The sequence below is a fragment of the Oryx dammah genome, unplaced genomic scaffold (assembly GCF_014754425.2).
Source record: "Oryx dammah isolate SB20612 unplaced genomic scaffold, SCBI_Odam_1.1 HiC_scaffold_26, whole genome shotgun sequence".
Classification (NCBI taxonomy): Eukaryota; Metazoa; Chordata; class Mammalia; order Artiodactyla; family Bovidae; genus Oryx; species Oryx dammah.
In genome coordinates, this window is record NW_024070210.1 from 25,657,556 (window position 1) to 25,945,913 (window position 288,358).

A 288,358-nucleotide genomic window follows, 5' to 3' on the forward strand; every position below is an offset into this window, starting at 1 on the left:
ATGTTATTGCCAGTTGTGGTTCAGATGGTTCCAGTTCCAAATACAGTCAGCTCCTGGTAAATACTTAATTACCTCCTGTCTGCTACTGTTTCTCAACACACACCCTCTGGTCCAAGCTGGTTAGCTATCTGAAACACTTGCCTTCTGCCTCTTAAATTCACTCTTCATTCTGTGTTCTGGAGTCACTCTCATCTTGTCAAGGATGGTGTCCAGATGCAGCAGAAGTCATGTTCCTTGAACTCCTCCCATTTGCACATTTTAAGATATGTATACTTCCCTAGAGCCCAACACCAGAGCCAAGGAACTGAACCACAAAGCAGACACCCACATGCTTTACAGAGTAACTCACTCATTCCTAGTCTTCTCATAATTACACCCACAAACACATGTTCTTGACTTCATGACATGTCCCATTCTCCCTTAGAGATACATGGGCACATCTATTTTTGAAATAAGGGTGAATTAACATTATTTTCTGAGAGGTTCATAATTAAGATTATCCCCTAAGATCACTGAAGGTAACCTTGGAGCTGCAAAAACTCAGTTTGAAATCACATTGCATGACATACACTTTGAAGTTCTAAATACATTTATGTTTTGTCTCCCTTTTAAAATTCCTTTACAGTGGGTATGTGATGGGAATAGAATCAAAGAAGAAATTATAGAGCAGCATATGTGGGCAATGATGAAAAGGAAAGATGCATGTGATTACTTCAGTGTTCATGTGACCACTTATCTCTATTTTAGAAACAAACAGAAACTGAATGACAAAAAGTCGCCTGTGAGTTTGAGAAACTCTATCAGTTCCTAGAGGACAAGGGGAAACGCCTTCTGTCCCAAATGAGGGAGATCAACAAAGCCATTTTAAGAAACAAACATGAAAACATGAACACTGTCTTAAGAGAAAAGTCACTCCTCAACTACCATAGTCAATAGTCTTAAGGGTGGGATGTATTGGAGGACTGAGAATCAGGATGGTGAAGCAGGTGGGTGGGTAGCCGGTGACACTCATGCTTGGGAAGCTCCAACCATGTGGTTTGGAAAATAAATGAGGAAAGCCATCAAAGTAATACTCCAGGAGGAAAACCACTGGTATCGTTCATGGCTAAAAGCTCCCTAAAAACTCAGGTCTCACTCTAAGGAAGGGGAAGTTGATTATCTGAGTCCCTGATTATCTTTGACATAACACTCTTAGGATAATTACCCCTGCAGCAGTCAGAGCCAGTGGCTGGGCATCAGGTGGCCAGTCTGTCTTCTTGGCCATGCCACAGCCTTGCTAGGTGAGCTTGAATTTGCTTCTCCAAGTTCTGCTTCTGCCACAATCATTATCAGATGCTTACAAGCACATCAAGGCTTTAGAGTCCAGTGGCTGAGAACAAGGGCCCCGAAGCCAGACCACATTCGAATCCTGTCTTTCACCTACAAGCTGGGAGACCTGCTTCACATTCCTTAACATCTATCTCTGTGCTGAGTTTCCTCTTCTTGACAGATGTTACTTAGTGAATGTTAGTCATTACTGGGAAGTTTAAGAAATGTCCTGAACCCCTCTTAGCCCTGCCTCAGGGATGGAGAGGGAGCCAGGTCTAGCCCAGATGGCAGTGAAGATCTAGGGATTTGGGGAATGATAGCTGAGAACCCTCATCTGATGCAATGAGACGCTGACAGTAAGGAGAAGACAATGTGCTCCTTTGAGGGCTGATGATGCTCTTCGTGTGTGGTACTAAGTACACGTAACAGCTCCATGAAGGCTATTATTCTGATTCTTATCAGCTCAATTTTGCAGATGAGTGAACTAAGACTTGGGCTTCCCAGGTGGCGCTAGTGGTAAAGAATCCGCCTGCCAATGCGATGGAAGAGACGCAGGTTCCACCCCTGGGTCGGGAAGATCCCCTGGAGTAGGAAATGGCAACCCACTCCAGTTCCCTTGCCTGGAAAATTCCATAGACAGAGGATCCTGGTGGGCTACAGTCCATGGGGTCACAAAGAGTCAGACACGACAGAGAGACTGAATAAACTAGAGATAGGGCAGGTTGATGCCTAGTAAGGGACAGAGCAAATATTCCAAGTCAGGTTCCTTGGCTCTAAAGTGCATAAACACTGCACAAACTAAGGATCAAAATGCCAGGAGATAGGAAGTTATTGCTCGATGGGTACAGAAATGTTTGGGTGATGGAAATGTTCTGGAAATAGTGGTGATGGTTACACAACATTGTGAAGGTAGTGAAGGCCACTGAATTGCACACTTAAAAATGCTTACAATGATAAATTATCAGTTGTGTAGATTTTGCACACACATGCATGAAAAATGCCAGGAGAGAGGTTTGAAGGGCCTTGCAAACTCCCTGAGGTCAAAGACAGTTATGGAAATCAGGGACCAACCTAGGAGTCAGTGATTGAGAAAAGCAAAAACTAGAACGTACTGTTGTCTCTCCCTTGCAAAGAAGATAGTTTATAAAACTCTGGAGCAATAATAAACTTGAGTTTATTCCTTGAAGAAAGCATTTTGCACCTTTGGAAGCCTACAAACTCAAACACACCACTTTTATGAGCCATTTCTAGGGCTTCACAGAGAAACTGTATCGTAAAAGCCAGAGAACCACCAAGGGGGAGAAACCCCAACTTTTAAATGAATAAAAACTGAATCAATATAATAATGGCCATGTCTGTTGGACAATATTTCTTTCTTATATGATTAAGACTTAGAATACAAAATGTTCTTGCCAAATAATGAATGAATTTAAATAAATGTGTGAAAGAGCCAGGAAAATAGAACAGATGACACCTCTGTAAATCCCACAAGAGAGATTTACAATAAGCAGGTTATTTCCAGTCATGAAACAGCCTATAAAACAAAAGCACAGGATGAATGCTGGTCCGCTTTGTTAAGGAAACTGTGGATTACCTAGGAAGTCAGGAGCCTCATGCAGGGCTGCCTTGGGCTGGCATCTGGGGATTACCTGAGTCCTCTTTGTTTTCTTTACAGAATAGCAGGCATGTCTTAAACAGGCATGTAAAGGCAGGTGGGCCAAAGGGGAAAAACAGTGGTATCATCAGATGTCTTGCTTTTGCTTCTTTATCCAGAGAACAAAATGGTCTGAAGATGAACAATTAGCCTGGCAGGCTCTGCCATAACAACACCACTCCCAGCCCTGCCTATTTCCTTTCTCTACAAGGCATTTGGGTGGATCCCATAGAACCTGAGAATGGCCATTTTTTTCTATTGGGTTCAGTTCAGTTCAGTTCAGTGCAGTTGCTCAGTCATGTCCGACTCTTTGCGACCCCATGAATTGCACCACGCCAGGCCTCCCTGTCCATCACCAACTCCCGGAATTCACTCAGACTCACATCTATCAAGTCAGTGATGCCATCCAGCCATCTCATCCTCTGTCGTCCCCTTCTCCTCCTGCCCCCAATCCCTCCCAGCATCAGAGTCTTTTCCAATGAGTCAACTCTTCGCATGAGGTGGCCAAAGTACTGGAGTTTCAGCTTTAGCATCATTCCTTCCAAAGAAATCCCAGGGCTGATCTCCTTCAGAATGGACTGGTTGGATCTCCTTGCAGTCCAAGGGACTCTCAAGAGTCTTCTCCAACACCACAGTTCAAAAGCATCAATTCTTTGGCACTCAGCCTTCTTCACAGTCCAACTCTCACATCCATACATGACCACAGGAAAAACCATAGCCTTGACTAGCCAGACCTTAGTCGGCAAAGTAATGTCTCTGCTTTTGAATATGCTGTCTAGGTTGGTCATAACTCTTCTTCCAAGGAGTAAGCATCTTTTAATTTCATGGCTGCAATCACCATCTGCAGTGATTTTGGAGCCCCCCCAAAAATAAAGTCTGACACTGTTTCCACTATTTCCCCATCTATTTGCCATGAAGTGATGGGACCAGATGGCATGATCTTCGTTTTCTGAATGTTGATAGGGGCTGGTTATTCCTGGCAGCACTGCCCTTGCACCTGGTCCTGGGAAAAGTCCCCTCTCTGGCCCTCCTCCCTCTGGGCCAAAGTAATATTTTCACAAACACACACCCAAGCCCCAGGCCCCTCTTCTAAACAACAGTCCCAGAATTTCCTGCCCAAATAGCCCTGAGCTTACTTCCAGGGCCTGCATTGTCCTCTTTTCTGGGTAATGCTCCCCAAACCCAATGGTGGCCAAGGGTGACGTCTGCATGCAGCCCAGACATGCAGCCTGGGGTGTTCACACGTGTATGCAAGGCCCCTCATAGTTCAGAGCAGAGCCATGACAGGAAGAGAAGAGGGTGGCAGGGGTGGGGGTAGGAGGGGCGAGGCAGGCACTCCCCGGACTACGTGTCCCTGGGCAGAAGTCCAAGAATTCTCAATTTGAACTTGACCTTTTAGGTTACGAAAGTAAACGTAGCAGCGTAGGAAGATCCACTTGTTAGGCAGTTCCCTGGTTTGAGGGATGACTTCTGAAGCTGTAGATCTATGACGTGTGGGCCTCCATTTTTCCCCTCATCCCAGGCCTTGCAAATGTGAGGGGCAGGCTTGTCCCCAGGTGCATCCCTCTCTTCCAGATGCCCCTTTTGGGAAAGACAGTGTACAGTTTGCCCTTCTCTTGCTTATTCCTGAGAAATAAATCAATTCATCCTTGCAAAAAACAAACCTCTGTTTATTCCTAGGAGTGAAAACATTAAGGTTAAACCATTAGTCTTCAAGTTAACTAACTGGGCTAGAGAAACGATGCTTTCTCCAGGCGGGGTGAGCTCAGTGACCTCCCGCACAAGTTCAAAGGTGATGAGAGGTCCTGCTTCCCCCTGGGCGGTCACTGTTGTTCTAGAAGCGGAGGAGGGAAGAAGGCTTTTCCCTGCAGCTGGAGAGTAGCCCTTCTTTAGTGTAGAGGGAAGCACCTGTTGGCTGGGAGCTCAAAGCCTTTCCCTTTTTCTGTCCCCAAAGAACCTGTCAACTGCCCTGGAGGAGACGGGAATAGCTCATGATAACGAGCCTGGTGAGGCATCTAAACAGCCACCAGCCAGAGTGACCTGTGGAAGGGAGAGGAGATAATATGTCCGCCAAACCCTGGAGACTGAAACAGGTTTGTCAACAGTCAACTTCCCTGAGTGTGCAGAGAGGGCACCAGGCAGGGCCTCTGTTCACATTCCTGGTCATCTTAACACGTTTCAACACACTTAAAGAAAGCATCTAGGTAGGGTTATTGACATTCACGTGAAGAGGGAGGAATCAGGCCTGGGAGAAGGGAACAGTGAGGGGGGAGCTGTGAGCAGTGGGTCTGGGCAAGCTGTTAGGCCAAGCTTGACCAGCGGCCTCAGGATGTCAGTAAAGCTTAAGCCTAAAGAACGCCAGCTCCTGAGCACACAGCCCAGTGCTGGGAGAAGGGCCAATAAGCAGGGAAGGGGGCATTTGCCCAACCTGAAGCTCAAGCGCCTCCTTAAACTCTATGCCTTTGGCACCTCGTTTACCTCACCCTATCCAGGCCCAGCAGGTGTTTTGGGGGCCTGTGCTGACTACATACTCACCAGCAACTGGGTCACATCTGGGTCTTCCAAGTTTTCCCTGTCTTGAGAGAGGAAGAGTAAGGCCTTCCACAGATACGCAGTCTTCTAATGGCTAGTGGGCTTGCCCAAGCCTGGGGCAAGCAGGCTCCCCTTTCTTAGCAGAGATGTAGGGAGGCATTCCCCAAGCCATAGCTTCTCTGGGTTCCAGGCGGCTTCCCCAGAAGCTTTCCTTTTCCCTGCCTTCAGCATCCTGCCCAGCACTCCCTCTGGTCTCCCCTGGCGATGTGACCCTGGACCCGGAAACTGCCAACCATTACCTCCAAGCAGTACATGAGCAGAATAAACACGGGTGAAATTAGCTGTCAGCTAACCCAAAGAGACTCCTTTCTCTGTGTCCTGTCTCTGTGTGTGGGATTTCATCAGGCAGGCACCCCAGGCATGTGCAGGTGGACTTTGTGGCTACCAGGGCCTTGGTATGGTCAAAGAATCTGGGAAAAAGAAAAAGGGGCTTAAACCAAAACCTGAAAAAGACATCTGGGCTGTAAGGATCTACCAAAGTCACTATCAGTCTTTCACCCACCTCTGCAGTGACATCTTAAAAGACCCAGGAAGGTTCTAGTGTCTTTGGACTATGAAGGTGGTCACTTGTCATTCCACAATGTGGAGATTTGACTTCCATTTTGCCTTCTCAGCATGTTTACTGAAAAAATCTTTTTTTCTGGTTGCCCTCAAAAGAGGCCAGTACAACCCTTCATCCCTAATAGGAAGCCCTTTCTGAGCATGTGTCTTTCCAAGAAATTCAGGATGTGGGCACAGTTGGGAGCTGCTCCTCGAGCCGTCTTTGCTGATAGCAGGAGAGCATGGGACTTCAGCTGCTCAGTTTGTGTAGTCAACTACATAGCAGAAATAAAATGAACAGGATAGCCTGAACCATGCACTTTATCCTATTTTAGTGTGGTAGTCAGATTTTCAGAGCTCACACTTTTCTTCTACTTCTGTCTTTATCAAGTGCCTTTAAAACTCCACTTCAGAGTCTCAAATAAAACCCAGCTTACCTGCTCTAAAGCCTCTCCTCCACGCAGTAGTGAGGAGAACAGGTGAAGATAACTGTGTAGCCATAGAAAAGACTTTACAACAAGGGCATTATCAATAATCATATTTAATACATACATGTTATTTCCATAGTAAGAAGTAATGGGAGGACAAAAATTATAGCTCTAAATGTTCTGGATACTGTCTAAAATATATTTCAGATAGACTGTGCAGTGTGAGTGTACACCTCACAATAAAGGTTTTTCTTTCTCAGTTTCAGCATATGTGCAGCTGATGCGTTCAGTGTGGCTTTTTTAAGGACTGGCAAAATTAGAGGCACTGCTTCTCTCTCTGGTCCAGATGGTGCTTCCATTTCCATTTATAGCAATAAGGAAATTATAGAGCCTTAAAGACAAAGACTGGCCAAAATAATCTTACTTTGCCTTCATTCCTTATTAAATGCAGTCCCAAGCAATATCCACATTGTTCCCTATCTTCTGCCTGATGATGGGATTCTTGCATTATCTGCATGATCTTTGACCCCTAAACTGGGCAGTTCACTGGAACTGGGGGTGGAAGACAGGGGGACTGGCCCGTATCCGTCGTGGGGCTTCTGTCAATGAGGGGAGATGGTCTGCCTCTTGTTTATCACATTCCCAGTGCAGAAATGGTCCTCCTACAGCACTATGCTGTCAAAATGCTCACACCCTGTTGGGACCTGAGAGGATGTGAGTCCTATTCTAATATATAAAGCATGTGTGATTTCTAAACAGAGAGTTACTTTAACAAGAAATGTGTGGACTTTGTTCTCTTTATGGCAACTATCAGCCTATTTTCTGGGAAGGGTGTTCAGACCTTGGAGTTCCACTGCTTAATCCCAATAAATAAGCACCACAATGCCAAATGTGAAGAAGACTCTGAAGTCTGACCAGACTAATGGGTTTAAATCCTGCCTCTGCTGCTTCGGAACCATGAGATTTGGGGTACGTTGCTCAGCGTCTAGGTGGCTCAGTGGTAAAGAATCCGCCTGCCAATGCAGGAGATTCAGGAGAAACTGGTTCGATTCCTGGGTTGGAAAGATCCCCCTGGAGTAGGAAATAGCAACCTGCTCCAGTATTCTTGCCTGGAAAATTCCATGGACAGGGGAGCCTGGCAGGTTACAGTCCATGGGATGGCAAAAACTCAGACAAGACCGAGCATGCATACGTGCTCAACCTTTCTGTGCCTCAGCTTTATGGGACTAATGATAGTCTTGCCCCAGAAGGCTGGTAGAAGGCTTACAAGAGTTACTACTCATGGAATACTAAGCACTTAGTAAGTAAAAGAGTCTGTAAAATAAATATGTAGTTATAAGTTGATTCATCTTATATGCCTACCATGATGAACATAAAATCATTTCTTGGTTGTATTAGGAGATCTCAGGACCCACAAGGGTCTTGCATGAAAGAAGCTCAAAGACTGATATTGAGCTGAGGCTCCACCTGAAGTAGACCCTTATCTTACAAAAATTTATACAAAAATCACACTGAAATAAGCCCAGTACAAAATAAATTTCCCCCTTGGGTTAGCCCTATCCCAGGATAGCCCGAACCATGCACTTTTTCCTATTTTAGTGTGGTAGTCAGATTTTCAGAGCTCATACTTCCACTTCTGTCTTTATCAAGTGCCTTTTAAACTCCACTTCAATCTCTCAAATAAAACCTAACTCACCTGCTCTAAAGACTCTCCTCCACGCAGTGGTGAGGAGAACAGGTGAAGCTAACTGTGTAGCCACAGAAAGCTTTTATAATAAGGACATTATCAATAATTATATTTAATACATACATGTTATTTCCATAGTAAGAAGTAACAGGAGGGCAAAAATTATGACTCTAAAGGTTCTTGATACTGTCTAAAGTATTTTCCAGATAGACTGTGCAGTGTGAGTATACCACCTCATAATAAAGGTTTTTCTTTCTCAGTTTGAATGTATGTGCAGTTAATACACTCCATGTGGCCTTTTTAAGGACTGGCACAATGAGAGGCACTACTTCTCCTTCTGGTCCAGAGAGTAATTCTATTACAAACAGAATTACTTTAATCAAAGGAATTTAAACTACTTTCATATATATTTTTAATTTTTTTAGTGGCATATAATTGCTTTAAAATTTTGTGTTGGTTTCTGCTGTTCAACAGTAAGAATCAGCTATAAGTACACATATATCCTCTCCTTCTAGAGCCTCCCTCCCACCCATCCCCATCCCACCCCTCTAGGTCATCACAGAGCACTGCCTTAAGTTCCCTGTGTTATACAGCAACTTCCCACTAGCTATCTATTTTACACTTGGTAGTGTATGTATCTGGAGAAGGAAATGGCAACCCACTCCAGTGTTCTTGCCTGGAGAATCCCAGGGACGGGGGAGCCTGGTGGGCTGCCGTCTATGGGGTCACACAGAGTCGGGCACGACTGAAGCACCTTAGCAGCAGTGTATGTATGTCAATGCTACTCTCCCAACTCGTCCCACCCTCCCCTTCCCTGCCTGCAGGCACAACTCTTAAAAATAATTTCTTGAGGTGGAATTCACTCAATTGTTTCTTTTTAATCTTTAAACCACCTAATTGAGAGGCTAGCCAGAAAGATGACCTCAAGTTTCACCTGCTGAGAAGCTACTCCCAAGTCTCCCCAACACGTGCCCTCCAGGCGAGATTTTACCACCTCACTTGGTAAGTGAGAATGACCTTACCCGTGCTGTAAATGTGCTAATTCATACTGTGCGAATGGTATATTTACTATGTGGTTATTATCGGGTTGTGAAACTATAATAGGCAGATTTTACAAGACCCTTCCTTGGGGCAGGGACTAGAGTGAGTCATCACAGAATGTTTCTAAAGTAGGTAGAGCCAAAGATTTAAGTAGGAAGGGCTTAAAGATGTCCAACAGCATTGCCTGAAAGCTCAGCTGTGAACTAGGTCTGCCCTTGTACTATCTTGTGCTAGGAAACAATAAGAGGCATCCAGAGGTTCCAGCAAGTTGAGTTTTAGGGAGCTGAGATTTGCTCCTACATGGAACAAGATGTATTTTCTGGACCAGCTTCCCTGGAGTAGGAAACAAGATGGCACCCAGAGAACACACAGCTAAGAGGCAGGCACAGGGAACTGGGAGGATCAGAAGCCAGACCAGATGCCTGCAAAGTTATACTAGGACTTTAAGAGTTATTGTGAAATTATCTCAAGAGCAGGGATATGTACAGATCTTTGATCTTTTCATAGAATTCTTCAGAATAAGAAACCAGATGTAGGTGGCTTAACTGTTTTTACATGGTACTGTCAGGCACTGTTTTCTTTTTATATTCCCTAGGTTTTTCATAAAATAAATATTTTTGTTTACCTGTGACTGTGCTGTGTGTTTGCTGCTGCACAGTAGCTTTCTCTGGTTGCAGCCATCACGGGTACTCTCTAGTTATGGTGTGCAGGCTTCTCACTGCTGTGGCTTCTTGTTGCAAGGGCACTTGGGTGCATGGGCTTCAGTATTGCAGCTCACGGGCTCTAGGGCGTGAGCTCAGTAGCTGTGGCAACAGGCTTAGTTGATCCACAGCATGTGGGATCTTCCTGACCAGGGATTGAACCGGTGTCCCCTGCAATGCAAGGTGGATTCTTAACCACTGGACCACCAAGTGAAAGTGAAAATGTTAGTCACTCAGTCATGTCCAGCTCTTTGCAATCCCCGGGACTGTAGCCCTGGGGGGGACAGGGGAGCCTCTGTCCATAGAATTCTCCAGGCAAGAATACTGGAGTGGGAGGGTATACCCTCCCTCTTCCAGAGGATCTTCTTGACCCAGGGATAGAACCTGGGTCTCCCACATTGCAGGCAGATTCTTTACCATCTGAGGCACCAGGGAAGCCCCACCAGACCACAAGGGAAGTCCTATAAGCTAACTTTTGTTCACATTAACTCTTTTAACTCTATTAAGGGTGTTTTGCCAGGTGGAACTAGTGGTAATCAACCCTCCTGCCAATGCAGGAGATATAAGAGATGCAGGTTCAGGCAGATCCCCTGGAAGAGGGCATGGCAATCCACTGCAGGCAATTCTTGCCTGGAAAGTCCCATGGACAGAGGAGTCTGGTGGGCTACAGTCCTTGGGGTTGCAAAGAGTTAGACATGACTGAAGCAACTTAGCACGCACATTCATGTTTTCACTGGAGTGAATGGGGGCTATATTTTACCCCTAGGTCCCTGAACAGTGGGGAAGTGAAGTGAAATCACTCAGACATGTCCGGGAAGTCACCAGGGAATGGTGGGGAAGGAGGAATCAAAAATGAGAGAAATTAAAGGAAATACAAAAACTCAGGAAAGAAAACTGCCTATCATGTCAGCTAAGCATCTCCCTCAGCTCCCCACCTGGCTCAGATCTCTGAACCATGTACCCACTTCCCCACTCTCAGAAAACAGCCTTCCCTCAGCTTCCCATGACCCCCTCTTCTTCAAAATCCATCACACAGCCAAGACCTTTCTAGTTGTGCCCTGTTCCATCTCCCCAAGTCCTCTAATATCAGTCTTTCTTCTTTCTTATGTCCTCATTCTTTTTTATAGTTGCAGCTTGCCTCTAAATTTATATCTCTTCTTGCTATATGTATTCTAGACCATATATGTAATTTTTACATTGTCCTGTTCATTTTGAGTTTCCTTGAAGATGAATGGTTTCTATCTCCTTTTAAAGTCTCTACCATATTATTTATATTAAGCAATTCTTCAAAAATAAAATATCTTTATTGTGTGTTTTTAATGCATCACTCTAAAAAACATTCAAAGAGTAAAGAAGAAAATTCATAATTTCACCCCAAAGAGACGGTATTTTTAACATTTTGGAATATATCTTTCACTGCACTTGGTCTTTGTGTGTATAAAAATTGATGAGAAGGGGATCTTCTATTCTATTTCACAACTTTGTCCTTTTATTTTTGTGTCATAGAGATGCACTTCATTCCTCTGAATAGCAATATAATATTCCAAGGCATGGGCTTCCCTGGTGGCTCAGTGGTAAAGAACACACCTGCCAATTCAGGAGACGTGGGTTTAATCTTTGGGTTGGGAAATTCCCTGGAGAAGAAAATGACAACCCACTGCAGGATTCTTGCCTGGGAAATCCCATGGACAGAGGAACCTGGCAGGCTACAGTCCATGTGGTCACAAAAGAGTCAGACATGACCTAGGAACTAAACAACAACAGTTCCAAGGCATAGCTGTTTCTTATTACTGATCCATAATAGATGTTTAGGTTGTTCCAAATGGACTTTAACATTATAAGAAAGATGTCAAGGATGAGTCTCTTATTACAAGCTTGAATTTTGGGATAGATGATGGTAGCACCAATGAGGATGGAGAATACTAGAGAAGTAGCAGGATAAATAGTTGTTTCCTTTCCCTGATTCATAATAACCATCAAAATCAAGAACCAGCATCAATACATTATTACTATTGAATCTTCATGCTTTATTCAAGTTTCACTAATTATACCAATATCATCCTTTATAGGAAAAGAATTCAATCCAGGATCATGCATAGTATTTAATTGTCATGTGTCTTCAACTTGTTTCAATCTGAAATAGTTCCCCAGTCATTTCTGGTCTTTAAAAGCCTGGAAACTTTTGAAGATTATAGGCCAGTTGTTTGCTAGACATTCCTTTTTGAGGGTTTGTTGTTTCCTCATGAGTTTAGTTTATGCATCTTTGTCAGGAATATCACAGAAGAGCTGCTGTGTGCTTCTCATATTCTATCCAGAGGTGCTTGATATTGATTTGTCCCATTCCTTATGATGTTAACCTTGATCATCTGATTAGACGGCATCTGCCCACTTTCCCACCACAGTCACACTTTTTTTCTTTTGTAATTATCAAATATTTGTTGGGAGGTACTTTGGAATTATGTAAATATTCATTCCTCATTCATCTTTTACCCGCTATTACACATTCTTTTGTGCTTTTTGACTGCATTATTATTATTTTGGTTGCCAATATGATTGTCTAATTCTGTCATCATTTCATATTCATTCATTAGCATCCCACAGTTAAAAAAAAAGCCTTTCTCCTCTCTCCATTTATTATTCATTTATTTCACTATAAGCACATCAACTCTCATTTTATTAAGTGGGGTATAGTCTATAACTTATTATTTACCTTGATGCTCAAATTATCCCAGATTTGGAAAGTGGCAGTTCCTCAAACTGGTTTCTCTGTTCTTTTAATATATTTCTATTATTCTTCTATAATTTCCTAAACTTCTGACACAAAAAAATTCTAGGCTTATCTTGTACTTACCTTGACCCAGCCCTGAAATCAGCCATTGCTTTAAAGCATTCTTGTTTCTTTTAGTGGAGAATGATATTTAGAAGCCAAGATCTGGGGACTGATGTGTTTGATGCTATTAGAATGCTGCTCCTCTCTGAATTTCTGAGTATAGAGTTAAGGAGATCTATATATCTATCTCTTAGCTTTAGCTTTTATTTTCTGATAGGGTGACATCTGTTCTTAATCATTCTTGATACATTTAGTTGATCAAAGCCCCTGTATGTAACCAGGCATCTGTTGCCATCATACCCCTGCTCAGATACCCTCATCACATCACCTGGCCCACCTTCACCCCTACACTGGCATAGAGGCCCTTCTCACTCAGTGTATATCCTGACAACCCTGTTGAGCCATCATCAACCTTCCGTTCATAGATTATGCTTCAGTACACTTGGGTTCCTATGTCTGTGACAGGCCACTGAAACGTCCACTCCCCACACTCCACTGGTGAATACTTTGTTTTGGCCCAAGCTAATAGACCAAAATTATGCAGAAAGAAGGAAGAAGATAGGGGAAATTTTCTCCTGATTATTTTTCAATTAAAAAATTAATGCAAATATCACTAAAGATAGAAACTGAGGAATTTTTTTAAAAAGAATAGAAACGGAGGAGACATGACAGCTAAATGCAGTGTAGAATCCTAGACCAGAAAAAAGGCCATTATTTGGCAAGTGGTAAAATTTGAATGGCTTCCCTGGTGGCTCAGTGGTAAAGAATTTGCCTGCCAATGAAGGAGACGTGGGTTCAGTCCCCGGGTTGGGAAGATTCCCTGGAGGAGGACATGGCAACCCACTCCAGTATTCTTTTCTGGAGAACCCCATGGACAGAGGAGCCTGGTGGGCCATAGTCCATGCGGTTGCAAAAGAGTTGAAATAATGTCATGACTAAACAACACCAAAAAAAATTTTAATAAAATCTATAAATTCATTAGTAACATTTTATCAGTGTTAATTTCCTAGTTTTGGTCATTATACTATAACTATGCAAAATGTTAACACTGGGAATCTAGGTGAAAGGTATATGTATTATTATTGTACTCCTGCTGTTTTTCATAGCTATAAAATTATTTTTAAAATAGAAATTTTAAAGTACAGTTGACCCTTGAACAAACTGGGGTGTTAATCCATGTATAACTTAGAGTTGACCCTCTGTATCCACAGTGCCTCCAATTTGCGTAGTCATACAACCATGGGCTATGTAGTACTGTAGTATTTACAATTGAAAAATATTTGCATGTAATGCAAATGGACTGAGGCAGTTCACACCCACGTTGTTCAATGGTCAAAGGTATTATATTCTTTTTAGAAAAAAATTAAATGATATAGAAGTATTCAAACCAAAAAATAAGAAATAGTACACAAATTTACCCAGAAAATAAGATTTTACACAAATTTTACCAGAAAATTTACACAAATTTACCCAGAAAATAGAAGAGGAGAGAATACGTCTCCCCTCACTATCCTGATACCAAAATCAGACAAAGACACCACAATTAAAAAAAAAAAAAAACTATGGACCAATATCCTTATTTATTCTAAAAGTAACAATTCTTAATAAATATTAGCAAATCAAATCCAAAAATATATAAAAAGCATAATACATCATGACCAAGTAGCGTTATCCCTGGAATGCAAAGTTGGTTTAACTTTTAAAGAAATCAACAATGTAATTCCCCATGTCAGCAGACTAAAAACAAAAACCATGCGATCATCTCAAAAGATGCATACACCAAAAGAAAGGCAAAAAACATTTGCCAAAATCCAACATCTTTTTATGATTAAGAACACTGAGATAACTAGATTAGAACTTTCAAACTGATAAAAACATCATATTTAGTGGTAAAAAACTGAACATTTTCCCTCTGAAATTGGGAACATGGCAAAAGGTCTCTTCTTACTCCTTCTATACAACACTGAACTGGTGCTTATTGCCAGTGCAATAAGGCAAGAAGTAAGAGGCATACATTTTAAAAAAAAATAAAAATACTATCACCTACATAGAAAATCCCAAAGAATTCACAAAACAGCAAAGAGAACAAATAAGTGAGTTTAATAAACTCACAGAATACAAGGTCCATGTGCAAAAATCGTATCTTAAGATACTAACAATAAATAACTAAAATTGAAATTTTAAAAGTAACATTTAAGCATAAAAACCATGAAGTTCTTAGGAGTAAGTCTGATAAAACATGCAAGATCTAACACTGCAAACTAAAATATTACTAAGAAAAATTAAAAAACTAAATTAATAGAAATACATACCATGTTCATGAATCAGAAGACTCGATATTGTTAAAATGTCAGTTCTCCCGAAATTAACCTAAAGGTTCAAAGCAATCTCCATCAAAATTCCAGCAGGCTTATTTTAGAAACTTGACAAGCTGATTCAAAGACTTATGTGGAACTTCAAAGGACACAGGATAGCCAGAAAAAGAAGAAGAAAACTGATGGACTCGTGTTACCATATTTCCATTTTTTTTTTAATTTGTTGTAATCAAGACAGGGAGATTTTGACATCTGGATAGACATATAGTTCAATGGAATAGAAGAGAGAGTTCAGAAATAGACTCACACACGTAAGTCAATTGATTATGGACAAAGCTGATAGAGTAGTCCAGTGGAGAAAAGACAGTCTTTTCAACAAACAGTAATGCTGTAGCAATTGTACATACATGTACCAAAAAAATGAACTTTAACTCTTACCTGTTTTGCCTCTTCATACTGTTCACAGGGTTTTCTCAAGGCAAGAATGCTGAAGTGGTTTTACCATATATAAAAATTAACTCAATAGGCAAATCTGTAGGGACAGAAAATAGATCAGTGGTTGCCTAGAGTTGAGGGGGTGGGAGGGGAAATATGAAGTCACTACCAGAGAGCTTGCGGTTTCTTTTTGGTTTGATGAAAACTTTCAAAATTAGATTGTGGGGATGCTTGCACAATTTTAAATATGCTAAAAACCAGACTTGTACACTTTAAGTGGATTAAATGTGTAGCATGTGAATTATATCTAAAGCTGTTTAAAAATCAGCTCAAAATGAATCATAGACCTAAATGTAAGAGGTAGAAGTATAAAGTTCCAAAAGGAAATGTGGGAAAAATCTTTGTCACCTTGGGTTAGGAACAGGTTTCTTAAATACGACACAAAAAGGAAAAACTATTAGTACATAAAAAAATAAATTATATTTAATCAAAATGAAAATGCTTTGCTGTTCAAAAGACACTTCAGAAAAATGAAAAGATGAGTCACATACTGTGAGAAAATATTTGCAAAAATACATCTCTGATACAGAACTTATATCCAAAATATGTTAAGAAATCTTATAGATCAATATTAGAAAGAAAACCCAGTTTTTTAAATGGATGAAAAGCTTGAAGACGTGTCACCAGAAATAATACAGATGGCCAATAAGTACATGAAAGGATGTTCAATATTATTAGTCATTAGGGAAATACAAATTAAAACCATAATGAGATAATACTATCTGCCTTCTAAAACGACTCAGATCCAAAAATCTGCCAATATCTAAAGCTGTTGAAGAGGTGGAGTGGCTAGGGTACCCGTGGGTGGGAATGCAAAATGGTATGGCCACTTTAGAAAACAGTTTGGCAGTTTCTTATAAAAATTAATCACATATTTAACACATGACCCAACAAACCTCCTAGGTAGTTACCCAAGAGAAAACTTACATCTACACAATGACTTATACAAAAATGTGTACAACAGCTTGACTTATGATTACAAAAAGCAGAAAACAAGCCGCATTGGTAAATGAACAAACTAAGGTACAGAGGAGTACTACTCAGCAAAGAAATGGAACAAGCTACTACAAGCAGCAGTAGGGATGAATCTCAAAAACACTGTGCTACATGAAAGAAACCAGGCATGAAAAGCTCCCTGTTCACTATATGATTCCATTTATTAAGATTCTAGAAAAAGCTAAGTGATAAGGACAGAAATCAGATCAGCAGTCACTTGGGGCTGGGAGTAAGGGCAGGAGATTTGCTACAAAAGGGCAGAAGAGAATCTCTGGGGGCAAAGGAAATAGTCTACATAATTAATTATTGTGATGAAGCTTACATGACTATGTACATTTGTTGAAATTCATCTAGCCATACACTTTTAAAGAGTGATTTTACCATAGTATGTGTATAATTACTATATAATGATATGCTAATTTTACTTCATCAATCTGACTTTTAAAAAACCATATTGTAATAAATACTAAAGAATATTGGGGGTGAGTGGAAGCAATGCATTCTCTTTAGAAAAATTCAAATAATCTCAAAGTATACATGATAAAAAAATGAAAATCCCCTCTCTGCCTTCTTCCATCCCATTTCGTTCGTTTGTGTATATTGTTTTTTTTTTTTTAAGATTTTTTTTTTGACAAGGACCATTTTTAAAGTCTTTACTGAATTTGTTACAATATTGTTTCTGTTTCATGTTTTGCTTTTTTGGCTAAGAGGCATGTGGAATCTTAGCTCCCCAACCAGGGATTAAACTCTGCATTGGAAAGCAAAGTCACAACCACTGAACTGCCAGAGAAGTCCCAACAGTTTGTGTATATTTTTCAGATATTTTTATGCAGACTCATATTTGAAAAAATACGTAAATGTGATACCATGTTATGCATTATTTTGTAATCTGCTTTGCACGTGTCACTTTTCATTGCTGTTTACCAGTACATAAAAATCTCTCATCTCCCACCTCAGCACACCTTGCTGACAAGGATACAGCAGGCTTTCCGTAACTGTTGTTGATCATCTCCATAATCATGAGTCAACTTGCCAGAGAGGGTCGGCCTGACCGACAAGAGGAACAGACTTATTCCAGCAGCTGTCAGTGTCCAGAGGACACTATGTTCCTTGGACCTATTACCAAACCAGCCAGGTCAGTTTCTCCTCCTATTTCAGAGCAAATTTCCTCTCATACTTTTTGAATGGCCACGGCATTTGGCCTGTAACTGTGCTGCAGGGTGGGGGAAGAAGGGACTTTGGCCTAGAAGAAAATTTTCCTATAAACACAGAACATCATCATTCCTCATGATTTATTTTAATCAACGTGCTTAGAGCTTAAACAACTCAACTGATCCTTGAGAGACTTGTTCGAAGTCAAATAAGCCACTGGCAGTGCCGGGAAAAAATAGGGTGAGAAGGCCGTGCTGACTGCAGCCAGCAGACTGGCCATGCCAGCACTACTATCCCTACCAAGCCCAGAGGGAAATGCCAGAGGCTCAGGGTTTGCTGTTGGCGGCTGGAAGAGACGGCTGGATTTTGGGAAAGCATAGGACAGCTTAGGCAATGTTTTCTCCACTCACCCTAAGAAAGAGGACCTGAGTGCCCTGGACACATAACTGTCTACTCACAGCTTGAACCTCTCAGACGACTGCGCTTCATTCCCCGAACACCCTTCACCTCCTTGGTAGTCAAGAGCATGGCAACTTCAGACTGTACTGATCACAGGAGGGTCCCACAGAAGGAGTTTGCAAGCCAGGGTTCCCCAACTCACTGTGCTACCAACTAGAGAGGACAGGGAGCTTATGTATCAATAACTTGGTAGAGGGAGCAGCACCTGTGCTGAGTTTGATTAAAAGGAGTGGTTTGGGGCCACATGACTAGGTAGGTCATTTCCAAAGTTTCCTTCTATTCTAAAGTTCTCTATTATGGTTGCAGCCAAGGCAGCAGTGCTGTGCTTAAGAGCATGCATTTCAGCATCAGAGGGGCTTCCCAGGTGGCCTGTGTGCTTATGTGTGCTTAGTCGCTCAGTTGGTCCGACTCTGCGACCCCATGGACTGTAGCCCACCAGACTCCACTGTCCATGGGGATTCTCCAGGCAAGAATATGGGAGTGGGTTGCCATGCCTTCCTCTAGGGGATCTTCACAACCCAGGGATCAAACCTAGGTCTTCCTCATTGCGGGTGGATTCTTTACCGTCTGAGCCAGGGAAGCCCCAGGTGGCATAGCGGTAAAGACTCCGCCAGTCAATGCAGAAGAGGCAACAGACGCAGGTTCAATCCCTGGGTCAGGAAGATATACTGGAGGAGGAAATGGCAACCACTCCAATATTCTTGCCTGCAAAATCCCATGGACAGTGGAGCCTGACGGGCTACAGTCCATGGGGTCGCAGAGTGAGACCAACTGAGCGAGCACACATACACACAGGGCATCCGAGAGGCTTGGGTTCAGATCCTGGCTCAGCCCTTTATCAGCTAAGTGATGCTGGGCAAGTGACTTGACCTTGCTCAGCCTGTTTCTTCATCTTCACCGGGCTATTGGGAGGCTTCTGTGACACGATGCAGGACTCAGTCCAGCACCTGGCGCAGCAAAAATGCTCAGTACTGTGGCTGCTATGCTATGTTTAGTTGCTCAGTGATGTCCAACTCTTTGCAACCAACCCCATGGACCGTAGCCCGCCAGGCTCCTCTGTCCATGGGGATTCTCCAGGCAAGAATATTGGAGTGGGTCACCATGCCCTGTGGCTACCATCATTATTACTATTTTAAAAAGTCTCTTTCTGGGGAAAACACGAAGTTTTTCTTAAACCAGGATCCTTCCTTTTGAAACTGAGTAGAATAAAAGAGGATGTGGCAATCTGAAGGTTCAGCTGGTTCTTTTTAGTTTTTACTCTAAAAGGTCAGAGGGATAGCCATAAGGAACAATCCTCAGAGGTAATTACTGAAGGAAAGTGAGAGGGGAGGTCAAATGACCGCTCAAGGTCACAAAGCTAATTAATTGGCCAATCTGCTCTTAATCTCAGATTTCTCCTGTGTCCCAATCAAGCATCCTATTTGAGCACCACACTGCCTAACTCTAACTGTGCTCTGAGATACCTTGGCATGAGAAGTATCACTCAGAGTCTCTGGGTTGTATTAGTATTAAGCTACCCTGGTGGCTCAGCGGTAAAGAATCCTCCTGCAATGCAGAAGACACAGGCAGGAGAGGCAGACTCAATGCCTGGGTCAGGAAGATTCCTTGGAGCAGGAAAAGGCAGCCCACTCTAGCACTCTTGCCTGGGAAATCCTGGCAGGCTGACAGTCCATGGGGCCGCAAAGAGTAGGACACGGCTTGGTGACTGGAAAACTAACAGTAACCATTTAGTAAGCACTTGCGATTTGCCTGGCACTGTACTTGAATTCAGTCCTGTTCATTCAGTCCTTAAAACACCCCATGTATAAGCATCACTTCCCTAATTTATGACAGAGAAATTCAGGCACAAAAAGGTTAATCATGTTGCCCGAGGTCCCACAGCCAGTAAGTGGCAGAGTCAGAATTCTGGCAGTGAATTAATTCAGTGGATCCAAGGGAATCAGAATGCAACAGAGTCCTTGTCAGCTCTAAATCACACCATATGGATCTGAGGAGTTAGGATTCTAAGGCACTCTGAGGCACCCAACATTTGAAGCACAAGATAAGCCCCCTAAAACTCTGTCTCTTTGTGCTTCTGTGTGGTGTTGGGAATGACCCACATCAAAGCAAGAGCTGGAGAGAAAGGACCCGACCCGTGCTTGGCAGCACACTCTCAGCATGACCTTCTCAAACTAGAAGAGAAAGGTCATTCCATTGGACTTCCCCACATTCATCAGGAGGCTTTCTTTCTAGAATATTCTCCAAATCTTCTCTAAAGACACAATGTGCAGCTTACAGCATGATTCAGAGGAAGCCAGTAAGTCTGAGAGCTGGGAGCACAGCCTGGCAGGGTAGACTTGTGGGTTTGGACTAAAGGAACAGCAGCGGAGCTCAGGGTTAGCTGGCAGAAAGTTTCATATCTGCCCATGTTCCAGCCTGGTGTCTGTGTGCAAAGAAATGCAGAAGGTACAATCTGAGAAGCATTAATAACTAGTAGTAACTCTCAGCAGCTAAGAGGCTAGCACAGGGGAGCAGTTAAAAGGGTACAGTGTCTAGAATTCAGCACACTTGGATTTTATTGCCTGTGAGGTCTCTTATGAGCTGGGTTGTAATTGGTATGTCATTACCTTCTCTGGGCCTCATGTCCTCACGTGTAAGGTGGGATCATAACAGCAGTCATTGTGAAAATACATGTAAAACAGGAAGCCCAATGCCCAGGACATGGAAAGTGCTCAACAGATGTCTGTCCATATTAACTGGAATTCAAAATAAACACTCTCCTTTGAAGAATTGCTCCAAATGCTCAGTCAACCTTCTCAGCTAATTTCTGCGGCCTCTGTATGCTAGTTTGGCAAATAGATTTAGAGTTGTCTCTGAAAATTCCTCCCAATACTGGGAAAGTTACTTTATACTTGCCTTTAAAAGTGATGTGTAGAATTTTGATTTTTCAAAATATTGTCATACAAACACATATATTGCCGCTGGGGATGCAAAATAGTACAGTCACTTTGAAAAACAGCCTGACAGTATCTTATAAAATTAAACATACACTTACCATATGACCCAGCAATTCCACTCTTAGGTACTTATCCAAGAGAAATGAAAACTTACGTTCACACAAAAACCTGTATGCAAATATTTATAGCGGCTCTATTCCTAATTGTCAAAAACTGGAAACAACCCACATGTCCTTCAGCTGGTGAATGGGTAAACAAACTAGTATCTCCATCAATGGAATACCACCTCACAGTAACAAGAACGACTGGTAACATATGCAATAAGCTGGATGAATCCCAAATGCAAAGCGAAAGAAGCGAGACACAAAAGGCTACATACTGTATGATGCTGTTTCTGTGATATTCTAGAACAGGTAAAATTATAGATATAGAAAATAGATCAGTTGTGGCTTTCAAAGGCTTGAGGTCATGGGGGGTGTTGACTAGAAAGGCATAGAAGAATTTGGGGGGATGGTAGAACAGTTCTATACTTGATTGGATTGTGGTGATAGGTTGCATGATGGTCTGAATTTGTCAAACTGGCAGAAATGTACACTAAAAAGTGAATTTTACTTTATATAAATTATATCTCAATTCTTAAAAAACAAAAGAGAATATCGGCATATGCATAATCTCATTTTATCTGCATAGCTCCATCCCCTCGGGCAGGTTCTCTCCTGTTTGCTCTGGGATAGAGGCTTGTAGAAGCCCTGGAGCTCCAGAAGAATCAGGACCACCCCTTTACTTAGCTGCATCCACTCTGATTGCAGGGGACTCCAGGGTAATAGCCCCTACAGTCACTTCTTTCTCCCATTTTTCCTTTTCCACAAATATCTAATGTTTTGAGCCATCCATTTAAATAACACCAAGAATTAATCCATTTATTTGTTAATTAAATGTTTGGTGGTGGCTGTTTAAATTCCACAAAGCTTCAGAGAGACATATTCCTTCCATGGTCCCCAGTTTTTTCACAGGCAGGAGACAAAGGACATCTCTTTGAAGAAACCACGTGCCCTAGGGCATACATGTTCCTCTAATGTAAAAGGAACTTGGAATTGGTAGGCAAAATGTTCTTGCCACAGTCAGGAAGAAGCTGGATCAAAGTTGCAAAATCTATCATATTTGATACTTAGTCGTGATTTCCAAATTGCCTTGAGGAGTACATTTTGATTTTGAAGAGCCTCACAATGAAGACTCTGATTGAAATATTATTTAAAATAAAAGCTGTTGTCCCATTCAACCTCAAACATCTCCATGAAAGATCTGTAATTTCTGTTTGTTTACTCTTCTTAAATTGGGCTTTGATTATATGGTCAAACATATGAGAAATATTATTCCATTATATTAAAATTTATCCTACCTAATATGAAAAATATTATTCCATTATACTAAAATTTCTCCTACCTAATAAACTATTGTATTCATATACCATACCAGTAAGCCAAAGTGATCAGTGTAACAACTTCCATGAACAAATACCAACGTCTATAAGGAAACTAACTTTATCAAACAAAACATCCTCTGCAGGCCCTTAAGAAAGCTGTGAACAGATGCCTTTGCTTTTCTGACAAAGGAGTCAAATTAGTTCAAGGACTACAAGAAAAGCATAGGCTAAACACAGATTGGCCCTTGACATAATCTCCTCCTCTCCATCCTGACCCCTAAGTCCTCAGAATTATTGAAACACATTTTGAGAAGAATTCAGAGCAGGGCATTATTAGCAGGGACTGCCCTGCCAAGCACAATGTGTGGAGCAAAACCCAAACAAGTAGCCTCTTTGTTTCCTATCAGCCCCAGGGATTCAGGTCAGGTAGGGAAGCTCTACTTAGCTTTCTGGCAAAGAAGAAACCATTTTCATAATTCTTTCTCCAGATACTTCTAAGAATAAATTAACATTTACTGATGGATTCTGTGGTGTTGGAGAAGACTCTTGAGAGTCCCTTGGACTGCAAGGAGATCATACCAGTCCATCCTAAAGGAAATCAGTACTAAACATTCACTGGAAGGACTGATGCTGAAGCTGAAACTCCAGTACTTTGGCCACCTGATGCGAAGAACTGACTCAGGAAAAGACCCTGATGCTGGAAAAGATTGAAGGCAGGAGTAGAAGGGGATGACAGAGGATGAGATGGTTGGATGGCATCACCGACTTGATGGACATGAGTTGGAGTAAGCTCCAGGAGTTGGTGATGGACAGGGAAGCCTGGCGTGCTGCAGTCCATGGGGTCGCAAAGAGTCAGACATGACTGAGCGACTGAACTGACTGATTGGTGGAGTCTATAAAGTATGATGGCCTTGAAATAAACAATTCTTAGGTTCAGGCCTACACTATTTATTGTATACTTGCCACAGGCCAGCTACCATGCTAGATGCCAGGGATATAATTAAGAGCAAAATAGGCATGGTCCCTGACCTAACAGAGTTTATGGTCTAGTGGGGTGATAGTCCATAAACAAGTAAGTAAACATCAAGTAAAAACAGATGGTGATTGTCTTAGTCGATTCATGCTGCTCTAACAAAATACCACAGACTGGGTGGTTTATAAACACCTCTATTGCTCATGGTTCTGGAGGCTGAAAGTTCAAGGTACTGAACAGTCTACTCTGTTCTGCAGAGAGAAAAAAAATATAGTAGGAATACTGTGACTCTGTGCTTCCTCTTTTATTACCCCCTAGAGGAGGAGTGACTCATCAGCTTAGAGAACAAGAGGAGAAACTGATTGCCTGTGGCTCACTCCATTCCCACTAATCCAGCTCTGGAGAATCCAGGAGGACTTCCTGGAGGAGGTGATGGCAAAGTCCCAAAGGATGAGGAGAAAAGGTGAATACATGGGAATGATTTGGGGGAGATACCAGAATGTGGAAATTCCTAGAGGCAAAAGAAAACATGGTTGTTTGGGGGAAAGGCAAAAAGTTCTGCACAGTTGGAGTATAGAGGGTAAGAGATTAGGAGCTAAGAGATAACGCTGGCAAAAAAGCCAGATCATGAGGAGCATTATGTGCCAAACTATGGAGTGTAAACTTTATCCTGAGGGCATTGAGAAGGATCATTGGCCCAGTCTCTCAATCGTGTCCGACTCTCTGTGACCCATGAACTATAGCCTGCCAGGCTCCTCTGTCCATGGGATTTTCCAGGCAATAATACTGGAGTGAGTTGCCCTTTCCTTCTCCAGTGGATCTTCCCAACCCAGGGATCGACCCTGGGTATCTCACATGGCAGACTGACTCTTTACTGTCTGAGCCACCAGAGAGAGATAGAAAGGTTTAATGAAGAGAGTGAAGATATACCATTCCTAGATCAAACTGGCTGGAGGGCAGAAAACAGAACAAGGATTGCAATTCTTCCGCGCTCTCTGAAAAGGTGAGAAAAGGAGGCAAGGGTGCTTTGCTGCGCTGCGTCAGCTTCCTTTTGGCCCGCCACATCAAATTGTCCTGGGCCTCAGCTCTGAGCTCCTATCAGAGGGCCCTCTGCATGCGGCCCTTGTCCCAGCTCCAATAACCACTCCTTCCCTAGCCCCTAAAGGCCGAGCGGTGGGCACAGAGTCCCCACGGTACTGTGTGATTCCTTGCAGTTTCTTTACACCCTGCCCACATATTTGTAAGCAACTTTGTTATTAATAACCCCTCAAGTGATCCTAATTTGAGTATGCCAGCTGGTTCCTGCTGGTATCTCTGTGGCTACACCCTCTGTCTCCCCTGCAAATAAAGAGAAAGCAAGCATAAGCAGCATGGAAAGGAGGAGCCCTCCTCCTCGAGATGATGGCTTGAGAAGTTTGCTGCTTAGGAAAGATAACCGACTTACTGAGATAGTGGTTGTCTTTTAATAGCCCTACTATTTGGGTGAGAATGATGCTGCTCACTTAAAAAGGAAAGAAAAAGAAAAATCTCCGGAAACCACCTCCCAGAGGCAAATGCTACTAACATTTTTGCTCAATATTCTCCTACATATACAGATACATGCAACTTTATATAAATGAATTTTACTCCAAATGCTGAGCCAAACCTACTTTTTCTCATTCATAAGCCTCAGGTTTTGAGTTGCCTGTGGGTGATTCCAAGTATACCTGTTGAGAAACAAACTGAATATAATCGTGTAGAGTTCAAGTCTTGGGGCTGCCATCAGAGAGAAGAAAGACAACCATGAAAACCTCAGGAGGCAGAGGATCCTGTCAGGCAGAGAGTAGGAGGGGAAGAGGTGGGGGCCACCACAGAGCCACTGGACCTCAAACACTGACAGGGCAGGAAGAACCAGAGGGTACAGAGAAGGAGCAGCTAAGGCGGTAAGAGGAAGCCGGAGAGTTCCTGGCCTTTGAGAAATAGGGGCGGTCCACAGTGAAGAAGGCTACTGTCAGCTCAAAGGATTTACCAATAAAAAGGTGGCTGGTAGCCTGGAAAAGAGTGCTTTTAGGTGGGAATTCCCTGGCAGTAAGTACCATAGCTAGGACTCGGTGCTTTCACGGCCGGGGCCCAGGCTCGATCCCCAGTTGGGGAAGTAAGATCCAGCAAGGAGCACAGCGTGGCAAAAAAAAAGAGAGAGAAAGAGTGACTTTAGTCAAGTGGTAAAGTGGAAGCCAAATTGAAAAGAGCTGAGGAGAAAATGGAGGTGATCTACTCCCCAATTTGCTGTGCCCTTCCCCCCTCATCAGAGCTTTTCCAGACCCTATGGAGTTTGAAACTCTGTAAATCCACCTGAGCATACTGTTACAGTTCAGATCTGATTTGGTAGGTCTGGAGTGGGCTCTGTATTTCTAACAACCTCCCTGGTGATGTGGATAGCACTGAACCAAACTTGAAGTAGCAAGGAGTTCGACTGGGCTGCCGAGTCAGTGTCAAGGCTCAGTCTTGATGAGTGCCTTACCAAAGACACTCACATGTACAGAGATAAAAACAAATTCTTAGGGTCTTACATTATCATCCACATCAGAAAAATACTAAAAAGGAAAACAAGAGGAAATCTCTGCACTCCTGTGTCTGGTTCTTTCCTGTATATGTGCCATCCTCATGAAAGTCCCTCCATTTCGGTCACTTAAAACTTACTAGGATTTTTTAGTTATTATTTCTATTTTAATTGCATTAGACTCCAGAACATGCTAAAATCGCAGTCCTTTGAAATTTGTTACTATTTGCTTCATGGCTCAAAACATGATGAATTTTTGTAAATGCTCTGTGAGTGCTTGAAAGGAACATATTCTGTAATTGGGTTCAAGGCTTTATGTCTATTAGGTCAAACTTAATAACTGGGTTTGACAGGTCTTCATAATCTATCAATTACTAAAATGAATAAAATGAAATCTGTTAAAATCACCATTCTCTCTCTACGTGGAAAGTCTTTCCTCCTTACCTCTCCAACTTGCCCAGTCTTCCATCCAACAACTGTGGATTCATGGTGACCAAAATCTGACCAGGTCTCTGCAGAACCAGTCCTTCCCCTCCTGGAGCTGACAGTCTAAGAAGGTTTATCTGGTCAACAATACCTCAGTTGTTGTCGTTCACTCAGTTGTGTTCAACTCTTTGCAACCCCATGGACTGCATGCCAGGCTTCCCTGTCTTCACTGTCTCCTGGACTTTGCTCAAATTCATAATCATTGAGTCAATGATGCCATTCAACCATTTCATCCTCTGTTGTCCCCTTCTCGTCCTGCCTTCAGTCTTTCCCAGCATCAGGGTCTTTTCCAATGAGTCGACTCTTTGCATCAGGTGGCCAAAGTATTGGAGCTTCAGCTTCAGCGTCTGTCCTTCCAATGAATATTCAGGGTTCATTTTCTTTAAAATTGACTGGTTTGATCTCTTTGCTATCCAAAGGACTCTCAAGAGTCTTCTCCAGCACCACAGTTTCAAAGCATCAATTCTTCAGCACTCAGCCTTCTTTAGGGTCCAACTCTCACATCTGTACAAGACTACTGGGAAAACCACAGCTTTGACTATACCGACTTTTGTTGGCAAAATGATGTCTCTGCTTTTTAACACACTGTCTAGGTTTGTCATCTCTTTTCTTCCAAGGAGCAAGCATCTTTCAGTTTCATGGCTGCAGTCACTGTCTGCAGTGATTTTGGAGCCCAAGAAAATAAACTCTGTCACTGTTTCCTTTTTTCCCCCATCTATTTGCCATGAAGTGATAGGACCAGATGCCATGATCTTCGTTTTTGAATGTTGAGTTTTAAGCCAGCTTTTTCACTCTCCTCTTTCACCTTCATCAAGAGGCTCTTTAGTTGTTCTTCACTTTCTGCCATAAGGGTGGAGTCATTATTGATATTTCTCTTAGCAATTTTGATTTGCTTCATCAGGTCTGGCATTTCCCATGATGTATTCTGCATACAAGTTAAATAAGCAGGGTAACAATATACAGTTCTGATGTACTCCTTTCCCAGTTTTGAACCAACCCGATTTTCCATGTCCAGTTCTAATTGTTGCTTCTTGACCTGCATACAGGATTCTCAGGAGGAGGTCAGGTGGTCTGGTATTCCCATCTCTTGAAGAATTTTCCACAGTTTGTGATTCACACAATCAAAGGCTTTGGTGGTATAATCAATAAAGCAGAAGTAGATGTTTTTCTGGAAGTCTCTTGCTTTATCAATGATCCAACGGATGTTGGCAATTTGATCTCTGGTTCCTCTGCCTTTTCTAAATTCAGCTTGAACATCTGGAAGTTCACGGTTCACGTTCTGTTGAAGCCTGGCTTGGAGGATTTTGAGTATTACTTTCCTACTGTGTGCTGCTGCTGCTGCTAAGTTGCTTAGTCATGTCCGACTCTTAGTGACCCCATGGACTGCAGCCTACCAGGCTCCTCCATCCATGGGATTTTCCAGGCAAGAGTACTGGAGTGGGTTGCCATTGTCTTCTCTGGCTAGTGTGTGAGATGAGTGCAATGGTGTGGTAGTTTGAGCATTCTTTGGCATTGCCTTTCTTTGGGATTGGAATGGAAACTGACCTTTTCTGGTCCTGTGGCCACTGCTGAGTTTTCCAAATTTGCTGGCATATTAAGTGCAGCACTTTCACAGCATCATCTTTTAAGATTTGAAATAACTCAACTAGAATTCCATCACCTCCACTAGCTTTGTTCGTAGTGATGCTTCCTAAGGCCCACTTGACTTCACAGGATGTCTGGCTCTAGGTGAGTGATCACACCATCATGGTTATCTGGTTTGTGAAGACATTTTTATATAGTTCTTCTGTATATACTTGCCACTTCTTCTTAATATCTTCTGTTTCTGTTAGGTCCATACTGTTTCTGCATGAAATGTTTCATTGGCATCTCTAAATTCCTTGAAGAGATCTCTTGTCTTTTCCATTCTTTCCTCCCTCCTCTGAGCTCTTACATCACTCACTGCCTATGTAGCTAATGTAACACTCAGATTGTCTTCATTGCAACGATTTGTGTTCATAATTTACTCCAGCTTTTAAATTCCAGGTAAGCCAAGGTTATCCTGTTTTCTATATAACTGCTTTATTGAACTATAATTATTGACAAACCATAAAATTCACTCATAAAGTATAAGATTCATTGGAAGAACATCTTATCTTGGCATCCTCTGTAGCAGTGGTCTTCCATCTTGGTTGCATGTTGGAATTACCTGTAGATTTTATTTTTTTTTAAAGAAACCCATGTTACCTGGTTCTCACCCACAAGAGGTTCTGACTTAATTAGTTTGGAGTGTGGCCCAGGCATCAGAATTTGTAAAACCCCAGAGTGATTTTAACTTGTAGCCTGGGTTGCCTATACTGCTTTGCACATAACTGCCACTCAATAATTGTAATCATGAATTAGTCCTAGGTTCCAGCTAATTAACTCGCCCAAGAACTACCTACCTTCCCTGTTTCCCTCTAGTCCAGCAGCTCTTATAATGATGTTTACGTCTATCTCCTCCACTTGGTGTGAAAGGAAGACTGAGACAAAAGTATTTAGAAAAGATAAGTTTACTTGCAAATATGTGCAGATTTCAAATACAACAGATATTTAAAGGAAAAATGTAAAGATTACCATGCTTACATTTATCTCTTAGGCGTAGATAGTGTGCTTACATGGGGAGATATGTCACAAATGACATATTTCCAAATTTCCGTATTCAAAAGTCAGGAATAAAATGGTTCTCATTATAGATTCAGTAACTGATAGGGAAAACTCAAGATTTCATTCATTTCAGACACCAGACATAAGAGTAGCTTGGTAACTGTCTTAGGCTTGAAAGTGTCTTGTTCTTCTTCATATTTTTTCCTCCCGTGGGACTTAATATACACTTTTTTTTTTACAGTCCTCTAGACACGCTTTTATTTCCAAGGCAGTAATGTAACCATCCTATTTTAATTTCCAGTTGTCTCCATTGATGACATTAGACCATAAAGAATTTTTACTTAATCTTTCTTTCCACACTGCAGTAAAAATAATCCTAACATACAATGAAGACAGCTTTATTACGAAATCTATTTCCAAACTGCTTTCGACAACTTAAACATTCTAAGGTTTTTAAATTAAGGATTTATTGTAAAGGTACACTGTTAAAATTACAGCAGGGCAGTCTCACTTTTGCTTCCACAACTGTGAGCGTCATAAAGACAGGGTCCGTTCCAGTGTTACACATTATGTCAGTTCCATGCTGGCACATGCTGGATGTTCAATAAATATTAGTGAAATAGATACGATCACACCTCATGCCACAATATTTAAATAAGAGTTTAACTAGATAGGGAGCTGCATCACTTTCCCATTTTGGTATTTTTTGCAGTTCTTAATTATAGTACTCTGAACTGGGGCACTCCTTAAACTTCTTACTCTACAACAAATTTAGAAGGCGCTTTTATTTCCATGACCCTCAAGTAAGGAGCAAGATGGTCAGTCCCGGATGAATGGACACTAGATTCTCGTGACTGGGAGAGGTTCCTCAGCGAGGCCGGTGGTCGGTCATTTTGCCAGGCCTGTGACATCATTCAACACCTGCCATTGACACCTCCCCACTGCCAGATCCCCAGGGTCTGCGTGGGCAATCGGAGCCGCGCCCCCTAATTCGCTGCTGTAGCATCCCCCAGCAGGAGGGTCACGCCCCAGGGCGCAACGCAGAGCGATTCAGTCATCCAGAGACAGAGTAAAACCAGTCGCACCAAGGAGAGGCAGCGTTATTTAGGCAGCTGGCTACTCCTCCAGAGCCTCCACCCTGTCCCCTGGGCCCGGCGCCCGGCGCTCAGCCTGTGCCCGGCTCCAGGAGCCCCAGCTCCCTCCACGTGTCCTGTCTTCCCAGCAGCCACCTCTGCCGCCTCGGGAGGAAAATCTCCTGACAACTCGCGGTCTACGGACTACGACTCCCAGCAAGCACCGCGCCGCTTCTCCCTCCGCCCCCTCCACGGGGCACGCAGGCGCTCTGGTCTCCGTCAACAAGCCGGGCTGGCGAAGACTGGATGCAGTTCCTTATGGGATTTGTAGTTTTTGCTTACTTAGTTGGGCCGTAAGTCAAAGGGACAAGAACTACAAGTCTCGGCGGCCCCCGCGTGACGAGCCTGGTCACGTGGCAGGGGGCCGACCGGGCGTGCGTGCCGCCGTTGATCCGGTGCTGCAGTGAGGAGGTGGTTCTCGCCCGTGTTGTGTGTGTGTGTGTGTGAGTGAGAGAGCGAGTGAGTGAGTGAGTGAGTGAGTGTGTGTGGGGGGGGGACTCGGCTTGTTGTTGTCGGTGACTTCCCCCTCCCCTCCACCCCTCCCCCTTCCCCGCCGCCGCTGCAGTGGCCGCTCCCTGGGCCGTAGGAAATGAGCGATAACGATGACATCGAGGTGGAGAGCGACGTGAGTCCTGGGGCTTCTTCCTTCCCTTGCGGGTTGTCAGGCTGGGACAGCGGCCGGGGTTCTCAGCAGGGCGACGGCGGCAGGGGGCCGGGCAGCCGCCGCCTCCTTCCCCTTCCCCCGCTGGGCCGGGACCCGTCGCGCTCCCGGCTCGCTCTCTCCGGGCTCTTGGCCGGAGCGGCCTTCTGGGACTGGAGGTGGGGAGGAGACACGCGGCCTCTGGGACCCCAGCCTCCCTCGGTGGAGGAAGGTGCTGCGGCCTCCCGTTCCCATCCTATCCCGTTCAGGATCCGGGGGACAGGGACGGGGTGCGCCGGGGATCCCATTGTCCGGATCATGGGGAAGGGGGACTGCGCTTAGGACCATGCCCCGTCCGCGCGCGACCCCGTGCTCCCGTGACCCGCGGATCCTGGGGAATGAAGAAGGGCGGAGAGGGATTGGGAGTGCCCACATGCCATGAGCTGGGTGCGAGGAGAGGAGACAGTGCTCTGGATCCCCTTCTGTCCCGGGTCGGATCCCGGAAGGTGGGGCGGCGCTCGAGACCCCCCTGCCCCGCTACCCGATCCCGCTAGGGGGGATGGGGGCGTAGGATGGGGAAGGGGGGGTAGGGCTGACTCCCCACCCGCCGCTTCCTCTGACGCCGGCATTTTCTTTCTTATTATTGAATGTGAAGTGTAAAAATAACTTCTATATTTTCTATTTTTTTTTCTCTCTTATTCCAGGAAGAGCAACCGAGGTTTCAATCTGCGGTACGTCTCCTACTCTCCATTTCATTTTCATTTCCGTTCAATTCTAGTCCTTTTTGGGGTCGGAGAGAAAAAGAGATTGTTCTGTTACTTGTAATGTTGTAGTAAACTCACCTGTTAACTGCTAAGGTGAGGTGGGGCCTTGCTCTGGGGTTCTAGGTGGTGGTGGGGGCGGAGGGTGGTTTGCGAATCTCATAATTCTGGAGTCTCAGATGATAAGTTTCCGTGAATGTAGGTGAGTGAGAGAAGTTGTATGCAAGGAAATGAATCCTTCCGTAGTTTTCAGATGGGGGCTCTAGTTGTCACTATATAAGTGGAAAATGAGAAGTGCATCATGCTGAAGTAAGCTGTAGTATTACTTCAGGGAAAAGTGGTCAGATTTACTTAGTAAGAAGTAGGTTCTAAACCATGGCTGTGTGAAGTTGAAGCCACATGCAGTAATCACCTCTAACCAAAAGTCATGTGACTGCTGTAGACCTATGGAATCTCTCACAATCTGGTGTTATTCTAATGCAGACATTGGGAATGTAGAGGAGCCAAAGGTTGAATCTGAACGTGTCACATTCAGCAGCTTACTGTGATCTGACTATATTTTAGTTGAAGGAGCAGTATAAAGGCAATAAAAGAATTGTTGAAGAAAAGTGGCATTGCAGAGAGAGGTTTGCTAAGAGGTGATGGTTGAGACTATACAGTGTTGTTAGTAATTTCTCAAAGTTTTGTTATAAATCTTCTCAGTAGATGATTCTGTGGATTTAAGATAGACACTAATCTCATGTCCTTGAGACAGTACTATGGGTGTTCCATGAATAGAAGGAAAAAAGAATAGATACAAGATAAATCATAATCAGGGAGGAAGAGAAATAAGTAAATCATGCTGTCTAACATTTGACAAATGGGAGCAGTAGGGAGTGGATAGAATGGAGCCCCAAAATTGAGATGCTTCCAGAGGATCCAGGCAGTGAGATGGTCAGGAATGAAGTGGAGAGCAGAGGTGAGAACTGGGGCACTAAAGAACACATGCGTCTTCTGAAAAGGCAGCCACTGTAGTCCAGTGGGTTGTTACGTGAGAATCAGGCTAAGTGTTGTCTTATCTTCCTATTTTGGAAGAAAGATTAAAAATCCAGACTTTTATGTTATTTTTCTGATTTTTAAAATGATGTTTGAGACAATCAAGTTGTTTAGGGGCTTGTTAGAACTCCAAGGATGCCACTTAGAGACCTCTGGTCTAAGAATTTATCACAGAGTGAAAGCAAGCCCTCTTGTACCTGCTCAATTCTGAGGTTGTCAAAGCAGTTAGGTATTGAGAAAAAGTGTACTTGTTTAGAGCTGATATTTCTGTAAAAATCCAACAATGCAGTTGTTCCAAATAGTAAAAAATAATTTATTTTTCCTTGGAGTATTTGAAGACAATACTTTGAATATTTGCAGTATTGTTAGATACTTAATATCTCTACATACATTTGAAAATTAAATTCCTTTTATTCAGTTACTATTATCCTTAATAATGTAAACATGGGATTTCATGTTTGAAATATGGTCTGTTTTCCTCCAAGTCTCCAGTTATAAAATCTGCCCTAGGGCATGATCAGAATTGGAGAATAGGGGTTGTTTAGGCTTCCTTTGAAGAATTATTATTTAAATTGAAATTATATCAGCTTTCCACTGTGAGAAAATTTTTCTTTATGAAATTTTGGCATATAGTTCCTGAGAGCTTTCTGCTTTTCAAAATATCCATGCATGTGGTTGTTGATGTAAATTGTTTTATTAAATTATTAAAATGTTTCCACTCTCCTAGAGTGCTAATCTCATTGTTTTGTCTAGATATTTTAAGTTTGATGTTAAGGTACTTAGGATTTTCACTTTGATTTTGGAGGGTGGGCAGAGGGAGTGGGTTTGACCCTTTGTTTTTAATTTGACACATCTACTGAGATGTTTAAATGTTATCTGTTGTAAGATAATCACACTGGTATAGAGAGAAGACGCAGTAGGCAAATTTTATAGCATATCAAGCAGTTATTGTGAATAATAGGGTTAAAAGGATTTTATTTTTTTCCGGGTGTGACTATATCTGTCTATCTCCTGACATTTAGTATAGATAAATATATATTTTTTTAATTTGGGGGGAAACTGTTAAGCTTTGCCTTAGTTCAGAAAAGGATATGGACTGTGAACAACCAAATATTTAGGACTACAGAAGAACTTTTAAGAAGTTATTTTGAAAAGGTCCTGTGGGTCCTAATACAGAAAGAGAAATTCATTCATGTTTTATAATGTAACTATAATAGCTACGGCTTTACTGCATAAGAAATGTTGGATATTCAGCAAGAACAGAGGCTTAAAGTAACAGAAAGTGAAACTGACTTGACAAGTATTTTTTATTGTTGCCTCAGTGCAAACGGAAAACAACTTCTCTGGTGACCAATAGGATTTGTTAAAGGAAGTAATCCCAAACAATAATTTTTATTAGTAAATTCACTGTATCTCAGAATGTCACTGATACTGTCTTATTTTTATTATTCTTTGGAGGAAAAAAATTGCATTTCAGAGTTTTCTGGGGCAGGTATATTTCATGCAAGGTAATACTTATTTTATTTCTGTTTGGGATTTTTTTTTTTTTTTTTGAAGGAATGGAAGTATATGAGAAACATAGGGCTAGGGTTAGTGTGTTAGAAACCCACGGTCTTTTTCAGCTTATTCTTCATGACAGCTGCACATGTTTCAGTTACAGCATACCTATCTGGAGGGTGGTTAGAAACAGATTTGTACAATTCTGTTTCTGGACCTTTCTGGTATGAAATATTTTTAACCTCTCAGAGCTCTTTGTTTTTTTAGGAATTGCAGTGTATTCAGAGGGGAATGAGCTTGGTTGGTCACCTTTGAGATCGAAATATAGTCAGGAAATTAGTGTGTTTTACCCTGAATTAGTTGCATGGCAAAAGTGCTACATGATACATGTACTTTGTGTCAGCTTAGAGTGTTCACAGTGATGTGGATGCCAAGTTTGGTTCCTAAAAATACTTATGGAAGGGCGATCTTATATGTAAGTCGTTTTCCAAGATGCCAGTAATAGTAACATTGTTGATCAAGGAAAATGGCTGTAGAATGATGGCATATTTATATGATATGTTTCCCATGTTTTTTAAGGCACCAAGTGATTTTTTGGAGTAGCCTAGAAAACACACATATGTATTGGATATTAAAAACGTATACCAGGCAGTTGGCTTCAAGCTGGAGAGGTGTTGGGAAGTTGCCATTTATATCTCCTAGTAAGGACCTTAGTGAGTTTCTCATCCAAGCTGCCTGTAGTTTCATGTTGCAGTTTTCATGTTGATTAAAGTGAATTAAGTTGCTTAGAAGTTCAGTTTTATTTATCCTATCTACTTCCCATCAGAGATAGTAAATCTTTTCTGATGAGAATTTTGAGCCTATGTATTTCCAGCATTAGTGTTTAATAAGAATACCTTATTAAGTAATCATAAGCAACACTATCTTCCTTCTAAAATATAACTTTTAAATTTCTTAAAGGCAGTAAATGTTTACAGAGCAACTCTTAATCCCATATATGGTGGGAGTTTTCTATATTGATTCGAGAAGATTCCCCTTATAGACAGAATTAGGTGTCAGGTAATCTGCAAGAGATGGCATTGCTCTGGAGAACCTTAGGCATCCTTGCATAATGGAACATTCATTTCCCCATGCGATTTGCCTCCCTAGAACTTGTGGGAAATAATGCTGTTGTCTGATGTAACGCCTCAAAGGAAGATGTAGTCTCTATGCCGTTAGTTGGAAGGAAATAATTTTTTAAAATCCCTCAGTTTTGAACAGCTTTCCTTAGCTTGAATAACCTGCTGCCAGTTTAGCAACTTCTTGGCTAAGGAAATAATGTTTGCCTTCAACATTTAACAACACTTAAGATAACACGTGCTTGTTAGTGTCAGAGATGGACAAATTGTAGGTGAAGACTTGTGTTCTGGCTGCCAGTATGGAAAGTTTGGGGGAAATAATACTGAGAGGCTGAAGAAAAACCTTGGCAGAGATGTTAAAGCTGGAATCGATTTGGTGTTGGAGTTCCTGTTGAGCATCTGTGGGCCACTCTTCAGTATCACACGGCCCTTTAGTGTTGCTGTTAGCCTGGGATGCCCCGAAGGAGGGCTTGTCTGGCAGAAACTGCAAATCCAGCTTGCTTAAAGAGTGACAGCATCCAGCCCGCTCCTGTAGGATGTATAGGGGAGGTATTTGGGGGCTGCTGTACAGCCCAGAATGCCTCTTTTGTCTTCTAGAACTTGTCTGGTAGCACCTGTTTTCATTATCAAACATCTTCCTCAGTATAGGTAAGAGAAAGCTGGCTCATCTGAGTTGAGCTTTATTTGTTCAAGACACACAATTGTTTGGCCCTTTCCCACCCCCCCTCCCCTTTTTTTTTTCTTAATTAGTTTTGCATTTGTTGGAAGGATCTCAGATGCCTCATACGGGGAATCTTCACCCAGTTTTTCATTCTCAGTTCTGAAATCTTGGCCCTTTCAAAAAGGGTTGCCAGCAGGTGAAGATAGTTAATAAAGCAGTGATAAGCCTGGCAATTGGCCCTCCATTTGGGTGAATTGCGGGGGAGGGGAATTCATCCGGCTAGACATTTGGAAATTGTTTCCCAAACAGAATTCTCAGTCTTGTATAAAGGTTTTTCATATGGTCTTTCAAGCCACTAGAGGTATTATTTAATCAGAGTTGCCTGGAATTAGGCATGTTAGTTCTGCATGTTTTTAACTTGCTCTTTCAAATGAGGCTTGAGAAGAAGAAAAAATACATTATTGACATTGTCTCAGAGAGCTTTAAAATGGCCTCTGGTTAAGTGGAGCAGCTTGGGGATGGACATGGCAGCAGGGATTGGTCTAAGATTCCACTCTTCTGCTGGTTAAATGGGGCCTGGAACCGCCGCAGAAATTCCATCCACTGCTTTGAGAACAGCGGTCCCCAGGCCAGGCTTTCTACCAGGCAGTGGACTGCTGCCTTTCCTTGTTGAGCCAACTTCTCAAAGTTGGCTGGCTCCCCAGATGAGAAGCCAAGATTTCTGCTGATGGTCCACAGCCAAGTTCACTTACAGTCCTCTAACCGAAAGACTTGTCCATTTGAGTCCTTTCAGGGCTCAGTGAATGGGAAGAGGGTAATGCATTGTGGGGATGATTTTGGTGTTAGATTATACTTAGCTCCACCCTTCTAGTGCAGGCCTGAGTGAAACCAAGTCCAACTTGATTCTAGCCATTTGAGATTTGCAGGGCTCTCCCAGAAAGAAAACAGACAATTAGAATTTTATGTGTATCAACAAGAAGGATTGTGGGTAACTGGTGTCACTGCTTCTGTGCACAGCTCTTAAGCTGGGAGGAGGGCCAAGAATCAGGGTGATTTAGTAGACAGGAGTATCTTGGGCTGCTGCTGGATACCAAAGCTGGACAATTAATTTGCATGTAAATAAACCATCTTAGGGAGTGTGTAGCAAACACAGGGGAGACAGATAGATGGCAAATGCCATCTCTCAGCCCTCTGAAGTTTTTGGTCTAAGAACCAGCCCAACTTAAGTACCTTATCAATAGATGACTAGAGGGAATGGTAAGTTAGATAAAGGACTAGGTACTTAAATATGTTTAATTCCTTCAAGCTATTCATATAGCTGACAGAAGGTACCTGCAATTTTCTTGCTCTAATGCTATATGATACCTTCTAGCCTCAGGTGATCTGGTCATTCTCTCAGTTTCCCCGTAAATTCCACATTATCGCTGAAGTTCAGCAGACACTCATTTTTACAGAGAATCCAGACGTAAAATTAGGAGAGCTTTAGCTGTGTTCCAGGCATCTGCCCTAAAAACAAGTGCTATGCCATGGAGAACCATGGCTGTGATGGGAACTGTGTGTCCTGTTCAACAGAGCTGTAGGTGAGGTGTTGTGCTTGAGAGACCAGGAAGTGACTAAAATTACCGCAGCTGCTCCCAGCCTCTTCTTCCTCTGTCATGACTCAGACTTTTAGGATTAGATACTAGAATTTCAAGTCCTTTCATTCCCGTAAGTCTTGTCTTTATAGACTTTTATCTGAACATCTTGTCTAGTACAAAGATTCATTTGAGGCTTTCTGTGCTAAGCCAATTTGTTCACTCCTGTTGCTTCATTTTTAAAATTGCGGGTTCTGTGTCTGGGTAGGTTAAAGCTACCTGAACTTCCTATGTCCAGACTTCCTCTTTAGGTTAGCTCAGTGCAGCCTCATGTATTGGGGGTAAATTCTCAGAGTACAGTATTTCCACTAATTCCCGAAGTGCGGATGTGACGTTCCTGCTTTGGGTAAAGCCAGCATTTACGCTCCGTTGGAGGGACTGCCCCTGTAATGGGGGTCTGCCGAAGCTCCCTGCGGTGTTCACCCACACTGTCTTCCATCTGAACCTAGTGTGTTTTGCCATCCCTGATTTGTTGGCTGTCTTTGCCCCTCTCAGCTGATTGTTCTTTGTGATTCTAAGCAGGACAGGATAAGGACTTTGGTCTGTGGGTATTTAGCTACTGCCAAATAAGCATGACATGCCACAGGTGCCTGAAGAAATTTATTCAGAGTATGAGTGTCAGAAGGTTTGCTGTCTAAGAACTACCTTTCTGGCAGCCTGTGAAGGGAAGGCCTTGGCAGAATAGCACTTGGATGCACTTTTAAAAAAAAAAATAGGAGCTCAGAATGCAGTTTGCGTCTATATCAGCTTTGTCATGGTGATCTCAGATTCATGCATCTGGGTTTTCCAGAAGTTTTAGTTTCTCACATATGATTTGGCAAGCAGGTCTTAAAACTAGTACCCTTTAGCAAGGTGGAGACCAGAGCAGACTCACGGTGATGTTTTCGCATGAAAGAAGTGCTGCACCAGTGACCTGACTCCTTTCCTGGGTCCCTGCCAAGGGGAATCTCTTACAGTGAGGGTGATCACCTCTTATGAAGGGGTCTGCTGCAGCTTTCCCCTGGCCACCTCCTGGCCGTGGGACTGGCAGCTGTTGTGTCACATAAGTAAGTTGTGGGAGAAAACTGATGTTCCAGGAGAGTCACACTTTGTCCCCGTGAATAACTTTTATTTTACTTATGCATGAGCTGGATGCATCGAGCTACTTTGGATGTTCCTGTCGCAAGCCTTGCTCACCCCTTTCTCCCCCTTTAGCAGAGCCTAATTCTGGAGACTCCTAACTGCCCACCTCGACAAATCCTTCCCAGTCCAGTCACCTGGGACTGCGCTGACAACACATACTTCCAGGCTGTACCCGCTCAGCTGTGCCCGGCAGGAGGAGTGCCACTGCTAATGTGCTGTTTTTCCCATTCTTCCAGGCTGACAAACGGGCTCATCATAATGCACTGGAACGAAAACGCAGGGACCACATCAAAGACAGCTTTCACAGTTTGCGGGACTCGGTCCCCTCACTCCAAGGAGAGAAGGTGAGTTTAATGAGAAAACTGAGGAGCCACCACTAGCTTAGAATGCGCTGTGGGGCTTAGCAGGGTGCTCACCTTTCCAGAAAGAAATGGAGTCTGGGATATTTGGGTGACATGGTTTCCTTCATCTTTGATTCTTCGGGGAGTCATCACACACCTTACTTATTCTCTAGTTCATCCTTAACAAACGATGTCAGATGTAATGGAGCTGCTTGTTAAGATATCAGTAGGAGCTATCTTTTAAAATTAATATTACATATAATAAATTACTCATTCAAGAAATCATTATAACAAACATACAGTAGTTTGGGATAATGCTAAGGATTTCTGAGGTCAGTGATTCTGTGGCCCTCCATGGAAATTCCTTTCTTATGGTTCAAAGTGGTACTCATTTTAAATGAAACCTCCCAGGAATGTATGTAAACCCATCTGGACACCAGTGATCTCCCAGTCTAAGAGTAGTTATTATTCCAAAGGCATATGTAGAGAGAGCATTTTAAATGTGAACTTGAGTGAAGAGACATGTTCACACAAAATGAAAGAGAAAAATAACCACTATTCTTCCCCCATCCCCCTACCCCATTGGTGGCCTTCCAGAAACTGTTTTCCCTGGAGAGGTAGGCACCAGCTGTTTGAAAAACAAAGTCCAAAGCTTTGACTAAAAAGCCTATAGGTTGGGGTCAGTCCTTCAAATTTGGAGAAGATATGTGTTTGCACAGTTAGTTCCATCCTTGATACACAATATAACTGGCTGCTCTCTGCAGCTGTTCAGTGGTGTAAGTGGAAAATTTGGATTGTTTTGTTGGTTCAATAATGCAGTGTTTCAAAAAGCAACCATGTTAAGAAAAACCATTGCTCTCAGGTGTGCTTTGGGCTGTCCAGATTTAGCTCTGTGGTAAGAGTTTTGGGTTTGTTTGGTTATCCAGAATTAAACTTGGGCCAGTGAAACTGGATGCCATGATGGTTTCATTTTATTTATACTGCCACTCTGGTAAGCCATGTGCTGTATACCTAATCTAAGGTGTGACTGTGTGGTTGAAGCATGAGGTGGGTCTGACCTTTATGAAAAACGTAAAACAGGCCATATAAATACCTAGTATTGCAAAACCAGAATTTGCCATGGGTTAGGCCTACTTAGTGTGGACTTGACTTAATGGCCTTGGTACAAGGTGCTTACCTGGAATAACAGCATTCCTGGGTACAACACTGTCAGAGCACCACAGGAAATCTTTATGATGGGGAGAGAGGCTCACCCTTTTAGTCAGAGTACATGTGCAAAGGATTATCTCTTGTGCTTACCTGAACTGTTGACGTGGGTGCATATTCATGTGCCATGATACCAATTAAAATGGCCTTGGTGAAGTAAACGGACAAGAGCTACCTTTTTCTAAGTCTCACATCTAACAAAGAGTGGTGCTGCTACAGTATATCCCAAGAGATGGCCTGTAGACCATCTCCCTCAGAATCTGTCTTTCTGGAGGTAGTCCTGGAGATCTGTATTTATAACTAGCAGTCAGATGATTCTTAAGTTTGAGAGCACTTTGGGAGAGGTCAGTTCTTAAGAGCTCAACTCTACCTTTTTCTTACCTAGTCTTTTTTACATTATTGTAACATTCTTCCTTAGGTCCTTAAAAATCACATTACCATAATCCTGTTGTCTCATTTCTTCAAGGAAGTTGACAGTTTGAATTTGGTAACCTTACAAACCTTACAGATGGTTGTCATTCATTGTAACCCGTTCATTTACTCACTGACTCCATTCGCAAATACTAGGGATCTGCTGGATGCTAGGCATTGTTTTAGATACTGGGAATACAGCCGTGAACAAAGCAGATGAAAGCAGCTCTTAGTCTGGAGAGGAAAAGATTGAAACGAACTAATAATTAAATATATATATGTATTATGTCAGATAAGTGCTATTGAGAAAATTAAACAAGGAAAGAAGGGTTGCAGGTCTCATTGGGGCAGACCAAAAAAACACACACTGGCAAGACCATAGACTTCAACCATGTATCTGTCTGGTGATGAGCATTCCATGCCAGGAGAGGCAAGTGGAGTAGCCCAGGGGCGGGAGCCTGGGAGCGTCCCTGGGCCTCTCAAGGAGACAGAGGCCGGGGTGGCCAGAATGGAGTGAGTGAAGGGATAGTGGCAGGAGATGAAGTCAGAGAAGTAGCAGGCATAGGGGGAGGAGTGGCCGGGGGCCAGGTTCCTTTGAGCAGGTGAACGGAGCGCCAGTGGCAGTTTACCAGGCCCCTTACCAATTTCAGGGCGCTTCTGTGGGCTCTAGTCCAGATGCTCGTGTCGAGCATGAATAAAGGAAGTGGCTGGTACCTCTGGTTGAACCCCAGCCCTTTCCCACTAAGTTTCACAATCTGTTACTTTCCTTGTCTGCTGACACTGTTCACAGGTGCTGTGCTGAGTCTCACAGAGTACTCTGGTCCCTCAGACTTCCGAGTTTTCACTAAATGTTGCCATTTTTTTTTTAAAGTGGTATTCAAACCAAAGGAAATTGGCTAATTCTTGATTGGGATTACAGCAGTCAAGGTTCTGACATTATGTAAATAATCCTGAAATGATAATTTTGCCCTGTGAGTTGCGGGGGTGCTTAGATCAGCTTTTTGGAAGGGAGGCCCCCCAGCCTCCTTTGGTTTGTGCGTCTCTATGTTCCAGGTGATTTCTCTTTTAGAATTGGGACTATTTGGCCTACGTGTTCTAAGACTTTTGTCTTTTAAAGGGAAACTAATACTGATTGAATTGGATCCTAACCAAGAATGGGGGATACTTTATACTAAAAAACGACCCCCCCCAAAAAAAAACAGCTTTAAATGTGAGACCCAAACCCTATCGTTTGTTTCCTATATTTTACTATAAGATGTTCACCTTTTGCTTAAATAAAATGTTGGTATTAACTAATATTTGTATTGCAATATAAGATGAAGTCTGCACAGTAGTTCTCTGAGATGAGTATTACACACTGTCATAATTGGACAATTACTACTGCTAGCTCTTGCCATTGTTACGTATGAGAGATGAGGGAGCAGGCTCAAGATCATGATTCTAGTCCGTAGCTAGACAGGGGCTAGAACTCAGGACTGCCGATTGCCGAGTTAGTCTTTCTACCACACCCTGGGGATAAACAACTTTAAAACATTTTAAAGAAATTTCCTTAAATTCTTATACCTTGTCTTCATATTGGGGGTTTCCCCTGGATAGAGCCAATATCTTGGCAGTGTGTCATACTAGGGTTACTACAAATGTTCTCCCCTGAATTAGAATATGTAGGCAACACTGAAGTGCAGAGTTAAGCGTCACTGAAGTTTATAAATTTGTCTGGGTCTGTATTGCTGCTCTGAGAAATAGATGATTATAGTTGGCAGTCTAGTTGGGTTTTGCCATAGATCGAATTGTTTGCAAGTGGCCTCTTGAGCTCCTGTTGCTTGAGTCTTGTTTCCCATAGTTTTACAGCTGGACTTGGAGCCCACAGGAAAGATAGAATGGAATTAGAACTATAAGCCAGTCAAGGAAAGTGAGTGAAAGTAAAGTCGCTCAGTCGTGTCTGACTCTTTGCGACCCCATGGACTGTAGCCTACCAGGCTCCTCTGTCCATGGGATTCTCTAGGCCATAGTACTGGAGTGGGTTGCCATTCCCTTCTCCAAGGGATCTTCCTGACCCAGGAATCAGACCCAGGAATCAAACCTAGGTCTCCCGCATTGCGATTGCGGGCAGACGCCTTACTGTCTGAGCTGCCAGGATTAATGAAACAAGGGCGAAAACAACTGTGACCCCATTTTGCAAAGGAAGACACTACTGTTCTTGAACAGAATTATTCTTTGTTTTAAGGGTCCTTAGTTGGGTCCTAGTGAGTGTTCCCAATGGCTTGCTGGCTCTGAGCTCACCCTGTTGTGTGTGTTTGGGGTGGGGTGGGCTGGTGGGGAATGGTATACCTGGTGGTGAGTGTGTCAGTTTGCCTTTCATGGGGCCCTAACTCTGCCCCCACCCCCAATAAGTTAGCTCCAGCCCCTGCACCAGAGAGATTGCTTCCAATCACAGTGTCTGCTTGGCATGGTTGACTTTAGTGATACAAGGTTCTGTTTCAGCATTGCCATGTGTAGCTAAACGGTGGTTTATAGTAATTTCTCATCTTCTAAGTCTCTTCCTAAATGCCTGTTTATCATACTTCATTGCTCTCTTAGGCAGTGGTGCTCTGGATTTCTCCTTTTTGGATAGAGCTATATTAAAAAGAGATTATAACCTAAGATGAAAATAAAGGAAAACAGTGTTTCTTCTACTCAACAATTGAGCGTTCTTCTAGGCAGTGAGTCAGAGTCCCTTCTATTTGGGTGAGACTGTGAAGGCACTGCCTCTGCCAGCTCCTGTCATAGACTCCAGCTCGTGGTAGGTCCCCAGGACGGAGCTGAGGAGTGAGCGCCAGAGGAAACTGAGCTTGCTCAGCCCTTTGACAGCCCAGCCAGCGTGGTTGTGCTCATGTGTTTGAATATGAGCATCGTAGAGGTTTAATACATGGTGTCTGCTCTTGAGCATCTAGCTCTCTTGTTAAGGGAGAGAATTATACGTAACAACAATAACAACATGATGAACATCAAGTAAGAGGTCAAAACACGGAGCTAATTTGTTTCATCTTCATTAAAGCCCAGTGTCCTTAACAGGTAAATGTTGAAATCAAATAGCTCCCTTATACCAGGAAACGTAACAGTTCCTACAGCTGAATATCCCTGTTAAACTCACTTAGCCCTGTGGCCCAGGCACTTATCCCAGGTGTAACTGTACATGTGTTTGTGTAGTTACCTAATGGCTGTCTACCCATCTCCCATATTTCACCATAGTAAGTACTGAAGGCAGGGAGAATATCTTTGGTCATATTTCTTCCCTTAGAGCCTGGCATACGGTAGGAAGCAGAGTGAGTGTTTATTAACTGAAGGAAGCCCCCTCTCCACCTGGCCTTGTTCCATTGGGAGGGGCTCACTCTGGTGGACACCCTTTGAGGCAGGCAGTTCATTTGGCAGCACTGTTTCTACATCATATCTGGGCTGCTGAAAGGATTGTCTTTTAAGTGAAACGTAAACCACAGCCCTACCCATTTCACCTCATTACCCATCAGTTAGTATCTGACCAGACTCCAACTTGGGCATTTCTTCTTAAAATTTCTACATCTTAAGTTGTTGTCCACAGTTGCCCAGATCTCCCTTAAGCTCTGGGCTCAGTAACTGTAAATGCACAGTTTGTATCTGACTTCTTCATACTTCTGCACTGTGAAAGCCTCCAAGGGTTTCTCAGTGCCCATCGAGGTAGGGACTGGTATTCATGGTCTCTAAATAAGGTTTCCAACTTGCCCTCCTGCTTTTTCTGTTGCTTCCCTTGCTGTGGAGCAGTGCACGCCCTCCTCTGTGCAGGAATGTCATCCTCAGGTTTATCTGAATTCTTTCCTTCCACCAAGGTCCCAACTCCAGCCTCACCACCCGGATGACACTGGGGTTTCACAATGAGGAGACCCACTTCAAGGACTCCCCAGCTTCCTGCGTTTCCTGCTCTTGTGCCTTCCTGCATTTCTCCCTGCCAGTCAGTCTCCACCTGCCCGTTGTCACGGCCCACATCAAATGCCTCAGCACCTTGAGAACCCTGGATATCACGGTCCCTGACACCCCAGTGGACCTTCATGGGGCCTCTCCTCTGTCTTCCTTTTTTTTTGTTTAACAATCTTATCACCTAACTGAAGGGTGCACTCCCTGAGGGCAGGAACTTTGTCCATCCTTCTGGAAGTCTGTGCTACACAGTGCTAGAGGGCTCACTACGTACTGTAGAGCCATGAAACTCAGCGACTTGAAAGGATAGGAATTGCTTACTAGGCCTTCCCTCTAGCATGTTTTTTCTTTTTTCCCCTCTAATAAAGTTGCAAGAAACTGTGGGAAAATGGGAAGAAAAGGAACAGCCCTTCCATTCCTATAATAAAACTACAACCTTTGCTTTATTCTAAGATTCTAAGATAAGTGATGTCCAGTGAAAGTTCATTGTGAGCCACAAATACATTTGAAATATAATTTAGTTTAAATACAACTAAATTTTCTAGTTGACATAGTAAAAAACCAAAAATACTAGATAAAATTAATTTTAATAGTATGTTTTATTTATGCTTCCTGGGTGGCTCAAACATTAAAGAATCTGTCTGCAATGCAGGAGACCCAGGTTCAGTCCCTGGGTTGGGAAGATCCCCTGAAGAAGGGAATGGCAACCCACTCCAGTATTCTGGCCTGGAAACCAATACCACCAGTTTCATAGAGGAGCCTGGTGGGCTACAGTCACAAAGAGTCAGATAGGACTGAGCAAGTATTACAACACAAAAATAAGTATGACTTCCATATGTAATCAATATGTTAAGAATTACTAATGGGATTTTATATTATTTTCTTGCACTGTTTTATAATCCAGTATGTTTTATACTTACAGCACTTCTCAGTACAGACTAGTCACATTTCAGTACTCATTAGCCACACATGGCTAGTGGCTATTGTACCGGACAGTGCAGTTCAGAGATACACTCTCCCATCCCATACCCCATTTTAATATGACCGAAATTGGACATCTCCAAGTGGATGTCACACAAAGCTGGCTCCTCTTCCCTATCTCCCTAAAGCTGCTGTTATTAAATCCATGTGTCTGCTGATGGAGTCTCAGAAGCAGGAGTAAAGTGGTCTGCTCCTGGCCTTTTCGTATGCATGCTTCACATGGATAAAGGCCGTAGTTTGTTGCTTTCACATAACATGTCCTTTCCCCAAGTGATCGAATGTTCATATATAGAGATCAGGCATGTTTCTTTGGACCATTTCGGTTTCCTCCAGTTTTTTAACTCAACAAATAATGTAGTGATGCACATCCTGGTGCATGTGGCTACTTCCATAAAATAGATTCCTACAAGTTGGGTTGTTGGGTCTAGTGGTAAAAACACCTGATTTTTTTGCTGTATGTTGCCAAAACGCTTTCCAGGAGGGTAGTTTTCATGTGTTTTTTCTTTTCATTTTCAAGTAAATTCTAAAGATTAGTCTTTGGGTATTGTTTTGAGAGTACCAATTTTGCCATCACTGGGTTTTTTTTTTTTTTTTTTTTTTTTTGAAGGGGGTGACTAATTTAGTAAGCCAAAGATAGTAATTAATTTTGTGGTTTGTCTGTTGCCTGTGAGAGTAAGTCCTTTTCCACATGTTTATTTACTAGTTGCATTTCCTCTTTGGAGGAGCCCTGTGCTCCTGTCCCACATGATCAAAGTTGGATGGGACAGTGTCACACCTTCATTTCAAACTACCAAGGGCCCAAGATAAAAGAATACAGAGTGAAACGTGACTTGTGTTGACCCTTAAACAGATGTCTGGCTCCCAGCTTTAACTAGGTCCTTTATGGAGTGTGATACCTTTGCCTCCTCTAGTAATCAAGAACATGGTCCCTTGGGCTAGGCACAGGAGACCTTGGAGAGGCCACACGGCTGTGCTGGTTCTGACCCCACAGCCTTCTAGCCTCCCTTGTTGGCACTGATGATGGTTCCATTTTGGAATGAACTAGTTTACTGCAGACCCAAATTTATTGTCTGTTTAATTTTTGTTTCCAGAAAATGGCTTAATCAGTTGAAAATATATATCAGCTTTGCCCTAGCCCTCTCTTTCTTTACCATGTGTGAAAGTTTGTGCAGGTTTCAGAAAATAATGGTTTTATTTTCTTTAAAATAACTAGTGCAAAATAAAACATGTCAGTTGATAAGTCAGCCAGTGGTTTTTCATTCCCCAGGATATGGAGTTTTGGTTCTTAGGAGAACAGGGCAACTGTCGCATCAGCCCGGTAGGATCTGATTGTGACAGGAGGAAAAAAATGATAAATTCAACAAGATGACTGTTTCTCAGATCAGCATTAGGACCCTAGGGAACAGCAATGACGTTTCTGTTGTTAACAGTCTAGTACTACTCTTCTCTTCCTCACCTTTCCCCACCTGCTTTCTAAAACAACTTGGACTGATACACAAACACAAAGATGTACAGCTCCAGGAATGTATGGGACTCTTGCCCTGTATGAAAAATTTTGAGAGCCACTGCCTTAACTGGGATTTAATAACCATGGATGTCATTTTAAACATCATTGTTAAGTACTTCAAGAATCATTTGGGACCTTTAAAAGGTACAGATTAGAATCAAACTCTTGGGTTTGGGGCCTCTGGTAAAATACATAGTTGATTCTTGCCACAGCACACAAGGTGAGTGTACTGTGTTCCCAAACAGAGTTCTATTCACGTGGGTGCCTTTGGAGGCTGGGGTGGCCTTTTTCTCCATCTCCTCGCTGCTCGGGGCAGAGATGCAAACAGGCAAGCAGCTGCGGACGAGCAGGAGGAGGTAGGAACCGCTGGGCCCCCGAGCCACACTGGGCTGTCTCCACTATCCATTTTAGGTTTCTCCTCTTAGGTGATAAAGCCAGAGCAGCGTGGGGAGCCCGCATCTCCTCTCAGCCGTGGCCCGAGTTCACTCAGTTCTCTTCAAGCTAGCTTGCATGTTCTGGCTTTCCCTCTATATTTGCTGCCTCTCTGCTAAGAGACGTTTTGGGTTTCACTTGCCTCTCAAAGAAAAAGAAAAACAATTTTCCTTCTATGCTGCTATTATTATACACTACTTTTTTTTTCCATTTCTCACTTTTTCAACCTCATTGTAAAAACCAGTCTTCATCTTTGCTTCAGCTTCAAGTCACTTTTGCACCCATTGACCTATGTGAAGATGATTTGCCTAAACTCACTTCTTTAAGGAAACCACCCTCACCAGGCTCTTCACTGATGTCCTTATAGACAAATTGGGCCATTCTTTTGTAGTCCTTGTTTTCCTGCTGTGACTCTCCAAATTTCATTGATCTTCTTAGTTCCACAGCCTCCTCTCTGGTCCCAAAATAAGGGTGTCCTAGAGGCCTGGGTTTAAATCTTGACTATATTACCTACTGGTTATTTAACATCAGACAAGTTACAACTCTGTGCCTCAGTTTCCTCATGTATAAAATAGGGGAACTAACACATCAGAACTAATGCAACAAAGGTCCATCTAGTCAAGGCTATGGTTTTTCCAGTGGTCATTTATGGATGTGAGGGTTGGACTATGAAGAAAGCTGAGTGCTGAAGAATTGATGCTTTTGAACTGTGGTGTTGGAGAAGACTCTTGAGAGTCTCTTGGACTGCAAGGAGATCCAACCAGTCCATCCTAAAGGAGATCAGTCCTGAATATTCATTGGAAAGACTGATGTTGAAGCTGAAGCTCCAGTACTTTGTCCACCTAATGCGAAGAACTGACTCATTTGAAAAGACCCTAATGCTGGGAAAGATTGAAGGCAGGAAGAAAAGGGGACAACAGAGGATGAGATGGCTGGATGGCATCACCTACTCAATGAACATGAGTTTGAGTCAACTCTGGGAGTTGGTGATGGACAGGGAGGCCTGGCATGCTGCAGTCCATGGCGTCGCAAAAAGTTGGGCACGATTGAGCAACTGAACTGAACACATCAGAAGGTTGTGTGAGGGAACCTGACATTGTGTAAGTCCTCAGATGCTGCCATTATCCTCATCATTGATACTGCTGTGTGCAGCCATGGCTCTGGAACGCCATCTGGCAAGGGTGTCCAGTGTCCTTTCACGTGGCTCCCAGAGGGAAAGAGAAGCCTCAGTTGCTGTGCATTAACTCACACAGCTATCCAGAAGGCCCAGTGCTGCTTCGGTCCCACAGCCACAGACCCTCCTGTGCTGGGATTATCCAGACCGTTGAAGGGTTCTGTTTCTGCTAGGAAAGGCAGAATAAGAATTAGTGCCTTCTAACTGTAAAAACTAGCAGGAAAGATTATTCATTCAGATCCTTCCTGGATACCCAAAGGCAACAGTCGATCTATGGACATGTTGATCCTACCAAGTGTTATCTGCTCAGGGACACTCACATGAAGACTGCCGACTCAGCAACTGGGCACTGTTTAGAAAACAGAAACCGAAAGCCCAGGACCACTCCATAGTCCAGGCCATGAGGCCCAGGATTCTTGAGACTACATGTTTACTCTTCATAGTATAAACTCATAAAGGCAAGGTCCTGCCCACACCTTCCCCCTGTGGCTGGTCACATGATCTTGTATGGTTTGTTAAACTAGGGGGTTGGTTTGTAGAGAGGGGGTTTTCAATGAGCCTGTCCTGTTCTACCTTCAACCTTTTGCTTTTTCTTCCCTGTGGACTTCATGCACTTGTAAATTCGGGGGAATTCTGTCATTTGTACTTCAGATTTTTTCTTGTGGGATTTTACTTCTTGTTGAGAACACTGAAGAAGGCAAAATAAAGTTAACTGAACCATGCTTTTGAACTTGCTAAGGAGGAGGGGGTGTCAGGGACAACCGGAAGTGGCCTGGGTACTTCTGCTTAGCAAGGGGTGGGTATGGAAGAAGGGTGGTGCTTGTTAGCATTCTGGAGGGTGCTGGGTTAATTCCAATCTCTCCTTCAATGGAGGCCTTTTGATCCCAATACATTCTGTTTTCTGAGCAGCTATGAACTGTATTTTCATCCAGAAAATGCCCTGAAGTAGAAAGACTTCCGTCTCTCGTGGCATCTTTCTCTTTGGTTTGTTGTGCTATGCTCAACGGCTCACGTTTCACTTCGTGATTTCATGTATGAACACCTCGTGATTTCATGTATGAACGTGTGAAGAAGAAAGTGGTAGCACTCAGGCCACTACTCAGTGTGGTCATTTGTTAAAAATTATCACTAAGCATTTGCAAATGGTCTCCTGTTCAGAGATTTTGCTTTTTTCTCTTGTGCTAGATACGAATGCAGAGTTAAATGAGGTTAATGTTGCATTCTGGGAGCAACAGTTAGTCGGGGAAACAACAGCAAATTTAAAGAGAGACTGTGATAATAAATATGCATGGCAATTAGATCAGTGATGGAATGCATAAAATTTGGAAGGCTCAGTGGGGTCAGAGAGTTTCTTGTCAGATAAGAAATAGCCCCGCAAGAAAGACTGTGTCTGTGGTCCCAGGGCACCTTAGGGACAGGACTCCGGAGGCACCTGTCTGCTGGATTCCTAAGTTCTTCTCCCCACCCTGCCATCCTGCCACCTATCCGACTGTACATGTTCTTAATCCCCTCTCTAGCATCCAGAGAGGCAGGGTATTTTAATTAGTCCCTTCTAAATATGTGCCCTTTCCCCGGCCCCCGTTTTATCACCCAGTAATTAACCCTAATAAGTCTCCTTTGGCAGAAATGGGAAACAGCCTCTGAAGTGGCCTTGTAACGAGAGTAGCGCGCCCTGCCCCCACCCCCCACTGGTAGGTGCCCTCACTCTCTCTCCATCAGCTGACTTACTCAACTGAAGATGGAGACCTAGTCCTGTCTCCACCGTCATGCCCAGAGCAACCCTTTCCCACAAATTCTGCCTCAGTCTAACCCACCCTGACCCACTGGTTCAGATGGGAGCCTTTGTGTGCAGAGCCAAGGCTAATTCCTGGCACACACAAGGTGACCACCCCGGCCAAAAGCCGTCCTTCCTGTGGCCTTTGTAATCTGTACCACTCAAGTTACGCTTGTTGGTCCTGCCCTGTGATTTGTCTGTATATAGAAATGTTTATCTCTTCAACTAGATAGTAAGTAAGCATCTGGGCAAAGAGGCCATGACTAATACATTTTGTTTCCCCAGTGTCTGCTCTGTGCCCCACACATAATTCACACCAGATAAAAATGGTTGAATGTGAACAGTTTCCTTTTGAGGAAATTGCCTTAAGGATGCATAAGAGGAAAGCCTGGAAACTCTAGTCCTTGTGAGAACTGGTGAATGAACCTAGGTCTTCCAAACCTCTCTGATACCCAGCCGTGCTGGAGTCTATGAATTGCGATTGTCAGGGTTTACTACAAGTGGGTATAGTTTTGCTCACCCAAGTGTGGCTGTTTTCTTTGCCATTTCAGAAGCTTTGCTCCTGCTCAGGAGCCTCAGTGGCATGACTGCCGGACTTCAGCCACTAGACTAGCTTGTCTTGGGCTTCAGTTCTCTGGGCCTTGTACCATTCTGCCAGTTCAGTCAGTTGACTGCTTGGTCATGAGTAACTCAGGCCATGTTTGCAACCCTGCAGGGAATCTCCCAGACAAGTTTGACCTCCAGGATCCAAGTAACCTGACATCCATTTTATTAGCTCATTAACTTGTTCCTCTACAGGGCAGTCCCTAGGCTACCCTCAGCCATGGTAAAGGTGTGGTGGCTTCCTGAAATGGCCCAATCTCATGCCCTTCCTGTGTTGACACCAAGCTCTGACAGCTTTCACAAACGTCTCTTTAGCCAGAGAGGTTGAAATAGTGACTTGGTCACATGGCTTAGCTGGAACTAGTTAACAATGATCTGAGTACTTGTCTGAAGTCTCAGACCTTGATGAAAACCTTTGTACCCATCCCCATCCTGAGTCAGCTCCAGCTGAGATCTTGATCTTGTCTTTCTGGACCAGCTGCCTATAGCTAGGCCCAGCAGAGAGTGAGTGACCTTAGCCCTCAGTTAAGTAATATTTTAATTTTTTCAGAACAGCTTGGCCGAAGACGTGAAAGCAACCTAAAGAACCAAAGGGGCTGGCTGGGAAACAAGTTCAGGATTGAGACAGAGCTGAGTTTGAATCCAGACTCTACACCCTTTAGCTGGTGATTTTGAATAAACCAATAAACTTCTCTGAGACTCGGGTTCCTAGTGGAACCACCTTTCTCAGAGTGCCAGTGAGGTAAGCTGTGGAAAGCAGCTAGTGCCTTGACTGGCATAAAGAAGATTCTCGACAGCACTTAGCACTTTGTGCCCTTCCCCTCCTACTTCTGTCACCTCCTGTGGCCTTTGCTGAAAGGAATGGTTTCCTTGCTGCATGGACTAGGTCTTTATTTTGTCCCCTCTGCTTTTTCTCATATTGCAACAGGCATCCCGGGCCCAAATCCTAGACAAAGCCACAGAGTATATCCAGTATATGCGAAGGAAAAACCACACACACCAGCAAGATATTGATGACCTCAAGCGGCAGAATGCTCTCCTGGAGCAGCAAGGTGAGCAGTGGAGCTCGTGGGGCAGCTGGCCCTGCTGTGCGCCAGCCAGGTCAGGGCCTCGCGCCGGGGCCTGCAGAGTCAGAACCAGTGACGGAGCCATGCTCCTGAGCAGCTGCAGCCCTGCTGCTTGGGCCTGTAGTCGAGTGTAGCCATCCTGAGGAATGACCTGAGCCCTTGGTGAGGGAACAGTGGAGTCTAAGGCTTAGCCATCTGGAGACTTTTTTCTGACTTGCTCGCTCTCCCCTTCTTGGGGCTCAAGTGTTTCACTGGTAGCAGAGATCGCAGCTGGCCTCAGGTGCCTCAAAAGAGCTGTGAGGTCCTTGGATTGGAGTGTGCTGTGTAAGAGCCAGAGACTCCAGGTGTTCAGGGACAGTGAGCGCCCCCCGTGTTAACGGTAGTCCACTCAGGGCAGCCCATGGGCCAGGCCCATGCTGTTCTCCAATGCTCACACCCGCCTTTTCCTACAACCACAGGGGAAAGCGAGAGCTGATCAAGTTCTTTGTTCCTGGGGAATTCACTTCTCTTCCTCCCTCATGGAAGATGCAAGTAAAAGGAAATGCAAGTAACCATCTGGGTTAGAACATCTCAAATAAAATAAACTAAACCAAAATAAATGGGTTGACCTTCCAGGCTCAAGATGAGCTGAACCGAGGGATGGGCAGCGGGAGGCGGCAGCGGGTTGGTTACCGGGCCAAGCAGCCTGCATGTAGGGGTTCCGTGTTGGAAAACCCAGGTACTCTGTGTATTGGTGACTTGCTTCCAAGTGTCCAGCTTGTCTTTCCAAGTGGATCTTGTACATGAGAGCTAAGCCAAAACTTTTCTTTGGCTGGTACATCTTCTGTCATCCTTCCCTGCTAATGTGTGACCCTCACACCCTTGTGGAGCCAGGCATTGCTGGGCCAGCTGCGCTGTTACTGCACTGCTGGGTCCCACAGGGAGCTCGTGTTCCTCTCTCTGTACTGGGCTTCCACGGCAGGATGGTGACCTCACACGCCTTCTCTTTAGGGTTGGGTGGCATTGCAGAGTGGCTGGCCATATCCACTGAGGACTCGTGTCTGGCTGGGAAAGGCAAAGGGAAATGAAATGTGCAGGTGGACCAGCCAGCAGAAGGGAGTTACTTATGAGCCGCCCTGAGCCTCGGGGGCCAGCATGCCCTTCGGAAGAACAGGCTGGACCCCAACCCAAGACTCAGTTCCTCCCCTAGTCTCCAGAAGACTGTAACCCGCTCGCTTGGTTGCCTTTCAGTCCGTGCACTGGAGAAGGCGAGGTCGAGTGCCCAACTGCAGACCAACTACCCCTCCTCAGACAGCAGCCTCTACACCAACGCCAAGGGCAGCACCATCTCTGCCTTCGATGGGGGCTCGGACTCCAGCTCGGAGTCGGAGCCCGAAGAGCCCCAAAGCAGGAAGAAGCTCCGGATGGAGGCCAGCTAAGCTCCGCGGGGCAGGCCAGCAATAAAAACTGTCTGTCTCCTCCGTCGTCTTATCCTCCTTTCAGTTCATCTTTAGAACTCTCAGAACCATTTAAGAGACTCTTTGTTTTTTTTTTTTCCTCTTTCTCATTTTTTTTTTTTAAATTTTATTTTTACGTAGAAGCTCTTGGACAACAGCTCTCGTTCTCCTTCCCCGTTTCCACTTTTTTTTTTTTTTTTTTTTTTTAACGTTTCCCTTCAGGGATTCCCTGTCCCCACCAGGAATTTTTAAACCAAAACACCCCAACTTGGCAGCTTTCTCTGTGGAGGACAGACGGCCGGCCAGACCTCTGAGCACGCGGTGTCCTGACCACCCACCAGCTCCTCCAGCCCCTCCAGGCACGCGCCCGGGGGACTCCTGCCCCACCCAGGCCTCTCCTTCTGGGCCATCCTCACCTCTGTTTGATAGACTTTGTGAATCTGTGGACTGCTCTACTTTCAGAAGATGACCAGTTTGGAGTAATCAGAATTATTCCCCCTTCTTTTTAAGGATTTTTTTTTCCCCCTAAAAGGCTATTTATCGCTCCTATTGAAAGACCAGATCCTTGAGAAGTTTGTGGTATAAAAGGAAGTGGGGACAGATTTTGCAGCACAGAGTCTCGGCCTGTTTCACTCCTGCTTCTCTCAGCTAGCCTTAGGGAGGCCGTGTGACGCTTGTGTGGCGTGAGGGGACGGCAGCAGTGGAACGGGAGCCGCCAGGGGGTGGCAGAGGGTGGGTGGGCCAAGGAGGGAGGGTCGGGTTGGGTAGAGGTTTTGTATTGAGAGCCAGTGATGATGTTTTGATATTTATTTCCTGCTACTGAAATTTGAACCCAAGTGAATTGTCCCTATTTCTGATGATGTCGGTATTGCAAAGCGACAGATTCATAAAGTAATGATCAAATCTTCCTTTCTTTCCGTGTGTATTTCTAAGAAATAGAGCCAACTGATTTTGTATGTAAATACCAAGAGCAGTTCACCTCGTACTAAACCCGCACCCCAGTGCGGACCCCTCCCCACCCTCGCCCACCCCTCCCCTTCCGACTGTCCTGGAACCTGTCCCCATTATGTGATCCAGCCCTGGTTCTGGCTGCGGTCAGCAGATCCCAGTGAAGGGTTTTGTGTGTTTAGGCCTCATTTCTTTGTCTTTTTCCTACTCTGTTCCCGGCATTTGCTGATTTCTAGTGTATACTCTGTAGTCTCAGTCCGTGTTTGATTCCATTCCATGGAAATAAAAAGTATGTTGTACATACTGCTGAAGAATTGTCTTGCAAGTTAAGGCTTTCCCCTTTACTATAAGACTATAAATAAAAACTTATTTTATCCTTCTTGGTGGTGGTGTCTTCTTGCCCTGGCAAAGGCCAAGATGGTGGAGGCCACTGGGCCCATGTGGGGGCCTGAGAGAGGAGCCCACAGGCTGGGAGCCACCATAGCCAGAGTGGTTCCCTTTGTGTTTTAAGGACTCAGCCTGGCCCGAACAGGGCGGGGGGTGGATAAACCAGTGGTGGTGACTTTGCTCATTGCATGGAAGCTTTGAAAGATCCAACAGGGATGGGGTTATCCAGGGCAACATTTCTGGATCCAGCTCCAGCTAAATAGATGACCCTTGGGGAACTGGTAGCGCAGAGCTGTGGGTTTGGGTTTCTTTTGGTAATGAATGTCATGTCCAGTCCAGGGGCGACTGGAATTCTCTAGGACTTCCAGTTTCTAGAGAGTTCCAACATAGTAATAGGAGGCATCAGGGCTGCCATGGGCTGGAAGTCAAAGAGGCTTCAACAGCATCCAGTTAGCTCTCCTCGGGCTAGGGACCAACCCTGGCCTGAACTTGTTTGACCTTGAAAGAAAGGATTTATGGCCAGAATACAGCTCAGCTTTGGTTTTCCTGTCTAGTTGACAGGAAATACTGCTGCTCCTGGACCAAGGGAGGGAGAGAAGTCAAATCAGGCCTTTGATTTGTCACTCTTTAGAGTGGTGGTGCCGGGGCTCCTATCTGTTGGATGTCGAATCTGTAGCATCTCTTGTTGATTAACAGGAGTTGACAGGTGGTGGATTGTGTTTCTTTTTTTTTTTTTTTTTAATTTTTTATTTTACTTTACAATTCTGTATTGGAGATGTTGTGGGAAGAGGGGTGGGAGGGGGGTTCATGTTTGGGAACGCATGCACACCCGTGGTGGATTCATGTCAATGTGTGGATTGTGTTTAAGAGGCATTTTTACAATGTTGTGTTAATTTCTGCTACATGGCAAAGTGACTCAGTTATATATATTCTTATTCATATTTATAAGAGGTGTTTTGTAACGTGACAAGCCAACTCCCAAAACCATGATCTCAATAAGGAAAACAAGGATGCAGGGAGAGAGCAGAATCCTGTTTTATTAATGACATTCCTTTTCAAGACAAAAAGAGACACGAATAAGGGAGAAAAAATAGGGAATGAGCAGTCAGGCGATTTCCTCAGCCTTCAAAGTGAGTGTGCTTTCTTTCCTTCCCCTTTATTGCCCCTTACTACATCCCTTTGTATATCCAGACTTTTAATTATAGATTCCATATTACACACAATGGCCTTGGTCAGGGTGGGCATTAGAACCAAGCTGCAGGTGTGACTGTGTTGGTGAAGCAAACAGTCGAGCCATCTGGAAGAGGTGGCGTCCCCGAGAGCCAGTCCCCGGCTCCAGGATATTGGCTGGAGAAGGAGTTGAGTTTTAGGCGTCTCGAAATTCCCATAAACCAGTTGGAAGAAAAAGGCCACAACATGATAGCGGGTTCACCTGGGAAAATCGAAACCTGGCTGGTGCGCTGACAAGCCGTGGAGAGGAAGAGGTGCTACTGGGAGCAGCTGCCTGAAAAGGAGAACCAGGTAAGAGCCCCTGGGCTGGAGGCTGTGCTCGCTAAAGGGAAACAAGTGAAAGCCATGGCTTAAGTTCCTTCCAGTGTGTGTGTCTAGGAAGCCAGTGTATGTCCCCCAGGTCACCAAAGTGACCACGGTTCACTTGCAGGTTACTCTGTGATTGGTTCTCAAGGCACTGCACTCTGGACAGCCCAGCACAAAACCAGAGAAACTGCTGAGGATTTGGTCCTGTGAAAAGCCACCTCTGTCTCTTGCCATGGTGAGAGCTTGATATTTTCCTCCCTTTACAATTTGCCCCAAGGGCAAGGGTATTAATGGCCCGGTTTTTAAAATTCTTAATATGCTAATCCCATCTGTAGAGTAGCTACCACTTCAGCAAAGAATTGCCTAAAGCTCACAAAGCTATCAACTCAGACAGACTTAAAAAGCAGACTAGAGCAGATGATAGCCCTGAGCTAGGACTGAAGAGAGCTGAATTCGATCTCTAATATTAGAGTTGTAGTGTATTAACTCTTGGGTTCTGAAGTCTGCTTGCCTGAGATTCAAAATTCTGGCTCTTGTTCGTCGCTTTAATTTTGGGCAAGTTACTTCTCTCAGCTCAGTGTCCTCATATATAAAACGAGGATAATAATAGCTTTAACCTCAATGTGATTGTGAGAAGCAGAGGAAATAATGTTTATAATGCACTTACCTCAGGACCAAGGGGGACTCAGGTGCCAGCTGCCCTTATCACACAGAACATGTGACCAGAGCTAAATCTGCAAGATGCAAAAAACCCAGGTCTCCCCTGGACTGCATGAGGGTGGACTTCTCCGTGTCTCACAACTGCTTCCCGCCCCTGAGATGGGTGCTCCCCATACAAGGCAGGCTGAATGAAGAGACGGCACAGGACCCCAGAACTGGTGACACAGCCCAGTGCTCAAAACCAGAGAACACGCCTTAGTTCTGTTGTCACCCCAAGTGAGGCTGTGTCATCCCCTCCTTCTGCTAGTGGTGGCTCTAAACTCGGGACACTTGGTACTCTGGCTGGCAGAATTGCCCAGAAACCCCCGTGGTGGTGGTACTTAAAGTGGACCCTTGGGCCATGCCCCAAGGGTGCTTGTTAACAGGATTCTCAGGCTCCTGCTCCCCTGACCAGCAGCCCACCATGGCCCACCAACCAGTTGGGCTGTTTAACAAGGTGATTCTCGTGCACTCAGGTTTGACTCCCCAAAGCAAAATAACCCAGAGAACAAAAGGAAACTGTTGGGACAAGTGAGTCAGCTGAGTTGAATTAGCCAGGTGGGTCTGAGACAGGCTCTTAAAGGCTTGGGGAAAGGGGGCGGGGAGACACTTGTCATAAGTCCGATGGATAGAACTACCTCGACGGTGTCTGCGGGGCTCAAACGCTCATGAGGGCTGCCTCGCCACTTGCTGAAGCCCCAAGCAAAGGTGATATCATGGGGCAGCACCCATTTTTATGCCACACTGACTGTCCTGTGTCACCAAGCTGGCTTATAAGCCAGCCGGAGCAAGGCTATCTCTCAGGCCCATTTGCCAGGCTCCATTCTGCACAGCATGAAACTAGAGCTTTTCTTTGCTCAAAACAGTTTCTCTGTCCTGAGGAGGAAACCCATGTAGGCAAGAGGAGTTTGCCAGCCTCTAAGTTGGATAGACAGTGGGAAAATCATGTTAGGAACTAGGAGCCTCTGACTCTGCTGGATCATGAGTGGGCAAGACAGAGTGTCCTTCAATTTTGAGGTTCAATAGTTTGGGGTTTACTGAAGGCATGGGCTTAATTAATATGTCCCCATACTTTCCCTGAGAAGGGGATAAACAAAAATATTTTCTAGCTTATTTCTCAGATAGAGAATCAAATTGGCCAACTCATTCCCGGGCCAGCTTGGAGGAGCAGGATGAGGTGGACACAGGACTGACGGCACTGGGCAGGCCCCTGCTTGCCTTCTCTGGAGCCTTTCCCAGCAGCAGCATCACCCAGTGGGCGCGTGTCGTCATTGCTCCGTTAGGTCAAGCTAGCGACAGGAGACTGACAGCTTCAGAACCAGAGCCTGGGTGGTTTAGGTCACAGGCTCTGAGCCCACCTGTCTGGACTGCCTGGCTCTGGATGACTCCGCCATGGTTTCCTGAGGCGTGACACGAGGACAGCAGTAGCACAGAGTGCCGCTGTGAGGCGTGAAGGCGTAAGTTGGAACGTCTGGCACTTGGGGAGGACACACACGTTAGCAATTCTTAGGTCTGTCTGCCAGCATAGGTCCTGGCCGTGCAGCCGTTTTGAGTTTTGTTGAGGTATGGAGTGAATCAGCGCTCTCCTTCAGTATGTTAAAATTCTCACAAAGAAGGGGCAGTAAATACATGTTGAATACCAAAGGGCATGGTAACAGATAGGTTTTGTTTGATTTCTGAAGGGACTCTAGCAAAACATGGTCTGCTATTGTTTGAAAATATCTCAACTTGGGAAATGAAATACACCCTTGCTGACTGGGTCAGAACCATTAGCCATGACCTTTCTGGTTTCTTCACCCCGTTCTCCATCCTGGTTTCAGTTCATATTTCTGCAGTGCCTTCCTGATGACCTGCACTAAGCTAGCCACAGAGACACTGAGAACCATCCTGCGCCTGCCTTATGTTTCCTGCTGGGGCCTCGTTACGATAAGGGTGGAACCTTGGTATTTACAGGGCCCCTTGAGCAGGGGTGAGGTGGGGACAGACTCACCTGCTGGCTCCATGCGGTCTGATGACTGGATCCAGGGCCCACGTGCTCTAGCTCTCCCTGGCTGACGTGTGTACCCTGAGTGCACACACACACACACCCCCAGCAGGACGGGTGTGTCTAGAAAAGAGCCAAACAGGTGGGCCTGGACAATTCACAACCAGCCGAGCCAGTTCCCTCCCATGCCCATGTGGGATGCCAGCCGCACCAGCAGGCCCAGGTCTGACTGCCAGGCCCCATTTAGGGTTGTTTTCCTCTGATGTCCATTGCACGGGTGGGGCCCTTGTACACCTACAGCCTTCTTTGGGCCAAATTATCCAGCACAATCTCTGCTATTAATTTTTTCCAGTAAATTAAAGGCCAGAGGGGGAAAGAAAAGGAAACGAAGAATCAAGGATCCCATGTTAAGAAATCTGTGCCAGAACCTTCCACTCCAGCGCTGAACATGGTGAGGGTTTGAGCCTCCTGCCAAGAAAAGCAGAAAGCTGACAGCTCCACTGCAGGCCCAAAGGGAAAGGTAAGCCCTTCACAAGCCAGGTCCTGCAAGGCCCCCATGAGCCACGCAGAGTCTGGTTCAGAAAATAACCAAACAGGCGTGCGAAGCTGCCGCCCACGCCCCTGGGCGCTCATCAGCAGAGAGGAGTCCAGCTGGCACTGTGGTCCCACGCACAGGCTTGAGAGTCTCATTGTTCCGTATCTCCCGGAGGCATCAACGACTGGGAGGTGGCAGGGACAGATCTGGGGCTAAAGGACAGTGGCCAAAGGCTCTGGGCCAAAAGGCCACAGCAAGGCCAGCCAGCTGAGAGGAGGAATGTCACGTCCACAGCAGATACCTACTGCAGTGGAGACTTCGGGTACAGGAACTCTGGTTTGAATGACTTGACTATTCCCCAACCAGGGAGTGAGTCCAGGGCCCCGTCCTTCTCAGAGAGCTGCCATGAGCCTTTCGGCAGGCCTTCTTTCCACCTGGTCGCTCCCACGAGCCCAGGTCTGGTCCTCATGTTTGCTGCCGCACCCCGAGCACAATGCCTGGCCTGTCACGAGTTCCCCACGCATACACAGGAGTGTGTGGGCCAGCGGACTCCGGCTCTCTGGTGAATGTCCGTCTCTGAGCACTGTTGGGTCCGTCCTGGGGTCGGTTTTGCGTAAGTTCAGTCCATGGCTATTTGAGCAGCCTGTATTCTCAGCCCAGCACTGTGTCAATCACTGGGGAGGTTCGGGGCAGCTGATGAAGCCTGGGCCCTGCCTCTAAGAAGCTTAGAGTAGGTGGAGAGCAGATTCATACACATGGCACAAGTGTGCTTTTCCAGGCTACAGATGCCAGAGGAGTTCAGAGGCTGGGGCCCTCCGTCCAGAGAGGGTTGGCATGTGGGAGGGGCAGGAAATAGGGCCAGGTCATCACTTCTCAAGCTCTTCCTGTGCTCTCCTTCCTGCCTCTCCCCACCACAGTGCCAGCCTCAGGCCCCTGGTGCAGCCGGCAGAGGAGCAGGGTGGAGGCTGTGGGGGGAAGGAAGGTGGGCCAGAGCCTCTACCCTGCACGGGCTCCTGGCCTGTAGGCCCAGGCCATCACAGGTCTGGCGGATGGCAACATGAAGTCCCCCATCCAAGGTAACCAGCACGCAGTACCTTTTATTTTGAAAAGAATTTAGTTGTGACCAAAGATTGAGAAAGGAGTCTACTGAACCCTAAGGTACCCATTTTCCAGTGTCGACAGTTACCAACACGCAGTACTTCTTGAAAGAAAAAGAATAGAAAAATGCATTATTATTAAAAGAAAGAATGGGTATGAAGGAGGGACACAGGAGCCAATTGAAAGAGCTCCTAATCGGCAAATCTGGAAAAATTGGAGCAGTAAAATAAACAACACAGTATTAAAACATTGATATATAACCCAAAGTATAAAATATTAATCATGATATAAATGATTGAATGAATAAATAGAGCATAGGTAAACTTCCCAAACGAATTGCAAATAATTTATATAGCTACTCCGCCCTCAAGGATGTGGGGTATAACTCCCAGCCCCTCAGTTGGGCTGTGCACATGGGCTTCCTTCTAAAGGGAACAGTGTGGAAAGGGGGAGAAAGAGGAATGGGGGACAAACCTCAGCCAGGTGGCCAAGGTTAACAACGTCAGTGAGAGGCCATGTTGATAGCATGTACCCCTGATAGGATGGGATGAAAAGGCACTTGACCTTTGTGGTCTTTCTCCCCAAAACTCAGTCTAATCATGAGAAAAAACTGACACAAATCCCAGTGGGTGGGCGGCCTGCAAAATACTTGATGAGTCCTCTTCAAAACTGTCAAGGTCACCCAAAGCAAGGTGAGTCTGAAAATATCACAGCCAAGAGCAAGCTAAATGTCATGAGGTAATGAGGTGTCTCGAATGGGATCCTGGGACAGAGAAAGGGCATAGGTAAAAATGAAGGAATTCCAAATAAAGTATGTGCTCAATCATGTCCAACCCTTTGCAACCCCCTGAACTGTAGCCTGCCAGACTCCTCTGTCCATGCCATTTTCCAGGCAAGAAACTGGAGTGGGTTGCCATTTCCTTCTCCAGGGGAAATAAAGTATGGGCTTTAGTTAATAGGTCAATATTTGCCCTTAGTTATGATGAATGTACTATATTAATGTGAGATACTAACAAGAGGGGAAACTGGCTAAGGGGCAGAAGGGAACTCTGTGAAAGTTTATTATTTAAAATGTATTATTGTTGTTCTTTCTCACAGCTGTGTGTCTGCAGAGGGCAGAGAAAGTGTCCCATTAACCTGGGCTGTTGATGAGCCCTCCGCCCGCCTGCCTGGTTTTGTTGTTGGATGTGCCTAAGAAGTAGGAACGAGGAACAGTAGCCACTGGGCCCTGTGCTCTGAACCTCCTGCATCAGCTAGTAAAACACAGAGCCAAGGTTACTGCGGGGAAGTGAAAGAGGATGTCCAGGAACCAGTTAGGCGTGCCGGGCTGGAGTGGAGAAGGCTGGCTGTGGTCAGCTCCCGGGAAAACTGACTCACCATGCCTTGCCTGTGAGTCACGCAGCGTCACACTGTGCGCCGGGTGGCCCGCACGTGGTGCGGAGAGCGCTGCTTTATGCTGGGGACTGACAGTTGAGGGGTGGGGGTGGCAGGGGGGCTGGCCAGAAGGGTAAGGTGAGCCTGCCCCCACTCTTCATTATCATCATCCACATCCTGGTGAAAGATGGGAGTAGGCATTCAAGGCCTTGGTCGTCCACCCTATGGGAAACTCAGGCACATTTAGTCTGCTCCCCACCCCCTGAGACCACCCATTTCAGAGACTGGGAGTGGTGGGAGCACATGGCCTTTGGAGGCAGCAGACCTGGGTTCAGGTCCAGACTCCACTATTTGATAGCTGGTGAGTCACTCCAGCTTTCTGACCTGTTTCTCCATCTATAAAATACAGATAACACACCTGCCCCACCCACCTCGAGACTGAATCAAGCATCAAGTGACGAGGGGCAGTGACCAGGAGGCTGTCTCCCCTGGGTTCTTGTTTGGATGGAGGTGGCAAGGACAGTCAGCATTCTTTTTTTTTCTTTGTCTGTCCTGGGTCTTAGTTGCAGCACACAGGATCCTTAGCTGTAGATATGGGATCTAGTTCCCTGACCAGGAATCAAAGCTGGGCCCCATGCATTGGGAGCACAGAATCTTAGTCACTGGACCACCAGGGAATCCCTAACAATCAGCATTCTTCAGGCAGCAGGTGAGAACTTCGTAACTTGGGGGCTAATCTGGGATAGAATTTTGTGTGTGTCAGGATGCCTTTGGTTGCAAGCAATAGTAAATAATCAATCCAACTCAAATTGGCTTACCTAACTGCAAAGTCCAGAGGTAGATCCAGGCTGCAGGGGCAGTGTGACGGAGCTCTGGCTGTTTCTCAGTAAGTCTCTCAGGGAGTCTGTGTGGACTGGCCTCTAAGACAGGCTTCCTTCTAGGTAGGGAAATGGTTGTTGGAGTTCCAGGCCACACATTCCACCATCCCTAACAGGAGAGAGCTGCTTTCCCCAGTCATCAGATGTCTAGGGCTTCCCTCTCTTTGGTCTATTTTAGGCCACATCCTTGGCTCTAAATCAATCACTGAGGCTAGGACAAACCATGCTGATTGGCTTAGGCCTGGGTTATTAAACCTGAACAAGTTGCTGAAGCAGAAGGATAAATTAAAATGATTAGCTTGGGCCAATCAGGACCTGGCCTGGACGGGGGTTGGGGGGGAACACTCACACAAGCCTTTTGGCTGCCACAGTTGGGGAGGGAAGGAATGGATGCCATAATGTCCATGACAGGCTTCTAGAATCCACCATTATGGAGAACATAGTGATTAGATCGCTAGCATCCATCTCTCCCTTTTAAGAATCAGCCTGCAATGCAGGAAACCCTGGTTCAATTCCTGGGTTGGGAAGACGACTGGAGAAAGGATAAGCTACCCACTCCAGTATTCTTGGGCTTCCCTGGTGGCTCAGACGGTAAACAATCCACCTGCAATGCGGGAGACCGGGGTTTGAGCCCTGGGTTGGGAAGATCTCCTGCAGAAAGGAATGGCTACCCACTCCAGTTCTCTGGCCTGGAGAATTCCATGGACAAAGGAGCCTGGCAGGTTATAGTCCATGGGGTCACAAAAAGTCAGACACAACTGAGCCAGTTTCATACACACACTACGAAGTTGTACTGAGGCTTCATTCTTTCCCCATTCTTGGTCTTTGTGCTTCTGATGGAGCCCCATTTCCTGCTCATGGGAGAAGCATGTGATCAATCACTGTATTATAGTCTCCTGGCCATGGGATTGAGCCTCAGAAAAGCACTTGGCTTAATCAAAGCCAGTGAAATGCTATGATACTCGCTGGGAAGGAAGTGCCTGCTGCTCTTGTCTGCTGAACTTGACCCTAAGGGTATGTAAGGTTGGAGTTATTGCTGCTGCCATTTTAGAATCACGTGGAGAGAGCCTGACGCCAGAGCCGTTATAGAAAGGTGGAGAGAAACCCATTGAAGCCACTCACAAAGCTACGCTAATTCCTGAACGTTACAGTTTATGAGTCAACACATTTCCTCTTTGCTTTAAGCCAGTTTGGGTCCGGTTTTCTGTCAGTTGCAACAGTTCTTTACATCATACAATTCTTCCTGTTCAAGGGCAGTGAATGACCTGAGCAATGCACACTGGTGGTTAAAATGTTTGGGCTGAATGTTAGCAAGTACGTTTTGTCATTTAACACTAATATCATGTACATGGAAAGCATCCCAGCCATGAGAGATGTGGGAGAATGTTGAATGGGATGGGATTTAGTCTAGATTTCAGTTCAGTTCAGTTCAGTTGCTCAGTCATGTCCAACTCTTTGCGACCCGTGAATTGCAGCACGCCAGGCCTCCCTGTCCATCGCCAACTCCCGGAGTTCACTCAAACTCAAGTCCATCGAGTCGGTGATGCCATCCAGCCATCTCATCCTCTGTCATCCCCTTCTCCTCCTGCCCCTAATCCCTCCCAGCATCAGAGTCTTTTCCAATGAGTCAACTCTTCGCATGAGGTGGCCAAAGTACTGGAGTTTCAGCTTTAGCATCATTCCTTCCAGAGAAATCCCAGGGCTGATTTCCTTTAGAATGGACTGGTTGGATCTCCTTGCAGTCCAAGGGACCCTCAAGAGTCTTCTCCAACACCACAGTTCAAAAGCATCAATTCTTCAGCGCTCAGCCTTCTTCACAGTCCAACTCTCACCTCCATACATGACCACAGGAAAAACCATAGCCTTGACTAGACAGACCTTAGTCGGCATAGTAGGGGTAGGTAGGCAAATACAGCCCATGAGCCAAATCTGACCCACTACATTTTCATAAAGTTTTATTGGCACATAGCCACACTTTGCAGCTGTCTTGTACTACAATGGTAGAGCAGAATTGAGTAGTTGCTTGCAAAGCCTAAAATATTTTATCAATAGCATTTGGCCACCTGAGGTGAAGAGCTGACTCATTTGAAAAGACCCTGATGTTGGGAAAGATTGAAGGCAGGAGGAGAAGGTTGAGACAACGGATGAGATGGTTAAATGTCATCACCAACTCAATGGAGTTTGGTTAGACTCCAGGAGTTGGTGATGGACAGGGAGGCCTGGCATGCTGTTATTCATGGGGTCGGAACTGAACTGAACTTTGGCCTTTTAGAGAAATTTTGCTGCCCTCTGGCGTAAATGGTGGAAGAATAAAATATTAGCAGACTGCTTCCCCCAGATGAATACCCACATCCTCAGATGGAAGGAACACTGAATAGCCCTGAATCATAGACCCACTAATCCCATCCATATCCAGCCCTATTCAGGAACAGAGATGCAGTAGAGAGTAGGCTTGTGGACACAGCGGGAGGAGAGTGGGGCAAGCAGACACTCAGTGACATATACACGCTACCCTGCTGTGAACAGACAGCTAGCGGGGCACTGCTGTCCAGCACAGGGAGCTCAGCTCAGTGCTCTGGGATGGCCTAGAGGGGTTGGGGTGGGGGGGCAGTGGGCGGGAGGCTCAGGAAGGAGGGGATATGTGTGTACACCTAGCTGGTTCCTGTTGTACAGCAGAAACTGAACATTGTAAAGCAATTATATTTCAATAATAAAAAAAGCAAAGGGGAAAGGTCTCCAGAATAGCATGGAAAGAACATGTGATTCAAGCCCTACCATCAGCTTTAGGAAAGCAGTTTCCCAAATTTATCCCAGAATGGTATGTCCTGAGTCTTTGTAAAGATGTCAGCGCTGTTATCTATACATCTGACTTTTGAAGCCAATGGATTCCATGTCTACCAACAATAAGCACACGTAGGGCACTCAAGAAGCTCCATTTTTAACTCCTGGCTATCAAGCTCCTGCCAGAAGTGCAGTGTAGTTAATACTGATGAAAACAGCCAGGGCCATGTAAGCCACCACCCTGCCAGGGGTTTATAAACTCCATTCCTCTGCCAAATTAAATCACCAGGAGTCAGCATGTCAAGATCCAAGGCTAGACCTCCATGGAAGGCTATCACAGAAATGTTATTTAATAGTTTGTCTTCTGCTTTTGTGTGAGGTTTTCCCAAGAAGGCCTTCATCAAGGACACTCCTGCATTGTTACAGCACAGTGGCCATCATCTAACTTGCAACTTCTCAGAAATTATACCAGAGGGCAGTTTAATAACATTGTTGTCTCATATTGTCACCTCAGTCAAGTTTGTGCTGGCTTATCCACAAGGACCCCTCTCTGCTCATAGTAGTCTGGCAGGCTTCCCAACTTACATAGCATTCAAGGTGGGTCTGGGATAGGTTCCAGGGGGATGTTGGGGCCCATCTGGAGATAGAGCTCTGTAGTCAATTTCTTTATTGATAGAGGAAATATTTGGGACAACCTACTTTGAATGCTGTGGAAGTGCCTCTAACTTAAGGATCCATGATAAATCTGAGGACCCACTTGGAATGCTCTTTTAAGTCAGGAAACCCTCCAGACCCAAATGGGAGCAGAGAGAGGTCTCATGGATACACCAGTATAGACTCTCCTGAGGTAAGAATACCAGTGAACGATCCTCTCTTTTCTACCTTGCCAAATTTCCCTACCCTTCAGGGCCTGGCTCAAATCCTCCCTCCTTGGTATAAAGCCAGTGTAGACTGAAGCAATCCCTTCTCTTAACCACACCAATTACTACTGCAATTAATCTCTTAACACCTTGAGGCTACTGGTGTTAGAGGGCTGGCCTTTCATTGTAGTAATGGGAAGGTGCACTTCAACTTGTTGCTTTGTAGCCTGAACATTTGTTAGCCTGGCAAGAACAGCACGAGGACAAGAATTACAAGCCAGGATATGGACCTGGTCGATCTCCACCTCTGTAGGCACCTTCTTCTTTCCCATCAAGGAGGGACAGGCCACAGAGCACCCGCCTTCTTGGCTTCTCCTAGGGAAAGGGTCTGACCAGGTGAGGAACACCAGGTGACCACATGATGCCGACCTGCCCCAGCAGCAGCTGCCCTGCCTCTTGCCAGGATGTCACCCACTGCCGAGTTCCTGCATGAGGACTCAGGAGCAAGGTCCCTGCTCATAGCCAGGTGAAGGAGACAGACACACAGACTGGAACCTGTGTGTGTGGAATGCTGGACGAACTGAAGGGCTCCAGGGAGGGCGGAGCACACAACTTCTCCCCCTCTTTGTTAGGTCCTCCCTGTCCTCGACTGGAGAAGGTGTGGGCAGGAGGAAGCCAAGTCACACCTCTTTGTAAATACTGACTCACCCGGTCTGGAATCACATACAGGAGGAGACAGGTGACCCACAAGCAACTTGGAGAGCTCCTAACGCTGGACACTCGGGAGTTTTCTTGGTACCAGTCATGAATGAGAGACGTCATAGAAAAGGTTATTTTTTTATTATTTCAAGGAGGTAATACATAGCTCAATACGCCAAAGCATAGGAAATTAGAGGCAGCAGATGGCCAGAGTTTTTGAGATGAGCCTTATGCTGCATCTCTGGGTCCCTATCTGCCCACAGCCCACGGCTGCTTACAGGAAGGCCAGACCAGCGACATGGAGCTTGCTGTGACCATCGGAGTGGGGTGAGCCAACACCACCCCCACTAACCGAGAAAGGGTTGTTCTGTGTGAGCAGCAGGGGCCCTGCCAGGCTGGACACTCTGGGCAGCGCTCAGCCCTGCCCTGGCAGCATCCAGCTTATCTAGCACTAGGTTTTCTTTCTCTGAGCCTGGAGTAGGCAGGATGTGAATAAATCCTGAGTCAGAAATGAAGGTGAAAGACTTAGTAGTGTTAATACTCGGGGCGAGAGAAGACAACACTGTCTTTCAGAGGGTGAGCAGGGAGTCGGGGCAAGAAAGACGGAAACAGCCTGGCTGAGGGCTGAAGGTGCTGCCTTGCAGTCTTCAGAGGAGCTGTTCAGGGCACGTGATGCGGTGGCTCTGGGGCTGCTTCCTCTGGCTCAGAGTTGAACAAGAAGTTCGTTTTCCATTCATAATTGGTTCCCAGGTCTAAGCTACCACACCTGGGGCCGAGGCAAATCCTGCCCATGCGGCAAGCTGGCCTTGGAGATGTGTGGTCAGTGCCCAGTCTGGAGAGGGAGGGACTCACACCTCCCGAGCCCTTCTCCCCAACCCTAACTCCTTCCCCTTGCAAGTAATCAGGCTGGGAGGCGAGGACCTTGGGCACCTCTGAGTGAAGCCCCAGCACGTTATTTTCCTGGAGAATTCATTTTGGTGAGACTCAAAGTCCCTGCCTAGGCATGGAGCAGACTTCTTTCCACCCACAGGAGGCCATCTTCCTGGTGACGCAGTGGTAGCACACGTGAGAATCGCAGCAACAGCTCTGAATGCTGCAATACTCAGACGTCATTCATTTCGATGGACAGCCGCGCTGGCCAGCTGGCGGGGCAGGGCTGCTATTCCAGCATGCACTGCTCCCCAGCCAACCCTGGCCGGGCCAGAGCTGGGTCCAGATGCTACACAGCTGGTAGGTTTTTGGTAGGACAGGAGTGGAAAGAATTTTTAAAAAACCACACCATTGTGTTCTCTGAACCAAGAGCCATCAGTTTTGTTCTGTTTAACAAAAAAGGACAAAGAACCAAGCTTCACAGCGGCCAAGGCTTGTGCAGCACAAAATGCAGTATGTATCGACATGTATAAACCTTGGTCTGACTGGGGAGATGGGTGAACACAGAGCTGCAGGACCCCGTGTCCCCTAGTCAGTGGCAGGCTCCGCTGATGCCTCATCCTCATGTTCCTCAAAGCCTGGAACCGGCTTCTGCAGAAAGTACATGGTAGCCTGGATCACTTTGTCTGGTCCAATATTGTACACAGGGTGAGTGGGCTGCTGCAAAGAGAAGAACAGATGTCAATCAATCACCTCGTCCATGGTCCTTGGACATGTGCACAGCCTTTGCCCATTAAATGCACTTGTAAGAATATAACAAAAATCAGAGCTGCACATGGAGATTTATCTTACAAGGCCCTAAGGTTCAACAACAGGGTACTGGTAAAAACATGTTCTAGCGCATGGGACACAAAGGAATTGTAGAGCCATTAAAAAATATATGCTTTCAAATATTTGATGACATTGGCAAGTACTTACATTAAATGAGGATAACAGTATGTGTGATATCCCAAACTTACTTTTTAAAGTGTTTGTAGATGTGATGTATATAGAATATTCCAAAATAGGAGCAGTGACATGACTATTTAAAATTTTCTAATTTATACTTGTATATATATCTCAATTATTAAAACAATGAACATGCATTTATATTTATAATCAAGAAAAAGGTACACAACCCTAACATTTAAGTAAATGTGTCAGGCCATATGTAAATTATTTTATCCCACTGCACCACAGAGACTCTGGTTTGAGACAGGGTACAGTCCTGGGCCAGTATTCAGGATTCTTCCACTCTGGGACAATGAAGAAGGGGACATAATTGCAAGAGATTTAAAAACTTCAAAGAAAATACCATCCCCAGCTTCATGCCAAAATATAAAAATTTTGATAAACTGAGCAGCTTTATAGAACAATATGGATTTTCAAAATTGCTCCAGAAGAAATTCTTTAAAACCTATATGAATAAGTTAAATAACAACTGTTTATTCTGCTACAACCATTTCCCACACGCCACCAAATACTAGGTCTACCTGTTTTCTCAAGCAAGTGTTAGCTTATGATCTCTAACTTACACAAAATTTTCCAAAGAAAAAGTAGGGAAGGAAGATACCTATCTAATTTTATGAGGCTATATTATCCTGAAACACAAACTGGAAAAGAACAGTACCATAAGATCAATCTTTCTCATGAACACACATGCAAAAAAAAAAAATCCTAAATAAAAACATGAGCCAAAAATACCAGCAGGGCAACTCCAGCAGTGTGATAAACCAGCACACACACACACTCTCTATTATAACCAAGTAGGGTTTATCCTTCTAATGTAAAGTTAACATCACAATTTGTATTAACAAAACATAATACAGATTAAAGGAGAAAAACCCAGATGTGAAAAAGCATTCAATAAAATTTAACACTAGATTATGATTCAAACAAAAAACAACTCAGCAAACTAGGAAAATGGGGGGAATATTCTTAACTTGACATGAAATATTTATCGAAACTTCACAGTCAGCATTTTCCTAAATGGTGGAATTATAGAAGCCTTTCCATTACAATCTGAACACTTTCTATTACCACTTCTGGTCAACACTCCACAGAGCATTTAGCCAATACAGCAAGATAAATAAAATTATCTTACATGGCAAGATAAATAAAATTCTTAAGCATCAGGAAGGAACTGGCAAAACTGTCCTTATTTGAAGATGACAGTATGGTCTAAATAAAAAAATCCAAGAGATTCTGTAGACAAACTATTAACAACTATTAGGAGGATTCAGTGGGAATTCCCTGGTGGTCCAATGGTTAGGACTCCAGGCTTCCACTGCAGGGGGCTGGATTTGACCCCTAGTCAGGTAACTAAGATCCCATAAGTTGCTTGCTGCTGCTGCTGCTAAGTCACTTCAGTCGTGTCCGACTCTGTGCGACCCCAGAGACGGCAGCCCACCAGGCTCCCCCGTCCCTGGGGTTCTCCAGGCAAGAACACTGGAGTGGGTTGCCATTTCCTTCTCCAATGCGTGAAAGTGAAGTCGCTCAGTCGTGTCCGACTCTTAGCAACCCCATGGACTGCAGCCTACCAGGCTCTTCCATCCATGGGATTTTCCAGGCAAGAGTACTGGAGTGGGGTGCCATTGCCTTCTCCAATAAGTTGCTTGGAGCAATCGAAAAAAGAGAATTCAGCAAGGCTGCTGGGTGCAAAGTTAAACAACAATTATCAATAGCATTTCTATACATTAATAACAGCCAATTATAAAATAAAATAGAAAAAAATACTGCAGTCACAATAGACACAAAAACTATAAATTTCTTAAGACATAAATCTAACCAGATATGCTAGTCCTTTGTGGGAAATGATAAAAGACCATTAAAATATAGGTAAAAAACCTGAAAAATATTAAGGGAAGCCTTAATATTAAAGTCAGTTGTCTCCCATTAAGATTACATTTAATGTAATACAAATTCCACTAGCTTTTGTGTTTGTGTGGAACTTAATAAGCTGATCCTAAAATGCACGGGAAATCCTAAAATGCAAAAGTCAAAGGATAATGAAAACAAAAAGAATGGGGTAGGTGAGTGAGACTTGCTTACATGCATTTAAGATTTGATAAGACAGTGAAGATAATAAAACAGACCCATGGAACAGAGTGTCCAGAAACAGAATCAACTCATAAACAGAAACTTGAGTATGTAACAAACATGTGATACACATCAGTAGGAAAGGTTGTAAATTTCAGTAAATGGTGCTGGTCAACTGGTATCCAAAACAGGAAAAAGATAAAATTATATCCAACCCTCACTACAGATGGAAATCCATTCCAAAGGAATTTTAAAAATTAGATGGGAAAAGCAAAATTTACATTGTTTAGAAGAAAATGTGTTTATGACCTCAGGTAGGAAAAGATTTCTTAAGTAACCCCATGCCCACCCCAAACCTTTGAAAACCAAAAAGGCACATAAAATTATTCACTTCAGAGTTGAAATCTTCTATTCAACAAAAAACACTAATAAGAAGGTGAAAAGTCACAAGCTGGAAGAGACTCACCACACACACATACCATTGACAAAGAGCTCGTATCAAGAACACACAAAGAACTACGAAACGTATAAGAAAAGAGCAAACAAAATTGCACATCAGTAAGAAAATGAGCAAAGGAAAAGAGTGGCTGGCAATTTACAGAAGACGCAACACAAATGGCCAAAAAAATGTTTGAAAAGATGCTTAGCCTCACCAGTAACCAGGGAAATGCAAAACAAAACTGAGACAGCACTAGTCAAGTTAGCAGAAAGGAAATATCGAACTACAGCACAACTCAGCTTGGTGGTGCGTGAGTGAAAAATAACCCAGTCACACAGGGGCACAGTTCAGGGCCATCCAGTGAAGATGAAGGTGGGTGTCCCAGAGAAATGGTAACAAGAATGTTCACTGCAACACCTCGTATCACAGCACAAGCCGAAACCATCTCGACGCTGACCAGCAGGAGACTAGAAAACGCAACAAGTACACCTAGACAAGGGGATACCATACAGTAGTCGAGATGAAGAAATTAAAGCAATATACATGAAGTCGGCTAAACCTCAGGGTAATGTCAGTGAGAAAAGTGATGCAGAAGATACCTGTTATAAAGCAACGGAAAGCATACAAAACAACTCTATTATAATTTGTAGATACATACCTCTGTAGTGATAGCACAAAAACATCTGCAGGCATGATCGATGATGGATTTAGGATGGGGTTACAATGAGGAAGCAGGGAGGGAAAGGAGCGGAAGAGGGCTGCGTAGCAGGCAACCACATGAGAAAGCTAAAGGGTTGCTACTTGGATTTTCTCAGTTAATTAGTGAGGCTGAGCATCTTTTCATCCACCTACTGGCCATCAGCGTTTCTTCTGCTGGAATATTTCATGGCAGTCTGCACGGGCACATCATCTGATGGCCAAGGACAGTCTTAGTTGGAGCCATGTCTCAGGCTCCTGACTAGGTTCAGAAGCATCGCCTGTGGCCAGGCTGGCTTGAGGCTGGATGCCGCGGTGAACAACCAGCCCACAGGGGGCTGATGGTTTTTGAGGGAAGCAGACAAAACCCAGTTAAACACACACATGACAAATTGTGCTGGTGCTATGAGGGGCACAAATCATGCTCGGGCCGAGCGTTTCTGGGCATCTCATTTATAGACGGTGGTCTGAGAGGGTTTCTCTGGATGCAGGGCTGCACGTTGAGAGCTCCAAGAGAAGACATCAGCCACACGGGGAGGGGCCGCTGCTGCAGATGCAGAAACCACTGCCTCCGAGCCAGCTTCCTCGGAGATGGGGATTAATGACAAGTGGTCTGGGTCCTAGACTCTGGGACATGGGCACACACCCTCCATCACAGGCTGGATCCCTGCTTAGAACCTCACAAATGGGGAATGGGCTGCAGACAGAGGAGGGGAGGTGTGGGGACGGCGAGCTCACCAGCCCGTCCATGGGGGACACTCGTGCCGTCGGTTCTGGAGGCCCCACAGGGCTGCTCTGCCCTCCTGCCAGCTCCGTCATGGGGGCCCTGCGGAGAAGCGGTGGTAAGCCCCACCCCCGCCACACCCCGCCTTACCAGGGCGTTTTCAGGTACACCCAAGACCATATCGTGCAACATGGCTCCGCTGCCGAAGTGCTGGGCTATGGACAGGCCACTCAGGCAGTAGCAGGTGTGGTAGAAGTCCCGGGACCTGCAAGGATGCGGCAGCTCTGAGCAGGTATCCTCTGCTCCCCACCCACCTTGGCACAGCCTCGGATGGCAAGGCCACAGATGAGGCCCAGGGAGGAGGCGCTCGGGCGACCAAACCCACCCTCCGCCAGCCTAGAAGCCTGGCATCCCCCAGCAGCGTTTTTCAGAGCTCCACCCTGCCTGACCGCAGGAACTGTCTGTCCTCTTGACTTCCTTCTAGGAAGGGCTCTCCAGGGTAGTGTTGCTAAATCCATAGAGTACATTTAAAAAAAAAAAAAAAGCCATCCATAAAAAAACCCTACACCAAAATTTCTAGAAATGGGTCAAATTCTTTCTTCAAATGGGTCAAAATTTACAAATGGGTAAATTGCTGGGGGCCAGCCTTCAGCTTAGCCTTCCCCTGGAGGCATGCAGGGTGTGTGTGTGTGTGTGTGCGCGCGTGTGCGTGTGTGTGTGTGTGCGCGCGTGTGCGTGCAGGGAGGGGTGGGGGGGTGAGGGGAGTGAGCAGCAAAGGAAACAGGACTTGACTGGCTTCCCTTTTTCTTTCAGTATGGCACCTAAAGGTGTTCAATCTACTCTATGAAAGCTGTGATTATAATCTCTGTTTATGACATTCTTGAGAGTCCCTCAGACAGCAAGGAGATCAGTCAATCCTAAAGGAAATCAACCCTGACTATTCATTGGAAGGACTGATGCTGAAGCTGAAGCTCCAATACTTTGGCCATCTGATATGAAGAGCCAGCTTACTGGAAAAGACCCTGAAGCTGAGAAAGATTGAGGGCAGGAGGAGAAGGGGACAACAGAGGGTGAGATGGTTGGATGGCATCATTGACTCGATGGACATAAATGTGAGCAAACCCCAGGAGATGGTAAAGCACAGGGAAACCTGGCGTGTTGCAGTTCTTGGGGTCGCAAAGCATCGGACTCGACTTAGTGACTAAACAACAGCGTGACACCCAGGAGTTTTAAAACCCTCTATCCTGTTCTATTTAGGTCAGTTTGGTTAAATAAGAGGAAAGAAATGTTACCCATGCAGCAGTCTGTTTACCTAACTGGTAAGGGGGTGCAGGTAAGCCGGGAAAAGGAGGGAGCTGGAAGCGCAGGATGGACGCATGGTGGACAGGGCTGCTCCGTGCCCAGCTGCTCCCACGTCCTGTGGGCACTAAGCAGCTGCATGGGAAGGGCTGCCCCGTCCGGGTCTGAGCAGGCCTGCGTGCTCAGCCCCCTCGCCCCGCCCTCCCCAGAGACAAAGCACTCACTTGCCGGGTTTATCCAGAAGCCCCCCGGTGGGGCATTGGCAGCACATCAGGATGTACTCCTGCAGGGCCTGCTGGTGAAACATCCAGCGGCTCATGCTGAGGGCAGGGTCACCTGCAGAAGACAAAGGGTCAGTGCACGCCTGGGCCTGGGAGACGTCCGGCGGCGGATCAGTGCCTACTTTGTATTTTATGATCCAATAGGAAGTCAAGGTTTCCCCCCATTCTGCTTGGACTAATCTTGAAAATCACATTCTTGGGACACGTCCCTTCTCCGGAACCTTAAAATGGGTCAGAGAGCAGCAGGTCAGAGTAGCACTTGGCTTTACCTGAAGCGTCTCCTTCTCCTTACCTTGGATGGCAGTTCTAAACCACGTCCCTTGCAGGCACAGAGGAGCTTTTTAGCTCAGCTTTCCACACTGACCTCTGCTACTGCGCCTGACTGGGTTCACAATTCCTCCCCTTGGGCTTCTTAAGACTTTTTCTCTAGCGCGTCTCTCTTGTCAACCAGACTCTTGATTAGCCGAGAGAACTCCAACAGGGGTAATACTGGCTGTTGCTTCCACTTCTCTTAGCCTGAATTTAATCCATCTCTAAAGGGAATTCTCCAGCTAGTCTCTTGGCTCAAAAAGTTTCTCCAAGAAGAAATCTAATAACCGCCCTCCTGCATCATATGATAGTCTAAGCAGAAATTGGGATTCTGGTGATAATACTAAAGTACTGGCCAGCAACTGAGCTTCTTCACTCTGAAGTTCAACCAGCGGTCAGAGAATCTGTGGACACGGTTATCAGGGGAGGAGGAGGGACAAATTACCACCCAGCAGATGTGCACGGAAACATTTATATGAGAATTGTTTTTAAAAATACACATATAGGATGTGCATTAAGTCTTTGGTCAATTTTATACTTTGATGCCTTGGCTACAAAGGTAGTGAACACCCTGTAAATGGCAACTGAAAGATAATTTTTCTGTCTTTTTTTTGTTTTATGCATTTTTCTATACAGGTATGATATTTTCTATACAGGAATGAAAGACATATGATTATGTCTTTCATTTAACTCTAGAGGCATACACTTTTCTGTTCTGCTACATAATCTTCATAACCATCATTCTGAAAAGCCACAGAGTATTTCATAAGTGGACACATGTAATGGCATCAATATAGGCACTGGACCCAAACTCGCACATATATGCGTAGAGAATCTTCTATGGTAAAAATTCATCAAAGTTTATAGCAAATGTGGTACATAAAAAGAACTTTCCAAAAGAGTTAATTTTGGAATATTCATATACATAGACTACTACAGAAAATAATTATTTTCAGATTTCTTAAATGAGAGATGGGAGGAGAGATGGGGGCAGTTGGAAAATGACCGCTATCTCCCAGGTTGAGCCCTGGATGATGTGCACGGTTGGCTGATGTTTGGGGGCCACATATAAAAGCCACTCATCTTCAACACTCAAGTCCTGCCCGGCCCCTGAGATGCTCACACTGGAAGAGGCACACGGGAACTGAACCTAAGGAAGAGGAGCACAGTCAGGGCCCCTTTCTTGTGCTCAGCCCAGGATACATGCTTCCTGAAGTGCTCACAGTATTATAATTACTTTCCTCTTTGTTCTTTCTCCACTTGTGAGCACAGCGCTGTAGGAGATATACACAGATATGATGGGACTTCTCTCTAGCGTACTTGTTGCCAAGGCTGTTTCCAGTTCCTTGCAATCATACAAAATGCCGCAGTAAACACCTCTGTAAATCTTCTCTATGTTTAGGATTATTTTCTTGAAATAGATTCAAAGGAGTGGAATGATTCAGTTAAAAAAGAATAAACATTTTTAAGGCTTTTCATAGATACTGATAAACTGCTTTAAGACTTTATATAGCTGCCAGTAAAATTTAAGATTTTTCCTGTACTACCTCCAGCATTGGGTACTTTTAAAAAGTTCTCAGTGATGCATGTATAACTGAATCACTTTGCCATACACCTACCTGAAACTAACACAGTTAATCAACTGTGCTTCAGTATAAAATAAAAATAAGATAAAACATCAGATATGGAAATAAGTTTTCAGCATTTAAAATGTTAAAAAGAAAGAGTACCTAATCATTTATCTTGCTTTTAATTACTAATTAGGGTGAAGTTTTTTCATAACTTGCTTACTAGTTGTATTTCCTTTTGAAAGTATCCTTTGTCTTCTGAGATACAAGAGTCGATTTTATTAACCTAACTTTTAACTATATTTACCCTTTATCTGTATCATATGGTATACTTATTTCTCCCTTTTTGCTCTACTTTTTGGCTAAATGGGTTTTTCAAATTACATAAATATAGTTTACCTATATGCCATATGACACTTAATTTTTCCTTTGTGATTTCTTCTTTTAAGAAGCACATTCAATGGGCACAGGGATTGCGGCGGGGTGCGGAAGGGTGGGGGTGGTGCATGAAAATTCTAAAACTGATTGCAGGGGTGGTTGCACAACTCTGAAAACACTAAGAACTACTAAATTGTACACTTCAAATCAGTAGATTGTTCAGCATGTATATTATATCTCAAGAAAGCTGTTATTTTAAAAAGCATATTTATCAAACTTTAGGATTAACTGTATGAAACATTAGTATAAAGTATACCTTTATTTCATATCATATAATAAATAAAAGACTTAAGGTAAATGATAACCTATCGCTAAAACTGGAAACTGAGAAGAAAATGCTATGTTTATTATTAAATAGATTATAGTGTTGCGGTTACCTCCTACATTTCTCAAAGTTCATAAACTCGACAAGAACTTCCTGAGATCCTGAATTCGCACATCAACAGGCACAATCACAGAGGGATAAAAGGAGATATGATTAGAGAGTGATAACTGTGCCTTTTAAATCCTTTATCCCTCTCCCTTAAAATACAGATCCCCATTATAATGTCATTTTGCATTTCAAAGGTTCCTTTTATCTGAGAAATCAAAAGTTTTTCCAACAGTAACTGACAGGTACAGCCACATGGAGCTCAGTCTTGCAGGCGGACAACTATGGAGTATTCCCCAGCCAGCAACTAGTAACCTTCAATCCAAACGGAAACTCACAGGCCTGCTACGGTCTTACTGCTCCACACACACAAAAGTGACTTAGCATTGGACATTTTAAATATATGAATAATAATTCATTCTTCTACTCAAATACTGTCTTCTATGCCTAAGGCAGCCACCTCATGGACTACTGACGGCCTGACGACCACTCGCCGAGTCAGGGATGGCCTGGGTTCTTGTGCCACAGTGTGCTGGTCCCATGGCATCGTTTTAATTATCAGTGTCAGCATCATCACCTTCAAAAAACATATTTGTTCACTTACTAAAATGAAAGTAATGCACACGGTAAAAGAACTGTGGTGTTGGAGAAGACTCCTGAGAGACCCTTGGACTGCAAGGAGATGCAACCAGTTCATCCTGAAGGAAATCAGTCCTGAACATTCATTGGAAGGACTGATGTTGAAGCTGAAACTCCAGTACTTTGGCTACCTGATGCAAATAACTGACTCATTTGAAAAGACCCTGATGCTGGGAAAGATTGAAGGCAGGAGGAGAAGAGGATGACAGAGGACAAGATGGTTGGATGGCATTACCGACTCAATGGACATGAGCTTGAGTAAACTCCGGGAGTTGGTGATGGACAGGAAGGCCTGGTGTGCTGCTGGCCATGGGGTTACAAAGAGTCGGACACAACTAAGCAACTGAATTGAACTGAACAGTGGGATATAAAACTTTAAAAATATGCTTCCTGGGACTTCCCAGGTGAATTGCATACATACTGCTTGGAAACCTAACTTTGACTACAGTATATTATGAATATCTTTCTACATCACATCTCCTTCTGATCCCCAACATCAGTATTTTGTCCACCACTCAAAACTTCCTCCCAGATCCCTGCCTGGTCCAAGTCCACTATTTGCTGAGAAGTGAGCTACAGGCCTAATATGGGCCTCCTCCCAGGGAGTGAAAAAAGCTAGAAGCACGAAAATTCACAGACAACTGACTTTCTTCCACAGGCAAATGTGGAAATATGACCAATCCTCCAAAACTTGTGCTATAAAAAGCAAAATGTAAAGCAGGGACCCTGTGAAGACGTGGGCAGGTAGGGCTCCTGTTACCCTCTCACCAGATTCTCCCGACAGCTACAGAATGACTGCATCTTATCCCTTCCAGGGACAGGCTTGTGAAAGGTGGAGGGTGTTACCAGAGGTTTGACCTCACCAGTTCCAAAAACAGAGACCACTAAAACCCCAAGTTATTTCTTGTTTTGAAACATTGGACTCTCAGGGAATTTCTGATTTCCTACTATAGTGTCCAAAGCAGAGACCATGCAGGCTCCAGAGTCAGCAGGAGGCCTCAGCTCATCACCTTGAAACCTGGGCTCTAGGCAGAGGAATCAGGACAGGCTGCGACAGGGAGGGTGGGGTGACAGAGACATAGGAGAGAGCCTCGGTTTCTTCAAATAAGAAACTAATCAAGGGACTCAGGAAAAAACAGCCAAACAAGAGAAAGTTGTGTGTCGGGCAAGCGGGTGGGCGGGAGGATGGGGGGCAGTAGAAAAGAATCGGATCTCTACATTTGAGCAAAGAATAACCCAACTACTAAGCTTTCTTCTGGGCCAAAGGCTCATACTCCGAGACTGGTCAGCACGCAGCAGGGCCGCCACGACCTCCCCTCTCCCACCGGTTTCCCTCCTGTTCTCACATGAAGTAAATGAAAAAGATGATTCAGGTGGCGGCCTGAGATTTTGAGAGGTAACAAGGGAAGGCTCCCAGAAATTTGCTATTTCCCTGCTTGGATTTGCATTCCCATCTGAGGTCCCACAGAGATGATGAACCTAGGTCTCTCTACTCCAGTGGTGTGGGGGTTGGGGGTAGGGAGGCAGTACTAACCTGCATCCAGGATTCTTCAGTGAATTTAAAATATGACACTTCTAACGGCAGCCGCCACGCAGCCAGCCTGGCATGGTGGGTCTTTGCTCCAGGGGTTCTTTCTGCCTTTTTGGCACTGTTGTGACCACGAGCACAGTGTGGGTTTTCAGTCTGGTATGACTCACACAAAGCTCAGCATCGGAACCTATGGCTTCACACTCAGCTGAGGTGGCAGTCACCACACCGCCAGGCACCCACCTCCCCCACCTGCCACAGCCGGTGTGAAGCAGCAGTGACCTCTGAACCCAAGGATGAAATCCTAGCTGGCACACGCATGCCTAGGGCGGGAGGCTCCACACTGGGTACTCAAAATCCAGGATGGACAGAGCCTGTTTCAACCCCTCTAACCAAGCGCCCTGGCCTCCGACTCGGTCAGCAGCCGAGGGGAGCCGCCAGCCCCGCCAGCACCCCGGGCTCACCTTGGGCGTGCAGCGCGCGGTGAAGCAGGGGCAGGAGACCCGCCTGCCAGAAGGAGTAGCAGCCATCCACCAGCTTGTTGCAGCGGCCCTGAAATCCACCTTCAAACCTCATCTGCCGGCTTGTCACCCATTGCTGAGCGTGAGACAGAGAAGAGAGAGGTGCCAGAGGTTAAATTTTTTAGACACGTGATCCAGCCAGCTCTCCAGAGGCCGGTCTGGGAGGAAGAGTTCCCAGGTTTTGGCTTCTCAGCTCCCGTTCCCTTGCTTTGACCTCAGACATCCTTGCCCTCAACATCACAGAGGGCTCTACACTGCAACAGCTAGTTTAACCCTCTGGAGGCAACCAACATGAATTCCTGCTTGGGGCCTAACAGACAACTAACCGCCTGTCCTGGGTTCCAAGAGGGTTCTGGTGCTGAAAGAACAAAGGGGCCAGCCTGGCCTGGAAGGAGACCTGCAATAACGCCTCTTAATAAACAAGGTGTAACTGGGAAGTCTCAGGCCAGACCACACAGTGGCTCGTTTCTATTCACTTTCCCTGCTCAGGGAAGTTTATTAAAAGCAAATAAATGGAATTTTGTGCCACAGGTCATCAGAGGATTTCACACCATTTTTGGCAAGGAAATTCACCCCAGGTTTCTTAGCACAGCCCTCGGCCCTTGCAGAACCAGGCAGGGGCAGAAGCTACTAGCCCTGGTGAACGAGGATGGCTCCGTGCGCTCTAGCCACTCTGCTGCTCCAGGGCAAACTGGCTGGCCGACAGAAGAGCCTTTACCCTGAACCTGTAAAATGGCTCTTGGTGCCACTCGGTGGTCACACATGATACATTCCTCCCTTATCTCCAAGTTTTCTAAACACACTCTACTTTGAACATCAAGATAGTCAAGGGCTTGGCCTCGAGGAATGAGCAGACCAACTGGCTGAGCAGATAATATTTCCATGTCGCTCCCAGCCCCTCAAGACAGTCGCAGCCACCAGCCAGGATCTCAAGGAGCTGCTTCACCAAACTGAAAGGTACAGAGGAGGGCATTCCCCTGGACCTACGTTTTACTACACTGAGTTCCTGAAACGAGTCACTGAGGACCCTCTTTAGAAGAACCAGTCCAGGCCTCCTTTAATGAACAATTGTAGAGTTTAGATTATATCCCTGTTCAAGGCAACACCACCCATAGAGTCACAATCCTAAAATTCTTAGAAAGACACCAAAAACACTGCACTGCAGGAAGACACACTAATATATCCGCAGTCAGTCTTACATGAACCAGTGCTTTAGGACTGATGCCATCTAATGAAAGCAGGCGAAGCACGACTCAAGAAAACAGGCACTACAGTAGGGAGTCTATTCTTCATTTTTGTCTATTCTTCATTTTTGCTTACCCCACAGATTAAGTGTTTATTAGCCAGACTAAATAATTTTTTCAATGTCTAAGCCCATGGATTTATTCTGTTTCCCTTGGCTATATGAATTCATAAAATCCTTCAGATATGGTTCCTAGTTCTCCCAGAGCAAACAGAAGGGAGGCAGTAGTCTGGGTAAGAAGGATGCACCTACTACATACCAGGCTGTTTTATGTATATTATCTTCTCTGACCTTCAAAGAACTATTACCTCTACCTTATGGAGAAAAAGAGTTGAAGTTAAAACAGATTAGACAATTTTCCCAAGGTCACATGGCTATGAAGTGGCAGAGAAAGGGTTCAAATCCAGAACACTGTTACTAGAACTGAGACACCTACTTATTTCTTATTTCTGCCTGGGAGATGGGGCTTTTATGTTTCACACATTGTTAGTGATCAGGTTTTTAAATGTCTGATAAACTCTAAGTCTATGCATAAAGTTGACCATTTGGGCATAAACCCTTCAGGCTTTAAGAACCTTCAAGAAGAGTATGCTACAGGAGGAGGCTTCCTAAAGGCCAAGACAAAATGCCACTGGTCATATCTGTACAGGGAAAAATATAAACTCTCCTGGGACCCCATGATGGGTCTCACAATGACATCTGAACTTAGGGAGAGGAGATGAATGTCAGTTGCAGCTGATTTGCTTTGAGGTCATGATCAGGGAGTAAAAGTTTCACCAAAGACAGCTCCTTGGTGGCTGTGTGTGTGTGTATACCAGGCCTCCAGTGATAATTTAGCTACAATCTAACAAGCCCCTGAAGCTGACTGCACACTGGATAATGAGTTCACTCTGAATAATGGGCAGGAGCTTGGAGTTGAGACATAAATGCCTGGGCCACCTGCTCCGTGTATTCCCAGCTGTGACCAGCTTGTGTAAAGGTAGCTACTAAACACTCACATGGTGCGGAGGGTAATAAAAGCTCTTCTCATAACTTCTCCCGGGAGAATCTTTCTAAGACACGTGAAAACCTCTAGTTTTAAGAGACTGAAGCTATACTCTCCTAGAAGTAGGAGGCAGGTACTGTGGCCCTCCCCAGACGTCTGAGGGACTGAAGAAGGCTCTGGGGTTGGCCTAACACACGATGTAGAAGGTTCAGAGCAGGAAGAAGGAAAGGCAGGAAGCAGGGAGCCGAGACCGAGAGCAGATGTTCACCCCCTGCACTCTCTCGTAACAGTGCTGGGCTATCCAACAACTGCATCTGAAGCTTTGTTACACGACTGTCAGCCCAGAGCTCAAGGCAGGAACTGCTAGCTCTTCACACAGACAAACGTCCCTGAAACCAGCATGTCCGAGCGGTCACATCCCAGGGGCCTGGGGCCTGAGGGGAAGACAGATCACCAAGTACTTACTAGTAAGCTCTTCAAGTTCAAGGAGCGCTCCTTCTTGAGGATGACCAGCGCAGCCAGGCCACAGAACGTGTAGCCGCCATGGGCTTCCATTCCTGGTACCCCGCCAATCCCACCTTCCCAATTCTGACACCTGGGAGGAGGTCGAGAAAACCCGACTGAGTGTCAACCAGTGAGCACCCTAGATGGCAAAGAGTGAAGTGGTTCCGCTTAAGGCATAGACTGCTGCACCTATATTCAGTGTCTTGTGATAAACTATAATGGAAAAGAATGTGAAAAAGAATATATATATATATATATAATGGAATTAATTTGCTGTACACCTGAAACACCACTTATAAATCAACTCTTCTCGACACAACTGAGCAACTGAACTGAACTGAATTCTATTTTAAAAATTGCAACTATGAATGGAAAGATGCCAGCTAATTAACTTTTAGAAATGCCTTTTCCTCCACCTGCAATGTGGGGAACCTGGGTTTGATCCCTGGGCTGGGAAGATCCCCTGGAGAAGGGAACGGGTACCCACTTCAGTATTCCGGCCTGGAGAATTCCATGGACTATACAGTCCATGGGGTTGCAAAGAGTTGGACACAACTGAGTGACTTTCACGCTTTCCTCAAAAAAAAAAAAAAAAAAGAAAGAAAGAAAGAAACATAGTCTACTAATGAACAAACATAGAACCTCAAATCATTACTTTTTGGAAAGAGTTATAAAATCATATGTATACTGTGATAACCATCAGGTTAAAATAAAATTGAAAAATAATTGCTAATGATGGTTATATTTTAATACAAATCTATTGCTGATACCTTTCCTCTTTATTTTTCTGTGTTTTCAAAAAGCTTCCAGAATGAACATATATACCTTTATAGCTATCCAAAGTAAATTTATTTCTCCAAATTACAAGTTCTTATATTTTCAAATTATTACTATAATAATTGTTGAGATTGTAAGATAATTAGATAATGTAAGATAATATAGAAAATATGACTGTATTTTCTAGTCATAAAAACTTAATACTCTTTGGCCCAGCAATATTAGGGTCATTTCTAGGAATTAAAGGGATTCCCTGATAGCTCAGTTGGTAAAGAACTCACCTGCAATGCAGGAGACCCAGGTTCAATCCTTGGGTTGGGAAGATGCCCTGGAGAGGGGAAAGGCTACCCACTCCAGTATCCTGGCCTAGAGAATTCCATAGACTGTATAGTCCATGGGGTAGCAAAGAGTCAGACACGACTGAGTGACTTTCATTTTCACTTTTCACTTTCTAGGAATTAATTCTACAAAGTAAGTACAAATGTGTCCAAAGATCAGATTATAAGAATGTTTATTGTATCCCCATTTATAATAGTGAAATGTTCGAAACTCAGAAACTCAATAGTAAGGGACTGGTTATATAAATTATGATGTATCCATATAACAGAATACTATATAGTCATTTAAAATGACATTACAGAAGTATACTTTAAAATGTTCCAAATACATTACATGAAAAAGTCATAAAATGATAATGTACTGCATGATTTTTCTGGAATTCTGGAAAGATAAGAAACATGAGTGGTTGGTGACTTTAGATTTTCTTTTTGCATGTCTTAATAAACCTGTTTCATCTGTAGTATGAAGAAATTTTCCTTCCTATATATTTTCATATAACATAGAACTTTACTTCCAGTGATCTACAGATGTGTATAGGGTCACATTCCCTACAGGTATATCTGCCTCACAAATCCTCACAGGTATACAGGTCAATGAGCACTTAATCCAACTTCCAGGTGGAAGAAAAAGGAATCTGTAGTACTTCCTGTCTTCCAGGCACCTCTCATTAAAGGAGAGGCCTTGGGAATTCAGAAGCCTTTTTCAGAGAGGCCTGATAACCTCAGATATGCAGATGACACCACTCTTATGGCAGAAAGCGAAGAACTAAAGAGCTTCCTATGAAAGTGAAAGAGGAGAGTGAAAAAGTTGGCTTAAAACTTAACATTCAGAAAAGTAAGATCATGGCATCTGGTCCCATCACTTCATGGCAAATAGATGGGGAAACAGTGGAAACAGTGACAGACTTTATTTTGGGGGGGCTCCAAAATCACTGCAGATGGTGATTGCAGCCATGAAATTAAAAGATCTTGCTCCTTGGAAGAAAAGTTATGATCAACCTAGACAGCATATTAAAAAGTAGAGACATTACTTTGCCAACCAAGGTCTGTCTAGTCAAAGCTATGGTTTTTCCAGTATATGGATGTGAGAGTTGGACTATAAAGAAAGCTGAATGCCAAAGAATTGATGCTTTTGAACTGTGGTATTGAAGAAGGCTCTTGAGAGTCCTGTGGACAGCAAGAAGATCCAGCCAGTCCATCCTAAAGGAAATCAGTTCTAAATATTCATTGGAAGGACTGATGTTGAAGCTGAAACTCCAATACTTTGGCCATCTGATGCAAATACCTGAATCATTTGAAAAGACCCTGATGCTTGGAAAAATGAAAGGCAGGAGGAGAAGGGGACAACAGAGGATGAGATGGCTGGATGGCATCACCGACTTGATGGACATGAGTTTGAGTGAACTCCAGGAGTTGGTGATGGACAGGGAGGCCTGGCATGCTGCAGTTCATGGGGTCGCAAAGAGTCGGACACGACTGAGCGACTGAACTGAACTAAACTGAGGCCTAGGGAGTTCACAGCAGAGTCAAAAACTGGCTGCTGCCCCCTGAATAGCTTCTTCAGCATCCTCCATCTCTCAACACCATGGCCACCCAAAGACACACAATCCAAATTGTCTCTCCAATGCATCTGGCCTCTTGGAGCATATGAACAGCTCAAGTTGGAAAGGTCTGATGAGTGAAAAATATGCAAGGGACCTCTTAATTTTTTTTTTCTTAACTTTTCTTAACTCAGCTTTAAAAAACACACACACACACAGTATGCATTCATTTACACATTCCACTTTCCATCCCTTTGTTTTCACATGCATGAGAGCAATTTAGCAAAATTCTTTGGGAGTTTCTTCTAGCTAAATATAATGGATTGAAAAGAGCCCAGTAAAATGAAAGTAAAGGAATTTTTAAAAAGGATAAACCCCTAAGGATAAGGAGAATAGAAGAGGATATGAATACAGACAGGAAATAACAAAACTGAAAGCTGGAAAAGGATGAAGATAAGAAGTAACTGACTTAATAGAGAAACGTACACCAGCCCTGAGAGGAAAGGAGGGATGAAGCAACAGAAAGCAAGGTGATGTTCTCCGATGACAAGTTGAGGGATGTAAGCTACCCATAAAGTGGGAAGGTTTTTAACTGAGTTGACTGGTGGTAAATTGCTAAAGAGACTCAGTTAGACCTCCAGGTACCCAGCAGATGGGAGGTTGCAGGGGCTTAATCAAGAAGTGTGAATTCCAGGATTTCCAGCACAGCTGAGAGCAGGCGGAGGTACTGTACTGAGCAGAAGGATTAAGTGGAAGTCTATGACCTGAGCAAAAGCACTCCCAACCCCTTTCCCTGCCGTTGTTGTTGTTTAGTCACTATGTCGTGTCTGACTCTTTGCAACCCCATCAACTGTAGCCTGCCAGGCTCCTCCATCCATGGGATTTTCCAGGAAAGAATACTGGAGTGGGTTGCCATTTCCTTCTCCAGAGGGTCTTCTTGACCCAGGGATCAAACCTGCATCTCCTGCATTCGAAGGTGGATTCTTTACTGCTGAGCCACCAGATAAGCCCCCTTCCCCTATTAGAGTTCACAAAGCTGGCTGCCAGCTTCATACCATAACCAGGAATCTGGAAGGTTCTCCACAGAAAAATCCTATGGACACTGATATATGAAAATTCGTCATGAATGGCTGGATCCCAGGACACTCTGGCAAACATAGCTCCCCATCAGCTTTCTAGCACCTGACTCTTAAATACGAACATCAAACATTTAAGCAAAGGCTCTTAGTAAAAGAGATTTTTAGGTAAACATGACATAGAAATGAAACAAAAATAAATTGGAGGAAATAACATAAGGAGCAGAAGTAAACTTTCTAGACATTGTAAGGACAAAATATCCCTGAAACAAGAACAAGAGAGTACATAAAAAAGAAGTATTCTTTTTCTATATAAGCTTTGAAAAATTTTACATAGAATTACAGAAATAAAAACTCAACAGGATTAGAAGATAAAAAGTAAGGGAACCTCTTAGTAAGTATGGAAGTAAAGTACATGCAATTCTAGACTGAAGATACCTGCTGAGTACCCAGCACCATGAACAACAACAAAATCATCATCATGAATTTTCCAAACAGCAAGAATAAGAGAAATAAGACAGAAACAGACAATGGATTGGGAATACAGTGGACTGGGAGGCAGTAACGCACAGTGGAAACCATAACAAGTTTTACCACTTAAATTTCTTTGTATTTCAGCTTAATATCAGATTCAATATTCCATCATTTGACGCAAATGGAGACTATGACATGGAGAAGTTAAACAATTTGACCAAGGCCACTAAGCTAATAAATGACAAAACTGGGCTTCAAACCCAGGCAGTCAGAATCCTGCAAATATTAATAACTACATGCTCCGGACAAAACACACTAAAACTATTTCCTGAAGCCTCAGCAAACGAAAAAAGGTGGGGATTTGAAAGTTGGAACAGTCAGTCCCTCCTCTCCACCATTCCTCCCTTTTTTCTTGATTTGCCCTGAGGATGGCTACAGTTGTCCAACAGTGGCAAGCAGGTCAGTGGAAGGCAGCTGAAACTGAAAGCCCCATATTTCTGGCAAGAAGAACCAGAATAACAGAAACTGATGAGGAATCCCAGAAAGAGGAGAGTCAGAGAAGGGAAATACCAAATTCCACGTTTAAACTTTGCTCAAATTTCTACCTGACCCTGAATCACACCTGTACTGGACAAACTGAAAGGAGTTTCTAAGAACTGACCCAAGAGCTGAGACCCTGCCCACTGCAATCAACTAACCAAGATGATTGCCTGCTAGAAGAAAAAGATCAACACTCTTTAAAGCTATCTAATGACTCCAGTTTCTACAACATCCAGTGATGCGAGCTAAGTCATTCCAGTCATGTCTAACCCTGCAACGCTATGGACCATAGCCCACCAGGCTCCTCTATCCATGAGATACTCCAAGTCAGAATACTGGAGTGGGTTGCCACACCCTCCTCCAGGCGATCTTCCTGACCCAGGGACTGAACCCATGTGTCTTACATCTCCTGCATTGGGAAGTGGGTTCTTCACCACTAGCACCACCTGGGAAGCTGTAATGTCCAGGGTACAAGCCAAGCACCACGTGACACAGGCACGCAGGAAAAGGGGACGTGTCAACCCCAAGATAGCCAGACGGTGAAATTTCCAGGCAAGGATTTTAAAACAGATATTATAATTGTATATTTATCTTTATGAAGAAAAATACACTTGTAATGAATGAAAAAATGGGAAATCTCAACTGAGAAACAGAAGGTATAAAAAAGAACCAAACCCAGGCAGTCTAGCTCAAAAGGTTATATTCTCAATGTTTAAACTAGAGCTCCCTTACTATTAAGTATTACACACGAAGTCCTCAGTAAAGGTTGGCCATCATTATGATCAGCCTTTTTAACAATGACACTGGGAGCCATAAGATAATGGAGCAAGGCTTAAAAAATCTGAAGGAATACAATTTATAGTTTTCAATTTAGAAGTCTCTAACCAAATAAACTAGCCATCAAGTGTGAGACTAGAACAAAAATAATTGCAAAATCTTAAAAATCTATCTCCCAAGTTCTCTTTTTTGGGATCTGTTGAAATAAGTGATTCATTCAAATGAGTAAGTAAACCAGGAGAAAGGAGGACTGGGGCTTTAACAAAGCAGAAAAGTGAATTTCATGCTGAAAGGAAGCTTCTGGATTGCCTGCTGTGCAGCAAGCTGAGATCAATATGTCCAGACTGAAGCAGGAGGGCAGAGGCCCAGGGGTAGACGACTCAAAGCACACGAGCACACACATGTACACACACACACATACACAAAAGAGACCTGATACATCACCTGAATTGTTTGACCATATTGAGAGTAATTTTATAGCTCTGGCAGAAAATGTGGGAATCAGGAGGTAATGATTAATTCCAGAAGGGAAAAAAGTCATACCAAAAAAGTAAATATGATCATAGTATATCATTTGGTTTAGCTGAAAATTGTATTTTCATAGCAGTAAGTACTACTTTGATAAAAATTAAGATATAAAAAATAAAACAATACAGCTTGGATATAATTCCTCAATAGTATAGATAAACCTACTATACCTTTTTTAAAAAAAAAAAAATTATGAGATAATTGGAAGGATCCTGGAAAGTATAGCAAATAATATATAGAACATATGTGTATCTAACACCAACCTTTGATTTACCCATATGCATTTCAGGTTTCTTTTTTTTAATTTTAAACAAACAAACAGTTACAGATACAACTGAAGTCTCCTGAGTACAAGTGTGCATGTGTGCATGCTAAGTCACTTCAGTCGTGTTCAACTCTGCGACCCTACAAACTGTAGCCCACCAGACTCCTCTGTCTAGGGGCTTTTCCAGGCCAGAACACTGGAGTGGGTTGCTGCGCCCTCCTCTAGGGGATCTTCCCGACCCAGGGATTGAACCCGAGTCTCCTGCACTGGCAGGTGGGTTCCTTACCACTAGCGCCATCTAGGAAGCCCGAGTGGAAGTGCAGGCTTTCTGTAATCTCATTTTGTTTGCCTTCCTCCCAGAAGTAACCACCATCCTAAATTTGGTGCTTATTCTTTCCAGCATGTTTTTATATTACTACATGTGGTTCTGCCATAAAAAATACAGAATTGTTTTGCATGTTTTCAAATTTCCAGTCAATGTGCTAACCTGCATGTTTTCTTTAACATTTTTTTTACACTAGTTTAACACTATCAAACACAATAGTGTTCTGAGATTCACCCATATTGATACATGTAGCTTTAGCTTATTCATTTTAATTGCTATATTATATTCTAATGTGACTACATCACAACTCATTTATCCATCTCGTGCTTATGAATGTTTAATCTGTTTCTAGCTTTATTTACTATTATAAATGAGTCCTATGTTTGTCTCTCTCATGCACGTGTGTGAGTTTCTGAAGGAGTGGAATTTTGGGGTCATCAGCAAAGACATTTTTGAGATATTTCCAAATTTCTCTTCAAACTGGTTTAAATCCATTTAGACTCTGACTAATACTGTTTACCCAGAGTTTTGATCCTTGCCAATCACATTAAAGAAAACTTGCAAAAAGAAAACTTTTAAAGTATTTTTGAAATGTAAAATCTTTCAACCGTAAGATGTCTCTTGTAATTTTACATTCTCTTCTGGTTCTTCTGCACTTCCTTTATTTTTCAGAAGTCTTGACTGCCTGCTGTCTAAGAAATGGGACAAATCCCAGCATCTCTCACCTTGCGATCCATTCAGCAGTGCCCTCAAACAGGTCTGGGGTGATGATGTTGGTCAACGAAGCTACCGAGGCAGCACAGTACGCACTTCTGGAAGGACAGAAATAGAGGGGCAAGGGTCACACTCTCAGGAAGAGCTCAAACAAGGCTCACTGAACTTCTTGGGTGGATTGCTCTCTGCCTCACAAGCTGTAATCACCACCTGTCCTCACTCCTGGTCTCCAACCAGGAGCTCCGACATTCCATTTGGATCAAGTTCCTCACAGCGTGGTCTCAGAGAAAGAACATGACATTCTATTCTCCCTACCTCCACACAGTCAAAGCTACACCACACGAAATAACAGCCATATCAATTTATGTCAACAGTGAATTCAGCTCTTCTTTCAAAGACCTACAATTCCATGAATTCCATGTTGTCATTCAGGTATTTCTGAGATGCTCATTCATCCAGCTGTCAGTACTGTTCTTAGATCCAGGACTTGTCATGTTTATGGCCTGGACACATTAAAGGTTAACCACATTTCTTTCAAACAGACAACCTCCAAAGCAGGCTGCCAGACCACATGGCTGCACAGACCAAGCAAGAGGGACCAGAATAGACAAGCTACTCAGATCCATTCCTTAGACTTCTAAAGTGAGAAAAGAGTTTTGATTTCAAGCACCCCTCCAGTACACACACACACACTTTAAATAGAAAAAAGAACACATCCCACTTGATTTGGAATAATTCTTGCCATTCCATCCTGCCAGCCCTAATTCTTCTCAGGACACATTTTATTTCAGCTTCTCCCTCTATTATAGAACACATCTACAAACTGTCTTTTCTTTTCCACTATGGGCTTCCCAGGTGGCACTAGTGGTAAAGAACCTGCCTGCCAGTGCAGGAGATGCAACAGACGCAGGTTCGATCCCTGGGGAGGGAAGATCTCCTGGAAATGGCAACCCAATCCAGCATTCTTGCCTGGAGAATCCCATGGACAGAGGAGCCTGGCAGGCTACAGTTCATGGGATTGCAAAGAGTCAGACACGACTGAAGCGACTTAGCACATGGTCTTTTCAAACATCCAACATCTCAGCTTCATTTTATGTTGAAGACAAACCTGTTTGTTCTATTTTCTTTCAAGATCCTTTATCTATGGGCTCCTAAGGAATAAAAAGAGAGGAGAGAGAAGAGTCTAGCTTCCATATTGTTCAATATGGACATAATACTAAGTCAAGCACACTGAAGGATTCCAGTGAGCTGCAGGTTATTATTCTCCTCCGAGCATTTTAATCAGCCTGCTCACATTGGCCAAAGGCACAGCAGAGGCTGAGTTAAACCAGCAGGCATCAGAAGCATGCAAGAGTCTTTTCTGCCAAGTGTTATCATCTACTGTAAGCTAACTTCGAAAGTCTGACCTAACTCCTCTCAGGTCTTGAGTCTCACAAAGAGGTTCAAAAGTATTTGCTCTTGAATGTGAATATAACCTCTGAGGTAGGGAGGCAGTCAGCAGTGTGGCCTGTTTCATAAATGGAAGACCTGAGACCTGCTGCCAGATCTCACACTGAGACAATGAGTGAACAAAACACACTTTTCTTGAGCATCAGCTTCCTCTGTCCCTCTGTCCAGTTGTCATCCTCTCAAATTTGTCAGCTGCCCGCTAGCCTCCTGCTGTCACCCAAATCCAAGGCATCTTTAATCTGGGTCAGTTTCCTGTCCAGTCTTCCTCCCTCCAGCCCTGAAACCAGAGGATTTTCACTAAAACACCATAATGCATTCACTTGTTCCTTTCAGTCGCTAAGTCGTGTCTTTGCGACCCCATGAGCTGTAGCCTGCCAGGCTCCTCTGTCCATGGAATTCTCCAGGCAAAAATACTGGAGTGCATTCCCATTTCCTTCTTTGGGGGATCTTCCCGACACAGGGATCGAACCCAGGTCTCCTGCATTGGCAGGAGTTTTCCTCACCACTCAGCCACCTGGGAAGCCCAATGTATTCCCCATAGAACTTCTAACAAAACACAAATCAGATCATGTCACTCCCTACTTAAAACTTGTCAGTGGCTTCTACTACCTTTAAAATAAACTCCCGACTTCTCAAGGAGACTGCAGTGCTCCTCGGGCTATTCCCAGCCTGGCCAGCCAGCTTCATTCTCTGCCTGCACCCCTCTGCACTTCAGCAACACTGACCCCCTCCTTCCCCAAACACACTCTATACTCTGTTGCCAAAACTTTTGCAAACGCTGGGTCCCTATCTCCCCACTACCCTCCCGGAATACGCCAGGTTATATAACCTGGATTAGGAGGTCAGGAATAAATAATTGCTCCTTTCTTAAGAACTGAGGGGAAAGATGGTGCTGGCTACAAATTGGCTTGGATTAGCAGCAGTCCATGGGAGCTGTGAATGCCTGAGTAAGCTCATCTCAGAAACGAGGACTTGTGACAGGCCTGGAATATCAAGAGATCGGTTCTAACCCAGAAGAAGACAGGCTAGCCTCCAGACGTCCCTGTCAACCGCTGCTTCTCTTCAGGTCAAATCCACCTGGCAGCACTCAGGAGTAACTGCTGATGCTCCCAGGCAAAGACAATTAAAGGAAAATCAAGTGAAAAGCGATGGAACTGGGGCACAAGAAACCATGCTGAGCAGGCGAATGGGACGCGGCCTGCTAGGTTACATCCATCGTTCACATCTTTAATCCTCTGTAAATGTAAAGCACGGTTCAAATGGCAGGATGTTACCAGAGGAAGCATATGGTTAAAGAGCTCTACAGAAACAAACCTATTTTATTGGAGGAGATTCCTAGCATTTGTCTGGCAGATATGAATAAGAACACAGAAGGAAACCGGCACCGGAATGAATAAGTTAGAGAATAATCATATCTGAAAAAGAAGAGTGATGAAATGCCAGTATTCTTGCCTTGAGAACCCCATGAACAGTATGAAAAGGCAATATGATAGGATACCAAAAGAGGAACTCCCCAGGTCATTAGGTGCCCAATATGCTACTGGAGATCAGAGGAGAAATAACTACAGAAAGAATGAAGGGATGGAGCCAAAGCAAAAACAATACCCAGTTGTGGATGTGACTGGTGATAGAAGCAAGATCCGATGCTGTAAAGAGCAATATTACATAGGAACCTGGAATGTCAGCTCCATGAATCAAGGCAAATTGGCAGTGGTCAAACAAGAGATGGCAAGGGTGAATGTCGACATTCTAGGAATCAGCGAACTAAGATGGACTGGAATGGGTGAATTTAACTCAGATGACCATTATATCTACTACTGCAGGCAGGAATCCCTCAGAAGAAATGGAGTAGCCATCATGGTCCTCAAAAGAGTCCAAAATGCTGTACTTGGATGCAGTCTCAAAAATGACAGCATGATCTCTGTTTGTCTCCAAGGCAAACCATTAAATATCACAGTTATCCAAGTCTATGCCTCAACCAGTAATACTGAAGAAGCTGAATGGTTTTATGAAGACCTACAAGACCTTTTAGAACTAACACCCAAAGAAGATGTCCTTTTAATTATAGGGGACTGGAATGCAAAAGTAGGAAGTCAAGAAACATCTGGAGTAACAGGCAAATTTGGCCTTAGAATGCGGAATGAAGCAGGGCAAAGACTAATAGAGTTTTGCCAAAAAAATGCACTGGTCATAGCAAACACCCTCTTCCAACAACACAGGAGAAGACTCTACACATGGACATCACCAGATGGTCAACACCAAAATCAGATCGATTATATTCTATACAGCCAAAGATGGAGAAGCTCTATACAGTCAACAAAAACAAGACCAGGAGCTGACTGTGGCTTAGATCATAAACTCCTTATTACCAAATTCAGACTTAAACTGAAGAAAGTAGGGAAAACCGCTAGACTATTCAGGTATGACCTAAATCAAATCCCTTATGATTATACAGTGGAAGTGAGAAATAGATTTAAGGGCCTAGATCTGATAGATAGAGTGCCTGATGAACTATGGACGGAGGTTCGTGACACTGTGCAGGAGACAGGGATCAAGACCATCCCCATGGAAAAGAAATGCAAAAAAGCAAAATGGCTGTCCGGGGAGGCCTTACAAATAGCTGTGAAGAGAAGAGAGGCGAAAAGCAAAGGAGAAAAGGAAAGATATAGGCATCTAAATGCAGAGTTCCAAAGAATAGCAAGAAGAGATAAGAAAGCCTTCTTCAGCGATCAATGCAAAGAAATAGAGGAAAACAACAGAATGCGAAAGACTAGAGATTTCAAGAAAATTAGAGATACCAAGGGAACATTTCATGCAAAGATGGGCTCGATAAAGGACAGAAATGGTATGGACCTAACAGAAGCAGAAGATATTAAGAAGAGGTGGCAAGAATACGTGGAAGAACTGTACAAAAAAGATTTTCACGACCCAGATAGTTGTGATGATGTGATCACTAATCTAGAGCCAGACATCTTGGAATGTGAAGTCAAGTGGGCCTTAGAAAGCACCACTACGAACAAAGCTAGTGGAGGTGATGGAATTCCAGTGGAGCTGTTTCAAATCCTGAAAGAGGATGCTGTGAAAGTGCTGCACTCAATATGCCAGCAAGTTTGGAAAACTCAGCAGTGGCCACAGGACTGGAAAAGGTCAGTTTTCATTCCAATCCCAAAGAAGGGCAATGCCAAAGAATGCTCAAACTACCACACAATTGCACTCATCTCACATGCTAGTAAAGTAATACTCAAAATTCTCCAAGCCAGGCTTCAGCAATACGTGAACCGTGAACTCCCTGACATTCAAGCTGGTTTTAGAAAAGGCAGAGGAACCAGAGATCAAATTGCCAACATCTGCTGGATCATGGAAAAAGCAAGAGAGTTCCAGAAAAACATCTATTTCTGCTTTATTGACTATGCCAAAGCCTTTGACTGTGTAGATCACAATAAACTGTGGAAAATTCTTCAAGAGATGGGAATACCAGACCACCTGACCTGCCTCTTGAGAAATCTGTATGCAGGTCAGGAAGCAACAGTTAGAACTGGACATGGAACAACAGACTGGTTCCAAATAGGAAAAGGAGTACGTCAAGGCTGTATATTGTCACCCTGCTGATTTAACTTCTATGCAGAGTACATCATGAGAAACGCTGGACTGGAAGAAACACAAGCTGGAATCAAGATTGCCGGGAGAAATATCAATCACCTCAGATATGCAGATGACACCACCCTTATGGCAGAAAGTGAAGAGGAGCTAAAAAGCCTCTTGATGAAAGTGAAAGAGGAGAGCAAAAAAGTTGGCCTAAAGCTCAACATTCAGAAAACGAAGATCATGGCATCCGGTCCCATCACTTCATGGGAAATAGATGGGGAAACAGTGGAAACGGTATCAGACTTTATTTTTTTGGGCTCCAAAATCACTGCAGATGGTGATTGCAGCCATGAAATTAAAAGATGCTTACTCCTTGGAAGAAAAATTATGACCAACCTAGACAGCATATTCAAAAGCATAGACATTACTTTGCCGACTAAGGTCCATCTAGTCAAGGCTATGGTTTTTCCTGTGGTCATGTATGGATGTGAGAGTTGGACTGTGAAGAAGGCTGAGCTCCGAAGAATTGATGCTTTTGAACTGTGGTGTTGGAGAAGACCCTTGAGAGTCCCTAGGACTGCAAGGAGATCCAACCAGTCCATTCTGAAGGAGATCAGCCCTGGGATTCCTTTGGAAGGAATGATGCTAAAGCTGAAACTCCAGTACTTTGGCCACCTCATGCGAAGAGTTGACTCATTGGAAAAAACTCTGATGCTGGGAGGGATTGGGGGCAGGAGGAGAAGAGGACGACAGAGGATGAGATGGCTGGATGGCATCACGGACTCGATGGACGTGAGGCTGAGTGAACTCCGGGAGATGGTGATGAACAGGGAGGCCTGGCGTGCTGCGATTTATGGGGTCGCAAAGAGTCGGACACGACTGAGCGACTGAACTGAACTGAACTGAAATGCCAAAGCGATCTTGCCAGTGTTTGCCTGCTTTCACCTATAATCTCAGGAAACCTTAAAAAGCTACATTTGGAGTATCTGCAGAACAGGATGAAAATGTAGTGACCAAGAGGGGAAAAGTATCCTTTAAATATTTTTCTAAAGATGTCAACACAATGCTGCTTCTCCTCAATAGTTATATTGGCTTCACCGGCATTGTGATCAGTTGCTAAGTTGTGTCTGATTCTTTGAGACTCCACAGACTATAGTTCACCAGGCTCCTCTGTCCATGGAATTTTCCAGGCAAGAATACTGGAGTGAGTTTCCATTTCCTCCTCCAGAGGATCTTCCTGACCCAGGGATCGAACCCACGTCTCCCGCATCTGCTGCACTGGCAGGTGGATTCTTTACCACTGAGCCACCCCAGGAGCCCTCACTGGCATATACAGTGCTAAAAAGCAAACAAGAGGCCCCCAAAGGAGTCCCTTATGCTAAACTCCACATCACCAAACCAAGACTTCATTATGGTTTCCGCTTTCCCAGAAATGCGATCTTCAACCAGTCAGTCAGGAACCACCTGATCAGCACTAGTGAGATGCTCTGCTGGTCAACCCCTGCCGTCCCCTCAAGGAAAGTGGCCTTGCAACAGCCAAGCCACTCTTTAAGCACCTGATGTCACTTCCTTGTCCCTGCTCCCTTCTGCCCACAGAAGTCTCTCACTCTGCACAGCTCTCCTCGGACTTCCTTCCTATCTGAGAGATGGGATGCTGCCCTATTCGAATCAATTTTTGCTCAAATAAGTTCATAAAATTTTTAACATGCCCCTGTTTATCTTTTAACAACAGATACTGGGGTATTGTAAAAAAAAACATTATTTGGTCTTTTCGGCACAGAGATCATAAAACTAGTGGAATTTTTCTTGAGTAATGGGGTGAGAGTCTTGTAATTCATAACAAGCCCCATTCAACCATATCTGAGTTTATGCTACTGAGGTGACTCCTGGAGGATGGGGGCTGGCTGCCAGAGGAACCAACCATGGGATCAGAGGGTTGGAACTTTCTGCCCCACTCCCCAGAAGACCGAGTTAGTCACCAACGGCCAGTTAATCAACCATGCCTACATAATGGAACTTCCATTAAAACACTCTGGATGAAGAAGTTCAGGGAGCTTTTGGGTTGGTGGCTGCACCCAAGTGCCTGTCAGGAGGGTGTCATACCCCAGCATCATGGGAACAGAAGTTCTTAGACTCTGGACCTTTCCAGACCTCATCCTATATGTATGCCCCTTCATGTGGCTGTTCATTTGTATCCATCTTTATGATATCCTTTATAATAAATGGTATTAGAAAAATGTTTTCTGAGTTCTCTGAGCTGTCCTGGAAAATTACTGAACTGAGAAGGGGGTCATGGGGACCCCCGATTTACAAATCAGGCAGAACTGGTTAACCTGGGAACCCACTACTTGTGACTGCTGTCTGAAGTGCAGACAGTCTTGCTGGACTGAGCCAGTAACCTGTAGGGTCTGTGCCAACTCTGGGTACTTAGTGTCATTAATGTGAGGGTAAACGCCCCCACATTTCAGGTCAGAGGCATTGTGGGCAGAGAAACAGTTTTCCAGGTACCCAGGTTTCCAGATACCTAGTCTTATTTTATGGTTTGAACAGACAGGTTACAAATAGACAGAAACCCTTCATGAAGGTCTCTGCAGATAAAGGTTACCTCCTTTTATCTGCAATGTGTTTTGTGATCCACAACCTTCATGTGTTTTCTTGCCCTATATTTTCAAACCAATAGTTAAGCCAGAGTACTTATCAGCTCGTGTAGAGGACAACACATCTACAAATAGGCAATAAGATGGCTTTGCTATAGAAACCTCATAACGATTTATTTATCAGACTAAACAATAATAATTTGGTATGTATCTCAATGATCCACTGCTTATGAGAAATGACTAATTCAGTGAATTCCCTAGATGTTTTACAGGGAACCTCCTGCCAGGGGAGTAAACGACTTGCTAGGTACATCAGACAATTCTTGAAAAAAAAGTATTATTTTGAGCCAACTGGTTCCAATCAGTTAATGCCACTGTTTTTCATAGACTCCACTGGCCCCTAATGGTTTCTGCATTGCCCAAAGCAGTTCTCACACAGGTGTTAAACATTCTCACGCTTTCATCAAATACATTCAGAAAATATTTACTAAGTCCCCACTGGGCCTTCTCCTCCCTTCCCATACCAAAAAGATGAAAGATCATATTACACTATACAGTTACATCTATGGTATATCATCTCGTGCCAAACAAATGTATTTTTCATTTTTAAAACAAAAGCATTTGATTTTGTTTCTGTGTTACTTGTATTTGGCATCTGCATAGAAGAAGTCAAGTGACAATGAGCCCTGAGGACATCTGTCCCCTTTTTGCAGGGATTATGAACCATGTCACTGACACGTCTCTCTGTGTGACATTCGGTGAGACAAGGTGGCAATGTCCTGTGTCCTTCCCTGGGTTTGGCATCTCTGATGGCAGATAAGCCTGAGAATCTGCTGATACAGCAGCCTGAGAAAAACCCCACTCACCTCACATCCACCTCACCTCCATCGTGCATGAGAAAAGAGCCATCGGGTTGCTTCAGCGAGTACAAATACTGGAGAAGCTTCTCTCTGAGAAGGGAGGGAGGTGATGGTCAGCGCAGCATCAGCAGATGGGAGCCCGGCTGGGTGTCCAGCCCTGCTGGCTTTGGCTGTACCTGTTAATGACGTCATAGGCCTCCTCGGTGCCAATGATGCACAGCGCGTTGACCGCTGCATACGTGGGTGCAAGGTGTGGGTACTGGCCAGGGCCCCCTCCAAAGCCGCCTTCTGGGCTCTGACACAACTCCAGGAATTGACACACGCTAGGCACACGGCCAGAGGGAAAAACAAAGACAGCATTAACTCCAAAACACCGAACTCTACCAGAGTCCAGGCCTTTCCAAGGCTCCGCCCTGCCCAAAGAGAAGAAACACCCTCCCACCTAGTGAATATATATTGAATACATCTGTAAAGGATGTATTCTCTACACCCAAGCGATGAATTCTCTACCCTGCCTCGATCAGCTTTGTAGTTAAGCATTTGCCCAGTTGTGAAGCCAGGAACACAAGGCCAGGCAGAAACTTACAGCCCTTCACAGAACTGGAGTGAGTCTCATGCTTCTTGACCCAGTCCTTCCCATAGTTTTCTCTCACTTTGCCACCCCAGAGCTATGGAACCAGTCCCTTCTCCCTGCGTTTGGGGTAGCTCCGAGGTTTGGATTTCCCCTAAATTGTGGTGATGCTCAATTGCTTTTTCCCCCACTAACTATGCTGGTCTAGAGGCCTATCAGAAATATTTAAAGATGTGCCTTCTCACTCTCGTTGAAGCCTAAGCCCCGGTGGGCTACTGATATGTATTCATATCACTGACAAGAAACAAGCTTCCAATGGAGTCTGTCTCCATGGTTAGGAGAATGAGAGGTGAGCTTCTGCACACTGAGCTCATGGTGGCAGACTTAAGCACTGCCAGCTCCTATCACAAGATGCGTGCCAGGGACTTCCCTGGTGGTCCAGTGGCTAAGACTCTATGCTTCCAGTGCAGGGGGCCCAGGTTCAAACCCTGGTCAGGGAACTAGATCCCGCATGCCACAACTAAAGATCAAAGAGTGTGTGCCACAGCAAAGACCTGATGCAGCCAAATAAACAAGCAAATACTTTTCAGGAAAACAAAAGAAAACAAGAATGTATCCCCAGCTGTGGGCTTTTGAAGAATTTTTCAGAAACTCCAGTGCCTTCACTGAGGGAAACTGCTATATTGAGGGCTGGCCTCTAAGCCCTTCCTTCCAAGCATGGCGTCAGTTTGCCCAGAAGTTATCTTCTTGCTCTAGATGAAACCAAGAGAGCCCCTCTTTGGCAGAAGGTCCTCTGAAGTTCATCGGAAAGGAGACCCCAGGAGAGTTCTCAAGTTGGTTCCCCAACAAAGCAGGATCCCAGCTTCCTAATGGGACAAGGCCTCAATTAAAAGCATGCGTGCGTGCAAGCTCAGCTGCATCCCACTCTTTGTGACCCCGTGGATTGTATGTAGCCCTCTAGGCTCCCTTGTCCATGGGATTTTCCAGATAAGAATACTGAGTGAGTTGCCATCTCCTTCTCCAGGGAATCGTCCAGATCTGGGGATCGAACCCACATCTCCTGCATTGGCAGGTGGATTCTTTACCACTGTGCCACCTGGGAAGCCCCTCGTTTAAGAGAACCAGGGGTAAATCTGAGTCCTTCTAGTGCTCAGACAGCCTTCTTTTCCTGGGCTTTTCCATCTCATTCCTTCTTATCCATGCTGCCAAAGAGATCACACAGTCTTCTTGATCTCAACTAAGACATGAGTAAATGGCTGCTCTCTCAGGTCATATTTGATTACTTTTGATTTCAGACCTGCTACATCACCTGGGCAGGGACAGCCATAGAAAATGCTGCTGATTTCTCAGTAGAGTCCTGAAACTGTCACAGGTTAAAGGCAATACACACTCACTTCATGTTCCACCCACAATTTTACTGTAGGAAGCACACAGATTGAAACTAAAGTTGATGATCAGAGAAGGAAGACAATTCTGTGGCATGTTTTTAATAGCAGTTAATTTTTGCAAAGAAAATGAGCTTGTCACTAACGTTTCCCAAACCTTAATCAATTCTTACCCTATTTCCCGGAAACAAATGGCAAAGGAACTCCCGGTCTAACAGAAGTTGTCTGCACAAAAAGTTCTCTGTATCACAAAAACAAAATTTTTTGACTGACAGGAAACAGCACATGTTAAAAAAAGAAAAGGAAAAGGAAAAGTCATCTAGTTACCCATTCCCTTCCCTAGCTCCCATGACAAAATTACACCAAAGGCAATACTCCTGACCCTGAGGCCTAAAGTCTGGAGTAGGCTGGGATCTGAATGTACCAGAGACGTCATTAAATCACCCCTCCACGCCAACTGTCCCAAGTTGACAGGCTACATCTGAGTGACTCCGGGGCTGTGTTGGGGAACTGGGCTCGGCTCTTCTCAACTCGGAGGCACTTCCGAACTACAGAACATTTTGATCCATGGGCTTTCCAACTTGTACCTTAAGGAACTGGCAGACTGACCACGAAGCTACCAGCTGTCGTGGGCACAACTCCGAGCAATTCTGAAAAGCAAAATGTGAATGACACTCTAACTATCCAAAGGGGGAAAAAAATTAGCTTAGAGACCAGAAATTCACCAACTTAATTTAAAAAATCGCAAGCAGGAAACACTGAGCCAACACCCAGAGGGGCACGCTTTGTGAAAAACAAGTATCATAGATCACTCGCTCGCTCACAGGAGTAAACAATCCAGTAGATCAGTTTTCTTTCAAGTCAGCAAGGCGTTTCGTTCTCGCTTACATGACAATTTCCAACAAAGTGGGAAACTATCTCCTAGATCGGGTTCTAAATAAACCCCAGATGCATACATTGGAATCACTGGAGGGCTAATGAAGAATACAGAGACCCAGGCTTGCTGAAGCAGGAAAGAGCTGGGCCTCTGTATTTTTACCAAATTCCCAGGTGATGTGGATATACACAAAGTTTGAATACCACAAGTCTTTGCTGTGTAATTAGAATCACTTTGGGAATGTTAAAAAAAAAAAAAAAATTCCAACGCCCAGGCCATACCTAGTACCAATTAAATCAGAATTGCTGACAGTGGGCCCAAGTGGCAATAGTTCTAAAAATTCCCCATGTGACTCCAGTGTACAGCCAGGTTTCAGTGCTTCTCTAACTTGAGTGTGTACAGAAGCCACCCAAGGATCTCATCAAACTACAGATCTATTTCAGCAGAACTAGAAGGACCCGAGATTCAGCACGTCTAGCAAGTTCCCAAGTGACGGAGATACTGCTGGTCTGGGGACCACATTTTGGGTAGCAATGTGATACATCTGCTCTGTCCAACAGGTAGCCACTAGTCACATGAGGCTATTTACATTTTAATTATATTAATTAAAATTGAGCTCCTCAGTCACACAAGCCGCACTGCAACTGCTCCATAGCTACATGGGACTGGTGGCTGCCCCAAAACATAAAACATTTCCATTGCTTTAGGAAGTTCTATTGGACACTACTGCTCTATCATCCAGCTATTAAAAAGTACATAAAACCTATAAGAGGATCAAGTTCAAAGCAAGAGTATCAACGATTTACTCAGACTTTTAGGGGATGATTAAAGACAGATCTAAAGCTGGTTGATTCTGGACATCACTGTCACCAGTGTGGATGAAGGGCTTAAAAGCATGCATAGTATGTAAGCAAATAATCAAAACAAGCAGGGAAATCTGTAAGGAGAGGAAGCCCAGAATAATATTAAACAAATCAGAAGTCAATAAGAATAAACAAATGAGGGAGTTCCCTGGTGGTCCAGTGGTTGGGAATCCTCCTGCCAATGCAAGGGACACGGGTTTGATCTCTGGTCCAGGAGGATCCCGCATGCCATGCAGCAACTGAGCCTGTGACCCGCACCTGTAGAGACCCACGTGCCCCAGAGCCCATGCTCCTCAAAAAGAAGCCACCACAATGAGAAGCCCGTGCACCTCAATGAAGAGTAGCCCCTGCTCTCTGCAACTAGAGAAAGCCCGCGTGCAGCAGTGAAGACCGGTGCAGCCAAAAATAATAGAGAATAAAGCAAACGAAACAGATATAAGTGGCAAATAATGTACTTAGGGATGGCAGGAGTGGGGGACGAACAAAGTATATACATACAAGGTGGGAAATAACAAGGAACGCAGCAGAAAAAGGACCAGAGGTTAGGGTTCGTGAGTTGTGAACAAGAATGAAAATGCTTCTTAAAAGCATCATAAACACAGTATTGGTCAGAACTATAACTGGTTCAAGACTCCTTTTTCCAACTCAAAGGAAGTTGAGAACAGAGTTGTTAAAATGTCTCAATACAGAAGTGACTCCAAGGCTTACTATTACAGAATTCCAAAGTGAGGGAGCAAAGTATCTCAAGTATACAAAGTATACAAAGTATCTCAAGTATACAAAGGATAGGGCTTCCCCGGTGGCTCAGATGGTAAAGAACCCACCCCCGCCCCCAGCAATGTGGGATACCTGAGTTTAATCCCTGGGTCAGGAAGATCCCCTGGAGAAGGGAACAGCTACCCACTCCAGTATTCTGGACTGGAGAATTTCATGGACAGAGGAGCCTGGCAGACTACACAATCCGCGGGGTCACAAAGAGTCAGACACGACGTCGGACACGACTGAACAACTTAAAAATAAAAAATACAAAGGATAATTACACAAAATTTCGGTAAAGAAATGAGAATTAAAGCTACTCTGTAGCAAGAAGAATTATATCTAAACTAAGATATAAGAAAAATTTTAGTTTAGATTTAAGAAAAACTGAAGTTGGTTATTTTTTTAGAGCAGAGTTTCACCACTGTGGCACTACTGATATTTTGGGCTGGACAATTCTTTGTTGTAGGGACTGTCCTGTGGAGAACATTTAGCAGCATCCCTGACCTCTCCCTACTAATGCCAGCAGCACCTGGCCAAAAATGCCCAGAAGACAAAAGAAGACATAAGCTATCTTCATTGAAAGATAAGGAAACACACGGATCAAATTTAAAATTAAAAGGCGAGAGAGTTTAGGAGCTATTCCAGGGACAAGCTACTGATAGACTTTCTAAAGTGAAACAACAAAACACTGGCACAGGAATATTTAAATTTAATATTTGGGAAAACTTTACAAGTGGAAAGGTCCTAAAACAATGTTTAAGTTAAAGATAATTTTCAGATCTTATAGAAGCTAAAAGACCTAACTTAACATTGCCATGGTTTCCCTGGGGTTTTCATTGTACTCCATGTGCTTCATTAAGTAGCTTTCAATAACGAAGCAAGGGACTCTCATTTTTTAAAAAATGCTTCCTTCAGTGCCAAAGTCATTAACAAAGCAACTGTACTTAAGTGTGGTTCCAAAATATTAATTTATTTGAGGTAAACACACATATAAATGTATGGATACACTCTCTGAAGAAGGGCACACTTAATTCCTATAAATACATTACTATTGAATATGTTATTCTTGAACTGAATATATCATTCCTGAAAGGTCTGGCACCAGCAGTAAAAGCCTGGCCTTGCTGGCTCCGGTCAGCAGTCACAGGAGCTGACAAAAGTGGTTTGTCCACTAGAGGGACCTCAGCTTGTCATATTGTTCCCAGGACAAATGGAAGCACAAATGTGAACGAAATAGGAAAGAGAAAGAAACCCATGTGCGTGAATGTGTGTGCGTTGCACACTAGGTCGGGGAGCGGAGAGAGAGGACAGTAGAAGAATAAACTCCAGAGCTAAACACACCCTCTATGTCATCTTAACATTTCTATAAAGGAAAAAAAAAAACCTGACGACATTTTCCAAGCATTTCTTCTCCCTGTGCAAAATAAATAAAAAAGCAATCTCCAAAATTAGGTAGTCTTTAAAAAAAAATCCCCATATTTTAATAGAAGTCATTAAGATTTCTCTATTTCTTACTAAAAAGAGTTTATACTATTATAAGTCAAGGTACTAGGCTCTGTTCGTAACAAATATTATCAGCACCTAGAATTAACTGCCTGCTAGGCATAAGACAAAGTTCATTATTGGAAAGTCTAGGTAATTCTTTAAAAGTTTGTTAAATCAATGTTCAGAAGAACCACAGGTAAAGCTTTGAAGGTATCTGTGAAACAGAAAATTTCAGTCATTAACTATCAAGTGGCTCTTGCAATCAGGACAAATCAGCTTCTAAATTTTAAAACATTCTTTTGATTACAAAACAATGGATTCACTGTAGAAATTTTAGAAAACGCAAATAAGATTAGAAAAGAAAAAAATTACCTTTAACCCCATCATCCACACAAATAACTCCTATCGTGTTATCCTATACATCCTTCTGTTTATTTCCATGTGTAGAACCACCTTTAATTTTAATCTATAAAAAATGAATCTTTAACTACCTTTTTTCATTTAAATCATGAGTATCTCTATTAAACACACACATTTTTATATATAAATATAGTATGGTATAGTGAAAGTTGCTCAGTTATGTCCAACTCTCTGCGACCCCATAGACGGTACAGTCCACAGAATTCTCCAGGCCAGAATACTGGAGTGGGTAGCCGTTCCCTTCCCCAGGGGATCTTCTCAACTCAGGGATCGAACCCAGGTCTCCCGCATTGCAGGCGGACTCTTTACCAGGGAAGCCCATCTATAAATACACACAATTATGTATACATACAAATTTTTAATTGAGGTACAACTGACACGTAACAGGTTCAGGTGTACAATGTTATGATTTGATATTTGTATATACTGTGAAATGATCACCATAGGCCTACCAAACACCTGCTAACTTTTTAATTTTTAAGTGGATGCATAATATTTCATTGTATGTATCACAACACAGAGACTTCACCTAAACTTTACACTTACGACATCCCCAACTGTTGATATTTAGGTTATCTTCAATTGTTCAGTGTGAAAAGCCCTTCAGCGGGGTTCTCTCTTCCTAGCTGATGTTGCCACAAAAGCTGCTCCAACATTTATTTCCTCAGAAAAGCTTTACCAGTACAACACCATAAAGCACTGAAGAATTGATGCTTTGAAACTGTGGTGTTGGAGAAGACTCTTGAGAGTCCCTTGGACTGCAAGGAGATCCAGCCAGTCAATCCTAAAGGAAATCAGTCCTGAATATTCACTGGAAGGACTGATGCTGAAGCTGAAGCTCCAGTACTTTGGCCACCTGATGCGAAGAGCTGACTCATTGGAAAAGACCCTGCTGCTGGGAAAGACTGAAGGCAGGAGGAGAGGGGACGACAGAGGACGAGATGGTTGGATGGCATCACTGACTCAACGGACATGAGTTTGAGCAAGCTCCAGGAGACGGTGAAGGACACAGAAGCCTGGCGTGCTGCAGGCCATGGGGTCACAAAGAGTCGGACACGACTGAGAGACTGAACAACATACAACTCCAAGTATAGAACCTAGGAAAACCCAGAACTGATGCTGATCCAAGTTCTTCCACTTCAGGAAGCCCTTTATCATTTTCCCACTTCCGATCGGCTTACACCCACAGGGGGCCTCCTTCCTGCTCCAAACCGCTGTTCCTCTAGGGGGCGTCTGTACTTCACCCTCACCGACTCCTCCAGAGTCTTCTGTCTTCTCTCACATCCGATTTTCCGAATCCATCTATCTTGACTGTGTATGTGACGGGTGGGGGGAACTTCCCAAACAACCCCCAACCCCCAACTGGTATTTCAAAAACACACAGGCCTTTATTTTGACAATTAAATTCCTGTTACTGCAGAAACTGTGTCCAACTCTACATCCAGAGCTAGAAGCAACTAGGCTTGCAGCAGCTCTGTGATGTGGAAGACAATGCGTATTTTTCCTCTCCCTCTGAAAGCACTGTACACATCACAAGGGTTAATGGCCTAATTCTTTATTATCTTTTCTATCCACATTCATCACAAGACACCCTGCCCAGGAAGGCAAGAATGAGAGGTTATTGTTAAGACGGAATGAATGAGACAATGTGTGGTTCTGTTCTTCTGACCTGACAGCGTGACCCAGGCAGAGGGACTGTGGCCAGGGAGGAGCACAGGCTGGCCTCCACGCATCCCGGCACAGCCGCCCCTGTGCACCGCGGGCAGACAAACCTGGCTCCAGGCCTCCCTCCGACCCTCTACTTTCGGAGCAGCACGGGATGCTGTTGAGAGAAGGTGCTCTCTCTCAGTGAGAACTAGGGCATCAGAGCCAATTCCTGGCAGCCCCTTCCTACCTTGGGTACCCCTCAGACTAGAGTGATGATCAGTTTTTTTCCTTAAAATATAAACTGTGGGGCTTCCCCGGTAGTCCACTGGTTCAGAATCCGCCTTACAATGCAGGGGACAATGCTTCGGTCCCCAGTCCGGAAAGATCCCGCATGCCATGGAGTAACTAAGCCCATGGGCCACAACTCCTGAGTCTGTGCTCTAGAGCCCACAAGCCGCAATTACTGAGCCCACATGTGCAACTACTGGAGCCTAAAGCCCGTTTACAGCAACGAAGACACCCAGTGCAGCCAAAAATAAATAATATCTTTTTGTAAAAAAATAAAGTGTGATGAATTTCTAAGGATGAGAAGCCACAATGAGGACACCCTCTGCAGAAGCGCTTTGGGAAGAATCTTATTCAATTAGTTGCTTAGATCTCTAATCATTAACGAGAAGTTTAGGAAAACGATGTCCTGACATCTGTACACCAAGCCAGTAACACATCCACTGCCATCAAGAGCCAGACTGTCCCCCAGGCATTGGCGAGGAGGGACTTCTGGGCAGGTATTTATGGAAAGCAAAGGCATTTTTGTCCACGGGGTTGCCACGCGCTTCCCCACAGAAGCTATTCAAACATATACTGTACTTTCTGGAAAAATCAGGTTTTTCCGGCGTTGATGAAGACTTTTCTCAAAGACCAGAGCAAGAGCCCAGAGAAAAAGCCACAGAAGAAACAGAATCCTTCTCTTGGAAGTTCAAAGTCTTGCTCTACCCACGGGCACACAACGGGCTTCTGAAGTGGAGGAGTTTCAGGAAGTTACTGGAGGACAACAGAAGGGCAACGGTTTTCTTTGCAGCACTCGTGTTTTTCATTCAAAAGAAATAGAACAGAAATGGAACAAAAAGAACCCTCAAACTCAAAACCCAATTTCAGGGGACACCAGGAGCGCCCCAAAGCCAGACTCACTCTGTGGCCACCATCTGGGGGATGGGCTCATCCAGGAGTTCCAGGCTATGCAGGATCCAGTAGCAGAGCCATGGGCGGCTGGCATCCAGACACTGTGAAAGGGGCAGGGCAGAAAACACACCCCTTATTCAGAATCGTTCCAAGACCCTGCTGACAAGGCGACATCTGTCTCCCTCCCGGCCGCCTGGCAAGAAGAAGAAGGCCCACCTCGGAGGGATGAAGGACACTTTGCCTGGAGGCCTCAGCCCGGAGCTGAAGTGACCATATGTGAGCAAAAGACAGCGGGACAAAGGCGTTTAACCTGAACCCAATGGGTCCTCCCCTGACAGGCACTGAAAGAAGCCAAGCAGAGGACTTCTCACACGGCAGAAACTCAAGTGCTACTGTTTTCTCAGTGTAGACCCAAGGAGAGCCACAATTACGGGGAAGGATTTCCTGCATTAACTCGTTTATTGATTTAACAAATATTTAATAAGTATCTCCTCATGCCCAGCACGAGGGGCACAAGAATGAATAAAATTCAGTTCCTTCTCTTGAGGTGCTTGGGTTAGAATGTGTGCGGTTATCTGTAGAGGAGGAGGGCGTTAGACAGACACGGAAGTACTAGTGTGTTTCTGGAATAAGGCAGAACAAAACAAGTGCGTACATAGAGCTGGATAAATGCTGTAACGGGCACAAGGAAGAAACTGGCTAATTCTGCCTGAGCAGCTGGAAAATGTTTCCACAGGTGACCTGTGAACAGGTCCTGATCCTAATTCAAGCCATAAATATTCAAGTATTCAAGCCTAGGCAGGCAGGTAGTATTATCGCCCCAGTTTTACGAATCTAAAGTATATAAATGGTGTATAAATGAGATCCAGAGAGATGAACTTTTTCCAGATGACAAAGACAGTAAATGTAAGAAACAAGAACCCAGGTTTCTAGACTCTCGATCTAGTGCTCTTTTCATTGGCCTAAGCTGCCCTCTTCATAAACGTGCACATAAATATGCTTGCTCACCACCTAGGGGCAGCTGGTGTGCTGACAGAAGCTGTTGCTATGGGTTTCAGTGCCAGCTCCTTCTCTCATTAGCTACGTGGTGGTGGTGGTTTAGTCACTAAGTCATGTCCAACTCTTTGTGACCCCCATGGACTGGAGCCTGCCAGGCACTTCTGTACACGGGATTCCCCAGGCAAGAACACTGGAGTGGGTTGCCAGTTCCTTCTCCAAGGGATCTTCCTGACCCAGGCAACGAACCCACGTCTTCTGCTTGGCAGGTGGATACTTTACCATTGAGCCCCTTGGGAAGCCCCTCACTAGCTATATGTCTTTGAGAAAATTAATTAATTAATCTTGCTAAGCCTATTTCCTAATCTAGAAAAAAAATACTTACCTACCTGCTGGACTAGCTGTGAGGATTAAATGAGACAACAAATGACAAACTTTAGCACACTATTCCACGAACTGTTAGCTGTCACGGTATTAACTGTATCAGGACTGACTTGACCCTAACCATCGAGGATTCAATACTGAAAGTCCACAGGCCAGATGTAGCCGATGGATGTGTTCTGTTTGTTCCCTGTAGTGTTTTGTTTGTTTAATTAGAATTAGTTGTAACAGCTACAAGTTGAGAGATCCATAGAGAAATCTGAATTTCTGGCTTCATATCAAAGAACAAGAAGAGATCTGGCAACCCTGGATTGCAATGCTGCTTGACAGCAGCTGGCAGGAACAGAGCAAAAGCATGGTCCTCTGGTTTGCCTCAGTTCTGCTCCCCCGACCATCACCCACCACTGCAACCCAGCCCACATCCCTGGCTTATGCCACCTGCTTGAGTCTATAGGCCCAAACCCCTGCCATAAATAATCAAATGCGGCCCAAAGAAAAAGCAAGTTAAAAGCAGAGCTGCTCTGTGGAAAGTGGGGCAGGAAGACTGCAGCCTCTGGTTCACATGTACCCTCTGGCTGTCACTCAGCCCCTAGTCCCAACACCCTTCCCCTCTACTTCTGCTGCCCTCCCCTGAGCCCCTCTGTGGACCCCGAGGGCTCTAAGGAATATTGACTTAAAATCCACTTCATGTCTGAGCATTTTTACCGTGTTAAATTGCAGAGTACTTTCTGGGACTTATACACTGGTGCTTTGGCCAGTAGAGAGGTTAGATCTGCTTACAGGGCAATGGGGTGAGGATAAACAGGTGAGGCTATCTAGACTGCCTTTTAGCTAATAGTCAAAGAGCATCTAGAAGAATGCACATGAACCCCCGTCAGCCACCATGTGGGTGGAAGGAAGTCCCCCCGCCCCAAGCTGGGGGCTCCAGTAGCTCTGAGCAAGGAGAGACTAGAGGAGCTCTAGTTCTGTCCTTTCAGAAGTAGGTGTCCTAGCTCTGTGGGGCCGGGCGGCTGTGCACCTGGATCCTACCAGAGCCACGTGGACAGGGACTGAACCTGCAACAGGCCAAGCCCACACATGCCTTTTACATCCAAACAGAAAAAAGAAAAGAAAGATTAAGGTAGACAATCTGATAGAGAGAGCTCCTAGGTGAGGAGTTTACCTCGTAGGCATCTGTCAGCTGTCGGAGGCCTCTTTTCAGATAATGGAAGTGCTTCTCTCTCTGCAAAACAAGCCTGGAAAGACAAAGAGCTTTAGTAAAACTACTCTCACAGCCCCTGCTTCCCCCAGTACAGAACACACGTGTGCACGTGGGCACACCGGCACATTCACACCCACACACGCACTCTCACCTTCTGGTCACCACCCCCCCACAGTCAATGAGTAGAAAACAGCAACCTGTTCAGCTTCCCGGGACACCTACACCGGAGAAAACAGGCCAGCCTCGGAATGCCCCTCAAGTGACTGCAAATCATGCTGACGAATGTTTGGGAGGATCCTCTCCCTTGTGGCTGGTAGCTTTGGGCGAGAAACGCCACCATAACCACACTTAGCCAGGCAGCAAGAAACCACCCAGGAAGTTCCTCTGGGGTCCAGCTGAGAACACATATGTTGTGGCTCTCCATCCTGAGCCTCGCCGTGTCCCTGACTTAGTTCACCTCTACCGTACCAGTCATTTCTTCTGGGGTCACTTCTCTGAGGTCTGAGGTTTGTACTCTGCCTGCCCCTCACTCATCCGTCTGTTACTGTGCTATGCTGTGCTAAGTCACTTCAATTGTGTCCGACTCTGTGACCCTACGGGCAACAGTCCACCAGGCTCCTCTGTCCATGGGACTCTCCAAGCATGAATACTGGAGTGGGTTGCCATGCCCTCCTCCAGGGGATCTTCCCAACCCAGGGATCAAACTCGCATCTCATGTCTCCTGAATTGGCGGGCAGGTTCTTTACCATTAGCACCATCTGGGAAGCCCTCGGGCTATCATTCCCTCCCCCACATTCCACCTCCACGTGCTGCCCCACAGTCCTGGCTGGAGGATCATGTCTGTATGCTGCAGCCAGTCGCTCTTCTTGGCCCTGATGTCAGCAGCACTGGCTCTAAGATGGATTGTATCTGCTGTGACCACCTGCACAGGCAGGCGAAGGGCAGGGGGTGCTGTTTTTGCTGGGTCTTACAGAAGGGGGTCTGTCTGTGTGGTTACAGAAGGAAAGAAAAAAGCAAAGAATCTGAGACATTCACTGTGCTTGCTGATTCCAGAAAAGAAACGAAAGAAGAAGCATTCTCTTCCCTAGGTATTCAATTCAACAATTGTTTATTGAACTCCCACGGTACTGTGCACAGAATAAGTAGTCTTTACTTCAAAAAGGCTTCCAGTTCAGTACTGGGAATGAGATAAGGACATAAGTGGTTACAAGATGATGAGAAAAAAAAAAATGGGTAGGTTTCATAAAGAAAAAACATATAAAATGTTCCTGAGGCTCTCAAGTGGTTGGGGGAGGCATCTCATTCAGAAAGAAATGATCAGGGGAGGCTGCGTGAACAGGTGGAACTTGAGGTGGGGGCCCTGGAAGAGGGAGAATGTTTTTACAGGTAGAGGAGAAGAGGAGGTGAAGCGATGGTGGGAAGACAGTTCAGCCACAAGGAAGAGAAACAAAAGGAACCAAGCCAGGGCCACCCAAGAGAACGTTCAGTGATGATGGAAGAGTCTTTGTCTGTACTGCCTAATAGGAAGCAACAAGCCACCTGTGGGTACTGAGCACTTGCAACGTGGCTATTGTAACTGAGCAACTAAATTGTAAACTTTGTTAATTTACGTTTAAATGGGTGCAAGTGGCTAACAGCTTCAGTACATCCTACAGATGAATATAAAGCATGCAGGGGAAGTGACAAGTTGGGAACTTGGCCTGGCCGTTAGGAATGAAAGAGGAATGGTCAAGAAGGGAGCTGGGATGCCAGCTAAGACATTTAAGACTCAAAGGGAACCTGCAGTAACATGGGGAGACTTGGAGGACATTATGCTAAGTGAAGTAAGTCAGACAAAAAGATGAATACTGCACAATCTCACTTGTATGTGACACTCTAAGGCTTCCACCAAAAAAAAAAAAAAAAAAGCCCTGAGCTCATGGATACAGAAGACAGACTGGTAGCTGCCTAAGGTGGGAGGTGGAAGGGGACGGCAGTGAAATGGGTGACGAGGGTCAAAAGGTACAAAGTTCTAGTTATAAAATGAGTAAGTCATGAAGAAGTAATGTGCAGCATGGTGACCTTAGTTAATAATACTGTATTGCTTTATGTGGCAGCCTGAATGGGAGGGAAGTCTGGGGGAGAATGGATACATGCGTATGTACAGCTGAGTTGCTCCGTTGTGTACCTGAAACTATCACTACACTGTTAATCAGCTATATTCCAATATAAGATAAAGGGTTTTTTTTAATTTAAATAATAATAATGCATTGCATATTTGAAAGTAGCTACCAAGAGGACACTGAAACTTCTCATCATAAGAAAAAGAATTTGTGAGTACACATAGTGCTGAATGGGCTTCCCTGGTGGCTCAGATGGTAGAGAATCTGCCTGCAGTGCAGCAGACCTGGGTCCAATCCCTAGGTCAAGAAAATCAAGGAGATGGCTAGCCACGCCAGTATTCTTGCCTGGAGAATTTCATGGACAGAGGACCCTGGTGGGCTACAGTCCATTGGGTTGCCAAGAATCGGACATAACTGAGTGACTTTCAATTTCACATGGTGCTGAACGTTAATTGGACTTACTGTGGTAACCATACTGCAGTATATACAAATACTGAATCATTACGTTGCACACCTGAAATGAATATAATGTTAGGTCAGTTATACCTCAATAAAAAAAACTGGCACAAGAAACCTCTGAGGATTTTCAGCTGAGAAAAAAATAACTACAATCATGGCTTTAGAAAAATTATCTGACCCCACTAGGTACTCGGTATGTATTTACAAACTGGACTGATGAAAACACTTAGGTGGGAAGATAGATGAAGCAGGAAGATGGGGTAAGACACTGTTAAGAGTCAGCCAGGGGGTGGTGGGGTGGGAGCTGGGCTCAAGAGGGAGGGGACATATGCATGCCTATGTCTGCGTGAGTAACAAACTCACACTGGTTTGTTACTAAAGCTAATATATAATACATGGAAGAAGGTAAATCCATAAGCATGTGAAACAGTGAGAATGACTAACCAGAGGGAAGGAAAAATTAACTTTTATGGGAAAGCAGGATGCTGATAAACAAAACTGTTCAAAGCATGGTCCAAAGGCTTCTTGGGATGGACCACCTCACTCCAGAGAAGATGCATGTTTCACAGTCTGAGAGCAAGGAAAACCATTTCTGGGATGAGGAAAAAAATGGTAGGATGTAACAACATTCAGCTTTAGCCTTGAATTTCAGCCAAATCTTCTACTTGGCAGTGGCTCTGAAAGGCTGAATAGACAGAAGCCTCCTCAGCGTCATTCCTGACATCCCTGGACCAGGGCATGGCCAGTGGTCTCGGGAGTATGTGTGTGTTTCTATCACATCCAATCAACTTCATGACCTCAGAGACACAAACGAGCTGTGTCACCTAGATTAACCGCTAACATCTGAATATTCACTGTAGCTAACAAGGAAGGTTTGTTCCTGCAACATAATACCCAAATTTTTAAATTTGACTGATGAAATGTTAAATATTGTAATTGTGACAGTAATTTAAAATGCTGATTAAATTTTCATATCTCTTCTTATGTCCCAGAAATTCATTCTACGGTGAAGATGTTCGGCCCCAGCCTTATATTGATAAGCTGATTTACATTCTGTTATTCACCCACAATGTGTAATGTCTCTATATTAATTAGCATGCTGTGACATAAGATGCTATTTAGCATCCTTTAAAACACTCATTTTCATAGGCAACAATGATAAAATGTGAAATGTCAGATTCCTGAAATAAACCCAGAGCCCTAATGTATTCTATTTCCACAAAGGAGGAACATCTTTTGTTTTCTACCCACATCTGACCTTGTCCTCTACTACCACTCCCCAAACACAGCTTCTCAGATTATAACCTCCCAATCTCCCTCCCATCTCAGTAAGGATAAAAGGAAAGCCCAAGGCCTCTACTCTTATGGTGGGTGACAAGGGAATGTCAAATGATCAAAGGTCCTCTGGGAACACAGAGGACGTATGTCCACAGTGGACAGAGACTCAGAGAACAACAGGTGACTCATCCCAGTGCAACTCTAACCACAAACCCCTCCTGAAGCCACCGTGCCCCACAGCATTACCAAGTCCCACCACCTCCGGGAAAACAGCCTGTACTGGCCAGAGGGCTCCTTCTCCCTGAGGTATTTACATAAACAGTGTCATATGCTAAGCTCCAGCTGCCACTCATGACAAGAGCCATAATTCATTTTCTGAGGTCAGGGCTCTGGGTTAATGCAGAGATTTAGGTTAGCAGTTTGGAAAAAGACTGCTCTGCTTAGCTGATGCTTTCTTTCCCCAGGGAAGGAAGATGAAGAGAATTTTTCCACCTGGCTTTCCCTGTTTCTGACTCTCTTTCTGTCTTGGCAAATCAGTTTTCTAGTTAAACTTCTTTTTTAGGGAAACAGGGACAAAAAACAAAGACACAAAGTTAACTGAGTCTAGAAATATTTGTAATGCTCCAGTAAGTAAAAGTACCCAGAGACTGACTTGCCAGGAGTCAGCGTGTGAGGAGGTGTCAGGAAGTTGGGAGACATGAACAAGATCAGGCCAGATTTTAGACCCATAAGCTTCCCACCCAGAGAGAACCAGCCAGTGGCCCAACTACTCTATGTTCAGAGATTGTCTAGGAAAAGTACTGTAACATCAATATAAAACGATGCGCAAACACAACTTGAACTACTGATGAGGAAAGATCACACAGGGTGATTTCAGGGAAGCAATCTGTGATTAGAAGAGAAATGCCTTTATGAAATTCTAGTGTGATACATTACAAACTGGAGGGAAAAAAGAGAAAATGAAGGTTCAAATTGATAAGTTTCTGTTTATAATCCCCCTTTTGGAATTTCTGCCTCAAAAGAGCTTAGAAGGCTTCAACTTGCTAAGCACCAAGAAAAACAAAAGGCATTGTCTTTCTCACTTAAAGTGTGGCCCCGAGAATCTGCTGCACAGCCACCAACAAGGGCCAGGCTAGGAGAGGCTCAAACACCCCACATTTCCCCAGTCAAGTCGTAACATACACTAAAGGATTCCATCCTTTGCCATCCCCCTGACTCTACATCTGTTTCAAAGTGTTACATGAAAGAGAAAACTTGAGAGTTCTGAACACCAGTGCAGCGGGTCAGAACTAAGCTACAGGATCACAAACTTCTTCTCTCTCTCCATCTTCAGAGCTCAGAGTTCAGGCCCTGAGGGGGATCCCCATGTAACGCCTGATGGCTCAGCTCAAGTGCACAACTCCTCCAGTCGGTATTTTAACAGTGGCAGGAGCTGGCGTCAGGAGCATCTTCAGGGAGCCACAAGGAGAGGAAACACCAACCTCATAGCTACAACACCCCGAGGTTGGAGAAGCTCAAGGAGGAGAGAAGAAAGGCTCCCATGGGAGATGGTATTTCCCAGATCCACTCAGACAGCTTACCTTGGTACAAGGTGGTTGAACTTGTAAGAACTGAAGACCTCTTGGATCTTTTCTTCTACTTTTGCCTGGTAAGGATGTAGCAGATGGGAGAGAGAAAACAAAAACAGGTAAGACTTTCATCAACTTTTTGTTCCTCTTGCCACAAATGCCTACTGGCTAGAGTTCCTTGGTGTGGCTTTGAGCCTGACAGCATGATATGACTGCATGCAGGAGCTCTGCGGGATGACAGGTGTGGGACAAGGACAGAAAGAATGATCTGAACCATGTTAACATCACAACCCACTTCTCCAGTAAACTAATCCATAATATCCAAACTAATGGCGGTTCTGCAGTTTGGCATCCCGACACCAGCTACTTGGAGATAAAGACAGATCCGCTTTGCTTGAAAGATCTGTTTTTGCTCGCTCTATGAAGTTGTCTAGGTGTTTGTTAACTGGTCATTCTCAAATATCCAATTTCTGCCAAGGGTCCTCTTTCTTACTGTCAGATTTAGTAATTTAAATACAGATTGAACAGTATTAAAATTCCTGAAGGGATTTACAAGAATATTGACCGTGGAGACACCAAAGAAACAGCACATCTGGTCATTAGACCTGTGTCACACAGCAACGCCACAGTCCCATAAAACGGAGAATCTCAGAAAGTCAAGTCACAAAGGAAATGAGATGGCCACGCTCCTCTGAAGACCACAGCATGATGTAAGGAAAGAGCACAGTAGTGCCGGAGGGGACTGACCAGCAGGACACAGGGTTTCACCTTCCCAGCCCTCCTTGCTTTGTGAGGCCAGTCCTTGCTGAGATTACAAGATACGGAATAATGTCCTCTCACAGCTGTTGTTCACTTTCTAAGTCGTGTCCAACTCTTTGCGACCCCAACAAGTGCAGCACGCCAGGTTTTCCTGTCCTTCACTATCTCCCACAGTTTGCTCAAATTCAGGTCCACTGAGTCAGTGATGCTATCTAACCATCTTGGGAAATATAAAAAATGCATTATTTAATATTTCTGAAACACCCACTGAAGTTAGAGCTTCTAGCTCCTTTGACAAGTGTGCAAGAATCAAGATGAGGGGAGCAGTGATGTGTATCAGCTAAAACGGCAGCCAATCCAAAATTCGTTTATATTCGGTCTCAGGATATGCTTTGGTATTTGCCTTTGAACATGAGTTTGAGGGATTGTCTGGCTAAGAATTTACAATACTTCAAAAAACAGACTGAAGTCACTGCGAGATTGTCTCGTGAGGAGTGAGAAAGTTGTCCCAGACTCCTCGGGATTCTTTCTCCCTGCCAGACACTGATATGGGACTAATGCAAAGCAGCAGACTCGGCGGAACACACACTGCATTGCCAGTCATGCCTTCCCTGGTATATGCTGAACAAGATTTTAAAAAAAGAAAGAAACATATGTCAGGAAGATCATTACATACAAAGATTTGTGTACTATATAGTTGTTTTGGTTTTTTATAATATACTGTTATAGTTCAAGTGAACTGATGAATTCTGAATAAAACAAAAAGCAAGTAGGAGGAAAACTCACTTCCTGTACCTAAACACAAATCAATTCACATCCATATGACTTAATAATATTCAGAGGCTAATGGATGAGCATTCTAACTGACACTTGAGACCCCCAGGAGGCAAAGCTTCCAGCCAAGAACTTCTTAGGGAAGTCCCACCATCAGTCACCATTTGGGCAACATAAGCAGCCAGGAACCAGGTGACGAAAACCGAGGTTTATTTCTAAAGTAAGACACCTGACAGAAACACAGGTATGTCATACCTGCAAAGAAGAAATTGCTTAAACCATTCCCAACATAGTCTCATTTCTCTTCTGGTTTCCTAATCACTCCTCTTCAGAATGAATAAGAGAGAGTCCCGTGAAGTTAGTAACTGACTTGTGTCTGAAAATATATATTATAAATTTTCATAAATACAAGAGTATTTCAGATCAACTATTCATGATAATGAACAAATAATTCACTTTATTTTCTCTTAAGAATGGGTACGTTTTTCCAACAGTTTTATCAAGATATAATTCACATACCATTCAATGCACCCATTTAAAGTGTATTATTCAGAGGTTTTTACTATATTCACAGAGCTGCATATCATCACCATAATCAATTTTAGAACACTTTCACTACTCTAAAAAGAAACCCCGCACCCCTAAGCAATCACCCTCTCCTTCCAGCCCCTGTCATCACTAATCTACTTTCTTTCACAATCCATTTAGCTATTCTGAATATTTTATATAAATGGAATCAGTTGATGAGCATTTAGGTTGCTTCTACTTTTTGGCTATTATGAATAATGCTGCTATGAATATTCTTGTCCAAGTTTTTGGATGGATGGATGTTTTCATATGTATATACCTAGTGAAACTTCCCAGGTGGTGCTAGTGGTAAAGAACCTCCCTGCCAATGCAGGAGACATAAGAGATATGCATTCAGTCCCTGGGTTGGGAAGATCCCCTGGAGTATGAGCTGGAAACACATTGCAGTATTCTTGCCTGGAGAATCCCATGGAGAGAGGAGTCTGGTGGGCCATAGTCCATAGGGTCACAAAAAGTCAGACACAACTGAAGCGACTTAGCATGCACGCATGCATGAAACTGAGAAGGACCCTTTGAGCCTCCTGGGCACAGGAGCCTTTCTCTGCCAGCACCCCTTACCCATTCCTTGTTTGTAGGGAACAGACACCAGCCTCCATGATCTTCCCTGATTTCCAAAGGGCAGATTCAAACAGTTGCTAATCAGGGAAGGGAGGGGATGTGGAGATAAGGGAGGGTTAGCCAGGAAAGGACGGTGCAGCCTGGGACAGGGTCCTAGTGCTGTCTCAGTTCAGTTCAGTTCAGTCACTCAGTCGTGTCCGACTCTTTGCAACCCCATGAACTGCAGCATGCCAGGCTTCCCTGGCCTTTACCAACTCCTGAAGCTTGCTCAAACTCATGTCAATTGAGTTGGTGATGCCATCCAACCATTGCGTCTTCTGTCATCCCCTTCTCCTCCTGCCTTCAATCTTTCCCAGCATCAGGGTCTTTAACAATGAGCTAGTTCTTCACATCAGGTGGCCAAAGGATTGGAGTTTCAGCTTTAGCATCAATCCTTTCGATGAATATTCAGGATTAATTTCCTTTAGGATTCACTGATCTCCTAGCTGAGAAAAGAAGAGAAGCTAAAGCCAAAGGAGAAAACAAAAGATATACCCATCTGAATGCAGAATTCCAAAGAACAGCAAAGAGAGATAAGAAAGCCTTCCTCAGTGATCAATGCAAAGAAATAGAGGAAAACAACAGGATGGAAAAGACTAGAGATCTCTTCAAGAAAATCAGAGATACCAAGGGAACATTTCATGCAAAGATGGGCTCAATAAAGGACAGGAACAGTATGGACCTAACAGAAGCAGAAGACATTAAGAAAAGGTGGCAAGAACACACAGAAGACCTATACAAAAAAGATCTTCATAACCCAGATAACTATGATGGTGTGATCACTTACCTAGAGCCAGACATCTTGGAGTCTGAAGTGAAGTGGGCCTTAGGAAGCATCACTACGAACAAAGCTAGTGGAGGTAATGGAATTCCAGCTGAGCTATTTCAAATCCTAAAAGATGAGGCTGTGAAAGTGCTGCACTCAATATGTCAGCAAATCTGGAAAACTCAGCAGTGGCCACAGAACTGGAAAAGGTCAGTTTTCATTCCAATCCCAAAGAAAGGCAATGCCAAAGAAAGTTCAAACTACCACACAGTTGCACTCATCTCACACACTGGCAAAGTAATGCTCAAAATTCTCCAAGCTGGCTTCAACAGTACATGAACTGAGAACTTCCAGATGTTCAAGCTGGATTTAGAAAAGGCAGAGGAACCAGAGATCAAATTGCCAACATTTGTTGGATCATAGAAAAAGCAAGAGAGTTCCAGAAAAACATTTACTTCTGCTTTACTGACTATGCCAAAGCCTTTGACTGTGTGGATCACAACAAATTGTGGAAAATTCTTAAAGAGATGGGAATACCAGACCACCTTACCTGCCTCCTAAGAAATCTGTATGCATGTCAAGAAGCAACAGTTAGAACTGGACATGGAACAACAGACTGGTTCCAAATAGGAAAAGGAGTATGTCAAGGCTGTATATTGTCACTCTTCTTTTTTAACTTATATACAGAGCACATCATGCTAAATGCTGGCCTGGATGAAGCACAAGCTGGAATCAAGATTGCCGGGAGAAATATCAGTAACCTCAGATATGCAGATGACACCTCCCTTATGGCAGACAGCAAAGAGGAACTGAAGAGCCTCTTGATGAAAATGAAAACGGAGAGTGAAAAGGCTGGCTTAAAACTCCACATTCAAAAAACTAAGATCATGGCATCCAGTCCCATCACTTCATAGCAAATAGATGGGGAAACAATGGAAACAGTGAGAGACTTTATTTTCTTGGCTCTAAAATCCCTACAGATGGTGACTGCAGCCATGAAATTAAAAGACACTTGCTCCTTGGAAGAAAAGCTATGACCAACCTAGACAGCATATTCAAAAGCAGAGACATTACTTTGCCAACCAAGGTCCATCTAGTCAAAGCTATGGTTTTTCCAGTAGTCATGTATGGATGTGAGAGTTGGACAATAAAGAAAGCTGAGTGCCAAAGAACTGATGTTTTGAACTGTGATGTTGGAGAAGACTCTTGAGAGTCCCTTGAACTGCAAGGAGATCAAACCAGTCAATCCTAAAGGAAATCAGTCCTGAAATTGGAAGGACTGATGCTGAAGCTGAAACTCCAATCCTTTGGCCACCTGATGTGAAGAACTGACTCATCTGAAAGACTCTGATGCTGGGAAAGATTGAAGGCAGGAGGAGAAGGGGATGACAGAGGATGAGATGGTTGGATGGCATCACCGACTCAGTGGACATGAGTTTGAGCAAGCTCCAGGAGTTGGTGATGGACAGGGCAATCCATGGGGTCTCAAAGAGTCAGACATGACTGAGCTACTGAACTGAACTGAACCAATCTCCTTGCTGTCCAAGGGACTCTCAAGAGTCTTCTCCAACACAATTTAAAAGCATCAGTTCTTTGGCACTCAATCTTTATGGCCCAACTCTCATATCCATACATGACTTCTGGGAAAACCATAGCTTTGACTAGATGGACCTCTGTCAGCAATGTGATGTTTCTGCTTTTTACTACACTTTCCAGGTTTGTCATAGCTTTTCCAAGGACTAAGCATCTTTTAATTTCATGGCCACAGTCACCCCATGATCCACAGTGATTTTGGAGCTCAAGAAAATAAAATCTGTTTCCACTGTTTCCACTTTTTCCCCATCTATTTGCCATGAAGTGATGGCACCAGATGCCATGATCTTTTGAATGTTGAGTTTTAAGCCAGCTTTTTCGTTCACTTCTTTGACCCTCCTCAAGTGGCTCTTCAGTTCCTCTTCACGAGCTGCCATTAGAGTGTTATCATCTGCATTTCTGAGGTTGCTGATATTTGTCCCAGCGAACTTGATTCCAGCTTGTAATTCATCCAGCCCAGCACTGTTTTCTACTTCACCCAAAACTCTACCTCTGAGATTTGATTTGGCCCTAGTGCCCAGAGGCCAAGTTTGGGGCATCACTACGAGTGAAACTGCTGGGTCATATATTAATGTGTAATCATTTGAGGAACTGCCAGACTTTTCCACAGCAGTCATATCATTCTATATTCCCCTCAGCAGCAATATGAGAGTTCTAGTTTCTTCATATCCTCAGCAACATGCTATTATGTGTTTTTATCATCATCATCCTAGTGTTTCTGAAGCAGTAAGTCACTATAGTTTTGAATGCCTTTCCCTGATGGCTAATGATATTAAGCATCTTTTCACAGGTTTATTGGACACTTGTAGATATTGTTTGGAGAAATGTCTATCCAGATCTTTTCTTCATTTTTTAAACTGGGTTATTTGTCTTTTATCAATGAACTGTAATAAATCTTTATGTATTCCAGATACAAGTTCCCTGTCCTACTCCCATTCTGTGGGTTGTTTTTAGGAACTGGTGTATTTTTTAAGAGAAAACAATCCAATCACTTCAAAGCACAAAGTATGATTTTCAGAGTACAACTTTCAAAATAGTACTAGCAATAAGCCTACAGGTTTTTAAACAAATAGTAGTGGATTAATACAGAAATTAAAAACTAGTCATCTGAGGATGAGAAAATGAAAGTAATTGCCAAAGCATGCAACATCCCTTTCTGCTTCCCCTTCTCTGCCTGTTATCTGCCAGTGTTATATAAATCTGAGTAATTTTGTCACTGGGAAGATATAAGCATTCTTTCAATGTTCTGATTTGCATAGCAGAAGAAAAGGAAAAAAGCTAGTTGTATATAAAAGAGTTACCATAGCAGGCCTGAGACTGCTATCCTTAGGAAGGCCTCCTTGAAAGATAGATCCTCGCTGGAGTCTGGGAGCCTAGAACATGCCAGGGTTCCCACCATTCCCAGCGTTGATGACTGGCTCACTGAGCCTAAACTGTATCAACAAGGTAGTTTATGCTGAGTAGCTACTTTCCTTCTGGGAGCCTGGAATTATTCTAAAAAGAGGGTGCTGGTTTTAGTGACCAGGCACACTAAAAACCATGAGCAACAAGTCTCTAATGGGCTTCCCTGCCAGTTCTGCATGTGTGCTCACAGTTTGATACCGGAGAAATTAAACTCCTCTGTGATTCCCCTGGGAGAGGACTCTTAGAAACTTGTCCTAGTTTCCTGCAGACTTCGCCCCATGAGCCTTCTCCCTTGGCTGATTTGCTTTCTAGCCTTTTGCTATAATAAATCATCACCTTGAGTACAGCTATATTCTGAGTACCCTGAATCTTTGTGTAAGCAGAAAAGGTAGAGGTCCCCAGAGAAAGAAAATCAGACATGACTTTCCTGACATAAGAGAAGCCATTTTTGGCCTAAGCCAAAGCCATTCTGGGATCTAAGCCTGGCTACAATGCTTGCCCTTGAACAGGTCTTAGTAATCAATGATCTTAAGAGACCAAAGAATGCAGAAATTATCAGGCAAGAAAAATAACAGTAGCAAAGATAACACATCAGTTGTGAAAATTCCTAGTTCTCTTTCAATGGAAAAGAGTAGCTCAAGGCCTCAACCACCAGATCTACTGAAACCAAAGGCTGACCATGCTGACCTTTACTGATCCTTCTGGCTTTAATCAACTAAAGCTTGGACTCAAGCCTAATCGTGAATATGCATGTACCCTAGCTTAAAACTTTCCCAGCTTTGCTGTTAAGGGAGATACTGCCTTGGGAAAGATTCCCCAGTGCCCTCCCTATTTTTATTAATAAATATTTCCTGCTTCCAATCTTTGATTTGGCTGTGTCTTTTGGCTCAACATCCACCAAGAGGGAAACCCAGTTTTCAGGTAACATTAGTAGTGCTCAAAATTCTCCAAGCCAGGTTTCAACAATTCGTGAACTGTGAACTTTCAGATGTTCAAGCTGGTTTTAGAAAAGGCAGAGGAACCAGAGATCAAATTGCCAACATCTGCTGAATCATGGAAAAAGCAAGAGAGTTCCAGAAAAACATCTATTTCTTCTTCAGTGAATATGCCAAAGCATTTGACTGTGTGGATCACAACAAACTGTGGAAAATTCTGAAAGAGATGGGAATACCAGACCACCTGACTTGCCTCTGAGAAATCTGTATGCAGGTCAGGAAGCAACAGTTAGAACTGGACATGGAACAACAGACTGGTTCCAAATAAGGAAAGGAGTACTTCAAGGCTGTATATTGTCACCCTGCTTATTTAACTTCTATACAGAGTACATCATGAGAAACGCTGGGCTGAGTGAAGCACAAGCTGGAATCAAGATTGCCAGGAGAAATATCAATAACCTCAGATATGCAGATGACACCACCCTTATGGCAGAAAGTGAAGAACTAAAGAACCTCTTGATGAAAGTGAAAGAGGAGAGTGAAAAAGTTGGCTTAAAGCTCACCATTCAGAAAACTAAGATCATGGCATCTGGTCCCATCACTTCATGGCAAATAGATGGGGAAACAGTGGTAGGCTTTATTTTGGGGGCTCCAAAATCACTGCAGATGGTGATTGCAGCCATGAAATTAAAAGATGCTTACTCCTTGGAAGGAATGTTCTGATCAACCTAGATAGCATATTAACAAGCAGAGACATTACTTTGCCAACAAAGGTCCCTCTAGTCAAAGCTATGGTTTTTCTAGTAGTCATGTATGGATGTGAGAGTTGGACAATAAAGAAAGCTGAGTGCCAAAGAACTGATGTTTTGAACTGTGATGTTGGAGAAGACTCTTGAGAGTCCCTTGGACTGCAAGGAGATCCAATCCAAAAGGAAATCAGTTCTGAATATTCACTGGAAGGACTGATGTTGAAGCTGAAACTCCAATACTTTGGCCACCTGGTACGAAGAGCTGACTCGTTTGAAAAGACCCTGATGCTAGGAAAGATTGAAGGCAGGAGGAGAAGGGGACAACAGAGGATGAGATGGTTGGATGGCATTACCAACTCAATGGACATGAGTTTGAATAAATTCTGGGAGTTGGTGACAGACAGGGAGGCCTGGTGTGCTGCAGTCCATAGGGTGACAAAGAGTCGGACGCGACTGAGCGACTGAACCGAACTGAACTGAACTAGCAGTCAATCAGTGACCCTAACAGTGGTCTTGGGGCCTCCAAACATCAGTAAAGTTAGAAATGTAGCCTTTGGGACAGAATTAAGAAAAGCAGTCACAACTGCATAGTGTCTATAAAACAAGAATTATAATTAAATTCCTTTTTAAAATTTTATCAAAATTCTCACTTTAAATATAGGAGAATTGAGGGAAACCATTTAAAAAGAAAGTTACCTAAATCATGAAGAACTCTAACACTGTATAGCTCTCAAGTCAGACTTAGGAAGGAAGGGAGTAAGGAAGAAAGGAAGGAAGGTTCAGCTTCAATATAGAGGTGCTAAAGCATGTCCCCTTTCCCTGGCCTTTCATTTTATCTTGAATTTTATCTTGAATTTCCATGTCTCCTTTTTATCTCAAAGCAAGAGACTATTCTGTTCTAGTTAATCTCTCCTTTCGGCAGCTAGGCAAGGCAGCTACCAACTGGCTACAACACAAAAGGTATTAACAGCCCTACAGTAAAAGATAGTTTTCTCTTGTGTAAACAGCAAAAAGCCCATAGGTTCATTTTCCTTGAGGGCAAAGGACACAGTTTGTGACCATGTTAATGAAAGTGATTTGGCTCTCTTCAGAGGAGGATGACATCGGAAAGCATCTGTTTCAGAAACACTGCTACATGAAATGTTACAAGAAAGGTCATCAGGATTAGTCATAAGAAAATTTAATTCCCAAAGGATTAGCTCTTCAAAAATTTTAAACAACCTGAAATAAAGCATCTTTGATTGGCTCCAGATTCAAAACATACCAGAAAGATATAAAAAGAATCTTGAGAAATTGGGGGAACTGAAAAACAAATGTGAATATTAGATGGTATTAAAGAATTATTTTTAATCTTCTTAGTTCAGTTGCTCAGTTGTGTCCAACTCTTTGTGATCCCACAGACTGCAGCACACCAGGCCTCCCTATCCATCACCAACTCCCGGAGTTTACTCAAACTCATGTCCCCTTCTTCTCTCACCTTCAATCTTTCCCAGCATCAGGGTCTTTTCAAATGAGTCAGCTCTTCGCATCAGGTGACAAAAGTATTGGAGCTTCAGCTGCAAATCAGTCCTTCCAATGAATATTCAGGACTGATTTCCCTTAGGATGGATTGGTTTGATCTCCTTGCAGTCCAAGGGACTCTCAAGAGTCTTCTCCAACATCACAGTTCAAAAGCATCAATTCTTTGGAAAAACGATAGTTTTGACTAGACAGACTTTTATTGGCAAAGTAATGTCTCTGCTTTTTAATACGCTGTCTAGGTTGGTCATAGCTTATCTTCCAAGGAGCAAGTGTCTTTTAATTTCATGGCTGCAATCACCATCTGTAGGGATTTTGGAGCCCAAGAAAATAAAGTCTCTCACTGTTTCCACTGTTTCCCCATCTATTTGCCATGAAGTGATGGGACCAGATGCCATGATCTTTGTTTTCTGAATGTTGAATTTTAAGCCAACTTTTTCACTCTCCTCTTTCACTTTCATCAGGAAGCTCTTTAGTTCTTCTTCACTTTCTGCCATAAGGGTGGTGTCATCTGCATATCTGAGATTATTGATATTTCTCCCGGCAGTCTTGATTCCAGCTTGTGTTTCACCCAGCCCAGTGTTTCTCATGATGTACTCTGCATAGAAGTTAAATAAGCAGGGTGACAATATACAGCCTTGAAGTACTCCTTTCCCTATTTGGAACCAGTCTGTTGTTCCATGTCCAGTTCTAACTGTTGCTTCCTGACCTGCATACAGATTTCTCATGAGGCAGGTCAGGTGGTCTGGTATTCCCATCTCCTTCAGAATTTTCCACAGTTTGTTGTGATTGGAAGGACTGATGTTGAAGCTGAAGCTCCAATACTTTGGCTACCTGATGCGAAGAACTGACTCATTTGAAAAGATGCTGATTCTGGGAAAGATTGAGGGCAGGAGGAAAAGGGGACGACAGAGGATGAGATGGTTGGATGGCATCACCGACTCAATGGACATGGGTTTGGGTGGACTCTGGGAGTTGGTGATGGACAGGGAGGCCTGGCCTGCTGCAGGTCACTGGGTCTCAAAGAGTCAGACACAATTGAGCAACTGAACTGAACTAACACAAAGGCTTTGGCATAGTCAATAAAACAGAGCAGATGTTTTTCTGGAACTCTCTGCTTTTTTGATGATCCAACAGATGTTGGCAATTTGATCACTGGTTCCTCTGTCTTTTCTAAATCCAGCTTGAACATCTGGAAGTTCACGGTTCATGTATTATTGAAGCCTGGCTTGCAGAATTCTGAGCATTACTTTGCTAGCGTGTGCGATGAGTGCAACTGTGCGGTAGTTTGAACTTGCTTTGGCGTTGCCTTTCTTTGGGATTGGAATGAAAACTGACCTTTTCCAGTCCTGTGGCCACTGCTGAGTTTTCCACATTTCCTGGCGTATTGAGTCCAGCACTTTCACAGCATCATCTTTTAGGATTTGAAATAGCACAACTGGAATTCCATCACCTCCACTAGCTTTGTTCATAGTGATGCTTTCTAAGGCCCACTCAACTACGCACTCCAGGATGTCTGATCACTAGGTGAGTGACCATACCATTGTGATTATCTGATTATTAATCTTCTTAGATGTGATTTTATTATCTTTATGTAGAATGTTATTCTTAAGAGATGCATGCTTTATTGTTTAGTGGTTAACTGTCAAAATAACTTCATCTTCTTTCCAAATCCAGGGGAAAAAATAGTCATATACATATAGTCTCATACACACACAAACACACACACACACACGCACACACCATATAAACATACAGACACAACCCCTAAAGGAAAACTGTGTCCTGGCTGGATGATCCATTATTGGGTTATCTCTACTAGGTTATCTCTAGTCTAGTTGTGAGACTAGACTATCTCACAACTCTGTAGAGATAGAAGTTAATTTGCAGAAAACTGACAGTAATGCAAATAATTTCTGTCCACAGATATGCAAAGTGTATCTAGTAAAATGCAACTAACTATCACTCTATGACTATTGACCAGTTTTGCATCCATTTGCAAATCTATTTCCACATTCCTATCAGACTATAAATGTATGGCATGTTGAGTTCTTATCCGAAGTACTGGGTTCATCAGTCAAATAAAATCTTTGACAGGTGCTCATTTTATATCTGCATGAGTCATGATCTTATTATCTTTTAAAATTTATCCTTGAACAGTTTATGGGAGTCAGGGAAATTAGGTGGAAGGCAAACAAATACTATCAATTTTTTATATATTTGAAAATTTTTATAATAAGAAGTTAGAAATTATTAAGAATTAAAACAAAACACTTAATATCAAGCTTCTGGGCTTCCCGTTGGTGGTAGTGGTAAAGAACCCACCTGCCAATGCAGGAGACTGGGGTTTGATCCCTAGGTCAGGAAGATCCCCTGGAAGAGGGCAAGGCAACCCACTCCAATATTCTTGCCTGGAGACTCACATAAACCGTGGAGCCTGGAGGGCTATAGTCTACAGGGTGACAAAGAGTTGGACACGACTGAAGTGACTTAGCACACACGCACCAAGATTTCACCACAACTACTTTTTTGAAAAGTCAAACACATCTGCGCACACACACTGTACATGTATTTATATGTATAGCAGTTAAATAGATGTTGAAATCAATTAGAGGCCGCTTCTGTCGATTTAGAAGCAAATATTCTACAATGCAACATGACAGAGACTATTGATGTTGTGGTTCAGCCGCTCAGTCGTGTCCAACTCTTTGCGACCCCATGGACTGCAGCATGCCAGACTTCCCTGTCCGTCACTATCTCCCGGAGTTTGCTCAAACTCATGTCCACTAAGTCAGTGATGCTATCCAACCATCGCATCCTCTGTTGTCCCCTTTCCCTCCTGCCTTCAATTTTTCCCAGCATCAGGGTCTTTTCCAATGAGTCAGCTCTTCACATCAGGTAGCCAAAGTACTAGAGTTTCAGCTTCAACATCAGTACTTCCAAAGAATATTCAGAGTTGATCTCCTTTAGGATTGACTGATTTGATCTCCTTGCTGTCCAAGAGACTCTACTTAATGAAACTTTAATTATGCTCCTCTGAATCCTCCTCCCAATTAGGCCTTGACTTTTGTACTTCTGTGTCCATCTTTGCAGTATGAAAAGGCAAAAAGATAAGACACTGAAAGATGAACTCTCCAGGTCAGTAGGTGCCCAATATGCTACTGGAAAACAATGGAGAAATAACTACAGAAAGAATGAAGAGACAGAGCCAAAGCAAAAACAACACCCAGTTGTAGATGTGACTGGTGATGGACGTAAAGTCTGTAAAGAATAATGTTGCTTAGGAACCTGGAATATCAGGTCCATGAACCAAGGTAAATTGGGAGTGGTCAAACAGGAGATGGCAAGAGTGAACATCAACATTTTAGGAATCGGTGAACTAAAATGGACTGGAATGGTTGAATTTAACTCAGATGACCATTATATCTACTACTGTCGGCAAGAATCCCTTAGAAGAAATGGAGTAGCCATCATAGTCAACAAGAGAGTCCCAAATGTAGTATTGGATGCAATCTCAAAAACGAGAGAATGATCTCTGTTTGTTTCCAAGGCAAAACATTCAAAATCACAGTAATCCAAGTCTATGCCCAAACCAGTAATGCTGAAGAAGCTTAAGTTGAACGGTTCTATGAAGACCTACAACTCCTAAAACTAAAACCCAAAAAAGATGTCCTTCTCATTATAGGGAACTGCAATGCAAAAGTAGGAAGTCAAGAAACACCTGGGGTAACAGGCAAACTTGGTCTTGGAGTACAGAATGAAGCAGGGCAAAGGCTAACAGAGTTTTGCCAAGAGAATGTCCTGGTCATAGCAAACACCCTCTTCCAACAACATAAGAGAAGACTCTACACATGGACATCACCAGGTGGTCAATACTAAAATCAGATTGATTATATTCTTTGCAACCAAAGCTGGAGAAGCACCATACAGTCAGCAAAAACAAGACTGGGAGCTGACTGTGGCTCAGATCATGAACTCCTTATTACCAAATTCAGACTTAAATTGAAGAAAGTGGGGAAAATCACCAGACCATTCAAGTATGACTTAAATCAAATCCCTTATGACTATACAGTGGACATAACAAACAAATTCAAGGGATTAGATCTAATAGACAGAGTTCCTGAAGAACTATGGATGGAGGTTCGTGACATTGTACAGGAGGCAGTGATCAAGACCATCTGCAAGAAAAAAAAATGCAAAAAGGCAAAATGGTTGTCTGAGGAGGCCTTACAAATAGCTGAGAAAAGAAGAGAAGCTAAAGGTAAAGGAGAAAAGGAAAGATATACCCATCTGAATGGAGAGTTCCAAAGAATAGCAAGGAGAGATAAGAAAGCCTTCCTCAGTGATCAATGCAAAGAAATAGAGGAAAACAGTAGAATAGAAAAGACTAGAGATCTCTTCAAGAAAATTGGAGATACAAAGGAACATTTCATGCAAAGATGGGCACAATAAAGGACAGAAATGGTACGGACCTAACAGAAGCAGAAGATATGAAGAAGAGATGGTAAGAATACACAGAAGAACTATACAAAAAAGATCTTCATGACTCAGATAACTATGATGGTGTGATCACTCACCTAGAGCCAGACGTCCTGGAATGTGAAGTCAAGTGGGCCTTAGGAAGTATCACTACATATGAAGCTAATGGAGGTGATGGAATTCCAGTTGAGCTATTTCAAATCCTAAAAGATGATGCTGTGAAAGTGCTGCAGTCAATATGCCAGCAAATCTGGAAAACTCAGCAAAGGACTGGAAAAGGTCAGTTTTCATTCCAATCCCAAAGAAAGGCAATGCCAAAGAATGCTATCAATTCCCAATTTTCCTCGCTGTATTCAGACTTGAGCCCAATCTCTCTCCCCCACTGCAAAACACCATCATAGTAGTCCTCCTTGAATAAAGTCTTCTTTAACATGTGTCGTGAATAATTTTTTCTTTAACAATACCCCTCCACATCCACTAGCAGAATGACTAAAGTTGAAAAGAGGGACAACACCAAATGTTGGCAAGGGTGTCAAGGAACCAGAGTCCTCACACACTGCTGGTGAGAGTGTAACAGGTATGATCACTCTGGAAAAGGCTAGTGGTTTCATTTAGAACTAATATACACCTACCTGCAATTCCACTTGCAGGTTTTTAACCCATGAAAGCACATGATCATAAAAAGACTTCTACGAGAATGTTTATAACCACATTATGCATTATATCCAGAATCTGGCAACAGCCCAGTTGTCCATCATTAGGAGAATGGATTTAAAAAACCAACAATGGAAAAAAAAAAAAAAAACAACAACAGAAACCTTTAGAGCAAGTAGCTCAGAGGCAGTATAACTGCAACCAAGCTGAGCTTGTTAAAAATATAAATTTTCAGGTCATAGATTTATCGAATCAGAAACTACTGGGATGGGGCCTACCCAGAGGATTCTTTTTAACAAGTCCTCCAGAGGATTCTGACGCATGCTTATGTTTGATAGATCAAAAAGGTTTTCTTTAATAGTCACGGTGGATTTCAGCTCAGAGGCTAATGCTTGAGTTTGACTCCAAATAGGACTTTCTTAATTTATAACTATCTTTCTTTTCAACTGCTCACCACACTTTTCTTCTTCTTAACTAGCAAAGGTTAAACAAAGGTGACAAGGTAGAACATTCCTCTGAACAAATATCCTAATACTTTGAGTCCAAGATTCAGTGGGCGGTCAGAGTTGACAGAGTCTCTGTAATCAGCTGGTGTTCTTCTCTATCAAGGCTGAGATCCTCTATGAATCCTTTATGAACCATGGGTTCTCAACCCTGGCTGCCTATTAGAAGAGCTTAAAAATACCAATGCCTGGGTCCCACCCCCAGGAGTTCTGTTTTAATTGGTTGGGGGTACAATCCTGGAGGAGGGGATGGGGAGGCCAAAACTCCCCAGGTGATTCTAATGGTCAACCAGGTTTGAGACCCTCTGCCCTCACTGCCAATTCCTTTTTTAGAAAACCTTGTTTTAACATCAGGTGTTCCAGAAGCAATGAAGGAAAATTAAGTTTAAATCATAAACAAAAATGAACACTAGAAAAGAGTTCCCAATGGCCACAGATCCACAGCTATGCTATCAGTAGTAGCCCGCATCATTCAAAGGTCAGGCACACAGCATTACTGGACTATACTGTTCAGGAAATGTCCTCTAGTAGCTTTTTTTTTTTTTGCCATGCTGGGTCTTAGTTGTGTTTAGCTATTGCATGTGGAATCTACTTCCTTGACCAGGGATTGAACCTGGGCTCCCTGCATTGGGAGTACAGTCTTAGCAACTAGGCCACCAGGGAAGTCCCTTTAGCAGCATTTTTCATTAAAGAATTCCTAACAGCCCATGTACATACAAAAACTTGGTTTAAGGCAGAGATGGGAAAATCCAATATTAAAGGAAAAAATATGGACAGTAAGTGTTGCTAATAAAAACTGCCTTCTGACCTCACATCCTAAAAGCAAATAAGTAAAATCCATGTTGATTAAACTCAAATATGAAAAACTTGAGTCAAGTGATTAAAACAGCATATAGGAGAATATCTTTATACCAAACTATAAGGAAAAAGACAAAGAAGAGCATAAAAATAAGCAACATTAAAGGCAAACAAGAGCCCAGGGGAAGATATTTGAAACGTATGTAAAAGATACTATTTTTCCCAAATTAAGACTGCTGACAACAAAGTCTCAGAGAAGGTGATGGCAAAATAGAACTCCACTAATTACTCGCTCAGTCATGTCCATCTCTTTGCGACCCCATGGACTGTAGCCTACCAGGCTCCATGGGATTTTCTAGGCAAGAGGACTGCAGTGGGTTGCCATTTCCTTCTCTAGGGGATCTTCCCGATCCAGGGATAGAACCCGGGTCTCCCGCACTGTAGGCAGACGCTTTACCGTCTGGGCCAGCAGGGAAGTCCCACTAATTGTAGTACACCACTAATTAATGCTTAAATTGCTAGAGCCACTGTGGAGGGCAACACGGTAGCAGGTAACAACACTGAAAAGACACAGACCCTACAACCCAGCAACTCTAACTCTGCAATGGAGATATACTTAGAGAAACCCTTGTCTGCCCTCCCAAAGCTCTTTAATGTACAACATAACTTAGTCCTAACAATACATCTCCCACTTTCTCCAGTCATGAGGCAACTGGTCACTTAGGATATGGCAAAAAGGGAACATAAGAGTTCAGAGTTAAGTCTACTCATTTGTCAAAAGTTTACCCCTGCTTCTGACAGGGCACAGGCTAAGTGTTTCTATGGACAGAACGGTTTTAAGTTTACTGAAGTCAGATTACACATATTGAGGAGTCCCAGAATATGCCATCCCAAAACAGGCCTTTTTGGTATATAGATTATTTTAAGCTAAAGGCCACTGATAACCAGGAGATGAAGAAAAAGCTCTAAAAACAAGGCATTAAGTTTCCTTTTGTAAAGATGTCTCCCTCTCCATACCAGGGAGTGGCGGACTCCTAACAATTTTAATCAGTGGAGAAGGAACTGACTTAAATCTGAATGGCAAACCTAACTAAACAACTCTTGTTTACCATACTTTTCCTGGATCGTTCCCATGAGTTGTCTCCCCAGCCCCAAAGCCTAAAACCCTTTCTTTGTTTTAGCCTAAGGTGGCATACAAGGGCATGTAATTACCCTTGGGTGACCCATCAATGGGTGTTCCCAGGTGTACATACGCAATGCATATGTCAATAAATTTCTGTTTCTTTTTCTCTTGTTAATTTGTTTTTGATCAGTCTAATTTACATGGCCCCATCTGGAGAATCTAAGCTGGGTACTGGAAAAGATTTTTTCCTTCAGTACTATATATTTAAATGGATGTACATGCACATGCAACTTTATATAATATGAACTATTAAATATATGTGTGTGTGTGCCTAGTCTATGTACACGATATAAACTAACATGTGTATCAGTTTGTGGTTTTCAACAACGGAGAGACTATGTGAGAATCTAGGGGTCAGAGATGCAGTGACTGCCCCCAAGTCCCCAAGACATAGGTGCCATGGCAATACAAATGCAGATCTAGCCATCTGCCTGCATTCTTGACAGCTCTGTTTAAAAGACAGCTCATGGAATTTTTCTAGAAGTTCAATCGGAAGCACAGAATAATTTCCATTCATAGCTGAGTGGTTAAAAAAAAACCAACTCATACATTTGGTACTTTCTCTTTCACAGCTTCTATCTAAAGCAAATCTCATGCTGCACCAACTTTCATATCATAGATCATCACTTCCCTTCTCCCTACATCTCCCCCTCTCTCCCAGAGAAGGCCCATTCCAGAAAGCAGAGTTGCTGCCTGAGATTCATGCAAATGCTGAAGAAGTGGTAAAAGAACCATTAATAGATTAAATATAAGAGAAGGATTCATCCTAAAACAATTATCCCTCAGAAAAAACAAGTCACCTTATAGGAAATACTTACAAAGTAACTCTTGCTGTGGGGAGTTCTTTCAATTCTTTATTTTGAATATGAACCAGTTGGGGTTGATACATCAGCCTAGAAGAACCTAAGTTAAGGTTGGTTTTGGCTGCCTACAGAGGTCAGCTGATGGTATCAATGAAAGAAGACAAACACAGATTTAAATGCCTGGGGATATGAGCTCACACTTCCATATGTAAACTGCCACTGTAAACCCTTTCAAAGATACCTTTAAAAAGTAATAAAGTGTTTAAATTGTGAAGATCAAAGATATGCACCAACTGGACACATTGTAAAATAATAATAATTGTAACTTGTGATAAAATATTCAGTATCTTTTCCATATTCAAAAAGGATGTATCTCAAAAAACTACAAGTATGGCCTGCAAAAACATATTCATAGATCTAAGATGTAGCACCAATGATAATAAAAACATTAAGGTCAAAGATGGATATGACGAATTTGAAGACAATGTTTTATAAATATGAGGAGGAGAAAGAACAATATTTCTAAATTAGTGTGATTTTAATAATGTGATTTTAAACAGTTCAGTTCAGTCGCTCAGTTGTGTCTGACTCTTTGTGACCCCATGAATTGCAGCATGCCAGGCCTCCCTGTCCATCACCAACTCCTGGAGTTCACTCAAACTCATGTCCATCAAGTCGGTGATACCATCCAGCCATTTCATCCATAGATACCTAAATTTAAAATGTAAATCTTGTCAGTAGGCTTTTGGTTTGTTTTGTTGTTGTCCAGTTGCTAAAAGTGAAAGTGAAGTCACTTAGTCGTGTCCGACTCTTTGCGACCCGTGGACTGTAGCCCACCAGGCTCCTTTGTCCATGGGATTCTCCAGGCAAGAATACTGGAGTGGGTTGCCATTTCCTTCTCCAGGGGATCTTCCCGACCCAGGGATCGAACCCAAGTCTCCTGCATTGCAGGCAGATGCTTTAACCTCTGAGCCACCAGGGAAGCCCAGTTGCTAAGTCGGGTCCAATTCTTGGTGACACCATGGACAGCAGCATACCAGGCTTCCCTGTCCTTCACTATCTTCTGGAGTTTACTCAGATTCATGTCTCTTGTGTCAGTGATGCCATCCAATCATCTCATACTCTGTCATCCCCTTCTCCTCCTGCCCTCAATCTTTCCCAGCCAACATCAGGCTCTTTTCCAATGAGCTGGCTTATCCCATCAGGTGGCCAAAGTATTGGAGCTTCGGCTCCTACAAGTATGTGTACTTGTATATACTCCAAGTATACTCCAAAAAGCACTTTAGGGAGCTTTTTAAAAGGAAAACTGGGAGATTTTGATATTTGCACTTTCTTATAGTTGAGTAACATGATATATGCTGAATTTCAATAAAATAAAATTGATTCACATAACTAGCCTACTAAGCATTTAACAAGCAAAGCTCTGGTCCCTTTTATCAGAAGCATAAAAAACTAGTTAGTTTGACCATATGTAGGAACTTGTTCCACTTCCATGTAATAATCTTTCAGAGACAGAACTTGAAACAAGTCATCAGCAGGAGTTCAGGATTCATTCCTGGATACCCAGTGCTCCCTCCTTCAGGATCTGCAGTAGTGCAATGCCTGGCACTTGCAGCCAGCTCTTTGGCCTGGCTCTCTTCATCCCATTCTACCTTCCCCTCTTCCCCATCTAGCATTAGATCAGCCCCCTCATCCATTGACCTAATGCCCTACCACAGCCAACCTGGTAAGTCTTCCCTCTTAAGGGCTCCTCAAATTGGCATGGCTGCCCCTCAAACTCCATCTTTACAGCCCGACCCCATCCACATCCTCCATGAAGTTGTTTTGACTCCCTCAGCCCACAACAGATCAGCTTCCACTCCCTGAAACCTCGTGCAATGCAGTCAGAATTAAGCACTTCATTATATTTTCTTGTGAGTCATTCTATGATTGCTTCAGGAGTATTCTTTTTTTTTTCCTCTAAGAGAAAAGAATTCATCACCAACTCAATGGACATGAGTTTGCACAAACTCCAAGAGATGATGAAGGACAGGAAAGCTGTATATTGTCACCCTGCTTATTTAACTTATATGCAGAGTACATCATGAGAAACACTGGGCTGGATGAAGCACAAGCTGGAATCAAGATTGCCAGGAGAAACATCAATAACCTCGGATAGGCAGATGACACCAGAAAGTGAAGAGGAACTAAAGAGCCTCTTGATGAAAGTGAAAGAGGAGAGTGAAGAAGTTGGCTTAAAGCCAACATTCAGAAAACTACTGGGATGGCATCCAGTCCCATCACTTCATGGGGCTGACCGTGGCTGACTTTATTTTTGGGGGCTCCAAAATCACTGCAGATGGTGATTGCAGCCATGAAATTAAAAGACGCTTACTCCTTGGAAGGAAAGTTATGACCAACCTAGACAGCATATTAAAAAGCAGAGACATTACTTTGTTAACTAAGGTCTGTCTAGTCAAGACTATGGTTCTTCCAGTAGTTATGTACAGATGTGAGAGTTTGACTATAAGGAAAGCTGAGTGCTGAAGAATTGATGCTTTTGAACTGTGGTGTTGGAGAAGACTCTTGAGAGTCCCTTGGACTGCAAGGAGACTGCAAGAACTCCGACCAGTCCATCCTAAAGGAAATCAGTCCTGGGTGTTCATTGGAAGGACTGATGTTGAGGCTGAAACTCCAATATTTTGGCCACCTGATGGGAAGAGCTGACTCATTTGATAAGACCCTGATGTTGGGAAAGATTGAAGGCAGGAGGAGAAGGGGACAACAGAGGATGAGATAGTTGGATGGCATCACCAACTCAATGGACATGGGTTTGGGTGGACTCCGGGAGTTGGTGATGGACAGGGAGGCCTGGTGTGCTGCGGTTCATGGGGTCGCAAAGAGTCGGACACAACTGAATGACTGAACTGAAGTGAGAGAAGCCTGGTGTGCTGCAGTACATGGGTTAGCAGAGTTGGACACAACCGAGCAATGGAACAACAACAAATAATTCTTCTCAATTTCCCTCAGAATTGACTGTTACTTGACTGAATGTTGTCTAATGACATCACGCCATTTCAAGTGGAGAATGCTTTTGCCTCTGTTCAAGGGCTGTCTAAAAGGAAAATGGGAGTAGTATCTTCAATAACAACTGCTTTTGGTAAGCCTGCTACCTCCGAGACTGTACTGGTATTACCTTATCAGCCTGAATTATGGAACATTTGCAATGGGGTGGCTGCAGATGACACAAAAAGAAAGATAATCACTAATAATAAAACAACATCTTGCTTTGTGGTCATAAAAGGTCCTCTGAGCATCAAGCTCATCAGTTCGTTGAGAAGTAAAACAGCTTGTCAAGACAGAGACCTCCAAAAGACACCCAGAATCTCAGCACTGCTCATTACCTCCACCACCACAGCCCTGAGCAAAGCCATCATCAATATTGCAATATCCACCTAACTGGTTTCCCTGCACTCACACTGGCCTCCTCACAGTCTACTCTCGACAGGGACCTAAATGGGCCTGCTCAAATGCTCAAAAGATTGTGGCAAAATCTTCCAGTTACAGATCAGTCTGACCTCTGGTAGGAAACAGATGGCACATTCAAAGTGGGTGATCTGAGGAGAGTTCCTATCACGACATGGGGGCTAGCAGCATGGGGTACTTCACCCCCTTCTAGACCTGAAGAATGAAAAGGAGTGGAGAAGGAGACGGAGAGCTCCATGGAGGAGACACTTAACTAGGGATTGACCTTAAGCCTAGAGACTGCCCCACCCACACAGTTCTTTGGGAAGAGAATACAAATGCCCATCTCATCCTTCTCTCTCACTCATTCCCTACTAACACTCCCTGTGGGCAAATGCAACCAGAAGTCAGAAACCAAGGCTGCCTGTCAGTGCAGGTCTGCCTACTGGGACCTGCAGAGCAGGTTAGAGAAGGGTGGAGTGACTCTGGGGAGGTAAATGGAAGCTATTCAGCCAAATGGCTTCCCATCTCAACCAGAATATCTGAAAGACAAGATCCAACCTCAGCTCCTATTCCATTTGCTAACGTCTCTGCTCAGTGGCTCTCCACTCACCAGGCACACCCCTGCCTCAGGTACCCTGTACTTGCTGCCTTTTCTGCCCAGAATGCTTTTCCCCCAAATACAGGCATCACTTGTCTCCTCACCTACTTCAGGTCTCAGCCAAAACATCACATCAGCAGCAGCTTCCTTTATTACCAGTGTATATAAAAACCTCCCCTGCTCCTACCCTATCTAACCCTGACACATTCTATCTCCCTTATAGTGCTTTATTTTTCTCCACAGCACTTCTCTCTAACATTAGATAGAGATGGATGGACGGGCACTTTTTTTTTTTTCTCTCCTTTTTAATTTACTGCCTTCCCAGCCTAGAACAAATGTTTCATAAAGGCATCAACTCAGATTCTTTTGTTCACTCCCTTATGTCCAGCATCTAGAATAGTGCCTGGCACAAAGAAGGCACTCAAGTATTTGTTGGGTGAATAAACAAATGAATGAATGCAATGAAAAACCCAGAGCTAAGGACTCTTTCCACTGTTTAGAAGTTTAACTTCTGTTTTCAAATTATTGTTAAGCAAATAGTCTGCTGATAATCAGATGGGAAGCAGGTGACAAGGATTTGTTCTTATGGGCAATGGCACAAAATTGAGCTCTGTCAGTAAATCCCTAAGTATAAATGGAATCTTCAGGCAGAACCAAAGGAATAACAATAGTATCTTCTGTAAACAACTCCTAGCGAGGTTGTTTTTTCTATGACTATATAATCATTAACCAACCAATCTGGTCCTTCTCTAAGACTCAGTCTTCTCATCTACAAAATGCATAAGAATTGAATGATATATTGGGTAGGGAAAATATATGCCCAATAAATGGATACTATAATGATTATTAAAACTACTGAGGCAGCTATGAGAATGAGATACTATGTTATCTTCCCATGATCTGGAACTGTTTATCCTAGACTTAAAATGTGAGCTGGAATAACAACACGGAAAAAAAATGTACGATGCTTTACTCTCTACCACACAGTTGGGCCTAGACTTGAAAGACATCCTAATAGCACCAATGTTCCATATCAGAACCTAGCTTCCACACCTGGTCCAGACACTGGCCAACACTTTTGTAGACCTTTGTTGCATCCATTTCTGCATCACTCATTATACCTAAGCACTTAGAATGTAAGTGCTAGATTTTCCCTGATAGAAACTAAGCAGGGCCTCAACTGAAAAAAAATAGTGCAGGCAAAAGGGAAAGAACAGATCAGTAAAGTTCCTGATAAGGTTTCTTTTTTTGACTTACCCCTCTAACCCTGGACGTCTCTGTTCTCCTCTGTAAATTAGACCAAATTCTGATTCCCTTTTTTCCACTAACATCTTATCTATCCGTAGCCTTATCTGCTGGGTCAATTCAATTAACTGCACAAAAGGTGACCCTATAGTCTTAGGTCAGAAAAAAAGAAAAAGGCTTGACCTGGATCAATTCAACAATCCATTACTTAGGAATACTGCCAAGATCCTGGAGCTTTTTTGTTGATGGGAGATTTCTCTGCAATCTTTTGCAAAACAATTCTGTAGAAGGACACACTGGTAGGCTAACTAACCTGGGACACTAGATTCAAAAGGTAAGTTCCCTTTCTACTCTAAAACCTACCAAGCTTAGATCTCCAGTTAAAATATTCCCTCTCCTACTGAATGTGTAAGTATGTATTCAAACCCTTGTTTTGTTATTATAGTCAATACTTATAGTCAATACAATATAATACTTATCATTACTAATTTTACCAAAATTGAGGCTTCCAACCTCAGGTATGAAAATCAAAGGTTAAGCCTGGAGACTAATGTTACTAAGAGATCTTATTTTTAGTAAGCAGCCTGATGCTTATTTGTTGGTGCTAAAAAGAATCGTTCTGATCATTTCTAGTGACAGATGGGTAAGCATTTCCACAATAACTAACTTGGGAACAATTCCAATTGGAGGATGAGAAGAAAAACAAAACCATAGTTCACTACTCATTCCCCAAATACATTTCAAAGTGACAGCTTCCATCACTTTGAGGCTTCAGTGAATGGCAAGAAGTCCCAAATTCATAGTCTTATTACAGTCTTACTTCCCAAACTGTATTATTTTCCAGTCTGTCTACCCTAGCCGGGTTCTGCAGTGCTCAAGATCAGTGACTATTTTATTTCTTTGTATTTCCAGCATTCAACATTTTGTCCAACACATTGCTGGTGCTCAAATGATAGAAAAACTACTAAAATGCCCACCCATGAGGCAGGCCTCAAATCTGGCACTGCAGCTCAGAAATTAAACAGAACCTGGAACTGTTGACCAAAACCACCCGCCGTGGCCAAGCCCACTTGCCCAAGCTGTCTCACAAAAGGAGGTCCCATGGTGCTTCGACTAAAAACTAACTGGGAGAATTCAGGAGGGGCCAAAAGAGGAAGGAGATGACCAATCTCCCAGAGTCCTTCTCCCTGGAATCCATCTTGGCTGAGAGATGCATGTGCCACCAGGAAGGACCCTGAATCAGACTACGGGGCAAGCAAGATAATTAGCCAGACAACCTGGAAACTAATCCCATGACCATAAAACCTGAGACTGCGAGCCACGTGGCAGAGAAGTTCTTCTAGGTTCCCTGACCCTGCTACTCTCTACCCAGATGCCTCCTCCCAATAAAGTTTCTTGCTTTGTTAGCAGATGTGCCTCCTCAAATTCATTTCTTAGTATTAGACAAGAGTCCACTCTCAGACCCTGGAAGGGGTCCCCCTTCCTGTAACAACAGGCAACTCTGGTGGGACCCCACTGCTATGACTGACAGCCTGACCACTTGGGGAACTCAGGGACCAGCTCACTCACCCACAAACCAGACCCAGCAGGTGCTACCAGAGCCCTTTTGTCCCCGGACTGCCCCTGATGCAGATGACTGGCCAGAGCGCCCTGACCAGGTAACAAACAAGAGACTTTGTTGACCTTTTTTCCCTTCCCTTTCTCTTTTCTCTTTTCAATCCCTCCTATTCTACCCTCCTTTCTTCTGTCCTGGTACTAGACACAGAAGTCTGATTGAAGAGCCTCCACCTGAGCTGAGGGACGGAGGCTGATCACCTCTGGTGGGCAAAGAACGCCAATGATCTTATCTGGTCTCTGGTAGGGCCAAGTTCCCATCCTTCCTTCCTATAAGCCCAGGAAAAATTCCTATAATGCCTGGGCATCTGTAGGTGTCAGGAGACGTCCATAAGACCACCCCTTTTTGTGCCGCCTTCTTCCCCTCTTCTTTCAATCTGTCCTCCTTTCCTCCCTTTGAAATCTCTGGCAACCTGAGATATTTCTATTTACTGTTTGTCAGTACTGAGGTTCTGTGTCTCTGTAGGAGGTTTTCTGAGATCTGAAGTTTTGTGTCTCTGTAGGAGGTTTTCTGAGCGATCGCAATCTTGTGATGAAGGAGGTGTCTGATTACAAAACTGGGCCTATGTGTGTGTTCTACTCTGTGTCCTGGGTTGTGATTTATGATGGCCATTCTGTTTTGTGACATGGGAAAGTCTGGTTCTGTCCACTGCAGAGCCCTCTTAGATGAATGCTGTCTGACTAGAAGGATTTTACCTATGAGCCTACGAAGAAGATGATATTTTATTAAGAGATTAAGATGATACTTTATTATAGTCCTGTGTAGCCACAATATTCTTCAGGCTCCAGAGAAACTGGTTTAGGTGAAACTCTTAAAAAATTTCAGAACTTGTTATTTTTGTATATATGGTTAGAAAAAGAAAGCTTGATGAAACATCTTTTCAGAATTCTGACTTTGTGGGAACAAATTCTTCTAGGAGAACTTGCTCTTCTCACCCTGTACCTTGAGACCATGGCTCTCAGGATTATTTATCTTATCTAGATGATCACTAATGCTTGAGACTTAGGGGGAAAAAAAAAGAGGAAAGAAGCTACTGAATTTTATGTTGTAATACCTGATTCATGATTAAGTTTAAAAAATGAATCTATGCTTGGGGCTGGTGCACGGGGATGATCCAGAGAGATGATATGGGGTGGGAGGTGGGAGGGGGGTTCAGGATTGGGAACTCATGTACACCTGTGGCTGATTCATGTCAATATATGGCAAAACCAGTACAGTATTGTAAAGCAAAATAAAGTAAAAATAAAAATTAAAAAAATAAATAAAATAAAATGAATCTATGAGTTCTCTGGTTGTATCTGTCTAAATGTCAGTGTACATTATATATATGTCCTTACCTTTGGATGGTATTATCAAATACCATCCAAATTACCAAATGGTATTATCCAAATTAATTTGTCAATGAGCTCTACTTAATTGGCTTAAACAAAATTAAGTGCTTATGTAAGTTCTCAAAAGTACAGAAAATTACTGGCTAGAATTAATTTCAGGTTTATAAGAACTGGGAAATATTCAGTATTAAATTAGGATCTGGTATTAAATCTTGTTTGTTGATTTAATTAACACAGACAAGTCTTTAGAGTTATTAAAGTATAATGCCCTTATTGTACCTAGGTTTGATAGAAATCAAGTAAATAATACATAAATTTTTTTAAATAGATACTTTTAAAAAGCAAATGTTTTTAGAAACTATCACAAGCATTTATGTTCACCAATCTACAGAATATTAATTTAGAAGACATCATAATTGGTTACTTTCTCAGTTTTCACTAGAAAGTAAGGTTTTTAAGAGTTGAGGACTCTATAATTTAAATATGTAATTAGGGAAGAATTTCAGCATATAGTAGGAAAATAGGATGTGTGTTTTCAATGAACAAGGTATGAGGAATGGAATTGCATTTTATTAGGGGAAAAGACGAAGAAGGCAATGGCACCCCACCCTAGTACTCTTGCCTGGAAAATCCTATGGACAGAGGAGCCTCGTGGGCTGTAGCCCATGGGGTCACCAAAGGTCAGACATGACTGAGCAACTTCACTTTCACTTTTCACTTTCATGCATTGGAGAAGGAAATGGCAACCCACTCCAGTGTTCTTTCCTGGAGAATCCCAGGGACAGGGGAGCCTGGTGGGCTGCTGTCTACGGGGTCGCACAGAGTCGGACATGACTGAAGCGACTTAGCAGCACCAGCAGCAAGAAAAGAGAGTGAGTCTGTCTTAGAGCTGGTTGTTTCTGTACGGAGAAGACCATGGGGAACAGACTAACATGGGAGATAGAGACCATCCTGAGGATGGTCAGGATTGGCTATGTTTAGACTGAAGTTAATTGAATTTTGTTGTTAAAGGCAAGCTGGTGCAAGACTAGATTTGCTTTTTACTCTCTATTAAGAAAACAAAGTTTCCTTTGAATGCTGTTTCGATAACAGGTTGTGTGAGTTTCTGTGCCTTTAAGCAGCCTGCATTTGCTGCTGATTTCTTGAAACTTTGGTTAGGGAATAAGTATTATCTCCCAGTGACCTATGCTCTTACTTGACCAAGTGTTTTGAAATTTTTGACAAACTTCTCACATACCAAATTTTGATTAAAGTTCTTTTGACCTCCAGTTAACTTTGGGACATTTTAGAGGGTCTCTGAGGCATTTTGGAGAGAAATATGTAACTAGTAGTATTTGATAGATTACACAGACAGCATTATCACATTAGTGATAAACCTACTTAGAATATCTGTATGTATAAATATTATTAATATACACATTCTAAAAATTGTATAATTTTTTTAAATTTGGGTATGTCCTGATACCGGGCTTCCCAGGTGGTGCTAGTGGTAAAAAACCCGCCTGCCAACGTAAGAGATATGCGTTCAATCCCTGGGTATGGAAGATCCCCTGGAAGAGGGCATGGCAAACTACTCCAGCATTCTTGCCTGGAAAACCCCATGGGCAGAAGAGTCTGGCGGGCTATAGTCCATGTGGTCAAAAAGAGTCAAACATGACTGAAGTGACTTAGCACAATGTCCTGATATCATGTTATAATTTAAGCTGTTATTTTAAAATGTGTATCACAGCAGTAACTAAGTTTCTCTCAGTTACATTGTGATCAAATGTTTAACCATGACTTTTTAAGTCTTTCTCTCATTTATAGACAGTTATTGTACTCTGATAAATCTCAGATTATACAGGGGAACTGGGTAAGAGAAAAAAATCCTAATAAAAAAATCTGATGGCTTCATAAAAAGTTAACAAAAAGGATTAGTTACATAGGTTTGAGTAAACTAATTAACGTGGTTATAATTTTTATGGTTTTTGTCTGAAACATTATAGTTTTTAATCTGTGTTATCCAGATATGAAGAAACACTCTCAGACTTCTCTGATGGTACAGTGGATAAGGGGGCTTCCCTGGTGGCTCAGAGGTTAAAGCGTGTGCCTCCAATGCAGGAGACCCAGGTTCAATCCCTGGGTCGGGAAGATTCCCCTGGAGAAGGAAATGGCAACCCACTCCAGTATTCTTGCCTGGAGAATCCCATGGACTGAGGAGCCTGGTGGGCTACAGGCCACGGGGTCACAAAGAGTCGGACACGACTGAGTGACTTTACTTACTTACTCACTTACTTAGAGTGGATAAGAATCCGCCTGCCAATGCAGGGGATACAGGTTCCGTCCCTTGTCCGAGAGGATTCTACACGCCATGGAGCAACTAAAGCCCACGTGCCACAACTACCGAGCCTGTGCTCTAGGTACCACAAGCCACAGCAAATAAGACCTACCACAATCAAAAAGAAATTAATTAAAAAATAAGAAACCCCTTCAAAATAATTATGACTTACAGCAAATTTGTAAATTATACCTTTATAAGCAGAATTAAAACATTTCTCTTTTCTCTCTGAGCTCTCTGGAGATTGGAAACTCTTAGGTTCCTAGCAACTTCATCAGATAAATTAGGAAGGCCACCTCCTAACAGTAGCAGGAATTTCAAGGTATTCTGTGGACCTCAAAAAAGGAGGAATTCACTTAAATCTACAAGGCAAAATCTGTGGCAAAAGCCCTCGGTGTGGCCTGCCTGGCCTCAGGAGGACTTTTATCAATGAATCAGATTTGAGGACAAATTAATTTTGATTTGGCTATATTTGATAAAGATGAGGGTGATTTTAGAGAAAAAGATGTTCCAATAGATACTAAATTCTGTTTATTGAGGCCTATATTCACTAAGATTCGCTTATCAGATAATTCCTTGCTGTTATGTTACATTGCTACAAAGTTTAATTGAATTATTAAAAAGACACTTTGTTTCTGAAGCTTAACTCAGTAATCTATCTTTGGATGATGATAAGATGTTCGGTGATCTGCAACCAGAAGGTTAGCATATGGTCATTTAAATGTAAAGGCTCCCTTATTTTGGTAACAATTAAAGGTTTCCGAGGTGGTGCAGTGATTAAAAATCTGCCTGCCAGTGAAGGAAACAAGGGAGACGTGGATTCGATCCCTGGGTCAGGAAGATCCTCTGGAATAGGAAATGGCAACCCACTCCAGTATTCTTGCTTGGAAAATTCCATGGACAGAGGAGCCTGGCGGGCTATAGTCCATAGGGTCGCAAAGTGTGGACATGACTGAGCATGCACACAACACACCACAAAACCACTAGGGATAACCAGACTAGTAATACTAGGAAATCGGGCTGGGTGCTTTGTGGACAATGCCAATATATAATTTCCCTTGAAGATAAAGACTGATACAAAGCAGATTAAATCAGATGACCTGGGATATACTGGGCTGCACCTAATAAAAGTTCTTGACCTAAATTTTAATTTGTGACCTTACTAATTCTGCCAGCTGTACTATTTTTGTCTATATTGCCTGTTTTACAAAACTGTTGTTTCTTGCATTTCCAAATATGTGGCTGAGCCTCTGATACAATGATGATGCATAGTTCCACGTGAGATCAATGATTATAAAAGCATAACTCTAGATATAGGAAGAAGCAACAAGAAGGAACATTTTCCTGGCCCATAAGACACTAAGATGGTCTAGAGACTTTTGGCCACTGTTAATAGGGCCTAGTCCATCAGTGAAAGCTTCACCAGACCTGGAAATGAGCATTCCAAGCACTGTGGGACAAAATGGTCATGAAATGTCCCCCAAACTATGGTCGAATTTATGACCCGGAAGGGCCCTGCCAACTGAAAATTGGCACTTGCCATCTGCCTCTGCAACAATGAGATCACTGGGCACTGTGGACAATGACCTTCAACACACCCCCGAAAGGAGTTCAGTGTGGAGATCAAGGATGAGGTGCTCTGTGCGCTGGAAAAACTGACAGAACAAGCCTTCAGATGGTTATAGTTTCAAGAGATTTTATGAGCCCAAATTCTTACATCATCTCATACCTAGATAACACTAAAATTTTTATCAGACACCTGCTTTGGCCAATTAAGAAGAAAAATGAAACTGAAAGTCAAAATGGAGTCACTGTGGTTGAGACACTTAAGGTTATTAACATTAGGAGGCATTATGGACATGATTTCAGACAAGGTCAAGTACTGCTGAGAACTTGAGTTTTCTGAGCTGTGTCAGACATGGGATGTCACCAGCATTTCTCAAAACGAGGTCCGCTGGTGACTGGTAGCTGCAACATTATGGTTTCAAGGTATCCTCTTGTAACTAAAAAATGAAAGTGCTTTAGATCAGGTATTAACAAAAAGAAGAAATATATGTGTAGTGGCCAATAGCTCCTGTTACGTTAATGCTACATCAGAAGTTAAGACTTACTTAGGTACAATTAGACAACTGGTTTCAAGTCTCCCAAAGGTGCGAGGTTCAGAAAGGGTTTCAAGCTTATTCTTCTAAATACCTCAGGGAATGAGATTTATTTTGCCTATTCCAGGTTTCACTCCTCTAATTACTTCTAATTAAGTCTGTTACACCAAAATGGTGGAACAAAGGATTGAGATCTTAATAATAAGAGACTCCGATCCAGTACCCGGAACTCAGAAACATTTCCAATTCAGTGTCTAGTCCCTAAATTGAGACAAGACTAGGCCCCATTTCAGCAGGAATTTGCCACTGCTATTGTCCCATTCCCTGAAAGACTGAGAAGTATCAAAGGGACTGACACTGAGCAGGAATCTGTGGGGCTCCCACAGAGTACAAATCCTTTCTGTTTCCTGTTTGTAGGTTATAGGTTTCATTCAGCCTCCTTGACCTTCACTGAGTTCCAAAGGGCAGATTCAAACAGTAGCTCATCAGGGAAGGGAAAGGATGCAGAAACAGGGGAGGAACAGCCAAGTGGTGGGACAGCCTTGGGACAGGGTCCTGGTTCCTACTCCAGGAGCATGCATAACTGTATCTTTGAGTTCTAATGACAAACTGCCCCCCCTCCCTCACAACACATACACACACACACCCCCAAAGTGGAGGATGGTAACTTCAGGCTGAGCCCAAGGTTCCTGGAGCACCATACCTCACCACCCACCAATCAGAAGAAAGTCACACACTCTGCAGCCCTCACCCCAAATGTTGCCTTTCTTCCCCCCCTCTCCCCCCAGCCCCTCAATGAACATCCTGTTAGGCCTCCTGTTTACCCCCTGTCTGTCTCATCTGCTTACAAAGTTTATCTCTTATGGAGTCCAACAGTTTCAAGCCAAATTGTTACTATAACGGTAGAAGTCAGTTTTAGACACAGAATGCCTAGATTTAGATCAGGTAGAGAGAGATTTCTACTCTAGAAGGAAACGGCAACCCACTCCAGTGTTCCTGCCTGGAGAATCCCAGGGACGGGGGAGCCTGGTGGGCTGCTGTCTATGGGGTCGCACAGAGTCAGACACGACTGAAGCGACTTAGCAGCAGCAGCGGCAGCAAAGAAGGTGCCCACTCCCAACAGGAAGTAGCTACAGAAGAAAGAAACCTCTGCCCCAATTCCCAATAAGTATGTTGAGTATGAAGAGTCTCAGGGGAGTTAAGTAAGTGTTGACCAAAATCACCCAACTTGGCCAACAAGAGGTCCCCATAAGCAACGTGGTGCTTCAGACAAAAACTAACCAGGAGAATTCAGGAGGGGCTCAACGATTTGGAGAAGGAAATGGCAACCCACTCCAGTATTCTTGCCTGGAGAATCCCATAGACAGAGAAGCTTGGTGGGCTAAAGTCCACCAGTCGCAAAGAGTCGGACACGACTGAGCGACTTCACTTCAACGATAGAGAAGACCAACCTCCCAGAGTCTTTCTCCCTGGAATCCATCTTGGCTGAGAGATGCATGCCAAAAAAGGACCCTGAGTTAGGCTATGAACCAAGCAACATGACTGGCCAGAGACAACCTAGAAACTAATCCCAATACCATAAAACCTGAAACTGTGAGCCACACGTGGCAGACCAGTTCCCCTGGGTTCCTTTACCCTGCTGCTCTCCACCCAGGCACCCCTTTCGCAGTAAAATCTCTTGCTCTGTCAGCACACGTATCTCCTTAGACAATTCATTTCCGAGTGTTAGCAAAAGCCCACTATCAGGCCCTACAAAGGTTCCCCCTTCCTACAACAGAACGGCATGACCACAGTCTGGCCAATTCTCTTCCCCTTCTTTGTCCCACAACTACAATCAGGCTGTAGAAAGTGAACTCTCCATCAGAGAACCTCCCAATGTCAAGCAGAAAGGAGTGGGCTGTAAAACCGCTTGGGCTGCTTCAGTCCTCCAGGTACGGAACAAAATCGTCTCTGCTCCCCAAGGCTTAGGTACTGTTCTCTCGCTCCAGCTTTGACATCGACCCCTCCCCAACCTGGGCCAAAAAAACCTCCACTCCCCCAGCCCAAGCCTGGGCGCCCGGAGCTTCCCAAAGGGGAAGCGCCGCGGTGCACGGTGGGAGCTGTAGTTCCCAGGTGAGTTCCGCGCCCCAGCAGCCCTGAGGACCGGACTCCCGCTCCCAGAAGCCCGCGCGCGGGCGCCTCGCCCAGTCAAGCCACCTCACCTGTTCTATGGACGTGACTGTTTCCACCGAGTCGTCCTGCAACCGCTCCCGCGCGTGCTCTGGCCTCAGACTGTACAGCGGCTCTGACCAGACAGGGGAGGAAGATGGAGGGCAACAGTAGGTGAAGGAACTCGGAGAAGCCATGATCCGGAAAGCAGCAGGCGGTGTATAGGGCTCAGCTTCGGCAAACCACAACGCGCATTGAAACTCGAGCGGGCTAAGGCGCTACGGTGAGCGGGTAGAGTCAAAAGATTCTGAACGCGAATTGCTCCTGCCACCTACACATCTTCAGGGAGTGGGATGCTGCCGCCCCCAACTGGACAGAGGGTTTGCTGCAAGAGGCTCAGTTTCCTAGCGGCAGGGAAGAATGTGTACGTCTGAATTTCATTTCACACACTCCCCTCTTTTCAACATTCTGCTCATTCTCACTTAATTGTTATGTCAGTAGTTTGCAGTTGCGGGTGCCCAAGAGCCCAATGAGTGTAACTCTTAAAGCATTTCTGACAGCTCTCCTGACTGTCTCAATCATGCTATTACGAATAGAATTATTGTTCACCTTTGGGTACATGACAGCCGCCCAGGAGAAGCCAGCAAGTAGCTTCTCCACAAAGGCATCGCCATCTCCTCACTTAGTGATGGAGGGAAGGGGCACTATAATTTTCTCCTCTCTCATTGGGGTTACAGTGCAGTAGCAGAAACTAAAATGCAGTAGAAGGAACAAGTATAAGTGAAACAACCAAGAAATATTATCTCATTCATTTAGAAATTTTAAATGAAGTACCTACTTATGTCAGGGCACCCGTGCTAGGCCCCAGGAATACAAAAGTGAGCAAAACAAATAAGGTCCTTGCCCGTGGGAATCCTACAGTCTGGTAGAATTGACAGAATTAAGTGAATGAACACAATAAATACATGAAGACTTGTGATAAATTGTATGAAGGAAAATAACAGGATCTGTGAAAGTAAAGGAGGAGGGGACTAATTAGACTGGCTGGTCTGGCCAAGCCTCTCCAAGTAAGTGACATGGAGAATGAGACTTGAAGGATGACAAGGAGCCATCCACGTGAACAACATCAAGAAGAACCTCACAAGAGAAAGGAACAGCAAGTTTGAGAGAACATACAATAAATATGCTCATGTGTGTTTGTATTCAATCTGATATTTAATCTGAAGGTGTTCCAAATAAAATTCCTCTTAAATGGGGTTAATTATCATATACGTCTCCATTAAATGTTCAAGTTGTGATTTTAGGAAAACCCTGCTACCTTTGGGCAAGCGATAGAAGAGACCCTCTTTCAGGGACCCACAACAAAAAGACTACTCCAAAATTATAATCCCAAGAGGTTAAATTATTTAGAGTGGAGGTGGGGGCTTGACAAGATGATAACAGACTTTCTAGATAAACTTGGACACAAGATGCATTTCCCGCTCAGAGGATTTTACTCTGTTCCCACTCAATTCCAAGTCACATGTCTAGGACCCAGGAAACTGTGGTATGATATTTCACAACCAGCCATACCCCTGTTCTCAGTGTCTAAAGATGAGGCTGGGATGGTCCAGAGGCCCAAGGTAGGTAAACACTATCACCGTGTCAATTTTAGAAGTGCTGTTGTTGAGTGAAGTCCTGGAGGTGCCAGAATATTTCTAAATCTGGGAATAAGTAGGTCTGTGTGGGTTAGAGTCATGGATGTAGCTGTACGACATGAAATGGTCTCTATTCTTCCCTCTGTATTGGCATCTTATTGCCTTTTATTTCTATTTTGGAAAAAATGATCTGTTAAGGTCTGGGTCTAATCTGAGAACTCCATCATCTTTGTAAAGAGTTGTTTTGCTACCTAAAAATTTAAATTGAGCTACTGAAAGAGTGACTGGAACAATTCTGTAACAAATGTAACAAATCTGTTGCAAGTGCAGCTAACGCAATTGCAAATTGTATTCAAGAAACAGAAATCTATTTCTGAATGCAGTCTCCTCCACAGTGGGATCTGAAAGAAGTTAATAGGGAGGAAGCAAGAGCCTCCTGCAGGACAGGGTCTTTATGTGCTTGCTGCTCAGTGAACTAAGTGCTGAGGAGACAGTGGTGAATAAGCCACACACGTGCTCAGCCCTTATGGGTCTCAAGATTTACCAGAAGAAACAGACATTAAACAATCTTACAGAACTGACTATTATTATTGCAGTTGGGGGAAATGGCATGAGGGAGAAAAAAGCACAGGATAGGGTGAGACTGCATGGCAGGGGAGGAGACTGAAGGTAGTCTGGAAGATCATGAGCAAATGATGACAGTGGGAGGACACTCCCAGGCAGAGGAAACCCAGTGGCGACAAAATCAAGTGAAACAAGGAATGGAAAATACGAGGAGTTTATACTCTTCGTGGGATTGAAAAGACTTTTCAGCCTTGGATCAGCGATGGCCTACAAGTTATCTTTCCTCTGAGTTTAATAAAAACAATTTGTTCAAGAAGCACAGTGTACATAAATATTGGCAGTATGGCAGAAAATGATACATTTACAGGAGAAAGTCTTAGCGATGCTAATAGCAACTCCAGCTTGGACTACAGATGGTTTGAGTTTATTTAACTCAAATGTATGACATTCTTCTAAATTAAACTGGATTGTAATTGTTTCTTTAAAAAATAAGATGTGGATAGTGCTATTTTGTATTACTTCTATCTAGAGCAATAAGAAAAAAGATTAACGGTCTAAATGAACCACTAGAGGGTGCTTCTGCCCCTAGAGTAGATTCCAGCTGCTGCCGCTGCTGCTGCTGCTAAGTCACTTCAGTCGTGTCCGACTCTGTGCGACCCCATAGACAGCAGCCCACCAGACTCCCCCGTCCCTGGAATTCTCCAGGCAAGAACACGAATGGGTTGCCATTTCCTTCTCCAATGCATGAAAGTGAAGTGTGAAAGTAAAGCCGCTCAGTCGTGTCCAACTCGCAGCGACCCCATGGACTGCAGCCTACCAGGCTCCTCTGTCCATGGGATTTTCCAGGCAAGAGTACTGAAATGGGGTGCCATTGCCTTCTCCCAGAGTAGCTTCCAGAGAAAGCTTTAAAACTGCTCTCACTGTATTACTCACAGAAGCCCATATGTCAGCATGAATTGTTTCTTTTAATATCTTGCAAATCTATGTTGTAATACATATTTTGGAAAGAACTCACCTATTATCCTGCTAGGTAATTAATTTTCTCCCCCACAATGACTTCTCTACCAGCATCTGCAGTCTCCTCTTCTGCCTTCCCTGTCCCTGGCCCTCCACAGATGAAAGGGTTACCCAGCTCTTACCTACGGCCAAACCCTCCCTCTCCCCTCATGCCCATCCTCCCTTACCTCTCCTAAGACATCTAATTGTTCCTGTACTTGATCATAGCCATCACCCACAAACAGGCTACTTCTCCATTCACGGCGGGGGGTGGGGGTGGGGGGAAGACACTTTTAAGCCTCTTGATTCCACTCGTCCTTCAGCTACCTCCCCATTCCTCCTTCCCTCTCTACCAGTGGCTCCAGTTCCTCTCCTCCTACTGTCTCCTGAACCCATTCCAATCTGGCTTCCCCACAGGCTCTTGTCAAGTCCCCATTAAACTTTTAATTGCTAAATCCAAGGGCCAGTCTCATCTTTTATCCTGACCTCCTAGCAGCATGTGACAGGGTCGATCATTCCCTTCTCCTTGAAATACCTTCTTCTTGCAATGTCTAGCACCAGCCTTTTCTATTTCCTCATCTCCCTCACGCTGTAACTTTGAAGTCCCTTGGAGTTCTCTGTCTACACTCACCTATGAGCTCAGTCAAGTTCAGTGTTGCAAATACTGCCAGTAGATTGGAAACACCCTCATTTATACTTCCAACCTGGATCTCTCTCCTGAACTCGCGTTTGTATCTAACATCCTATTTGCATTTCCACTTAGATATCTAATGTACATCTTAGCACAGTAAATGTGTTCACAACAGAGCTGCTGGTTTCTCTTCCAAACCCGTGCCCTCAGCCTTCTCCCCTCAATTACCGTAAGTAATTCCATCCTCCCACTTTCCTACAAATCTCTTGGAGCCATCCTTGATGCCTCTCTTCCTCTCATTCCCCATAACTCTTAGTGAAAATACATCCAGAATTTAACCCCTGCTTGCTAAATCCCACAGCTGAGGTCCTGGGCCAAGCCACCTCCATCTGCCATTTGGATTTTTACTCTCATCTCTTAACTGTGCTCCCTGTTTCCACTCTTGTCCTCCAACAGCTTAATACAAACTCGAAAGCCAGACTGAACTTCTTCAGTGAAAGCAAATGACCCCTTCATCTGAAGACTTCTGATTATCTCAGAGGCAGCCTCAAGGTTCTTATCCTAGCCTAGAAGGCCCCACAACTTGGCCTTTTCCTGCACTTGCCCGCTCACTCTGTCCACCCCACTGGCCTCCTGCTGTTCTGCGTACACCCGGGGGCCAGCCTCAGAGGGTGGTGCTTGCTCTGCCTCCCACACAACGCTCCACCCCCAGATGTAGATGCGCGGCCTGCCCTCTCACTTCTGGCTCTTTACTCAAATTTTAATACTCTGTCCCACTCTATTTTCTTTTTCCCCAGAGCACATATCACCAGCTGACAAACTCCATACTTTATGCATTAGTTTACTGTTTGTCTTCCTCCCACTAAACTGTAAGCTCTCAGGACAGGGATTTTTATATTGTTCATCGCTTACTCTCTAGAACATAATAGGCACTGAGTAAGTTCAATGACTCGAATGATTTCCAGTCATTGTAATAAACATTTGCGTGCTTATTTGTGTAACGTACTGTAAAAAATGATGACAAGGAACATAATATTATACTAGTCTTATCCTTCAAGAGCTCACTAGCTAATAAATACAGAACCTGTGTAAATATAAATAAATATAAACATACAAAATAGAAACATAAAATGTATAGATATAGACATAAAATAGGACATAACACACAGAATTCAGTGAAATAAAATAGGAAAGGAATAATTCATTCTAATCTATGAAGATGGTCTTTTAATATATAACATTAGTGTTTAGTTATATTTTCAATAGAGTAAATATTCTCTGGTAAATATTTTAAATAGTTACACTAGAATGTGGAAATTGTGAAATTCTAGTGTTTATTCTTATTTCCTGTAGCACATACAATATATGGGTTCCCTGGTGACTCAGTAAAGAATCTGCCTGCCGTGTGGGAGACCCGGGTTCAGTTCCTGGCTTGGGAAGGTCTCCTGGAGGAGGGCATGGCAGCCCACTCCAGTATTCTTTCCTGGAGAATCCCCATGGACAGAGAAGCCTGGCGGGCTACAGTCCATGAGGCTGCAAAGAGTCGGACATGGCTGAGCAACTAAGCACAGCAGCTTATGACTACGAGCTTCCTTGGTAGCACCATGGTAAAGAATACACCTGCCAGTGCAGGAGACACAAGAGACATGGGTTCAATCCTTGGGTCGAGAACCCCATGGACAGAGGAACCCGGCAGGCTACAGCCCACAGGGCCACAAAGAGTTGCACACGACTGAAGTGACTTAGCACACACACGTACGTACAACATATACAAATATTTAATTGTTTTGCTGTGCACCTAAAACTAATATAATGTTATATGCCAATTATATTTCAATAAAACAAGGAAGAGAGGATGGGAAGAGAGGGTTATTCTATCTACAGCACGCTGCCACTTGCTTTCTTCAGTGATGATGATTACATTCACCTTTCCATATCAGCCCTCCTCCCTCCCCCTAGTTCCTTCTAACCTCTGCCTGGTCTCTGCTCCATCCTAGATTTTCCATCTGCAGCAACAAGACTACCCCAGCAGATGCTTGCACCTACTACTCTCTGAAATTTCGGAAGGGGACCACTGAGGGGAAAGAAGTTTTTCAAATCACTCCAAAAAGGAATAGCTTTCTGAACAATGATTTTGTGGCATTGAGAACTGTGAGCGTCTCAGAAATCAATATATCATCAATCATACATACTTGCACCATTGTGTCAAATACTGAGGCAAAATTAACAACATTATATATTACTAATCATTACATAGACTCTACTACTGAAAGCCTGTACAAAAGTATCGACTTTTAGTCCTACTTGGGATTTATTATGGTGAAAACTACTTTACCAGCACATACAGAATGGAAGCCAATTAGCATTGTTCACATTGAGAAATCGGAGAAATGGTTTTAAAAACTGTTGAGAGGCAATGCCAGACACATATGTTCCAGAGTTAACAAGAGACCTTCAACATCATCTGTGCCTTTAAAAATACAGATATTCCTGGGCATCCGTGCAGACCTACCCAATCAGAATCTCTGGGGCTGGGTCCCAGACACGTGCATTTTTAAAGCTCCACACGTGATGCTGATACACAGGCAGGGTTGGGAGCCACCCCAGCCTTCTTTTTATGTGACAGAAATGCTGGCTATTCACTAAAGTCCTGCTTCCCTTCCACAGCGGGCATTGCAGCTGCGAAGTGACAGCCCAGCAGTCCCCAAATGCATGCAGGCAGAGCCTTCTGATTGAGTTCTGGCCAATAGAACATGGGCAAAATCAACATCTACCACATCCAGGCCTGGCCCTTTACCACCTTCCATTCACCCTCTCTTCCTCTCTCTGCAAGCAGGCGGTTGATGCCTGGGGCAGCCCTCCCTAGGCTGTTAAAATTGAGATTTTTTTAACTTTCTGGGCCCTCCTTAGAAAGTTAAAAATCTCAATTAACAAGGAGATCTTCATGTTTTTCTCCACTAGATAATGGTAAAATAGATTCAAAATGAGTTTCTGGATGAACATTGTGACTTCTTTCAAATGTGTATTAATATTACCACTCCTTCCAAACAGCCTTTTTGAAGCTTGTTAATTTATGACTGGTAGCTCAGCTGGTAAAGAATCTGCCTGCAATGCAGGAAACCCAGTTCAATTCCTGGGTCAGGAAGATCCCCTAGAGAAGGGCATGACAACCCACTCCAGTAATCTTGCCTGGAGAATCCCCATGACAGAGGAGCCTGGTGGGCTACAGTCCATGGGGTCAAAAGGAGTCGGACACGACTGAGCAACTGAGCACAGCAGTTTATGACTACGAGCTCCCTTGGTGGCGCTGTAGTAAAGAATCCTCCTGCCAGTCCAGAGACACAGAGACACGGGTTCAATCCTTGGGTCGGGAAGATCCTCCGGAGTAGGAAATGGCAACCCTCTCCAGTATTCTTGCCTAAGAGTCAGACATGACTGAACAAGAGAGCACACAGCTTATGGCTACAGGATCAACTCTTCCTACATCTGTTGAATGTCGCAAAATTTCACCTTCCCTACCCAAGTGTCACAGAGACCCTCCTCCCCTGCCATCTACAAGGCAACCTCAGAGGGGCTTTAGGTGTATATGCGCTTGTCTCTGACAGCTTAGCTTGCCCTGTCCCCTTTTCCCTTGTCATTTCAGTCTCTTCCTTTTTCTATTTCTCAGAGACAGAGAAGGAAAAGGATTTGAATAGAAGACGGTACTGAGACAATCAGGGGGTATGGGGTCTGTCTGTTTCCTCTGATCCTGAGATAAGGCAGAAATCCTTCTGCTAGGTGAGCACAGTACTTACATTCACCCAGAGTTGGGAACCCGAATGTGAGTCTGGAAGAGGCATGGGATTTTGCTAACCTGGAGTCCCACAGCCCACCTGTGTTGAGTCTCGGCAGCGGGCTACCTGTTGGCTCATTTCTCCAGTTAATTCAGCCACTGTTACAACAGATCCCACAGCGGTGCCCTTGCTGGCTGTTTAAACACAGAGCATGCTCAGTGTGGCTGGGGTGGAGGCGGCAGGGAGCGGGGAAAGCACTTGTCTCCCTGGTAAAAGAATCAGTTCAATGTACTTGAGAGAATGATTCTTGGAGGCTTTTGGCAGGAGAGACATCCAGCAACCATTCCTCGGATGTCGCCCAGCTCTACTAAAGACTGCCCCAATCCAAACTGACTTTCCCTGGAGAGGATATCAAAATGTCCCACTGAGTGATTGCAGCAAGGGGAGAATTAAGTATTTTCTTTACAAAGACCACGGTTAAAGCAAGCTTTGTTGTCTTGACCAGTTTTGTGGTTCTTTTGCTAACATTGTCCCCAAATCTCAGCTCTTCCACCTCAGAGTGTGTGCACAAGGGCACACACCCATGTGTACACACACACACAACAGAGCTCTCTCTAGGACAGCTCTGAAAATAGGCGAGCTAGAAGTTTAGGCTTCTAGACCATCCCACTATTGATTCTGCTTTTTTAAAAAAAGAAACATAAGCTACCGAATTTGAGGTCAGCCTAGTATGATGAAATCTCTTCTGTTTTTTTATGAGTCTGGGCATTCATTTCCATGGATTTAAGAAGCTGCACTCCCTTGCCTGTCTTAACCTATGCAAAGCCATTTCCTACAAAGCGAAGTTTCTTCTTGGACAAGGAACTTACCTCAGGTTTCATTTTCCTTCCCGTTCCCTTAACAGAAGCAAGCAGAGAGCCACTAATGTCCCAGTAAGGAGGCCTGTGGGAGTACTCACCCTTACAGTGCCCATCCGTCGACAGGAGGGCAGCTGCAGTGCCCGGAGGGGGCCAGGCTGAGCTGAACCCCCAGCCACATATGGTGGTATGGGTAAAAATCACGGCAGGACGATGGGAGTGCCCTGAAAACATCCCTGACCATCTGTGGGATATGCTTACCGCCTACATGGTGGCTCAGACAGTCAAGAATCTGACAGCAGTGGGGTAGACGTGGGTTCGATCCCTGGGTCAGGAAGATCCCCTGGAAAAGGGAATGACAACCCACTCCAGTATTCTTGCCTGAAGAATCCCATGGACAGAGGAGCCTAGCGGGATACAGTCCATGGGGTCGCAAAGAGTTTGAGTGACTAACAAAAACACACACATACGCACAGGGAAATCAAAGAAGGGTGATTTCCATCCCTCAGCATTTACTGAGTACTGGGGTTCAATAACATGCTCAAGACTGCAGAGCTGGTGAGGGGAAGAGCTAGGACTGGAACCCAAGTGGGCCCAACTCCAGAGCCTGCAGCATGTATTTGAAACCCAATGTAAAGCCAGTGAAGAGAATCACACCTGGACATCTTAGAGGATTCTGCAAAATAGGTTTCCTTGGCTTTTAATGCCATCTAAGTAACTGTCAGTTCAGGATTTTTTCCCTCTTTATTATAAATTTATACCCTTTGCCTGAAATATAGCTCTTCAAGCCAAATAAACGGACTTACTGCTTTCCTTGACCTAACTACTGAAAAACATATTCACATCCAATACTCAGCCTGAAAACAGTCAAACACACCCACTTTTTCATCACTTTTTAAAGATCTAATGGGCTAGACAAATTCTCCCTTTGTACTTATTCTCAGGAATAGGCCATTTTCTAGACTCCAGAGAGCATTTATTTGCCTCTCTCTGGTGCTAACACATTCAGTGGTAGTAAAGTGGGTCTTGAACAGAGGTCCATTCATTCTTTGGAGCCATTGGTGTGCACCAGCAGAAATACTTAGTGGGTTGAAATAATATATTGGCATCCTGAGCACCGACCCTAAGCAGCTTAGACTCAAAACAGAGACTTGCCTACACAACACTTCCGAAGGATTGTGCATTTGAAAGTGTTTTTATGATCCTCTGTCTTTTCAGCCTGGTGAAGGTCAGCAGACATTTCCCCCGTTTAAAGAAAAGCTGGGATTAGTGGGGGAGGGGGAGGTTGAAGGGAGGACACAGTCACGCAAGGTTATGGAGAAGCCAGATGGCAGAGAGGGAGAATTCTAGCAATACTCTCCAGGGTTTCTGGAGGCCGCGACTTCTAAGCGAAGACGCGCGCTTTAATCCAGACCCAGACCGAGGCCTTCTGACCCGGGGTGAGCCCAGGTGAGGACCAACTACTGTCCCTCTCGGGCCCTCTCCCCGGGCAGGGTAAGCTCCCGCGGAGGGCGGGCGCTCGGCTAGGGCGGAGCTCTCAGGGTCAGGTTCGGGATGGGATTGGGGGACAAGTGAGGAGTTTGGTGGAGGTGGGATGGATAGCTCATCCCAGCATCCCAGCTCCCAGTGCACTCGGAAGGTCTACAGGAAAACAAACCGTTCCCCAACCCCCTCACCCCTGCGTCTCGGATCCCCGCCCAAAGCGGGCGGGAGGGGGTCGGGCCCCGGCCGGGGCAGCACACTCTGGGGACGGGGAGCGCGCACCGGCCTCGCCCTCGCCCCCGCCCAGGGGTCGGCTCCCCGGCGCGCGCTCCCCGCCTCTTCCCCGGGCGGCGGCGGCGTCGGCGGCGCGGGGGAAGGGGCGGGCGGGGGCCGGCTCTCTCCTCCCACCGCGCTCCCGCCGCACACGCTTCCCAGCACCGAGCCGGCGGCGGCCAGGCGGCGGTGCCAGCCCCGCTCCCTTCTCGGCCGGGCGAGCGCGCGCCGCGATGGCCCCGGCGGAGCAGGGCTGAGCCCGCCGCCCGCAGCCCCCGGCCCTCTCCGGCCCAGCCATGGCGAAACAGTACGATGTGCTGTTCCGGCTGCTCCTGATCGGGGACTCTGGGGTGGGCAAGACCTGCCTGCTGTGCCGCTTCACCGACAACGAGTTCCACTCCTCGCACATCTCCACCATCGGTAAGGGGCGATGGCCGGGGGCGCCCCACCCTCCCCGCCGCCGCCGCCTCCACCTGTCCGGGCGGCCGTGCCCCTTCTCCATCCCGGGAGCAAGGGTCCGCCGCTCCGGCTAGAGGCGGGGGCTCCAGAGGCAAGGGCGCGGGGATGAACCGCAGGGTGCGGGACCGCTGGCTGGGGATTTAAGCCTGGGTTCCTGGAGATAACAGGCCGCCTACTGCTGTCGGTGACTAGGGTAGGCGCTCGGGCCTTAGGCTGGGTCGCCTCCCCGCAGAAGCCGAGAAAACGGGGTGGCCTAGGCCTGGGTACTCCAGGCTGGGGCAGTGGAGAATCATAGCCACCAATATGACACCCCACACCCCCAGGTGCAGAGGGAGAGGAAAAGGAAAGCTTGTGCTCAGGGTGAGGGGGTTCAGAGTAGGGGGAGCCGAGCCACTGGGTACCCCTCAGTTCAGGGGTGACCCAGTGTGGAGCCAAAGCGGAGAAGAGAGGAGGAAGGGAGGGGCCAAAGGGATTGAATTGACAGGGCGCAGCTGTGAAGGTAAGCCACAAGGTGGGACACACCTGGAGGAGGGCGTAGGTAAGGTGCGAGCCAGTGCGCGGAATGGGGCATGGCTAGCCAGCTCCAGAAAAACGTCAGCGGAGGTGTTTGTTTTGAAGGAGGCTGAGGGGGGATGAGGGCCAGGAGGGTTACTTGCGAGGCAAGGGGCTCAGAAGGCAGGCCGGACTCAGAATACATCTCTGCTCTGGCAGTGCCCGAGCCGGTGCTTAGAGGGGACAAGGCCTGTGGCATATGCTGGACAGGATTGTTATGGAATCACTCATTCTGGGAGGGAGTGGGTGGCCGCCCCTCTGAGCCGTTTTTCGCCCTGAGTGGTCGCCGCCTCTGAGAGGCCTGAGTTGAGGGCGTTTCACCCACGTCTAGCAGGTTCTCTGATGACGCCCTGGAGTGGCCTCAGCACTGACCAGGTCCTTCTCCCGTCAGGAAAGGCCCCACACTCCCTTCCCACACCCACTCCTTGCCAAGAGAGGAGACGAGGCAGGTAGAGCCAGGAGGAGCAGAGCTCCCTGGTTTAGAGGCAGTCTTTGTTGTCAGACAGACCTGGGAACCGCACTTTGGGGCAGGGCGTCCTTGAATATCACGTAAGCGTCTCACCTGTAGAATGGGGAGGATAACGCATTTCTGCCTCTCCAGGTGTTGTAAAGGTTAGATGAGGTGATGTTTGTAAAAGCACTTAGTCAGACACAGAACCTGGAAAAGGCTGGTCTTTACTACTGTTGTCATCATCATGGAGCTCCTAGGATCTCATTCTCTCTTTGCTTCACTGTCTTCAAGGGACTCAGGGTCAGGGGACAGGTACATTCATCTTCCTCAGGGGAGCTGTTAGCCTAGCTCCTTGGATGTCCAGGAGCTTGGGTTGGGCTGCTGTTTGAATGAGAGACATCTTAGGAATGGGGAGGGTCTGGAGGCCAAGGGAGGGCTACAGGCCTCTGGAGCAGGCTCAGGGAAGAGGAGATGTTGGGGAAATGCCTGGGAGTGGCTGAGGAACCAGATGGGATGTGAGGACAGGTTGCAGCAGGTGAAGACTCTCTCTGTACTCACAGCTGGGCCTGCCTTTCCCTAGGATGCAGAGGAACTGTATAGGAGTTTGGATTCTATGGAAGAGCGAGAAATCTGCCTTTCTTCACACCAGCCTTTTAAAATCTGCCCCACTGGGTTTCTTGAATGCTTTCCTGTTTAAAGCTTACTGTTGCGTTTGTGATTTGCATTGTCTTGGTCATATTTTTCAGCTGTAACTAAGAACCCAGGGGAAAAGTTGGATGGTCAAGAAAAGCATTCTCTTTTGTGATGCAGAAAGGTTCTCAGGGAGATGAAAGGGGCAGCCAAGAGACAAATCAAGGAGCCACAAGGATGGGTACTACCAAGCCCTATTTATTAGTTTATCCATTCCCCCCCACCGCACCCCCCACAAAAAAAAACTGTGTTCTGTAACTAGGCTCAGCACTGCGACCTAAAGATTCTCAGATGAATAAAACCTGGAGTCACCTCTCCCGAGCTGCTCCTTGTCTAAAACACATTCTCTTACCATCATGGACATTGATCTCGGCACCTTTCCCAGAGCTGCTTCTGTGAATAGGGAAAATGGGGCAATTCTCCAGTTACTGCCAAGACGGAGTTCAGATTCTTGGACCATGTCGATTTGTGATTCACTGTTGAGGTCACTTACTGTAAGAGCATGTGACATTCCAGAGAAGAACCTGCAGGGGGTGATGAGGAGGCTTACCGCCACTCCTCTTCCGTAGGTGGGTAGGTGGCCCTGAGCTGGCATTTCTTTCCCATGCAGCTCTGCTGACCTGGAATGGGGCCCACGCAGAGGAAGGCAGGCAGTGCCATGATGCTCCCTACTATTTCTTCACCTGTTAAACCAATTCATTAAGCATTCACCATGAAGTATGGTGCCAGGTCTGTTAGATTGCAATCCACCTTTGCCTGCCCACAGAAACCTGTGATCCAGCTGGGGAAAGCAACACAGGCCAAAAAAGCCTTGGTCACAGGGAGAGAGTCTATCTGAGAGCACGTGGTGAAGCCTTCTTCAAGTATAGGGGAGGGATGACGATCCTTATCGTTACTAGTAATGAAGGTATCATGCTCAGTACCAGCAGCTAAATAACCCTGGAAGACCTGCCTGAGGCAGCCTGTGAATGGTGAGGGGCCCGTGCACAAGCGCTGATGCTCCCCGAAGCGCTCGATGGAGAAGGCCTCAGGAGGAGAGGCGGCCCGGTGGACGGGAAGCGGCAGGAAGGCTCAGGGAGGAGGGGAGGCTGGAGCGAGGCCTTGCAGTGTGGGCTGCTTCTCAGTTCCTCCTGCAAGAGAAAGAGCAGACGGAGTGGCAGGAGCGGAGATGACAGAGGTGGGAGTTCAGTGGGTGTTCGCGGAACTCCGGGCAGTCTGGCTGGAACCGAAGAGAGGGAAGGAGTGAGAACATTCCTCTGTTTATCTCTCTGCCTCCCAAACTGTAGTTCAGGTGCCTTGAGGGTCAGACCAAACCTCATTCCTCATTGTTTGCATCGTCCTACTACAGGGCCAGGCACGCTCTCCATAAATGTCCCACTGGTGAAGGAAGGAGGGTAGGGGGCACCGCGGGCCTGGCTGAGGAGCTGGCTGAGCCCTTTCGTGATGGTGTCAAGGGTTTCTGAGCAGGGGGATGACAGGGAGAAGGGAGAAAATGGCACTTAGGATGTTGACTGGGAGACCAGTCAAGGGAGACCAGTGGTAGTATCTGGGCATGTCAGACCCTTTTAGCTCGTCCCTTCTCTCTCTTCCCCCCATCCCCATCCTGTGGCCCCAACACCTGTTCTGGAGCCCCTCACAGTCACCTGTCCTTGTGTCCCTCCAGAAGTGGAGAGTAGTTCAAATCCATTGACCTGGCCCCTGCCGAGAGGCCTCATGTAGCTGGCACTGCCTGCCCAGCAGGGAGACAAGGTCCCGTCCCAATGGACATCTCCGTGCAGGGACCTTTGACTTCCTTTCTGCGCGGCGGCCACATGTCAGCCAGGCATGGAAGCTGTCGGGGTGGCCCATGAGTTGGCGTTCTCCCTCTAGTCCTTGGTCTTCCCTTCTTCCTTGGAAGACCTGTCACCTGGTCTTGAGACTGTTTTGTCTTAAAGGCCACCTTCTGGGCTCATAGGAGGCTTTGGCCTATGATTTTCCGGTTTGACTGGTTGAATGGCTGTGGCTTCGGGCCTGGTTCCTCAGCTGGGTTTGCTGATGCTATATCATCTTTCTCAGGAAGTTCTGTTCTCTCCCTGCCTGGGGCAAGGGCTTGTGGCTAACTGAAGAGGGGAAAGTGGGCTGGGGAAGGACCTGCGGGGAGAGATCTGAGCCTGCTGTCGAGTGGCCTAACAAACACGGGGGCTGATGCTTGGGCACCACAGTCCCGAGGTCTCTGGGCCCCCAGACCATAAGGCGCTGGGTATACATGCTGTGGGAACTGTGGGAGGGTCAGGAGGGTCTCTGTGCCCCTCAGCTCCCCCAGACCCTGAAGAAGGGGAGGTGAGAAGCTGAGTTGAATGAAAAGAGCACATGCCTGAGGTTTGCCATGGCCTTACAGACAGTTAATATCTCTGTCGTTAATTTCCACATCTGTAAATTGAAGATAGTAACAGAATCTGCCTTAATGCTCGTTGTGAAGATTACAGGGGCTAACAGATACAAAGCACTTGGCAGAGCTCTCAGAAAAAAATGGCAGCTGTCCTCATTGTGTTATTGTGGTTATTCCTAGTTCACAAGAACGTTGGAGATGAACAATACATGCTCTGAGGCCCTCCTGTCCATCACTCATGCATTCGGTCATTCAGGCACTATCTGTGAAGCACCCACCACTCCAAGCCAGGAGCCAGGCGAGGAGCTGGGGAGACACCAGTGAGCAACACAGGAACTGGGGGGCACATGAGTAGGCTCTGGGTTTTAGTGCAGTTTTTGGTGCCAGTTTCCCCCTTGCCCTGGCAGAGCCAGGGGCTGAGAAGGAAGAGTGAGTTTGTGAGGACATGCAGAGGTGGAAGAGTGGGGCGAGAGGTGACTTGAGGGGACGGGGCGGCCCTGCCTTAAGGCTCCGACCTCAGCCACGTGTTGCTCGGCTCCCTGGCCCTGCTGCACACACCCCCTCCCCTGAGGACGTGATCCCCGAGCACGTCTCGAAAACTCTGCTTTTGGCTGCTTTATGCTCCTGTACCACCTGCACAGCTCTGCAGATTCACCCACGGCTTCGAGCACCCCGGTGCTGCCTTCTTCCTCCCCTCTCCTGCTTGCCTGCTTCCCAGACAGCTGGGCGATGAGCTTCATAACGTCCAAATCAATATTTGGCCATTACCTTTCCACCCTGATTGCCAGCTCTTCTCAGCGTGCCTTACGCTGTAATCTAATATTTGTGCCTGTTTCCCTGTAAAATTGCCAGTTTTCTGCACAGGCCCCTGACCTCTCCTTGGCTGTTGTGCCCTGGGCAATGTGCTTTGTCAAGCAGATCACAGAGCTTCCTGAACACTTAATTCTTCCCACTGAGGAGGAAAGACTGAATCATCGGCCCTATTTTATTACTAGGAAAACTGAGGCCCGAGAGAAGTGATGACTCACGTCTTACACGCAGGTGAACCCAACGTGAACCATTGCCTCTCATCCACTTGCCCCAAACTGCACTGGGCGTGTCCTTGCTCACCCCAGAAGGCCCTCCAAAGGCGCCAAACAGACCCTCTCTCCTGTGAGCCAAGGGGGAGACAGTGCCTCCCTCGCCTGCTCTGAGTGCTCTGGGTTGGAGGGCCAGTTGTGCCTCCGCTGTTGGCTGAGTCTGGGGGACTGTCAGGGGCCATGATTGAGGAGTCTGCCTGGGGGCACCTCTGAAATTGAGATCTGAGTATTGCCCTCATGTTACTTCCTGAGAACATATTTATGGAGAACTCGGTGACTGGAGGCCCCTGTTCCACAGAGAGGGCCAACAGTTGGCTATAAAATAGGGGTCATTCCCTGATCCCTCTTCTCTGATTAAAATTTTCTCTCTACTCATCTTTTCTCCTAAAACATAGTGACTTCATTCATTCACTCATTTATTCCCTCACTCACCTATGTATTCTTTTTTTTTCTTTTATTCAATTTTGTTGAATAATATATACTGAGTGGACATCCCTGGTGGCTCAGATGGTAAAGAATCTGCCTGCAGTGCAGGAGACCCAGGTTGGGAAGATCTCCTGGAGCAGGGAATGGCAACCCACTCCAGGATTCTTGGCTGAAGAATTCCACGGACAGAGGCGCCTGGAGGGCTACAGTCTATGGGGTCGCAGAGTTGGATACAACTGAGCTACCAGCACACAGACACATGTATACTGAGTATCTGCCTTCTCCCAGGCCGTGAGAATATAGAGTGAAAAAGATGCTGTGCTGCCCTATGGGACTCACAGTGCTGTTGAGGAGTCAGACATCCAAACAGACAACCAGAATATCATGCAAAAGCAATATCAGAATGCTTTGGACTCACAGAGGAGTGATATATTCCCCCTGCGTTGGTTGGTGATGGCTTCACAGAAGAAGTGACATTTGAGTGAGTCCTCTGAACTGAGCAGGGTTTCCAAAAGGATGGGGATGGAGGAAGGGTGTGTGGAAAACACCTCACAACTTGGGCCTGCTACTCTTCTGTCCGGCCGGCCCAGCTGGCAGTGGCTCGTCATAGTTTTGTCAACTAGGCCCTTGCTGGGAGTTTGCTTTGTGGGCTCTGTGTGTGGCTAGAAATGTCTAGAGGCCCTGTCCGCTCTGAGATGTTTGCTCCTGAGGCTCCAGGCCCTTGTTTCTTCCCCGCTTTGCCTTCTGCTTCTGGGCCACATTGACAGGCCCAGCCGGGAAGAGGCTTGGCAGAGGGTGGAGGAGTGGGTGGTCAGAAGCCTGGCAGACCTTGGCTGCCTCAGTAGTACCCACCTACCACTCGGCAGTCAGCTGCCAGAGCCAAGCTCAGGTCATGTGAGAGTGGCTCAGGATGGGGTTGGCTGGAGCGCATGGCACATGGCCCAGAGGCCCAGTGGGGGTCTGTGCATGCAGCAGTGGGGAGGGCAAGGGGACCGATGTTTCCTGAACACTCACTCTGCCCAGGAATGGGGCACTTACACACGTGAGGTAGAAATCTCATCATAAAGTGGGCGTGAGGAGTCTCCAAGTGGGCCTTGCCAGCATTTGAGGGGTTTCTCAGTGCGTCCTTCAGTTAGAGCCTCCAGATGAGCTCCTGTGTACATGAAGGTGTGTGCACACATGTGCGTGTTGAGGGTGGGTCCCCAGGAGCCCCCTTGCTGAGCTTTCCCTCTTTATCACAGAACAGAATGATGTGGCTCCTGAGTTTTTCCTCTTCAGAGGAACTGTGAGTTTCAGTGAAATGTGTTCCAGCCCGAGGGATATTTGCCGTCTTCCCTGCCTGGGGCCCCGACACTTCAGACCCTCTCCCGGCAGGTGCCTTCCTGTCATTCCGTCCTCAGCTCAGGTGTCACCTCCTCTAAAAGGTCTTCTCTGACCAGCCAGTCTAAAGCAGGCCATACCTGGGTGTCCTCACCCTCTACTCCATGATTCTGCTTTTGCATCAACACTTCTTACTCTCTGGAGTGACTGGTTTCCCTATTATCTGTCTTCCCCACTGTAATAGAAGTCCACTGAAGACAAGGATATTTCTGTATTATTCAAGGCTGTGTCCCCTGGCTTATTAGTTCCTGGCACATGAACTAACAATAATAGTTTGTTTTGAATGAATGAATGAATGCACACATTTCCTAGAGAACTTCCCTAGAGGGAATCTGCGGGGACTCACAGACAATAAGACACTCACGTGTTTGGGATTGTGAGAAGGTGGGGAGAGTTCTGTAAGCGCTGAACAGTTTCCAGTAAGTTCTCTGCTCAGATACATGCCACAGGACAAGCTCAGACGTAGCAGGGAGCAATAAGGCAGCTCCTGTAATCCCTGTGTGAGTGGGGTCCTCTCTGGTGAATGCACACATGAGAGGTCAGTGTCTTAGACCAAGGTCAATATCGCCTGTTGCTCAGGGTTACTGGTGGTGTCAGACAACGCCCAGCAGCTTAGCCAGGCTGCTGAAGTGACCCTCCAGGACTCTGGAGTAGGAGCTCCCAGGGCTCAGGCACTGGGGCATGCATTCCTCCCAGCATCACGGGAGTTCATGTTTGACTGGGAAACCCTTCTGCATGATAACAGCCCTTGGGTTCCTGCATCTCCAGAGAATCTCAAGATCTGTTGTGAAAATAGTAGCCTCCAGAGTTGTTGCCCCTATCATCACGTGCACTGCATCTGATTGTGTCTTAGAAAAGAGAGAGAGAATGTTGTTCTGACATCACCAGTCTGCCTTGTGGGTGGACAGCTGAACCAGGGCCTTTGACCTCAGGTTGAATCACGGCCTTGGAGTTAGAAGATCAGGACTCTGCCAGAGGCCCTGCTTCCCATCCCTCCCGGAGTGCGTGGTTCAAATGCTGTCTGATGTCCTTTCTCAGAGAGTCTGTAGACACCTTTTCCCCAGCATGAGGGACAGTCATCCTGGATCTGGATAAGGGGAAGTCAGTGGCGTGCAGCCCCACAGACAGGGAGGCTGGAAGTCCCCAGACAGAAGGGAGGGAGGAAGAAGGAAGCAGCAAGGGGCAGGTTTGGGGCCGAGAACGCTCTCCCCTGCCCTGCACCTGCCCGGTGTGAGGCCCGTTGGATGGCCTGAGCCTCTGTCTGGAATCTTCTCTCGAGCTTTGTCTCTCAGCCCTCCCTCGTCTTCCCACTCTCCTTGTTCTTCCGCTCACTTGTCCCTCAGCTGGCGGGGACGTGGCGTTACACTCTGCTCTCTCGCTGAGTAAAGGGCATCACTCTGGTGCCTCGTTTGGGTGGCAAAGTCAGAAAGCCACAGCCCCACAGGGTCTGCCCTTCCCTCCAGACGGCTTTGGGGTTTCTCCGGGTGACCTCCTGCCCCGTCCCCCAGGAGCGCCATGCACCCAGCACATACTGGTTTCCTGCAGGGGACGGGGCTGGGGCCTTCCTAGGACTTGAGCTTCGTAACTGGAGCCACCACAGCTCCAGGGATTGGGTGTCTGCCTTGGGTTTCAGGTGTATTAAGTGGTTCCTGTGGTGGCGTCGCATTGCTGAGGAGAAGGCTCAGGTCCCCAGGCTGCTGGGCCTCTGGGCTGTGGTTGATCACAATGATAGCATTTGGCACAGAAAAACCCTGTTTCCACCTGATGTCCGTGGCACCCGGCGGGCAGGCAACCTGGCATCTGACATTAACCCATGACGTGCTGGCCCGCCAACAGGCACAGCTAACTTTGCCAGACTTCAGGTTGTAGCCAGACTCCGGGGGCCATCTGGCTCCCACGGCGGGCAGCATTTTCACTTTTTGTTGAAATGCTGTGGCTTAGTGTGGCTGACTCCCTTCTTTGCACCTCTCTCCTTCCTTGTCCTAACACGAGCCCCTTCCAGCTTTCTAGGGCTCTTTCCATCCCCTAAGCCAGGACCCTAATTGCACCCCCTTCATAGGACACTGATAGCTTCCTCAACTAACATTTAATAAAACTCAATGTGCCAGGCTCTGTTGTGGGTTTATCTCATGATCCTCACAGAAATCCTCTGACAATAGGGAATGCCATCCCCGTTTTACAGGTGGGGAAACTGAGGCAAAGAGAAGTTGAGTAGCTTTCCCAAGACCACAGAGGTAATTAGTGGTAAAGCAGGATTGGAACCAAACTCTGGCCCCACAGTTGTGTTGTTAATGACCTTGCCCATCTGTTTCTTGAGCTGCACACTCCTGTGCTTTCCAGGGCTTTCTCTGGAGGCAGACAGAGACGAGGAGTGCTGGTCCCCTGGATGTACCCTGTTCCCTCATTTCCCTGGTCTTCACAGGCCCTCCGCCGCTAGACTGGGCTGGCAGTAAGCTCCTAAGCTTGTCATGCCAGCGCCGTGTTCCCCGCCTGGCCCCTCTGCTCCCAGCCTCCAGTCCTCTGAGGGCAGTGCTGTGACTGTGCTCCAGGGCGCAGGTGGGGCTTGGCAGGCACTGCAGGTTGCTGCTGAAGGAGAGAGCCCCACAGCCAGGGACCCAGGAGGAGCCAGAGGCCACCAGGATGGTGAGGGCACCACCATCACAGGTGCATCAGGAGCTGGCACTGTCGCTTCACTGAGGCGTTTTCTTGTCGTTGATGCGAGGTGTTCAGACAGCAGGACACACGCCCTGCTCTTGAGCCATGGGCACCCATCCCTCCTCCTCCTCTCTGGGGCAGGGGGCTGCCGCTAATGGGATTGCTACTCTTATGCCTGGCAGCGAGCAGGGATGGAGGCGGAGATTTTGAAAACAGACACAGAATTTTGTCAAATACAAAACTTCTCCCCTGCCTCATAGGTACTGTGCATCTAGTGGGGGCTGGAAGAGAAGAAGGGGGAGATGAGGAGCGGGGTACCTTGTCCGTTCCCGGGCCTGTAGCTGAGACCGCCAGCCTAGGGGAGCCGTGGGCAAGCACAGGCTGAGGCTCTTCTGGCATTCTGAGATGTGCTCTAAGGAAAGGGGGCTATGCTATGAGCACACCCACCAGCTGAGACCTGGAGCCTGGCACGGCCAGGAGGCTGTGCTGGGACCCACACCGCACATCTGTCTGCCTCCTGGCCGACAGCTGCCAGCTGGCCGGTCCCCTTTGCACCACCTGGAAGGTGCTGCTTTGGTAGGCTAAGCTAGCTCCCCTGCCCCTGTCGGCCAGGTCATGCTGTGGGTCACCGGCAAGCCCATTAATGGCCCTCTTTGGAGTTAGACATCCATGCTGGCCCAGGCAGGAGCTGCTTCTCCACAAAGAACATGCTGCAGCCAGCCCTGCTTTCCTGAGCGGAGGCTTCAGGCTATGCAGTTCCACCCAGAACGGATTGCTGGGTGTGGCAGACACCACGACTGACGGATCTGAGGTCCCAGGAGGAGACAGTGAGCTGCTTGTCATGCTTTGGACCCTTGGGTGGGAGACAACCACATCTGGACTTTCTTCTCCCCGGACCCCACGGTCTCCAAGAACCTCTGCCTGCGCTGTGTGGAGGGAGCTGCTAGTTCCTTCACACCCGACTGTCCCCTGTGCCCGGGAAGGGACATCGGCCCGCTTGAGGAAACTCTGAGGTGGCGCTGTCCAGGGTGGTGCCTCTGGGCTTAAAATGGAATCACGAACTCTCGAGGAGCAAGAGGTTCCTTGGAAATAGTTATGGTGGGCGTGCTCCACATGTGCCCACCGCCTCACTGCTAGACGCCTCGTGATACAGAACAGGTGTGGGGAAGGCGGGGATGAGACAGAAAGGCAGTGGGATTCCACAGCCTCGGAGGGTTGGGAAGCCGCTGGGCAGGAGGGGCGCCCCGGGCAGGTCTTAAGAGACCGATTTGCAGTTCTGGCTCAGCCATAGGATGTGGGAACGGGAGCAGGTTATTTGGATTCTCTGTGCCCCACAATGATAATCCCCACCCTGCCTCCTTTGTTGGGCTGGTATGAGAACCAAGGGCTCTGGGTCCTCTAGCCAGGGGGCCGTGCTGTAATGCTTAGCAGTATCGTGAGCCGTGCGTGTGGTTCTGCCTGGAAATAGGTTAGAAACTGGTTCTCAAGCATTAGTGTGCCTTAGGAGTAGTAGGTCTGGGGGGCCCAGAAGACTGGCATTTCTAACCGGCTCCCCAGTGATGTTGATGCTGCCAGACAAGCAAAGGTAGAGGCGTGGCGAGAGACTAGACTGTGCTGTCTCTCCTGACAAGGGTGTTCTGGGTTTGTTTTTCTGGCTCCTCCCCAGGAACATTTATTTAGCAAAGGGAACTATCTTCTATCTACTAGGAGGTGCACATATATTATCTAACTTATATCCTACACCGACCCTTAGGAGGCCAGTGATATTCTCATTCTTGGTGGTGGTGTTCAGTTGCTCAGTTGTGTCTGACTCTTTGCAACCCCATGGACTGCAGTGCGCCAGGCTTCCCTGTCCTTCTCTATCTCCTGGAGTTTGCTCAAACTCAGGTCCATTGAGTCGGTGATGCCATCCAACCATCTCATCCTCTGTCGTCCCCTTCTCCTCCTGCCTTCGATCTTTCCAGTGAGTAGGCTCTTTGCATCAGGTGGCCAAAAAGTATTGGAGATTCAGCTTCAGCATCAGTCCTTCCAGTGCATATTCAGGGTTGGTTTTCTTTAGGATTGACTGGTTTGACCTCCTTGCTGTCCAAGGGATTCTCAAGAGTCTTCTCCAGCACCTCAGTTCAAAAGCATCAATTCTTCAGCGCTCAGCCTTCTTTACAGTCCAACTCTCACATCCGTACATGACTACTGGAAAAACCATAGCTTTGACTATATGGACCTTTGTTGGCAAGGTGATGTCTCTGCTACAGACAAGCAAACTGAGGCTCCAAGAAGTTGAAAGTTCCTCAAAGTCACACAGCCAGAATCAGGACTCAGACCCAGGTCTTTCTGACTTCAGTGCCAAGGATAGCTTTTCCACTAAATTAGAACCCTCAGACTTTCCTCTATCTAAAAATCACGTTTAAGAATCTGCCTTCCAATGCAGGAGACACGGGTTTGATCCCTGCTCAGGAAACTAAGATCTAATATGCCACAGAACAACTAAGTTGGCGTGCCTCAACTAGAGAGAAGCCTGCATGCCCCGATGAAAGAGCCCACACGCTGTAACTAAGACCCGACACAGCCAATAAATACATATTTTAAAAAGTAAAATCACTCATAGTCCTGTTAAAAATACAGGCTTCAGTCCCTTGCTTTCAAATTCTGATTCATCAGGTCTAGGAAAGCCAAAGTATTGGGTTGGCCACAAAGTTCATTCAGATTTTTCCATAACATCTTATGCTACCCACTAGTGTCATTTTGTTTTTTAAAAAAAAAAAATCACTTAGGGTGATTCTAAAGCTGAGCTGCAGAGTAGCTGATCTTGAGAATCAGAGAATTCCTATGCTGCCTCCCTTGCGGCAAAGGAAATGTTTCACATGCAAAGCTTCTTTCAGATGGAATCCTCAGTCTTCATTCAGCGTGTACTAGACTCACCTGGAGAGCTTGTTAAACCACAGATTCCTATCCACCCCCACCCAGAGTTTTGGATGCTAGAGATCTGAGGAGCTGGCATTTCTAACAGGCCCTGGCTGAGGCTGAGGGCTTGGGGACCACACTTTGAGAACCTCTGTCCTGAGAAGCCTGCTGTCAAGAGTGTGATCCGTGGGCCAGTAATATCTTCCTCACCCCGAGGCTTGTGAAGCATCTCGGGCGCATCTCACGCTCCGACTGAATCAGAATCTGCATTTCAACATGGTTCCCACGTGATCTGCATGAACTTTAAAGCTTGAGAAGCACTGCCTTAGAGGAGCCAGAGTGAGAACACCCCGGGGGTGGAGGCAGATAAAGAATCTGTCTTCTCCCAGGAGAGGCTGCAGGTGCGACACAGGTGGAACTTGGGATTTGCAGCCAGAGGGTGCTGAGGACAGCTGAGGGGTGAGACTCGGAAAGGGTAGAGGACTGTCCCCCCAGGGAAAGTGGAGACGACAGGACGGCCTGAGGAAGTGAGGTGGGCCTCAGAAGAAAGCTGCATCGGGCAGCGGTCACTTTGCCCATAAGACAGTGGCCAAGGTGTTCTCTTGGACGCTTTCAGCACTAGGGGAGGGGAGAGGGTGGACTGGGGCTGAGCCCTTCGGCAGGAAGGACAGTGGCTGTGAGGAATGTGGTGGGTGAGCCACCTCGAATAAACAGCTTCTGAGCAGCAGCGAGGGCTAGCTGAGGTGGCAAGGCATGATTTCCTGGATGACTGAACAAGGCCAGCATTTTGACTCTGCCCGGCAGAGCTCAGTGGTGGAAAAAGCCAGCAGCCACACGGGGACAAGAAAGGGGCCATGGTCAGGCCCAGGGCCCAGGGCCGGCTGTAGGTAGACATGGTGGAAGGCACAGGGAGTTGGGGAACAGAGTAGAGGAGCAGCTTCCAGTGCAAGATCGCTGGGCTGTTACTTTATCCATGGGAAAAGAAACCTCTCAGAAGGCTTAGACTGTTTCTTCCCTCGTGCAGGGGAAGAGCTGATTTTTTTTTTTTTCCCCACAGAGGTGTTACAGGTTTGATGGGTGGTCAGGAGGGCCTCGGTTGCAAGATGGTGGGGTGTGGGGGGGGCAGTGAGCCCACAGAATTCCGCAGATTTGCTCCCTGGCCACAGGGCTGAGAAGCGAGGGAAGAGAGGAGGTGGCCAAGCCCAGGGCGGCTCCCTGTCTTGTCAGCCCTGCTTCTCCTCAGACCTGCCTTCAGTCTCAGAGGGAAGCTTCCCAGCTCTGGGGGCTCCTCCCCTCGCCGAGTGCTTTTCCATTTTTTTCCAGAGAGAAACAGAAAAGTGTAGGTAAGACCCCTCAGCCTGGGTAACACACAGCTCTCCTCTCATTCCCCCGCCCGCCAAGAGATAGTGCAAGGGCCCTGCCCTCTGACAGGCCCTGGCTATTTGCTGTGCTGACTTGGACGCCTTATCTCACCTCCCTAGGCCTTTGTCTCCTGGCCAATAAACTCTGTACGGGCAGGGGCCATCTGTCTGCTTGAGCACTCTGTCTACCTAGCACTGCACAGGGCAGACAGTTCCCATGGAAGTTTCTAGAATAAAGGAAATAGACCCTCTCTCTCACCAGCCCCACCTATATGACCACTTGCGAAAGACATCCTTGGACTGAGCTGGTATGACGATGAGCCAGGTTTTTTATAAAATGAACGGCATCACCTATTCTCCTAGGAAGAAGGCACTGTAACAGGAAAGATTTCTTGATTCCTTTCCATACCACATGTTGCGGAGAAGCAAATTCTTGACAAATGTTTGTTTAGGGAGCGAGTGAGCATTCTTCTGCCCCCCCCCCGCCACCAAGGCCAGGGGCCCCCTCTCCTTCCTTCTCTCTCTGCTTTTCTACTTTCTGGGCACCCTTGGAAGAATGGCTGCCAGATGTCGCACATTCGGAAAAGTACAGCTCAATAGATATGAATCAGCTTGGGCAGGTGAAAAATGATTCATGTCCGACCAACTTGATTTAGTTCAGGTTGTCTGGTCTGAGTCTTCTCCTCCCTTTTAATTAAATGATGCTTGGTCTTGATGCTGAATTTAATCTGTCTGTGTTTGTAGAAAGCTGAGGGCAGGATGGATAAGCGGAGAAGTACTCATACCGAGGTGGGGTGGCGCTGGGGATTTCAGCACTTTGGGGCTGTGCTGTGCAGCCCAGGGGCTATGGTCCAGAAGTCTGCCTTCAGCCTGTTCCCCACCTGAACACCGGTTAATGGTGCCCCTTCCCGACTTGTCTCCAGGGAGTACACAAAGACCGCAGCTTAGCCACCTTACTAGACATAGCCCTTGAGTCACTGGCACAGCACCTCGCACGATTAGGGCTGGGGAGAGGCACCCCATCTCTGCTATCACCAGATTGATGCTTGCGTGCTGCTGGTGGCGCTGACTTCTGTCGCAAAAATCCCCGGATATATTTCCTCCCTGGGCTGGTTTGCCAGACCCCTTACGTTCCCTATGTCTCGTGGCAGTTTAGCTCCTCACGCCCCTAGGCAGGTGAGAACCCTGTCTGTCTATCCCTCCCTCCCCGATGATGTGCTGTGCCACGACCCCTTCACATGGTCACTGGCAGTCACCCAGGAGCACCGGTGTGCACCAGGGCTGTACTCGGTACAATGATAGCTGTGGCCGAGTGAATGGCCACCAGGTGCCAGACACAGGATGTCATTTGGTCTCCTCAGTGACCCTCTGAAATGACCGGTAATGTCCCCATTTTACTGATGAGGAAATGGAGGCTCAGAGAAGCAAGATGCCCAGGGTCCTAGCTATGAATTACATGGTCAGAGTCAGGGTTCAAGTGCAGCCCTGACATTCAAGCCCATGCTCCTTCTGGTAAACAGCAGTGCCTCTTGTGGCCAGGCGTAGTCAACAACGCATGCACTGGGCCATCTCTTTGGCGGGCCTTTGCTAGATGCCGGAGGCTTGATACACACCATGGGGCGAAAGTCCTCTTTTGCCACAATCTCTGCCTTTTCCACATTCATGACAGTGCCGTTAACCCCTCCTAGTTGCTCATAAGGCAGAGAGAGAAACAACCCAGGCAAATGAGGTAGACTATTGTTCCTAGGGAACAAGGTTCCAGGAGGGATGAATACAGATGGTTCTGTGCAGAAGTAGAGACAGGAAGACCTCTCATGGGATTAGAGTTAGACACGCTTTGGGGCGACGTAAGACAGCGATGGAGTGGATTCTGACTTGCTGTGTGTCCCAGCCCCTTTACTTCTGGCAACTCTAAGCTCAGATAGGAAAGGAAGCCCCATTCAAAGCCCTGGACACTCCCCAGGCTCTGTTTTTGGTTCAAGAAGGCCTTTCCCTCATGCCATCTTTCTGCCAAATTAAACCCAAAGGAGAACCTTCAGGTATGAGTACCCTGGGCCTTACTTCAGGTCTCAGGAGGTACCCTTGCTAACTTCCTTGCTTGCTTCCTTTCCCCAGGTGTCGACTTTAAGATGAAGACCATAGAGGTAGATGGCATCAAAGTGCGGATACAGATTTGGTGAGTTGGGTGGGAGGAGAGACCCCGGGGCTGCACCTGAGCTGCCATGCACACAACCCTAAGGCTTCATCTGGAGAAACTGGCCACCTCTTTGATGGAAAGATGCAGAAGTCTCAGAGCCCATCTCCTGCTCCCATGAACCTTAATCTCTCATCTTAGTTCCCTGACCAGGGATTGAACTCAGGTGCTTGGCAGTGAAAGCACAGTCTCAACCACTGAACCACCAGGGAAGTCCATCTCATCTCTTTCTTAAGAAACTTTATGGGATTGACTGCAAGTCACCAAAAAGCAAGAATTAGAAGGAATTGACAAACTAAGCACTGTGGGTTTGTCTTCGAATAAAGCTTCTCCGTTGAGGCCAAGCCCCCCACTGCACTGCACTGCGCTGCGCTATGATTAGAAAGGGAGGGCTTACTCCCCATCCGTGCGTGAGCGTTCCTCGCCACAGCACAGCGCAGTTCCCACAAGTAGCCACAGGGGGCCGCTGTGACTCTAGCCTGGTGCTCTTGGAAGCACTGCCTTTCCAGCGTTGGGAGCAGCCTTCCAGTTTCAGAGCGGTATGGGCGTATGGGCGTTGCCTTCAGAGGTCCCGGAGGAACTAGAGGTGGAGCCGTCCCACCAGTCTGGCCACAGTGGCCCGATCCTAGAGACAGTCCTCCAAGGCCCGCATATGGTTGTGGCTGCTGGTGCAGGTATAGTTGACAGGCCCCACAAGCCCCGTCAGCACCTATGACCAGTCCTCTCTCGTGTAGAGTCAGACCCGTTTGGATCTACCTGGGGACCAAAGCGCCACTGATTTTTCGCCCGCAGCTCTCCAGTTTTTCCTGCGAAGGCACAGGGTCTCCCAGCTCCTGTTCCCCCCCTCCCCACCAGCTCCCACGGTGCCTGCCTTTCTGACCGGCTGCCTTTCTGTTGCAGGGACACTGCAGGGCAGGAGAGGTATCAGACCATCACAAAGCAGTACTATCGACGGGCCCAGGTGAGACCCTGTTCTCAGTGTTTAGAGGTGGAGTGCTGCCACCCACCGCCTGGCTCTGGGTATTTGAGATGTTTGTGCCACTGATCCCCAAGTGGGCCCTCGGATTGCCTCCTGGGGAGTGGGGCAGGCGGGGCTCAGGGCAGTCTTTCAGTCACTTATTGATCATTTATTCACTCATCAGCTCCTCTGTGAGCACTCAACTACAGGCAGGTCCTTACGCTCAACTTCCACCCTCCTCCCCCCGCCAAAGACCCATGTGCCTTCCTGCCTGAGAGAGCTCTGTGATCTAGGAAGCAGTGGCTTGGGGGTGCTGAGAGAGAAGGCGATTTTTCTGGGTGCTTATGGGTCTTCATTATGCTGAGCAGGGAAGGGGGACCCAGCATGTGAGGTGCCCCCTCCCCGCAGGGACCCAGCATGTAAGTGCCCCCTGCCGTGGAGACCCAGCATGTAACGTGCCCCCCACCCCCAGCTTCTGGCCCCTGACTGCACTGTCTTCATGTGCGTCTGCCTCCCCCATCTCTCTCTCCTCTCTCTCAGGGAATATTTTTAGTCTATGACATTAGCAGCGAGCGCTCTTACCAGCACATCATGAAGTGGGTCAGTGATGTGGATGAGGTAGGTCACGCGGCCTCACTGTGGTTGGGGGGGCGGGTGGCGAGGGCGGGAAAGGGTACTGGGAGGGGAGAGCATGGCGAGACCCACACAGGAAGGGCTAAGGTGGTCAGAGTTTGCGAGCAGACACTACCAGAAACTCTCCCCTTCTCTGCAGCCCTGGCTGCGGCCCCCGTGGGTAAGACATGGGGGTGAGTCCCCAACGACCATGCCCCCATGCTCTGTACCCTGCTAGGCCTCCATGGCTGTGTCTTCCCCAGAAACAAGCTGGTACAGAGCCTCCCCTGTGCATAGCTTCCTACCCGAAATCTCAGGACCAGGTGGAATTGGGAGATTGGGGTTCCAGTCTTGGCTCTGCCACCACAGCTCTGGAGCCTTGGGCATGCCCCTGGAGCTCTGAGTCCCCAGTTCTTCATCTGTAAAGTGAGAGTTGGACTTAAGTCCAGGATCCTTTCCAGCTGTCCAACCCAAGGGAGCACCAGCGTCTTCTATTCTCGACAGTCCCCACGACATCCCTCTAGGACCCCTGCGGTCAGCCGTGGTACTTGGGGGAGCCTGGCACCTGCACCCCATTGGCCCACTCTGTCCCTGGGGCTCTGAACTTTGGTGCTGGCATGCATGCCTGTGGAGGCTGTATGGGGGGGAGATGGGGTGGGATGGGGAAGGCCGCACTCACTGGCAGTTCTGCCTTGCTCTGGCCCTAGTACGCACCAGAAGGTGTCCAGAAGATACTTATAGGGAACAAGGCCGATGAAGAGCAGAAACGGCAGGTGGGAAGAGAACAAGGGCAGCAGGTAAGTGGGAGTGAGCCAGCCGAATCCATCCCTGGGTTTTCCACGGGCCTCCAGGGCCAGTCCTAAGGAGGAGGGCCCAGGGTTCTGTCACTGTCGGGGACCCCTCCCTCCCGCCTCTCACAGCAGCCTAAGGCATTTGGTGAGTTGTCATCCTTGAGGACAGTGACTTGGAGTCTATCCTGAAACAAAGCCCTGTCTCAGCTCCAAGGCCCCCAGAGTGGGATTACCTCTGCCTGAGAGCCCATCCTGTTAACGAGGAAGAAGGGCTTCAGGTTGCTGCTTCTCTAGCAGCTCCAGGAGCAGCTTTGTCCCACCGTCATTTCATCTCACCACCATCCCCACTCCCTGTCCTCCTGACACCTGAGGTTGGAAGGAAAAATGCAGGAATGACGGGCCCACAGTCAGAGAAGCCACGGCGGCAAAGAGGGCGAGCGGATGGTGCTGAGGGAACGTCTGCGTAAACAGGGGGACCCTGCTCCCGGAGAACAGGAGGAACGATGGATGCCACTGAGGCCAGAGTCACCCACTTACTCTGAGGGGTCTCAGGAGTTTTTCTGTCCCTCTTCAGTCAATAGCACCCATTAGCCCTTGAAATAAAATTGTTTCAGTTCAGTCGCTCAGTCGTGTCTGACTCTTTGCGACCCCATGAATCGCAGCACGCCAAGCCTCCCTGTCCATCACCAACTCCCGGAGTTCACTCAGACTCACGTCCCTCAAGTCAGTGATGCCATCCAGCCATCTCGTCCTCTGTCGTACCCTCTTCTCCTGCCCTCAATCCCTCCAGCATCAGGGTCTTTTCCAATGAGTCAACTCTTCGCATGAGATGGCCAAAGTACTGGAGTTTCAGCTTTAGCATCATTCCTTCCAAAGAAATCCCAGGGCTGATTTCCTTTAGAATGGACTGGTTGGATCTCCTTGCAGTCCAAGGGACTCTCAAGAGTCTTCTCCAACACCACAGTTCAAAAGCATCAATTCTTCAGCGCTCAGCCTTCTTCATAGTCCAAGTCTCACATCCATACATGACTACAGGAAAAACCATAGCCTTGACTAGACAGACCTTAGTTGGCAAAGTAATGTCTCTGCTTTTGAATATGCTATCTAGGTTGGTCATAACTTTTCTTCCAAGGAGTAAACGTCTTTTAATTTCATGGCTGCAGTCACCATCTGCAGTGATTTTGGAGCCCCAAAAAATAAAGTCTGACACTGTTTCCACTGTTTCCCCATCTATTTCCCATGAAGTGATGAGACCAGATGCCATGATCTTCATTTTCTGAATGTTGAGCTTTAAGCCAACTTTTTCACTCTCCTCTTTCACTTTCATCAAGAGGCTTTTGAGTTCCTCTTTCTGCCATAAGGGTGGTGTCATCTGCATATCTGAGGTTATTGATACTTCTCCAGCTTGTGTTTCTTCCAGTCCAGCGTTTCTCATGATGTACTCTGCATATAAATTGTTGTTTAGGATTTAATAAAAAAGAATACATGGTCATTGAAAAGTTTGAAAGTAGAAGCTAGCTCCTACTAGAATATTGTATTTGTTGAGTACTGTATGTGTGGCCCTGTGCTAAGCAAGTGCTTAGAGATAGATGCATTTAATCCTTCCACAACCTTGGTTGATAGACACACTCATCCCCTTTGAGCAGATGATGAAGCTGTAAGTTGTCATCCAGCTCTTAAGTGACAGCACTGGTTTTCAAGTCTGGGTCTGTTTGACTGCCAAGCCCGTGTTTTTCATTGATTCGCCACAACATTTTGGGCCTCTCTGTCTCCTGATACATGATGTGTGCATGCTGGGTGTGTACGTGTGCCTGTGTGTAGCTGGGTGGGGCGGGGGTGCATGGGTGGAGCACCTTCTCCTGATCTCTGCTGGCCTGTGTCTTTGGAGCTCCCAGTCTCATCCGAGAAGTGATCTACTTATCTCCTGAGAAATGGTCATGACATAGTAAGGGCCCTGAGTGCGTTGGCAGGAGGATGTGCCAGGCACTGCAGGGCACTTCCCTTCCCTTGCTGACTCCCTTTCAGGAGTGTTGTTCTCTTGCAGCTGGCTAGAGAGTATGGCATGGACTTCTACGAAACAAGTGCCTGCACCAACCTCAACATTAAAGAGGTGAGCATTCCTGGGCTGAGTCCAATGGAGGGGTAAGCAGCCGAGGGGCCAAGAGCAGATGAGCCCTGCTTGGGCAGGGGGCGGGGCAGGGGTCAGCCACAGGGGCACCGGGGAAGAGAGGGAGATGCCCAGCCAACTGTGCTCCTTGCTTTCCCAGTCCTTCACGCGCCTGACAGAGCTGGTGCTGCAAGCCCACAGGAAGGAGCTGGAAGGTCTGCGAACACGTGCTAACCACGAGTTGGCCTTGGAGGAGCTGGAGGAGGATGAAGGCAAACCCGAGGGCCCGGCAAACTCTTCAAAAACCTGCTGGTGCTGAGCATCCTCCGTGGAGCACCCCCGCACAACCCCCTTCTCCCCGCAGGAGGCCTGCGGGCACAAGGGAGCCTGGGCCTCGCCCCGCTGCCCCTCTCCTTCAGGTGACCCTGCGGCATGTTGGCCGCTGCTCCTCCTCCCCTGCCTGGCCCCAGGGAGCAGCCTCGCCCCCAGCCCTCCACCCGGGGGGGCCCCACCAGCCTGTGTCCCCAGCCACAGGCCTGCTGTGAGCCCCCCGATGTGTGACGAGCACGTCTTCACTGCCTGGAGCTCCCAGGCGATGCCCGAGTCTGGAGTCAAGGCCCCTGTAGGCTCCTTGTCTCTCGGTGCATCTGGTCTCCTCTCCGCTGTTTCTCGCTTCTTCCCACTTCTCTGTCTGTCCCTTCTGCTCGGCTGTACTCGTATGGAAGCCCTCACCTCCCCACGCCCATGTGTTACTGCTGGGGCAGCACCTTCCCCTTCCTCCTCACTCAGGCCCCGGGCCGCACTCCCCCTTCTCTGCTCCTAGGAGAAGCCCCACCTGCAGCCCCCAGAGCTGCTACCATCTCCCCCAGCCACCACCCGCCCCTTCTTGTGCCACAGGCCTGCCTCCCGGGTGAACGGGCAGAGAGGAACGCAGGGGAGGAAGGAAAGCCCTAACTGGTGGTCCCCACATCTGGGGCTCTCCTCCCTCCCACCCCAGTTTACCCCATGCTTGGCTGCCCGCCCACCTGCCTCTTGGGGGACCTGAGCTTGGAGACAGGTGCTTCAGAGAAGAAGAAAAAAAAATGATGAGGGGTGGCAGGGATAAAAAGTCACCTCCATTCTCTACCTCCCATACCCCCTGGGCTCCTGAATTTCAAGATGTGGATCAAGGCCTGTGGGCACTGCAGGGGTGAGGAGAGCCCCCCTCCCCTGGAGCCAGCCACACACTGCAGGAAGGGGAGTGTTTGGAAGAGAAGGGCCAGCTCCTGCAAGTTAAGAGCTGGGACAGCAGTTTGCAAACCAGAGGGGAATTGGGCAGCAGCAGGGGTTCTGGGGTCCCATCTTCCATTTCTTATGTAAGAAGGGCATTTCCCCAACACCCCCTGGCAGGTGACAGGGGACAGAACCAAGCTGGTGGTCTTTCATTGAGCCCAGCCTCCGGCTCTTAAGGTTCTCCCGAGACCCAGAGTCTGTGGGAGAAGGGCGGGAGCGCCTGGGCAGGAGGCAGGCGAGCCCTGGGTGGGAATGCGTGGTGCTGTCCCTTCAGCCTTCAGGACCAAGTGCTCATCTTGTTCCTCAAGCTCCTGAGTCAGAGGCTCGTGGGTCTGCCAACTGCCCTGTGGCGACAGGTAGGGGGAAGCCGATTCCCTCCTCCGGGGCCCTTTGTTTCAGGAAGAAGTTTCTTTAACTCCATACAGTCCAGAGTAGTTTGCAGGAGGCCCTTTGAGGGGGAAAACATGTCAGTTAGCAGCCCTAAGAGGGTTCTTTCCCACCTTCCCAAGATGGGAGAAGCCTCAGGAGGAGGATCAGTCGTAAGCTGTGAGGCATGGCTGGTACTGGAGCAAAAACAAAGAACTAGGCCTTGCACATTCACCAGTTGTTAATAAGTCCAGGACACACGTGTGTGAAGGATTAAGAGCCCCACTGACTCCTCTGGAAAAAAAGGTGAGGGATGAAATCGCCAAACCTTCCCTCTTGACTCTTAATACCACATCAGGAGAGGGCTGCTCAGGATGTAGGGACGTGGGACAGGTTATATGGGAGGAAAAAGAAAGCCAGAGTAATTATAATTGTCGGCTGATGAGAAATGTAGAGAGCTGACTCTTAGGATGAAGTCGCGACCACAGCTGAGAATGCTTCCTGGAGGACTTGACTCCTCGAACGTCTAGACCTAGGCAGCATCAACTCTGGGGTGGGGGGTCGGCAGTGCCAGCCCTTGGTGTGCCCTCCACCAGGGACCTGAGGGAGGGGGAGTTTATGCTGGCCATTGGCTCCAGTCTGTGGATCAGTGTCGCCACTTCCCTGAAGGTCTGGCCGAGCACCATTGCCTTCCTCTCCTACCCCCTCAGGAAAGGGACTGTATTTTTACTGTGCCCTAGGGGTTCTGGAAGGGAAACCTTGGGGTTGAGACTCTATGGCCTGAGAAGCTGCATCCACGGGGCCACTGCTGGGGAGAGGTATAGGGCAGGAGGGGCGCTGGGATTTTAGGGTGCAGCTAGGCTCACCAGGTGCCAGAGTCGGCCTCTCACCCCTGAACTCTGACCCAGGAGGCGGCCTGGGCCCGGCCTTAGACTGTTGCGCAGGCGCACCTGCCTGTGGACTCCCGACCACACCTGCATTTGCCGTCTTGAGACTCAGCGCCACCCCTGGCACCTGCTCATGAGCCCCACCTTCTCCCTGTGACGGGTGAACTTTTGTGTGCAGTGTCTCGGGTCCAGTAGAGGAATTGTGAGCAGGGTTCATTTATTTTAAACACAGATGTTTACAAAATAAAGAATATTTCCAATCACAGTTGCGACTGCCTGTGTGAATCCCCGGGAGTGGGTCTCCATGGGACCCTGGTGGTTCAGGGGAAGGGGCAGTGCCGGTAGAAGAGGCTCCAGAACCCTAAAGCAACAGCAGTAGAAGGACGTTGCGGGCAGCAAACGTCTTCCACTTGGTGCCTCTCCTAATGCCTCCTGCAGGGGAGCCCAAGCAGAGCAGCCATTGCTCTGCTGTGGACACACACTGCAGAAAGAAGATTGAGTTGTCATAGGTGAGGTGGGAGTGGGGGGAATGCTGAATATCTAAGAGCCAAGAAGGTTCTCATCTCTTGGAATGGAACAGGTCTTCCTAAAGGCATGAAGCAGTATTAAGTAATCTTTCAGAAGTTCATCTTAGCGCTATGCTTGGATGGGCTTCCCTGATAGCTCAGTTGGTAAAGAATCTGCCTGCAGTGCAGGAGACCCTGGTTCAATTCCTAGGTTGGGAAGATCCCCTGGGAGAAGCAATAGGCTACCCACCCCAGTATTCTTGGGCTTTCCTTGTGGCTCAGCTGGTAAAGAATCCGCCTGCAATGTGGGAGACCTGGGTCCAATCCCTGGGTTGGGAAAATCCCCTGGAGAAGGGAAAGGCTACCCACTCCAGTATTCTGGCCTGGAGAATTCCACGGACTCTATAGTCCATGGGGTCACAAAGAGTCAGACACGACTGAGTGACTTTCACTTCACTTCTTCACTATGCTTGGATACCCCCAGAGAACAAGACAGTCTGGAGTCTAGGGGTCTGGGGGCTGTTGAATACTATAGTCTGGGGTCTGGAGTTGATGGAAGAGGCAGAGAATGGAGGTAAAGCTAAAACAAGGACGGAGTAAAACAAGGCAGGGCAATGGTAGCCTAAAATTTTAAATCTGTATTTTCCAATTTACAGAGAACTCATAAACCTTTATCTCCTCCATTGGAACAATCACTTCTCTGTAAGATAAGGAAGGTGATTATCCAGGTTCAATGGAAAAGGGAACAGGTGCCTAGGGGCCCCAAGGTACAGTGGCAGAGTCAAGCTGAAAAGGACCAACCTGAACGGAGATCTCTGGAGGGGAAAGCTTGGCATTTCTAGTTAGAAAAAGCTCTAACTGCAATTCTCATTTGCAGCCAGAGTTGGGAGCCGCTGACCAAGGCTTTCTGCCTACTAAGCCAGTGCAGTTTCCAGAACAACAACTGTCCTTGTAGAAAGCTGTGTTAGTGCATGTCCAAAATTACAAGCTTCCGAAAAGTGGGCCAGTTTGAGGGAAAGTTGGAAACAAAGAACTACCTTAGCAGAGCTTCATCAATTTTATTCAATCATGTAAGGTGAGAGGCCGGGTGACTCAAAGTGTCCTGAAGGAAAGAGATGGCGTGAACCTAAGGAAGAGAGCACCCCTACCTCTCATCTCAGGATGTGAGTGGTCTTCCTGGAGAGGGTCCCAGAAGGGCAGTCAGTAAGAGGCGTCTGGAAGCCTGAGAGTACTTGGGGAGTGCCAGGCATGCAGGTGAATCTGGCAAGTTCATGTTAAAGTTTAGCCCACTGTCAGGGCCAAGTTCTGACTCAGTGGCTTCAGGGGGACGTTTATTGGTTTTTCCCAGGAATTCCACCCAGCCTCAGCAGGGAACATACTTCTCTCTGTGTTTCCTGCCGCCTCTTCTAGTGGCAAGAGATTCCCTCCCCAGTTAGGTAATGGAGGCTTGTTTGTAGGCAGCAGCCCGTGGAGATATGTGGGCTTCCCTGTTGCCAAGAACAGCCACAAATAGGCTACAAAACACAGAAAAGCCAGGCGCTGCCTGGAGAGTTGCTCCATCCTCCCAGCAAATCAGATTCTCAAGACCAGCTGCTCCCCAGCCTGGTTTCTTCTTGTTCTCGGAGACGGTTCCCAAGGGACACATACCTGTGAACACACTCTCTAGTAAACAACTGCACTGTTATTGAAATTTCACTCTAAAATCCCCAAACCAGGTAAAGCCTAATTGCCAGCTTTACTGATGGAAAAATCTAGGCATTAAAAAATAAATAAGAAACAAAACAAATCCCTGATTTGTTGTATCCGTGGGTGTTTGGAAGGATAAAGTGAAGTATTAGGCCTTTATAGTTTCTGTGGGCTTCCGGGGCTCTGCTTCCCTGAGAGCCCTTAGCAGGTCCCCAGATGTGTTGAAAAACTGAGTGGCTTAGCTGGGTCTAGAACCACAGCAGCTTCGACTCCATGCACACTTTCTTCTGTGGAAAATGACCAGCACAACCGCCTCTGGAAAGTCTGCAGGACCTGAGCCTTTGTCTGAAAAAAGGTAAACCCCGCCCCGAGTTTACCCACCTGCTCTATGACTCTGCTCTGCTATCCCAGCCACAATCGACTGCATCCTCCTTACCCTTTGGGAGCGGGGTGAGGGGTATTAGAGGAGATGGCCCAGAGTAGGGGCAAGGGCAGATGTACTCTCTGGGACAAGTACCATCATTCACCGAAAGACTTTTCAAGACAAACCTAGCCTCACCTCTTCAGACCGGGTGCAAGCTGAAGCACCGAAAGCCATTATTTTAGAAAATCACACACCATCCTCCCAAGGGTCCCTTTGATTTTATGCTTGTGGAAGGTAATGGCCAAAGAGAGAAATGTGAACAGTAACATGTATATTTCAATGGTAGTCTGAGTCAAGGGGACATGCACCCAATTCCCTTCCTTATCGTTCAGCCCTCGGCAGACCCTGGCCTCTCGACTGCACAGTTCACAGCTCAGCACTCAGCAGGCACGCAATAAATGTCTGTGCCAAGTGAAAACCACTTGCTGGGGCAAACAGGAGTCAGTCTTGATTCCCTCCCTCCCTTTTTTCCTCCTCTCCGACCTCTGGGGCTCTGGTTTCCTGCAAGCAGTGAATTATTGATGTCTACTCAGAGATAACACATTGGCCCTTCCCAGGTTGCTAGAGGGGTGGGGCAGGGAGGTGGCTTTGTTCAGAGTCTGTAAATAGGAGGAGCAAGTTTCTTGTTCAAACAGCACTTACAGGTAGGTGACTATTTTTGCTAAGTCATCCTGGGGATGTTCAAAGCCCCATTGTGAGATCCTTCCTGGCTCCTCCTTCCTCCCCACCCCTTTAATCGACCCTTAAGTGGGCTCACAAGGCTCTGCCGCTCACTCCGCACATCCATCATGGCTTACATTGCCAAGTCCTTCTACGACCTCAGTGCTATCAGCCTGGATGGGGAGAAGGTAGATTTCAATACATTCCGAGGCAGGGCAGTGCTGATTGAGAATGTGGCCTCGCTTTGAGGCACAACCACCCGGGACTTCACCCAACTCAACGAGCTGCAATGCCGCTTCCCCAGGCGCCTGGTGGTTCTTGGCTTCCCTTGCAATCAATTTGGACATCAGGTGAGAGGTCCCTGGAGTTGGACTGGTGCAGCTCTAGAGGACTAAGGAGAGGGGGAGAATGGCTGTGTGCTGGAGTGTCTGGAAATATGGGGTATGTTTTGTTAAGCTAGGTCTATAGGTACAGGTGAGTACCAGGGGGAAGTCAGTTTGAGTCTGTCTGTGATAGCACACCAAAGATGTGGATTTTCATGGTTTCTTGTCTTCCTACTACACTTACTCCATGAGGGCTGGTACCAGGTCTGGTTTTCTCTCCATTGTGTCCTCAGTGCCTAGGGTATAGAAGACACTCATTAAATATTTGTTGAATGAATGACTGGAGGAAACAGAAGATAAAGAATCAAATTAGGATTGAACTGACTCAGGAGACCATTGTTCTCACTAGACTTGGTTCTGCTATTTAATGGGTCAGTGCCCACTCAATTTTTCTGTTTTGGTTTCCTCATCCATAAACTAGGGATAATACCACTTGTCTCATACGGGAGGCCTTCCCTGGTGGCTCAGCAGTAAAGAATCTGCCTGCAGTGTAGGAGACAAGGATTCGATCCCTGGTCGGGAAGACCCCTGGAAAAGGAAATGGCAACTCGTTCCAGTATTCTTGCCTGGGAAATCCCATGAATAGAGGAGCCTGGTGGGCTACAGTCCATGGGGCCAGAAGAGCTGGGAACCAAGGATTATTGTGAGGTTGATAGTGTAAGAGCTACAAAAGTAACTTGGAAAATACAAAGTAATATGAAAAAGCAAGCCACTTTATTATTTAGATTGAAAGGTTTTGTTTGTTTGTTTGAAACCAGCCAAGTGGAGAGTGAATTTGGGGGAAGGCAAAGGGTTTGTAAAGTGCATGTGTCTCCTCTGGGTATCATATACTCCTCAGTGTCCCTGATTAATGGGTCAAGTTGTTACACATCTTTAGCCCACACACCTCAAGTTATCTTTTAGGGATTCTTCTATTTTCACTTAGGATTTTAATAGCACAAGCAGGCAGAATGTCCCTAAGTGAACCCTCCAAGTATAATCCCTTTGGTTCAATTCACAGAGGCCTGAAGGCAAGGAAGAGATTGGCAGAGATTCAGGAAGGAAGGCTGAGATGTCGTTGGTGTGACAAACCTGAGCCCAAACCATGAGTGCTCTCACTGTACCTTCCCTGTCTCAATTCCGTTTCTAGGCTTGGCCAGGACAAGAGATATAGAAAAGGCAAAACCTCTTCAGAGGTGCCTCCAGCCATCACTTCAGGCCGGCCAGTTGCTGGAGGGAATTCATAACACACCAGTAGCCAGCCAGCCATGTGCATTAGGAGATAAGACTTTAATAGCCATAGACTCTGGGCTCAAGATGTCATGATGGCCTGGAATTGACTGTACTAATTGGTTCTAGTAGGTCAGAGGCAGGAACTTTTTCCCAGAGGGAGATATCTGACTCTTAGACTTGGGGGTGGGGGTGGAAACTAAGGGTTTCCATGGGGCTTTGAGGGTTGTGAGGGGTGGAGAATCCTAAGCAGGGATAAGACAGGGCTGGCAGCAGGGAGAGAAGACAGGTAATAGGTTGAGAGCTAAAGCATTCTAGCTGAGGGCAAGGTCTAAGGGGAAGGAACCATAATTACACATGCGCAACTTTTGGCCCTCTTGCACTTATTTCCTTAACTTCCCCTTCCCCTGGCCTATTCCAGAAGCCTAAACCCTTTATCCTATTTGATTCATGCCTAGTGGCCATGAAATAATTTCATATACAGTATATTCATTGTTGGCGCTAATCTACTTTATCTTTATATGGCACCTGAAAGCTAGTCTTCCTTGGATGGGAAGAAGCTATAAATCCTATTCTTCTGGACCTCAATTTCACCTTTAGTTTGAGGAGCTGAGTAGGGCAGAGGCCAAGGCTATATTCAACATTCACAGGTAATTAGAAGAGAGGCACAACCAGGGCAGAAGGAAAGGGAAGGTGGTGGCACGCATGTGAGTGTGTGTGCCTGCAGATGTGAGTGTGTGCAGCCTGTGTGTATGTGTGTGTGTGCGTGCAGCTACATAAGTGGAAGAAGGGCTCTAGGCAGTGTGATCTGAGCCTCCTTTCCCTTTCTTTCTACTTCCCTGAGCTGAAGGGTTCCTTGAAGATTCAGACATATCCTAAGAACTGCTCAGGGTGGATTGGAGAGAGAACCAACAGCTTAAAAGCACTAAATCTTCAGTACAAGAACAGCCAAACTAGGATCTTTGAGAACTTTCAGAAACGACAGCAAAGCATCAGGATGATAGCTCTGAGAGGGAAAACTCTGATTCAAGAGTAGGGCAAAACGAATGAAGACGAGACGGAATAGGAAGGGGGAAGATACCTAGAAAGAACGACCCTGAGGAGCACAGAAGAGTGAAAGGCTTTATAGATCCTCCATCTTCCCCCTTGCCTTTTCCAAGCTCTTTGTCTCTTTGCTCCCCCAGGAGAACTGTCAGAATGAAGAGATCTTGAACAGCCTCAAGTACGTCCGCCCTGGGGGTGGATTCCAGCCCACCTTCACCCTTGTCCAGAAGTGTGATGTGAATGGTCAGAATGAGCATCCTGTCTTCGCCTACCTGAAGGATAAGCTCCCCTACCCTTATGACGACCCGTTTTCCCTCATGACCGATCCCAAGCTCATCATTTGGAGCCCTGTGCGCCGCTCAGATGTGTCCTGGAACTTTGAGAAGTTCCTCATTGGGCCGGAAGGGGAGCCCTTCCGCCGCTACAGCCGCACCTTCCAAACCATTAACATCGAGCCTGACATCAAGCGCCTCCTCAAAGTTGCCATATAGACACTGGCAGGTCTATTTCCTCCCGCCGAGTGTCTCTCCTGAGCATCCACTGTGCCCTCAGAAGACTGCTGGGCCCAGGCTTTCCCTTCAGATAGTACCCTTCACTGAAGAGCCTTGCCTTTCTGGTCTGCCTGTTTCCTTCCCCTCCCTGCAACCTTCTGGTTGGTGATTCAACCTGAGGCTCCAAGGCGTGGGTGGGCTCTGTGTCTTCACAGAATGATGGCACCGTCCTAAATCTGTATGGGCAGTGTCTGAGAAGAGTGAAGGCCTGGAGCCAGCCTGTGGGCTGAGTCCAATAAAGGGTGGGTGTGGAAACGGCCAGGCTCTGCGTGACTTCTTCCCTGACCAAGTGGGGAGGGGTGGTGGGGCTGCAGGCAGAACTGAGGGTGGGCAGCACGCGAAAGCTGAGGAGAGGGAGCCTCTGATCCAGGGGACGTCCCAGTTCCTGTCCGGAAAGCAAGCTCTGGTCAAGGTCTACAGTGGCCAGGTGGAGTTTCGGGAAATGTGATTTGTCTTATTTCTTTATAGCTCTTCTTCCGGACTGGGGAGAGAAAGTGATAATGAGAAGAAAGGGGAAGTGGCAGAAGCACTGGGAAGGTGGTCAGAGGATTCCAGTTAGGAAGACGTCAGTTTCTCTGTGGGTACTGGGCTGACTAAATGTTATCTGCATCTTGAGAAGGTGAATTTGGTCCACTTACTGACAGCAGGGTGTGGAGGGTACAGTTACCAGGAACACAAAGAGCTCTTTGCCCATCTCCTGATCACCTTGTGGAGCAATGTTTGTTTTGGATCCATTGTTATATGGACTCATCCTCCTTTTTAAAGTTTGTGTTCCACCCTTGTCGTTCTCACACGCCCCCACGTTCACAAAAGGGACAGGTTTAGGCGTGACCGGTTGGTTTCACTTCCTTTCCTGTGAGGGTAGGGAAGGGAGAGAGCCTCTCTTCAGACAGTCAGCCTGTTTATAACCCGCTGACATGATAGCTGCTCTCTGTGAGAACTGAGTTCTGCCGAACGGCTTGGACGGATGGTGCCCTAGACTTCTCACCTAGTGCAGGCATTCTCAGAAGCACCACCAAGGCCAGGCTCTGTCATACTCCAGAAAAGATGAGTCACCGCCCCCCACTTTGTCCCACAAACCTCTTCCTGGAAACCTCATTTTGCCTTTCCTTCTTCGATCACTATATGGAATATTTTACTTCTCAGGGACAGTTCTCCCAGCTGGACACATCAGTTTGAGAACCCCACATGGAGGGGAAAATGCTTTTTCTAGGATGTTCCCCATAACTGTTTTCCAAGCACTCACATCATCTGAAAAGTAAATGTGGGATAGAGGTTAAGGATCCCCACTATCTGACCTTCTACTAAAGCTGTCATCCACGGTGCTTTATTTCAAAACGGTAACCTGAGTGGTACAGTGGGAATCCCCTGGCACGTTTCTGAAGGCCTCCTGCTAAATTAAGGTCGCCCTTAACTTGACTCTTGAGAACTCAAGCCTTTTAAGATTTCTACTGTCAGAGCCAACAGCTAGGGTATGGGTTCTATTTTTCTCATAGGGGGCAAGATTAAGCACTGATTCTAGAGTAAAAACTGCTTCCCTGCAGAAATAAAATGGGACTTCCTGTGGAATGCCGGCATGATTTGTTCATCATCTTCACAGTGCCATTGCCTGCTGTGATGTCCAACAGCAGAGCCAGCTCTCCTGGGCACAGACACTATGCCATAGGTAACTGGGGACCTCATATGCCAGAACAATGTCTTGGGTCTTCCCCAGGAGGCTCAAGTTGAGAGAATTATTTAGAGAGTCCCAAAGGAATGTGAATTACACTCTAAGTGACTTTGCAGAGAGAGTCAGAATGGGCCATGATGCTAGAAGAGGGCTCCTCATTTGGGCAGGGAAATGTTGTTTGCTTCAGAAATGAGGAATTATTTCCTTTCCTTTATTCCTCATCTTGTTTGTCCCCTTTACATCCTCAGAAGTATCAGTTTATGGTCATAAACAGCCATGGCAAACCTTAATATAATCACCCACTTTCCTAGATCAACATGATGTTTTAATCAAATTTCCCCAGGGGCACTCAGGAAGCAAGAAGTCATAAACAGGCTTTTCCAGAAGTGCTGAGATAATGCTACTTTAGAGGAGGGACAGAGAGAATCATTCCCCCAGGGCTCTTAAAAAAATATAGTTTAGAATAAGTGATTTTAGGGGCCCAGATACATAGACTGAAACTGATGGTTATTTCCATGACTGTGTTCCCGTAACTAAATCTCCTCAGTTTAAGATGAAGAAAGTCCAAGCCAAACGTTTACAGGTGATTTCAAATCTAGTGATTTCTTATAATCACCATCACAACCATCATCCAAATTACCATATACCATACCCCCACACTGCGCTAAGTACTTTCTATACCCTAGGTTATTTAATCCTCATACTGATCCTGAGGAATATTTATCTCTATTTAAAGACTAGGTAATTGAGAAAGAAACTTTTCAAGGACAAAGGTCTAGTGAGGGGCAGGGTTGAAAGTTAAACCCAGGTCAGTCTACAAAGCTTCTACAATTAACCATGACACAACAGTGCTTTCTTCTATCTCAGAGTTCCTGCATTAAGACTCCTAACAGCTGCCTGTACACAGCACTGTATGACCTAATGATGCTTTCACTTAACATTATATCATGATTTTAAATCTCTGTGAAGGAGGCATGATTGTGTCTACTTTTCCACTGAAGATATCAGGGTACAGAGAGAATGACTTGCCCAATGTCCCACAATGAGCAGGTAGCAGAGCAAATTTCAAACCCAGGTCTCTTGATTTCCCTTCTACCCAACCACAGCATATCTCACAATGGAGACTTGTACTATAGTCAAGAAAACATACATTTTAAAACTGACAGCCTCAAATTCAGTCAAGTTTAACTTAGCTTTGCTTGCAAAATAGAAGAATGAAACCGAAAAGGATTGTTACATTGAAATAAAGAACAGTGAATGTATACTTCTCGTGATGACTTACAAGCCAACAAGCCATATCTGGCTCTGTCTAGACTATATCATGTCAATTAATTAGTATTTGGAGAACTCAAGACCATTTGAGTAAGATACAGCAAATTAAAACTACAGCAAACATGCTGAGCTTTGAGTTTCAAGAGCCTCACTAGGTCGACCCCAACCTGTACATCATGAAGCAGGGAAAGAATGAAATGCCAGCACCAGTTCATGCTTCCCACTACACTCCCACTATGGTCCTTTCTTCCCCTTCTTACATCTCAGAGAAGGAAATAAGACAAATGCTTTTGCCTGGTTCCTCTTTACTTAAACAGAGAAATACAGAAGAAGTAGAACTGCGTTTAAGAGGTCTTTATTCTATTAGATCCACAAAAAAATGCTATAAGATATATAAGGAAGATCGCCAAACACAGTACAATGCTGGTTTAATAATAATGAAATATATAAGTAGGATCTTATGTTTAAATTTTTTGTAATATATTGTCCCAACACAGATAATTATAGAGATGAGGATATCAGGAAGGGCATATAAATTCATACTCTTGAACTCCAAAAGACTTAAGTTGGAAGTAATAGCAAACTCCAAGAAGGGGCAATTCAGAAACTGTAATGGGCTTAGTGCTGCTATTTAAAGTAATGAAACATTTTCTCTGCTTTCTGGATTCAATTCACCAAATGATTTCCTCAGCAGGTCAGATATAGATTTGCAGAAAGTGGAAAACATTTTCCAGGAATAAAACAACTGATCCCTAAGAACAGCTGCGTTTTCTGAATAATAAATCTTAGCCTGACATGCCTAAATTCCTCAGAGTGCTGTCACTGATATTCTCGACCTCTTCCTAACCTTGCCAGACTCTCACACTTCATGTGTACTAAACACTATGACTGTGAGAGCACCACTGTACTACGTGACCTGGACTCAGCTGCTTAACTTCTTTTTGCCTTAGTTTATCTGGCTCTAAAACTGGGGTAACAATAGTACCTACCCTCATGGAATGGTTAATGAGGATGAAACAAGTGCTTAAAATGGCCTTGGCACATAGTAAGTATTCAGTAAACCTCGGCTATCATCATTATTCCTGTTACATAACAAAGCTTTCCCCTGATATCAACAACTTGCTCACTCCGTTCAGAGGGTCTGAGATATGAACAAGAAACAATTCTGCTTTAATGCCTGACCCTAAAGTTTGGATTTCAGAATGAGAACTAACTAAAACAGTCTCATCCTATCTAGTACTTTATATGCCTTCCAAAGAATTTTACATTTACATGATTTTTGGATCTTCTAACAATACCATGAAGGAAGTATACTATCAATTTATACTACACCAATTCTATAGAAAAGGGACAATAAAGTCTAGTATGACACTTTAATGGTTATACTGCTACCAAATGGCAGAGGCCTAAATGCCAGGTTTTATGACACCCAAGCCAGTGTTCTTTCAACTATGCAAGGTAAGATCTCTTTGGAGCAACTGAAACCATTCTACTTTATTAACTAAAGTCTGTTCTTTATTCAGATTTCCCTAGTTTTACCAAATGTCCTTTTTCTGGTGCAGGATCTCATTCAGGATACCAGATTACATTTAATAGTCATGTGTCTTTAGGCTCTTTTCGGCTGTGAGAGCTCCGCAGATTTCCTTTCTTTGATGACCTTGACAGTTTTGAGGAGTACTGGTCAGGTATTTTCCTCAATTGGGATTTCTCTCTCAACTGGGATTTGTCTGAAGTTTTTCTCATGATTAGACTGAAGTTTTGGGTTTTGAGGAGGAAGACCTCAAAGGTAACATGTCATTCTTATCACATATCAAGGGTAGTCCTATCAACATGGCTTATCATCAGTGATGTTAATCTTGATCACCAGGCTAATGTCTGTCAGATCTCTCATTGAAATAAAAGTTAAAATTACTTTTCCCCCTTTCCATACTCTACTCTTTGAAAGGAAGTCAAGCAAACCCATAGTTAAGGAGTTAGGAGTATCTACATACATTATTTGAAATTTTCCTATGTGGGGGACTTAACTATTCTCTCCAATATATGTATTTAATCAGTCATTCACGTAGGGACTCATGAATATTTATTTTATAGTTTGGGTTATAATCCAATACTACTTTATTTTGCTGCTCAGATTGTTCCAGCCTTGGTCACTGGGAGGTTCTTTGGGGGTTCTTCTGTCCCTTTGACATACTCCCAATCCTGTGATTTCCCTTCAAGCTCTTCCTTTTTTTGTGGCTCAAGATACTCCAAGCTCATCTTGTATATTTACTGCCCCAGTCCTAGACTCAGTCACTTCTCCAAGGGGTCCTATATTCCTTTTGTTGGAACCAAGATCTGGGCACTAGATGTGCTTTCCATCCTAGTTATCTTTCAGCCACATAACAGCTAACAAAGATGCCTCATTCTGGCTGCACTGATATGCACTGGGAACTTTAGCAGAAGAGCTCAGCCATTTCCTAAATTACTTTTTTTTGTGGGGGCAGTGGGGCCTGCACTATACAGCTTGTGGGGTCTTAGTTTCCCAGCCAGGGACTGAACCCTGGCCACAGCAGTGAAAGTGCCAAGTCCTAACAACTGGACTGCCAGGGAACTCTTTTTCTTTCAAAGAACAGGTGAGTCTAAGCAGCAAAAAATAATATGCAAATAATTTCCATTATAAGCTAAGCAAATCATCAGGCTTGCTGTACTGTAAACCAACACAACAGTGTTATTACAGAACTGCAGAAGGATCCTTAGAATAACAGAGTCATTTGTCGGGGGTCATCCGGGAGAATGCTGATAGTATCTTCGGCTTTACCGCATAACAGACACAGCATGGTATATTCCTGGAACAAGAGAAAGTGCACAATTACCTTGAGGAACCAGCAGAAACAGCCTTCATAATTTTCTCTGGTAAACCTGTCCTCTGTAAATTGTCATGGCTATACTATCTGTATAGTACATCAATTTCTTCAACTTTCTTCCTATAAGTGAAGTCTTAGGTTTAGTCTGTGTATCCCACAACATTTTGTTTATATAAATTGAATACATGCTGATGCTCTATGCTGTATTTACTATGTATACAAGAATGTCATCTTGGAAAGGCATGGCTATTTCCTGGATTTAGAAAACACATATACTGGGCTTACTTAGTGCTGCTATTTAAAGTAATGAAACAATTTGAGTGTGCACCCCTTAGGACAAACTTCTGTTCTTAGAGCTGTTACTTTCTAAATTGTTCAACACTAATATGCAACAGAAACAATTTTTAAAACAACAAAAAAGGGGAAAAATTTCCAAACCCAAAAGGCTTTTATCTACTCCAGAAAAAATAAACAATGATGTTAAATCCACTAGTATCTCATGTCTCATATTTAGACAGCTAGTTTTCTAGAATTTGATCTTTCTAAGGAGTTTTATGTTTCCTGGACTTAACAAATGTCCAGACTGGCGACAGAAGGTATTTTGTTTTAAGCAAAAATCCTTAGGGCAAAGTTCTGTTTTTATAGCTGTTCCTTTCTAGAATTTGTAATATGGTCATAAACTATAGAAACATATTTCTTTCAAACCTTTTACTTAAAAACCTTTTATCTTCTTTAGGAAAACAAGCATCTATACTAAATCTATTAGTATTTCCACACCTGACATTGAGATTGCTGGCTGCCTGGAAATTGATCAGTCAAGGCAGTTTGAGTTTCATGGGTCTGAACAGTCACTAGAGAGGGTCACAGAGGTAAACAGTGACTACAGTACAAAGACTCAGAACCAGCAACTGCTACCATTTCTTGCTAGAGAGTTCAGCAGGAGGACTTAGTTATATAAAGTCTATTCCACTCACACAGTAGAAATAGAGGCTAGAGCTCAGCAAACAAATAAGAGTCTCATGAATCAAAAATAGTTAAAATCCACTCTCTCCAAGGTTTTTACTGCTTTCAAATTCTGCTTTCACTCACTAGACATTACTAGTAGAATGTCAACCTCTCACTGGAAAAGAAGAAGAAAATAATAATAAAGCCAATATGGGAAAATATGTGAAGCTAGACAACTATTTGAATTTTCAACCAACCTACCCAATGACAAGTTTTCATTAAGTGCCTAAAGGCTCTGTAATATGCCAGGTACACTGGCAGACATGGGAAAAGGCAAGGACAAGGTCTGACCTTGCAAAATTTACAGTGCAACTTGACAGAAAGAAAAAACCTAACATATGGTATAATCTGGAAAAACTGTTAAATCAGTAAGACTGATTATACCTATAATCTTTAATTTATAGGCAGTCTGGAATCCAAATTTCATTGCAGGTCAATGATTTGGAATGCAGAAGCAGTTTCCCATAGAAGTAACATTACACAAAGCAGTTAGGTTCCCAGGGAAATCCAGGGAGTCTTTTAAATTTATACTGCACAAGTCCTATAGAATCTAACCACACAGAGAAGTGTTTCTGTGGGAAAATATGCCTAGAATTCTCACTTGGGATGCCAGGAACATATCTTCTCGTGCTGCCAAGAATATGGTGGGATCAGGATAATTTTCACTCAAACTGGCCAAGTTAGGAGAATCAGAATTTCCCCTAGTCACTCACAAAGATCTTCAAAGGCTCCACCTGGGCAGCGCCTGTGGGGAGTGATCTGGAAGAAATGCTGGGATGGGTGGAATCCCCTTTGGGCAAGATCAGATCCTGTGTTTTACGCTGAGGGTCCCATAGGCCTCTTCCCTCTATTACTACCTGCTAATTCTGACCCTTGGTCCTCTCCTTCCCTGGTCCACAGACAAAGGAAAAGCAGCCTCAGTTTCCCTCTTCTTTACTGAGGTAAATATATAGCCCTTTTAATGGATTTTAGGGTGATATAAAAAATACAGGATGCCTGTAATCACTTACAACTTATTTTCCATTTAAAGTCTGTACATGTCTCTACTTTCCCCTCGACACTTGCCATCAGAAAATCTTATTTTAACAACATTGTTTATCAAAAATGAATCTGTTTAAAAACAGAATCTTTATCTTTTAGAGCTTCATACTGAAATATTTACAGAAGTAGTAAATGTTGGGATTTGCTTCAAAGTAATCCTGAGAGGTACAAATAAAGCAAACTGAAGCTGAGAACTGAAGATTAATACGCTATTCTGCCTTTTTCTCTTTTGCACACCCCATGGCATGCAGAACTTCCCTGACCAGGGAGTGTACCTGAGGCCCCTGCAGTGGAAGCATGGAGTCTTAACCACGGGACCTCTGGAAGTCCTAGTCTGCCTACTTCTGATTTAAATTTCTCATAAGACACTTCAAACAAAGCAAAATATTACCAACGGTGGGAATCCCACCCTGAACCTGAACTACTATTGGAATAAGATGGGGGCTGAAGTGGGGTGAGGCTGAGGAAAGTAAGTCACAGCAGCTGAGAATGAGGACTCCTTGGGATCATCAGGCTGAGATGGAACTTACCAATTGGCTAGTCACGAGTTGGGGGCTGCAATAGATACAAGAAGAGTTCAAAAAAGGGCTGGATTACTAAGAAGCAGAAGGAGAAACAATTTAAGTACAGCTTAAAAGAATAAGATTTAGTTAGCATGAACATAGTGAAAGGGACAAGTTAAGTAAAGGAAACAGCACGAATAAAGACAGTGATACAGAACAGGGCAAGTACATCGCGTAAGGAGTAGCAGAGGAGGGGCAGGATGGTGTGTTTCCAGAAGATTAATTCGAGGGCAGTGTGCATGACTACAGTGGGGAGACTGCTGCAGTACTTTAGGTTTGAGCGGTATATGGTCCCTCACATGAAGCGTGACAGTGGAGCCAAACGAAAGAAAGAGAAACAAAGGGAGAAAGGAGGGCAGAGGGAACATTAGGGTTAGAGAAGGAGATCCGGGACATGCCCTGTAGGTTTCATCAGAGACTGAGTATATGTGTGCTCAGCATCTGAGAGAATGAAGAGAAGGTTCCTAGACCAGAGACCAAAGCTCAGGAGAAAAGATGTTAGGGAGAAATAGGAAAGGAAACCACAGAGAAAGCAAGGGAACTGTCAAAATGATTTAAAAAGAGAGAAAAAAAGTCTAGCACTACGGACCCCAGAAGATAAAATGCTCCAAAAAGACAATGGTTAAAAAAACCAGATCCAGAAAGATGTTAAGAGAGATGAGAAGGTAAGGTCATAGGATTTGGCTACATTATAGGGAATCTATGAGAGAATAATTTCAGTAAAGTGAAAATGAAATTTGAAAGTAAAGTGAAATTTGAAATTCAAAAGTTAAGTGAAAACCAATTTTTAGATTGTTAGGAGGAGCAAAGGGAAATAAGGAAAATAGGGTAAAGAGCTATTCAAGTAAAGAAGCAAAAGGAAGGAGAGAGATGATCAGAGGATGAATCAAAGAAGTAGCTGAGTGAAACAAAAGGATTTTAATTTACTTTTAACAAATGGAGAAGAACTAAATATATTTAATGTAAAAATGCTTTAAATCTCACTGAGAAAAAGCTAGGAGAGAAGGTAACATGAAGTTCCTGAGGAAATGCATTGTGGGGATAACAGAGAGGAGGAAATAAAAATTTCTACAACAGGAGGGAAGGAGGAGAGACTAAAGCTGGGACAATGCTATGAATGGTGTGCAAAAGGAGGGCAGTGAGAAATGAGAGAAAGGGAGGCTGCCAACCCAGGGAGAACCTTGGGATGGGAAGCTTGGACAGTATACTGGAGCCAAAGACAGTTATTCTAGAAAAGCCAAAGAGGTAGTCTGAAAGCATCGTTTTAAGACAAATATGCTGATAGCAAAATAAAGAACACGGGGGTGGCAGGGAGTGGATGTTGGGAAAGAGAGGACTGGAGGTAGAGTCCAGTCTAAGAGTTTATTCCCAAGAGAATTCCACACTATCTAGGCATTGAGACTATAGCCATCTTCCTTTCCCTTCTTCCTACCCCAGAGAACTTCTGGGACAGCTTTGAAAATGGCTGTGCTCAGTCATAAAGGAAAATCTGCTAGGCTCTGGTCTCGTGGTGGTGACACACTATGGCTCAATAAGGGCATAAACAGGCAATCTCACGATTCACTTAGGGACTCTAAAAACCTCACAGGAGCTTCAGGAACCGCTGGAAAATAGCTATAAGCACACCCGTCCTCCCATCAGTGGAGAGAGATGCTCCTTTAAGTCCTTGACATGTGCACTCCCCTATTTGGCCACTACTCATTCACTGAGATCTTGATTTTGCCCAAAGAGACACCTATCACATAAGAATCTTTGAGGCATAATTTTTGGATGCTGGGGAGATGTGGTCAGGATGTTATTTAGATGGACCACAAGATATTAGACCAGATTCTGACAGGTGACTAAGTGCCTTCTTCCACACTGAAGTAAAAATGAAAGTGGTTCTCTTGTACTATTTTATAAGATTCTACTGGAGAAGATTTTTTTCCCTAATCATAGTAGTACCAAAAAAAAATTCCCTTGACAGTAAAAAGCTCTTACCTGACGTTTATATCCTATGAACATGTAGTTCACAGGAAATAAGTAACTCAATCTGAAGCCTTGAAAGCAGAGGCAGTGAGGGACAGACACGGATGAGTGTGTCCTTGGGCTTTCCAGTTTGTCCTTGGCTCTCCCCCACTGTCCAGCTTTTCTTCCTCACTGTTAGATCTGTGAATCTTCAGCAACTGCAGGCCTATACCAGCCTGTAGGATTTTGTAGAATTCTTCACAACAGTTGTATAAGGACTAATCTTTTAATAGATCCCTATTCTCTACCCTTACAGTGGTTCAGCTTCTCTCCTCCAACCATGATACACCTATCGTGTTATTTAACTTATCAAATAATATTCAAATATCCCATCAAAATTGAAACCACAGAGTTGCTGACTACAGTCCTACAACAGAAACAAAGATAATCTCACTATCACAATTTCCATGCTCTACATGAATGGTGGCAGTGGGTAGACCAACACCTAAAGCCAACAATTGTGCAATCAAATAACTGGGTAGAGAAAAAAGAGGCACAATGATAACCTTATAAGAAGCCATAAGGTGCTATTCTTTATAAGCAAAAGTGACAGGACAGCGATATCATCTGTAAGGCATGCATTTTGCTTTGTGACTCTTGTGAAGACAGGTTTGAACAGATCCACCCACATCTAAAGTGTCTGTCTCAACTTACACAAGTGGAAGAGAGGGACGGTCTCCTCTAACATCTGCGAGCACTTCATTTATGAAGATTATACCTAAATTTGTCAAGTGTACTCTTCTTATCCCCCTTCCCCTCAATAACACACCCACATATATACATTTACCTGAAATTCATCCATGATACTGAATGTATACTCATGCCTGGCTATTACGTGATGACAATTCTTACAAAGATCTGCTGAAACAGAGAGAGACTTAAATAATTAAATCTTAGATGGTGTCTGAAGACAGTAAAATTTCTATTCTTAGCATGGTATTGCTTTAAAAGAATCTTAACTCTGTCAAATTTAACACAAAGGAAACCCATTGTAATGTCCCTCTTGATAAAAAAATACAGACTCTATTACACAACAACACTATATAATTAAGGGCCTGAACTCAGAGACTTAATGTGCAATTCCCACTGGAAGCTAAGGTAATCAATTAACAGATATGTGTATTTTTAAAACTAGCTGGACCTACCTAATTATATAGGAGCTTTTATTCTCAGGAATGATAGAAACTGTGCTACTACCCAAACATAAACAAAAAGTTAACACAAAACATTAAAGTGAATTTAGTAGTAACAAGACTCTAGTAAAAACAATATTGTAATAACTATGATATACTGAGTGCTTATGTGCCAGATACTGTTTTAAACACTTTTAATCGTCTCAAAAACCCAACAAGGTAGATACTATTCCTATCACCTTTGTGAAGTGAAGTGAAGTTAAAGTCGCTCAGTCATGTCCGACTCTTTGCGACCCCATGGACTATACATGGAATTCTCCAGGCTAGAATACTGAAGTGGGTGGCCATTCCCTTTTCCAGGGGATCTTCGCAACCCAGGGATCAGGTCTCCCACATTACAGGCAGATTCCCTACCAGCTGAGCCACCAGGGAAGCCCTTTGTAAGGGTAAGTAAAAAAACGCACTGTGTGTCAGTAACTAGGAAGACCACGCCGAGTTAGGAAGTGTTGGAACCAGAATTCAAACCCAAGCTTTCTCGCTCCAGAGCCCTTGCTTTTGACCACTATCCTCTAAGTGTTTTATTTTAGAAAAATAAAAATTAAATATGCTAAAAGAAAGAAGAATCTTCTAATATAGAACATTTTTCTATTTTCTGACTCTATTCTAAAGGCTTAGTGTCTTTTATACCCGTCTTTAAAAATATAATTATTTACACATTTATTTCATATAGTCAGAACATACCAAAAAATCAGGAGACAATCAAAAAGGAAATATGAATAGTTAAAACAGCTGCCACAATATCTCAGCACTAAAGTCTGCTGCTGCTGCTAAATCGCTTCAGTCGTGTCTGACTCTCTGCAACCCCATAGACGGCAGCCCACCAGGCTCCCCCGTCGCTGGGATTCTCCAGGCAAGAACACTGGAGTGGGTTGCCATTTCCTTCTCCAATGCATGAAAGTGAAAAGTGAAAGTGAAATCGCTCAGTCATGTCCGACTCTTCGAGACCCCATAGACTGCAGCCTACCAGGCTCCTCCGTCCATGGGACTTTCCAGGCAAGAGTACTGGAGTGGGGAGCCATTGCCTTCTCCGCACTATAAGTCTACATGTACGTAAATTTACTCAGAGATTCTTAGTGCCAACCTCACAACTGATTTTTATTATACATATTTATTTCATTTCCTAGTATCAAGGATGAGGAACAGCACATGAAGATGGCATCCATCCTTACAGCAGCAAAAGAAACAATAGACTAACAGTAACAAAAGAGACAAAAGCTATAAAAGCAGAAATAAGACTTAAAAAAACAGTTTCTCAGAGCCATTTAGTATAAGGACAAACAGCCCTAAACACTTAAGAGTTGCTGAAGCACATCACTGCATTATACTATAATAGAAGGTGAAAATTCACATGGATGACCCTAAGTTTAAAAAAAAGTCCCTATATCTTATTTCAGAAGACATAGTCTTTAATAATAAACAAAAGAAAACTGGTGCCTAAATCATAAACTTCAGCTATCTGCAAGTCATTTATGTGGAATATATGATGTTGCTAGATACATGAGATGTCACCTATACTCTCCTCTTAAAAAACTAGTGATTATGTGTTGCAATATGATAGTAATATAGACCTCATAATACTTTGCACAACCTAGTTCCCAAAAAATGACATCTGCTAACAGTCTTAGATGTTAAAAAAAGAGTCTACTTACGATCATAGGTAACTATTTCTTCTCCGTCTTCCTCTTTCAAAGATTTGTTTGTGATCAGCATGAAATCTCGCTTACTGCACACTGCACAGCCTGTAAAGTTCAGCAAGAAAGATCCATTTTCCAGGCAGATGTTACCCTAAAATAAGAAAAATAGGGATTTAATTTTCTTATATTTCAAAATCCTTGGAGAAAACGATTACTAGACTTAATGTCTCTAAAGGCAAAAAACATGACCACAATTTACTTGCTTGAAGTTTATGCCAAGTAATTTTTGAAATTACTAGCTTTCCTCTAGAAGTATTATTCATGGTAAATAAACCTGAGGCAGTGTTAAGGCTGTAAGTCTCTGAAGTCTGCAACTGTGTTTAAGAGAGAAGACTAAACACAATTAGGAAACAACTTAACGAAGTCTTAATATAACACATGAAAAGGAAAAGTTAGAAAATCTAATAGCCAACACCACTAAATGAGGTTCATAAAACTAGAATGAAAATTTAATCAAAATGGAAACTCTGAGCTAATAATAAAAATGATCTTATGCAATGTGATACTCAGTTGACTGTTGAAAAAGCATTTTCTCAAGCCTTAAAAGTATCAGAAAATAAATAAAGAGAAATAAACTTTCAGCTCTTATAGATATCAGTCCTTAGGATATGTGTGATTCAATCAAAGAAGGTAATTTCTGCAATTCATCAGATTGACACCATGACATTTAAAAGAGAAAGAAACTGTAACTAAGAAACTAAATAACATATGTTCCTGGCTCAAGTGAGGTCTTTGCTAAGGCCTTACTAGTAATTGTTCAGAACTTAATTAATTCATAAGCAACCTAATTAACCTTATTTATTTATTTATATTGAAGTATAGTTGATTTAACAATGTTGTTTAGCTCCAGGTGTACAGCAAAGTGATTCAGTTATACATACACATGTATCTATTCTTTTTCAAGTTCTTTTCCTAGTTAGATGATTGTTGTTGCTGTTCAGTTGCTAAGTCATATCCAATTCTTTGCAACCCCATGGACAACAGCATGCCAGGCTTCCCCTTCCTTCACAATCTCCCGGAGTTTGCTCAGACTCATGACCATTAAGTCAGTGATGCTATTCAACCATCTCATCCTCTGTTGCCACTTCTCCTGCCCTCAATCTTTCCCAGCATCAGGGTCTTTTCAATGAGTTGGCTCTATCAGGTGACCGAAGTATCGGACCTTTAGCTTCAGTATCAATCTTTCCAATGAATATTCAGGGTTGATTTCCTTTAGGACTGACTGGTTTGATCTCCTTGCTGTCCAAGGGACTCTCAAGAGTTTTTTCCAGCACAATTCAAAAGCATCAATTCTTCAGCGCTCAGCCTTCTTTTACAGTCCAACTCTCACATCCATACTTGACTATTGGAAAAACCCAGTTTTAACTATACGGACCTTTGTGGGCAACGTAAGTAAGGTCTCTGCTTTTTAATATGCTGTCTGGGTTTGTCATAGCTTTTCTTCCAAGAAGCAAGCATCTTTTAATTTCGTGGCTGCAGTCACTGTCCACAGTAATTTTGGAGTCCAAGAAAATAAAACCTGCCTTTGTTTCCACTTTTTCCCCAACTATTTGCCATGAAGTAACAGGACCAGATGCCATGATCTTAGGGTTTTTAAGGTTGAGTTTTAAGCCAGTTTTTTCACTCTCTTCTTTCACCTCCATCAAGAGGCTCTTTAGTTCCTCTTCGCCTTCTACCAGCAGAGTGGTATCATGTGCATACCTGAGGTTGCTGATATTTCTCCTGGCAACCTTGATTCCAGCTTGATTCACCCAGCCTGGCATTTCACATGAGGTACTCTGCATAAAAATTAAATAAGCAGGGTGACAATATACAGCCTTGATGCACTAGTTTCCCAATTATGAACAAGTCCACAGCTCCATGTCGGGTTCTAACTATTGCTTCTTGACCATACAGTTTTCTCAGGAGGCAGGTAAAGTGGTCTGATATTCCCATCTCTTTATGAATTTTCCACAGTCTGTTGTGATCTACAGTCAAAGGCTTTAGTGTAGTCAATGAAATAGATGTTTTTCAATGAAATAGATGTTTAGTGTAGTCAATGAAATAGAAATTTCTTTGCTTTTTCTACAATCCAACAAAAGTTGGCAATTTGATCTCTGGTTCCTCTGCCTTTTCTAAATCCAGCTTATATATCTGGAAGTTCTTGGTTTATGTACTGTTGAAGTCTAGCTTGAAGGATTTTGAGCATTACCTTGCTAGCATGTGAAATGAGGGCAACTCTATGGTAGTTTGAACATTCTTTGGCATTGCCTTTCGAGACTGGAATAAAAACTGACCTTTTCCAGTCCTGTGGCCATTGTTGAGTTTTCCAAAATTGCTGGCATATTGAGTACAGCACTTTAACAGCATTATCTTTTAGGATTTTAAATAGCTCAGCTAGAATTAATAAACTTTGACAAAAAGCCTGTTGAGGTCTGAACTGGTACTGCCTTGAATCCAGAAGAGTTGACTGTCAAAGACTCCAAGAAATTAAGGAATTTTTTAAAAACTCTTAAAAGAATAAACATCTAAATATCATGTTCAAATAAATGATTAACAGAACTCTGAGCAGAAGTGCACACATAAACACAGGCACTTAATACAATATGGTCTAACCTCTGTAACCTGACCATATAAACAGGCCAAATGTAAACTCTAAATACTGACGGAAGAGAAAAGATACCTATGTACATGTTGCGAGGTAAGGAAATAAATTCTTGAAATGGGAAAATGCAAGTAAAGTACCTAAGAAACTGATGGGGCTTTCTCTAAGGGCCCTGGTCATTTGAAAGTGAGGGTAACCTTCATCAGTGAGGCATGATTATTTTATTAGATGAAGCAAGATTATTAATGTCCAAATTTGGGAAAGAAAATTAAAGAATACAGTATTCAGAGAAGCGTTTGAGGTTTTCACAGCAGGAGGAAAGAGAAGAATAAGATCTAAATCAACTCCGCAGTAATAATAGTAAGCTATAACAGTTTCAAGAAGATAGGAAAAAAGTCAAAAGTTAACAATCTTTATAAAGTGTGATTCAGCCAAATCCTGGTTGAAGATCTGTAAAGGTATACAAATACATAGGAAAAAATGGTTAAATACTATGATGATAATTAGTATGAAAGTATATTATGATAAAATCTTACAAATTTGAGAAATCTGCAAATATACTGACAAGGATTGGGCCAGTTTGTTTCTTTTAAAAAACTATTATTTCAGATAGTATAACTTATCAGTGTATATATTTTGACAGTGTGAGTGTGAGTGAGTGTGAAGTCGCTCAGTTGTGTCTGACTCTTTGCGACCCTGTGGACTGTAGCCCGCCAGGCTCCTCTATCCATGGGATTCTCCAGGCAAGAATACTGGAGTGGGTTGCCATTTCCTTCTCCAGGGGATCTTCCCAACCCAGGGATCAAACCCGGGTCTCCTGCTTTGCAGGCAGACGCTTTATCCTCTGAGCCACCAAGGAAGCCTATATTTTTGACAGAGAGTACTTAAAAATGGAAAATAGTTTTTAAAGAACCAAATTTTAATTTTGCTGATTTTCTCTATTTTCTCTTTCATTCATTGCCACTCTAATCTGTATCATTTCTAGTGCTTGCTTTGGGTTCAGTCTGCTCTTGCTTTTTCACTGTCTTAAAGTGGAAAGTTAAGTTACTGATTCCAGATTGTTTTTTAAAATATTTATTTATTTGGTGGCTCCAGGTCTTAGTTGTGGCATATAGAATCTAGTCCCCTGAGCATGGTTCAAACCCAACACCCCTGCACTGGGAGCAAGGAGTCTTAGCCGCTGGACCACCAGGACAGTCCCCTGTGTGTGTTTTTTTAATACAGACATTTTAAAATGCAGACCATCATTTTAAAGCATCCATTTCCATACAACTGTTTTACAAATTATATATCCGACTCAGCATTTAATCAAATATGGTTTGATGCTAAACAACAATTTGGGCTTCCCAGGTGGTGCAGTGGTAAAGAATCTGCCTGCCAATACAGGAGTCGTGGAAAATTCCCTGGAGTAAGCTATGGCAACCCACGCCAGTATTCTTGCCCGGAGAAACCCATGGACAGAGGAGCCTAGCAGGCTATACTCCATAGGGTCACAAGGAGGCAGGCATGACTGAGCAAAATGCACATGCACAGAGCAATGAGTACACGAACTTTCACAGTTCAATTTTAAAGTAAAGTATATAAAACATAATCTCTAATTTAAACATGTAACCAATTTACACTGATTACTTCCCTCTGATTAGTCTAAATTTATGCTCTATTTCTGTATGGCTGCTACATTACTAAGAATGTTAAAGCTGAAACTTGAACTATATGAAGTATAGGTTTCTAGTTTGATATAGAAATGTTTTATTACAATTTTGTGCCTAATCAATTATTTTAGAAAATGCAGTAGAGTTCTAGTTCTAACTGGTTTGCTAAATGCTTTTCTAAATGAAAAAAAGTAATCTGGTTCATAGATGAGGAAAAAAAGTTGAGTTCAAAAAATTAGTATGGTTCATTTCCAATTTGATTCAAGTCTGACTTCAAGTTTTTGGTGTAGTATTACAAACAAGAGGGCCAGAGCTCTGTAAGAAATCTTCTAGGCTGTGAAAAACATTCACCACCAAAGTCCAGACATTTTAGGAAACCAAGTGAAATGAAAGTCCCTCAGTTGTGTCCGACTCTTTGCAACCCCATGGACTATACAGTCCATGGAATTCTCCTGGCCAGAATACTGGAGGGGATCTTCCCAACCCAGGAATCGAATCCAGGTCTCCTGCATTGCAGGCGGATTCTTTACCAGTTGAGCCACAAGGGAAGCCCAAAGATAAACAATTAAATATTTATTACCTACTCATTCTGCATTTAGACCTATCCAACATGTTAACCCATTATTTTTCTCCGCCAAATTTTTGGAATAAGTCGACTATACTTGCTACCACCACCTTAGTACCTTTTCCTTTGCTAGGTTCAAGCAGAGTGGCTTCTGCTCTTACTGTCCTTAAAAATATCTCATGACTTCAAAAAATCCCAGAGTTGGAGGGATCCCTGAGACTTCAAGATATCATTTAGTCTCTACTGAATGAAAGGAAGAGTTCAATTTCTCTAAGGTTATCCATTCCATTAAAAAAAAAAAAATCTGTTAGAAAGTTCTTTATTCTGATTTAAAGCCTAAAGCCCCCTAACATCCATCCACAAATTATTTCTGAATCTGCCTTCTGGAATTTCAAATAAAAGTCCAATTCTTCCTCATGACAGTTTTTAATCACTTTAGAACAGAATAAAAATCAGAGAAAACTGCTTCAGGCACTTTCCTGGTTTTCCAATCACCTCAAAGCTTTACTTTTATTTTCTTCTTCCTATACTTTTATTTTCACTTTCTAAATTTATTTAATCAGTGAAGCTCAGTTCTCGATAGTGGTTGGTTCTCTACATTCTTTTCCTGACTCCTTTATTTGGTTGACTCATCTGTTTGAATCTCTTACCCAAACTGTCTTCCTATATTTTTAGCCTATTTCTGGAGTGTTACAGTTTCAACCTCAGATGAAACATGATTTTAAAAAAAAAAAGGCAATCTGATCATTTGCTCCCCCAATTTTGGTTCTCCTTCCCATATGGCTCAAACTTCTGTAATACTTCCAAACTTCCCAGCTGCCTAGATAGAAAACTCTTGAGATTATGAATGCTCTTCCCTTCTTCCCTCCTACATTACATTGGTTTCGTCCTGTTAATTCTTTCTTTGATATGACGTCTTCATCATCCCATGCCTATACTACAGCTGCCATTTGGTTTCCCCAAATGCTCTGTAGGGCTGTCCTTTTACATTTCCCCCATCCCATCATCTCAACATACAACCATACGATCCACTTTCCTATACAGCAGGTTTCAGAATCATTTCCTTATTCTTTTTTTTTTTGGATGGCTGCCCAAAGCCTAAAGTGTATAGTCTAAACTTCAATATAATTTTTGTCTTCTGATGAGCTCCTCTTAAAAATCCAACCAAATATACATATACATGTGTATATATATATTTTTTTTCTTTTTTTTTTTTCCCTTGGCCTCACCTTGGCATATGAGATTTTAGTTCCCGGACCAGGGATTGAACCTGTTTCCCTTGCAGTGGAAGTGGAGGCAGGGAATTCCCCAACTTAATATCTTATATTATCCACAGCAAACATCTTCCTCCTGGTGCTTATAATGTGCAGTTTTCAGTACTGGATTCACAAAAATCTCTCTTTAAACTTAAAATAAAAAGTATGAAATAGACCATAATACAGAAAAGTATGTGAAATGTAAAGGCATAAGGCCTCTACCTATTAAGTGTCTGTAGGACCGCAGTTGTGATAACCAAAAATATCTCCCGCTATTGTCCAATGTCCCACAGGAGGCAAAACTGCTCCCAGTTGAGAGCCGCTGCTCCATTCACTCATAGCGTTCCATTCTATGACCACACCACATTTTTCCAGCCTGGCAACCCACTCCAGTATTCTTGCCTGGAGAATCCCATGGACAGAGGAGCCTGGCAGGCTACAGTCCATGGGGTCGCAAGAGTCGGACCCGACTTAGCGGCTAAACCACCACCACCACAAACAATGCTGTTATGAACATTCTTACACCAGTCTCCAAGAACATGCATTTACTTCTCTAGAATCGGAACCGCCAGGTCATTCAAGATACATCTTTTAATTTTTTTTTAATAATGCTAGACCTTTACTTTCAGAGGTTATATGAGTGTTCATGATGTATTATAAAACCTTCCCAAAAGACTAAGTACTCAAATTATTAAAGAGACAGAAGCAGCCTATATGAGAATCCTTGTTATTTCCCCCAGCCTTCAGTTCTTCCTTTCTTTTTCCACCCTAGTCACAACTATCCTTTAAGTCTCAAATGAACTCCACCTTTCTTTGGGGAGAACACCACTATTTCCTATTGCTCTCCCCTTTCTCTACACCTGAATAGCATTTAGTTACTAGTCAGTTTTTGCTAGCCACGTGACCTTGTAAACGTACGCTCTTCGACGGCTCACAAGTAAACACGCATACAAATGTTCAGTCAATATACGTTGAACGAAAGGAGAGTAAACAAGCTTCGCAATTTCCTGAGCTTGAAAGGAACAGAGATTTAAAAGAAAGTTAACAGCAAGGAAACCAGAATTCCAGTCTTGCCTTTCGTACTAACTAGAATGTGAACTTTTTGCAAGAGATTTCCCGCCTCCAGGCATTAATTTCATCAGCAAAACTGGGTTAGAACAGATGACTTCAGAGGTCCCTTCTAGCGCTCGAATTCGGGAGGAGCACTGAATGCCATCAAATCAAGCTTGAGGATAAGACCAGGGTAGGGGTGGGGGCTTCCTCTGTTCTCGGCTGGGTTGGTGGCGCTGGTAGGGGTTTTTTTCCCTCCCCTGGAGCTCAAGAGAAATGAAGCGACGGCTGCTCCCAGTCTCCAGGGTGCGGATCTGCAGGAAACGACGGCTGAAGGCCGTCCCCACTGTCAGGCGCCTAAAAACAGCTACCGGGTCACTAGATGGGGTGGAGCGGCTGAGTCCGCCCCCCGCCAGACCTCCCAGGGGTACGAGAAGCCTCAGGGGCGGCCATGGGCCAAGGGAGCGGGCAGTTTTCGGCGCCCACTCGCTCACCCGGTTGGGATATTCCTTCTCCACACAGTCCACACACATCGCGACACCGTTAACAGCAAAGATCCTTCGGTGCTTCCGGGAAGACGAAACCTCGCGAGAGTTCAAAGAAGGTCGCCGCATGCGCCCAGAATACTGGATCCTGGAGTATTTGGTCTCAGGAACCAATTCCAAGTCTCCGCTCCGTAGCAACGGTTGTTAGGGCAGGGTCTGGTCTCTCAGACAACAAGAACTGAGAGCCAAGAGGACGTAGGAAACCTTCCTTATAGAGCGGAAGAGACCATGGACCTTGCGGCGGGAAGGGGAAAATTCTAATAGGTGCCTTCCTGAGGCTAGGCTGCCAAGTCACAATACTCACGAGAGGGAATTCTTTCTGACTTCCTCGACTTACTCCATGTACGTAAAGATGAAATTGTAATTTGGATACATTTTTATACCATTTCTTAGGGCAGTGAGAGTGATAGTTCAGATCTTGGCAGGTGAATAAGCAATAAATGAAGTGTTTGGGAAGAGCCACTTATATATAGTTCTGCGGAGAATCTCTTAAAAAGAACACAAAGTGTTAATAAGAAATGACCATCCCAGAGCCCTCTGGAGGAAACCAAGGAAATAAGTGGTTAAAAGTCTTATCTAGGATAACAAAGCTACTCAGCCAACCAAGATAGGACTTGGTTCCTACCCTGGACTCTGCACCTTTTTAATACAGTAGCCAGTAGCCACATGTGGCTATAAAAGCACTTTTAATGTGGCAAATTTGAACTTAAATGTGTTGTAAGTACATCCTGCACACTAGCTTTGGAAGACTTAGTATGGAAAAAATGTGAAATATTTCATGAGTAATTTTTATATTGATTACCTGTTGAAATAATGGGGCTAAATAAAAATTATTAAAATGAATTTCACCTGTTTTTTAAATTTGGCTACTATAAAATTGAAAATTACACATGTAACTTGCATCATATTTCTACTACTTGGGGCTGGCCTATACAGTTCTCTCTTGATCAATTTTTAAATGTGTTGTCTGTTTTTAAAGCCTAATGCCAACAATTTTACTAACTACTGTATCTATTGTATTCAGTTCTATAGACATTTGTTGAATGCCTCACTATGCAAAGAATTGTGGGGACAACAGAAAGTTGAAAAATACATTGTTCTTTCATACTATCCAGACATTCACAAGAAAGTCTGAGAGATAAAATGAGCACAAATACATATAGTTAACTGGCAGATTGTAGTGTCAGTTCAGTTCAGTTCAGTCGCTCAGTCGTGTCCGACTCTTTGCAATCCCATGAACTGCAGCACGCCAGGCCTCCCTGTCCATCACCAACTCCCGGAGTTCACTCAGACTCACGTCCATCGAGTCAGTGATGCCATCCAGCCATCTCATCCTCTGTCTTCCCCTTCTCCTCCAGCCCCTAATCCCTCCCAGCATCATGGTCTTTTCCAGCGAGTCAGCTCTTCACATGAGGTAGCCAAAGTATTGGAGTTTCAGCTTTAGCATCAGTCCTTCCAATGAACACCCAGAACTGGTCTCCTTTATGATGGACTGGTTGGATCTCCTTGCAGTTCAAGGGACTCTCAAGAGTCTTCTCCAGCACCATAGTTCAAAAGCATAAATTCTTCGTTGCTCAGCTTTCTTCACAGTCCAACTCTCACATCCATACATGACCACTGGAAAAACCATAGCCTTGACTAGACGGACCTTTGTTGGCAAAGTAATATTTCTGTTTTCGAATATGCTATCTAGGTTGGTCATAACTTTCCTTCCAAGGAGTAAGCGTCTTTTTATTTCATGGCTGCAGTCACCATCTGCAGTGATTTTGGAGCCCAGAAAAATAAAGTCTGACACTGTTTCCACTGTTTCCCCATCTATTTCCCATGAAGTAATGGGACCAGATGCCATGATCTTTGTTTTCTGAATGTTGAGCTTTAAGACAACTTTTTCATTCTCCTCTTTCTCTTTCATCAAGAGTCTTTTTAGTTCCTCTTCACTTTCTGCCATAAGGGTGGTGTCATCTGCATATCTGAGGTTATTGATATTTCTCCCGGCAATCTTGATTCCAGCTTGTGCTTCTTCCAGCCCAGCATTTCTCATGATGTACTCGGCATATAAGTTAAATAAGCAGGGTGACAATATACAGCCTTGACGTATTTGGAACCAGTCTGTTTTTCCATGTCCAGTTCTAACTGTTGCTTCCTGACCTGCATATAAGTTTCTCAAGAGATTGTGGTGTGAGCGCATAAAATGGAGAGACTACTTCCAGGCGGATTGGGAAAGAGGAATTTAAATCGTGAAAAATGTGTAAGATTTCAAAATGCAGAGAGTTTTAGTACATTAATTTCAGATGGACCATGCCAAGGCGTTTGGATTTTATCCTGCAGGAAATAAGGAGCCACTGAAAGTTTGAGCAGGAGAGGGATAACAGAATGTGATTTAGAAAGATTATTTTAGCAGCATTTTATTAGGGTTGATTAGGACTGGAAGAAATTGTACATGGAAAGGCAGACACTAACAGGAACCACAAGGGGGAGATATATAGCTTTCTGTCTCATCAATAATAGAAAACATACATGATTTAAAAAAAAAACCTTAACAAATAGAAAATTACGCGGCAGTCAAAGATCTCAAAAATTCAGTTTTTAGCGTGAACTGATTTAATTTTTCTGAGGCATGAATGACAATCTTCATATTTACCAGCATCTTTTTTACCTTCCCAGAGTGAGATAGTATCTTGTTACTAAAATGAGCAAGTGAGTAAAAGGCCATCTTATTCACAGGCATAAAAATTCGAGAGCTGATGGCTATCCACCTGATCTTGGGTGGCCTCAGCCTGCAGCGCTTGAAGCAGGCTTTCAGTTCCCCAGCCAGAGACTGAAGTCAGACTGCGGCAGTGAGAGTATAACAAGACCCAGGTCTGAACAGCTTTGCAGAAAATGAACTTCCACAAAGAAATGGAAAGTAGTGAAACAGGTAAAGTGTTTATCAGGAGAAAGAAGAGTAAATGTGAATAGACACACAGGCGAGCTCAGAGAGAGAGTCACGCCCTCACATGCTGTGCTTAGTTGCTCAGTCGTATCTGACTTTTTCCTACCCCATGGACTGTAGCCCACCAGGCTCCTCTGTCCATGGGGATTCTTCAGGCAAGAATACTGGAGTGGGTTGCCATGCCCTCCTCCAGGGCATCTTCCCAACCCAGGGATTGAACCCAGGTTTCCCACATTGCAGGTGGATTCTTTACTATCTGAGCCACCAGGGAAGCCCAGTTCTGCATCCACATGTGATCTATCTCAGGGCTTGCCTGTGTGTGCACGCATCTCTTAACCAAGATGGATTCTAACTAAGAGGACTGTGGATAGGTTGACATCACTCCCTTTTTGATCTCCCAGGAGCCTGTCTACACATGCATAGATAGGAAGTTCTTCTTGACTTCAACAATGAGAAATATGTTGTCTCTATTTGGGCAGTGCTTAGCTCCTCCTTTGGAGAAGGCAACGGCAACCCACTCCAGTACCCTTGCTTGGAAAATCCCATGGACAGAGGAGCCTGGTAGGCTGCAGTCCATGGGGTCTCAAAGAGTCGGACACGACTGAGCGACTTCACTTTCACTTTTCACTTTTATGCATTGGAGAGGGAAATGGCAACCCACTCCAGTGTTCTTGCCTGGAGAATCCCAGGGATGGGGGAGCCTGGTGGGCTGCCGTCTATGGGGTCACACAGAGTCAGACACGACTGAAGCGACTTAGCAGCAGCAGCAGCTCCTTCTTTGCTTCATCCTGGAGCATCTGTCCACAGGGGCAGACTCCCGCTGCTCAGCCTGAAGCCCATCTATCTCCTGCTTCACACCCAGTGACATTTTCCATCCAAATCTGACTATGTCCAGGGGAGAGAGGCAGCAAATGAGACTGGTGGGAGGAGGTGAGCAGGACCAGAAACTGAAGTGTGATTATGGTCATAGAAACTTGAAAGTCTCTGAGATTGACAGGTGGAAGAAAAGAAAATAGTGACCGCAAAACAGAAGCAGATTAGCACCTGAAAGGAATGGACCAAGTAGTGGTATAAAATTTGCAAAAAAAAAAAAAAGTTGCAAAAAAAATGTATTTTCTTTTCTTTTACATTAACTATATAAAATAAAGTTTGCAATAACAATTTTAAGGGTTACCTTCTAATAGCATTTTCACTGAGATAATACCCACAGGAATCTTTAATACATATGTAATGTCAATAATGTATATCATACATGCCTATGTGTTGCAGTTTATGCATGATATTATCTCTTGGTAAAAGGAATCCATAGGAAACTAAATGTTAAAATGGTTCAATTTCATATGCTAAACTACATTTCTGGGGCAAGATTTAAGTTTTCCCTTAAGACTGCAAACTGAATCTCTTTTTAACACCCTTCTTTTCTAGTACCTTTTTTCTTTTGCCTTTTATGATGCTTGAAACCCAGAGGCTGCAAGGATGCAGTGCTGAGCATGCCTGCCCTCTTCATCCTTTGTTGAAAGGGATAAGGAAGCACCCCAGAGCCTCAATTTCACAGGTGGAGGGAAGCTCATCTCCAAGTGGAAGCTCACTTGCTGGGTGAAGTTATGTGTCATTCTTTCCATTGTCTCTGAGGGAAGTCATGAAATAGGAGTGGTGTCTTTACCTGACTTCACCTCCCTGGGATGAATGAATTAGCAGCAATCCTGGGTTAACCCTGTAAGCCCAGGTGAGCCTGGCTGAAGGCAGGTACAACAGAGCTTCTGAAAGTTCAGGGCTGGCCTCTGTTTTTTTAATCTCAGTAGCCAAGTTGGACTTTCTTCCTTTGATGATTCTCATAGCTATTCAGGCTATAAACCCAAGCTTTTAAATACATGGCATTAAAAAGCATGGGACTAGCTACTCTTTCTTTTTATTCTGTTTTCCTCAGCTCTCCTCTCTCTTCACGCACAGATGATCATTTCCATATGCAATTTTCATGATTTATGTCAGAATCTAAGATGTAGTAGCCTTCGGGAAAATATCACTCAAATCTTACATGGATTTAATAATCAATATGTATGTAACTGGGTTTTAGATATGCTTTTAATTTTAATCTATGTCTAATGTATGCCCCAAGGATATAGTAAGTCTCAGAGCAGACTTTTATTCATTACTACCTGTATCAGCTCTGAGATGCCAATGAGTTTGGAATTTTCAGAAAAGTCAAGGGAGTAAAGAAAGGGAAGCCAAGAGGCTCCTGTTTTGCCCTGGACAATGGCCAGCAGAGGGAGGGTTTGCATCAAGGAAATGCAGACACAAAAGTCATAGGAATCAAGAAGCTTGGGTAGGTTGTTTTTTGGCCACCCTACTGAGCAACTTTCACTTCACTTCACAAGGCTTGTGGGATCTTAGTTCCTCTATCAGGAATTAAACTCAGGTCCACAGCAGTGAAAGCCTGAGTCTTAACCACTAGACCACCAGAGAATTCCGTGAAAAGGGTAGTTTTGACTTGGAATGGAGAAGGAGTACATAAACGCTGCATGAAATACTTGGGAAATAACTTAGTGATATAAAGTTAGAAGTTTAGATTCCAGTCCTAATCTTATCTTAATAAAAGTAAGGCCATAAGCAAGTCTCTTACTAGCTGGGCTTCAGTGTTTTCATCTGTAAAATAATGACAACAATGAATATAACTACTGTGCAGGATTGCTTTATAAAATGGTACACAAATGTTTTAGATATATGAGTAAATACACATGATTCAAGCATCCTAAGAAAAAGGACTCTGGCCATAAGCACAAGGTAGTAGAAGAGAGGATATTAAATTAGGAAAAGAGGGGATGGATAATGACTAATAGCCTGCTCAGCTTCCCTTGTGGCTCAGCTGGTAAAGAATCCGCCTGCAATGCAGGAGACCTGGGTTCAATCCCTGGGTTGGGAAGATCCCCAGGAGAAGGGAAAGGCTACCCATTCCAGTGTTCTGGCCTGGAGAATTCCATGGACTATACCCACGGGGTCGAGTCAGACATGGCTGAGCGACTTTCAACAGCCTACCCCATGTGTGAATCTATGGCTAGCTGAATTGTATGAGACTCTGTATTTTAACTTGTGCAAGGTGGTTTGTGTGCACTTGGAAAGACTGAGTGAGCATGTTGCTTTGAAGAGGACGCTGTGGGGGAAGAATTGTGCAGGGGAGGGAAACCACAGGAAATAGAGAGCAAAAATGCTACTCCAGAAAGCGGTCTTAGAAAGTTACCTAAAGGTCCAAAGAGACAGGCACTTCCCTGATGACTCAGATGTTAAGGAATCTGCCTGCAATGCAGAAGACCCAGGTTCAATTCCTGGTCCAGGAAGACCCCCCTGGAGAAGAGAACGGCTAGTATTCTTGCCTTGAGAATACTGTGAACAGAGGAGCCTGGTGGGGTCGCAAAGAGTCGGACATGACTGAGTGATTGACCCACACACAAAGAGGCAGGAGCTTTCTGTGTAAGTGCTATTCTGGGTTCATACCTAATCAACAATTCCCAGCCCTATTGCTGGTTCCTTGTACTTTTTCCTCTTGAAAAAATCATCTTTGAGAATTAATGAGAAAGTGTATACCAAGGTCTGAGAGAACTGAGGCATGTTATTAAACAACTATGCAAGTCAGTGGGCTTCCCTTGTGGCTCAGCTGGTAAAGAATCCACCTGCATCGTGGGAGACCTGGGTTCGATCCCTGGATTGGGAGGTTCCCCTGGAGAAGGGAAAGGCTACCCACTCCAGTATTCTGGGCCTGGAGAATTCCATGGACTGTATAGTCATGGAGTTGCAAAGAGTCGGACACGACTGAGTGACTTTCACTTTCATGCACGGCAGTGCTGAGACTGTAACAGAATCAGCCTCATTATGTCACTTAAAAAGCTCCATGATTCCCTATTGCCTTCAAGATAAAGACCAACTTGCTTCAATATTCAAAGCCTTTTAAACAATTTGGTCCCAGCCTACTTTTCTCACTGCGTGTCCTACCTCCTCTCCTTTTGCTGTCCTTCCCTCATCATGCACACTTCCTGTTTGTAGTCTCCCCAGACTTCTCATGGCCCTACCACACTAACTTCCTCCAGGTCTTCTCTCAAGCTTTTTGTGTTTTGCTCCCTCTGCCTAGAATGGCCCTTTCTCTGCCTGTTGGAATTATATTCAGTGTCTTAGATGCAGATCGATCATAACCTCTTCCAAGAAGACTGAATATTAGTTTGAACAATCACACTTAATTCATTCTTCAATATGGAAGCCATAGTCATCACTTGATTCTGAACTTCTTGAGAACGATGCCTGTTTCCCAGCTTTTAGCATTATGGCTGACACATAGTGGGTGCTCAGTAATGCTTTTTGATTGGTTGTAAAACCTGAACACACAGTTTCATCTCACCTACCACATTATACCAAATTTCACGCCCAAAAGCAGTCACCATTCCACCTGTCTCATTTAGACTTCACTGTGTTCACTCCAGGTCATTTGCTTTAAGTGATTTTAAAAAGTGAGAAGGAAAACATTTTTTAGGAGAAGGAGTTTTGGTTTAAAAAAAAAAATTTAAGTCCAATATCCTTTATTGCTAAGTCATATCATCATGCTGTGCCCACCAAAAGGAAGATTCTGCCTAAGGAACAGATGACTCAACAAGGAAAAGAAAACTGCCCCAATATCATTCAATTTAACACCTCATTGCTGCTGTCTAGGAAATGATCTGTAAACTTAGAGTTCAGTTTGTCACCTCATTCCTGGAAATTTAACAATGTCTTTCTGACTTAAATTGATTCTATACACTGCTTTTCCTTTGATAGGTAATTAGATCCACAATGGTTTGTTGATTTGGGTTGAAGGGAGTAGGTGACTTCTACCAGCGTGACTCATTAGTCCTCTTTCACCAATTCAGTTAATACTTAAGATGTTGACATCAAAGAACCTTCCATCAGAAAATTTTAAATGGTGTTCAAAATGTAAATATATCTGGAAGAAGTAATGTTATAACATTAAAGCTCTGGGATTCAATTTGGTTCCATTCATGTAATGTTTGGAGTACCTATCCCATGCCTGTCTTCATTGTGTGTTAGTCACTCAGTTGTGTCTGACTCTTGGCAATCCCATGAACTGTAGCCCACCAGGCTCCTCTGTCCACGGATTTCTCCAGGCAAGAATACTGGAGTGGATTGCCATTTTCTTCTTCAGGGGATCTCCCCGGCCCAGGGATTGAACCTGGGTCTCCCTCATTGCAAGCAGATTCTTTACCATCTGAGCCACCAGCAGCTTGCGATCTGGGGGCAAGCATGTCAGCCTGGGAGAGGCTGGAGAGAGAAGGGACACAGTGTCAGCAAAGATTATCCAGAAGGGTTGATATTTCATTATTGGGAGAGAATTTGTAGTTGTTGTGCTCAGTCGTGTGTGAATCTTTGCAGCCCCATGGACTGTAGCCCACCAGGCTCCTCTGCTATGGAATTCTCCAAGCAAGAATACTGGAGAAGGGTGCCATTTCCTCCTCCAAGGGATCTTCCCGACCCGGGGAAGATCTTGTGTCTCTTGTGTCTCCTGCACTGGCAGGCAGAATAAAAAGTTCAAAAAAAGAAAGAAAGAATTGGTGGACATTAGGGGTTATTGGACAGGATGTTCTCTAGAAGGGGGAACAACACGTGCAAAGATACAGAGGCATGTGGAAACAAGTTTGTAAGGCTGGTGTATAAAGTAGGTAGCAATCAAGTGAAGGATAAAGTTTTGACCACAATGTCAGGGAAGACTAACTTCATAATTACGTATAATATAGCCCTGGTAGAAGTTAACATGTGATAAATTTTTTAATTGCTCACTTTTCTTTCAGCATCACATTTATATATACCAGCATCACATTTTTCATCCAACTTGTTATATGGAGACATACAGATATGGATTCATATCCTGGCTGTGGCCCTTATTAGCTGTGGCATATATTTAAGGTATTTAACTTCTCTGTGCCTTTTCCCTCATTTGCAAACTGGGAATACATCTACCTCATCAAGTTGTTGAAAGAATTAAAAGAGATAATCTACTTAGCATAAGATCTGATACACATACTAAGTTAGCTATATTGATGAAAATGAATCCAGAGAACCTAATAAGAACAAGTGGTCAATAATCAAGTTATTGTAGTTAACAGCAGCCCAGAGTACGCCAGAGGAAAAAGAACTGTCAAGAAGCTGTCTAACGTAGAACTCTGCCTCTAAGAAGATCAATGCTTAAATCAACAGTATTTGACCCTGCCTGCTATCAAAGGCCCTAAGTATATCTGAGGAAAGATGAGGTAGGGAGTAGAACAATATAAAATCTCAAGCAGAAAAAAAGGAAATGAGAGAGAAAGGGAAAAGGAAGAAGAATGATTGGACAAAGGGGATAGGAGACACATTTTAGAGGCACATCTGCCATTAAGTTGCCTATTTCTGGCTTCAACTTTCTGAAAGAGATGGTGACTTTGAGATAATGAAATGAAAGATTTGGAAACAATAAGAGGTTATATATTCAGTAGTACCAGAGAGGGCTAGATATGAAAATATCCTAAGTAGAAGGAAGAGGGGCATCTCTGGGAATATTTGAGAGTCTTCTTTTCCAAGGAGCTCTTCCTCAAACTTTAGAGAACACTTAGAGACTCGCTAGCTAGATTATTATGTTTTTAAGACCACTGATGTCAGGAAGGGCTGAGAGATTGCTAGTCAGTAGAACGGAAAATGTTAGGACAAAGGTTTACAGATGAAATCTCTCTGAGAACCAAATTTTAGAAAGGCAATCCAGAGTAAACTTCCTTGCGTTATTCCATTTAAAAATGGATGAATGCTGCCTGATGCTAGTCACCTAGTTGGCAGGAGGCATTTTAGTAAGATCCAAGCTATCAGTAGTTCGAAGGAATTGGTTTTCCTTTCAGGAGCTTTCCAATAGCCCCTATCACCATCATGTGATTTTTTAAAATATATATATATTTATTTATTTGGCTGCACTGGGTCTTAGTTGCAGCATGCGGGATCTAGTTCCCTGACCAGGGGTTGAATCTGCGCCCCCTGAATGGGGGCGCGGAGTCGTAGTCACTGGAGCACCGGGCAAGTGCCTCCATGTGAACTTCAACTTGATGTTCTTTTGTAACATGACTCTCTATCATGTGTTTACTCCTGAGAGATGATTCTGTCCTAATTATTTCTTTTCCACTTGTCTTTCATTTTTCAGTTTGTATTCTGGTTTATTTTTGGAACCTAAGCTATCATGACTGCCTGCTGCCTTTTTCTGTTCTTAGGCCTTAGTCTTTTCCTCTTTTGATTATTGCTAGTTTAGCAGGGATGATGCTAAAAAAAAAGGGGGGGGGCAGATGTTAATTAAGCAAAACAAGTCAAGCAAGTCAAAACTTCCAAATATTTGGTTTCAGGTTAGTTAGAGACAGCAGCATTTTCTTAGATGTGGTTTTATTTTGATGTGAGTTACATAAGGTCTCTGGCTGAGACTGTCAGCTTTCTTCTGTGTGGCATCATGACAAAGCAATGGAAACGAGATTCTCTCAAGATAGAGAGCAAGGACATTGCTAAGTAACAAGGCCACAAGGCAGAATCGTGTGCCAGAGGCCACGACCCAGGCCTCACCATAATCTTAAAGACATTTTTTGATGTTACTATCTCTTTCTAGGGACAAAGAGAATTTAGTCTCCCTGCCGGAATGATAATTGAGTGAATTTACAGCTTTTTTGTAAATTCACTCGTACCCCAAGTTTCACTGCTAAATAACAGTGAAAACATCATCATGATGAAAGACAATTCTTTGTATATTGTGTGTAAGACACTGGCCAGGCAGCAGGTGAACAAAGAGGGAGAATACGTGATTTGTACTCATAGGATTGTCTGTTTTGAAATAAAGCACACACACTTAAATACATCCATTCATTTTAACAAACAAACAAAACCTGCCAGACAACACAGACTGAGGGCTAAATGAGTAATATGTAAGTAGGTGATCATACGCCTCAGTTTGCCCCAGCTTATGCCTGTTGTTGCAGAGTAATTGTACCCTCTGTAACTCTCAAATATCACAGTTTAGATAGCAAATTATATGGTCACCCTGTGTATAGACCAGTGGTCTAGGAATTAAGGGGAGGGAGTCCTTATCGGTGGGTAAGGCAGTTGGTAGGGAGTTCATGGAGCTGGCAAAACTTGAGTTGGGTCTTGACAGAGGCAAAAGGAGAGCATTCTGTAAGAGAGTATCTAGAGCAAAGGTACCACCATGGATGTGGAAATAAAGATAGCCATGGCCCAGTTCCAGGGGACACTGTTCACATTATGTCTCTGTGCCTGAAGCCCTCTCCATTGTGCAAGTGTTGGCTCTAAGGATGTGTCTTATTTGGGGAACAATTAGAAGATCCCTGTAGCTGGAGAAGAGAATTTGTGTAGAGGATGTGCGTGAGGTAAGAATAGAAGCAAGCAAAGAACAGAGAGTGGTGGATATTAAATGCCAGATTAAGAAATTTAAATTTTTATCCTGTGGTGGGCTGGAATTTAGCTGAAGAGTTTTGAGCAAGAAATGATGCCTTCAACAAAAAGGTTTTAGAAGATTAGTATCCCCAACTAAAGTGTTTAGTGTACTGAAAGAAGAAGGACTTGCTTCAGAAGTGTTGGAGGGACTTCCCTGGTGATCCAGTGGTTAAGAATCAGCCTTCCTAGGCAGAGGATGGGGGTTCGATCGCTGGTCCAGAAGGATCCCACTTGGCTCAGGGCAACTAAGCCCAACAAGAGAAGCCCTCACACTGGAACTAAAGAAAGCCATGGCACTGCAATAAAGAGCCCACATGGCACAAAAACAATGTTGAAAATACCTACGAGAAAAGTGTTAAGTGTCTACAGTAGTGGCAGTAGAGAGAAATATGAGGAGACAGACTTGAGAGAACTTGCAAAGACGGGATTGATAGTATGTTGGTAAGTAGGCCAGTGATGTGAGGAGAGGAGACAATTGAGAATGACTCAAAATTTAGATCCTGAGAACTGAGAAAATGATAGGATCTGTGATAAATGTGGCAGAGTTGAGAGAAGTTAGCTTTTAGAGGGCATAGAGGAGCTCTCCTCCAGACACGAGAATTTGAGACGCCCATTTGGAAGTGTCCAACAGGAAGTACTGGAGCTGAGAGAGGCAGTGACAGCTAGAGATGTGGATTTAGGAATTCTGTAGATCATTGAATAATTGAATGAAAAAGTTTTCTCCTGGACTTCCCTGGTAATCCAGTGGCTAAAACTCTGGGCTCCCAATGCAGGGGGCCCAGGTTCTATCCCTGGTCAGGGAACTAGATCCCACATGCCTCAATTAAGACTCAGTGCAACCAAATAAATAAATATATTAAAAAAAAGAAAATGTTTTCTCCTTCAATATCAGAAGTAGTAGGCAGCCCAAATTATCATCTGAATTACAATTATATTTTGTAGAGTAGAAAGGAATACAACTTGCCAGGATTGCAAAAGAGAGATCCCTGAGGTGGAAGGAAACAGAATGTAGTCAAGAGGAACAAAGGAAAATAAAGTTTCAAGCTTGACAGGTTGATTGACAGAACCAAATGCTGGTCAAGGAGGACTAAGCTGAGAAAATTCATAGTTTTGGGTGGTGAGGATGACATGATTCTTTATTGTAATTGTGGAAGTGGGCTCCATGTTATAAGGGTTAAAGAATGAGAGATGAGGATTTAAGGGACATAATAAATGAAGGCTGATCTTATCAAAAACTTGGCAGTAAAGGGAAGAAAAAAATATGATGAAAGTTCAAGGATTAGCCAGGATTAAGGAAGGACTTTTTAAAAGAATATGATAAGGAATTTGTGTTCTATATTAGACTGTAGATAGCACTTTATTTGCTTGGAATAAATTCTGATTTTTAAAATTGCTCATAGTACCTTCCTTCTTTTGAATTCCAAGCAAGAAGCTTACTAGAGCAAGGAAGGAAAAAAATACAGATAGGAAAAGAACTGATAAGAATTCAACAGTTAGTCATCAACAGGTGATGAAAATAGACCCAATCTCTTCTACGTAATCAGGGCCCCTTTCTGTTCAAGTGGAAAGTGTATGTATCTGTAGCTGGGGCAGACATTTGAGTTAGGAGAGGACCACTCTAAAATACCGAGAAGACATGGGTTTTTTTGTTTTTGTTTTTTTGAGGGTTCTCCAAACCCCAAAATCAACCCCCAGTTAAGAACCTTCAGTTCAGTTCAGTCGCTCAGTCGTGTCTGACTCTTTGCGACCCCATGAACTGCAGCACACCAGGCCTCCCTGTCCATCACCAACTCCCGGAGTCCACCCAAACCCATGTCCATTGAGTCGGTGATGCCATCCAACCATCACAGTGGCCTATCAGTTTCACAGCCTGACATCCATCCTGCTTGACACTTCCTCGGCCACCACCCTAGTTCAGGCCCCTAGTGTTTCTCACTTTGACTGCTTTAATAGCCTGTCTCCTGTCTCCCACTTCAGCTCTCCTGAGCACTGAACTTCCTAAAGCACAGCTCTGATCCTATCTGTGCCTTACTTAAAAGCCTTCAGCGAATTCCTATTGTCAAATGAAATAGGTACAGGCCCCTCACCCTGGCTTTTAAAGCTAGCTACAGTAGGGCTTTGACTTAGCCTTTCTGTCTTAATCTCCACAATTTTCTTATATTAAAACTGATTTATAGCCATGAAAAAGAGAGAGTCGGTTGGTCTTTCTACCAGGATTGGTCATGTAAAATTTCTCCATGAAAAACAATAGGGGCTTCCCACAGAAAGGAAGGTAGGAGGTGTGGGGTCATTTTCCATGTCTTGTTAAATGTGATCTTACTATCTGAACTCTTCTCCAAAATTTTTTGTTTGCAAGTTGTATAGGGCATTTACCAGAGTCTGCATTATAGTAGAGTCATTTGTGTGCTTCTTTCTCCATCTTATGGGAGTGAATGAAGTCTGAGGACAAAAATCATGTCCTCATCTTTTATCGCCTCCACTGCTAAGTCACTTCAGTCGTGTCCGACTCTGTGTGACCCCATACATGGCAGCCCACCAGGCTCCCTGGGATTCTCCAAGCAAGAACACTGGAGTGGGCTGCCATTTCCTTCTCCAATGTATGAAAGTGAAAAGTAAAAGTGAAGTCGCTCAGTTGTGTCCGACTCTTGGCGACCCCATGGACTGCAGCCTACCAGGCTCCTCTGTCCATGGGATTTTCCAGGCAAGAGTACTGGAGTGGGGTGCCATTGCCTTCTCCAGCCTAGTACTATGCCTTACACTGCTGCTTCTGCTGCTGCTGCTAAGTCACTTCAGTCGTATCTGACACTGTGCGACCCCATAGACGGCAGCCCACTAGGCTCCCCTGTCCCTGGGATTCTCCAGGCAAGAACACTGGAGTGGGTTGCCATTTCCTTCTCCAATGCATGAAAGTGAAAAGTGAAAGTGAAGCCGCTCAGTCATGTCCGACTCTTAGCGACCTCATGGACTGCAGCCTACCAGGCTCCTCCATCCATGGGATTTTCCAGGCTTTACACTAGGGGTGTTCAATACATTAAAAAAAAAAAAAATTCCCTGACTATATTGAAAAGAGGTTGTAGAGCCTTAAAAAACCTTGTCTTGGCCCACTGCCTCTCAATATGTCCTTACTCGATCCTATGAAGATGCAAATGTTTTTATTTTTCATGTAGCAACTATATGTCCTTTACATGGATATCATGATGCTATATGTGTGCTGTGCTTAGATGCTCAGTCGTGTCCAACTCTTTGCGACCCCATGGACTGTTACCCGCCAGGCTCCTCTGTCCATGGAATTTTCTAGGCAAGAATACTGGAGTGGGTTGCCATTTCCTTCTCCAGGGGATCTCCCTGACCCAAGGATCGAACCCGTCCGTGTCTTTTGCATTTCCTGCATTGGCAGGTGGATTCTTTACCACTGAGCCACCTGGGAAGTAAATTATAAATAGCTAGAAGACAGGAACTTTTTATTGTTTAACCTAGTGTGCATATCATGTTCAACTTAAGGATTTATGTACATAGCTCTCAATAAATGTTTTATAATAATAATTTTTAATGATAAATCCATTCACAGTGGGTTATTTAATAAATCAAGTGTTCTTTTTAAAAAATGAGGTATATGAGACTTCCCTGGCAATCTAGTGGCTAAAATTCCATGCTTCCACTGCAGGGGGCATGGGTTTGATCCCTGGTCAGAGAATTAAGATCCAGTATGCTGCATGGCCAAAAATAAAAGCAAAACAAAATTGAAGTATAATTGACTTATCTATTTCAGTTGTGTAATGTAATGATTTGATATTTGCAATCACATACACATATATACAAATACCATATATACTGATATATATTTGTATAACAGTATTTGTATTGTTGTGAAACGATCTCTGCAATAAGCCTAGTTAACACCTATCACCACACATATTAATAGTGATAAAATTTTTTTCTTATGTTGAGAACTTTTACCATCTACTCTCTTAGCAACTTTCAAAAATGCAATACAGTATTATTAACTATAGTCACTATGCTGTACATTGAAATCTTACCCATGACTTACTTATTTTATAACTGTAAGTTTGTACCTTTTGATCTTCTTTGCCCATCTGGTCCAACCCCCACCTCCACCTCTGGCAACCAATCTGTTCTCTGTATCTATGAGTTTGTTTTCTCTTTCTTTTTTTGTTTTAAGATTCCACAAATGAGATGATATAGTATTTACCTTTTTTGTCTGACTCATTTCACTTAGCATAGAGATCCCCTGGAGGAAATCATGGCAACCCACTCCAGTATTCTTGCCTGGAGAATCTCCACGGACAGAGGAGCCTGGTAGGCTATAGTCCATGGCATCACAAAGAGTCAGACACAGTTGAGCAACTAAGCACAATATCCTCAAGGTGTGGTAGCCACGTGTTCCAGGAAACAAACTCACTCAGAAGGACAATGCAGATAGTGGAGTGCAGTTTATTACACCGGCAGGCCCAACACAGAGTCTCCTCTTCGCCAAGGACCCCGACCAGTTTTTGAGAAAAACTTATATACCCCAAGTGTACGTGCCCAAACCCACCTCCCCAAATTCCCTGAACAAAAGAAAAGAAAGATATAGTCAAAGATAACCCGTGATTCACATGCCTTAGACCTAGGTAGTTAAGAGTGGACAATTATCAATAGGCCTGTGGTCATACCCCAATAAGCAAAATAGAATTTATGATTCTATTCAGTTACACAGATAATTAGAGTATTCTTTCAGGTGATGGAGAGTCTAGTTATGAGCCCTGGGGCTCTTCTATCCAGCGGGTCTGGTTTTCCAGTTGCTTTGTAATTTCCATAGATACAGGGCATATAGATCAAAGTCCATAGTCCAGCCCAAGATGGAGTCCTGCTTTCAAGACGGAGCCAGTTCTGTCTGTTTCCTTCTTCAAAGGTCCATCCATATTGTCACCAGTGGTAAGATTTCATTATTTTTTATGGCTGAAAAATATTCCATGTGTGTGTATATAAGTACACACATTTCTTTATCCATTCATCCACTGATGGACATTCTTACATTGGTTCCATATCTTGGCTATTGTGCATGGGAGTGCAAATACCTTTTTGAGTTATTGTTTTCATTTTTTGGATAAACATCCATTGGTACTAAAAGCAAAGTTGCTGGATCATATGGTAGTTCTATTTGTAACTTTTTGAGGAAACTTCTTACTGTTTTTCATACTGACTACACCAATTTACATTCCCACCAACAGAGCACAGGTGTTCCCTTTTCTCTATATCCTCACAACTCTTTTTTCTTGTCTTTTTGCTAATAACCATTTTAATGGATGTGAGTGATATCTCATTGTTTTGATTTGCATTTTGCTAATATTTAATTATGTTGAGCATCTTTTCATGTATGTGTTGGCCATCTGTAAGTCTAGGGTCTTAAACTAGGATGGAAGAGTATGTAAAATTATGTACAAAAATGTTCGATTTTCTCTGGGGAGAGGTCCATAGCTTCCATCAGATAGTCACAGGTATCTATCAAGGAGAAAAGAGTGAGAGCCATTTTTATGAATTACTGTATCTATGGAAATGTTTCCCTATTCATTTCTTGCAAAAGAATTTTTTAAAGTATCAGCAGTTGTCCCACAGACAACTGCTAGCACTGATAGAATCATTTGGAATTAATTCCTGATGCTTCTTCCAAACCTCTATGCTCTTCTCACTTTTGCTAAGTGTCTTGCTTTGACTAGACTGAAGTACTGAATAATGCAGTCCCAGACATGTCATATAAGGATCTCACCATTTGTTACATGCATCTTCCTTTTCTCTCCTTTTAATGTTAAGAGGGTTCTGCTATTTTCACAAGAAATTTTTACTCTATGCTCACTATCAAAATCCCTAAGTAATCCCATCTTTTTCATGCCAACACTTTGGTCCCACAGTTTTGGTTAAACGTTTAAGAGAAAAAAACTCTTCTAACAGGGCCAGTCTCAACATTAGATCATTAACTTTTCCTGAGAAACTTTAGAAAAAAGAAGTGGAAAGTAAGCATTGATCTTATTATTAAAAACTTGCATCTTGTTTAATTTTCTTTTTTACAAAAGTGATCTCTTCCTTCTGACTATTAATGATTTTTTTCTGTATCTTTCTTTCTCCCTCACTCCCTTTGTGATTCACTTCCCTCCAGTGGCTTAATTTAGTTAATGTTCTCATTAGGGCAACTTTTACTCCAGCAGATTTCCTGGGCTTTCACATCAGTGCATTTCCATATGATAAACTCCATTAACAAGTCTGAACATTCAGGGAAAAGAAAGCAGTCATTCAAAGCAATGGGCTCTACTTCCTTTGCTCTCATCTTCTGATCCAACTTTCTTGGCTATTTTGGAGCTTCTTCAGCAGATAACTCCATCCGAAGAAAACAAGCACTGAGCTGTGGCATCGAAGCTGATGGCTGAACAGACTTATTTCCTAATAGGCTCATGATGAAAGTAAAAGAGGAGAGTGAAAAAGTTGGCTTAAAGCTCAACATTCAGAAAACGAAGATCATGGCATCCGGTCCCATCACTTCATGGCAAATAGATGGGGAAACAGGGGAAACAGTGGAAACAGTGTCAGACTTTATTTTGGGGGGCTCCAGAATCACTGCAGATGGTGATTGCAGCCATGAAATTAAAAGACGCTTACTCCTTGGAAGAAAAGTTATGACCAACCTAGATAGCATATTCAAAAGCAGAGACATTACTTTGCCAACAAAGGTCCGTCTAGTCAAGGCTATGGTTTTTCCAGTGGTCACGTATGGAGGTGAGAGTTGGACTGTGAAGAAGGCAGAGCACCAAAGAATTGATGCTTTTGAACTGTGGTGTTGGAGAAGACTCTTGAGAGTCCCTTGGACTGCAAGGAGATCCAACCAGTCCATTCTGAAGGAGATCAGCCCTGGGATTTCTTTGGAAGGAATGGTGCTAAAGCTGAAACTCCAGTACTTTGGCCACCTCATGCGAAGAGTTGACTCATTGGAAAAGACTTGATGCTGGGAGGGATTGGGGGCAGGAGAAGAAGGGGACGACAGAGGGTGAGATGGCTGGATGGCATCACTGACTCGATGGACGTGAGTCTGAGTGAACTCCGGGAGTTGGTGATGGACAGGGAGGCTTGGCGTGCTGCAATTCATGGGGTCACAAAGAGTCAGACACGACTGAGCGACTGAACTGAACTGAAATGAAGGTCCATATATGTCATCACCATCAGTGAAAAATACATGTATATTTTTAGATCCACAAAAGACACAATCCCTCAGAATGTTTTTTAAGCCATTTTTTCAAATAGAGAGGTAGATTTGTCCTGATACTTCTTCCAATCTCCAAGGCTTCTCCAGACATGGTTAGGAGAATTTATCATCTGGGTTATGGAATCAAAAACCTAAATGAACCACAACAGACTATTTGATCTGACATTCTAAGTGATGTTTCTCAACCTATACTGTCAGATGGTAAAGAATCTGCCTGCAGTGAGGGAGACTTGGGTTAGATCCCTGGGTTGGGAAGATCCTCTGGAGAAGGGAATGGCTACCAGCTCTTGTATTCAGGCCTGGAGAATTCCATGGACTGCGGAGCCTGGTGGGCTACAATCCATGGGGTCTAAAAGAATCAGAATGACTGAGTGGCTACCATTTTCACTTTACTTTCACAGTATGTTGGTAGTGACTGGAGAGTCTTAAAATTGATACTTGGGTCTCATCCCTAAAAGTTCTGATATAATTCATGAGGGTGGGGTGTAGGAGTGGGGATCTTTAATAGCTAATAATGTGTGTGTGCTCAGTCATGTCCAACTCTTTTCAACCCCATGGACTGTAGCCTGCCAGACTCCTCTGTCCATGGGATTTTCCAGGCAAGAATTCTGGAGCTGGTTGCCATTTCCTCCTCCAGGGCATCTTCTCCACCCAAGGATTGAACCCATGTTTCCTGAGTTGTCAGGTGGTTTCTCTACCACTGCACCATCTGGTCCCCAAAAGTCCCCAAAAGCTAATACAGCGACAGGCAAAGATGAGGGCCAGCCCTCTAAAGCAAAACAGGACTAATACAATCAGCTTCAATTAACGAAGCCAAAATAATGCTATCCACATGATGTCATAATACTGTTGTAAGACAGTAGAGGGCAGAGTTGACAAATTTATATAAACTGTTTTAGGAAATAGCAATTAGTAATGTAATCTTCAGGTAATCTAACATAATCTAATGTGAACATTGTACTCTGTAGTCATCTTTTGTCACAAAGCTTTCATTTACTGCTAAAGACAAATTACTTTTTGTATGTTGGAATTTACTGGGAAGCCCCTTAGTGATGCCTGATCAATAGTGTTATTACATAATTTGTGTATTTTTGATAGAGCAAAGGGACACTTGATTCTGCTGGGACAATAAGTGTAAGCCACGATTGTTTTAGGTAAGGGACATGTTACCTTATGGTTACTATGTCTTCTGTGGGATCTAGTAAAAGAGCCAGAATTTGTAACATGGCTTAAGAAGTAAAGTAACCAGTGGCAACTATGTACTTATGCTGATTATTATAGTCTTCAATATTACATTTATGTATGTTCATCTATTACTGTTTAAACATCTCGGGCAATTGAAAAGAAAGTAAAGACATGCTTTTAAGTATCAAGCATTATACAGTCTGCTTGAGAAAATAAAATGAATACATGAAGCTGCATGTTTTTCAAAGTTGAGTGATAATTGATAAGTATCAAGATTGATTAGGCAACCTTAGGAAAATCAAACAGTTAAGGCAGAAGTGGTAAAGAATACAAAGTTACGGAGATGATTAGCCTTGGATTGAATCCAATGTCTGAGCTGAAGGCTTGACAACTCTTCCCACTGTGCATAAGATGCGTCAGGGAGTGAGCATGTATCAAGCAAATCCAGCATGTGATGACTGAGAGGATGGTGAAAACAGATCAGCTGTGCCCAACTTGTGTCACAACTGTTTTCTTACCTTCAAGGCACATATTTATTTCATTATCTGAATTACAGATGAAACTATTGACTCATTGTTTTCCTTTAGTTTACTGCTGTTTTGTCCTTACCCTAACCCTCTTCTCTATCAAAACTTGCTCACAGGAAAGGATCTAATATTTGCTACTTATATTTAATGATATTTTCCCCAAATTAAAAATAATTTTGTCATTTGTTATGAAAATGTTCTATACGCACAAATAACCAAATATTATAGAAGAATAGAGAAGGAAGTAAGAATTAGTGTTAATTCTATTAACTAAAAATAATTTAAGATTTTTCAGAGTATCCTTCCTTAGTCAATTTAGGATTATTTGATGGCTACTTAAACAGTATGTCATGATGTCTTTCCCTATCAATAAATATAAAACTACATTATCACTTAAGTGGTTACATAGAATGTGTGTGTGTATGTATACCCACTATACTTGGTTTAATCAATTATATTGTGATGAACATTGAATTCCCAATTTTTCCTTTTAAAAACATTATTATAATGAACAGCTAGTATGTTTTTACTACAAGTGTAAAATATAGAAAGCTAGAGCTGAAAGAGTCCTTGGAGACTAGCTAGTTCAATGCCATCATTTTGTGGAAGAAAAACGAAGACAGAGAAAGGCTAACAGGGAGTAGAAGCCAGGTCTTTTGACTCTATCTACTGATCTTTTCAGACAAGCCTATTACCATCTTTTAAAAAATTGCTTGGCTATTAAAATGCCACTAAATGGCATTGACTTTTCCTTACTCCAGCAGCTGAAAGCCTGTACCTTAAAAACTGACTCTTCCCAAGGTCATTTGCATTTTAATATTGGTTGTTAGTTATGGAATAAGTTAAAAGATTCATATATAGTTAATATTAGATCTTTGGAATGAGGGTAGGGAATGCTTAAGTGCTTGAAATAGTATGGGGCAAGCTCTGACTTCAATTTCTGGCCATATTTGTTAGAGGGGAGGAGTGGGAGTTGAGAAATAGGTTTAAGCAGTAGTTGAGGTCAGTAATGGAACACTGATGTTCACTCACAGCTTTGAAACACTTCCAAAAGAAGGGTCAAAAACTTTCACTTATTTTGGTTTCTGCTATGGAAGGTCCAGAGCTAGATGCTTAATTAAGTGTATTCTGATGTTTAAGATGATGATGGAACAGAACAAGCAGCACTGAGTTGTTACTTGCACATACTCAGCATAATTGGGAGCTAAATTTTTAAACTAATTATTGACTTAAAAAATTAGTCTATAATATAGATCATTTACATTAACTATCATGGGATCTGTTAATTAAAAAACCCATGAGATACTGCTTTCTAGATAAATAACCATTTTGTTAGAAAGGGATTTGGAGGTCTGTGTGATTTTTGGAGAATCACTTGAACTCTGAGTTTCTTGGTTTCTTTGTCTGGCAATAAGGATAATGATAGCAATTTACTTCATGAAATTGAATAAAAATGATTGTATGGCATTTGGCAAAAAGAAAATGATAAATCTTTTAAAAATATAATTTGCCATACACAAAGGAAAATGAAGAAAAATGATGTTTTTGATAAGAACTAGTTATGTTACAAAATATATTATGTTTGAGTTTCTTGTAGACTTTAAAGCGTTCAAGAAATATTCAAGCAGAAGTTGAGCAGCTGCAGAAATATCCCACTGAATAGAAAATGAGATGAATTTGCAGAGGTAATGAAATCTTTCATTGCAATATCTTTCCAAATTTTATTGAAAATTTCCCAAAGGTTTTGGTTAATATTATGAAAAAAAAATGTGTAAACTTGGAAACTGCTCACTTACAAATTAAAGCAATTAACAAGATCATTTTGCTGGTAATAATTATCACATAAGCACAAAATGGTTTAATGGTTGAATTGTTAGCACTCTAGCTGTCATTCTTTGTTAACAAACTCAAGTTTTAAATTATATTTTCTCCCCTTGATTTGAGTTCCTGGCCTGATAAATATTTATAAAAGGAGAGAACAAAGGTTTCCGGTTTAGGTACTTCTGATTATCCACATACAGATTATTCACTTTGTGGAGTACCCAAGATAGAGCGTTCATGTCAAAACAAGATCAACTCACTGCTTATGATGCTTTCTGATCCATCTTCCTATATTTTTAATCTTTTGGCATATTGGACCATGGGGATTGAAGAGGGGCCACTGTCCAAGGATGAAGTCTGAAAACAGCACTGAGATGGTGGAATAAACAGAGACGAAGTTCACATATCTGAACCATCACTATTGTATTTGCTGTATCTCATTATTGGAGAAGCAAATGGCAACGCACACCAGTACTATTGCCTGGAGAATTCCATGGGCAGAGGAGCCAGGCAGGCTACAGTCCATGGGGTCGCAGAGTTGGACACGACTAACATGTTATGAATGGAACATCGGAAGATGGCAAGTGAACTTGGTAGAGCGTGTGAACGGAAAGCCTGCTTTATTTATTCCATTTCTCATCCACAGGCAGTAAGTCTAGGTGTGAACGTGTCAAGGTGACCGAGGAGTTGGTGAAATTCAGACATAGATACTACCAATTATGTTTTAGGGATGTGAATTTATTTAGATAACTACCTAAACATAAAGAGGAAAATGATCCTCCTTAGAGGAATATAAATCACAAATTTATATTTTTACATCAAATAGAAATAACCTTGAATTACCTACTTCTTTGGTTGACCTCCAGAATTTGCAACTCTCTTTCAGTTCCCACGATTTGTTTATTCATTAATTTATTCATTCCCTCATTCACTCATCAGGCCTTTATTAAGTATATCTTGTGTGTCAGGAACTGTGCTAAGTCCTGGGAATCTCAAAACGGTATTCCAAAAGCAACAGGGAGCCATTGGGTGATCAGATTTCCTTTTCTGAAAGTGTATTTTGGCTACTCTGTGGGGGAAGAATTGAAAGAAAGTGAAACTGGATAATGGTACAACAATCAGGAGCCTTATAAGAAGCAATTCATGTGAGAAAAGATGAGGTCTGGGTTATGGACTAAAATTATGGCCCGAAATTCATATGTTAAAATGCTAGCCCCCCAGTACCTCAGAAAGTGACCAGATTTGGCGACAGAGCCTTTAAAGAGGTAGTTAAGGTAAAATAAGGTCATACGGCTAGCTCTAATCCTGTATGGCTAGTCTCCTCACAAGAGATTAGGACACAGACACACAAAGGAAAGAGCACGTGAAGACAGAGGGAAAAGAGGGCCGCCATCTTTGACTTGTAAACCAAAGAGGGTCAGAAGAAACAATCTCGCCAGTATCCTGATCTCAGACCTCTAATCTCCAGCATAGTCAGAAGAAACAACCCCGCCAGTATCTTGATCTCAGACCTCTAATCTCCAGCATAGTGAGAAAACAAATTTTGCTATTTAAGCCACCCAGTCTGTGGTATTCATCATGGAAGCCTGAACAAAGTATTAATAGCACAGCCTGAACAAGGCAATTGCAGAACAGAAGTACCTTCAGACATCAGTTTATCAGCACACCCCAGTATAAGCCTGGTATTACATGTGCACAAACTCACATTTTTTAAGTAACAGAAAATCTAATCCTGAAAAGGAAGGAAAGCTCAGGCTCAGCTATGGAAGGCAAGATGCTCAAAGCCTGGTTAGCTCTTCCATGCACTGGTACATAACAGGATGTAAGCCTTGCTCTTCCACTTCTTTCCATTATTGGAGGGAAATGTGAAATCAGTTTCACTTGCTGCTTTAAAGAGTGGTCAGTTTGGTATTTAGCTTCAGGTTCCTTCCAGGGACCAATCTGTTGGAGGCATTGGAAGCGGAAGTTTGGTCCTTTGTCCTCAGGGCCCCTACATTGTAAATGGTTTTCCAACCGGTCCTGCTGCTGCTTTGTTTTTGGAATTTGTGGAGAGTGTGGTTCCCCTAGATGTTTCCAGAAATGGAATGGAAATTTCAGCCAAATTTTATGAAATGCATCTCTTGGTGACAAGGTAAATAAGGAGGGAATATTAGTTTTTTAAGCCCTAAGCACTATTTTGAAGTTTTCTCTTCATTATCATGAGTTCTTGATTTTTCCACTGTTAGCAAGAATTTGAATGAAGGGAATATTGGATAGGGTTGGGTTTATTTGGTTTGGGAGATCTGTTTTTAAGTAGCTTTCTGATACATGTTCATTTCTAAGTCACAGTAGTTTTAAATTTCAAACAAATAACTTTGGTTTTGTGATTCAGTAAAAAATAACTTTAGGATTAATTTCATTCAAGGCATAGGAAGTTAGTCTATCTTATATTCTTGGTTTACGGTTTAATTTTTTTTCAAGTTCTTGGGTCTTAATTAAATCAAATTAAATCATAAATTTTAAACTATACATAAAATTTGTAAACTATGTTTAACAATCTCCATCTTGCTTTAAGCTGCTTTTACTGAATCTGAAAATTCATAGTTTTCTTCAACGCTGAGAAATTTTATCTACTTTCTCCTTATAACCATCTCATCTATGCTCTCTTTTCTCTTCTTTTGTAACTTCTGTTGAACAGATACTGGAGTTGAGGCTCTCACCTCCATGGCTTTCAACCATTCTCCCAAACTTCCCATTACCCTGTTTTTCTCCCTGTGTTTGAGGAGAATTTGTTTCCACTAATCTGCTCTTTGACTCGATCAGTTCTTCTGATCAGCTAATGGATTTTAAATTTCAGGAACTACTTTTTAAATTTCTCACTGATTCTTTTTCATGGATACAACATCCTTTCAAAGCTTGTTGAATAAAATTTAAAATCATTTAAAATGTATCTTCTGTTTCCTTTTCTTAGTTTCCTCTGACAATACTTCTTTGCTAGTTGAGTTTGGTGCTTTTCCTCTGACAGAATCTTTGGTGATTTTGATTGTCCGATCATCTTTCATTTGAGAATCAGTTTGCTTGCCTGTTCTGTTAACCATAGCCTCTCTTCAGGAACTGTGAAGGAAGGGTACAATATGCTATCCAGAGAGAGTGAAAGTTCCCTCTCACTTCCAGGGGTCAGTGGATACCTGGACTCTGCCCCTCTGGTCCCAATAGCCCCACTAACTTTATCCCACAGGCAAACATTTGATATCTAATGCCAGCAGGGGAGGAGGCTCTTCAGTGAATTATTCTATCCTAGGTTCCCCTCCATGTCTTGTATCCTTTGACTCCTACTTGGAATCCCCTTAAATGATCAGGTCCTGTCTCTCTTTTATATTTCAGTATTTCCTAAGAATTTCTGGAAAATTGATCACATTTTTAATTTCCTTGTGCTGTTAGATTTCTATTCTCTCTAAGACATATATATATATATATATTTTTTTTTTTAATGAGATTTGGGATGGAAGAGAAGGTAGATGTGTGGGCTCAATCCACCATCTTGATCCAATCTCTACGTATTATTTTCTTTATTATCTCCAACTGTTTATCAAATAATACAAGCTCAATGTAAAACATTCAGAGAATACAGAAATAGAAAATTCCTTCTTGTGTCAGATTCCTCTAATGTCCCAACTTATATCCTCTTTTCTCCTACTGATTTTAGCTGGAGCTGGGTCGACATTTCTGTGAGAGCTTACCCTCTCTTCCTGTATAAGTAAAAGTCCCAATTCTTGGTTGACAACTTCTGCCTCAAATGCACACCTTCTCTCTGGCCCTGGAACTGTAGATTGCCTGTTAGGAGTTTGCTTGGTAGCTCAGAAGTGTGGGGTGTCAATATGAAATAGGGGGTTAGGGAGGCAGCCCCTTGACCAACCAGGATGAGGGCCAATCTCCCACCTTTCCTTTTCTTTAAAAAAATTAGTTAATTTATCTATTTTTGGCTCTGCTGGGTTTTCACTGCTGCACCAGGCATTTCTCCAGTTGTGGTGAGCAGGGGCTATTATTGCCCAGCTACAGTGTGTGGCCTTCTCATTGCAGTGGCGTCTCTTATTGCGGAGCATTCGCTCTAAGAGAACTTCAGTAGCTGCAGCACTAGGGTTCAGAATTGCAGCTCGAGGGCTTTACAGCACAGGCTCAATAGTTGTGACTCAGGGGCTTACTTGGGGCTTCCCAGGTGGTTCAGTGGTAGAGAATTCACCTGCCAAAGCAGGAGACTTGAGTTCGATCCCTGCGTCGGGAAGATCCCCCGCAGGAGGAAATGGCAACACACTCCAGTATGGACAGAGGAGCCTGCAGGGCTCCATGGGGTCACAAAGAGTCAGACACGACTTAGCAACTGAGCACAGGTGCATGGGTTTAGTTGCTCTGTAGCATGTTGGATCTTCCCAGATTAGGGATTGAACCCATGTCTCTGGCACTGGCAGGCAGACTCTCTACTTCTGAGCCACCAGGAAAGCCCCTCATCTCCCTGATGGACAATTCCGGGAGGCTTTAGGTACTCTTCTCAGAAAGTCCCTACAAAATTCATCCCTGCTGCCCACAACAGTGACTTCAGTTATGAACCCTTATATGAGATTTTCCTTCTTACCTATTTCACTTTGCCCAATTTCTCATTCCCACTCCCTGGGATCTGCCATTTCCCTCTCTCATTTGACAATACCCTTTTCCTCTGTACTTCTAAACTTCCTCTCTCCCTCAGTCCTAATTTATCATTTCACTGTAACTCTATTAGCTGTAAAGCATTTGGAGATGCTGTCAGGATAACAGGCTCTGGAGCAAATGAGGTTGTATTGAATTATTTAGCTTTCAGCTGAAGTGGAGATAACTAAAGCAGCTGGGCTGGTTTGTAAAATCCTAGGGTAATCTGTCCACTGATTTGGTGCTTTTATCATATTAATTTTTCCCTCGTGGTTGAAAATTATAAATTTTAGGGCTATAAAGAAATATATGTGGGCAACTTCAGTTTAGAACCACAAACCTAAAGCTAAGGAATTATCTGTTTTAGTAGTATATAATTATGTAGCTGCAGAGCTGCAATTCTAGGGAATCATGAATTTATTTAATAAGTTTATTCACACAAGGCTTTTTAAAAACATAAATACATAATTTACTCCATTTTTTTTTTCTTTCAAAAATAGATCAAGGATTTCTACTTGAGATATATGATAGTCTCAGCCTTTGAAGCTGGCCTGTTTTTCTTGAGTGTTCCTTGCCAGAATTTGGTTCTTAATTTTTAAATGAAAGAGACCTTTTTGTTTCTGAAAGTGAAGTCGCTCAGTCGTGTCCAACTCTTTGCGACCTGTGGACTGTAGCCCACCAAGCTCCTCGGTCCATGGGATTCTCCAGGCAAGAATACTGGAGTGGGTTGCCATTTCCTTCTCCAGGGGATCTTCCCAACCCAGGGATCGAACCCAGGTCTCCCACGTTGCAGGCAGACGCTTTAACCTCTGCATCTAACTCAGTAAAAAAAAAAAAAATGAACTCTTAAATGTTATCAGAAAGGGAAAAGGGTGGATCATTGCTAATCTAATGCATGACCACAAATATTCTTCTATTATCTTCCCTATATTACTAGAGTGTCTTGGGAAATTGAGCTTAATAAGGGCCCAGAAAACAAGATGGGGGTGTGGAGAGTTGTGTGGCTCTGTGACATCTGTGGGGTTTGCCCCACTTAGCACAAATCAGGGTCTAAATACTCACTCTCAAGACGTGTGACTGCAGCAGGAAGTGAAGTATCTTTGCATATGTTCAGTATATAGACTAAGAACTCACATCTGGCACTTAAACACCCTTTTCCTGGTGAATCCTGGAAAACAGCATAATTATACTCCCAAGCAAATAACTCAGGAGCAAGACTGTTCCGTTGTGAAGAACACCAGGCATCATCAAAGTTAAAACTCTTTTCTACATCTTTGCACTTCACATTGCCACTGCCATCTCCAAAACACCTGAGATTCCCTGGGTTGTTGTCTGGGTAGAAACCGTCCCAGCAAGGCTGATGGAGAAAAGAGATGAAAACTGCGGAAAGGTGTATCACGAAGGCTTGCTGAACAATGACCTTGTATAGTAAGAAAGTCAAGAAAGTGGACAGCCTTGAAAGCTGCCACTTCTGTGTCCCTCCCGAGGTGAGCGGAGGTGCTGTTGTCTTTCCTCTTTGGCACCAGCGTTTCTAGTGTTTTCTCGGGCCTACAGCATTCCACCCCACCCAGGCTTGCGGCGAGAAAACCTCAGCTCCCTGGAAACCAGGGCCGGCCAGGAGATGTCGGTGGGCTGGGGTGGCAGCTTGCCTGTTGATTACAGTCCCTGTAATATGCAAGCCGTGGGACTGCGCGCTGTGCCCCTCTGGCTTTGCGGGGTCTGCCCAGAGCACACCAGGTTTGCAAACAGAGACACCGAGCTCTCGGGCTGGGGGCGAGGGTCTCCCGCCCAGTGCCCACGCCAGCCCTCCCAGCGTCTGCTCTTACTGCCAGCCCCCCCAGCGTCTGCTCTTACTGCCAGCCCCCCCAGCGTCTGCTCTTACTGCCAGCCCCGAGAAGCCTGCCCCACAGTGCGCTTTCTAACACACCAGCCCCCGGGAACAATCTGTCTCTCCCAAACCCGCCGCAGCGAGGGCGCGCTGCCCGGGCGCCCGCCTCTCCTAACCTACGGCCTCAGCGGGTCTTTTAACATATTTGAAAAGCCTGACTGTGTACAGTGGGGACGCGGGGTGGGAAAGGTTGGAGGGCTCATTTTCCTGGCCAGGCTTGCCGCTCTGGGTGCACGAATTAGGCCGGAGCTGCAGCCAAATCTTTTCCCCGCCGCAGGGGGCTCGGGGTAGCGCGCGGTGAGGGGAGGTGAGCGGCGATGGGGGCGCTGCGGACCGCTCCGGCTTCGGGTGGCCCGGACTCGGGCCGTCCTCCAGGAGGCGGAGGCTGGCCGGAGGAGCCGGGCGGAGGCCGGGCAGGTGGCCCGGGGCTCGGAGGCTGATTGGCAGGTGCGGGAGTGGGTGGGGAAGGCGGGGGCTGGGCCTGGCGCTGCGGGAGGCTGCGGCCCCGCCTCTCCGCCCCCGCCGCGGGACTATCTGGTCCCGGCAGCAGCGATGTCCCCCGGCAGGAATGTCCCTCCTCAGATAATGTTATTTATATCTCTGGGCGGGTCCGCGGCTCGGCAGCACCAGGCGCCCGGCGGCCGCTGTGCCAGGAGCCTCGCGCTGCCCTCCTCCCCCTGCGCCGCCGCCGCTGCCGCCCCCGGGCTCGGGGTGGCCGCCGCTACAGCCCCAGCGCAGGTGAGTCCCGGGAGGGCCCCGCGGCCGGAGGGAGCTGGGTGCGGGTGCGGATGCGCGAGGCTGGGGCGCGCGGCGCGAGCGCAGAGGAGGCGCTGGGCCCAGGGGGCGCGTGACGCACGGCGCCCAGGGGACCGGGTGGGGGCCCAGCCCTGGGTGCCGGGCGTAGAGCCCGCGGGAGGCCCTGGCGGCTGCGGCAGAGATCGCCCCGGGACGCGGGAATCCGCGTGGGTTTCGGAGGCGCTTAGCGAGCTGGACGCTTGCTTTGGAGAGCCGGATCCTGGAGCATCGCCCGGGGGCGCTGGGAGGGCGGTGAGCGGGATGCGTGTTCTGGTCCCGGGGCTGCCTCCCCTAGAACCTTGGCATGGGGACGAAGAGGGTTCTGCCTTTAGCCTGTCCGACCTCCCCATTCCCCTCTCTGCTGGGTTTCTCAGCCCTGGGGCTGCTCAGATTCCCTTCTGGGGAACTTGTCTGCGCGCTGCTGGCAGCTCCGCGCTCAGGCTGGGAGAGAAGGGCAGCGGGAGGGCCCGGGGAACGAAGCGGAGTGGCCGGGTGCAGCCCCAAGGAGAGGAGCTCAGCGTGCCCCAAGCCATCCTCCAAGGACCCTTACCCTTTCACTCCTAAAGAGTTCCACTCCTCCTAGCTGCTACATACTACAGTCATCCGCCTCACCAGTTTTTCTTTCTCCAACAACTTGGCCCTGAGAAACAGCAGAAAGTGGGAGAAATTAACAGCGTTAAGACAATCCCCAACTTCCACCAACTCGCCCAGACTTCCAAGGGTGGGGAAGTAGTGGCGGGCTTGAGTACCGTTTCTGTGACAACGAGCCCCAGGTAGGGTTCTTGATTTTCATCCTATTAATATCCAAACCACTGTTTTCAGTGAGCAAGTAGAGGCGCCAGGAGTTAATAATAACACGCTGAAGGAAAATGAAAAGAAGCCATAGTTTAGCTTCTTAGATGCTTCAGATGGGGGTGGTAGTGGTGGGTATCTAGTGACAGTATTTTTGCACCCAGAACTCCTGTGCCTTGAGTCTAGGCTGTCACTTTTAGGTAGGAGGCAGCCGTGCAAGACCCACAGCGGTGAGTTAGTCACGATCTATATACTTCAGTTCCTAAGGGAAATGATTCAGGTGGCTCTTGAATGAGAGGAGTCTGCAAATCAAAAATTTTAGGCACCTGTATACTATTTGCTACCCGATTCTTAGTTTCACAGATGGTACCAAATTTTATTCTAGAATTCCCTCTTTGATCACCCTCTGACCCTAGAGCAGGTCATTTCCTATTCCAATTTCAGACTTTAACTCTTTTGCTAGGAGACCTGGGTTCCAGAATGTCTTGGGCAACTCTTTTTTTTTTTTTTGGTAAATGCAGAATATTTAAGAGTGCTGAATGCTCAGTACCCAGCACAGCTAGGCTTGTACTTGCCCAAAGGCTGTGGGCTAATTAGAAAAAGAAATATTAAGCTCACATTAAAGAAAAACCCACCAGCCTTGAGACCACCTGACTTCTCAGCGGTGGGTCATTTACACAGAACTTTATCAAACCCTGAAGTTAAGTATAGCTGAAAGACATCAGCCCTACACTAAAAAAAGGTGGCCTTTAGACACCCCCGCCCCTTTAGCTCTTGCCCTTAGCTTTATAGGTGGTCCAGTCACAATGACTGGGGATGAGCCAGTGCTGTTAATCCCAATTCTCGGAAGACTCAGTCCACTTGTGGAATTGAAAGCACCCCAAACCTTTCAGGCATCCAGGATGGGCCTGGGTGCACAGGCGTATCAAGTTTTCCTGAGTGGCTTGCTCTGCTGAGACCTGGAATACCGCCTTTTGCTCTGGTCATTGCTTCTTCCAAATGTTCTGAAGGCGTCTTTTAGCAGAACACCTGCTAGATGGTTAGCTTCAGGGTAGGTAAAGGTTGGCCGGAGGCAGACTCACACCTGGGATCCTATATGACAAATTAAAAATGACTGTTTTAGACAAACTAGCTGTGAATGAAAGTGTTGAACTAAATTAAAAATCTGACGAATCTGCCACAGTTCTGGACACAGGCTGTTTTTAGTAAATAAAAGTAATGGACTTTTTTTTTTTCTTCTGTTTTTTACATACCAAACCAGTGCCTAACCCAGTACCTGGCTGTGGTGGACACTCAGTTAATCTTTGCTGAATAAATGAAAGAATGAGTAAATGAATGCTCAGACTTTTCTTTATGTTATCCTACTCAGTTGTCATTCTGCGAGGTAGCTCATATTATCAGCATTTTACAAGTGAGGAAACAGGTTCAAGGAGATTAAATAGTTTGCCTCACATCACACAGCTGATGAGTGGTGGGGCTAGGATTCAGACTCAGCTGGTCAACCTTCTTTTTGAGGTTTGGCAGTCAGCAGTGGATATAGAAGTACAAGGTGGAAAGAGCTGGTATAGGGTTGTCTCTTAGCTTCACAGTCTTTCGCTCCCCAGACCTTGGGTGATAATTCTGCATATATCAGAGAATCTTAAAAAATATTGCTGAAGGGACGTGCCACCTCCCGGACTGTTCCCACCAGTGCCCCCTTCCCTGTGGCAAGCCACCACTGACTTGTCCTCCACGGGAGATCCTCCAACCCTAGCAGGATGAAGCTTGCTATTCTGAACCAAACCTGCAAAGCCCCCAAGGTTCACTTTCAAATTACATGGGTTATTTCTCTCACACGGTGGCCACTTTCCAGAAGATCTGTTTTGCAGGAAGAAAATAATCATGAATATCAGTCAACACTTTGAGGAAGAGCAGGTATCAATGTTAAAATAAGCTATTTACATCCTGTTGTAAAAATATATATATTGCTGAAGGTTTTGGAGACTCACTTGCTCAGAGGTATTTAGCCATGCCCGTTATGTGCCCGTTATTGTTTCAAGGACAGAACTGTAATTTTGGCAGTAGTCGAAGCATGGATTTTTTTGAAAAAAGATTTTCCTTTCAGTCGTGGATGTGGCCAGGAGGGCTTGATGATGCATGGGGACAGGGTGATAGGACAGAAGATAATTATAAAAAATTCATGAGGCAATGCTGTTGGACTGGGAAGGGACCTTGGAGGTCACTGAGTCTAGCCTTCCATTTGTGTAGCTGTTTGCTTAAAGGTGAGACCCAGCGGTAATGCACCTGATGATTCCTGTGCAGGGGTGGTACGGACCTTGCCTGCTTCTTATCATTTTAGCCTGCTTCTTTCCTTTCTCCCTCTCAAGGCCAGTTTTGGGTTTATTTCCTGAAGTTCTGCCTGATATTAAACCACTGCCGTTTTCTTTCCTTTGAGAGAGATTGTGAGAGGGTATATTTTCATGTCCAATACTTCCATCCTAGTAAAATCTTTAAAAGGTGTTAGAGATAGGATAGAAGACATGAAGGGGCATTCAACTCCAAACTGCCCTATAACCTCCCCATTGCCTGTTAGGTGTACAGATGTATGCGTTTTTGCACAATAGGTATTAATATCTTGAGTCGATACAGATTTTAAGACAAATAATTAGGTAGCATTTCTGGAGCAGTGGAGAAGGAAAAGACTTTAGAGAGTTATTGAGACTGTCAAACACCTGTTTTAATCTAAACCCAGTCACTAAATTGCTCTTGAAGTATGTTTTTCCAAATTTCAAAATCAAACACAAAATTATGCTCTCTGTTCAAGACCTGAAATGGTAGAAAACGTGACCAGCGGGAAGTTTAGAGTGATATAAAGTACATTTCTTCATAATTTTTAAAATAACCTTGACCTGCAGATTAACATTTATCAATTGACTTGGGAGGATCAAGAATGAAAGTAACTCTGCTGTGTGGGCTGATGAGAAATTTAGTTTTGGAATGAGGACTGGCAGGGAAGTTCATGGATGCTGGGTGCTGAAATCATATGGATATGACTAGTTGAAAATTACCATGGAAAGAAATATTTTATCTTAAAAGTAGTTTGTATCGGCTTTTTTTTTTTTTTAACAGCTGTTCCGTTACTCCTCTGCTTTAGATAAGAAATCTGGGGAGAAAGAGTAAATGCGGTGGTCTGTGTGCCAGAATCATCATGTAGCATTAGCTGGGTTTATCACAGAGAGGCAGCTTTCCCTCTAACACCCCAGAGGGGAAGGTTACCTGGTTTCAGAGATGGAGATGGTGATTGAGGGAAGGTGTAGGAGGCAGTCAGGAGAATTCACTCTCAGGTCTGGCTGCACTCACTGAATTGTCAACTCCCCTTGGTAAATGTTTAGAAAATGTCATAGCGTGTTTCCCTTTGTTGCTGTGCTTATTTCTTAACTCACAAGCCAGGCACTCCACCTTCTTCCATTTTCATCCAGCCTTAGCTGACTATCAAACCACCAGGGGATTCCGAGCCTTCCAGCTCACAGTCTTAGTGGGGGTCATAGACAGAAATGCCTCCTCAGTGGATTGTTATCTAGCTAGCTTATGACATTCCCAGGCCTCCTTTTCATTTTTCTTTTGCCTTTTCCTGGTAACTAGAGATATTACAAAGCTGTCCTGTCCTCCTGCCTCAGCAAGGCCTTTTCAGGCTTTGCCATAATGTTTAATTTCTACATTATACCTGTGCAGACCTGGCGAAGGGTATAATTACAAGGGCAATTAAAACCCAGACACATATCATGTTAGCAGTGAGGGCAAAAGTGGGGCTTCCTTTCTTCTTTTCATTTGAATGCTATAAATTTAGCAACTGAAAAGGTACAGGGCTAAAAAAAAAAAAAAAAAAAGAGTTTGTGATGAACTGGGCTCAGATCATCCAGGATATTTATGAAAACAATAACAGGGCACCTTGACAGCTAAAGAACAATAGTTGCTTTGAATTATGTTCAGCTCAAGAGTTTCCTCCATCTTGAAAAGGAGATACTTGGATAATCCTGAAAATAGGTTGAAAATAATTTCCATTTATACCAGATGTAAATATGGGTGTGGCTCACTTGAGAAATCAAAGCACCTCAAAATGAAGCATGCCTTGAAGACATAACTTACAAGGACCGGAAAGAGATTTCTGTCCTCATTCTGTCCCTCTGCTCACTTACAGCCTGTTTCCAGCAGCCCCTTTGTTGTTGTTAAGTTGCTCAGTCGTGTCCGACTCTTTTTCGACCCCATGGACTGCAGCACAGCAGGCTTCCCTGTCCTTTACCATCTCCTGGAGCTTGCTCAAGCTCATGTCCATTGATTTGGTGATGCCATCTGACTGTCTCATCCTCTGTCCTCCTCTTCTCCTCCAGCCGTCAATCTTTCCCAGCATCAGGGTCTTTTTTTTTTAATTGAAGGATAATTGCTTTATAGAATTTTGTGGTTTTCGGTCAGACATCAACAAGAATCAGCCATAGGTATACCCATGTCTCCTCCCTGCCCAACCTCCCTCCCCGTCATTGGGGTCTTTTTTTAATGAATTGGTGCTTCGCATCACGTGGCCAAAGTTTTGGAGCTTCAGTTTCAGCATCAGTCCTTCCAATGAATATTCAGGACTAATTTCCTTTAGGATTGACTGATTTGATCTCCTTGCTGTCCATAGGACTCTCAAGAATCTTCTCCAACATCACAGTTCAAAAGCATCAATTCTGTGCTCAGTGTTCCTTATGGTCCAACTCTCATATCCATATATGACTACTGGAATAACCATAGCTTTGACTAGATGGACCTTTGTTGACAAAGTAATGTCTCTGCTTTTTAATATGTTGTCTAGGTTGGTCATAGCTTTTCTTCCAAGGAGCAAGTGTCTTTTGATTCCGTGACTGCAGTCACCATCTGCAGGGATTTTGGAGCCCAAGAAAATAAAGTCTCTCACTGTTTCCATTGTTTCCCCATCTATTTGCCATGAAGTGATGGAATTGGATGCCATGATCTTCATTTTTTGAATGTTAAGCCAGCTTTTCCACTCTCCTCTTCCGCCTTCATCAAGAGGCACTTTAGTTCCTCTTTGCTTTCTGCCATAAGGGTGGTATCATCTGCATATCTGAGGTTATTGATATTTCTCACAGCAATTTTGATTCCAGCTTGTGCTTCATCCAGTCCAGCATTTTGCATGATGTACTCTGCATATAAGTTAAATAAGCAGGGTGACAATATACAGCCTTGACTTACTCCTTTCCCAATTTGGAACCAGTTCATTGTTCCATGTCCGATTCTAACTGTTGCTTCTTGACATGCATACAGATTTCTCAGGAGGCAGTAAGGTGGTCTGGTATTCCCATCTCTTGAAGAATTTTCCATACTTTGTTGTGATCCACACAGTCAAAGGCTTTAGTGTAGTCAATGAAGCAGAAGTAGATGCTTTTCTGGAATTCTTTTGCCTTTTCTATGATCCAACAGGTGTTGGCAATTTGATCTCTAGTTCCTTTGCCTGTCTAAATCCAGCTTGAATATCTGGGAGTTCTCAGGTCTGTTGAAGCCCCTTAGGAGTGTTCAGTCAGTTTCACCTTCATGAATATTTCCTTCAGGGTGAAAGAGTTAGAAAAGGCCTTTCATAATACTGACTCCAAGCTGTAAGTCATAGAGCCTTAGAGCTTGAAAGGCCTGAGAGAGCCACCTGAGAAATATTTAGAAAGAGCAGATGTTGGATACCTACTGTATGCATTACCCTGTCATATCCTGAGGACATAAAAAGGTGTCCAGTGGAGACTCACTGGTCTGGTGGGGAAAGGACTTGCAAACAGTGATTCTACAGGACGCCTGAGAAATAGCCCCACTGGGGAAGAGTCTGATTCAGGCTGGAGAGTGTCTGGGGTTTTCCTGATGGAAGAAGGGAGAATGGGCTCGGGTGGGACCCTAGCTCACAGCCTGTCAGAGGCGTGCAATCGAGTGTGGCCGGATTAAGAGAAGAGCAGTAGTTCTCTGTGCCTGGAGTATAGACCACAGTCCACAAATGGGCTAGATATGTGACCCTAAAGATGGCATGAGTTTAGTGTGTGAGGAAGTTGAACCATTGAAGGTTCAAGTTGAAATCATTAAACGTTTTGAGCAGAGGAGAGACCTGCTCAGATCCTTGTTTAGACAGAGCTCACTGGTGGCAGCAAAGGGAAGGTGAACTAAGATCAGCCAGTACAAGATGATGACCACACATGACATACGGTTCACTTAGTTTTCAGGAGGCCTTTGTTAAGTGTGTCACTTCATTTTATTCTACAATGACCATGTGACAAAACAGGGAACAGTCAAGGAAACAGGATCAGAAACATACAAGGGTTTGTCCAAAATCCCTGAATTTGTGGTAGAACTTGACTTCAGTCAGTTTCCTTATTTCAAGGCTGGGACTTTGTCCAGATCTTCTCAGTGGAATAGTTGAATATTCTGGGCCTTCTGGTTGAGATAGTAATTGCTTTCTTTCTCCTGCAGAACTTTTAGTCTAAGTTCTTTGTTCCTGGAGAAAAGGAGAAGAAAAGTTGTTACAGTATTTACTCTTTAGCCACAAAACCTTAAGAGTGGCCCTTCAGCTTCTACACGGATGATGTTACAAAGTAGTGTCAAGCATACATGTGGATTCCCAGCATGCTATAGATAAGTGATGGATTTATATGTCTATTAATTGATGTTTTGGCTTCTTCAATCTCTTACCCCAAATTTACTGGGTGTTATTATGCATATGTCTCATTTTGGGCTTCAAGAACCTCTTTTTGTCCAGTGATCCTGTGTGCCTTGATTTGTGCTTACTTCAGTCTTCAACAAATACTTAATGCGCTCTCATTTACTTGCCAGTAATATTTTAGGCCCAGGGGATACAGCAGTGAAGATGGTAAAAATAGTCTGACATCATGGAGCGCCCTCTAGTTGGGTGAGACAGGTACTAAACAACAACAAACCACAGATGAACATCTATCATAATTTTAGGTGATATAAAAGGAAAAATAGTGCGAAGAGAAAGAGAGGGAGGTGATTCTACTAGTTGACGTAGGAGGGCTGGGAAGGGCCTCTCTGAATTTTCTGTTGAGTTGAGACCCAAATGGAACAAAGAACAGGGATGAGGATGTTCGGGGGAAGATTCAGGTTGAGCGGGAAGGTCCAGAGATGGGTGTCACTGCTATGTCCATGGAGTGGCAGGAAGCCAGCATGACTAGAGCGGAGGGAGCCAGAGGGGAGCACAGGATGTAATGTTGGGGAGGAAACTGGGTCTGGATCACGCAGGCTTTGTAGCCAGGTGACAACTTTGGGTTTTAGCCCTACAATTAGCCCTTCCTGTGACTACAGGAAGTTGTGGGCAGGGAGTGACTAGTTCATATTGGTGTTCTAGGAGAATTTTTTCTGGCTGTCCTGTGGAAGATTGATTGTAGGAGAGTGAAATGAAAGCTACTGCAAGTGGTCCAGGGTAGAGATGTAGACCCGGTGTGATGGTGGTGGGCATGGAGAGATGCAGCTTGCTTTTGGATGAATCAGTTAGGTAGAGTTGATGGAACTTGGATACAGAAAATGGGAGAAAAATAATAAATCAAGGATGATTCAACTGGTTTTTTATCTGAGCTACTAGCAATGAAAAAGCCATATAGTGAGATGGGGATATGTCTTATCAAATGTACTGTGGGCTACTATGTTTAATTTTTGTTTTCATTGAGGAGTTGATTTGGAATAGACTCAGGCAGGTGATACCAGAAAGGTGTTTTATTATGAGTGACTCATCTGTTTGTTTTGAGGTAAAGCCTCAAATGTGCAGTTAGTTCTCTGTGCTTTGTATCTTTACTTTTAGGTCATTCTCACAACGTCTCCATTATGTGATAGAAATTAAGACACAATACAGACAAGGTTGAGATACATTTCACTTTCTGTAATTAGAACTATTTTCAATTTGCTGATTAGAGCCCACTTTTTAACACTTTTTGGTTATCATTTTTAAAAAGAACTTTTAAAATTATGAAGTGAATGGTTGAAAAGTGTATCCACTCTGTACAAGGGAACACAGTGAAAAGTAAAAGTCTTTCTTCCCCTCCCTTCAGTCCTACTCCTAAAAAGTTACCAAAGTCAACCGTATCCTGTATATCCTTTAAGAAAAATTCAGTGCATCTATAAGCATATGACCTGAGACATACTTCCTGAGTCCTGAACATTTCTCCCAGAGTCCTTTCCATCAGTCTTCCTGGAACAGTCCTGGCCCAAGTAATCTCTCCCTTATCCAAGTTTGTTAAAGGTCTAGTTACACATACTACTTAATTTGAACATAATTATATACTTCTTCTATTTCTATTTAGCTGTTCTTGAAAAGTGTTAGTTGCTCAGTTGTGTCCAACTGTTTGCAACACCATGGGCTGTCCATGGGATTCGCCAGGCAAGAATATTGGAGTGGGTTGCCATTTCCTTGTGTCCATCTATTATTTAACAAGACATATCTTAAGAGCAAGAACTGATTTGAATTGTATTTTATCAGATTATAATTTGCTATGAATTATAGTCACGGGTCTTACATAAAGCTCTGCCTAATGATTTTACACATAGAAATTCAGTTGGTAATTTTTGGAATGTGCACTTTGACAGTCGATCCCTAGTGGGGCGATGCTGGTTGGTACACTGGGATTATTTTAATTAAAACTTGTCAGGTGATAGCTGCCAACAAAGCCACCTTCTTAGTGGGTCACAAAGGTGTCCATTCCCAGGGAATGGTAACCGGATACTGCTCCTTTGGATGAAGAGCTTTCTAATATGCTCGGGCTCAGTTTCTCATCCCCTCTTCAGATGGCCTTGCATCTAAATGTCAGAAACGAGATATTTTTATTTGCCCTGAAATGAACAGGTATTTAATGAGCATGCACGTGTGTGTGCTCGGTCGCTTCAGGCACGTCTGCCTCTTTGCGACCCTATAGACAGTAACCCGCCAGGGGATTACTGTGGGATCTGTGGGATTCTGTCTGTGGGATTCTCCAGGCAAGAATACTGGAGTAGGTTGCCATGCCCTCCTCCAGGGAATCTTCCCGACCCAGGGATCGAACCTGCATCTCCTGCATTGTAGGCAGAGTCTTTACCTCTGAGCTGCCAGGGAAGCCCTTAATAAGCATGGCAGCCATTCAATTTTTTAAATTAGGAAAAGCACATATAACATGGAAGTTACTAACTATTTTAAGAGCTCAGTTCAGTGACATAGGGCTTCCCTTGTGGCTCAGCTGGTAAAGAATCTGCCTGCAATGTGGGAGACCTGGGTTCGATCCCTGGGTTGGGAAGATCCCCTGGAGAAGAGAAAGGCTTACCCATTCAAGAGTACCCATGCAAAGAGTTGGACACGACTTTTGCTTTCAGTGACATAAGCACATGCTCATTGTTGTGTAGCCATCATCACCATCCATGTCCAGATGTTTCTCATTTTCCAGAACACAAACTCTGTACCCACTCAACACTAACTCCCATGAATCACCTAGCAACCACCACTTTACTTTCTGTCTCTATGTATTTGAGCACTCTATGTGCCGTATGTAAATATCAATAGACTCAAATAATACTGTATTTGTTCTTTTGTGACTGGCTTGTTTCACTTAGTATGTTTTCAAAGTTCACTCATGTTGTCATATGGGTCAGAATTCCCTTCCTGAATAATATTCCATTGTGTATTTTTTCACATCTTTATCTGTTCATCCATTGATGGGCACCTGAGTTGCTTCCATTCTTGTCTGTTGTGATTAATGCTGCTATGAACATGGATATACGAACATCTCTTCCAGAGTCTGCTTTCCCTTCTTTTGGGTATATACTCAGAAGTTACCCCAGTATATTGCTAGATAGTCTATTTTTAGCTTCTTAAGAAACCAAACCATGCAGTTGTAATGTTTCTCCCTGATATTTGTTGTTTTCAAAGGGAAGGACAAAATCTGTTAACATCCTCACCTTTGGGACTGAACTGATCTTGAAAATTGTTCCTTTGAGAACTCTACCTTAAGCAGGTAGTTTGTCATCAAAGTTCTTCAATTTGTCCATTTATTAGTTCCTATTTTTAAACTGTAGACTTTTAGAGGACAGGCAAGAGATGTTTAATTTGCTCTGTAGAACGTGGAGCCCAAGCTCAAGGGGTAAGGGTGTAAATATTACATGATGATTGTTTCAGCCAAAATATATCCTTGGGCTGAATGACAAGAGTTTGGGTTGCTTCCAGCTCCTTTCCTCTTGCTGTTTGCCCTTGGGCAAAGAACCTTCTTTTCTGACATATTTTTTCAGTGATGTGAGTGTGTATGTGTGTGTGATGGCACCTTAATATTTATTATTATCCTTTAAATTGCTTCAGATTTTCTTGTAATGATTGAATGCTACCTCATCTGACAGCCACTCTCCTTCCCCAGGACCTGGGGTAGCACCAAGTGCTTCCTCCTGCATATTTTTGAGCACCTTTCTCATTCGTTACAGGAAGGATCATCTTGTTTTTTAATTGACCACTTGCCTTCTACACATTTAGGCCATGCTTCTTGTGATGGGGAACAGGATTGCACTCTTTTTTTTAGGTTAATATTCCCAGCACCTAGAGACTTGCTTGGTACATGGAGGGGAGTGACTCAAAAATAGTTATTGATTAAAAAAGTAAAGACTAATGAAATATTATTATAATTATAATGTAATAATGAAACATTACTATAATTGCATAATTAGAATAATGAGTTTTTCTAATTCAACATTTATTATGTGCTGGCACTGTGCTGAGAGTTTTTATATGTATTTGTTATTTCTATTATCCTAATTAGATGAAAAAAAATCAGTCTTAGAGAAGTTTAATTACCCTAAATTATATACCTAGAGGATCAAAGCTGAACCCTGGTATATTTTTCTAGAGTGCTCACCTGGAGTCACCACACTCATCATATTTGGATATACATCAATATTCCACAGGTCTTAATTCTAAGACTTTTTTTCTTTTGTCCTGCATCTTTAATGATCTGAATTTGGAAAGATAATTAGTTGTATACCTTTATGTGTTTCTGCATATTTTCAATGATTTACCTTATAGGCTTGAATCCCCTGATTAGCTGTTAATAAATAATTAACATTCTGAATCCTGTTTCTGAAATAGTTCTTTGACATCTGAGGATGAAGATGCTAATTAGGATTATACAATATACCCTCTGTCATAAGGCAGCTCTCCCTATCGCTGTTCGAAGGAGTCTGATATGTCAGACACAGTGGCCTCCTTCCAGACCCAAGTCCCAGGTTCTCTGCAATATTTGACCAGTAACCACTCTTGCTTTGAAACTGTGCCCTCTCTTGGCACCTTTCCTCTCCTCCCGGCTTGCTTACCATTGCATCTTTCTGGTTTTTCTGTTCCTTCCTCTCTGTGCTGTGCCAAGTCACTTCAGTCACGTCTGACTCTTGGCAACCGTATGGACTTAGCCCATCAGACTCCTCTGTCCGTGGGATTCTCCAGGCAAGAATACTGGAGTGGGTTGCCATCCCTCCAGGGTATCTTCCCAACCCAGGGATCAAACCCACATCTCCTTCCTCTCTACCAGTTTGCAACTATTGGGGTGGTCAATACATCTAAATCTGTATCTCTAGCCCCAGTCTCCTCTCTCAATCCCATATCTGCCTTCAAGCTGTCTACTGGCTGTCTCCATTTGGCTATAACAAGAGGTCCAAACTCCCCATGTAGCAATGGGACTTCTCAGTCCCCTTCTTTGCCTCCAGACCTGCTCTTCTGCCCTTTTTCATAGCTAGGTTCATGCTGTCACCATCCTTCCAAGTAAGAACCTCATCAACTTTGTAGTTTTTCTTCTTTTCACTCTTCTACATCCTGTTGGCTGCCAGCTCCTATTCATTTTTCCTCTAACAATTTCAAGTTAGTTTCTTTCTTTCAATTTCCACTGTCCCTATTCTTATCTCGTATTTGAATAATTGGCCTCCAGTCTCTGTCTTCCTAATCTGATCTCAGAATTATTTTTGAAAACATGAGACTGACCGAGTCCTTCAACTGCTTGAAAATCCTTAAGGGTTCCCTGTTGCCCCCAAATAAAGTTTAAATAGGCAGACAGGGACCTTTGCAACTTGTTCTAACCTTCTTTCCAAGCTTCATTCCCTCTCCATTAACCCCACATTGGGATGCAATTTTTTTTTTTTTTCTGGCCACACTGAGTGGCATGGGGAATCTTAGTTCCCTGACCAGGGATTGAACCATGTGCCCTGTGTTGGGAGCTCAGAGTCTTAACCACTGAGCCACTAGGGAAGTTCCCATTTATCCCACATTGGATGCTTCTGACTGTTTAAACTTGGGGTGCATTTTCATGCCTCCATGACTTTTCTTCTGTTGTTTTCTAGGCCTGGAATATCGTTTTCCCTTTCCTCAACCTTGAACTTTCACACAAATACCGCTAAAGGCCCTGATCAAACATAACCACTTTGATTCTTTCCTTCTTCTCTAACCCAGGAAGACACCTTACTCTCCTCTGAGTTCTTACGCTGTCACTTTTCACATGGTACCCTGGCTGCTTGTACACAGGTGTGGCTTTCCTCTAGATTATTAGTTCCTTGAAGAAGAGATATTTGTCTGGTGCCCATGGGTGCTTAACTCAGGGTCTGGCTCATGTATGATGCTCAAAAAATGCTGGTTGAGGGGACTTCCCTGGTGGTCCAGTGGTTATGATTTTGCCTTTCAACGCAGGGGGCACAGGTTTGATCCCTTGTTGGGGAACTAAGATCCCACATGGTTGAGTTGGGTGATAGAGGAAGTTTTAAGAATATCTAACACAGAAAATAATCCCCCACATTTTGACCTATAGAAGATTGTGAAGAAGGGTTAATGGGAGGCACCGGCTGTTGATAGGGGGTGGGTAAGAAGTAGAGTGCGTGCTTTAGACCTCAGGAGGCTGTCTTCCCACTTCTGTATGCCCTGATTGCTTTTCGCTTAGTGGAGGGAAAAGTAACCTCTGACTTTTAAGTCACATCATCGGAATATGTGTATTGCTAGAAAAATTTAGTTACTCATCAAGAATACAGTCACTCCTACCTCATTTTTCAGTGAATGTTTGAGGCTGACCCTCAGAATGTAGCTATGTAAAGATCTTTCAGTGGGTGTTTTAGGCCAATATACACAAGATTTGCTTTATCATGGTGAAGAGTTAAGAAAGGCATTTCAGAAATAAAAAGACCCCCAAATTCCTGTATAGAGGTTTTGTGTTTTTTTTCTGGGTGCATTTAACCTTTGTTTGTCCTTAAGGCATGTCAAAGCAGAAACAATCTTGTAAAGTATTACAGCTTATTTCTTGGTATGTTCTGCCCTCCTTTTTGCCTTACCCAGACAAAAAGTGAGTTTCACCAGGGGCTGGACTCCCAGCATACTGCTTGCTCAGGCCTTTGAGAGTGTTTTGTTTCTTTCAACAAAATTCTTTGTCATGGACACACTCCCACTGCAATCCAGCCACTCTCTTCTTTTGCTCTGTTCTGTGCCCAATTGATAGGAGTTGGCTTTTAGCTTCCAAAGACTATGAGTGGGGCTGCTAGACCTTTATAAACATGTGCATAGGTTCTGAGGGGAACCAACAAATAAAAGGTCCTCATAATGCCTTGGAAAGGGACCTCCCTGGTGTTCCAGTGGTTAAAACTCCCTGCTTCCACTGCAGGGGCAATGGCTTCGACCCCTGGTAGGGAAACCGAGATCCTGCGTGGAATAGCCAAAAAGATTTTATTAAAATGCCTTGGAAAGATGTGTCTGGGATAAAGAGGGCCATAGAGGGACCCGGAAGTAAAGAAACAAAAGAAGAAGGGACTTGACCAAGACGACCAAAGGCCCCAGGGAGCCCTGAGGGGCATAATTAGGTCTGTGGTGAACAGACAACAGCCAACAAATCTGATGCAGAGGTGACAGTGAGCATAGGATCAACTCATAGCTATCTCTAGAAGGTCTAGATAGAATGGCATGGAGGTCAGTGGTCACTATCCATCTCAAAGATTACTAGGTGCCATCGTAAAGGCTACCAGCAGGCCGATTACTGGTTAGTGGCCTGGCTGCAAGCTTTTTGAGTGGACAAGCCTTTTTCTTTTATTTTCAGGGATGCTTTACTTTGTAGTATGTTAGCTGTGCTCTCGTCTTGGTTTTCCCATTTAAAATCTAGGCTATTGCTGACGGCTCAGGCTCTTCCTTTCTCTGCAAGGTGGATGTGTGCATTCTGTACGTGCTTTCTGCAACTGCTGGGAAATATCAATGCCCAGACACTTCAAGTCTGAAGCAGGAGGGTCCCTCATGGTAGAAAGTTATCAGAAGAACAGAGGTGTTTACAGGCACAGAGAGTGAGGTGCTGTGTTAGAACCGAAGCAGACTGCTCTGGGGCAGGAAGTAGATACCCTCTGCAAGGCAGGGACCCGCACCTGTGAGGACAAACGAGGTCACTTGCATTCAAAGCCGTGTGCAGTCACTTTGTCCAGGAGACTGGAAAAATACTCGGACCAGCAGCAGGTCGTTGGGTGAGCTGGTAGGTGCGTAGAAGAGCAGGTAACTCAGTACTGTGCCCTCAATGTAGCAACTCCATCAGCAGCCTCGGTTTAGTTGCTCTCACTGCTTCTGACCCAGAAAACACTCAGAAAATGACTGCAGTGAGACACATCTGCAAGGTGAAGCTTTCAGTCCAGGATGGGGGAGGGATGCAGAGCTGATCCCCAGGGTTCAATACTTACTTCCTAAATGTGCTGGGAGTGAGCTTGGTTTATGCTCCGACCCAGGGGAAGTCACTTTACATCTCGCCCTGTTTCCACCAGCGAACAGCGCCTTCTGCTTGTTTTGCATAAGCCTTGTGCCTCCTCTGCGGAAGAGGCAGGGAATGAACTGGGAGCTATAAAACTCCTGGCGTCATAAATCTTTGCAAACAGCAGTCTAGTGAGCAGTGTATTTGGTTGGCAAGTAATCATCACAGTCTATACTTGGTTTCTCTGCCTGTGAAATGGTGGGAAGGCTTTCTCATTGAAATGTGAAAGAGGTCAAAATGAAATAGTGGATTTTCCTTTCTAAAAACCTGATGCTTAAAGCATCAAAACAGCTCAAAGAGAGATGTTCTACAGATAAAATATACTCTCTGCGCACCTTGCAGACATCCCCTAATAACCTAGAGATTTTCTCCAAAGATCATCTGGTTAAGTTCCTCAGCTCCCTTTTTTATAATACCAATAAGGAAGATCTGCAGAGGGAAGGTGGTTTGCCTGAGGTCGCAAAGTTAGCTGGTTGCAGGGCTACAAGTGGAACCCAGTTCTCTTAATCCATGGCATAGTTCTTCCTCTCTCCCTGTTTCTCCTCCTCCCTTTCTTCCTCCTCTCCCTACAGCTCTTAAACACTGGCTTTAAAAAATTGCAACATGAACACATATCCGTGATAAAAATAATTCAAACAGTACAGAAGAGTGTGAATGGCACTCCTAGACCTATTACTGGAGGCAACTACCATTAACTATTTCTCCTATATCCCTCTAGAGATTTTCTAGGCATGTATAGACATATACACATAGATATAGGTATGTGGTTGTGTTTGTGTATGTATGTGTATGTAACACACACAGGTTTGTGTATGCATATGTAAGTGTATATAACATATATAGGTTTATATATTTACATATGTTATGTGTGTAACATATATACATGCACATCCGTGTGTATATGTGTTGTGGTTATTTTTTTTACTATTCTGCACCTTGCTCTTTTCATTTAATGATGAGACGCTTTGGATGTCTTCTGTATCAGATTATTAGATTGCCTGCTTTCATTCTTTTTTAAAAAAAAAATTATTTGTTTGGCTGCACCGGGTCTTAGTTGTGGCATGTAGGATCCAGTTCCCTGACCAGGGATCAAACCCAGGCCCCCCACGTTGGGGGTGCAGAATCCCAGCCACTGGATCACCAGGGAAGTCCCACCTTCTCGCATTCTTAAAAGCAGTATGGTATCGTATACTCCTATCCCTTCATGATGACTTTAATACGTACAAGCAGCACCATGGAGTTTATCATGTTACCAGTGTAATAATATTTTGTATCAGCATCCAGGGAGGGGACAAACTTCTGTCAAGGTCAGATGGTTTGAGAAATCTGAGACCTTGCTTCTGTTTCCTGTTGCTAGTTAACTTGTGAGCCCCTGTCATATGTCAGGTATCATGCTTGGGACTTTAAGTGCCTTAACTCATTTAATTTCTCACAACGGTCCATTGAGTTAGATATAATTCCTCTTTTACTGGTGAGGAGGTTGAGGCTGTTCAAGCCAACTTCACTTAAGGGTCACACAGTCAATCAAGTGCCATACTCCAGGTTTGAACCCAGATCTGCTTGACTCCAGAGCCTTTTTCATTGTCTGAAATCTGGGACACTAGGAAGAATGGTTATAGTGGGTTTGAAGTTCAGTTTTCATAGCTTCCAAGTTTTGCTGGTATAGACCTAGCTAAGGGTCTACTTAGGAGGCACTCGTGGTAAAGAACCCACCTGCCAGTGCAGGAGACATAAGAGACGAGGCTTTGATCTTGGGTCGGGAAGATCCCCTGGAGGAGGGCATGGAAACCCATTTCAGTATTCTTGCCTGGAGACTCCCATGGACAGAGGAGCCTGGGGAACTACAGTCCATAGGGTCACAAAGAGTCGGACATGAGTAAGGTGACTTAGCACGACACAGGAATCCACTGCACACTCCAGCGATGATGCGGAGGATCAAGTAGCAGTGGAGCAGAGAGAGAATGATGTCGGGAGGAAGGACAAGAGGTGGCTGCATTTCAGGGCACAGTACTGTCTGTTATGAGCTAGACTGTAAGGGAAACACAGAGGTGATTGACACACAGCTCTCTGCTCTGCCTTGGGAAGTTTCTGGTTTGGCAGTGGGGGACTCATGTGGGACTGAGTATACCACAAACTGCTCCAGGGTCTCTAGGAAGCTAAGATTGGTCTGGACCAGGGATCCTGGGAAGGCAGCCCTCACTGAGGAGCAGCCATCTGAACTGATCCTGGAGACAAGTGCCAGTTGCCCTCTGGCCACAGAGGGGAGAGGGCGTTCCACAGGGCAGATGAGGGCACGTGGGACATAGGAGTCTGGTGTGGCTGCAGCAGAGGATGAGATAGTGATGAGGGGTCTCTAAGAGGTAGGGTGGGGTTGGACTGGAGCAGCCTTGAATGCTGTGGAAAGAGCTTGTAGTTTAGATGCCAGGTCCTGGAGCACTATCCGGATATTAGAACATGGGAGTGATATGCTGTCCCTTGTGTTTTAAGACATCCTGAAGAAATATAGAGCTTCCCTTGTGGCACAGAAATATAACAAAAGGCTCACGTGGGTCCAAGCCAGGGCAATGGAAATGGAAGGGAGGGGATGAATTCAAGAGATTCTGAGAAGTCAAAATGAGAAGTCTGATCTTCCTGTGTGAGATCAGACCCCTTGTTTCTCTTTGTGAGTCCTGACACATAAAGGGTCAAACATGTTAAAATTTGCCAGTATCCTATATTAAATACAAGGTTTTTGCTGCCAAAAGTATTTGAAGGGATTTTGGAATTATTTTTTAGCAAATATATTAGTTTTTTTAATTGAAATATAGTTGATTTACAATGGGTTAGTTTCAGGTTTATAGCATAGTGATTCCTGTATATGTATATATAAATAACACACACATATATATACATATGCTGCTGCTGCTGCTGCTGCTAAGTTGCTTCAGTCATGTCCAACTCTGTGCGACCCCATAGATGGCAGCCCACCAGGCTCCGCCGTCCCTGGGATTCTCCAGGCAAGAACACTGGAGTGGGTTGCCATTTCCTTCTCTCATATATATATATTGCTGTTGTTGTTTAGTCACTAAGTCACTTCCAACTCTTTGCAACCCCATGGACTGTATGTAGCCTGCCAGGCTCTTCTGTCCATGGGATTTCCCAGGCAAGAATACTGGAATCGGTTGTCTTTTCCTCCTCCAGGAGATCTTCCCAACCTAGAGATCGAATCGGTATCTCCTGCATTGACAGGCAGATTCTTTACCACTGAGCCACCAGGGAAGCCCATATATATGTATATATATATTCTTTTTCAAATTCTTTTTTCTTATGGTTATTACAAAATATTGAGTATAGTTCCCTGTACTATACAGTAGGTCCTTACTGGTTATCTGTTTTATATACAGAGTGTAAATATGTGAAGGACAGGGAAGCCTGGCATGCTACAATCCATGGGGTCGCAAAGAGTCAGACACAACTGAGCAACTGAAAACAGCAATATGTCAGTCCCGAACTCCTAGTTCACCCCTCCCTCCATTGGTATTATTCTTAATTTTGATTTTACAATCTTAATTTTATACTCTGGCACAAGTCAGTTTTTTTTTTTTTCCGAGTCTTAAAGTATTTTTGCCGGTCCTTAAAACTCAGTGCCACTGAAGTAGAGGGGAAAGGGAGCTAACGAATGTGACAGCGTTCTCTAGCTCAGGTGTCTGGCATATTGGCATTGCTGATTTACTGAGATTTACATCTTAGAAGAAGGAGAGGCTCTGAGAGTGTGGAGGAGGCACAAAGAAAGAGTTCAGGTGACACTGTGGAGTGGGGAGCATCACTGGCCTGTTTCAATGGAGCTGCTGCAGTGATTCTGGAGGCCAGAAGCCGCTGGGGCTGGGGGTGTTGATCTGACAGCCTTCAGTCAGCCCAGAAAGAAGAGACGGTCACATGAGGGAAAAGAATAGACTCTAACTTTGGGTAATACCCACATTTAAGGGATGGGTGGAGGATCTAGAGAACATGATTGTGATGTAGCAACACTGAGGATGAAGGAACCAAGGGAATCTAAAGCCATGCAAATCCAGCCTCAAGAAAAGGATGGTTAATAGTGTCTGATGCAGGAGGAGGCTGAGAGGAAAGGCTGGGAGGATGCTGTTAGCCTTATGAGAGGCTCAGTTCAGTTCAGTTCAGTCACTCAGTCGTGTCCAACTCTTTGCAACCCCATGAATTGCAGCACGCCAGGCCTCCCTGTCCATCACCAACTCCCAGAGTTCACTCAGACTCACATCCATCGAGTCCGTGATGCCATCCAGCCATCTCATCCTCTGTTTTCCCCTTCTCCTCCTGCCCCCAATCCCTCCCAGCATCAGAATCTTTTCCAATGAGTCAACTCTTCACATGAGGTGGCCAAAGTACTGGAGTTTCAGCTTCAGCATCATTCCTTCCAAAGAAATCCCAGGGCTGATCTCCTTCAGAATGGACTGGTTGGATCTCCTTGCAGTCCAAGGGACTCTCAAGAGTCTTCTCCAACACCACAGTTCAAAAGCATCAATTCTTTGGTGCTCAGCCTTCTTCACAGTCCAACTCACATCCATGAGAGGCTTAAGTGACCCTCAAAGTTTTAGTGGAAGGTCTCACGCAATTATCAGAAATAAGAGTGAAGCCATGGTGAGGAGCAGAAGGCGGTGAATGCAGACCACAAAGAAAGTTTGGAGAGATGTTTTGCACTGAGAGGTTGAGGAATCTTTGGAAAGGAAGTTGGACTGAGAAAGGATTGGTGGCTGGTGGAAGTCTGGGGTGCTGAGAAAGCACTGAGTGGTAAGGCCGACCAGCCTGGTCTCACCTGTGCCCTGACATTGATGAAGTGTGATCTTTATTTTTTCGGCTCCAAAATCACTGCAGATGGTGACTGCAGCCATGAAATTGAAAGGTACTTGCTCCTTGGAAGAAAAGCTATGACCAATCTAGACAGCATATTAAAAAACAGAGATATTATTTTGCCGACAAAAGTCCATCTAGTCAAAGCTATGGTTTTTCCAATAGTCATGTATGGATGTGAGAGTTGGACTATAAAGAAAGCTGAGCGCCAAAGAATTGATGCTTTTGAACTGTGGCATTGGAGAAGACTGTTGAGAGTCCCATGGACTGCAAGGAGATCAAAATAGTTAATCCTAAAGGAAATCAGTCCTGAATATTCATTGGAAGGACTGATGCTGAAGTTGAAATTCCAATACTTTGGCCACCTGATGAGAACTGACTCCTTGGAAAAGACTCTGATGCTGGGAAAGATTGAGGGCAGGAGGAGAAGGGGACGATAGAGGATGAGATTGTTGGATGGCATCACCTACTCAATGGACTTGAGTTTGAGTAGGCTCCGGGAGTTGGTGATGGACAGGGAAGCCTGGCATACCACAGTCCATGGAGTTGCAGAGAGTTGGACATGACCAAGCAACTGAACAGAACTGAACTAAACTGATCTTGTGAAGGTTATCAAGTATTTCCACATACAAGGCCCCGTGGTGGGATCCCAGTGCATCCCACAGTGCTGTGAGGCTGTGAGGTGACTCTGCTCCTCAAGAACAGGGGCTTTATGTTGACAGCTTGTTCTCTGTGCCTTGAGTAGTGCCTAGCATGGGATGATGGACGCATCATTGTGTATTTGTCAGAGCGCTCGTGGACTCAAGCCGCCTGTCCCACAACATACCAAGGCAGGCTCCATCCCTTCTCTTTTTTCATGTTCTACTGTGGGACATATGATGTAGGTGCTGCTCATGCAAGTTGGGAAGCTTAGTTATAATGCAGACATTCTTGCAGGCACACCTTGCACCTACTTGCAGTTCCCTCCCCTTTTCTCAGTGGCCCACCATCTCAGGTCCTGGCTCTCTTAAAACTGTGGACAAGTAAATTTGCACTGGGACTCCTTCTCTGCCTCTCTATGCTGAATTCTGGGGCATCTCTGGGCTTTCTGTAGATGCAGGGAAAGAATATATGATGATCCTTAAGGAAAAACAAAGGGGCTCATTCAATGAGTTGGTGAAAAATGAGTCTCCTTTGTTGATGGAGATAAGAGAGGATCTGGTTTCCTGAAAGCTCTCTGGGTGTGAATGCACTTTCTTTGCTTGGTTCATGTCACTAGGGGATTTCCTTGATGCCCAATGAACAAGAGGGATCTTTGCTAGGAAGTCCAGCTCCTACTACTTCAAGCTGTATTTTGGGGAAAGGCAGAAAGCCAAGGATCAAGCTGTATTTGGTGTGATTCTCTTAGATTCTAAGAGTATGAAGCCTTTTATTCAATGGGAAGAATCTGACTTATGGCTTGGCAGTTTTACCTTTCCTGATTGTGATGAGGTGGGAGACTTAACTTTTTGTTTATAGCCTTTTCAGGGATACTTATTTTCCTTTCTATTTACAAATACCATAAAAAGTTTTACTAATGTTAAATATTGCAGACATACAGACCATAGAAAATGAAAGTTCCTCATTATCCACCTTCTTTATCTGCTAGATAATCATTCACTAAAATTTGATGCATATTCTGCCAATATTTTTTGCATATATGCTAATAAAATATATGGTTGCTATTTATTTTTACAGAAAAGGATTTCTATTATGCATACTATATTGTTTGGCAGTTTACATTATTTTGCTCATCGTACACAAGGTCATCTTTCCCGTATGTATACTTGTATATTTTCCTCATTCAACATGGTTTCAATGTATGAAGAAACCACACTACTTAACCATTTCTTTTTGTCCATGCAGCACAGCTTGACAGGATCTCAGCTCCCCAGCCAGGGACTGAACGCAGGCCATGACAGTGAAAGCCTGAAATCCTTAACCACAGGCCACCAGGGAACTCACTTAATCAGTTTTTTAAAATTATTTATTTACATTAAGTGATGTGTTAGCATCCAGCATGTAATATCTCTTTTTAGTTGCAGCATGAGAACTCTTAGTTAAGGCACATGGGATCTAGTTCCCTGACCAGGGATCAAACCCGGGTCTCCTGCATTGGGAGCACGACATATTAGCCACTGGACCACTGGGAAAGTCCCTAACCAACTTTTTTTTTAAACCAATTTTTAATGATGTCAAATTAGATCATTTTGATTTTTGTGGGTTTTTTTTTTTTGCTTTAATCAATAATATGGAGCTAAGTTTAAACTCCTGGAAGCAGATAAGCTGTTTAAGCTAAAGTGTGCATGCATGCTCAGTCATGTCTGACTCTTTGCAACCCCATAAACTAGCCCGCCAGGCTCCTCTATCCATGGGATTTTCCAGGCAAGAATATGGGAGTGGGTTGCCGTTTCCTCCTCCAGGGAATCTTTCTGACCCAGGGATTGAAGCCACATCTCTTGAGTCTCCTGCATTGAGCAGGCAGATTCTTTACCGATGAGCCACCTGGGAAACCCCGTGTAAGCTAAAGGGGCTAGAAAATGAGGCCAAGTTTGTTGGGAAAGTGGAAGGCTGTCTCTGTGATTCTCTCCATTCTCTCCTGACAGACAGGATAGGGAAAGACCTCTCCTGCAGCCCAGGGCAGTCCCCTGCCCCTTCTCCCGAGCAGGACCTGGCACAGACATTTGTTATGAAGCGACTTGGACCGGACTACTCTGCCATTTTGTTTTGCTTCTCCTGCTTCCTTCCTTCCTTCCTTCCTGTCTTCCTCCCATCTTCCTTCCTCTTTTTTACTCAGTGTCCAGTTGCAGCTTTCCTCTCATTCTCTTCTTTTCGATCCCCCATGAGTGTCCAGGCTCTGCCGCCTTCCTCTCCCACAGCTGGCCTCCCACCACTCCTGACTTTGATCTCATTTTATCCCCTGCTCATGTTTCCAGTTTCTCTGGGTGGTGCCCTTGTTAGTATCCTCTGGCTTCCCCTGTGGTCTCATCTGCAAAATATTTTAAATCTACTGTACTCCCAAGTCACTTGCCCTACCCTTTAAAGGGTTTAATATCAATACAAACCAAGCTTAACACAGCTGCCCCTTTGCCCCACATGCCTGGTACTTATCCTCACTCTCTGTTCACTGTACTCTGAATAGTAAATTTCCATTCCTCATGAGGCAACTTCATTTCTAGTGGAAACTCCTGCTCTGTGTTGTGGCAAAGAGAGTACATGCTTTGGCTATGGCCTGACCTGGCTTCGAATCTAGATTTCAACACTTACTAACTCTGTGGCCTCGGCAGGTAATTTAATCTTTTTGATCTTCATTTTCCTCTTTGGTAAAATAGAGAATAAAGATATCTACCTTGCAGATAGGATTGCTCTATGGACTGGATAAAAATGTGTGTCAGATGGCAAATGGGAGGTGAGCAAAAATGATAGTTGCTATTGTCATATAACTTGGTTTCTCTTTAGCAAATTTGTGAATTTTTAGTTAATCTCATTACATGGTATAAGGGTTCAAAGAAAATGTATCCAAGGTTCTACTAGAAATGGATCCTATAATGATGTGTAAAAATTTGAACATAAATATTTGGCCAATATTTTTGGCAGCAGTAAGCAACATATTAATAATTAATAAAATGACAATTTTGGGCAAGAATTTAGATGTCTTTTTGAAGAAAACCATGCCATTTTAATCTATGACAAACTCCCAAATGAACTGGGAAAGTCTTTGCTGAGAAACTCTTTATGAACATTTGTAGCAAGGATTAAACCACAAAGAGCATTCTTCAACTCAGTTGCTGGACCTCAGAGGGAGAAAAAAAATCCAGATTCTAGAAACACTCAGGATAAATGGAAACCGCCATTCTCTGGAAAATACAAATGCTTTCTAGCACAAGGGACTTCAAACACCAGCATGCTTTGGTTCCTTGCAGAAGGCCTGCTGGATTTTGCGGTTTCACGCACAGCATTCTGGAGTCACTTGGTTTGAAGTCCATTCTTCATCTACTGATTTCTAGTACTAATCCCCCAAAGTGATGCGCTGGACAGAATGGGCAAATGATGAGATTAAAACACAGGCAAATTTTCTTAAGTCCCAAAGGAAAACCAGGCTCTTTGTTCCTTGCACACAGAGGTCGTGATCTGGTCCAAGGCCTCCAGCAGATCAACAGCAGGTAGAACTTGCTTTGTCTTGGCCAGCGAGGCTATGGCCTCTTCCACACTTGGGGTGAGTTGTCCTCCTTCTCATGCCCACTGAGGAACAGATTTTGAGGACTTCTGTTCTCTAGGCAGAGCCCATCTCTTCTGAGGTGTTTTGAATTCTCGTATAGACAGGCATTCCATGAAGCCTGGGAATCCTTCATTGCCTTGGATGGAGGGGTTAGAAAACTCAAGCCATTCTCTTCGTAAAGTTTTCTCCTGCTGATCCTTTGGGGCCAGGTTGGATAGTACAGTCTCTTCCTTTTCAAGTGGAAGAAGGCTTTGTGAGTAAGAGAAATGACTCACCAAGAGCATCCCAAAGTTACCATCAGCAGGACTGAACTTTCCCATCAAAGCCTGGCGACTCTTACTCCCTGGCTGAACTTGGCTGAGCCTTGAGGGGCGTCTGCTGAGCTCACTGAGCAGATGGCTCCGAGGCAGGTCTGTGGAGCTGACGAAGTCGGTTGGTCTGATGCAGAGGGGAAGAACTTGGCGGTGGGCTCCTCCCACCCTGCCTCCGGATCTTCCCTCTCAGGTGGCTGTTGTGCAGAGTCCTGGGGAGGAGGCTCAGGGAGGGATCTTGGCCTGACCTTGTAACCTGTGCTGCCAGAAGCTTGTGTCTGTGGAGGTGAGCTGCCTTGTAGAACAACAGCAGGCCTGTCTGCTCCTGAAGCCCGGTGCCTGGGGAGACAGCCACCCTGGCTTCACTGCTTTTTTGCCTGCTGAGCCGGTAGAAGCTATAGATCCCGCATTGGCCCGTGCTTTCTCTTCCCTCCCCCGAGCCAGGCAAGGAGGCTCTGAGGCCCGCTGGGCGCTGAGTGTCCTTGCCATCTGCCAGGCCTCACTCCTCGGGCCAGAGCCTGGGCTTCCGCCAGGGCTTCCACGGCTCTGCCCAGCGTCCAGCCCTGCAGGCCGCTTGGTGACACCGGCCGGGGTCCCACTGGGGTCCTGCTCCAGTCCTGTGGGGCACTGTGGCTGAGAGAAGGTGGGAGGGGTTTGGAACTTCCTGCCCTGCTGGTGTTCAGACACTCACCACAGTCCCTCGGTTGCTTGCTCCGTTTCATGTGTGTGTTTCGACTTTTGTGGTCCCAGTGGCTGCAAGATGAATTGTATCGAAGATCCAAGTTTGGAGGCCACTTACTTAAGAAGAGCCTACCTTTCTCTTCAGCCAGGTACATTGTCTTAGGATACAAGGGGCGATGATGTCTTGTGATAGAAATACTTTATCTAACACAGTCTCTCTCTCTATCAACTTGAACTATAAAGAATAATTGTTTAAGGGGTTGTTTTCATATTTCAAAAAGAATAGTGTTTAGGGGGTGTGTCAGGGTCCCCGTGTCGGTGTACTCATTGAATCACCTAGACTTTTCTTCTTCTCCCGGGCATCTCCTTGAAGGTTGGTCTGTCCGTTTCACACGTTTTCGCCTTCTCTTGTTACTTTTTCCAAGCTGCTGCTTGTTTGTTCTGTTTATCACTCATCCCAGCTTTCTGTTGGTTGGGAAACCCTTTGCTTGGTTAGTCACCCAAGGGGGTCACCCTTCTCTTCCACGGAGCCTGCTACTCTCAGGAGGCCCTGCTGTCACTCGGCCAGCGTGGTGGTGAGAGGTGCCTACTTTCTGGCAAGTTGCCGTCAGTCAGTGAAAAGCCAGGGTCCCCAGGGTGATTTCATGGGGCGCCACTTCTTGAAAGCGGTGAGCGCAGAGCCAGGCCCATCTAAGGACGTCAGCCGCCCTTCTCAGCCAGCCTCTCTGTACACAGAGAACTCATTTGTAGGCAAGTTTCTGGGGTGTGGTAGTGCTTTTGTTTTGCTCACCAGGAAATAATACCAGGTTTCTCCATGTTCCACTTAGCGAAGGGCAGAACCTTGGCCTGGAGCGGCAATTGTCTCCCAGATTCCCAGAGAGTCGGGTGGGCAGCAGGTGACTTGAAGAGCATCCCTCTTACCCACGTGGCTTTCCGGGCCTGGCCTAGTGAGTGGGGATTCTACAAAATAAGCCGAGACCTAAGCGATCGAGCGAGTCAGGAACTGGACCTTGTGGAGGGAGAAAGAATAGTATCCAGCCACGGGTATGGAGGGTTTAGACCCAGTGATAAGTGCTGATGTGTGCACCACGGGAGACCCCAAGCTCTTCTGAGTTCGTCATCCTTTCCTCTCGCTTGCTGTTTTCCTAGAGCCTCTAGACACACCCAGGTTTCTCTCATTGGTTAACTGTCCTCTGGCCCTGCATCTCTATCTTGTTATTGCTGTTGCTTTAGTCACTAAGTTGTGTCCAACTCTTTTGCGACCCCGTGGTCTGTAGCCCCCCAGACCCCTCTTGTCCATGGGATCGCCCAGGCAAGAATACTGGCGTGGGTTGCCATTTCTGTCTCTAGGGGATTTTCCCAACCCAGGGATTGAACCCCTGTCTCCTGCATTGGCAGACACATTCTTTCCCACTGAGCCACTTGGAAAGCCCCACATCTCTGTCTACCCACCCTCAAAGCTTCATACCCTCCCTCAGCAGACACTGTGAAGGAATGGGCTATACTCATGATTTTAGTGTCATTTATTCCACTCCCCACGTCCATGGGCTTCCATCCCCACAACTTTACAGAAACTCTTCTCACTGTGGTCACCAGTTGTGGATTACTAAAGCTCCCTGGGTACCTGATGCTGCTGTTTGCTCCCTGCTTCCAGAAATCCTTTCCCCCAAGACTTCCAGGTATGCTCATCTCCTGCCTTCCCTTGTTCTTTGCTGGCTTCTCCTCCTCAGTGTACCCCCAGGAAGGAGTTCCCAGGGTTCCTCCTCAGCTTCCATTCTGAACACTTATAGCCTCTTTTGGGATAATATTGCCCACTTTCAGTGGTTCTGATGCCACCTATTTATCTCTGATTCTAAAATACCTCCAACCTAGATGATTTCCTTAGGACTTGAACACTCAGCCTTCAGCTAAACATTTCCCTTGGAGGTCTCACGGGTGTCTAGAAACTCTATTGTTGGCTTCGTACAAGCTCTTGCCCCATTTGTTGCCTACTAATTATTCTTCCATAGGTATCAATGTAACGGCCACTTGCTCAGGGAAGCTATCCCATGTCCCCCAGGCTAGGTGAAGCTTCCTTGTTAACCTTTAGCCTAGTACTCTACACTTTCTTCTGCAGCATTATACAATTTGTAAATTATAAATTAATTATTTGTAAATATTCATTGGCTATTTGCCTCCTCCACTGTGCTAAAAGCACCATGAGAGCAAAAAGCCTCTCTCTTTTGCTTCATTATCACATCTCCAGCACCTAACACCATGGCTAACACAGCTTTAGGGCTTGATACGTATTTCTAATGCATTGAAATCTTCATTCCTTTGCCCAAACTTCTTCCTTCTCTTGTAATCACCCTCTTGGTTAATAGACCCACCATCCACTTAGTCACCCAAGGTGAAGTCATTCTTGACTTCTCCCCTCTTCTAACTTGCCATTTCCACTAAAAGCATCAGTATCCTGAATAGTTTTGTGACCTGATCTCTCTTCGCCACCTTGACTACCTACCCTAGTTTGTGGCCCACAGCATCGCTTGTCTCTGAGACTACTCCTACTATAACATCCTAACCATCTTCTCTGCCTGTTATCTTGTCCCTCCCCCTTTAAATCAATCCCTCCACACACCTACCAGAGGGATCTTTCTAGAAGGCAAATCTAGCCACTCCATCCATTTAGAGTGAGTGAAGTCGCTCAGTTGTGTCCAACTCTTTGCGACCCCATGGACTGTAGCCTACCAAGCTCCTCTGTCTATGGGATTTTCCAGGCAATAGTACTGGAGCGGATTGCCATTTCCTTCTCCAGGGGATCTTCCCGACCCAGGGATCGAACCTGGGTCTCCCGCATTGTAGATAGATGCTTTACCGTCTGAGCCACCAGGGAACCCTTCACTGACTCCCTGTTATTCAATTTCCTTAGCATAGAATAGAAAGGCCAACTGTGATAGGGCGCTTGTCCATTTCACATCCTTCACCAGGCTCCTGGCAGTTTCCCATTGAGTCCAGGCTGTTTCTCCCTTCCTTCGTGCCTGGGGTATGCTTTCCTCTTACTGGGAATGCCTTTGCCTGCTAGGCCTGCCTCCTCTTCTCCATCTCCCACAACTGTACCTAGATAACTCCTGACTCTGATCCCTACTCCTGGCTTCCCTGGTGGCTCAGATGGTAAAGAATCTGCCTGCAATGCAGGAGACCTGGGTTCAATCCCTGGTTTGGGAAGATCCCCTGGAGAAGGGAACGGGTACCCACTCCAGTATTCTGGCCTGCAGAATTCCATGGACAGAAGAGCCTGGCAGGCTACAGTCATAGGGTCTCAAAGAGTTGGACACGACTAAGTGACTTTCACTTCACTGATTTCCTACCCACCCACACTTGCAGAGGCCTCCTATATGCTTCTGCTGTGCTCCCATAAAGCATTGGGTTTTTCTCTCTCTCCACCTTGGGATTACTGTCAATATAACCCCTAAACAGGGTTTTTATGACTATCTCACATACTCATCCACCAGCGCCTAAGAACAAAGACCAGGTTTTAATCATCTTTGAAACTCCTGTGCCTAGCAGAGTGTCTGGCACATAGCATGCTTTTTAAAGAAAAGAACAGATGAGCTCAGAACAATGGGATTGAGGAACAAACTACTACTATTGATATTAATAGATATTTTTTACATTCTTTCTAGGTGCCAAGAATTTTTCTGAGTATTTTACATATTTGAAGTCCTTATTTTTTTATAATCATCTCATGTAGTAGGTAATGTTGGTTCCTTCATTTATAGATGAAGGAACCAAGGCACAAAGAAGTTAAGTTATTTTGACCTAGGTGGCACAGCAAATAAAAGGCAGAGCTGGAATTTGAATTCTGGTGGTCTGCTCCAGAGCCCTGGCTCTGAATCCTGTCATTGTACTGCCTTTCCATTAGCAGAGATAACATCCATGGACTTTTAAAAAACTGTGCCGTTGTGCTGTTTAGAGAGTCTGATATGGGTCTCTTTCCTTGGAGGGTTAAAGGAATCCAAAAAGGGCTAAGTGAGCAGGGAATGGGTCTCTCTAGACATTTTTCCCATCCAAGTACTAACCAGGCCTGACTCTGCTTAACTTACGAGATCAGATGAGATCAGGCGTGTTCAGGGTGATGTGGTCATAGACCCTCTAGGCATTTCTGTGAGAAGTGAGTTATTGCCAGGGAAGTAGTGTTAGGTTTATGAGGAATATGACCACAGGTAGATGGAAAGCAGACCATATCCGGCCAACTTGTCTGTGTCTAATGCCTCAAAGACCACCTTCAACCATCTGGTCCTTTGACTATCACTCTGTTGGACAAAGGTGGGAACACATTTAAACTCTAGCATCTTTGGTCCCTCGGAGCAGAGTTTGATGAGAAGAAAGGGAAGGTGGGGAGAGAGAAAGAATGATAGCATCATTGGGAGAAGAGGCTGTGGAGAATAGGGAAACTGAGGCCCTCATAAAATAATTTAACAGGCAACCTAACATTCAGGTTCATGGTCAACTTATTTTGAAGCCAATACGAGGTATGTGTTTGTAATTCAGAATTTCTTTCTTTTCTCTTCTTCTTCTTTAGTAAACTATGACCAAGGAGTCAATGACTAAGTGATATACTGACTATATTGCAAAAAACATGATATAGCCTTTAAGGGGATGGGTTTAGAATTAGCCTGGAATTCAGAATTTCTTAGATTTAGAAAAATTATACTGTGTTTGGGGTGGCATCCTATAATTGGGCGTGATATTTTGGCAGCAAAACTTATATTCACATGAAGGTGGCTGCTGCTGCTGCTGAGTCGCTTCAGTCGTGTCTGACTCTGTGCAACCCCATAGACGGCGGCCCACCAGGCTCCCCCGTCCCTGGGATTCTCCAGGCAAGAACACTAGAGTGGGTTGCCATTTCCTTCTCCAAAGCATGAAAGTGAAAAGTGAAAGTGAAGTCGCTCAGTCATGTCCGACTCTTCTCGACCGCATAGACAGCAGCCCACCAGGCTCCTTCATCCATGGGATTCTCCAGGCAAGAGTACTGGAGTGGGGTGCCATTGCCTTCTCCTATGAAGGTGGATAAATGAAGAATATAAATTAGCCTAACTTCGTTCAGGGCAGACTCTACCACCAAATGAATTACAAATTTTTCTGTGCTTTCAAAGCTTTTTGAATTTCAGAATTGTTACAGATAAGGGATTATGATCTGTATGATGTCTAACTGGGTCTGAAAACTGTGAGTATAGATATGTCCAGGTATGGTACATGTACATAGTAGGTGCTCATTAAAAGTCGATTTTTTTATTAACATAAACATGATGTAAGTCAAGAGTATTATGCTTCTGTTAAACAACCAGCTCTTATTTATTTTTCCATTTTTCCATTTTTTAAAAATTTCAAAGTGTATTTATTAGCAGTCGATTGATGAAAACAATGTCAGAGTAGGCTTGTTGCGCTATAGCCTTAACTACTTATCTAAACCATGAATGGAAAATGACTAAGTGATGTACTGACAATGTTGCAAAGTTGCCAACAGGAGAGGAACCATGAGGTCATACTTTCAAAACATCTGGCTGGTCCTTCACAGGGATAAGTCTCTCTGAGGAGGTCCCAGTTAGAGAGAAATGAGGGAAATTGGAGTGGGTATTAATGAGACCAGAAAAAAAGAGGAATGTGATTTTTAAGGATCCTCAATAAAAGCCAAAAGGATTTGGATCATGATATTAGAAAACAAGTAGAGTAAGAATGATTTTCTTTAAGTATGTGTCTATAATCAGACCTCTATCTTTATATTGAAGGTAAACTAGGAACCATCATTTGGTTGTTATTTTTTTAAGGTAGATTTAAATGACAGTAAAAGAATTAAAACATAAAACTTATAAATGTGACAGTTGTGAGTCATCAGAGGGGTCATGAAAAAGTGTCACGGACGCCCGTATTCTCAGAGGGTGTTTAAGGGTGGCATTCTCTGTCTTGAAGGGTGTCAAAGTGAGGGCACAGATGAGAGGGCTGAGAGCATTTTACAGGGAAGGTAAAATGGTCACCTGGTCAGAAACTGTAGTGGAAGTGTGTGTTGATGTGGAATGCCTCCCTTTGCCTGTTCATCCATAGGGTGGCATTGAAGAAAACAGGAAGCTTGTTTTCTCTTTTTTCCCCTATTTTTAATTCATATTTATTCATACTTGCTTTTATTTCAAATTGAAGTATAGTTGATTTACAATGTTGTGTTAGTTTCTGGTGTACAACAGAGTCAATTACACATATATATTCTCTTTCCTATTCTTTTCCATTATGGTTTATTACAGATTATTGAATATAGTGCCCTGTGCTATACAGTAAGACCCTTGTGGTTTATTTTGAATATTGTAGTTTGTATTTGCTAATCCAGAACTCCTAATTTATCCCTCCCCCACCCCCTTTCTGCTTTGATAACCATAAGTATGTTTTCTATGTCAGTGATTCTGTTCCCGTTTCATAGGTAAGTTCGTTTGTATCATATTTTAGACTCCACGTATAAGTGATGTCATATGGTATTTGTCATTCCCTGTCTGGCTGACTTCACTTAGTATAATAATCTCCAGGCCCATCCACGTTGCTGCATATGACATTATTTCACTCTTTTATGGCTAAATAGTATTCCACTGCGTGCGCGCACGCACACGTGTGTGTGTGTGTGTGTGTGTGTGTGTGTGTGTGTGTATCACATCTTCTTTATTCATTCACCTGTAATGGACATTAAGGTTATTACCATGTCTTGGCTATTGTGAATAGTAGAAGGCAGCTTCTTTCCAAGAGCTGGCCTGCTCTGTCCAACATAATGGCAGAGGGTGGCTTCCCTGTTAGGCATGGATTCCACAGTGAGTTTCAAGTAGTTTATTTAGACTATTTTAGCTGAAAAAAGGAAGGGACTATAACAGGTTAGCATTTCCCAACAGCTGGCATTGTGTCTTATGGTAGTAAATGCTCTCACTTCAGGCTCTGAGTCCCGCTTGCTGTTTTAACTTAGGAGTTTGGTGGTTCCTCCCAGTCTGGGATTTGTGTTTCTGAATTGATGTTCTGATTCAAGGCCAGTGTGTCTTGAAGGAGCCACAGTCTATCTGTCAAGGTACCTGAAGGCTAGATGAATAGGCTTTTCTCTGCTCATCCACTTATTCCCCAATGCCCACTGGATCCAGCTTGGAAAAGTCTTCCTAGAAGCCCACATGAGGGTCCTCTTAGCCTGAGCTCTGGGCTATAGTTGAAGAGTGCTATCTGCAGATATGTTCTGCCCATTCTCCTTTATATGGCTAGACCACACCTTCAGATGGGGCCAGGATTTTGGTATTTGATGTTTCTTTGGGAGAAGACCAGCAGCCAAGTTGGTTTAAACTGGCCTGTTGAATCATTGTTTTCTATTGAAATTCTGTTTCAATTACCTGAGGCTTTTTGAACTAAATGGGCTAAAAAGTGGTTAGGCTTGATGCTGCAAAGCTTGTGGAAAACTGGGGAAATCATACCTGGAGATGATTCGACATATAGACAAGTGGCCTTTATGGCTGTTAAGATATATGAGGGTGCTTCTCCAGCAGTCCAGTGGTTAAGGCTTCTCTTTGCAGTGTAGGAGGTACAAGTTCAATCCCTGGTCAGGGATCTAAGATCCCACATTCCTCAGGGCCAAAAAACCAAAGTATAAAACAGAAGCTATAGTATAACAAATTCAATAAAGACTTAAAAATGGTCCACATCAAAAAATCTAAAAAAAAAGACATATGGGGATGTGGAGCTACTGGTGGATGGTGAGTTCCTGAAAGCTTAATGGGCTGGCTGCAGACCACCCTAGATCTTGATATCCATGCTTTCAACAAATGCCTCTACACACGCGCACACACACACACACACAGATGCACACACATACACACAGCTCCTCTGCCCTGAGGTTGTGTTTAGAGCTCCTGATGTCCTCTTTCACCTCATCAAGCAGAACTAGAGCAGATTGGAATTTGATTGTTGAGTTGACTTCTTTCTTGCTGTCAGCCTTCAAGAATTTGAAGGATCAGTGAGACAAAGGCCCGATTTAAACAAGCCGTGCGTGTACATGGTTCATGCAGTCCCCAGCTACACACAGTTACATTTCCTTGTCATCGTCTTATTGTAAGGCAATCATGAGTTCCTTGAAGGCAGGAGATACTGTCTTTCCCCACAGTAAGCAGCCATAAGCCCTGCAGGTGCTCAGTAACTATTAATTGAATTAATCAACTGCCACAACACAGGTGCACACATTTATCTGCCTTGTGCTTTATCCAGCTATAGATACAACTTGTGCATTCAGCTGCCTCAGGAGCATGGCTTCCCCACCCCCACCCCCCATATCTGCAGGGCTTTCTGCAGCTGCCTGTCATCTAGAGCCCTGTAGCTACACATGTTCTGAGGCCCCATCAGTCCTCTTACACACAGCTCATGTGATACATACACCAGCTTTGAGGGTCTCTACAACCCCTGCTCTCTCTCCCTCCCTCAGTGTTTCCTGACCCTTCGAAGGCTTTTAAGGAGAATGAGGTCCACCTCCCACTCCACTTCTGGGGCAGGGTTTTTAATTACTGTGTGGGCTTTTGTTCTGTTGTTGAGATCAGGCTTCTCAGTGCAGGGAGAAGGGAATTCCAGTCATCCTGACGCATTATAATCAAGTTACTTACCACAAGTCAGGAGTAACAGTTCTCTGCTTTCATTCTGATCACAGCAGGTGATACAGGGAAGAAGCAGCTCGAATTTCACTAGGTGCTTTAAGCCATGGCTGAAACAGTGCTTTATGGTGGTAGTTTCCATCTTTTAAGAACTATTCAGCCAGTAAACATTTTATCTTGACTCCATGATCTACCGACTTTATGCATAAAACGTAGTTCTGTGTTTTTAAAAACCAATCAACATTGGCCCCAAATGTCTGACCATGAAATATATTTAACAAATGACAAGCACATATTAAAAACCAAAATGCTAAACTTTAAAGAGTCAAAAATAATTTGACTCAGAAATGAAGGGAGTAGATGAGGCTGTTGCTGAGTCTTTGTTTCCCAGTGTCGGAGATGCACATGGTACCACTTGACCCCAAAAGCAATAACTTCACATTGTCAACAGCTATTGTGTAAGTCGCTTCAGTCATGTCCTGACTCTTTGAGATCTAGTTACAGATTACTTTGGATCTTTCATTTTCCAGTGTTTTTGTGTGTCTGTGCATCCCTCTGACCCTATGGACTGTAGCCCGCCAGGCTCCTCTGTCCTTGGGGATTCTCCAGGCAAGAATACTGGAGTGGGTTGCCATGCCCTCCTCTAGGGGCAACCAGGGATCAAACTCCTGTCTCTTAAGTCTCCTGCATTGGCAGGAATGTTCTTTACCACTAGCACCACCTAGGAAGCCTGTCAAAGGCTCTTACCTTGTGGCAAGTCTGATGCTGGATGATCCCGTTGCCTCCTGATACCAGTGTCATAAAAAGAACTAGGGGACAACTTTCTTCTCATCTCTAGAATCCTACAGTTTGGTAAAACTTTAAGAGCACACAGTGCTCAGAAAATATTTGTTGACTAAATGAATAATTCAGAGACGGCAAGTTTTGTTCTCCGGGTTGCTGGGAAAGAGGAGAGTGGCAGGTATTTTGTAATAGGTTGACAGTTTCCAGGGACACACAGACCACTTGTGCCCCGCAGTCAGTGTCTGTTCTGTGGTCATGAGCTTTCTGTACGTGTTCACAATATATGTAACAATAGTTATGCAAAGTTATTGATGTTTGGCGGGCTAAACAGCTACTTCTGTTCAAAGGCAAACGCTTGTTGTGTGTGGGTATTTTCTGATAAGGAGGTCCACACGCAGTGGGTGTAGCAAGCTGTGTAGGTACAAAGAGAGATAAGTTGGGGAGTGGGCTAATTCTGCCAAGCCCAGATAATGAGCCGGGGCTTAGAGGAGTTCACTTCAAATGCGAGCCCCAGCCTGGTTTGGTTATGGGTTACTTTGTATCTTTCATTTTCCAGTGTTTTTGTGTGTCTGTGTGTCCCTCTGTCTCTCTCTTTTACAAGGGAGTGTTATATGTAGACAGAACAATAGCTCGAGGTCTCTGGACGTCCAGGTCTTATATCTAGTGGGTTAGTGACCTGAAATGGTCAGGCCTTTAGGAGGAGCCATGTGCTTGCCTCTTCTAAAGTGGCTTGCTGTGGTCACAAAGGGAACAGACTTCTAAACACCAAGCGGAAACCTTAGAGCAGGTAGGATACCCTAAATGTGTTTTAAATGTGTTTTGGGTAGAGATGGGATGCGGTGTCGGGAAGAATAGTAAACCTGACTTTTATACATAGGAGGTGTTTCTATAATGGGGCCTCTAGTATCATCTTCACGTTTCTTTTTGACTGAGGCCCTGCTAGGTGTCAACATGGATTACTGGACTGTTAACAAAGTTAAAATTTACCATGAGTGGCAATTCATCCTAAAGTCAGACCAGTTGTGGGTTGCACCTCACCCCTTGCTTCTACAGTTGTATGATCTGGGGAAGTTCCTGAACGCCAGTAAGCTTCACTTTCTTCCTTTATAAAATGGAGAAAGTGGAAATTACTCACAGCTGGTTTCATTATCAATACACTCCCATGTAGGCCTGGCACTTAGCATAATGCATCTCATGTACTGAGTCATCGCTGAATACGTGTGTTACTGTTTTTGTTATTGTTATTATCATTGTTGTTCTGTGATGGTGTTCTACAGACATTTGTTGTTGGAGATACAAATTCCTGTCGTGCGTTGGGACCTGATCTGATCCCATGAATAGCCAGAGGTCTGGCTGCATAAAATGCAGGGAGAGGGTTTAGATGGGGAGAGCTGTGGACAGTTCCCAACTGAGGGCATTCATTCACTGTTAATCAAGTGTAACTGTAAAAATAAAGGCAAGCTGGGTTTTCTAGCCCTCATTTTTACACAGGAACTCCTGCTAAGCAACTCTTGGCGGGTACCACTGTCACTTATTCATGTGAGGACAGTCTACTCAGCTTGGGGGCACCATTTTGAGGATGGGTAGACTGCTATTGTCGGATCTCCACTGCAGCCTGTTTTGTTGGGTTTTCTAAAGGCCTGGCATATAACACTGCCATACTTAAAAAATGATCTAGGGACTTCCTGGCAGTCCAGTGGCTAAGACTTTGCCTTCCAGTGTAGGTGGTCTTCGATCCCTGGTTGGGGAACTAAGATCCCACATGCCTCAGGGCCCAAAATCCCAACACAAGAAACAGAAGCAATATTGTGACAAATTCAGTAAAGACTTTCAAAATGGTCCGCATCAAAAAACCTTCTGAAAAATCTAATAAAACATATTAGGTTGGCTAAAAGGAAATACACAGAATTAATAATGGTCCTGTCCTGGGCACTTCTGGGATGGGAGGTTGGATGGTGGTGGTGGTGGTGGAAGAGGAGGTGGAATGGTTCAGGTCGAGGCATGGGAGCTAATGCTAGGAGAAGATGCTTAGTTTCAGTGTTCTCCTGCCTGCCAAGTGACACAGGGTGGGGAAGCTGCCCAGGTCGGGCAGGCAGCATCCCCCTCTATGCAAAGCCACTCTTGTCTCATAGCCCAGCTCCTCGGGTTAGTTTGACAGCTGATGGCCTTTATCCAGAGAAGGCAGCCTGAGCAAGCCAGAAACCTGTCCTAACTCTCAACAAATTGTCACTCCCGTCCCTTTCTTCTAGCCTGAGAAGTAAGGATTGTGATGGAATAAGGGCATTGTGATGGGCTGTGACCAAGGGGAAATGAGAAAGTCAGGAAGTTACTGTTGTGTTTGTTGTGAAGAATTGTGATGAATATTCAAACGCTGATTTTATCCCCACCCCACCCCATGGAATAAAGACATCTTTCCCTTCTTTGGAAGGAAAGAGGGGGCGTCAGATGACAAATCTGGAGTGGGATCAGCATGACTGTTCCGCGTCCCTCCCTGAGTCTTTGACACGCGGGAGATGGTTGCTTCCTCATGTCTGCTCCCGGCACCATCAAAACTTGTGAAGTGCAAAAGTGTGGCCTGCTTGTTTTCATCAGAAGTCTGTCATCCAGCATTTGGAGGATCTGCACAGATACCAAAAAGGGCGAGATGGCCAGTCCCTGAGTAGATGCCACGTAAACACTGGATACCATTTCTGATGATTAAAGAAACCCTCTACTTCTGCATATCCCCGGCTTTGAAGTGCCATCAGTAGAGGCAGGGGAAGAGCAGTTGCTGTTTTCTTGCTGGAGAAACCGAGGTACAAAGAGGGGCAACAATTCATTCTTCTCAGTTGTGAGGCCAGCCACAGACCTGGTACAGCACACACGTATTCAGGGCTGCATCCCGAGCCAGGCTTTCTGTTAAAGACTCTTAAATACGTCGTTTCATTTGATCCAAACAGCAATGCTGTGAGGTGAGGATTGTTAACTCCACTTTGTTTTTATTGGTATATAATTGCATTACAATGTTGTGTTAGTTTCCGCTGTACAATGAAGTGAATCATCTATGTGTATACATATATCTCCTCCCTCTTGAACCTCCTTGCCACCCCCGAGATCCCACCAATCTAGGTTGTCACAGAACCCTGAGCTGAGCTCCCTGTATAGCAGCTTCCCACTAGCTAGCTATTTCACACAGACTAGCTAGCTATTTCACACGGTAGTGTGTATATGTCAGGGCTGCTTTCTCAATTGTTCCACCCTCCTCTTCTCTCCCTATGTCCACAAGTCTATTCACTGTAATCGGTGTGTCTATTCCTGCCCTGCCAACAGGCTCATTAGTCCCATCTTCCTAGACTCCATCTATATGCGTTAATATACAATATTTGTTTTTCTCTTTCTGACTTACTTCACTCTGTACGACAGACTCCAGGTCCATCCATATCTACAGGTCCATGCAAATGACCCAGTTTTATTCCTTTTTATGGCTGAGTAATATTCCATTGTAAATATGTACCAATCTTTATCCATTCATCTGTCGACAGACATTTAGGTTGCTTCCATGTCCTGGCTATTGTAAGTAGTGCTGCACAGAACATTGGGGTACACATGTCTTTAACTCCACTTTATATATAGATGAAGAAACAGAAGCTTAGAGTTTAAAGAAATGGCCTAAGGCCACATAGCTAATGAGTGGCTAAATCCAGGGTCATCCCATGGCTGCCTAACTCCAGATGTCCCCAACCACTGGCACGGCACTGCCTGGTTCACTTTCTCAAGTCAAAGTCACCTTAGTCTACTATTTCTGGACTAAATCTCCCATGTGCTACCCTGTGGTTTTCTCAAACCCTTGGAATGGTCGAGTATTGCTACCACATACTAGAGAATGTGGAGGCATAGCGAGCTTTGGGGAGCTACTTGCAGACTATTTTAGCAATGACCGCTCATTTCTCCACACCATTCAGATGACCGCCCCTGGCTTATGTGTCCACCACCCTGGCCACACACACACGCCTCCCTGGGAACGGCAGGCACTTGGCACCTCTCGCTGCCCTGGCCCCAGCCAAGCTATTTGGAGTCAGGCCTCTTTAAGAGAGGAATGTGGTAGCGGTTCCTTTGCAAGCAGCTCAGCCTGATTATGGGGTGAGGCACTGACGTACTGTCCAGTTGCTGTCCAGTTCTAGGTAGCCCACTTCCAGTGCTCAGAACCAGGGGTACCCTGGCCTCAGCTGCATTCAGGTGATAATATTTGCCGCGCTCTTTAACAGATGGGCGGAGAGGGTTATCAAGCTGCAGCACCTTGGAAAACCTGCAGAAACCCTCTTCTGGCTCCACACGTTGGGTTTCCCTTCTTCTGAAAATAGATGGATGTGTGTGGTGTTAAGGAGGGACCCTAAAATTAGACTGTAGCTTCAAAGAAGAGCTGGGGGATTAAACACAGACATTTCCCTTCCGATGCTGCCACTGGTTTGTCCTAGGAAAGTTACCCCGCCTTGCTTTCCTGTCGTCTCTGCATCTGTGAGGATTTGGGGGAGAAAGGTGCTTGGAGATCCTCAGAGGAAATGCGAATCTGATGCCCACTACAGGCCTGGTGTATTTGTGTTCTGAAATCTCAGGGTTGGATTAACTGTGACCCTAAAAGGCCTCGTGGCCTCCCAACATAGATCATCTTTCTTTCCTGTTGCCTTCCTTGATGTTCTTGTTGCCTGGTGTTGAGCTGGGTGTGGAAGAATCTGTCCCAGATGATTTAAAAACTGTTTACAGGCACCCTGATCCTTTGATGTCTCATTCTTTCCTGCAGAGGGCTCAGGTCAGGCAGGGCTGTGATCACAGTGGTTAAGGTCAGGGGCTCTGAGCCCGATTGCCTGAGTTTGAATCCTGGCTCCATCACTTGCTGGCTAATGGACAGGGGCAAACCACCAAACTCTCTAAGCCTCAGTTTCCTCACCCATAACATGGGGATAATAAGGGTTATAAGCAAATGAGACCTAAGTTAACTTAAAATTTTTTGACACGATGAAAAGGCAACCTACTGAATGGGAGAAAATATTTGCAAATGGTGTGACTGGTAAGGGATTAATATCCGAATATATAAACAGCTCATACAGTTCAACATGAAAAGAAAAACCCAAACGGCTTGATTAGAAATATGCAAAAGACTTGAATAGACATTTTACCAAAGAGCACAGACCGATGGCCAACAGGCACATGGAAAGATTCTCGACATCACTGGTCATCAGGAAATGCAAATCAAAGACACAGTGAGATATCACCTCATATCTGTCAGAATGGCTGTCATCAAAAAAACAAAAATAACATGTTGACAAGAATGTGGAGAAAAGGTAACCCTCTTACACTGTTGGTGGGAATGTAAATTGTTGCAGCAATTGTGGAAAACAGTATGGAGGTTTCTCAAAAAACTAGATAGAACTATCAAACTCTCATATGACCCAGCAATTCCACTCCTGGGTATATAGCCAAAAGGAACAAAAATACTAATTTGAAAAGATACATGTTCCCTGATATTTATAGAAACATTATTTACACTCACCAAAGTATGGAGGCAACCCCAGTGTCCATCAGCAGACAAGAAGATGTGGTAGATATATACACACAATAGAATACTCCTCAGCCATAAAAAAGAATGATTTGCCATCTGCAACAATATAGATGGACAGGGAGGGTATTATGCTAAATGAAATAAGTCTGACAGAGAAAGAAATGTATTGTATGATATCACATGAGTTTTACAAGTATTTTTTCCCAGTCTGTGGCTTATATTTTCATTTTCTTAACAATATCTTTCAAAGAGCAGACATTTTTATTTCTGATGTCAAATTAACGAGTTCTTTTCTTTTATAATACTCGATCTTCTATGGATCATACTTTTGGTGTTGTACCTAAAATATTTTGTTTAACCCAGCATTACAAAGATTTTTCTCCTGGTTATTTTTCCTAGAGGTTTCAGGCTTTACATTTAGGTCTATAATCTTTATTGAGTTACCCTCAATATGTGTTGTGAGGTAGAGTTTCATTTTATTTTTCATTTGATGTCCAGTTGTTCAACACCATTTGTTGAAAAAGACTACCCTTTCTCTGTTACATTGTTTTGACACCTTTGACAATAATCATTTGCTTATTGATCCTGGACATGTTTTGTTCTGTTTATACTTAAGTATTTCATGGCTTTTGGGGTGTGCTTTATTCAATTAAAAAATGTTGAATTAATAAACAGTATCAACCTACTTGTGAATACTTATCTTGATTCTGTAGTCATATACAAGATGCTAGAATAGCATTGGAAAATTCATCAGAGTCCTTGGTTATGGTCAGGCCAGCAGTAAGGCTGAAAGGTCTGAGTATAACTCTAGAAGGTAGGAAAGAGGGCCTCATTCTGCATTTCTCTTGCTAAGTTCTTTAACTCTGGATGGTTCCTTCTCCCACCCAGAGTCTGCCTCCTAGCACAGGTCATACACTGAGTTAAGGCTACCCCTTTCAGGGGCTCCCTAGGCAAAACTGGCTTTCCCTGTAGGTATAATACACAGTTGCCTCCCTCACACAATTTGAATGTGCTGAGTGGCCTGTCCAACCAACCGCTTATCATCTGTTTGTCTGGTTTGGCTCTAATGTTGTATCTTTTATATTCGTCCTTTGAATAAGGTAATCTATTTTCATAAGGTTCTTATTAAGATGAGTTTCCTGGGAGAGATACTCTGCCCCTTGGGAAGGTAGATACATCAGTTTCATTCAATTAACATGTTCCACCCAGTCCCTACAATATGCAAGGCAAAAGTCCCTACCATATTGAAGGCAAAAGGAGAAGAGGGGAGCAGAGGATAGGATGGTTAGACAGCATCACCAACTCAATGAACATAACTTGAGCAAACTCCGGGAAATAGTGGAGGACAGGGAAACCTGGCGTGCTGCAGTCCATGTGGTTGCAAAGAGTCAGACACAACTTAGCGACTGAACAACAGCAACAACAATAGGCAAAGACTTTCAGGGTGGAAATGGCATCCTTCTGTTTGCGGAGTTTACTGTGATAAGAAATTAGGCTGTCAGAGTCAATTTCGTTTTGAAGTAGGGATGGAAGTAGGTCTAAAGGACGAATTAGACTTGAGTCATTAGACTCAGTAGAGGAACCTGGTATTAAGGGAGGTTGGGAAAACTTAGATGCTTGAAGCAGAGTTGAAAGGGAAAGACAGTTACAGAAGGGGCAGAGGGGTAATGACAATAGACTCCATCGACTATGAACTTTTCTTTTTGCTGTGAGAGTGTGTGTATTGAGCAGACTCAAAACTTGATACTGAGAGATACTGCATCTTTTTTTTTTTTGTAAATAAGAATACCTGGGGGTTTAGGGTACTTTGTAGTTTATACATCATTTTCATATAACTTTATAGTATCTGTATAATAGCTTTATATGGTAAATGATGAATATATTGATTAGGGCATTGTAACTGTTCTAATAAAGAACTGTAAAATAGAATGTTACTTCTGGCTCACATCATAGATGAGTAAAAGAGTATAAATTGTGGGGGAGACTTTGTTCCCCATAGTCATCCAGGAAAGCAGGTTCTTCTCATCTTGGCCCTTTAGTCTAGACCTTGAAGTGGTGTCACTTGTGCTCATTCAATCACACAGCCACACCTAACCACAGGGATGACTGGAAGAGGCCTCCAAGCTGTTTGTAGAAAGAGCCAGTCAGCCATTGTTAGGCCTGATCCTGTGCATGGAAGCACAAGGTATTCCCATTTTACGGATGGGGAAAGCAAGTTACAACATGGGTGAGTGACGTATAGATAGAAGAGCACGTGACTACTAAGTTAAGTATAGGAGTTAGGATCTCAACCTGGGTCTGCTGTTTTGATAGAGCAGGCACAGTAATACTAACAGCAGTAATAACAGTAATAATATCTAATTGTGAATGTGGGCACGTATAAAATGAGGCAGTATATATTGGGTTGGACAAAAAGTTCATTTAGGTTTCTCTGTGCTTGTTCATGGAAAACCCGAAGGAACTTTTCAGCCAACCCAATATAATGGTCTTAGTAAATTCCATGTTCCCTTCCTCGCCTTGGGCTTTGCTGTATAATCCTACAGAGAGCCAAGTCCTTTTCCTGAGGACTGTGGGCAGCAGAGTGACTGCATGAGCCAGCAGTGGGGGCTTTCCCATCAGCAGCACCCAGAGAAGAAGGCTGAGTGGATTCCAGGAGCCAAGAGGTGCTCTCCCTGCAGGGTGGGGGATCGTGCACAGGAGGGGCAGGCCCTACAGGGCTGGAAGAGGCTGCCCATGGCTTTGCTGGGAGACAGGAGCCTTGCCAGCAACTTGCTGTGTGTCTCCAGGGGACGGCCCAACTGCGTCAGGCTTGTGCCCTGGGCAAGGATGGGGAGTTCTTCCAGCCAGCTCCCATTCCCTCGGGAGTCCTTGTGGGCCTGAGCAACATCTAAAAGATTAATTTTAATTGAATTATTTGAAAAGCTCTAATGTGAATGAATACCAAATTGGCACCCATAACTTATATATTATTTATAGGTTCACCTCTTAAAGTAGCTCTCTTTGTTTGGGTAGCAGAGCTGTATGGATAGAAACCATTCTGTGACTGACATTTCTGTGACACAAGAAAGAACATCTAAAAGACTTCTCAGCTGAGTGGGGCGTGACATCCCTGTCTAGATGAGTTCTGGGCGAGAGGAGGCTGCTTTCATCAGTGTTTCAGTGCTGGGTGAGGAGATTGAGGCGTGAGTTGAGTCAGAGCTGCTCTGAAAGATTTCACGATGGGATCGTAGGAGCTGGGCCCTGTTGCCACTGCCCGCTCTTCTGCCAGCACAGTCCAGCAAAAGAGGAGGTGATGGCAGGATTGTGATGTTGAAGCAGCAGGGACAACAGCGAGAACGTCAGGACCAGCCCGCATCCACAGCACTCCTGTGTGTGCCGCGTCCCCAGCCTCTTCACCACCTTGACCTCCAGACTGGCCGTCCGACAGTGTGTCCTCTGCAGTAGCTGTTCTTAGCTCTTCAGGAGCCCTTCTTGGCATTTCTCCCTTCTCACCCATTTGTTCAGCAACTTCTAGCCTCATTTTATGTTCCTGGAGTTATCCTGGGTAGTTGGGATGAAACGAATGAAGAAGACTGTCCCTGGCTTCAAGCCACTTATTATCTATTGGGAAAGACAGAAAAATAGATTATTCTCCTAGGCCATGGGAAGTGCTCTGATGACAGGGAGGAGAGCCTGGAAGACGTGCCCCCACCTACTGCCACTGCAGGGGACATGCGTGGTGATGGGGAGCTTTCTCAACAGAAGTGAGGCTGAGATGAGTTCAAACAGATAAGAAATTACTATGAAAAAGAGGAGTGTGTTTCAGGCTTATGTGTATACATGGGTGCGTGGTCAGTCATGTCCAACTATTTGCGACCCTATGGACTGTAGCCCTCCAGGCTCCTCCCTCCATGGGATTTCCCAGGCAAGAACACTGGAGTGGGTTTCTGTTCCCTTCTCTAGGGGACCTTCGCAATCTGGGATTGAACCTCCGTCTCCTGAGTCTCCTGCAATGGCAGGCAGATTCTTTACCACTGAGCCACTGTTTCAGGCTTAGGGAAAAGTATATGCAACAAGATATATATAGAGAGATAGATAGATAGATAGATAGATAGAGATAGAGAGCTGAGGACCTGAATCGAGTTTGTTGTGACTGGAAAGTAGCATTGTGGAAGTAGGGAGGGTTGGATAGAATAGTGTTCAGGCAGGGGATAAATCACAAAGGGCTTTGACTGTGACTTAAACTATGGGTTTTAAACTTCCTTCTTAAAGAGAGAGAAACTATTAAAGTATGGAAGTGACATCATATTTATATTCCAAGAAGATCTTTCTGACCACAAGGTAGAAGATGGGTCAGGATGGTAGGCAAAAGAGCAAACGTGGGTACAAAGAACTCAGCAGGAAACCACGAGACTTGACTTGGCGGTGGTGAGAAATGAGGGGGCGCAGTAGAGACAGAAGAATGGAGATATGAGAGACACTGAGGGCCTTCGTTGATAAGATGCTGGGTCCTATCACCCCAGGTTTGAGTTTGGGCCATTGGGATATCGATGGACTAGGACCATGGCTATAAGGTCCAATGGTGATCGTGTTGAGTATGAGTGGCCTGTGGTCCTTCAGGTGGATGTTCAGAAGTCAGTTGAAGGTGATAGATGGGAGCTGAGACAGACTTGGAAGCCGTTTGCATGAGATCATTTAGGTCATAGAGGTGCAGGAGTCTAAGAAGAGTGTATAGACAGATGAAGAGTGGAGGGGCCCCAGGGTAGAGCTCTGGGGAACATCACCATTCAAGGGACAGTAGGGGAAAAGAAGCCCACAGAGCAAGCCAAGGACGAAGATTCAGACAGTTAAGAGAGAAGGAGGAGCAAGTCCTGGAAGACAAAGGAGGTGATCTCAGGAAACTTGGGGACCACCAAAAGAGCCTAAGCCTCCTGAGAAGTCAAGATAAAGGCCTGAAAAGCATCTGTTGTTTTGAGGAACTAGGAAGGGAGGTGTCCATGAATAGCTTCAAGAATAGCTTCAAGAACTGATGGGGGAAGCCAGCTTTCAGTGCAATAAGGAGTGAGTTAGGTATGGCATGAGGAGGTTCTCATGAATATATTATAGATAAATACACTGTACCTATTTTTACTTTAGAAGCAGAGGCTTCATCATACTTCTCAGTTCATCGTCCTCCTTTTCTAGTCAGGGTACCTCTCCTGGTTGGTTGGTTGGTTTCCTTTCATCTCCATTTCCCTAACTCCATCTAGAGGCAACCATTTTCATGGATTTAAGAGTTTTCCTTTTGTTTGAATGGCTTCCCTGGTGGCTCAGCTGGTAAAGAATCCTCCTGCAATACAGGAGACCTGGGTTTGATCCTTGGGTCGGGAAGATCCCCTGCAGAAGGGAATGGCTACCCACTCCAGTATTCTTGCCTGGAGAACTCCATGGACTGGTGGGCTACAGTCCATGGGCTTGCAAAGAGTCGGACACAACTGAGCGACTAACACTTTGAAGTTATGTCAGTGGTGTGCTATAAATCTCATTCTGTTTATTTTATCCACCATTTTTTAAGATCCTCCATGTGTACATTCATCCCATTTTACTGTCCGTCCCCAAGTGATGGACACACCGTTTGTCTTCACCTCCCCGCCATAGTCAATGCTGCGGTGAACTTCTCTTCATATGTACTCTTTCTTGACCTGTGTGAGAATATCTTCAGTCTGTATGCCCAGGAACAGGGTTGTAGATATGTAACCTGACTGAGAACTACACACTAGCTTCCAGAATGGCTGGGCCAGTCCACACTCCCACCAGCAAGCGATATACAAGGTGCCTGCTCTGCACATCACCACCTTGTGTTATCCAGTTTGATAATGTTTGCTTCTGGTGTCTCCTTATTTTAATCAGCATTTCTTGTTAGCTAATGAACTTGAGTATCTCTGTTTAGGGTCTTAGCCTCTTGGATTTCCTTTTCTGTAAATCACCTGTTCTTATTCTTGGCAACTTTGTCAAGAAATTTGACTTTGAAAGGGAGAAATGAAAGGATGACAAGGAGGAGTTTTATTTAAGATGAGAAAGACTTGAACGTGTTAAAATGAAGATGGAAGGAAGAGAAAACTAAAGACTCATCCTCTTCCCAGGATGGGAAGGATGGCTAGAAGAAAAGATGATGAGGATCTGGGCTCACCAGGGATTAAAAATGAGACTGGGGGAGGGAGTGGAACTGAGGAAGAGGAGTCAGCACACAGATCAGCAGCAGCTTTCCCTGAACCCACCTGACTGCCCCCTGCACTTGGTGGTCATAGAAGCAGTGTGGGATCCATGGAGCTGAATAGAAGGGGAAAGGTGACCTCCCTCAGCTTCTAGGAAAATGCTACATTGTGTTTCTAAATGTGTGAAAACAGTATTTGTTTTAAATTGCCAGGAGAGAGGAAAGATGCCTGAATTTCAGCATATGGGTTGCTGGGACAAATAAAGTTGTAGAAACACATGATGCAAAGGTGGGAGTGCAGGACATGTGGACCCTCTTCGTTGGAGCAGAGTTAGCGTAATAGAGCATATGCGCTCAACACCAAATGGCATAGAACTCCAGGTTAGAGTGTGCGTCAGAGAGTTGCTGAAAACTATGGAACGGAAGCAAGTCATTGTGAGGAGGGCTGTGCAGGATGGATCGAAGAGGTTGAGTGCAGACAAATTTGGACCATTATCCATGTCCTGGTGGGTAATGGTAAGGGCCTGGAGTGAAATGGAAGCTTTAGAACATAAAGGTATGAGGCATAGAAGACACTTCACAGAGGCTTAATGACTGGCTATGTGATGAATCAATATTGAATAAGTGCTCAATGCACATAAGTAGGCTGTGTGAATGCACAGTGCATGGATCGGGAATAAGGTGGGATAGTGGGTCTAGAGTTTGAGCTTAAATCTTGAGGAGGAGGAGAATATTCACTGAGCACCGCTATGTGCTGAGCACAGTGCTGGGCACTGCAATAGAATAATGGATGAGACAGGCTTGGCTGCTGCCTGCAAGGAACCTATAGTCAGGGATGCTAAGTCACTTCAGTCATGTCTGACTGTGTGACCCTATGGACAGCAGCCCACCAGGCTCCTCTGGCCACAGGATTCTCTAGGCAAGAATACTGGAGTGGGTTGCCATTTCCTTCTCCAATGCTTGAAAGTGAAAAGTGAAAGTGAAGTTGCTCAGTCGTGTCCGACTCTTAGTGTCCCCATGGACTGCAGCCCACCAGGCTCTTCCGTCCATGGGTTTCTCCAGGCAAGAGTACTGGAGTGGGGTGCCATTGCTTTCTCCGATAGTCTAGGCAGGGAGAGGCAAAAACAAAGCTAAACTGACAAATGCATGAGTGATTACAGTTATGGTAAGGGCTGTGAAGGGGTCAAGCAAAGTGCCCAGACTGGGAATGACAAAGAACTTAGTTTATATGGCGTGCTGGGGGAGGACTTCCACATGGGAATATTCCCTAAGAGGAGGCCTGAGGAAAGAGGAAGAGCCAGACATGCAAAATGCTCCAGAAAATGTCCCAAGCTGAGCACATGGTGTGCACAAGAGCCGGAGCTGGGGGAGTGACAGTTGGGAAGAGCTGAAAGGAGTCTTGCAGGATGCAGGAAGTGGTGGGGGACTGGGTTGGGGAATGAGCTTGGAGCAGGAGGAAGAAGCCAGCCTGGGCTGGGCACTAGGGCTATAGTAACATAACCTTACTGTCATGATCACACCTAACATAATTGACTATATAATTCCTGGTTATCATCCACTATTCAGTCCACAATTCAGATACCCCTGGTTGTCTGAAAACGTGTTTGGGTTTGTTTTGGTGTTGATTCAAGTGAGTGTGATCCATTCACTGTTGGATCTCCTGAGTCCCTTTTGATCTACAGCGGTCCCTACCCTCTGCCTCTTTTACAGTCTGTTTGTTTTAATGCCATTGACTTGTTGAAGAAGTGGAGCCAGTTGTCTGCAAAATGACCCACCTCCTGGATCTGTCTCTTTGTTTCCTCCTGTTGTCATTTAACTTGTCTCTTCAACGTATAATTCCTGTAAATGGAAAACTAGTTCTACAGACTTGATCAGATTGAGATTCAACTTTTTTGGTAGGAATGTCATAGGCCATGATACTCTTCATAATTGCCTCATATCTGGAGACACGGTATCTTATTGTCTTATTCTTCATGATACTAAAACTCATCGCTGAATTCAGGTGTTGGAAATGTGATCTTGTATAATTCTCCATCAACCTGTTACTTAATAGTTTCATTTTTCCTTATCTTTTCCAAATCAATTGTTTTATGAGAAGTATCTCAACT

The 288,358-nt window shown here is 44.5% G+C and overlaps 6 protein-coding genes, 2 long non-coding RNA genes and 1 other non-coding gene across 21 annotated transcripts in view; 6 read left to right on the plus strand and 3 right to left on the minus strand.

The window, feature by feature from the left end:
• Positions 1-30,683: 30,683 nt before the first annotated feature.
• Positions 30,684-54,965, plus strand: MAX (MYC associated factor X). 5 transcript variants are annotated; one of them, XR_005718659.1, is made up of 6 exons: positions 30,684-30,938; positions 31,658-31,684; positions 39,018-39,125; positions 52,063-52,186; positions 52,660-52,744; positions 53,432-54,965. XR_005718659.1 is itself a non-coding variant. In XM_040226295.1 (5 exons), the coding sequence occupies exons 1-5, from the start codon at positions 30,903-30,905 to the stop codon at positions 53,617-53,619; spliced, it is 483 nt and encodes a 160-aa protein (XP_040082229.1). In that variant the 5' UTR covers positions 30,685-30,902; the 3' UTR covers positions 53,620-54,965. The 5 variants fall into 5 exon arrangements, 2 of the variants coding, with proteins under 2 accessions (XP_040082229.1, XP_040082230.1); XR_005718658.1 differs by having other exon boundaries at positions 52,660-52,760; positions 53,432-53,519; XR_005718660.1 differs by having other exon boundaries at positions 52,660-52,748; positions 53,432-53,518.
• A 1,018-nt stretch (positions 54,966-55,983) lies between these two features.
• Positions 55,984-63,089, minus strand: LOC120852835. The gene is made up of 2 exons (XR_005718666.1): positions 63,017-63,089; positions 55,984-56,476 (listed from the first exon to the last, which is right to left on the minus strand). It is a non-coding gene; the product is annotated as an uncharacterized LOC120852835 (long non-coding RNA).
• On the plus strand, positions 59,399-62,041 carry LOC120852834. Its single transcript, XR_005718665.1, has 2 exons — positions 59,399-59,711; positions 61,923-62,041. It is a non-coding gene; the product is annotated as an uncharacterized LOC120852834 (long non-coding RNA).
• A 4,451-nt stretch (positions 63,090-67,540) lies between the features above and the next one.
• Positions 67,541-149,178, minus strand: LOC120852822 (protein farnesyltransferase subunit beta). The gene is made up of 12 exons (XM_040226282.1): positions 148,882-149,178; positions 115,938-116,002; positions 110,480-110,552; positions 107,950-108,041; positions 98,931-99,077; positions 98,761-98,844; positions 90,275-90,361; positions 82,870-82,999; positions 80,120-80,252; positions 74,747-74,858; positions 73,374-73,488; positions 67,541-69,006 (listed from the first exon to the last, which is right to left on the minus strand). The coding sequence occupies exons 1-12, from the start codon at positions 149,023-149,025 to the stop codon at positions 68,875-68,877; spliced, it is 1,314 nt and encodes a 437-aa protein (XP_040082216.1). The 5' UTR covers positions 149,026-149,178; the 3' UTR covers positions 67,541-68,874.
• Positions 99,753-99,825, plus strand: TRNAW-CCA. The gene has a single exon. It is a non-coding gene; the product is annotated as a tRNA-Trp (tRNA).
• A 9,408-nt stretch (positions 149,179-158,586) lies between the features above and the next one.
• Positions 158,587-182,815, plus strand: RAB15 (RAB15, member RAS oncogene family). Of its 5 annotated transcripts, none has more exons than XM_040226293.1 (7): positions 158,587-158,735; positions 175,479-175,539; positions 176,458-176,518; positions 177,056-177,133; positions 177,835-177,924; positions 179,963-180,028; positions 180,186-182,815. In XM_040226293.1, exons 2-7 carry the CDS (start codon positions 175,493-175,495, stop codon positions 180,342-180,344), a joined length of 501 nt encoding a protein of 166 aa, XP_040082227.1. In that variant the 5' UTR covers positions 158,587-158,735; positions 175,479-175,492; the 3' UTR covers positions 180,345-182,815. The 5 variants fall into 5 exon arrangements, with proteins under 5 accessions (XP_040082227.1, XP_040082223.1, XP_040082225.1 ...); XM_040226289.1 differs by lacking the exon at positions 158,587-158,735 and adding an exon at positions 159,154-159,461; XM_040226292.1 differs by lacking the exon at positions 158,587-158,735 and adding an exon at positions 172,164-172,461.
• A 2,987-nt stretch (positions 182,816-185,802) lies between these two features.
• GPX2 (glutathione peroxidase 2) lies at positions 185,803-189,274 on the plus strand. The gene is made up of 2 exons (XM_040226294.1): positions 185,803-186,176; positions 188,603-189,274. Exons 1-2 carry the CDS (start codon positions 185,955-185,957, stop codon positions 188,951-188,953), a joined length of 573 nt encoding a protein of 190 aa, XP_040082228.1. The 5' UTR covers positions 185,803-185,954; the 3' UTR covers positions 188,954-189,274.
• A 3,019-nt stretch (positions 189,275-192,293) lies between these two features.
• On the minus strand, positions 192,294-210,026 carry CHURC1 (churchill domain containing 1). Of its 4 annotated transcripts, none has more exons than XM_040226299.1 (5): positions 209,902-210,010; positions 202,256-202,391; positions 200,201-200,271; positions 199,387-199,589; positions 192,294-194,779 (listed from the first exon to the last, which is right to left on the minus strand). In XM_040226299.1, exons 1-4 carry the CDS (start codon positions 209,938-209,940, stop codon positions 199,434-199,436), a joined length of 402 nt encoding a protein of 133 aa, XP_040082233.1. In that variant the 5' UTR covers positions 209,941-210,010; the 3' UTR covers positions 192,294-194,779; positions 199,387-199,433. The 4 variants fall into 4 exon arrangements, with proteins under 4 accessions (XP_040082233.1, XP_040082231.1, XP_040082234.1 ...); XM_040226298.1 differs by having other exon boundaries at positions 194,694-194,779; positions 200,201-200,274; positions 209,902-210,013; XM_040226297.1 differs by lacking the exon at positions 199,387-199,589 and having other exon boundaries at positions 209,902-210,026.
• Positions 210,027-239,378: 29,352 nt separating this feature from the next.
• Positions 239,379-288,358, plus strand: part of SPTB (spectrin beta, erythrocytic) — a 128,272-nt gene continuing 79,292 nt past the window's right edge. For both annotated transcript variants that reach the window (XM_040226264.1, XM_040226266.1), the window contains exon 1: positions 239,379-239,438. The gene's annotated coding sequence lies outside the window, so the exon portion shown is untranslated. The remainder of the gene's footprint in view (positions 239,439-288,358) is intronic.

Excerpts from the sequence above, each read along its gene's own strand:
- CHURC1 (XM_040226297.1), bottom strand. The coding sequence starts at position 210,021 with ATGCGGCGACCTTCTTTGAACTCTCGCGAGGTTTCGTCTTCCCGGAAG. Across the intron at positions 202,392-209,901 it reads AGAAGGAATATCCCAACCGG|GGTAACATCTGCCTGGAAAA; the intron begins GTGAGCGAGTGG and ends TTCTTATTTTAG. Across the intron at positions 194,780-200,200 it reads GTATCATGGATGAATTTCAG|GAATATACCATGCTGTGTCT; the intron begins GTAAATGTATAT and ends CTCTTGTTCCAG.
- LOC120852822 (XM_040226282.1), bottom strand. The coding sequence starts at position 149,025 with ATGGCTTCTCCGAGTTCCTTCACCTACTGTTGCCCTCCATCTTCCTCC. Across the intron at positions 116,003-148,881 it reads CAGTCACGTCCATAGAACAG|GCAAAAGTAGAAGAAAAGAT; the intron begins GTGAGGTGGCTT and ends CATCCTTACCAG. Across the intron at positions 83,000-90,274 it reads ACTGCTGAATGGATCGCAAG|GTGTCAGAATTGGGAAGGTG; the intron begins GTGAGAGATGCT and ends ACCTCCTCCCAG.
- MAX (XM_040226295.1), top strand. The coding sequence starts at position 30,903 with ATGAGCGATAACGATGACATCGAGGTGGAGAGCGAC. Across the intron at positions 31,685-39,017 it reads AACCGAGGTTTCAATCTGCG|GCTGACAAACGGGCTCATCA; the intron begins GTACGTCTCCTA and ends CCATTCTTCCAG. Across the intron at positions 52,187-53,431 it reads TGCTCTCCTGGAGCAGCAAG|TCCGTGCACTGGAGAAGGCG; the intron begins GTGAGCAGTGGA and ends GTTGCCTTTCAG.
- RAB15 (XM_040226289.1), top strand. The coding sequence starts at position 159,338 with ATGGCGAAACAGTACGATGTGCTGTTCCGGCTGCTCCTGATCGGGGAC. Across the intron at positions 177,134-177,834 it reads GGGTCAGTGATGTGGATGAG|TACGCACCAGAAGGTGTCCA; the intron begins GTAGGTCACGCG and ends CTCTGGCCCTAG. Across the intron at positions 177,925-179,962 it reads GAAGAGAACAAGGGCAGCAG|CTGGCTAGAGAGTATGGCAT; the intron begins GTAAGTGGGAGT and ends GTTCTCTTGCAG.